The following is a 253062-nucleotide window of genomic DNA, read 5'->3' as shown; positions in this document are numbered from 1 at the left end:
ATGGAAGCTAAAATATCTTTTTTTAACAACTTTATTGAGGCATAGTTTACAAGAAATGACCTGCATATTTTTAAAACATGCATTTTGAGTAGGTTTGAGATTTATACACCTAGGAACCCACAACCACCAAAAAGACACTGACAATCCCATCACTCCAGAAGTTTCTTTGTGCATCTAATCCCTCCCGCCTCCCTCCCTATTCCCAGGCAACCACTCATTTGTCCTCTGTCATTATAGATTAGTTCTCATTTCTAAAAATCTCTATAAGTAATCATACAGTATATACTCTCTTGTATCTGCTTATTTAACTTAAAATAGTGGCTTTGTTGTTCATTCCAATTAAGGCTATCAGTTGATGGTTCCTTTTTATTGATAATAAATATTTCATTGTCTGAATGGACAACATTTTGTTAAATCTCTTCACCTGTTGATGGTATTGGGGTTGTTGGCATTTGGGGAGTGTTACAAGTAAGCTGCTCTGAAAATTCTGTGCAAGTCCTTGTGTAAACATGTGTTTTCTTTCTCTTGGGTGAATACCTAGTAGTGGAATGGCCAGGTTACACATGAGATATGTGTTTACCTTTTTAAGAAAATACTGTTTGTCATTGTGAGTAGCCACGGCAGTATGTGAGAGCTGCAGGCGCCCCACGTCCTTGCTGTCTCTTGGCGTGGTCAGTCTGCAGCTGGGGATGTATAGGTATTTCATGCTGGATCCCATCTCTGCATCCCAGCCCAGGCAGCCCGTGCAAGAAAGCCAGAGAAGGACCCCAAGCACCCTCACCCCTCCAACTTTTGGAGTGGTTGGCTTGTTCTTCTCTGTGTTTGTGTGTATCCTACTCCAGAAATATACTTAGACCCACCACTGAAGGGCTGGCTTCTGTCTGAAAATAATCCTGCATGCTTCTGTCCAGAGCCTCCTGCTCCGTCTTGATCATACAGTTCATAGAATTTTTTACTGTATTCATTTGCTAGGGCTGCTGGAAAATACTGTCACACACATGGTGGCTGGAAAGGAAGAAAATGTATTCTCTCACAGCTCTGGAGGTCAAGAGTCCGAAACCAAGGTGTCGGCAGGCTTGATTCTTTCTAGAGGCTCTGAGGGAGAACTGTTCTACCTTCTCTAGCTCCTGGTGGCTCTGCCACAGCCCATGGGGTCCCTGGTGTGCAGCCACCTCAGTCCATTCCTGCCTCTCTCTTTACATGGACTTCTCTCCTCGGCACGTGTCTTCTCCTCTGGGCACATCTCAAAGCACCCTCTGCCTCTCTTACAAGGATGCTTGTCATAGGATTTAGGGCCTGCTTGCATAATCCAGGATGACTCCCTCATCTCAAACTCCTGAGTCACATTGGCAAAGACCCTTTTTCCAAATAAGGTAACATTCCCTTATTTAGGGATTTGACAGGGCTATCTTTTGGGGGATCATTTGCAACTTCCCACACTTGCTGAGAACTAGGTATCATGCTAGACACTATGCCAACTACCTGATTTCCTCATAAAAACTCTATGAGGTGTTATTCCTATTTTTCAGGTAATACAGGCTTAAAGGAATGTCGTGTTGAGGTACAGAGTCAGTTAGGGGTAGAATCAGTCATCAAAGCCTTGTTTTCCTGCTTCCCATATTGCCTTTTGCCCCCTTATCACAGAGATTTTAAAACCTCCAGAATGCTGAAAGTCCCACCTGAGACAGGCTTAATAAGGATTCTTGAGAGTTAAGCTACCAATTTTGCACCATTATTAAATGTTCCGAGTGGTCTTTAACTCAGAAGTTCTTAATCCTAACTACACATCAGATTCACCTGGAGAATTTTTCAAATATGACTGGTGCTCCTTCGCCCTGAACCACTGAGTCAGATTTCTGAAGGGATCTGGCTTTTTTAAATGTTCCTCAGGTAATCCTTTTACATAGCCAGGACTGAGGAACCCTGAGGTTTTCTACCAAACCTGTGGCTTCCATGTTGTACATGATTTTCCTTGGAAGTCCTCTGAAATAGGTTAATTCTATCCAATTCTATCCCATGATCAGACATGACTTTCAAGATAGTCCAGTACCAAAGACCAATTCCCATTTTATACTTACCCACCAAGTCTGGAAACTGCAAGATGAGTGACTCAGATTAATCAGTTCATTTGCTCAATAATTTAAGTTCTATCTATAGGAATGAATGAATGAGCTCACTTTACACTTTCTCTGGTTCCTGTAGTCAGTCATCACCCAGGTGCTTCCTGAGGAGAGGTATCTTCTCGACCATTATCTGTAGAAGTTACATATCAAAACTACATCACCAAAAACTTCCACAAAATGAAAGACATCCTTCCCATTAAAGGAAATGGAGTTAATTGTAGTTTTTCTTCATTGTAGTAAGAAAGCATATTATTTCCTTCTTTGCATAATAAGCAGTTGGCTGGATGGATTTCATCTGATTTTTTTTTCTCTCTGAAAACTGCCTCAGGATGAAAAGCAGGCATGGAAAGATTTGTCCCCAAAGTAAATATTTGGGGGACAGTGTGTCACAGCTGAGCACAGCAATTAAGGAATTTAGATACCTGTGTTGAAACCTATGTTGTTATACTTCAAATGCTTATAGAATATCTTATTTAGTGTTCTGTATTTGTCAGTGTATTTCCTACAAGCCAGGTGCTTTTGAATGAGTCTATTGGGCTTTTGTGTACTCGATGCCTCACTACAAATCCTCTCACCCAACACAGTTTGACTGTGAAATTCCCAGTTTTCAGCATTGTGCAGGAAATACTTATTATGGGCAACACTTATTGTTTTGCTGTTGTATAAAAATTAGTATGTTTGCATGTTTTCCATAGGGAACGACGGGCTAGTCAAGGCTCTTCTTAGGATCCAGTTTTTATTTGTGTTATCTACATGCTTTAGGAAGACGTAGAGGGGAAATTTGGTGCAGCTGCCAAGTAATCTCTAAGTTTCTTTCAAATTCAAGTCTCCTTTACAGAATACTCAATGGATCGTAATAGGTCATCACCAAATCAAATGCCTGAGTCTGGGTGCTACCGAACGGAAGCAAGTGTCCCAGAGAAAGCCTTTTTTCTGCAGAATATAAAAAGCTTTCCAGTTAAGAATGGGTCCTAGACCTGTTCCTGTGCCTGGATGCACAGAAAAATGTGCCAAAGGTCCCACACGGCAATCGTTCATCCTTACTCCCTAGTGGGACGCCTGGGAATTCGAGCAGATTCCTGATAACAGTAACTCCCTAGGGGACTATTTTCCCCTGAAAAACTGTGCAACTTCATATATTCCAGAAAGGACTCAGCAGGAAAACTTTTTAAATTTCCCCTCTGGGTGTGCTGAGAAAGGGCAGTCCTCGCCAGTCTGAAGGGCAGGGGATATGAGTTTCAGAAAGTTCCAATGGAGGCTTACGAAGAGAGTCTGCATTGTAACTCCATCCTCCAACGCCCAATGGACAGAAGGTGTGGCCAGGAAGAAAGTTGACATGCAATCATTTTCTACCCATTCATCATAGTAAGTACAATTCCCACAGTCAGCTGACTTGGGTTGTTTGAGCCATCACAGAACTGATGAGAATGCCACATACTTGGCCTGATTTAGTTATTAAGAAGGTCAAAAGCAAAGGAAACTAACATTTCAGAGACTAGTAATTTGGGTTAACCATCTGATTGCTGAATCAAATGTCTGTGAAGGGTTCCAAATGACTGTTAGGGCATCGGACTTTATAATGCCCACAAGTCACTGATCAACTGGGCAAATTAGTATAGTTACAGTCTTAATTGATCACAAAGTATGGATATGTCTCCACTTTATTTGACTTTAAAGAGGGTTAGCCAACATCTAATTAGCTCCTATTATGGGGCAACACATTGCTTGTAGAGAGCAATGAATATTTATAAAATGTGGCTTTTGCCTTAGGGGATTTCACAGCCTCCATGAAGGACATATGATTAGCTCGTTGATGGAGCCAGAATAAAGAGCACAACGTGTGGTGGAAACAGATACAAAAAAATTAAGAATTATAACAAATTGTTAGTGCTTGCTAAATGTAAAAGGGTTTTACTTGATGGTCTTTGAAATCACACTGCCTGGGTGAGAATCCCAGCTCCACTTCCTACTGGCTCTATGAACTTGGGTCTGCCACTTAAACACTCTGAGGTTTAGTTTCTTTATCTGTGATAAAGGGATATAATAGTATCGCCCTAATGTGGTGGTTGTGAGGATTCATAAAACAATGCACATAAAGCACCTAGCATAGTAGCTGGTGTATTCTGTACTACGTGCTCTGAGAATAATCATAGAAAGGGAAGTGCAAAGCAGGCCACAGAATAGGAGAAGGCTTCCTGGAGGAAATATTGCTTGAATGCATTTTGAAGGCTAAATAAGAGTTGAATAGATGAAGGAGAAGCTCTAAGGTAAGGAGTGCCGGGTAAGACAGCATCTGTGAAGCAGGGTGAGAGGAGTGAAGACAAGAAAAGAAGGGACGCCATAGGATTGGGATGCTGGCAAAAAGAAGGGAGAGGCGAGGGAGAGGGAGGCGAGGCCGTGATGTATGGGCCTGGGTCTGACATGTCTTATGTCTTCCATAGCTTGCAGTAGTGCCTTGCACAATGTTGTATGTGTAAATAAGGGAATAAATGAATGAATACATGAAAATCTGTCTGATTTCTAGAGCTCTGGGAGTGGCAGAGATGGTAGTGGTGGAGAAAATCTTTGCTATTAACTCACCCACATTTCCATGATTTTAAAAAAAAGATAAATTTTACAAAGATGCTGGGGTGTGGGTAGTCCCCTGACAGTGGGACCTAAAGAGAGGCAACAATGGAGAGTTGTTAAAACCACAGGGCTGATGCAATAAGGGGAGGAGCGGTGCCCCATGGCAGTTGGAGTAGGGAAGAACAGCTGTAGCCATGCGGGTACATATCTACTACCAGAAATACTTCCCTGAGTCAGGGAGGGAGAAGGAAGCTATGCCTCCACCTCCCAATCTGCTGGCCTACTGATCTCTTGATGATGCCTCCCATTGGTCAAATCAGCTGGAGGCCAGCCCTCAATGTAGCCCACATGGGTTTCTTTCCCAGCAGGAGAGAGAGCAGAGAATAAGTGAGGGAGAAAGTGTCAAATGGAGAATAACCACCACAGATCACTAACAGATTTTAAGATGTGGCTAGTCTATTCTGAAGACTGATCACTGTGACTTAACCCCAAGCAACTTGATGTGGCTTGTGGCATATTCAGAAGGTATTGAGTTTTGGTTCAAAAGTGGGCAGAGATGGCCAAGAATTTGATACCATGTGAGGGAATGGATGGGCCCAATCTCACTATTTGAAATGGGTTGGGTCAGGGCTCTCCTTGAAAAGGAGGGGGGAAAAGTGGGAAAAATTACTCATCTCTGCCTGGGGTCATGACTTCAATAAAGCTGATACCTTCAGTGGCAGATAGAAGTTGATAGATTTTCACACACAGAATTTGGACAACCCACTACCCTCAATCAATGTGTATATTTTCCATAGCTCCAATGTCAGTACTTACCCCAATATCATAAGGTAAGAGTTGCAAGCCAATAATATACCTATTCATGGACTAGGGGTCTTGAGAGTAAGGGGTGAAGGTAACCACCAACCACTAAATAGTTATATTAAGTTTGGAGTGAAGAGAAGAAATTCCACTGAAGATGACCTTCTATACTATTATCTCTAAGGACACAAAGCAGATTAATGCTCAGAAAGTTAGCCAAGCGCCTCAGCAATTGGGAGAGGAATTTGCTCCCGATGAAAAGAAAAGTACAGAGCTACCTAAAAATGACTTTTCAATTAGTATATTCAACACTGTCCCACCTACAACAGACACACGTGTGAAATTAAGAAGCAAGGCAGGCAAGAGTAAAACAAAAGAGAACATGGAAAAGACCACAGAAATCTTGGAAGTAAAAAGGAACCAATGCAAATTTTAAAATTGTATTAAACTCTAGACTGATTTACATCAACTAACTGGAAAAAATCACCCAAAACATAGCACAGAGACAAAGAGACGAGAGCTATGAAAATATAGGGACAACAAATATGCAAGTCAGACTGAGATGCTTCAATATAGACCTAATAAGAGTCTGAATGCTCTCCAAACGACAGAGCAATGATATTCAAAGGGATAACGGTTGAACATTTTCCAGCACTGATGAGAGAGGTGACTTGCTATAACTAAGAGACTAACATTTGCACATTACCATTAACTGAATTCCATGCTTTATTTGGATTTCACTGGTTTTTCCTAATGGCCCTTTTCTGTTTCAGGATCCATCCAGGATATCACCTTACATTTAGTAGTTACAAGTCCCTAGCCTCCTCTGGCCTGACAGATCTTCAGATTTTCCTTGTTTTTATTGACTGTGATGGTTTTGAGAAATGCTGATCAGGAATTTCAAAGACTGTTTCTCAATGCTGGTTAGACTGCAGTTGTCTATTTCTGGCAACACAGAGGTGAAATGTCATTCTCGTCACATCAGAGCAAGGGTACATGCCAACAACGTGATCTATCCCCGATATTATTAATCTTGACATCCTGGCAGAGGGAGAGTTTGCCACTTTTTCTTTCTTCCCTTTTCCATATTCTCTTTGGAAGCTAGTCACTAAACACAGCCCACACTCAAGGAATGGGGAATTAAGCTCTACCTTCTTGAGGGGAGAAATCTCCATAAAGTATTTGGAATTCTTCTGTGCAGTGTATTTGTCTCTTCTCCCCATTTACTTATTTATTCAATCATTCGTCTACATCACTGTGGACCTATGGATATTTATTTTATACTTTCGATTATAATCCAATACTATTTTGCTACATTTATTTTATTATGCAAATTGTTCCAGGTTTGGTCACTGAAAGCTCTTTCAGATTGACTTTTGTGTCCCTTTTACATGGTCTGTTGTTTTGTTTTGAGCACTTCTTTACTTTCTGGTACTTCAAGATCATTGTGACAAGCCCCTTCCGCAAATGACTATGACACTGGCTAAAGTTTGATTTCAGCTGATCTAGAGTTTAAATAAAATTAAGTTAAAAAAATGAGTGTGAATTTGCTTGGTACAGAGCTTCTCAGATTATTCTGCAACCTTAATAGGCAATTCTTTTTTAAAAAAAAATGTCCATGTAAGGATATGTCTTCAAAAGTATATTTAAAATACATATGTAAGACCCAATATCAAGTATATTTATACAGAGGCTATCATTAAAACAGGATAATCCCCCTTTTAAAATGACACAACACACCTGGGGAGACCAGGAAATAAGGTCACCTGGTGCATTAATGCACAATGCCCATGGATATGCAAGTATCTTTGTCAAAATTCATTGCAGCATAGGGTCTGTTCAAAAATGAGCTGCCTGTTAGGAATCCTATAATGTCAACACATATTTGTGATAGTATTCAATACTCATTGTATATTAAAACATTTATTCTACTCAGTCTTTCTCATGGATGTATTTGGAAGATGACCATTTTAAACAAAAAAGCCCATCATGTGGTTCTGAACAAACAAAAAGCTTAACAATTCAGAATGAAGGTGAATAATTTCACCCTCCAGATCCTGAAAAACTGGGAGGTGAGCTATCCAAGATGAAACAATTAATGATTTTCAGAGCAGCTCATTGCAAAGATATCCAAATATTGCAAGATACGGAGTTTGTATTCTTCTTCCCTTTGCTACAACACCCTCTGTGCTCCAACAAAAGCAAAATAAGTGAATAGACTTGATGTTGCACCTGATATAAGTTCTGACTCAGCCCCATTGTTCCAAATGCTAATACTTGATAAAGAGTAAGACAGAAAATCAAGTTTGTTAAGTCTATTCAGTATATTGTGTTTTATAATACAAAGTGGATAGCTCACCTTCCAGTTTTTCAGGATCTGGAGGGTGAAATTATTCACCTTCATTCTGAATTGTTCAGCTTTTTGTTTGTTCAGAACCACGAGGGGCTTTTTTATGTTTAAATAAACACATGCAAAGATGTTCAACTTCACTATCCAGGAAGGACATGCAAATTAAAACCAAATGAGATACTACTACACAACCATTAGGATGGCTCAAATTTTAAAACCTGACAATACTAAATGTCAGTGGAGATGTGGAGAAGCTAGAGTTCTTATTCATTGCTTAACACAGAAGAAATTTATTCTCTTATTGTTCTAGGGGTCAGAAGTCCAAAATCAAGGTGTGGCAGGATGGCACTCCCTGTGGAAGCTCCAGCAGAGAAACTTGCCTGTTCCAGCTTCTGGTGACTGTTGGCACTCTGTGACCCAAGGATGCATCTCTCTCTGTTCTGTCATCACATTACCTCTCCCCTCATGTCTACCTCTAAACTCCCTTGGCCTCTCTCTTATGCGGATACATGTAATGACACTCAGCCCTCCACCCACATAACCCAGGATAAATTCCTCCTCTCAGTCCTTAACTTAATCACATCTTTTGCCACATAAAGTAATTTTCAGTTTCTGGGGATTAGGATGCAGATATATCTTCAGGCCACTGCACAACTCAAATGTCCATAAACGTGGCAAATGGATAAGCAGATTGTGATACATCCATAGAGTGGAGTACCACTGACCATAACAACGAGGTAGGTGCTGATAAATTCAACAATGTCGATGCATTTCCAAAGCATTTTGACAAGTGAAAGAAGCCAGATTCAAACGGCTACACACTGTATGATTCTGTTTATATGATACTCCAGAAAAGGCAACACTACAGGGATAGAAACCTGATTAGTGGATGCCATGAGCTAGAGATACAAGAAAGAGACTGACTCAAAGGGAGACTTGGGAACTTTAGGGGGGTGATGGAAATGTTCTGTATTCTGATTATGGTGTTGGTTACATGACTACACATACCTGATTGAACTGCTCATTTAAAATTGAATTTTATTTTATATAAAGTCTACATTAATAAAACCTACTTTTTTTTTTAACAAAGAAGGAAGATTTATTGCACATATGACTGAAAAGTCCAGTGGGAGTGCAGGCTGCAGGTATGGTTTGCTTAATGCTCTGGGTCTATTTCTGTGCAGTTTCCTCATCTCTGCCGTCCTCCATGTGTTAGATCTGTCATCTGGTTCATTCTCACAAGCACAATGTGCCAGCAAAAATCAGGCCTCCATGCTTCTTTATTCACATTCAAGGAGATGGACAGTGTACCAGAACCGGTGAACAAAAATGGCTCTTTATACTCAGCTTCATACCTAGCATAAGTTATCTCTACATCCCTGAGAGCCTCACTGGGACAAGGAGTGGGAGCACAATGATAGGCTAATACACTCAGGGTCCAGTCCTGCAGCCAGGGCTGGGGTCAATTTCACCCAAAGCGAACCCAAGACACCAAGAGGCGGCTTGTTGCACCGGGCGTGGAGTGGCTGGATGCAGGGACGGCGAGCACGACGCCCCCTCCCGTCACAACTACTGTTGCATAGCTGTGCTCCATTGAAAGGGCAAACGCCTCTGAAGGAGAGCTACCGTGAATTCAGTAATACCTTAAAATGAATTTTCAGAAAATTTATTCCATCTGCCTACATAAATTTGAAAAACAGCCTATATGTCTTCATACTTTCATTCCCCTTGGTTTAGACTACGGTAGTGCTTGGTGAGCATATGCATCCAGGGGTTGCCTCCCAGAAGTTTCCTGTGGCCTTTTTCCACTGGATGGGAACCCCTACACTCCCTCGCCCCCCACCCAATGCCAGCTTTCCTACGCCTCTTGTAAAGTTGATACGGGACTGGATGGTCATAGCTGACACATGGGCCCAGCGATAGAAATGAAGAGTGCTAGGGTTCCCGCTTCCAGGAAGGTCATCTGTAACACGCGCGCGCACACACACACGCACCGCTGCCCTGAGTGGTCATCTGTAACACACACACACACACACACACACACACACACACACACACACCGCTGCCCTGAGTGGTCATCTGTAACACACACACACACACACACACACACACACACACACACACACCGCTGCCCTGAGTGGTCATCTGTAACACACACACACACACACACACACACACACACACACACACACACACACACACACACACACACACACACACACACACACACACACACACACACACACACACACACACACACACACACACACACACACACACACACACACACACACACACACACACACACACACACACACACACCCCTGCCCTGAGTGCCTGCGGGTAACACAAGGGAAGGCAGCTCGGGAGCCGACCTGCAGCGCGCAGGTGAGGCCTGGAGGGCGCGATCAGAACTAACTGGGCATCCTCACACCCACTTTTGTGGGCAGCATGGAGCCCTTTAAACTTATCCAAGCCCGCCTTGCCTTCATCCTTTCGTTTCTTGCGGCCGGGGAACTAACAGGGTACACAGTCCTCAAAAAACGTTTTAGAAAAGCGCAGTCTCAGAGCGCCCCTGGTCAGGAGTCCGCGCCCCGGGGCAGCCGAGCGGCCCCCGCAGCCCCTCGGCCTCCTCCCTGCCCCGCGCCACCGTCCCGCCGGCGGAGGGCACCCCGCGGGCGCTGGGAGAGGCCCCCGCGCGGCCCCGGAGCTCCGCGTGGGAACGCGCGGGCGGTCGCTCTCCCCCCGCGGCCCGCGCGGCGCCCCGCCCCTCCCCGCGGCCGGGGCCCGGCTGTGATCGCGTTCCAGGCAGCAGGCGGCTCCCGGGCCGGCCGGGCGGACGGCGCGCCCTGTGATCCGCGGCCAGGGCGCGCGCCTTGGTCCCGGGGCGCCCGCCTGTGATCGCCCGCCAAGCGCCGTCCGGAGCCCGCGCCGGGGTTCCCTCCGAAAGGGGCCCGGGACAAAGGCGTCGGGGAGCCGGGCTCCGGCCGGCGGCGCTGGTCTGCTGCGGCCTCCCCGGAAGGCTCTCTCGTACACCCGCACCCGCCATCGACCAAGTCCCCCAAGGTTCCCTCAAACCTCCCCAGCAGGGACCCCTGATGTCCACTCGCTTCTGGACATAGCCAGGCGGCCGCGCGGCTCCAAGTTACGAATGAGGCCCTGGGGCTGCTTGTCCCAAGCACGAGAGAAAACGGTAGATTCCCGCCTCTGTCTCTCCAAACATGTGTCCAGTTAAAAGAAGGCCTCCGTGGCGTGGTATTTGAGTTCAACCCGGGTGATTATCAGAGCAGGTGTGAATAGTTTAGCAAGAAGCATTTCTCCCTTAAACGACTCCCTGTGCAATCTCAAAGCAGACAAAAGCCTCACATTAGCATAGGTTGTGCAAAGCCACCTGTTCAAATAACTCGGGCAAATAGTGAAAAACAGCCTCGGAAAGAAGAAAAGAATTCAAACCCAGGGCAAATACTTGAACACAAGTCGCAGGATTAAGCTTCATCACAATAACAGGCAGGGAGGGGAGAAGTGTTTCCCGTTTGTAATACAAACTGTTATTTTTAGCAGTCTATCTGATTCCATTAGATAGTGAGATAGCAGCTTTCATAGCCTTGTCAAAATAAAAACTTGTGAGAAAACTCCAGTCTGCTCCAATCCAGCAAGCGTGTGTGTTTGAAAATCCTGATTTCAGGTAATAGTGAGCAGATATGATTTTGTTTATACACAATAGGTCGGCGCTGGAGAGGCAGTAGTTATGATTTGTTGTTATTGCCTGTTTACAGTCCAAGAAAATAAAACCACGATCTGATTAGCATTAATTTTCAATATTTTTGAAATGTCATTTTTATGTTCTCTGGCATAAGAGAAAAGCGTGGGAAGGAGCGGGAGGGCTGCAGAGAAAGGAGCCAAGAGAAACTTGACTTGCAGAGAGTGGGTGGGAGATGAAAGGGTGGCAGTGGCAGAGCTGGTGGCGAGGCCCAGGGCCCAGAGCATGGGAACAGTGCCCGTTGATGCAGTGGGCACGTGGGTCTTGAAGGGGCCAGAACTGCCGTTAGACCAAGGTGAGAGGCCTCTGCCTCAAGCCTCCTGCTTTAGAGGACCCCAGTCTAGCCCTCCGCTGACCTGGCCCGGCCCTGTGGGGTGAAGCATCTGAGAGCCACCGGACACACCTATCTAGAGCCCATCCCTTCAGGCGCTTGCTCCACGAAGTGTGATCCCCAAACCAGCAGCATCTGTGTCACCTGGAAGCTTGTTTGAAATGCAGGCGCTCAGCCCTGCCCTCTGATCTGTGTAACAGGGTAACAAGAGTCTGCATTCGAACAAAATCAGGGTCGTTGGGGTGCTCCCAGTGACTGCTAAGCCCACACAGTGATCCCCCAAGTGATACACTCCAAGTCAATTCCTGAACATTAAGGATCCAGGGCACTGATGTGGAGCACTCGGGATCCTGGCACGGGCTGCTCAAATGGCCCCAGGCCACTGCAAGAACCTGCGTGGACCCATTGCCCAATGCCATCCTTGCCAGTCTGTGAGGGTAAGGAGAGGGAGAGGCGGACAGAGCCATCTGGGGCGGCCCTTGTGCACATGAGGACCTTTCAGGTGTGGCTTGTGGGCATAAGCCAGGGCCCCCACACCTCCACCTTTCAGCACAGAGTTCTGAGAAGCCAAGAATTCTAAATTGGAATCAGGCTTTTCAGGTAGATCTGAAGGATTACCAAGGCTGATGGAGAGTGTGCATTTCATTGAACACTTTGTTAGCTGGGTTTATAGCTTTATCTATTTAGGCATGTGATATGGGGGCTTCCATTTGTGCCCTTGCTCTGAGCTAGAAACTATTAGGGATGGACCAGCTGGTAATAGATACTTTCTACATTAAAGCAGAGAAAAAACGGAGAGCAAGGATTGCCATAACATAGCCCACTTAGCACATAAATACAGTCTCCAAGCAGTTGTCTAAAAGTTTAAACTACATCTGAATTTTTTGATGTTGTGATGTGGATGACAGTTGTTTGCCTGAAACAAGGATCAACTTGTTCAACTAACAGTATGAAACCCATTCATTCTTTTGACCCACACTGATTATCCTTCTACTACAGTCCAGATGCCATGTTTAGCCAGGCTCTGATCTAAGAGATCTGGCTGCCTTCAAAGCTCCCTTGATCCTTAAGCAGGCTAAGCTTCTCTTTACTAAACAAGCTTGATTTTTCAATTTCCTTCTCACCAAAATGATAAACTCCAAGTCAAATCCTGCAAGATCCTAAACCAGCTCTGACCTGGAGTGGATTTGAGTGACAATTTGGCTTAATAGGCAGGATTGGCAGGTGGATGGTGCCCAAGTTTGTCTTTCTGGCTGCACAAAGAGAAGCCAAATTCAACTGCCTGTGTGTTATGCAGGATATTGACAATTTTCTTACTGTGATTTGATATTATTATGCAACCTGGTTGTTGAAATATCTTTACTGGTGAAGTTTCTGTCATGTTTACCAAGGATGAGTTCTTCGCTTGCACATGGGTCACAAATAGCCACTGCCCCTCATCATGTGTGGTGTCCTATTAGGGAGGAAGCAATATGGTAAACTCACTCACATTAAAGGATGCTTTAATGTTTTATACCTTTCTGAGAATACGGTATCTTATTTTTAAAAGGACCTCAAGGAAAGAGCACAAAGTATCCATATCAATGAATCACAAATGACGGCCTTCAAGCATCAGATGGGGAACATATTTTGTGTAGAGGATTTTCCCAGGGCTCCTTAAATCACAATACATGGGCAGCCCTGGTCTATCCACTCAAAAACCTGGCCTTGAATAGAGGCTCCTAACACAGATCAAATCAATAAAGTGGTATCTTCATCATGTAGGGATAACTACTGCTGACTCCAATATAGAACATGTCCTCAAAAAGGTTATACTATCTCCATCCCAAAGACTAAAAGTCAGGAAATCCTTTAGGGTGGAGTCATACTGTAAGTAGGGGAAAAGGTAACAAAGGTGAGAAAGCAAGAAAGAGTACCAAAAGCTACCTTCAGACAGCTAACCTGTTCTCCTCCATGGGTAGGACAGGCTAATAGCAGTCTACCTACCAGTCCCCACCTCTGGAGCCCAGCTGCTTGAGAAAGACTTGAAAATCCAAATTCCACCAAAACACGTAAATCGTCTCAGGTTCCTAGTTGCCATGTGCATGTCTGTCCCCACACGTGTAAATCAGAAGTTTGAACAGCATTACAATATGAGGAAACACCTAAATTCTCATGGAAATTTGCCTACACTTTTCTCTTTGCCTGATAACTGATTTTTGGTACCTGCCCAAAAGACATGTGACAGCAAATCTAGGCCTGTTGTGTAATTTAGAAACAGAATGTCAGTAAAAACTAGATCAGAGATAGAGTAGATCATTATTGTTATTCTCTGCTAGTTGCATTGACAATGTAGTTTGTATTCATCACTGTTAACTTAGTTCTCTTCTGAACTCTTTTGTCGTGGTAGTTATGTATTTATAAAAAAAAAAAAAGATTTCAAAGTTTTGGAAGTGATTGTTTATCTGTCCTAAAAGTGTTGGTCAAAAATTGTTTTTAAATGCAGAGCTTATGTCCAGTATTCACACAGCCTATATTTTTTAAAGGTATCATTAATATACAATCTTAAGAAGGTTACCCCTGAGCAACATTGTGGTTCCTACATTCACCCATATCATCAAGTCCCCCCACCAACCCCACTGCCGTCACTGTCAGCATAGTAAGATGCTATAGAGTCACTACTTGTCTTCTCTGTGCTCTACTTCCTTCCCCGTGGCCCCACTACATTATGTGTGCTGAACATAATGCCCCTGAATTCCCTTCCCCTCCCTTCCCCCCAACCCTCCGCAACCCCTTCCCCTTTGGTAACTACTAGTCTCTTTTTGGAGTCTGTGAGTCTGCTGCTGTTTTGTTCCTTCAATTCTGCTTTGTTGTTATATTCCACAAATGAGTGAAGTCATTTGGTACTTGTCTTTCTCTGACACGTGGCCTGTACTTTTAATGGGAATACATTGGAATTTTCAAACTGGTCAGATATTACCAGAGAATAGGAACACTGAAAAGATAGGTAGACTTTGCTACAAAGCTTCTCTGAAGAACTGGGTAACTCATGAACTAATGAGAACATCTGATGTAAAGATACTGAAGCCAGGAGCTTCTGTGTGGAGAGAGAAGACATTACTCATAAATAAAACATAAACAACTAGTTCATACTAACTGAAAAAGGCACTATGACTTCTCTGTACACAGTTTCTGGACTTAAAATTAACCCATGCTCATTGTAGGTAACTGGAAAATTCAGAAAACCAAAAACAAAATCAGAATAATCAAGCTGGTTAGAAATAACTACTGTAAACATTTTGATCATTAAATTTCAGAATTTGAAAGATACAAATGTGCTTTACAAAATGTTAAAGAAATTAGGTAATTTTTCCTACTTAATATGATAAAATGCATATTTACCCCACATCATTAAATCACCTTTGGCAATACTATTCTATTGGCAGCTTAATACTTTAAGGCATGAGCATACCAAATTTGGACTCTTAAAAATTCAGGTTATTTCTATTTTCGATATTATAAGTAAATTGCAACAAATATCTTTGAATGTATTTTATTGTTGGGATTTAGTTATATTCTTTGAGTAAATTCCTAGAAAATTTTGAGCCAAAATATAGGAATATTTTAAGTACCTTGATGTGTGTTGCCATGTGACACCAGAAAGTTTGTATAATTCACACTTCCACCAGCATGTTTGAAGGTGCGTGGTTTGCTGTATCCTTACCAACAGTAAGCTTTCTCTGTTTGAACGCTTCTGAATTGGAGAACACAATGTACCCTCATTATTTTCACTGTATATGTTATAAAACAAGAAGGAAGAAACACTGGAGATATTAAGTACAAGAAACCAGCAAATTTCAGTAGAACATTAAGGTAACTGGAGACATTTATCTCTGTTCTGTGAAATCAGACATCCCTATTTCTCAGCACTAGTTTAAACTGCCAAGGTGAACTTTCTTGAAAATGTCTTCCTTTTTGAGGAAAGGAATTCTGGGGTCAATATCTTCTGTGCGTTTGTGTGTTGGCTCAGTTACTACATTTTAACAAGTGGCATCAAAACAGCAATGATGCTTTGTATAAATTCTGCTAGTGGCAGTCAGATCAGTTAGAACGGAGTCAGGTCACTTAAAAGTCAGATCAAAGAAAACTAATGAAAAGGAGTTAGTTTATTCTCAGATGAAGAAAATGCATACCAGAATAAACTTGACTGGCACAACTCTAGATAGAATATCTATGTATTGTGGGGGAAAAAGACAGCCTTCTGGATAAAACGAATTTACACGGAGCACATAGTTTGGGATAGTCTACAGAGCTGCTGTTGAGGGTACACAGGGGACCCACAGGGGGCCACTCCCTCCACTGGAGTGAATGACACAGTCCTGGAAAATGGCCCCATCAGTGATTCCGCATGGGGCATTATTATATCCTTAAAAGATCACAAAATGCTGTATCCTACCTATGTGAAAAGTGATTTTGTCAGCAAGAGGCACCCTGTTTCCACAGGCTCCCTGGCGAAGCTGTGCTTTTTGCCTCAAGCTAGGTTGGAGCGCGGCTGCACATTATGCTCACAAAACTCAAGCTGATGATTTCTACAGACCACAGAGCATCACCTCTTGCTTATCTAGATGTGGATTCTTCACTCTGTGGTTGATAGGTGGCACGTTTTCATAAAACCTTTTGTTTTCAAAAATTTTTATATCTAGATAAAAGTTGCAGTAATAGCACAATGAACACCTGTATATCTTTCCTCTATGTTCACTCACTTAACATTATTCCTACATTTTGCTTTCACTCTATAGATAGATCAGTAGATAGACAGATGATAGATATAGTTTCTGATACAGCACCATATGTGTATATGCATACATATATATGTGTGTACTACATAAAATATTTATATATTAAAAATATTTTTATATACTTATTTATATATAATATATAAAATATTTTTGCCAAACCATTTGAAAGTAAGTTGCAGACATCATAACTCTTCACAGCTAAATATATCAATGTGTATTTCCTAAGAACAAGAACATTCTCTTACCTAACCAATAAGAGTAAATTCAGGAAATTTGACGTTGATACACACTAGTATCTGCTATATAGTTCTCAAATTTTCCCAGTCATCTCAGTACTCTCCTTATTGCATTTTTGTTTGATCTGGAATCACACAGTGCATTCAATTTTGTGTCTTTTCAGTTTCCACTTAATCTGAAACAATTCCTCAACCTTTTGACATTTTTAAGGAGTACAGGCCAGGTATTTTGTAGAATGTCCCCAATTTGGGTTTGTCTGTTGATTTTAGGTCATGCTTTTTTTCTTTTGGGGGAGGCAGGAACACCACAGAAATGTGTCCTTGCCTCACACATCAAGAAGCAAGTACTGGTTACGTTAATGCCGTCCCGAGGTTAGGGGGAGCCCACCAGACTCTTCCACTTAAAAGATAATTCACTCTTTGTGAACTGATTAATCTGGGAAGACACTTCCAGTCTATGAAAATGCCCTGTCTTCCCCCGCCCACCAAACGTTCCCCCTAGATTCACTTAGCAGCTGATATTGAATTTTGTCTGAACTATTTATGACAATGGCTGCAACATGGTACTGTCAATCCTTCTACATTTATTAGTTGGCACTTTACTGCACTCTCCCACCTATCTTATTAAACTCATGGATTTTTTAAATTTTGGTATCATTAATATACAATCACATGAGCAACATTGTGGTTATTAGATTCCCCCTATTATCAAGTCCCCAACACATACCCCATTGTAGTCACTGTCCATCAGCGTAGTAAGATGCTATAGAGTCACAACTTGTGTTCTCTGTGCTATACGGCCTTCCCTGTGCCCCCCCCGACATTATGTGTGCTGATCATAAAGCCCCTTATTCCCCTTCTCCCTCCCTTCCCACCCACCCTCCCCAGTCCCCTTCCCTTTGGTCACTGTCAGTCCATTCTTGGGTTCTGTGAGTCTGCTGCTGTTTTGTTCCTTCAGATTTTGCTTTGTTCTTATGCTCCACAGATGAATGAAATCATTTGGTACTTGTCTTTCTCCACCTGGCTTATTTCACTGAGCATAATACCCTGAGGGCTCCATCCATGTTGTTGCACATGGTGGGATTTGTTTTCTTCTTATGGCTGAATAATATTCCATTGTGTATATGTACCACATCTTCTTTATCCATTCATCTACTGATGGGCACTTAGGTTGCTTAGACTCATGGATTTTTATCTTAATAGACTCAGTATGGACTCATGGATTTTAGAATCTGTTACAAAATGGAAAGTTTTAAAATTCCCAATCCTCAGTTGGCTCTTCTTTTCTTACAACACTCCTAACATGATATAAAGTGTCTCATGGAGACCCATTTTAATTTTGTCTAGGTAGTCTGCAAAATTTTAAAATATTTTTCATGTAATGCCCTCCAAAATTAAATATGATTAACCTTTGAATCAAGCACTGTTTTGAAATACCTAAAGCTGCCACCTATTGGAATGGATAATTGCAAGTTGGCTAGTTTTATGGGCATGGTTGCTGTGTTTAAGACTGAATTGAGTCAGAATCATCCAATGTAAGCTTTCTGTAAAACATTCCTAGTGTACCTAAGTCTTGATCTTGGTTCTTCTTGAAAAATCATACAAGCCCAGTGTTGACGCCAAGGCAAATTAGATGGGTCTGGAATATAGATGGCGGTCTTACAGGGCCGAGGCATGCTATTTCTTTTATTAACGTTATTTTTAAGTTCTAAGTTCAAATAAATGTACATTTCTCTCAGCTTTTCAACACACTACTGGTTTAGTTTTTGAAAAAATTGGGTTATTTTTCTCAGAACATTAAGTTTAAAAAGCAAAAAGCTCAGTTAATCCATATTCTTTCTGTCTTTTAGAAGAAAATCAACAGCTTACACATAAAAACCTTATGTTCTCCAAAGGGTTTTTAAAGTGCTCTGCTGTACCTTTCTCCAAGACCATGCTGTAGATTCAAGAATACAGTGGGTGTAAAGATATGCACAGTATGGTTGTTTGTAAATACCTTTTTAGACGTAAGAAAAAAACTGTAACCTTGAGCAGGGGTTCAATCATTTTTGACTTTCTAACGCTGTTAAATATCATCAAATGTACAGCAGAGCTTTTAGAGAGCCTATGTGGTCTAATTTTAAGCATAAATATCATGGAATAAGTTTTGCCTGATATGGTAACAATTAATAAAGAGGCTAGTATTTACTGAGTGCTAACCACATCATTCAGCATTGCTCCAAAGCAGCACTGTCTGGCAACAAGAATCAGCTTTATTTAAAATTTCAGTCCATCACAAGCCAATAAATGATTCCACTGCACATGGCTGGTGTGCAGCTCAGGCTACATGTGCCCCACCAAATTCAACATTCAAATTGGTCTCTAGCCCGTCCAACAAAATTCCAACAACCCTGAGTTTGGAGATCATGGCATTGTCAAATGGCTAAGAAGTTTCTGGCTTTCTGGACATGCCTAATTACAAACAGTTCATAGACTGGCACTCGTCCACATACCATCTAATGTATCACTGTAATATTTAATCTTTGCAACAGCCCTCTGAGAAAAGTATTTTGCCTATCTCAATTTTACAAAGAAACTGAAGCATAGTGGGCTTCCCAACTATAAACACCCGCAGTTAGCAGACAGTAGAATTCATATTCAAACCCAGACAGCTAACGTGCAGAGGAGCCAGTATCTGAACCAGGAAGACGGACCCCAGAGCTCGTGCTCCTCCCCAGGTACTTGTTTCATTTTAACTACACAGGAAGTAAGAACAGTTTGGTGTTGGCCATCAGATGAGGACCTCCTCAAATATCCTGTCTACAGTCTAACCCCCTACTTTCACCCATACTCCTCTCTTCTCTTGGTGGAGCCCAGGGCCTTTTTCCTGTCCCAGGCCAATGATTCGTCCATTGTTTTTTGGGTTCTCTTGGTCCACCAATCATCCCAACCGAAGCCACTGAGCAAGAGCAGGAACTGTATCCATTTTACACATGAAGACGCTGAGGTTCAGAGAGGTTAAGATACTTAAACAAGCATGTTACTAAGGCTCTATGGCTACAGGGTGACCACCTCCTGTTTTGTCAAGGAAGGAGCCAGTTTATTGCCCTGGAACCTTGTCTGGTTAGCACTTTCCTTTCACTCTCAAGGGTCCCACTTTGGACAATAATTCTTGGATCACCCATGTTGCTAAGCAAGTGGTAGAGACAGAACTGACACACAGACGTGTGATAGACTCTGAAACCAGGGCTTCCTGTAATTCCAGGCTACCTCTTAAAACTTCAAAATCATAATGTTTAGAAGATTTGTTCTCAGTCATTATTCATTCAGCAAACATTTATTGAGCACCTGCTATGTGGCACTGTGCTAAAAGATGTAATTAAACAATGACTAGGGCACAGTTCCAGTCTTTAGAAACTCATAGTTTAGTGAGGAAACAGACCACTGTTTGATACTTATAATTAGGGCAGACTACATAATTCATAAGGCCCAATGCAAAATGGAAAAAGCAGGTCCTTTGTTTAAAAATTAAGTATTTCAAGATAGCAACAATAGGACAGTAAACCAAGTAAGGTTCAGTTTAAGCAATGAGGGGTGCTCAGGGTATTATAGAAATACATAGTAGTTCCCTCGGGTGAAGGCTGATCTAAGATGACTTCCTAGAAGAGAGGAAAACTGGGCTGAGCCCAGAAAGTGAGGCTACCACTCCCACATGGACTTTCTCCTCTATTTAGAACACAGGTTATTGAGGACAGTCTGTCATTCTGACTTAAACATCAATCATCAACTTTTCTGACACACTACACCCTAATTATCTACTGTGGAGCTGCGACACTACCATGGCGGGCGCGGTGTTCTGCCCGGATCCCCCTTCAAGGGCTTGTTGCTTCAGCTGTTGCAAGTGCGGTTGGGGGGCAGCTCTCAACCACCAGCCTGACCGGCGCAATGACCGGTCAGGGTAGAGGCATAAACACCTGGCCATTGGCCCATGGCCGGAATACCCTGGAGGGCATCTTTGCTTCAGGGCAACATGGGGTCAGCTGAGGTCCCATGACCAGTATTCCAGCTTCATTTTCCCCTCTGTCATATCCTGCTTCTTACCTCGATTCCACAAGTGTGGGTCCCAAGAACACCCCCTAATAAACATTCTGAACACTAAACTCCATCTCAGACTCTGTATCCCCAAGAACCAAAATGCAACACATTATCAAAGAAGATTCCAGTACTTGGGAAGGATTTTTATTTGAAAATTATTGGTTACATGTATACTAAAACATTTTCCTCAAACCCAAAATACAAAATGGTGGAAACAAGAACTCTGTATGTGAATGTGATTAGCCTGTGGTTTAAAATCCTCAATTTGATAAGGATCAACACGGCCCCCCAAAATGCATATATCACACTGTATGGAGAGCAGATCATGTATTTACTGCAATTCTTGAGGAAACCTATTAACTATTTTTCGACTAGTACTTGTGTAATGATGTAGTCCCTAACTTTATGGAGTTAAACGAAATTTCCTGTTAGTGACACACACACGATTTTCAAGAAACTTTTGAGAATTAGGTTATTTGGTGGCTAAGCTGGACTGACCATAATTATGGCTTTTAGGATTTCTGTATTGTCTTCATTTGAACTTGGTTTTCTTCATTCCAAGTGAAAGATTTCTTTCCTTTTCATCAAATGTAAGTCCATTCATTCCCTGAACTACAGAAGCTTTTTTCTTGAGAATTGATGTCCAGAATGTCATGGTTTCCTAGATAAAGATGTATCTCAGAAACACTCCTAAACAGAATCAGGTGTGGAAATGACTTACACATTGAGGTGCTAAATCTAACACATGTCAGGACATAAGATTCTGAACAATAAACTTTTCAGAATTAGCTATGAAACAAAATACTCAGTTTGAGAAGAGAGGCTTCGAATTTCTCCAATCAAACCCTCTGAAAGAAAAACAGATTTTCAGCAGCAGTTTACAGAGACAATCTGATCAACTGATAAGTTAAGAATTAACTCACCAAATTGTCACAATACTTAAAAAGCCTAAGTCGCTGCCACATTGAAGTGCCTTATATAGTATCTTCACAAGTTAAGACACCAATCATTTATGGTGTTGGGAAGCTTTTGGAAGTGATTGGTAAGTTTATGGCATAGATATGGTGATAGTTTCATGAGAGGATGCTTATCTCCAAACTCATCAATTTGTGCACATTAAATAGGTACAGCTTTTTGTATGTCAATCATCTCTCTTAAGTGGTTTAAAATAAAAACCCAGAAAAATCTTATAGATCCTTATATTTTTATTTCCTTTGCAACTGGATTGAGGAAGTGGGATTTATTTAATTAACTGGCTAGAGAAAATACAGACCTTGACCTCTCATGTACCAAGATATTCAAATGAGGCCATTTGCTTAGGGCCACAAGACAACCTTTAAACAGCCTCATATTTTAAGAAATCAGCAGAAATAATTTCCCAGATGCAGATTAGTCACTTTTAATTGACTAAGCCACTGAATCTCAATGAGATTCTAAAAGAAAAACAAGGCTGAGAACTCTTTTTCAGTTAACTCAACTGTGAAGTGTAACATGCAACAGAAAACAGAGGAAGAGCCCAATATTAATCTAACCATCTCTCAGCGGGGGGTGGGGAAGGACACATTTTAAGCATCCTAGAGGCTCCCTTCTTATTTCTCAATTACGAACACCTGCACCTCCCCGAAGCAAAGCACTGTTCTGCCTTTGAACACGGTAGCTTAGCCGTAACTATGTTTGAACTTTGTAAATATGGACTCACATAAACACTATTTGGGTCCAGGCTTATTAAGCTTGTGAGGTTTCCCTGTACTGATGTGGGTTAGTCGCTATGATTGCAATGGAGTGTTCCCTCACATCACAGTGCCTTTTCCTTCTGCTGTTGATGAGCACTGGGACTGTTCCAGTTTGTGCTCATTAGGAGTTCTGATCCTAAGAACATCCTTGAATACATCTCGTGGAGCACATCTGCACATGTTTGGAGTAAATTCATGGACCACAGGGTGTGCAGTTTGAGCAAACGCTGTCAGGCTGTTTTCCAAAGTTGTTCTGTCAATATGTATTTTTTTATACACACAGTAGTGCATGAGAGTTCCCACTGCTCCACTGGCACTCGATGGAAATTCTGTCTTAAGTTTAGCCCTTCTGGTGGGTGGTTAGTGGTATCTTGCTGTGGTTTTAATTTGCATTTCCCTGGTAGAGTGAGCACTTTCCAGTTATTGGCCATTTGGATATACTCTTTGTGGAGTGCCTATTCAGCTCTCTTGCCCGTTTCTCTAATTGGGGCTTTTTCTTTTTTTCTTAATGAGTTTTAGGTGTTCTTTATGCTCTACTGTATTGGTTCTCAGACTTCAGTCTGCATCAGAACCACCCTTAGGACTTGTTAAGACACAGATTACTGGTCCCCACTGCCAGAGATTCCAATTTAGTAGGTATGGGGTGAGATGCAAGAATCTGCATTTCTAACAGGCTCCCAGATGATGCTGAGGCTGCTGGTCCAGGGACCACACTTTGAGAACCAATGTTCTAAGTGTATTAAATGTAGTAGCAATAGATATTTAGAGCAGTTTAGACAATGTCACCTTTCAAAAACAAAAACTCAACAATTTACTACTTGCTCAAACCCAGGACATAAACTCATACTCTCTCCTTTCTGCAAGATGGGCAGCTATCTCTCTGCTTAGAATATTTGGGACACTTAATTAGCCAAGAGGACAAGTCGGTAACAGAAGTCGTGTTTCTTTGTTTTATTTAATTTTAAGGAAAACTCGATAGTTCAGCAGCAAGGAACATGAGTCAATAATCCCTCCTGGAACAAAAATACAGATCTCTGAGTGAAGATGAAAACTGCTATTTATTTCAATTGGATTTTGTTTCATTAAGGAATTCTATGGTGACATTAAAACAAATAAAATAGAAACTTTTTTTAACTGCCTTAACCTCTTAAGACCAACTAAACACATACATATTTCAAATATTTCTACTGTTTTAGCAACCCTCAGTATTATAATCGTTATCATTTCTGGGTCCAGAAATATTAATCATGACTATTAAATAACTTACTGGTTTACTGAACTAAACATTAACCATATTATTTCTAAGTACAAAGAGCTGAATAGCTACTACAGTCAATGTACTTTGGTAGTTTGCTGTACATGTACTTTTTAAGGCTTGATTCTATAAAACATCGGTTTCTTTCTATTGAAGAGTCCAAAAACCTGCTGTATGAAGGTATAAAATTTGAGGGTGGTTACACCTTATTCTAAGAGGTCATGAGAGTCCACTTGAAACTATGACAGTAAAGCCTTTCATAACTTTAGCTCAACATAACCACCACCACCATCAAGAAAAACTAAAGGCTCATAGTTCAAATAAACTACAGCAGGTCCTAGGAAGTATGATGGTTTGATTCACTAATCAGAAAGATGTGAACAAACTGCTATTATGGATCAGAAGTAAAATAACCTGGACAGGTTCATAAAAGTGGACCTCTGGGTGCATCTTGAGAATGTACGGCAAAATGACGGTCAGTGTTTGCAATGATATTCAGGTTTCCCTCACCAAGTCAGGGAGCCTATGCATACAATTTAGAAGGGATTTCAATAAAGTCTAAACCAAAAGGTTTATAGTCAACAGAGGGTTAGGTGTCCATAAAGCAGAAACCCAAACATGACTGCTTACTACAAACTCAGGACTTACAGTTCACGGTTTGGTCTTTTTTTGAAAATATCACCATGCTCAGACTAAAACTGTAATGGTTACCAGGGTGGAGTCATGCAAATATGAAAGACAATCAATGATCACACTTGTGTCCTTCATTATCAAATCACCTCTACGGGCTCCTATTTTGAGGAAAAAGCACTATTTTCTCCTCTTCTTTTAGAACATATAATGAAACAGTGTCCTTCTATATTTTAAACATATATCCTTTTTTCAGGGGAGGGAGGCATGAGGTGTAGACTCTCACTACTATAATGTCACTTAAAGTAAAGTATATCTTTTGGTTTTCCTATTCGTTTTATCTGTTACTACTTTAACCAGAGGCCAGGGGGAATAATGGATCCTAGTTATGTAAAAGAAAAGGGGTGAGACAAAATGGCAACTTCACATAGTCTGAGAAAATACAGTCCCTGATATAACTGGAGAGTAATAGGTAATTCTGGAGGCAGTAAAAAAAAAAAACTATGACAACTTTGTCTTAAACCTTAGAAAACGAGTTTTGGCTCTGGAGTCTCTGAAGGCACAAAATCTGGTAGACAGCTTTTATTGGTGGCCTGCACCTCTGATTTGGATAAGAAACAAAATATTATGTGACAAAAATAATAAATCATTTTGTTAGAGGTTGAAATCAATGAGTGACGCTGGAGGAAAAAATCCAAATAAAGTAACCTCTTTTTGTTGGTATGAAAAAAAGGAGAATATAGTTTATGCAATACACAAACTGTTGCAAAAATGCCTTTGGAATAGATTTAACATTGTGGTAGAATCACAGTGCTGTCTCAAAAATGGTTAAGGTTGAAGGCTGTCCATTGGAAGCATTCAAAACCACATGGCCATTCTGAGTAAAATCTGGGTAATTCCTTCTGAAGTACACCTGTTAAAAAGAAAAAAGGCACGCATATAAATAACATGTTTAAAAGTTTTAAAGTCCTCTTCCCTAAGGCAATGCGTTTCTGTGCCCACTTCTTCCTGTGAGGCAAATTATATCACTGGTGGGGGCACAATTAAAAAAAACAGGGACATATTCATCCTACGGAGAAAGTAGCTCCATTTAAACTCTCAGTGGGCCTGGGCTTAATGCCAAAACCCTGTAGATCCACTTTAGTTCTGATCATTCTGATTCAAGATAATGTTTTATCATTACATTAAATTGATAAGCAAAATCATTTAGCTGACACAAAACCTGGAGATAAATTAAAAACAGAATGACAAAGGGGCCGGGAAACCTAGGGTCTGCACGAGGGTTTCTCATTTTCACACATAAAATGAACACAATAGATTTGGGTGTTAATATCAGGTTGGAATCCGTATATTTTATAAACTCTGATTGACAAGCATTGAAACCCTGGCGTATATGTATGAAATATCCCAGCATTTAATTTGTGCGGCAAAGCAGTTATAGGGGCTATAGAAATGTGATCTGCGGATAGTGGGTCACAATAATGAAAAGAGAAGCGAAAGCTTTAACAATGACTCAACCAAGCAACTTCTCTAAAATGTAAGATGATACCAAATAATAGGATGGTTCTTTGCCAAGCCTTTGAGTTCTTGAATTCTACCAATTTCTAGCTGAACTAGAAGAGATACAGGTTTTCTGATAAATGTATAATCAGAGCATAAAGGAAATGAAATGCTGTCAAGTTTCTCTGTTCCACAATCATCAGTTTTTAGTAGCTGTATCATATCTCGGTTCCTTGACAGATGCACATAACAAAATGAAATAATGTCAAGACTTGTGAGCTCTTATCTCAAAATGTGTTTGGGTGAAAAAGGACTTCGAATGCAATTTTTTTTTTTCCCCAAAGAAGAATCTGAGAAGTTTTGTTTGAGTCTTTAAAACAGAAAATGTACCACCTATCTGAAGCTGACACATGTCATGAGCTGGGTCTCTCAGTCATAACGATTCTGAATCTATTTTTACAAAACCTAGCTCCAAATATATCTGTGGGTGCTGTCAACTAAGTTATCATGGGAGACAATGGACTTCATACACAAAAAAGAAAGGTGCAGGACACCTACCTTTGTATTAAGTGTACTTTCCTTTTCTCATGCTTATAAACTCCTTACTTTACTACACATGAGTAGCATCATTACACAGGAAATACTACTACAAAAAGATCATTACACAAGAAATACTATATATTAAAATGTCACTTAAGGAGAAAAATAAGAACTTCTCCATGAACACTTGGACCTCACTGGGTGAAATCTAGGGCTATTTCCAAATGAAAGTATTTGAAAAATAGACTTTTTATGGGGGTAATTTCATATCCATCCCCTCCCATATCCTTACATTTTTAAAGCTAGGCTTTATTTTGTGTGGGTACATACTTATGTACTCCAAAAAAGCTATTTCTTGGTGAAACTAAAAATAGTCAAAAGGACACATGAAAATACATTTCATTTTCTTCTGCTTAACAGAGAAATCAAAATAAAACAGTTCCTTCTTTGCAATTTTATGTAATTTTTATGAAAAAATGTTATTAGTAGCAATTTTTAACTGAAATGGTTTTAGCTTCATAATCTGAAATACTTGAACTGAACAATGAAAATGAGCTTCCAGTGTATAAAATCCTTGATTTGACCTTTCTTTTCCTCATCTGTTGCCATGTTTCAGAATACACTCTAACAGCAGAAGTGAGAGAAAGCATATTTTTCCCAGTACAGGTTTGAAGATAGTTGAGATGACAGAACACCTGTTAGCAAGGTCCTCATGTCAGCAGCTAAACCTGGGATAGAGAGACCCATCTTGGCTCTCTCCCGGGACTCACTGCAGATCCTGAAAACATCACTTGGCCTCCCTCCACACTGGGTGCCTCATCTGTGAAATGAGACAATGATTTACTTCAAGGGAACTAATTAATGGCTACAAACTGCAGGTTGAAAACCTGCCGAGTTAAGTGCTGGGTGCGATCATCATGCTGCTCAAAGAAGTGGCCCCTTCGTGCCTGGAAAGCAGCAGTCACGCAGCTTGAAGGTGAAAATGAAACACCTTGGAGGCCGTTTGGAGGATCTTTTGACTTTATCTTAAAGAGCCCCAGTGTGGTACTCGAGACACATTTATTTCAGTGAATAAGGTAACTGGGAGGCAGAAAGGTAGTTAAAAGATTACAGAATGTGGAAGGCTAACACTTGCTAACTGGTGACTTTAAGTAGTTACCTAGGCTCTTCTGCCTCAGTTTCTCCCATTTGTCAAAAAGGATAATAATGCCAGCTCAGAATGTTTGTCAAGATTGAAGGAGACAATACCAAAAAAGTTCAAGTTTAGGGAAAGTAAAATATGAGGCCAGCGGGTACTGGGTCTCCTGCCCCTCCTCCCCTCCTTCTCTTGGGTTCGGTTCATTACAGTTCCTCTAATGTAAGTTGCAATTACATTTTTACTTGAAATCTAACCTGTCAATAAAGCCACCATCATGGAATTAGATCTTACTAAAAGCAGCAGAACAATAAAAATACCCCTGCATGGATACAGGCTAGCAACCAAGTTTTATTTACATTGTATTTACAAGGGAATGGTTCATTACGATGAATTCTGGCTCAAGACTCTGCCAGTTTGTTCTGTTGAACTGCATGGCCCTAGTTCGACCCTCATAACCAACTCCTTATCTTTAAAGCAGGTCTGACTTTGGCATACATTCTGGTGGGTATATTGTCAAAGCTAAAGAGTGATGCTCTTAAGAAAATGGAAATGGATTTTCTCTCCCTGTATTACTTCAAACAGCAGGTATATTTTGAGATTAAAAAACGTAAGCCCCAGGGGCGGAGCCAGGATGGCGGCGTGAGTAGAGCAGTGGAAATCTCCTCCCAAAAACACATAGAGCTATGAAAATATACCAAAGAAAAATCTTCCTAAAATAGAGACCACAGGACACAGGACAACATCCAGACCACATCCACACCTGCAAGAACCCAGCGCCTTGCGAAGGGGGTAAGATACAAGCCCCGGCCCGGGGGGACCCGAGCGCCCCTCCCCCCGGCTCCCAGCGGGTGGAAAGAAACCGGTGCAGTTTTTTTTTTGGCGAGTGCTTTTTGGAAGCCTTAAAGGGAAGGGCCCCCATTGCTAGGGAGGCAGGGTGGCGGGACCGGTGAGCAGGTGCCTGGGACCGGCGCCTGAGGACAAAGAATATCCCGCGTTTCTCCCTGCGGGACTGGCGGGCGGGTGCCTGAGACCGGCGCCTGAGGATGGAGGAAATCGCTCGTTTTTCCCCTTTTTTTTTCTCTTTTTGGCGAGCGCTTTTTGGAAGCCTTAAAGGGACAGGGACCCCGGTGCTGGGAGGCAGGGCAGTGGGACTGGTGAGCAGGTGTCTGGGACCGGAGCCTGAGGACAAAGAATATCGCGCGTTTTTCCCTGCGGGACCGGTGGGCGGGTGCCTGAGACCGGCACCTGAGGACGGAGGAAATCGCGTGTTTTTCCCCTTTTTTTCTCTCTTTTTGGTGAGTGCTTTTTGGAAGCCTTAAAGGGACAGGGACCCCGGTGCTAGGGAGGCAGGGCGGCGGGACTGGTGAGCGGGTGCCTGGGACCAGCGCCTGAGGACAAAGAATATTGAGCGTTCCTTCCCTGCGGGACCGGTGGGTGGGTGCTTTTTGGAAGCCTTGAAAGGACAGGGACACTGGTGCTAGGGAGACAGGGCAGCAGGACCAGTGAGTGGGTGCCTGGGCCCGGCACCTGAGGACCAAAAAAAAAAAAAAAAAAAAAAAATCGCGTGTTTTTTCCTTTTTTTTTTCCTTTCTGTTCCCTCTCTCATTGTTGCTGTTGTTGTTTTGGTTTGGAGAGCGCTTTTTGGAAGTCTTAAAGGGGCAGGACAGGTCACTTAGACCAGAGGCAGGGAATCTGGGGATCTCTGGGCACTCTAACCCCCTGGGCAGCAGGGAGCACAGAGGCCCCTTACGGAGATAAATAGCCTCCCGGCCGCTCCCCCTCCAACGGGGCTCCACCATTTTGGAGGAACAGCCCCAGCCAGGCCAAGCCCACAGCAACAGCGGAGATAAACCCCAAAGCAACTGGGCAGGAAGCAGAAGCCCTGTCTGCGCACAGCTGCCCAGCACAAGCCACTAGAGATTGCTATTCTCCCAGGAAAAGGCCACAAACCAACAAGAAGGGAAGCTCTTCCAGCGGTCACTTGTACCAGCTCTGCAAACTATCTCTATCACCATGAAAAGGCAAAACTACAGGCAGACAAAGATCACAGAGACAACACCTGAGAGGGAGACAGACCTAACCAGTCCTCCTGAAAAAGAATTCAAAATAAAAATCATGAACATGCTGACAGAGATGCAGAGAAAAATGCAAGAGCAATGGGATGAGATGCAGAGAAAAATGCAAGAGCAGTGGGATGAGATGCAGAGAAAAATGCAAGAGCAGTGGGATGAAGTCCGGAAGGAGATCACAGATGTCAGGAAGGAGATCACAGAAGTGAAACAATCCCTGGAAGGATTTATAAGCAGAATGGATAAGATGCAAGAGGCCATTGAAGGAATAGAAGCCAGAGAACAGGAACGTATAGAAGCTGACATAGAGAGAGATAAAAGGATCTCCAGGAATGAAACAACACTAAGAGAAATATGTGACCAATACAAAAGGAATAATATTCGTATTATAGGGATACCAGAAGAGGAAGAAAGAGGAAAAGGGATAGAAAGTCTCTTTGAAGAAATAATTGCTGAAAACTTCCCCAAACTGGGGGAGGAAATAATCGAACAGACCATGGAATTACACAGAACCCCCAACAGAAAGGATCCAAGGAGGACAACACCAAGACACATGATAATTAAAATGGCAAGGATCAAGGACAAGGAAAGAGTTTTAAAGGCAGCTAGAGAGAAAAAGGTCACCTATAAAGGAAAACCCATCAGGCTAACAACAGACTTCTCGACAGAAACCCTACAGGCGAGAAGAGAATGGCATGATATACTTAATGCAATGAAACAGAAGGGCCTTGAACCAAGGATACTGTATCCAGCACGACTATCATTTAAATATGATGGCGGGATTAAACAATTCCCAGACAAGCAAAAGCTGAGGGAATTTGCTTCCCACAAACCACCTCTACAGGGCTCTAGAGGGGAGCACCCCTAAAAAGAGCACAGAACAAAACACACAACATATGAAGAAGGGAGGAGGAGGAATAAGAAGGGAGAGAAGAAAAGAATCTCCAGACAGTGTATATAACAGCTCAATAAGCGAGCTAAGTTAGGCAGTAAGATACTAAAGAAGCTAACCTTGAACCTTTGGTAACCACGAATCTAAAGCCTGCAATGGCAATAAGTACATATCTCTCAATAGTCACCCTAAATGTAAATGGACTTAATGCACCAATCAAAAGACATAGAGTAATAGAATGGATAAAAAAGCAAGACCCATCTATATGCTGCTTACAAGAAACTCACCTTAAACCCAAAGATAAGCATAGACTAAAAGTCAAGGGATGGAAAAATATATTTCAGGCAAACAACAGTGAGAAGAAAGCAGGGGTTGCAGTACTAATATCAGACAAAATAAACTTCAAAACAAAGAAAGTAACAAGAGATAAAGAAGGATACTACATAATGATAAAGGGCTCAGTCCAACAAGAGGATATAACCATTCTAAATATATATGCACCCAATACAGGAGCACCAGCATATGTGAAGCAAATACTAACAGAACTAAAGAGGGAAATAGACTGCAATGCATTCATTGTAGGAGACTTCAACACACCACTCACCCCAAAGGATAGATCCACCGGGCAGAAAATAAGTAAAGACACACAGGCACTGAACAACACACTAGAACAGATGGACCTAATAGACATCTTTAGAACTCTACATCCAAAAGCAACAGGATATACATTCTTCTCAAGTGCACATGGAACATTCTCCAGAATAGACCACATACTAGCTCACAAAAAGAGCCTCAGTAAATTCCAAAATATTGAAATTCTACCAACCAATTTTTCAGACCACAAAGGTATCAAAGTAGAAATAAATTCTACAAAGAAAACAAAAAGGCTCACAAACACATGGAGGCTTAACAACATGCTACTAAATAATCAATGGATCAATGAACAAATCAAAATAGAGATCAAGGAATATATAGAAACAAATGACAACAACAACACTAAGCCCCAACTTCTGTGGGATGCAGCGAAAGCAGTCTTAAGAGGAAAGTATATAGCAATCCAGGCACACTTGAAGAAGGAAGAACAATCCCAAATGAATAGTCTAACATCACAATTATTAAAACTGGAAAAAGAAGAACAAATGAGGCCTAAAGTCAGCAGAAGGAGGGACATAATAAAGATCAGAGAAGAAATAAACAAAATTGAGAAGAATAAAACAATAGCAAAAATCAACGAAACCAAGAGCAGGTTCTTTGAGAAAAGAAACAAAATAGATAAGCCTCTAGCCCAACTTATTAAGAGAAAAAGAGAGTCAACACACATAAACAGAATCAGAAATAAGAATGGAAAAATCACGACAGACTCCACAGAAATACAAAGAATTATTAAAGATTACTATGAAAACCTATATGCCAACAAGCTGGAAAACCTAGAAGAAATGGACAACTTCCTAGAAAAATACAACCTCCCAAGACTGACCAAGGAAGAAACACAAAAGTTAAACAAACCAATTACAAGCAAAGAAATTGAAACAGTAATCAAAAAACTACCCAAGAACAAAACCCCGGGGCCAGACGGATTTACCTCAGAATTTTATCAGACACACAGAGAAGACATAATACCCATTCTTCTTAAAGTGTTCCACAAAATAGAAGAAGAGGGAATACTCCCAAACTCATTCTATGAGGCCAACATCACCCTAATACCAAAACCAGGCAAAGACCCCACCAAAAAAGAAAATTACAGACCAATATCCCTGACGAATGTAGATGCAAAAATACTCAATAAAATATTAGCAAACAGAATTCAACAGTATATCAAAAGGATCATACACCATGACCAAGTGGGGTTCATCCCAGGGATGCAAGGATGGTACAACATTCAAAAATCCATCAACATCATCCACCACATCAACAAAAAGAAAGACAAAAACCACATGATCATCTCCATAGATGCTGAAAAAGCATTTGACAAAATTCAACATCCATTCATGATAAAAACTCTCAGCAAAATGGGAATAGAGGGCAAGTACCTCAACATAATAAAGGCCATATATGATAAACCCACAGCCAGCATTATACTGAACAGCGAGAAGCTGAAAGCATTTCCTCTGAGATCGGGAACCAGACAGGGCTGCCCACTCTCCCCACTGTTATTTAACATAGTACTGGAGGTCCTAGCCACGGCAATCAGACAAAACAAAGAAATACAAGGAATCCAGATTGGTAAAGAAGAAGTTAAACTGTCACTATTTGCAGATGATATGATACTGTTCATAAAAAACCCTAAAGACTCCACTCCAAAACTACTAGAACTGATATCGGAATACAGCAAAGTTGCAGGATACAAAATTAACACACAGAAATCTGTAGCTTTCCTATACACTAACAACGAATCAATAGAAAGAGAAATCAGGAAAACAATTCCATTCACCATTGCATCAAAAAGAATAAAATACCTAGGAATAAACCTAACCAAAGAAGTGAAAGACTTATACTCTGAAAACTACAAGTCACTCTTAAGAGAAATTAAAGGGGACACTAATAAATGGAAACTCATCCCATGCTCATGGCTAGGAAGAATTAATATCGTCAAAATGGCCATCCTGCCCAAAGCAATATACAGATTTGATGCAATCCCTCTCAAATTACCAGCAACATTCTTCAATGAATTGGAACAAATAATTCAAAAATTCATATGGAAACACCAAAGACCCCGAATAGCCAAAGCAATCCTGAAAAAGAAGAATAAAGTAGGGGGGATCTCACTCCCCAACTTCAAGCTCTACTACAAAGCCATAGTAATCAAGACAATTTGGTACTGGCACAAGAACAGAGCCACAGACCAGTGGAACAGATTAGAGACTCCAGAAATTAACCCAAACATATATGGTCAATTAATATTTGATAAAGGAGCCATGGACATACAATGGCAAAATGACAGTCTCTTCAACAGATGGTGCTGGCAAAACTGGACAGCTACATGTAGGAGAATGAAACTGGACCATTGTCTAACCCCATATACAAAGGTAAACTCAAAATAGATCAAAGACCTGAATGTAAGGCATGAAACCATTAAACTCTTGGAAAAAAACATAGGCAAAAACCTCTTAGACATAAACATGAGTGATCTCTTCTTGAATATATCTCCCCGGGCAAGGAAAACAACAGCAAAAATGAGCAACTGGGACTACATTAAGCTGAAAAGCTTCTGTACAGCGAAAGACACCATCAATAAAACAAAAAGGAACCCTACAGTATGGGAGAATATATTTGAAAATGACAGATCCGATAAAGGCTTGACGTCCAGAATATATAAAGAGCTCACACGCCTCAACAAACAAAAAACAAATAACCCAATTAAAAAATGGGCAGAGGAACTGAACAGACAGTTCTCCAAAAAAGAAATACAGATGGCCAAGAGACACATGAAAAGATGCTCCACATCGCTAATTATCAGAGAAATGCAAATTAAAACTACAATGAGGTATCACCTCACACCAGTAAGGATAGCTGCCATCCAAAAGACAAACAACAACAAATGTTGGCGAGGCTGTGGAGAAAGGGGAACTCTCCTACACTGCTGGTGGGAATGTAAATTAGTTCAACCATTGTGGAAAGCAGTATGGAGGTGCATCAAAATGCTCAAAACAGACCTACCATTTGACCCAGGAATTCCACTCCTAGGAATTTACCCTAAGAACGCAGCAATCAAGTTTGAGAAAGACAGATGCACTCCTATGTTTATCGCAGCACTATTTACAATAGCCAAGAATTGGAAGCAACCTAAATGTCCATCGGTAGATGAATGGATAAAGAAGATGTGGTACATATACACAATGGAATACTACTCAGCCATAAGAAGTGGAAAAATCCAACCATTTGCAGCAACATGGATGGAGCTGGAGAGTATTATGCTCAGTGAAATAAGCCAAGCGGAGAAAGAGAAATACCAAATGATTTCACTCATCTGAGGAGTATAGGAACAAAGGAAAAACTGAAGGAACAAAACAGCAGTGGAATTACAGAACCCAAAAATGGACTAACAGGTACCAAAGGGAAAGGAACTGGGGAGGATGGGTGGGCAGGGAGGGATAAGGGGGGGAAGAATAAGGGGGGTATTAAGATTAGCATGCATGGGGGGGAGGGAGAAAGGGGAGGGTGGGCTGCACAACACAGAGAGGACAAGTAGTGACTCTACAACATTTTGCTAAGCTGGTGGACAGTAACCGTAATGTGGTTGTTAGGGGGGACCTGATATAGGGGAGAGCATAGTAAACATAGTATTCTTCATGTAAGTGTAGATTAAAAATTTAAAAAAAAAAAAAAAAGAAAGAAAGAAAGAAAAGGGGGATTACTCCTTAACAGGATAAAACTATTGGTAAATCAAAGATCAACGCATGTTTTAAATATCCTTAATGTTGATCACTTAAAGGGTGTCAGATGATCAGCTATGGAGGTACTCTTTTCTGATAATATTCCTTTCTCTTAATTAAAAAAAAAAAAAAAAAGCAGTTACTCTATGCTGACCTCCATTGAGTTCTGCACAGTGGTATAGAGGGCATGTCAAAGTGTGGGCAAAGGGTCTGTTTGTTTCTATGCAGAAGATCAAGGCCTAGCTTGGATACCCAGAAAATGAACTAAGATACGATATGAGGAGGAGCTTCCGGCATCAGCACTCTCTGGAGGACTTGTGCCGGGGGATGATCATCAAAAAGCCTCCACAGGGATCCGGACGATGCTGCAGTTGTGGCTGCATCCAGCCCACCGTCTCCTGGACTTGCCATAGGAATGAGGAGGGAGATGTCTAGGCTGGCATGTGCATACAGTGAGACAACGAATTTGACCGGATCTGTGCTGTTGGAACTCAACCAGGAGTTGGGAGGGGTGCAAGTTGTAGCACTCCAAAATCTCATGACTATAGACTATCTATGGTTAAAAGAACATATGGGATGTGAACAGATCCCAGAAATGGGCTGCTTTAATTTGTCTGATGGTTCAAGTACAGTTGGACAATATCCATCATATCATAGATAAATTTTCACAAATGTCTAGGGTGCCTAAATGGTTTTCTTGGCTTCACTGGAGATGGATGGTAATTATAGATTTGCTGTGTTCATGTCACCATATTCCCTTTATGTTAATATGTGTGTGCAAATTAGTTAGTAGCTTAAAACCTATACATACTTAAGGTACTATACAAGAAGATATGTCAAAGAAATAATCAATCCTCCCATGTTTCCTTCATATGCTACATCTATAGCTTTTCTTCTTCCTTCCTAATTACAACCCTTAAATAGAATTCGTGCCTCATATCGAATTTACCGAGTATCATAATTCCTCCAGGTGGTAAAGATACCTCGAGACAAGTGCTGGGCATAGAAGCCACAGGGCATAAATCTGCAAAGAAGTAAAAAGCTAACCTTTGCAAACAATATGGCTTCTCTCTCACTTACCAACTTTACATTTCCCTGTATGGCCCCGGAAGATGACTGGTTAGCCAGAGACGGGTAAGATTCCTCAAGGGAGGAACAACCTAAGACAGGCACAGTCGCAGGGGGGCCATCAGGTGAGAATTTGGGGATCAACAGAGGTAAGGCTCAGAACCTCACCGCCCCTGCTTTGAGAGAAATATTCTGCATCCGTGGATGTCTTGCTGCCCTTGTCTATCCTGGATTAATACTTAGTCCATAGGCACACACCTGATCATCTGATCATCTACATTTGCCCTCTTACAGCACTAAACTATGTTTTCTACCTTTATCTTGCATCTACCTACCACTTCAGCATTTTATTAAAAATAAAAATAATAATAATAATAGGAGAAATGTGGGATCAACATATAAATCAAGTACAAAAATCAAACGAATATTCATATTTGACCTGATTGTTTATAGGTCATAATGCATGATCAAAACCGAAAGTTTCTGTGATGAATGCCCTTGTACTGTTCACCATGTAAGAATTTATTCACTACGTAAGAATTCGTTCACCATGTAAGAACTTGTTATGCTTCAGAAGACTGGAGACTGACAAGAATTAGGCTTGAGATGGATTAATGATTGTACATTGAGCACTGTCCCCCCTATACTGAATTTTATTGTTGTTAACAACCATTTGATCAATAAATATGAGAGATGCCCTCTCAAAAAAAAAAAAATCAAACAAATATTCAAAAAAAAAAAAAAAAAAAAAACGTAAGCCCATCTCTGATGAAATCAGGAGTCATCTGAAATCTCAAATGGCAAAATGTCCAGAAGTGCTGCCATGTGCAACTGGACTGAATGGAGCAGTGGCAAGATGGGGATGCCTATGGGAGCAGATCCCAGCCATCATGGAGAGCATAGCTCCCTGACTAACTGAATTCTAAGGCATGTCAAGGAGGAGTCACATAGAACCACCATCTTTGCCTGAAGCATGTACATTGGTGAGGTCCTAGGCAAAGAGAGGGTCTGAAATGCCAAGTAGTATTACAACTGTACATCTCTGCAGACTAGAGAGGAGTACAGGCTAAATGGACATGTAGTCTAAATTTTTCTTTCTTGCTTGCTTACACATACACGCACGCATGCACGCACTTTCTGCAAGTCCAAAAGAGGCTTCAATGTTAAGTAGAGAGACTTCCCTTTAGTCTGAGATGATGCCCTTGCCACAACTATCCTGTAAACTCAAATCAAACGTGAGTGGTAGGAATAACAATAATAATAAAAAGAAGTTGTAAGATCTGTAAAGTATACAAACAAAAAGCGAGGAAAAGGATCAAGATGAACAAATGACAGATGAATAGACATGCACAGAACAGGTGAAAGCTATGAAAAAATATAATGCCATACATTCAAAGAAAATAATAAAACAATCAACCTGTGGACAACAGAGATCCAAGAGTTTAGGAAAACATGGCACAGTGAGAGATGGTGATGAAACATGAGTTGACGGGGGCCAACACAGAAGTGGTAGAGAAGAAGGAAAACATCAAAGAAATGACAGTTCCACTGAAAGCATCATAAAGTAGATTAGCTACTGCTGAGAAAACAGGATGAGACATGGAGGACAGGATGGAGGAAGCAAGCACAATAGTTGGGGTATTAATAAAGAATTTTAAAAGATCAAGGAGAAAAGAGCTTTATAAAATAGACAAAGGACAGAAAACATATACATCATAGATATTTGTAAAGAGGAGACTCCAATCATATAAAAAAATATTCAAAGATATTAATTCAAGTAAAATTCCACAAATAAAAGACTTCAATCTAGAGACATGACATCCTAGGAAAAACTAATGACCTTCAAAATAGACAAAGAATCTTTTGGGCACCAAGGGAAGAAGATCAAGTTATTTCTAATTTGGCTTTAGGACTCTCTATGTGAATCAACAATGCTAGAAGACCTTAGAGCAAAGATTGAAACATCAAATGAAAGAAAATAAACCCATGAAATTTATTTAGAGATGCATTAGACAAATATTTTGTATATATGGTAACTCATGGATTCTAATTCTAATGCATCCTCCTTTAAGATGGCATAGAGCATTGTTTTTCAATCTTTCATTTTCACTGCTACCCACAATAGTAAATATGCTTCGTGTTGCATTGAAACAGTACAGATTCACTCTCTCTATTTATCTATACTGAAAGGAGTTAGATGAAATATTTACTGTTCTAGTCCATTTTTTTCTGTTTCACTCCTTAAAACATACTGGTCTTAACTGACTAAATGGATTTCACCACCCCACTAATGATCACAAGCCAAAGTTTGAAAAATATTATACTAGAGGACAAAATGTAGCCAATTAAGAAATGGAGGAAGTACCATTTAAAAGCAAGTAAAAATATATATATATATATTTAACTATTTTTAAAAATTTGAACGTAAACAGAAGAAAGACTAAACAACTAAAGTTCAGTGGCAATATGGAGAGAAGATATGTTGTCACTGTTTACAATGGTGATATTGATAATGATACTACAGTATTTCTAGAAGAAATGAAAGGAACACACATGAGACAATGAGCAAATAAACAAAAATTATAGACTACAAATAAGAAGGTTAAAAAAAAACCTAAAAACTGCATGACAAAACAGAGGTGACATATCTATAATTCCAATAAATGTAAATGGACAAAACTAATTCATTAAGAAAGAAAGGCTAAGATTAAACTTTAGAACTAAACCTAACTACTTGCCAGATATAGGAGACATATCTATGTCTGATACTAAAAGACCATAAAGACATATGAGGCAAAAGAAAAAGTCAAAGCACGGGACTAAATTTTGGTTCAAAACTAAATTTTTTGATTCCTGATTCAGGGCCAAAAGCATTAAATGAATCAAATCAAATGGTAGGAAATATATAATTCATAGCAAAAACCTAATCATGAGTATCTGTGAACTGAAAAATCATAACATCAAAATTAACGAAACAAAAATGACAGAAAATACAAAATGAAACTTGTTACAATATGACACTAATTCACCTAAGTCTAAGCCACCCATCAAATGGAACAAAATAAGTAAGGATAGAGAAGACCTAAATAATGTAATTAATAAAGTAGATCTAATTAAACATTATTAAACTTTATACCTTAAACAGACAATAGTCCTTAACTTTTTAAATGCCCAAAGATCATTTCCAAAAATTGCCTATAACACTAGAAGAGAAAAAGGTATTAGTAGATAATGTTTCTGAATGGAAACAATACAGACATTTATTGAACTCTAGGCTGTAAAAGTCAATACTGATGAGTAAAATAGAAGCAAAACCTTATCACCAGGAAGTTTTAAATACCTCCTTCTCAAATTCTTGGGCCAAAGAGGGAATCTATGTATAACAACACAGAGTGAGGCGCTGCACATCAGAACCTAAACGATACAGCTGGAACAGTGCTCAAAGTTCACAGCCTTACAGTATTTTTATGAACAAACAACAAAGAACGAAAATGATTGCATTCAGGATGTAAGGAGCCACAACAAAATAAACCAAAGAAGGAAGGAATTAGTAAGTATAAAGGCAGAAAGTGTTGACTATGAAACAAAATACAAGCACAAGTAAGCCAATCTTTCTTTGGGGGAAAAAAAATCCAAACTAGCAGTTAACTCAATTAGGAGGTAAAAACAGGGAGCAGGGAGTGAAGAAAGCACAAATGCTACATAGCTATTACAAAGAATGAGATGACTATACGCACTGATAGAATATGGGACATACCACTGAACGAAAAGAGGAACAGCTCTTATGTGTGCTTAAAAAGCAGAAAGGCTATATTCACACATGTTCTTGTTGACGCAAAGACTGTTGACAAAAACAGAACAGTTGAAAAAAGTGCCGGGGCTAATTCACCTCCATCCTGCAGGAGGAGGTGGGTCAGGACAGGAGTGGAGCACTGAGTTCCTTTTTATTTGTAAGTCTTTAAAAAACTATTTCTTCTCCAAAGTGCTTAAGCATACATGATCTCACCTGATCCCTGTGACAGCAGTGTAAGAAGCCAGCGGTGCTGGTGGAGACCGGGAGGTTGGAGACCTTGGGTGACAGTTAAGGCCACGTGGCTGCTAAGCGCCTCTTCCACCTCTTCAAACTTGACCAGGCTGCTAGAATCTAGGATATTTGCATTTAGCAACTTTTGGGTTGTATGTGGTGATTTCAAGAATAGATAAAAAGGCTCCCCTATAACACATTGGGAACTAAGCAACTTCAGGAAAACTTGACTGGGTCTGCTTCCTCACAGAAGGGAATGAATGACAGGTGTTCATCCTTTGTGATGGGCTAAACTGTGTCCCATTAAATCAGTATGTTGGAATTCTAGTCCCCCAGTACCTCAGAGCATTTGGAGATAGGGTCAGTTAAGTTAAAATGAAGAGGAAAAAAAATTAGCAAGAATGTTTGATATCTTGAACTAGGTGACAGAAAAAAAGTTAAAGGGAAGTCACATGATAAGGTCCTGGTCTAACACAACTGGGGTCCTTATAAGAGGAGGAGATTAGGACACAAACAGAAGACGGAAAGACCACGTTAAGTCACTGAGAAGATGGCAATCTGCAAGCCAAGGAGAGAGGCCTCATGGAAAACCAACACTGCCGACAGCTTGATTTCAGAATTCCAGCCTCCAGAACAATGGGAAAACACATTTCTGTTGTCTAGGCCACCTCTTCTGTGTCGCTTTGTTATGGCAGCCCCAGCAAACTAATGCACCCTTCAGCTTTATGTATCTAGAAAGCATTTTTTCTATTTCATGGATCATCTACAAGGATCAATCAGAGAGTGATGCAGCTTGCCTGCGCCAACATTTTCAGAAAAGCAACTGGCCAAAAAAACGTGACTTGGAAGTACCTCTTCTCAGACACTGAGTTTTCTTTTCAAACGATTGAATTCCAAACTGTTAAGAGTGAAAAGCTCGTTGACTTATGCTAATCCTCCTGGTGTTACAGTTTTGAACGAAGCATTGATATTTGATGCTTGCACATTTAAAAAGCTGACAGTATGACAGTTTATTCTCCTAAGAGGACTAAGCATATGCAGAAATAATGTCAAGATATTTGACTAGGACGAGACTCAGGATCCATATTTTCTTATGTCTTCACTCCGAGGTGACCTGAGCCATGGCAGGACTGAAATCCAGCAGTGATGTTCTGCCCCTGTGTGAACCTGGGTGACCCACCTCACTTTGGATGCTTCATGAAGGGAACAGCAGCCTTTTCACATTCAGCCTGGAACACAGAACCTGGGGTGGCACTCAGCCTCTCCCAGCAAGTTACCTTCTGCTCTCCACTGACTAGCTGTGACCTGAGGTGGGTCACTGACCCCATCTCTTCATACATGCAGTAGGATAAAAAAGAGCTGCTGTGAGGATTAAGTAAAATCATACATGTGAGGACTGCACCAAATAAATTATAAAGAGCTACACAAATAACTCACCAGTAACATTGTTAAATTAGGTGCATGATTAGTGGACCAGGGATGCTAAGACTTCTAATTCTATGACCTATGTGCTTTTCTGTATGTATGTTACACCTGAATTAAAATGTTTACTGAAAGAACAGATTTCTAATTCTGTCTGCCACAAACTAGCTCTAACACTAGTTATCTATGTGGGGTCACCTTTCTGCTAAGTGGTCTTAGTTTTCCCATCTGTAAGATGAGGGTGTTGAACTATATTATTTTATGTTATCTGGACTCATCTAAAATTCTATGATTTATTTCTCATTACTCAGTGCCTTGATAATACATAATGATAACACAGTTTTTAAATGGAGGCTTTGACACGTAGGTGGAGACACATCTGTTTGATGTGAAATGCCTGAGGTCAAAGCACAAAAGGGTTTGCGAGATGCCTGGGTATTTTGTGACTAGATCATACAGGGGATCCCCAGTGACTGATGGGGCTCTGGCGGGAGATCTGACAGGGATATGCTCTAGTAGATAAAAGTATTCTGAATTTCAGGCAAGCAGACAACGGAGCGCTCCGACTACAGCTTCTCCACAATCACCTACAATGTGGGTACTTAAGAAAGTTCAGAACAAGACTTTATTGTCCCTTAATCTAGGTTTGAACTCTGACTCTGACAATGGCTCAGCTAGCTACGCGACCCTGGGCAATTTCCTTCCCCACCGGAAGTCTCGGCCTCTTAAACCAGTACAAGGATGGGGGAATCTGTATCACAGCAGAGCACATGGCACACACACGTGACAGGCATCCAAACCGCCACTGCCACCTCATCACGAATGCTCAACATAAGCCGAGTATGTGCTCTTCTCAATTCTTGAGTTTATGCTGTTGATGGCCAGGGAGCAAGCCTGACACCTAGAATGTTCACCCCCGTGGGACACGGTGCACGCCCATACACATTTACAGAACTGCCTTGAAGAGGGAAGCAGGATTCAGAGAATTGCCCTATGAACAATGGCAGGTACAGCTCTTTGAAGGAGGAGGGATGGGATGAAAACCATGACAGAAGGAAATCCAGGCCTTTTTGGGGGTAAATCTCTCACAGAAGTACTGTTGTTGCTAATAGATACTTAAAATATTACACAAGTAGTTTTATTTTACTTAGAGTGAAAATCTGGGGAATGCAGAAGAGTAGGAAAAGAAAAATGCACCCATAATTATAACTCCAGGAGATGAACAGTTTCAAGGGGGAGCCCCACCATGTGCTGTTGGAAGTCTCATTGCACACAAGCCACATATGTCAAGGGGCAAGAACACAACACCAGACTTCCCCTCCTTCCCTCCATCAATTCATCTCCCATCTTATCCCAGAAAGAATTCTGCATGGCTGCATGACGTGGGCTAAATCCCTTAAACCAGACCTCGGTCCACACCTGTAGAATAAGACACTATATCACTGCTACTGGAACATTATCATATAATGTGAATGTTACTCACTGAGCACCTTTCTCACACCATATACAGTGCTTAGTATACACACAAACATCATCTCTGTGAAAATGCTTTGTAAACCTTCAAGCACCACTCACAGACCATTGCATTATAAAGTTTTGATTTGTCTTGATGACAATTTCATCTTCTAGAAGGCAGAGGAAGCATTAAGAGGGGATGAGACCTAATTCTAAACAACAAAGAATCAGGGAGAAACCTGGGGAGAAAGCGACAGTATCATGTAGTTTTCATTACAGATTATAAAACAGAAAAGCCATCCACACATTTTCCTGGTAGAACTTTCCAGATCCAATGGACAATATTTCACATTCTTTTTCTCAAACTCAACCTTTCCTGGATGTGCCTTGACAGCACCTGCTTCTCCAATACACTGAGCACCAATGAGAATGAAACATCATGGGTCCACAAAATATGAGTATTCTGTGCTATATGAGAATCTGAACCCAGAGCCCAAAGTGTGCCAAGTCCAACCATAAATCTCCCTCCTCTGATGCACACATGCTAGCACACAGGACTGTGCACACCTCCTGCACTCAGCCCACCACCTACCGATTCTCAGCCAACCTGACTTCAACGCGGGACGTGTAGTTAAGACCCAGTCATGAAGCTCTGCGTCTGAAGGCTTATAATTGAAAAGAGCACAGAACATTTGTTACCGTGCTCCCCACCCCGCACAAGACTGCAGCGAGGGAACCGTTGAGGCCAACTTTAATTATACCTCCTTGGGGTGCACTCACCTGCTTTGCTGTTTCCAGGAGAGCAGCAGCTTCTGCCTTGCCCAGTTGCTGTACCATCTTGTAAAATTGGCTCTCTTCATTTTGCAGCAAAATATATGGCTCATCATATTCTTTCAGCCTTCCTGAATCCAAAACCTGTTGATCAGCAGAAAGCAACAACATATTATAACTCAGACAGTATTTCGGAAAGGGGAAGGAGAACAGAGAATCTCTTTGGGTGGTTTGCCTGGCTGGTGTTTAAATGGTTTGATTACCCTGTTTTACCAGGTAGACAAAGGCCTAACCTGACCTTTCATTATTATAATGTCACAGGAAGGGAAGAAAATGAAAGTTTTAGACGAAGATCATGGGCACGCAGCAATCCTGTGGCATTTTTGTATTCTGCCAAGGGCATTCTGGGTTATCATTGGTGCCATCGCCTCTCAGACTCTGAGCTTCAAGGGCTGTTTATACAGACATTCAGAGTTGGGAAATTCCTTAATTTAAGAAAATCAAGCAATTTTTCTAAAAGAAGGGGGATGATTACAAACCAGGAGGCAGTGACCTCACAGCAAACTGACTGCCAAGCTGTCTGACAGAATCTGAGCACTGCTCGGAGAAGAGGTAAATGCCTCTGGAATTTCTCTAGGGTCCTGGTGGATGTCTGCTGGTAAGAGGGACAATCCCTTGCTGGCGAGATTGAGGTGCATCCTGAGGCTGGCTTTGGTTGTAGTTTATTATTCTGAGAGTGAAAGGCTGGCTGGAGGGGCTGCTACCTAAGCAGCTTTAGCGTAATTGCTCTGCACAGAAGGACTCTCTAGAAGTCCATTTTTCTCTTTGGATAAGACTACGGATGGAATTAAGAAAGTGAGCTCCAGATTCCAGCGATCGTGGCCCCCACAGCGTACCGAGGGGCAGCCCCATCTGGGACCCACGACATGCGGATCGGTTTCCGAGCTTATCTTCCCTTGCTTTGCTTCCTCTCCTTCTTGGGCTGCCTACCTTTTAGTCCTTTTATTGCTCATTAATATGTCCACTAATTGGAAATTGAAGGGAGAGGAAAGGACTCTTAACTCTGCATTTCTACCCATCAGTGGCTTTGGTTAATGGTTTCCGAGGGAAGAGAGTCTGAAACAATTGGCCCAAATGATGTACCTAGGAAAACGGTTCTGATGTTAAGTGGTACTTAGTTCTTTATTTAGGCCATATTTAGAGTAAATATATCTTAAGAGAATAGCTGAAACTCTAAGCAGGACACAGGCTGTTTTTTCCACATCTCGGTAGCTCAGTTAATTTCATCCCATGGTATTTAATCGGAAACATTTATTAAGTCTCATAAAGGGCATTTTCCTCTGAATCTTTTGTTTACTACGGTGAATCACTGCTAAGGGCAGCTTTCTCAAAAGAGTTCAAGAATAATTGAATCTGTCACATCCACATAGTATTTAAAATGTCCTATAATTTAGCATGCCAATTTAAAGGCCCTGAATGGGTAATTTTACTTGAGCTTAGCATTATAGAGTATAACCACTCTTCCTGACATCAAAGAAGGAAAAATCCAATCTTAAAATACAGGTCTCTCTCATGCTAAAGACTAAGTAAATAAGTAAATCAAATTACTTCATACAGGGAAGAATTTCGTGTTCTACAAAAGCAACAGCTTTTTAAAAACCATCCCCTCAGAGTTGGTGGACCTGACTTTACATAATTTTTTTTTTTGAGAGGGCATCTCTCATATTTATTGATCAAATGGTTGTTAATAGTTAACAACAATAAAATTCTGTACAGGGGACTCAATGCACAATCATTAATCCACCCCAAGTCTAATTCTCAGTCTCGGATCTTCTGAAGCACAACGAACAAGTTCTTACATGGTGAACAAATTCTTACATAGTGAATAAGTTCTTACATGGTGAACAGTACAAGGGCAGTCGTCACAGAAACTTTCGGTTTTGATCACGCATCATGAACTATAAACAATCAGGTCAAATATGAATATTTGCTTGATTTTTATACTTGATTTATATGTGAATCCCACATTTATCCCTTATTATTATTATTATTATTTTTAATAAAATGCTGAAGTGGTAGGTAGATGCAAGATAAAGGTAGAAAACATAGTTTAGTGCTGTAAGAGGGCAAATGTAGATGATCAGATGATCAGGTGTGTGCCTGTAGACTATGTGCTAATCCAAGCTAGACAAGGGCAACAAAACATCCACAGATGCAGAAGATTTCTCTCAAAACAGGGGGGGTGAGGTTCTAAGCCTCACCTCTTTTGATCCCCAATTTCTCACCTGATGGCCCCCCGTGACTGTGCCTGTCTTAGGTTGTTCCTCTCTTGAGGAATCTTACCCGTCTCTGGCTAACCAGTCATCTTCCGGGGCCATACAGGGAAATGTAATGACTTTACATAATTTTTAATGAAGGAAAGTATTACTAGATATAATAGGATTACCAATGCAAGGGACAGAACAATTTGAGCCTTCTAAGTGTTAGCAACTTAATGGCTGCACATTATATTTCATAAGGGGAGTTTTCCATTGGGGTGGGGATGATAGAACTGGGAAAATTTGTTATAATGCTTGATAATTTATTAGAACTTCCATTTTAAATTCTGTAAGATAGCACTTTAAAAGTGTGAAGAATACACCTCTTTAATTCTCTTTTAATGTGCACCAGCACAAAATGCGGCATCTTAAAACATGCTGCATTATTACAGCCCCAAATGGACGAATTCACAAGATTTGAGAAAGGGGATGCCCTGGCACCTAAATGGAATATGACACAAACATGGCCACCTTAACAGCAAGAAGATCATCCCATAACTAAAATGGTAGTTTTTTGAACTTGAAAAGGAAAAATAAAAGTACCTGTGGGTGGAGCATTATTGTGTCACATGCTTTACAGTCATCACTGCTCATTATCAAGACAAAGTAGACAACCAAGGTACAAAATTTTCTTTCATCCACCTTTCCTCCTCCCATCCATCCATCCCTTTCAACCAGTTATCTTTCCATCTATTCTCCCATCCACCCTCCCATTCTTCCTCCCCTCGAGTACTGAGGACTTATTACCAAAGCCCTGTTCTAGGAATGGGAGATTCAAAAATGAACAGGACACATTCTGTCAAGAAGCTCAGAGCCAGAGATGAAGACTGAGGGGCGGGTAAGTGAACAACTTAGCTAAGGCTGCAGAATCCGATGGTAGAACTGGGATTTGAACCCAGGTCTGACCCAGTATTCTTTCCTCTCCAGGTGAGTTCCCAGAGAAAGAAACTACGGGACTATATATTATCAGAAGTAAAACAAAGGAGATGAGAATTTTCACACTCAATTTTCTAAGATACCTTTCCATCTGGATAATATCTTACATTAGCTTTGTATAATTTAAGAAAATACTCCTGTAAACACAAACAGTTCTGCTGTCACTGTCCACTGCAGAGCTCTTATACTGAGGCTCAAATTGTTTACTGTGTGCTTAGTATATACTCACAGAAAATCGATTTTATTAAACTTTTAGGATTAATAAAGAGCAAGTAACACATAGCCAAAACACATTTAGGAAATTTAAGTAAATGCCCATTAATTTCGGAACGTATTCAGCAAGCACATACTGCATATTTAACTGCATCCATGCTAGATACTGTGGGAGAGACAAACATACGTAGGCACGGCCCCTGCCTTGAAGGCCTGTGTGGGAAGGAGACAGAGAACTAAATCCTCCTGTGTCTGTGATGCAAGAGGAAAAGCACAAGGAGCAGCTTAGTTGCAAAAGGCAGGACTTCTGGCCAGGGTTTCTGAGGACAAGCTTCAAGCAGAGCAGAGAGCTGACGGGGCTCTAAAGAATGGACAGATTTCAACACGCAGAAATGAGGACAGCAGGACAGCAGTCATTCCAGACATGGAACAACGTGAGCCTAGGGGCCTTGAGGTGCACCTGTCAACTCCCCAAGGGCAGGGGCATGTGGTGCCCCTGTTCACAGTTGCACCCCCAGGCTCTGGCACTGTTCGTGACGAGTAACAGGCACACAGTGCATTCTGGCTGAATGTTCATACAAAGGAAACTAAATTCAGGGCATGACTAGGTGACTGGCCAGTGGTGTGGTTTGGCAAGACTACGGGGTGAGATTACAGGGAGAGCTCAGCTGGCACTGGGTGCCAGGATGCAGACAGGAAGGACCTCATACCTCAGGATAGTGCTGTGGGAGGCAGACAGGGAGACCAGGGCTGAGCCGGAGGCTTGAAGCTCATGTCAAACAATAGAAAAGAGGAAGGACAGTCACAGAGGAGGGAGAGCTGGGGCCGAGGGCAGCACTGCCCGGACTCCCACCAGCTGCTTCCGGAGCTGTGCTGGGACGCAGATGGGAAAAAGGCCAGGAATGGCATTTTCCCCACTAAGCCTTTACATTTACTGCTTTGATCAAAGAGTCTAGATCGTTTACTACAAGTAAACATAAAGCAGTTCCAGAATTTCTTTCAGTACAGAAAAACAGGTATAATTTTGAATTACTATTTTGACATCTTTTATAAGAAAAGGCTCCTGAAAACTCCTGCCATGTCCCCACTCTTCCCATAACTGAGTCAAACTATAAACTGACCCACACATGCATTCAAGTTGGTGTGATGGCAATCCCAGGGCCCACCCACCTCAAACTGAGGAAAAATACATGATACTGGATGAGTCCGTCAGTTACATAAGCTCAGTGAAGATGTGCTCATCACACCCGGGTATCTGCAGATGCCCCAGCTAGCTGTCCTAGGTATAAAAATTAAACAGACCCATCACAACATTGGGAGAAATGCCCGGAACAGCTTTCAATATGGTGACAAGCAATGAAGGGAGATTCCACTTAGCATCAGGTAGAGTGGCGATGATCTGAGTCTCAGGCTCTGCTTTTGGGCTGCCAGGTATCAAAGGGGCACTAGGACAGTTATCCAACCTTGGAAGCTGGGTCCCTCATGTGTAAGATAGGTGCTGCAATTTTCTCTGTGGATGTACTGTGGCAGGTATTATTCCAAATCCTTTCTGAGGTCTTGAAATGGTAAGTCACCCTCACGTGAGGAAGAGGGATGCCAGGACCTGGGGACCTCCACACCTGCCCTCACAAAGCTCCTGCTATTGCACATAAGCCCTCTCATAAAGTCGTTTTACTAGGCCATGCTTCCTACCACTGTATTATTTTTCCCTCTGTATTATTTTTCCCTCTGAAAGCTTGAATGATATCTCTTGGCATATTTTTGAGGGAGCATTTCTCTTCTGCTATGTTCTGTGGCTGTGCAGGTTCTTGTTAAAGTAGAGTTCCATGAAGGAGAAAAATAGAATTTAAATAAAATTCTAGGCTGTTTTTGGGCTTTCCCAGGTGGGTATGTTTCTACAGTTTCTGATTTTAATTCTCTGGGAAAAACTACTAAAAAAAGAGTTTGAGAGTTTAGGAAGAAAGGCAAAGATTATAAAGCCTTAATTGGCCTATAAACAGAAGAGATGGAATGTGAGGGTTTTGGCCCTGGTTTTCGTTCTCTGTAACTCATTCCTACACTTCTCTAACTCCTGGCGGTGAAAATGGGGAACACGGGCAACGATATTGTTAGAGCGACTGCACGTTGTCATGTTCTTCTGCTCACACTACTAGGTGGTGTGCTATTGGCTACAGGAAAACAGGTCACAAGTAACCAGCTAATGCCAAAAACTATGGGGAGAAACTGTCTTTAATGCAGAGATAGCAGTGTTAAGAGACAGAGGATTTCTAATTTGTCTGTCTTGCTCTGCTGTTCGTGGCAACTGAGCAAATGAGGAAGATTAAATTAGCTGTCATTATGGCTACATCATGTTTAATAAAGTTAAAATTGAGAGAACATCTTTGTAAAATACAATCCTAAGCCTAATCCATTAATGGCGCTTAATGAACCAAAACTGGGTAAATCCCTTTGGAGAGCCAACACATAAACAAAGCTATTAATTAGGTCACAGTTGTTTCCCAACAAGCCTTTTGTTTGATTTACTTACAGTAAACAAAACCATATCCATATGTCTTTGTGCGGAAGTATTCACCAGTGCAACAAAATGTAATTGTTACACCTTAAGCACTTGCAATTACACGACTGCATGATGGCAACACTGTTGATTATGCCCTTCATTAGCATCCGTCACTTCCCCAGCCACTCCTCGAGGCTGGCCGCCTGCCCTCTGCGGCATTAGGCTATGCAGCCAATTGACTTGTCTTTATGTCCTTAAGCCTTCTGAGTAACAGAACAATCACTTGCTTTCTGGAAAGGAGATTGGCATTTCTAAAGCAAGTAAGAAAAAAAGTGCTTCAAAAATCAAAGGTTTGAGAAAGAACATCACTTATGGTGTTTTGCTGATTTGGAAAGCCAGCTGGTAATCAGAAGCTCTGGAATTAAAAATACAAGGTTTATACCCAGAGTGGATGGAGCACACAGAGAACAATTCCTCAATAACTCTGAAGCTAGGGAATGCAGCTCTTGGATGCCCTGAGGTCTGGTCCTGCCATTCCCATCAGAGGAGTCAGCAACAGAAACCAGCTCTGACCAAGATATAAAACAGTGGCCAAGTTTGTATCTGCTGGGCCCTGTGACGTCACTGATCACCAAAACTGAAGGTCTCCCAGACTGGAGTTGGGAGTGGGAACCACAGCTCCCCAAGGAAAAGCAAGGTCCACCGTAGAAAATAAGTTCAGCCATTGCCAAGGTAACCCACCCTACAGAACCCTTGGGTTTCCCGTCTCCAAACCGACTCGCCCCTCAGTCTTCCCTGTTCACCACGATGCTCAGGCTCCACACCTAGACACCAGCAACGGCTTCTCCTCCTTCCCTCCTATCCCACACTCCAGCCATCACAGTCCACTCGGCTCCAGTTCAACCTCCAGCTCAACCTCCAGTTCAACCATCTCACCATTCTCACCATTAGCACCTTAGTCTAAGCCAAAATCCAGTTGAGAGAGAGGACACAATTGTGAGAGCCTGCAAATAATGCATTTGGACAAGTGCCTGATGATCAAAATGGTATAAACTCTAAAGACGGGAGGGAGAGCAGAGTGGGACAAAGCTAAGGAAGGAGGGAAGGGTAGGCTGTAAACGGCCTTGGGACACCACGCTAAGGTTTGGACAAGGACACTGACCGAGAGAGAGAATAATTGAAGTGCTCTAAATTGATCAGGAGACACTAGTAAGTAAAGCATTAAACAAATGACCAGATTTTGATAATGCAACAAACGGATTATGAGGATACAGACATTCGTGTTTGTGGGTCAAACGTTGATGGCTAAAATTTAGGAGTGGCCAGTTGACAAGTCTGATAAATTCTGTTCTTTCTTGCTCTTTCTGTAACCGATCATACATTCCAAGGTGACAGTGTTTCTAAGTATTAGATAATAAAAGGAAACTGCTACCGTCAATGTTGTAACACCAAAAACCAAAGATAGATCTATATGGTACATTTAGGAGCAAAGATTTTATTTGAATGGGCCCCTAGCTGAGCTGGAGATGATGCCGTCTTCTGGCTGCTGCACCCAAAGTCCACCAAGTGCTTCAAATAGGGCCTCCTCACAGAATGATTCATTTTCTGCAGAAGGACGTTTCTGGGGACAATCTGTGAAATGCTAGGCTGAGAGATGAGCACTACAAAGTGGCTGATAGAGAAGGAGGTTTGCAAATGCAAGGTTATTTTTCTGATTACCATTCAAGAACACGAAATGAACTAAGGATGTTCAATGATAGATGCCATCTCTGGAACCTAAGGGTCACTGTCTTGCAATCTTGGAATGTCACATGATCACACAAAAGTCTGTTGGCGTGGCCTGCTTCCTACTGCTTCCATCTTCTATTAGCACATTGAGCACTAGCCTCATTGTGATCCCCAGCAGCTGGGCAGTGGCCTTTCCTGGGAGGTCTGAGCACGGATTCTTAGGGCCTGTACTCTCAGTTCTCGGGTCTGGAGACCTGTCCTTGGACACAGTAGCTGCTTCCTAAAATTAGGACCCCAGTGTTTCAGTCTTTCGGTCCTTCAATTCCTATGAAACAAATTCCCCATATTAAATCCTTTCTGTTGAAAGACTGTTTTTCTGACTAGACCCTCTCTTCTCAGGTTCCCCTCTGCCAGCACATCTTGTGAACATTCCAACACAGCTGAGAAATTCTGCAACCTTACCCGACATCTCCTGGTGGTCTAAATGAAAGGCTAAGTTTGAGGCCATATTTGGAGTATTTTCATGGCTGGCCATCTTAAAGAAAAATGACAATTCAAATTATATTTTCATATGAAAATATGAAATTACTGAATATATTATTTAATAGTGCAGTCTGTATGTGTTGTAAGTACTCGAGTTATTGTCAGGAATGAGAAGAAAAACTAACGGAGAATTAGCTTATTGCAGGTTTCCACCAAGTTTTACAAGGGTAAATTGAAAAACTGAATATAAATGGAACACCTGGAATTTGACAGGTGAGGGTCTTACCATTATTTTGTCGCTGTCAATAATGGTGTTTAACCTGTGCGCAATGGTTAGCACAGTGCACTGGGCAAATTTCTCGCGGATTTTTTTTTGTATTAACGCATCAGTTCTGGAATCAAAGAAGTTTAGTTTAGTTCAGTAGAGAAAGAAAAAGCAGACTTAAGGCTTAAAATGATCATATGATATTGTTATAATGTTTTTAAAAGCCAATACTTTATGATCTTGTTCTTGTAATACTGAGTATAAAGAAAAATCTACTTAGAAATTGGCTATTTTTCATAAAACAATGGAAAATATTCTTCCTCCAAAATGCTTGAAACCATTAGCAGTTGAATTTAGGAACCTGTCTCTCTTAGGATATCTGATAATATCATTAACACATATTTTGGTTTCTTCCTCGTTTCCCATAATGCTATCAAAGAGAGATCTCTGGGGCGAAGCGAGCACTTAGAAACATTTCTCAGCGTCATTCGATGTTTCCTGTTTACCACATCTAAAATTCAGATTCCAGGTTTCATGGACCTCGTCTCCGTACCTCGGATCCACATTTGCTGTCGCTTCATCAATTATCAATATCCGATTTTTCCTGAGAATAGCCCTGGCAAGGCACACCAACTGTCTCTGTCCGACACTGAAGTTCGATCCTGATTCTGCTAATTCGGTATCCATCTTACCAGGAAGATCTTCAATGACTTCTCTAAGTTGTACCTGTGGATGTAGGAGAATGATATTTTCCTTAACAAACTGCTAGGAAGTAGACAGGCATCCTAGACATTAAAGCTTTCAAGTCCTCAGTGCGTCTTCCACATGATGGACAGTTACTTCCAATTAGCATTTACTGAGAAACATGGCTGGGTCCACTCAGGCTGAATTCTTCTGATTTAAGAGCACAAACTTAACAGAAGTCAATTTTTCTTTGTTGGCATCAGTAGGCATAGCCTGTTCCTATGGTGCCAATTTCATTAAGAAATATGAAGTATGCTAAATAAAATTATTTCCTAGGTAAAATATAGAAAAATTTTAAATGTTTCTACTTAATTTTAAGTTACAAGATTACCACAAGAATTTACAGAGACAGAAAGCAGAACAGTGGGGGTTAACTGTAAACAGACATGAAGGAATTTCTTGGGGTGATAGAAATGTTCTAAAACAGGAATGTCATGATGGTTGTTCATAAATTTACCAAATAGGGGGATTTTCTGGCATGTGAATTACACCTCAAGAAAGGTGGTGTCAAGAAATCAGCTCAGGGTCCTCCATCCGTGCTACATGATGTCAACCAGGAATACCTCCTAGGGATCAGTTAAGGAAGTATCTCTAAAAATGTAAGTATTTCTCTCAATATGGTCTCAACAGAAAAGTTAAAAGGATCTGTATGATTGATACAAGTTTACCAAAGTACAATCTGCAGAGAAGTCAGTACATTAAAAAAAAAAAAAGAATTGCAGGAAGTATGGTTCTCTAAAGATATAATTTTTTTAAAAATTGAGGTATACTTAACGTATAACATTACACTACTTTCAGGGTGTACCACATAATGATTATTATTTGTGTTTTCTGCAAAATGACCATAAGTTTAGTGTCCCCTGTCACCCTGTAAAATCACGTAACATGCAACACAATATTGTTGACTACAGTCACATCCCCATGACTTACGTATTTTATGACTGGTCGTTTGTACCTTTTATCTAAAGATAAAATCTTATTGGCAATTTACCATTTTGGAAGGGTTTAAAGTTTAAAAAAAAGTACTAATTCAAACAATGGCAAACTACACCTCGGGTTTGAGTGAACACAGGACAACCTATTTGGAGGATGGTTCTTTCTCGAGTTTAATCATGTGGCTACATTGGTCAAGTGCATTTACTTCAATCTCAAATGTTCTGCAGTGAAAACTCATAAAAAACAGGGTACAGTATACACTTATTTCCCCCAGATTATGGCATAGATGTTGTTTATTATTAATCTATCTTCATAAAATTGTCACCAAAGGTTTAAAAAAACCTTTTAACTGCCAAAGATAATCTGAAACAACACTGGGAGGTGGACCTCTGATAAATGAATATTTGGAAGAATTTTATATAGCAAGAACCAAACTTAGGCTATACTTCGGAGCGAAAGCGCGAAGAGTACATACACTTCAAACGAAGAGATCAACAGATTGATGAGTGACGGCCAATAAGCAGGGACACAGCATTAGATGTCAAACAACAAAACACCAAGGATAAGTAGGCAGTGTTTGCATGGTAGCCTAAATGCGGAAGGACTTCTATTAGTGTGATCTTGAATTGCACTCATGATGGAAGTTCAATCCCAAGAAACAGAAGTCAGAGTTAATTAAATATGGCATTCGTATTTAGCATTAGCACGAAAGGTATATAAAAGCCAAGTGTAAGATTTGAGTTGTGGTGCAAGTCCTTGTACTGAAGATTATGAAATGGAAGATATCAGCTTAGTCGAGCCCCGTCTATTACAAAGAAGAGAACTTCTGAACATTCTTATTATGAAATGCACCTATACGCCAGGTGGTGGAATGGATCGAACACGGTGGCAAGGATCATCATCGGCTCTTCCTTCTGAGCTGACTTCCATAATTCTGTGGACCCTTGAGCAACGCAAGAGTTGTGCATTGACCTCCACCCCCAGCACCCCCATGCAGTTGGAAATCTGTATATAACCTTTGAGTCCCCCAAAACTTTATTACTAATAGCTTACTGTTGATGGGAAGCCTTACTAAGTAACAAACTCGATAAACAGATATTTTGTATATGTATTATATGCTGCATTCTCACAATTAAGCTAGAAGAAAAAAAGGTTTTTTCAAATTGTCACAATTCTCCAAAACATTTCCAAATATACTTATTGATAAAACTATACATAGAAGTGAACCTGTGCAGTTCAAACCTGTTGTTCAAGAGTAACTGTATTTATATATGCACATTAGTCTTTCTTAAGACTGATGGTCTTACTTCGAAGAAATCATCTCACACTTGCCCCTGACATCTCCTCCCTACCTGGTTTTGACCCTCCTTCAGGTTGCCCCTATCTGCCTGACAAGGAATAAGGGTTGTCAGGAGAAGAACAGTGAGAATGTCGTCCAGAAAACACTGTTTTCTGAGACTCTGTGTTCATTTCTATCAATCAGGGTTGATTATGAGAATGGCGCGGATGTGCAGGCCCTCTGGGGGTTGCCATACATTCAAGTCATCAGTAAGTATGAGAAGTGAGAAAAAGGCAGTAGGGTAACAGAACACAGTGACTTGGAGTCAGAGCTGGGGAATTTGGAAGTAGATAATAGCTATACTACTACTACTCAATTCCTTGCATTAGGTAAACGGTATTATGTAGGAGAATGTTCTTGTTTTATAATGTCAGGGTGAATAGAACCTTATAATGAGAATTTCAGCAACTTGCTTTCACACGGTTCTGCACAAGCTGGCATGTAAAGAGAGGAAGCAAATGCGCACACTGTTAACAACTAGCGAACCTTTGCAGAGGGTATATGTCTGTCCGTATACTACTATTCCTTCCATTTCCCTGTGATTTGAAATTTTTTAAATAAAAAATTGGGGCCCTCAAGCCAAATAGCTGGGGCCTGCATCCTGCCAGTTGGGCAAGTTCCTGAATGTTTTCTATCTTAGCTTCCTAACCTGAAAATAAAACTATAATATTAGAATAATGGAGGTAACACCTCCATTATTGGAGTTTAAAATGAGTCACTGTGTGTAGAGTTGACAACAGTGCCCGAGACAAAGAAAGATCAATAGATATTGCCTATGATTAATAATGCTGTCAGTTTCCACCTCTTCATGTTCTGCTCTATTTTTCTCCTTTGCATCAGTGTCAGTACTGAGACTTTATTATGTATTGGCTTGTTTTCCACCTTCTCCATGAGAATTTAAGCTCCAAGAGGGTAGGGACTTGTTCTCCTTTGACACCTTTGATAGTCCCAGAGTCTAAATAAGACCTATCTAAAAGCACTCAATAGATATGTGTTGGAAGCATGAAAGAAGCCATAGGGGCATCTCATTTTTGTGACATACTGGTTCCTATAAAAATTAGAAAATAAATCCATATAGATAATTTATATGAAATACCATTTTTTTTATTAAATATCACTTTAAAAGAAATACATTCTTCCTAATGATTATCTGGCTCCAAGATATCATAACACCACACCTTAAAATGTGGAAAGCACTTTAAAAAGTTATAATTGAAGGAAAATAGATCAAAGAATACTATTCAAAGCCATACATCTCAGTATAGAGTGCCTTGGATCATTTTTAAGCTTGGGAAAGTAATAACCTACAGTGAAAATTGAAAATAACAAACTGAACTTATAAGATACCCCATAAACATTTCAAAGTAACCCAACTTTGTGTGCAGCATCTACTAGGTGCCAGCGCCCCTCACAGGAGGTCAACATGGATGTCAGATGGTTTTCACATTTTTGGAACTTTCTTACTTTTCAAAAAGAAAGGATGGTGTGGACTAGTAACTGAACAGACACGGAAATGCCATCAATAGAACAAAGCCAATAGTAAATGGAGTATAAGGAGAACCCATTTACCAAAATACATGGCCTAGGGGATATGGAAATGCAAAGACTGAATTATGTGTTTCCTGACATATATGCTACTGATGCTCAGATTTCTGTCTTAGTTTCCTGAATAATGAGACATAGTTGTTTTCCAATAGAGATACTATCAATGTTAACATAATAACTGGATTTCTTCACAGTTCTGACATGATATAAAGTGCTCTTAATTGTGCATCCCAGTATTACAGGTGTTTTGTTTTTGTTTTTTTAGCAGAAACAACATACTGCTGATTCATTTTCAGTTGTATTTCCTGTGCTCTTTTGACCTTTTAATGATAAATGGCTTCATCTGTAGGCATTACTTATGTTCTAAGTTGTTGTTGCTTTGTAGGTGCCCCAATTGGAGCTAATTTCTAGCCAGCTATCTTCAGTTTACAGCTGACTATTTTTTAGTGTATGAAAAAATAAGCGAGATGAGAGGGACAACGTGCATAGGACTGTATCCCTCCTCAATGCCTAAATCACCCAAGGGAGGAGAAGGCAAAACCTAAAAGGACTTTCTAAAACAAAAAAAAAAGCAGTAGCAGCTTTTCCTTTAAATTTAAGTTCTTCAAGAGGACAAAACAGCAGTGCCCTCTTACTGACTCCCAAGCCAACCCTATGAGTTTAGGGTCCCGTTTCCAGTTTGGCATCATTTATAAACCAGCTGATAAAGGTTTTTTAAAATACCTTAAAGGCAGCTCCCAAGGACACCAGGTCTCCTACCACCTACTGAAGAGCAAGACAGGTTATGATGCTCAGGTTTAGTATAATAGGAGATGGCAGACAGACCGAATATGATAGAAAATTTCAGAACATGAATGGCATTAGAGTGGTATGCACAATTCTTTGTGTGATGTCTCTTCAGATAAATGCACATACTGTTATTACATTATGAGTACAATTCCAGAGATATAAGCTCTTATTCCATAGTCTGAAGGCCCGGAGATTTCAAGGACTGCAGGCAAAGAGTTCCTGACCTTAGAATGACCCTCAACTTCCCAAAATGTGTGGTCAGGAAACCCTTATTGCTACTGTGTGAAGTCTGAAGTGCTTCATCTGCTAGGAATACAATCCAGATGATTAAAGAAATATAAGCACACTAGAGAAAATCTGGAGAATTCAGAAAAGCCAGAAAAAATAAAAATAAATCACTCATAATTACCCCTAAATAAGCAAAGCTAATATTTGGTGCCTTGTACAGGTTTAAAGTGTGTTCTGATTAAAACAGTTGGAATCATACTGCAAATATAATAATATATCCCAATTTTTAGAAAAGCTACCAAATATTTAATCACACAACATACACTACTCTGAAGAAACAATTCCTTGAGGAACATGACGACTTTCTCTAAGAGACACCACTAAAGTAATGAGGTCATTCCAGAAGCAATACATGGAAACCACTCACTTTAGAAAATAAACTCATGTTTATTTCTATTTACAGAAAGTTCCAAACACTGTTGAAAATAAAAGCTGGCCTCAGTATTATTTTGACCACTTCTACCATGTCACCATTTTTGTAATTCAGAGAGGCTTCTAAATTTTAATTTTGGCAGAAGAAGTAAGTTATGGTCAAGTTCTAAGACAGTTTTATAGGACTTGTCTCCCAATTTCTTTACTATCCACAGCCCAATGTGCTTCTCAAGTAATTTTACTTTCTGAGAATCTGTGAAGAGAGATCTCATGCTCTGAAACAAACAGAAAAATAGTTTACTAATAATTCATGTTTTAAGGTGTGTTACAATTTCGCCCTTGAATTTGTTGTGTAGGTTCAAAAGCAATGGGTCATTCTATCTTTCACTGTATTTGATGGTTAGCCATTCTCCCCACTTCTCTCCTAGAACATCACTAGTAGAAAGACTCACAGACTTAAATGAGGTCAGAGGTCAATTGCTTTCAAATAGGGAGGAGATGGTGAAGTAATTGGCCCAATTTAGGAAAATAAAATTCTTATAGTTTCTGGTAAGCAGGGTGGGTGTGTAAAGACTCAGCACGGACATGCCTTCAGAAACCAGAATTACTGGCAGGAAATTGTCGGGCTTCCAACTCTGCTTGCTCACAGTTAAACCTCATCTAGAAATGAAAGATTTCAGAACTAGCCCTGCAAGGGGGACAATAACTGAAAAACACACCATTTCAAAAGCAACAGTCATGGTCACTGGGATTTGTGGGGGGGGGGGAAATCTTTTTAAAGAAATAAGCCACACTTCACTGAAATGAAGGGATCATTCAGCATTCAGTACCTATTTATTAAGTGCTTACTTTTTAAAAGCAAAGGCCTGAGCTAGGTCCTGTGAGGATTAGAGGTCTGCCTATGGTTTAGAGGTCTGGACATGGTTTCTGCCATCCAGTAGCTTAGAATCAATTTGCAGAACTAGGGAGACCACACAGAATAACTGGTGTTAAAACACACAAACCAAGAGCATCTGAACAGTCAAAATCCCTTTCATACCAAGGCAAGGAGATTCAAAGAACTGGTCTGAGGGCAAACACTACACAAATAATAGAAAATCCTCTAGAAATGAGTGAAGCAGAATAAAAACAGCAAAAGACATGTATGCCAATAAATATTACACATTATAACTGTGTAATTTACCTTTACAAACACACTCTTATAAAGCTACAGAGCATTTTACTGGTATGACTTCATCTATCTTTCAGTTAATAGTGGAAAACTATTAATATCTCTATTTATGGGTGTTCTCTAAGAACAGAAAAGTAAAATGAATGTTCTAAGGTAACTGGTCACTACATAACTAATAGAATTTGAACCCCAAAATATAAATTCTAGTCGAGTGCTCTGCTAAAGACAAGATAACATTATCCAGTTGCATTGGATTCTAAGTAAGAAAATCAAAATGAAAACGTGAGGCATTTTATTTTTGGTTTTCATCATCTTTATCAATATACCTATTTTAAGTCCATCCATGTTACCAAGGTTCTCCAGGGTGGTGAGCAAAGTCAATTAAATCATTAAGTTTCCATTAATAACCTGCAATGCTCTAAGTATACATACCCATATACTGGTGCTAACAGTTAAAATTAATTGCATTTCATAAATTACCTCTTCTAAGGCATTCCACAGTTCCTCATCTGTATGCTCATTAAAGGGATCCAGATTTTTCCTCATTGTTCCAGTGAATAAAACAGGTTCCTAAACAACCCAAAATAGTGAATGTTATTACCACAGCTTCTTTTCATTTTATTCCAATGCTGACTTTCAGAACAGAATTAAAATACAAAAAAAAAAACCAAAATTCACTATAATCATTAACAATAAGGTTGCAAATGACTATTTACAAAACAGTGTCCCTCTTAGTTTTCCATACAAAGAATAAAAGTATTCTCTCCAAGCTTCTGGACCATTCACACTAACAAAAGAAACTGCTGAAGTGTGTCATCTTAAGGAGAAACTGAAGAAGAGAAAGGCAGGTTTGATTTTTAAAACTGCCTTCCTAGTCATATCTGCTTAAACAGGAAAAACAAGGATATAATTATCTGAGGAACTTTACATCAAGAAAGCTCATTGTCAGTCCTAGTGTGACACTGGGAAGTATCAATAGCAACCTTAGCTCAAGTTTGTGCCTCAAAGCAAAATTGCTAAGTATTTTCACATTGGCACTGAAGAGTCCATTAAGATATTTTCTCCATTGGTGAAACCATCTTCCAGGATTGTGAATCTCTCCACATGTGCAAATGGGACATCTTTGTTTTTTGTAGTGAATATAAACTGAGGGGGCCAGTGGCACCTCTATTCATGAAGAGATTGCCTCTGATTTTGCATCAGCTAATCCTCACATTATCTTGTCTGGGCATCAGGATTACATGCCTCACAGAGCCTTGTTATCAACTACAAGGACAGGATAACCTGAAACCCACTGAGACATGCGTCACAAAAAAATTGTTTTAATTTAAATAGCTCTTCCTATGCATCTGCTTTAGGAGGAGCCACAATTAAATTCTCTTGAAATATGTACTTCCTCTGGATTTCAGGAGAGAATCTTTTACATGCGCTTAAGTACACCATTAAACTTAGTACACCATGGAAGGCTCTCTCAACCCAGGCCTCAAGAACAAGGGCAGCACAGAAGAGCCCCAACTGGCTATTTTCAGTGAAGGTGGGAGAACAATGAGACGCACCGATGTGGCAAGAAGAGATGCGACACAGGTACCCAAGAACTGCTCAAGGGCATCCCCGGTCTCAAATCCTGCCTGGCCTTGCAGCTGGACTACTCCTCACCCATCAAATCCCAAGAAAGATTAGGAAGGCCAGCCCTTCTTTTGTCTAGCCATGAAGAAGAGTGACACTCAGAGAGCTTCCCGAACCTTCTTTCTCCCTTGTCTCAGTTTTATGACTGATGCAGGACAAACAGATGTGGAAAACAGAAAGTCACCAAAAAACATGTTATCACTAAGCAAAATCCAGATATTAGAAGACATTAAAAAGGGCATGTTATTTGTATTAAGTTGATTAAGTGGTCAATATGCCCCAGAAACATGGAAAATCACGGGTCAGATGATGTTCCAAAATGATTAGTGAATTGAAATGAAAAATCCTGAGACCCCAATTTCAGGTCTCCCTTAAAACTACGGAATAGTATCAGAGACTAAGCCACCACTTACGTAATAAGAATTCCCCGTAAGGGGAATACCCATCATTCTACTTCAGATTTAAAATCATTCATTCCACTTCAGAAATTCTTCAATTTTACTTTACACTACTCCTTCTAACGATCAGCTCTAAGGTTCCAACGAGGTAGGTGATTCTCTCCCTTCAGCTGTTCCCAGGAGATTTACAGGCACGATGCAGCCAGGCGAGGGGAGGCTGGTGCCCGTCACCCCTCACTCTTCCCTGAGGTGCCCCTCCCCCTCTACCTAAGGCTCTAAACCATGGGGCAATATTCTACTGGGGCCCAAACTGAGAAGACCCTTTGAGGGTTGGTAATTGAGGAGATTAAGGTGCTGAAAGAGGACAGGTTAAGGAATCAGCTTTTGGGCCACTGGTAGAAGCAAGAGGTGGTTCCTTTGCTTATATTAACGAGAAGCCCGTCACGGCTTATGTCCAGGACCTCAATGTTTTTTCCTTCAGATTCCTCTCATTGAGCAAAATCATATGCAGTAAGAGTTGTAGGATAATGCATCCATTTGGTTTTCAAAGCACACTCTGGAGGGGTGTCTAACCCAATCTATGAAAAACAATTGCTTTGTTTAAAAAAAAAATCTTTGTTCTTTCAAGAAGGACTCCTAGCACTAGCCCATTGGGGAATGGTGGTTCTGGTGGTTCAGAAGAGGCACAAGGGCCCACATTTAAAGTTCAATCACCTATTTTGTAATCAGGGTCTCCTGTCATCTCCTTTACCTTATCCTCTTAAGGAAACTCCTTTAAATGGATGCATCTCTCCAAAGACTGGGGAGCTAAAGTGGATTCTTTACAGAAAGAAGAGTTGCTCACTGTGACACTCTGAGCCCTACCCCACGCCTGCAGCTGCTTTGTACTGAGCTTTAAAAGGGACCTCAGATCTCTGTAGGCAGGAAGGAGGTCCTGCTGATTGTCACCAAATCATTGCTGATTATCACAGGAAGAAAAAATTAAGCATTCCCCATTGCACTCAGGGTCACCACTTAAATCTCAGTCTATCTAAAGCAATATATTAGGCAATTACTCATGTTTCTTCAGCAGTATTAGCTTAGTAAATAAGAGTATTTTCTTTGTTAACACATGCCAAATACACATTTCAAAATGTGTAAAATTTCAGTCAAAACTTGTTGAATGCAATGAATGATTTATTAAAACATTAACAACTGAAGCTGTATTTTTCTTTAAAACCAGCAGGCAATTTGTTAACAATGTCTGTTTTAATACGCCAATGTGTTTTATGCATGGTGTTCATTTTGGTTTCTGTTCATTCTTTCATCCACTTGCCAAATAAGAAACCATTATTATATTATCTTCAAAAGGTAATAAAAGTGCTCACAGTAGACACATACTGCAAGAGCAGATAAGGGTCAAATTAATTATCATTCTTGATAGATATTATTATTTATAAGTACCCACCTCCAAGCAATGGAGTTAATAAACTAATCTTATAAATAAGTGTTGTAAAAATGTTTGCAGGCAGAACATTTCAGTGTAAAGATTTATGGCAGGACACACAACTTCCATGTAAATACATACTAAATTTATTAGCCTCAGTTTATTTTTTCTGAAGGCACACAATTTAACCTCATTTAATAAGAGTTAGCTGGCACAGTATAGTTAGGAAAACAAATGCTCTTGTTCAATGTAATATTTTAAATGGAGCATTAGTACCATACCTGCTTTTCATCACAGTTTTGAGTTTACCTGTTTTTTTTCATCCTTTGTGCCATCTGCAGTAGTAATCTTCTCCTTTGTTACTAACATAACATAAGTTTATATTAGGTGTATGACCCAAAAATGGCTCTGAGTCCAAGCATTTAGGGTAGGAAACTGATAATCCCTCAACACAACTGCAACACTGAACACTGAAGTCTTACTAGGCCTTTTGTATGCGCTCCAGGAAGACAACAAGCCTCTTAATTTCCCAAAAAGAAACCCTACCTGCTAACCTAGAGATGCTTCAAATGACCCGGGACCAAGACAAAAACCAGACAAGTGCTTACAAACCAGGCAGATAAAACACAACGCTTCACTTTACCTGCATTGTTTCGATCTCAAAACAGCTATCAGCCCTCTCCTAAAATACACCCTCTGGAGTAGTTTCTGCTGCCTCCTCCAGTCTTAAGAGCTACTACACGTTCACTTCTAACCTGAGGGCCTTCCTTCAGGCCAGCCTGGCCCGTTTCAAGAATGAGGAAATCACCTGAAGTTGCTTTAAATCTTGGTTTCTTTCTGTGTTTCTTTTTTTCATTCAGTAGCCTCTAAATGAACCAGTCACCATCCATATTCAGAAGAAAAGAACATTGTTCACCAACAAAGGAAAAAGAATTTAAGTCGTGTAAAGTCCTCTTTCGATACAAAAGGTCAGGAGCTCCAGAGAGCAGTTCCAGGGGCTTTAATGAAGACTTCAGTCTCAGAAACAAAGGGCCGACTGCGTTAGGCTAGGATCCAATTGTATTTCTTACACTAGTAACAGCATACCCATCTCTTCCCTCTGTGTTTTGTTCTCAAAAAGAAAAATTAAAAGACAAAACCAGATTCTAAAGAAGACGTTTTAAAGAGGCATCTCTGATAACCTTCTGCAGCCTACTGAAAATAACCCAGGGAAATACCAAAAGAGCGAACTCTTTAAGAAATACCAAGTTTTTGCTTTGATTTTTATATCTACTAAATATAAAAAATGAATCTGTTTAATCATGATAAAGATGACAGCTGCTGATCTGCGCCAACCCTTGGGGTGCAATCATAAATGTTGAATTTGCATGGAGTCACTTTTCAACTGAAAACATTTTCTTCGTGCCAATAGGACAGTAGCCTTAGATGTAGACTCCATCCAAAGAAGTTTTGAAATCCGTTCTTCCAGATCCTTTCAGATAAGCAAGCTACTCCCTGACGGGAATCTCACGTTAGTGTTCTCTCTGGGGAACACACTTAACTGTTTCAGGTACTGAGCACAAAAGGAGGCCCTTGTTTCGGCTACCTGTTCTGTGTACAGAGATTACTTAGGAAGCACTTTCATTTTTGGCTTATTCCTGAAATTCTGAATGCAAACTGAGGAATACATTTTTAAAGAATAGAGTGTATATTTTTGCAAGTCCCCCAGGACTGACCCCTGACTGTGTATGCCACCACGACCTAGCCTCCGTTCCTATACAGGCCCTTGCTTCTGTCACCTGCCCCCCCAGGTCTCATCTGCTCATGGCGGGGTCAAGAACGACGGGTCAAGAGTGACAGGGATGAGCCTGGAAGAGAAAGGCCATTGGGGACGCTCCCTAACTGCACCCAGGTTCACAGTGAACAGGGAGCCGGGGATCAATGTGGGCCTGGCTCTCTAGACCAGAAACAAAAGTGCTCCCCTTTGCAGAGTCTGCCCTGGACATCCTGGGCTTCCTAAATCAGGGTGTTGAGACACAAGCAACTCTGCTTCCTATTCATTTTGGAGGAAGAGGGAAGAGGGGTGCAATTTTCTTCCCTATCGGTAAGTGACTTGCAGCGACCAGGCCCAAAGACCTCCGCTTCTGCGGCCAGTCAGACACTGTAAGGAGAAAAGGCTCTTGGCTCTAACCAGGTAACATTCGGAGTGTCTTCTGACACTTGACAGCCCATGTCACATAACTGAATAAACCTGTTTCCAAGTCGGTTTTCTTTAGTGCCCAGTGTGCCTTGAGTTTTTCGGCAAACTTCGTGAACAGTTCATTTTTTCAAAACCACCAAACTGTCCAGATGAGGGAAACAGCCCCAAGAGAAATTCTTCCAACTTTGCTCTCTATTTGGTCTCTTCTGTTTTAGTTTTTTGGGAATTCTTTTTGAGTGGACTAGTAGGAAAAAATGGTAAAATATCTGATGCAATCATTCAGTTTGACAAACATTTCTTGAGAAAATACAATACGTATTCGAAGGCAGACAGTTCTGAGTTCTGATTGCACAGCTTCTTGGCGGTTAATTCAGGGTACATTATTAATCTTCCCTAGCCTGGTTTCTTCCTGGAAAATGGGGCTAATGTTGCCGGGTGCTGTGTGAATCCGAGACTCCCTGCATGGTGGGAACATGTACCAGGAGCCCAGCCAAAAGGAGACAGTGAAAGTGGTTCTCAAACTGCAGGTGCCACCAAGAGATTATGAAATCAATTCTGTGCCTCATGACCATCTTTTGCCTTTTTTAGGAATTAGCTAGAATGGACATAACAGAAAACAAGAGTGCGGTGCACTATGAGTAATGCCGTTTTGTGAAGTATTTGTGTGTGTGCGGGTGTGTGCACCATGTGCACACGGACTCATGAAGGACACACAGCTGTTCTGTGCAGTGCACAGCGCTGTGTGCAGGTCCCCAGCAGGGCGGGCAGTGCTCCGGATCTAGAACTCAGCATCGCCCTAAATTAAACATGACTCGCTCTGCCACACACTTGTTAAATGGGGTAAGCTCACGGTGCCTTGGTTCTGAATTGTCAGCTAAGTATAACAATATAACTGTGAGGATGAAATGAGAGACAGTAGGGGAAGGGGCCAAAATGGGTTAAGGATTCCACAAATGTTAGAAATTGTTAATACTTGGGTCACTTGCCAGGAACTGCAACAAGGAGAGCGACAGAAATGAGACACAGTGTCAGAGGGGGAGAAGAGAGCCAGGGATGTGAGGAGGGTTGAGAAACGCTGCCAGGGGCCTTCGTGGGGACTGCAAAGTAGCAGTAGGGTGCAGAGAGGTGGCGGGGAGAGAGCCCAGGTGGGAAGGGAACCAGACACAAAAGGAAACAAATGAGATAGTCTCTTTTCTTCTCCGCAGGGAAAACACTGGACAGAATTTTTTTATACTTTTCGCTGGAAGTCCTATTAGTTTCACTTTCTTGTTTGCTTCACTCTTTAAATTTTTATAAACAATTCAGTTTATGTTAAAAGCAATAAATGTAAGGACAATTGCCAAGGACCACAAAAATATAAATAGAAATTAAAGAGCAAAGTCTTTTCAGGATGTTACTATTTTTATTTAAGTAGCAATAATAGCCAAAAGGCCAGGGCCCTGATCCCTAATAATAGTAGTTACCATTTACTGAGCATTCCCCAGAACCAGGCATTGGGCCACAAATATTTTCTCATCCAGTTAAATCTTCACAACAAATCTGCGAGGCAGGAATTACTAGACCTGGTTTAACGACAAGGAGACCGAAGCTTGGAGGCTGAGTGACTTCATCAAGGTCACACACTCACAGGAAGCAGAGCTGGAATAAAAACGTGGGTCATGTAGATGCTCACGGTCTTCAAGACTCTATCCTGGGTTGCCTCCTGAATGATTTCCTGGGACCCTTGGCAGATTGCATGATCTTTCCAGACTCTTTAATCAACTAACATTGTGCCTTGGAGACAGAGGCATACAAAGTGCAAAAGTAACGTTTCTGTGTTTACAATGGTTGGTGATCATTATCTACATGGATACAAAGCTTAGCACTGTTTTGTAAGCACTGTCTCTGGAGTATGTACATAGAGCATGCTCAAAAGTAGGGTGGGAACTCATGGAACAGAACCAAAACCTGGTGATGTCAAGGTATATTTAGTCTTTGCTCAGATGTGCTTCCAAAACATTGCTGGCAGAGCCAAGAATCATCTAATGTTATTTCTTTATTTATATAGTTCTTTTATGTACACACGCATACAACCATTTCTTATTAAGAAGCATGAAAAGTAATGCAGGACACATTTCTAGATCCTTTTATCCGAGGCTATGAAAGCACTTTAAGGACATGCCCATTATTTCTGCTAACTAATCTCATTTGGCCCATTTCAGAGATGGGTATGACCAAAATATAAAACTAGGGAATTTAAACTTACTTTCTATTGCAGTCACTAAGTCATGAACTTAACAGCCAGAGGGAATCTTTAAATACACGGATTATATGTGCTGCAAATCTCTTCCCACTTTTCCTGACAGGGATATGTTCTTCTTTTTTTTAAATTTTTAAATGGGCAAAATAGATGAAGGGGATCACAAGGCGACAGATGGTCGCTAGACTTTTTGTAGTGACAGTCTTGTAATGTATATAAATATAGAATCACTTTGTTATACACCTGAAACTAATAGTTTGTCAATTATTCTTCAATTAAAAAGCAGAAATAAAAACAGAAGCATAGGGATAGGTGAGCTATTAAAATTTTTTTAATTATGGCAAAATACACATAATATAAAAATTACCACCATAACCAATTCTAAGTGTAGAGTTCGGCGCTATTAAATACATTCACATTGTTGCGCAGCCATCACCACCATCTACCCACGGAATTCTTTTCATCTTGCAAAGCTGAAACTATGTACCCATTAAACTACTCCCTTGTCCCTACCTCCCTCCAGCCCCTGGCGACCACCATTCTACTTCCAGTCTCCATGAAATCAACTTCTCTAGGTACCTCACATAGGTGGAATCATATAGTATTTTTTCTTTTGTGACTGGCTTAGTTCACCGAACATAACGTCCTCAAGGTTCATTCATGTTGTGGAACGTGTCAGAATTTCCTTCCGTTTAAAGGCTGCAAAATAGTCCACTGTATAAACATACCACACTATGTCACGCTTTTATCCACCTACGGACATCTGGGTTGCTTCCACATTGCGACCACTGTGAATAGCGCTGCTATGAACATGGGTGTACAAATATCTCTTTGAATCCCTACTTTCAATTCTTCAGGGTATATACCCAGAAGTGGAACTTCTGGATCATATGATGTTCCTAATTTTAATTTTTCCAAGAACCTCCATCCTGGTTTCCACAGTGGCTATACCATTTAAGTTCCCATAAGCAATGTGCAAGGGTCCAATTTCTTCACATCCTTACCAACACTTGGTATTTTCTGTTTTAGTGACTGTAGTAACCTAGGGGGTCTGAGGTGGCATCTTGTAGCAGCTCTGAAAGGGATGTCTTAATTTCTAAGTTACTCCAACTATTTTTGAGGTCAGTGGTAAGTAGCAATGGCTCTACTAAGCCATAAAAGTCCATCTTCTCCTTCCCTCTGGGTACCATGTTCTATGTGCTTCCTAATAAATTGGCACTTAAGAGCTCTTTACACATTTACTTGGCTGCTTCTGTTTCATCTCCTTTCTATGTATCTCACCTCAGAGTGCATGGGTGTTCTTCTCAGCTTTCCCTGATAGCCCCATAATTACAGAGCATAGGGGAAAACTCAAATTAAAAAAAAACAAAATCAGCCACATCTGGAACTGAATATGTATAAAAGCCAAATAGAGCAGGATGGAAGACATGAGGCCTCATGCCTGCAGGCCTCAGGTCAGTGGACGCAGGGCCTACATTGCCCCTGGCTATATACCTAAAAGCAATAATTGCTCAATAAATATTTTCTGAATTTTTAAGTTGAATGGATAAACCACAAAGAATGACAGGAGTTTCTACTGTGCATATAATCCAATCTCCAGAACATTTCCTGAAAGTTATGCTTCTGTTAATCAGCAGAATAAAAGAAGAGAGAATCAGAGCTCAGGAAGAGGTGGTCTGCTGACATCCACGATCACAGCAGTAACCGTGTACTGGGTCTGCGTGGGATTCTTCCCACGTGCTGGCCTAGTCCCGAGTGGCTCTAGGAGTTGGTACCATTAGCTGTCTTATAAAGCAGAGAAAACTGAAATGCAGAGAAATGGAATTCCTGTCCTGGTCCTGCCCCACCGTCCTGTACTACCTACTCCCTCCCTGGAGAAACTCTTTTACTAATAGCTAGATTCTGAAAGTTTCCCCTAGACATTTATACACTCTGTAACTCTTGAAGCCACCCCCACCCCACATTTCACAGAAGGCCCTCCATGGAGACAATCACCTTGGAAAAGGTAACCTTATTTTCTACAGCAAAATTCCATCATTAAGACACTTCAAATCCATGTTTCCCTATAGGAGCCTCCAGTGCTAAACAAACCATTTCTCATTTTGTTTGCAGAATTACATAATTATGTCACACCTGAGAAAGTCTGAGTCCAGAATCAATCTGGTAAGGTATTAAATCACACATTCAAAACAAAACAAATGACCAAACCAAACCTGGTATATGATGAAAACACCTCCTGTTAAAATATGCTCTGCTAGGGGAAAAGGAGCAACCTGCTCATTCAATTAAAAAAATTAAACCCAAAGCAACTAAGCCCTTATAAACACAACACTTGAGAACACTCTGACTTGCATACCTGAGGTATGATTGACATTTTCTTCCTTAAATCGTGAAGTCCAATTTCAGTTGTCAAGATCTTATCAATCCAGATTTTGCCTTTGGGTTCTGACAATCTGAAAAGGGCCGAGATGAGGGAACTTTTTCCAGCTCCCGTTCTTCCCACAATGCCAACCTGTGGAGAGACACAGGACGGATGAAGTAACAATAGGCAGCGAACCTAGGAGACACTGGCTGTTGAGGTGAATTAAGAAGTTCTATATCGAACACAGCCTATAAGAGTTCTCAACTTTGGCACTGCTGAAATTTTGGGCCAGAATAACTCTTTGCTGTTGGGGACAGTCCTGTGTACTATAGAAGGTTTGCCAGCATCTCTGGGCTGTACCTATCAGATACCAGTAGCACCCCCTAAATGGTGAAAACCAAAAATGTCAGACATTGACAAATGTCCCTTGGGGAGACATTTTCACCTGGTTGAGATCCACTGGTTGTAAGAAGAGTTAAAAATACCACAGTCTACCTGCAGTGAAAAGCTAGGAGTCTCATACGTGGTCAGTAAGATGTCAGCTTTTAAACTAGCTTCATTCCTAGTATTTGGGTATTTTGGACCTTGAGAATTTCTTACATGATTTTATGGAGATGTCAAGTCAGAAGTGTTATACATAAACAAGTATTCATTTTCCCAGAGTTCTATCTTTTTAGAGGAATTACTCTTTGGCAGAGAAACTAAATCATTTCCGGTTATTAAATTTCTGGTTATGTTCTGTCTTGAAAGGAAACATCTTAAAATTTTGAAATGCAGGTCTCAGTGTCTTAAAAGACAGTAGCCAGTAGCCAAAATACACATAATGAGATCAACAACAAACACAAATAACATTTGCTATTTATATGGGGCCTTTCATCTGAGTAGTTCAAAAGGCATTTTACTAACCATTAATACTTAGACAATCGCCCCTTGGGGAAGATATGTGTCAAGTATCAGTCTAGTTATTAAAACCAAAGCAGGGAGAAATTAAATGCATGGACAATAAGATCAAAGAATCAATATAATGCAGGCAAACGCAGGTCAGGAAAGAAACTATATTGTAAAAACTGGCTGCTAGATGTGAATATTTAAACCTTATGCAGACACTGGTCTTTTTAACTAATGAGCTTACCCAACTATAAATTCTGGGTGGGAGCTCCCCAAGAGATGATATCATCTCTATTTAAGTATCTGGAATCAATGGAGGGCATAATACATGCTTTCAATAACTTGTAAATTAATTCAGTAAATTTTAAAAACTCACAGCTTTGAACAGAGTATTACACCTTTCTGAGCACTGGTGCTATGCCGGGAACTTCACATACCTCATTTGAATACCTCCAAAGTGTTAAAGCTTAATCTGCAAAACCCACAATGGCATTTCAAAAAAGAACTTATCTTTACAGAGCTTAAATCTAAGAAAAGTGGCCTTGGCTAACTTTATCTTTGCAGCCATTATGGCACCTTGTGGTAAGCCCTGATTTATATTTCACAGAAGGGCCCTTTTCTGCATATGGGTAGGTCCTGGTACAGACAGACATGGCTCACGTGTGCTTCTGGGTGTTCTCACATGTAAATCAACACACATCAAAGACACAGGCAAGAATGTGTCTCTGAAATGTGTGACTGCCTCTGTGCTCTTAGCTCTCCTGAACCAGGAAGTCTGCAGACTTCTGGTAAAGGGCCGAGATATGATGGGGGCACCGAGGGCCGCGCACACCACAGGACTGTGAGCTCCAAACTCAGGTCAGGATGAAAAGAAAAAGGCAACTCCAAGAAAAGCTGGCTCTAGGGTTCTCTCTGCTGTTCAGTCATTGGAACTATAGCCTGAGCCTTGCACATCTCACCAATGGGTTGTTTTTTTTTTTTTTTTAAACCAATTGCCCACAGAGAATATCACCAGTATCAGTAAGTTTACATTCGTAACACCAAACAGACACTTTGAGAGACTCTTGTTTTAACTGCTTTGCAACTGCCCCCCTCTTCCCTTTCTGTTTTCCCAGCTAGGCCAAGGCTGGTCTCAAACGACCACATCTGCAATTAGACACTTGCGCCTGGATTCTCCACCTGAATCAAACATGACTGACACCCAATGCCCCACTCAAAACAACAGCTGCTTCTGACTTCCCTGTGTGAGCCTCATAACTTCTTTCCCAGGCTTACAAGCTCAAAACATCCCCTCTCCTTGCAGCTTTCTCCAATTCCAGCATGGAACCAGGCCCTGAAGATTCCACTTCTGCAATGTTTTAAGACTCAATCCCTCACCTCAGTACAAGGATGCAGCACCTTTCAAAAAAAAAAATCATCAAACTCACCCTTTTCTTAATCATCATCAATGCAAATGAACATGAGTAAAAAGTAAATAAATATTAACCATAACCCCAGCACTCTGAAAAAGCCATTCTTATTGACGTGTTTTCTTTCTGGACTTGTGTGTAGTAGGTGTGTATTCTTAAAGACACGATATATTTAAGCAAAGTGGGACTAATAGGAACATATTGCTGTGGTCTGTTTGCGCTTACTTTTTCATGAAAATATTTTAATGGCCATGTAATATTACAGTATATGTGATCATTTATTTAACGAATGCCCTATTTGTGGACATTCAGGCTGTCTCCAATATTTTAGTAATATAAATAACTGTGTTAAATATCCTTGAAGCTCAATCTTTGCAAACAACCTTAATTATTTTCTTAAAACCTTAGATGTGGAATCGCTGAGAAACAGGTATGAACATTTTCAAAGGAGGCTGTTAAGTACTGCCAAACTACCCTCCAGAAACATGATACCAATTTCAACTCCCACCTGTTTCCCTAGACATTCCCAAATCTGGGTACTATAACTTGTTTTAATCATCTGTTGGATTCCAAAAAGCGGAATCACTTTCCCCGTTACGTCTTGCTAGGAGTACAGAGTGGCTACTGGCTTCCTGCCTCCTGCATCTTTCTGCTACAGCCCAGGTGCACTCACCCCTCAGCTTAAGCTTCTGAAGGACAGCTCTGGGCCTGGCACACTGCCCCCGGAAGTCTCTTCTACAAGACACTTCTCTTCTGTCCCAACTAACCTCTCCATCCTTAATCTCCACGGGTCAGTTCCTAGGAATTACTAGGCGGCTTAAATGTGAAAAGTTCAGGTTCATTTCCCCAAATGCTCTGCAGGTGCCTGATTCTCCATTTGTTGATTCAAGGTGTCATGCCTTGCCTTATGCTTGCCCCACCCAGAGAGCTGGCAGGGCAGGTGAGACAATCTGGGAGTGAGGGAGGGGTTTCTAAGAAACTATTTTATAAAAAGGAAAATGTAAGAAACTAATATTTTTGCCCATTACAGCAAGGTCTAGTACACATCTGTAAAAATGTATTATCCAAGTAATAGCTCTGAGAAAAAAAAAAAATAACAAACCAAAACCAATCTACCTCTAGAGCTGGAAAATGCTTTAAAATGGCTCAGTACTCTCTAAAATGATCAAATCAACCACAAAATCATCTAAATGAAAAACGCAGTCAGTGTTTAGAATCTCACTAGGAAGCAGAGGGTGCTATTTACCTCATTATGGTTCTTTATTTTTACTTGCTATTTCTTCCATGAATTAGAAACCTGCTTAATACCTATTATATTTTCCTGTTTACTACAAATTCCAGGGATCTGGACAGCAGAGGAAATAGCTGAGAGAGAATGAAGCGCCATTTCTGCCACGTTGGCACCTTCTCACATCCCCGGCTCTCTCAATGAAGTGCCACACCAAAGGGGTGTCGTGGAGTAATGGGGGCTGGGAGAGGTATCAGGGAGATGAAGCCTGGGCTCTGCACAGGCAGAGTGAAATCATTTTACTACCACACTGCCTGGATACGCTCTCTAGTCACATGAACAGAGCTAAAGGTGATGCTGTGAGTGACCAAGGCTCAAATCAAAAGCCAAGGCATTGTAGTTATTACAATTCAGCCTCCACATTCAATTTTCCCACAAACATTTTAGAATCTAAGATAATCCCATGATTTGGGGGTTTGAAGATTGAAAAATATGCAACTGTTAGGTTTCTAAGTTGCACTACAGACTTTTTTAGATAATTCATATTTTATGGCTTCAAGGGAAATTTAAGACACATGCAAGTTAACAGAACTATGTTTAGAATGTGAAATCTGATGGACACATTGTGAGTAAACAAACACGCCCTCCAGTGCCCGTGGGACAGAATTTCATCAAGGGCTGCACAGTCAACGCCTGCCTGCCACAGCAGCGCTCACCATCTTCCCAGTCCACAGCGAAACTGCATCTCCTGAGGAGCCAGCTTTTGCTGCGTGGCTTTCTAAAGTGGCTCTCTGGGCATTTGGCACTAAACTGAACACTTACTCTTTCATGTCACAAGGGTATCCCTTATAACTTACACTACAGCCCACTTCATGGACCGATGGTGGAAAGAGAGTTTAAAAGTGCAGTTCTTAACACCTCTAGGTCATGGGATGTCTACATTTGGTCACTGGTTGTTTGGTAGTTGCGTATTACTCACTCACTCTCCCCAGCCAGCAGATCCGCAAACACCCACCGTGGGCTCTGCAGAATGCCATTTTCCGAGGAGCAAAGATGAAAATAAGATGCTCCCTGACCAGAAGCAGCCTCAAGGTACTGTGAGATGCAGATCTAAAATTAGAAAACATGCTTCAAGGGCCACCTTTTATCTTAGAATTATGATAAAATACACGTTACATTCTATTGTGGTAACATAAAAAGGCCAAGGGCCAAGGTGGGCTGCACCCAAAGGCCACCATGAGGAGGAGGAGGATTTGAGAAATACCGAGAGGTAAGGATCACAGGAACTAGACATCAGGGGGTTAGTGACAAGGAACCAGGTTTATTTCTGAGTCTTAGAGTGTGCCAGGTCAGGCTAAGCTCCAGCCCGGGGGCCCAGGCCCACTAACCACCAGAAGGCAGCTCCTGACACAAGGAGAAAGATGCTGGTACCCCCATTCCATGGTCAGTCTCCAGGGCAGATTTACCTCTAATATAATTTGATCTAATCTGCATCCACAGGGGAACAGAGAGGCCCCCTAATTCATTCATGAGGAAGCCAGCACACAGGTGCAGTGTTAAACTGTAGTTGAAACTAACTTAAAGGGGCACAATGGTTTAAACAAACCTTTTCTCTTGATTTAATGAGTGCAGTCAGATGCTTCAGTACCAGAGGCCCATCTAAACTATATGCGAAGTTAACGTTATCAAAGACGATCACTCCTTCGTGGGGCCAGGCGGGCGGCGGGCGTTTCTCGTACTCCCAAGCAGCTTCTTTCTCCAGCTCTGTATATTCACTGACCCTTTCTACTGAAATCATCTGCAAGACACGGGAAATCACAGTGGTCAGGATGGGAGGGTCTCATTTATGGATGGTAAGGAATTCTAAATGAAGTGTCCGTCTTTCACACTAACTGGTTACAGCTCTCTTGGGTCTTAACATCCCCAAAGGACAGAAGGAGTTGGGTGATTTACAGACTTGTTCATGCTCTTCTAACACTTTCACTGATGGCTACACTTCCTTCAACACTTAAAGAATGAGGGAAATGAATGCTAAGATTCTACTTATCTACTTTTCTGCTGAATAAAAAAGCAAGAGGATTTTGTCAAAGAAAAGAATACTGTGGCCAACAATCAATAACCTTTTGCTACCAAAGAGCCTCTGTTACAGATGAGCTGATCTGGGTAGTCATTAAATCTCATTTTAACAATTAGTTACTTTCTTCTTTATTAGAAGAGCAAAATGGAAAGATTTGATTCTCATTGTTTTTCTCTCTTTAGGAGTAGGTGCAAATATTCATAAAAGGAGATAATTTTCATATTGACTAAGGCTTTCAAGCCCCCATATCTCCTTTGACAAGCACTTTCCAAAAGGAGAACTTATCTCACCAGAGAGAAGAGACACTGGCAAATTCAGGTGTTTAACATATACAAGAATAAATGCGAAAATGATGTAGCAGGAGAAGGAGGAGATATCTGTTAAACAAACAACCCCAAAATGCTGGATTCTCCTTTTACTAGGAATGAGGAATTACCAACAAAAATAAACAGGCCTCTAAGAAATTAGCTTATATCCTCCCCAGGATTTCAGAACCCACCTCCTACAGAGACATTTATTACATTTGAAGACAGCTTGTGATGAATATAAAACCTGCTGACATAGCATACACATGACAGAGAAAAAGATGTATATATTTTATTTTACATTAACTTTAAACAGATGGAGGAAGGAAGGATCTAAAAAACTCTGTTAGCTACAATGTAAAAATAACAGTTTTAATATTTTACATAAGAAGTGCTTTTATGCTATTTAATGGCAAGAAGACTTGAAAAGGCTAAACATGTTAAGATAAACGTTACCATATTCTCAACTTCGGTACTTTGCCTGACGCACCACTGGAACATCCCCATGAGTGTGAGGGCATAGGACAGGGCCAGGCCAACCTGCCCAGCATCCACAGCTAAACGAGGAGGGAAAAGGTGAATAGAGTCAGTCCCCTTCTTACCAACAAGCCCGCCCAGCTCCTTCTGTCACTTTTTGCAAGAAGATTCCTTTATAATATTTAAATACTTTGCATATGATAGCGATAGTTTTACTTTCATGATATTGATTTAGACCATTAACATGATGAAAAGTGAATATAATAAATTCAGAAAGACTACTAAATGAGTTTGTTAATCACAACAGGATCGACATACACTGGACAGTGTCATAAAGGTGAAGAATAAGGTCATTATTTAGACTCTCATCCGTATGGTTTCAAGGACCATTATGTAATTTCACTTTCTTCATCCAATGCAACCGCAATTGGAAACCACTAAAAACAAGGCAATGGATTCTTAAGAGCCGGTGCTTTTAAATCTAAACTACTACTCTCAGTGTTCAATTATTATATTGTAATTCAATGTTTTTTGCTATGGAACTGATAGGGATGGCGAATTCACACCACGCATGCCAACATCATGTGGTGCCCATGTGGCAGTGAGGATCATATTCTTTCCTGCTGAGACTCTTTTTCAACCAAGTGCTCCAGACACATACAACCATGAGAACTGAGTAGCCCTCAAGAGAAAAACAAAGGTCTAAGCTGGACAAAATTCTTACTAGTAGACTTGATTCTCTCCTCACAGGTGCCAGACACTCAGGAAGTTAGCTGCCATATTTGCATAAGCCTGAAACCATTCAGCAAAAGATAACAGGAACTTATCAAGACCCAAAATGACTCCTCTACATGGGCCACCCTGCAGAATCACACCCATATGACACACTGACATACTACAATTCATCAGAACCAAACAATATATGATATTAGACAAGGTGGCAAGGGTTTAATCTAATAACTGTGCAGGCAGCTATAAACTGTGATCATACCACACATAGTTATTCACATCTGTACTTACTTTTTGCCAGAATCAGGGACCCAAAGGCAACAACGATGACGAAGATGGCGCAGATGGCATCCAGACGCACGGCGAACCACCGGGACGTAGTCAAAAACAAGAACCAAGCCTCTGCATTTGTGAACCATAATAAACATAAGGAATAAGTAGAAAAATCAAGTTAACTGCTTCGAACAAGGGACAGCATTTTGCTCAGCTGAGCTACAGAAGATTTTTTACACAACGTGGACAGCAGTTGTACACCAAGGAAACTGAAGATTCCAGAAGCTAAGTTTTGACAGAGGACAATGCATGGTACACAGAGAGATCAGTACAGTGGCTTCGTGGGAAGCATGCTTTGAAAAATTCAACCCTGAGGGCATAAATAGAAATATGATCCTAATAAAGAACATGGAAAAATGGTTCCACCAGTGCATTTGTACACTGTTGGGCCTCAACGGGAAGCTCATCCCCTCATACAGTTGACTGTTCCCAGTTCTCCCACTTCGTTTCCAGCACTTTCCATATTACTACAGGGCCCTGCATAGTGCTTATTCCTTAGAAGCCATATCTAAATGACCATCTCACTAAAAGTATCTGCACATGGCTTATAAAATGCCATTTATCTTCAAAATACAGTGAAGACTAGAAAGATGGCCCAGGATTCTATAGACTTGGAGGAAATTCTGAAATTTCTACATTAAAAAAAACTTCACTGACTGGTGGTTATCATGGGGGAGGCGGAGGGGGAGGTGAGATAAAGGGGCACAAAGATTCTCAATCATAACATAGGTTGGCTCTGGGGATGGTAGCACAGCATGGAGAATATATCCAACAATTCTGTGACATCTGATGGTGACAGATAGCAACTGCACTTGTTAGGTGAGGATTTAATAATGTAACTGTTGAATCACTGTATTGTATCCTTGAGACTCAATCCTTGAGTTGTATATCAACTGTATTTCATTAAAAAAAAAAACTTCACTGATACAAAGAATAATATTTATCAAGTAGGTGGCAAATCTGATAATGAGGAAACTGATTTCCTGCCACCCTACATGGTCTGAAAAAAAAGAGTCAGTAAACTACAGGCTGCAGGCCTAGAATGGCCCACCACCGGTTTTTATACATAAAGTTTTATTGGCACACAGCCACAGCCACTTGCTGATGTATTATCTTTGCCTGTTTTTGTGCTACAACAGCAAAATAGATTTGTTGCAATAGACACAGTATAGTGCACATAGCCTAAAATATTTAGTATGTGGCTCTTTATAAAAAATGTTCACTGATCCCTGCCCTGAAGGGCACAGGGACAGGACAATGAAAGTCAGTCAAGGGAGAAAAGCAGTGAGATGAAAGGAAGAGAATTCAGGGGGATTCTGAGAGGAGGCACGGCCAAGCGGAAGGGGAGCGGCGCGAGCAGAGGCTGGCCCGGGGGAGACAGAGAGAGTGGCACAGGCCAGCAAGTCCCTGTGAGAGGCTGGCCAGGGCTCAGAAAGTGGCAAATCCCATCTTTTGAATCAATTTCCAGAAACTTGCAGACCTGAATGCAAATCCTGATGTGAGTCAAACAGTTCCTGGAACCTGTCTTCTGCTTTGCATGCCCGGATGGTCCAGAGTCCCTGAAGAGAAGACGACAGGTGGGAAAATACCGGGCTCCGTGCTGGGGAAGCAGACACACAGCACAAAGAGGGTCAGTGAGGGTGCAGGTGAGGGAGCCACCTGCCGCTGGTGCTCCTTGGTCCCACGTTCCACCAAACAGATGCCCCACGCTTCCCAGGGGCTGCCTGGGGGAGAAGGAATGACACCCTCTCTCTGGCCGGAAAGGCCCATCCATATCAGCCCTCAAACTTCTGGTCACACCACACTTCACTTTAATGACCCAAAAATGAAGGTTTTTCTTTGAACTTTCCTTTGACCAAATTCAAATCATAGCCAGGGTTTCTTTGCTAACTCATTCATCAAGGTCTCCTCAAACAAGGCCTCTGTCTGCATTCTTCCAGCTGGGAATTACTGTTCACTAACTTTTGAGTCAGTAGCATTTTTAAATTTAATCCTCTGTGACAGTACTCACCACATGTACATGATTAGTTATCTGTGCGTCCACCTCCAACTGAGATGAACTTCCTAAGGGTTGCGATAAAGTCAGTATCTCCCCGAAGTAGGAACAGTGCCTAGCGTAGGACTGGTGCATAGGAAGGAAGAGGAAGGGACAGTTGCCATCTCCCTGCCCCTCGTGGCACCTGCTCCTGCCCAGCTGCATTTTTGCAAGTCACAGAGAACCTGGGACGTTCACCGGCTGTGTGCCCATAAGACCTGAGCAGCCAAGGTGGCTTTGAATAGTCTTGACCTCAACTCCAGGAACCTGATGGAAGGTTTTATAACTGCTCTCCCACACACTCGCCCTGATGTCTGCAGGTCACCATGGCATGTGACACCCTTTCAGAACCTGACTGGCCTTAGTGGCCATTCTCTTTTGAGTAACCTCTTGCTGGTTTGGGGCCTAGCATCACATGACTGGCCCTTGGTTTCCTTCCATCCCCCCTAAGAACACACTGTGTATGAGCACCAGGGACTGGCCCCCACACATCGGGGAACTGGTGGGTTGCATGCTGCTGGGCAGGGGTGACCCCTTATGGATTTCATTCCCCACCATGAATGAGGAGTAATTAGTCATTGCCGGGGCAAACTGCAAGCCTGTGATCTCTGTCTGGCACAAGTAACAGTCTGTGCTGTATCAACAGGTAATACTAATTGTCACTTTGTTACCCTACCTCTCCTGGTGGTGACCTGTTAGCAACACCTGGGTGTTTAGGGGAAGGTAAGATCACTTATCTTACAGGAGGCTGCAGAGATTTTATACAAAGATGAAGAAAAGAATCAAGGGGGAAAAAACAAACTGATTTTGAGGCCTGACTCCTTAGCTTAGCATCCAAACGCTTGTGGGAGAGTTCAGTCAACAGCAACATGCACGCGGGCACTGGGTGTGTGTGGTGGGAGGGGTGCTGGGTCACAATGCACAGACACAGAGACCCCTCTCAAGCTTAGTGTCCACAGCTCCTCGAGCAAGGAAGCAGCAGGCTTCTGCATGTGAGATGCTGGGAAGAGAGAAGCTGGAAGCCCTGGGCTGTAGACCAGCTGACTGCCCACTCAGCTCTGGGGTCTGTCCTGACTAGGGTGTCTGGGCCATTCACCATTAGGGGCCCTTGCCAGTGATAACTGCTTAAGGAAAAAAAACCACCCCCAGGCCAAGACATGACCTAACATCGTCGCTTGCATCCACTGCAGGCTGCGGTTTTGGCAACCTAGTTGTGTCTGTGTCTGATTCTCTCATCCACATTGTCTCTCTCTTCATTATATCCTTTAACCTGTTTAGCTTCCCTTAACTTTGCACTTTTAAAGACAGCAAGGTGAACATACAGGGATTGAGTTCATGCTCCAAGGAAGAAAGGGGGGAAGTTCTGAACAGGTCTTTCCTGCACACCCCAGCAGGTGTCCCAGCTGCCCCAGAACAGTCAGTCTGGAAATAGGGTGCTCGTGGGATGACTCAGGAGAATCCCAGGCTGTGTGATCCTAGCAAGAAAGAGAACTCACCAGAACCGTGCTCTCATTTCTAGAGCAAATGTTGTGACATAAACACAACTTCATCACAGACAATCCTTCTGAGAAGGAAGCAGATGTGGCTGTCTACCCAGGGAGGGTGCTGGAATGAAGCTCTGCAGCTTGGGCATCCTCACCTGCTTCTCTCATTGGGAGAGCACAGCTGCAGTTGAGTCTCTCTGGCAGGGTCGACTTTAGACTGGGTATCCCAGCCTTGAATGCCAGGGAACCCAAAGACCACACCACCAACTTCATCTCATACCCAAGAGTTTCAGCAGGAATCAGAACCTGCGAGCGCTATCCTGTTTCTTCCATGTCAAGGCTCTGCTATTACGTTGCCTGATATAATGCTCTTTATACAAAGATTGAGCTGGCTATCCTGAATAGGCTTATTAACACCCCTGGCATTGGTCAGCAGCCACAGGCCAAAGTAACCCTGCATTGCACAAGATGGACAGCTGTACTTTCCACGACCCTGAAGACTCTTTGTGTCATACCCCACAAGGATGGCAAACCTTCCCTGGAAGGGGAGGGCAGGCAACTGCACACACAGCCCCTGGCTGACAGCCCTGCTGCAGGTTATCATCAGTACTGTGTGAGACCTGCTGCTTGTTCCTACATTCTTGATTCCCTCATGTTTAAGGCAGTGCCTTTCATAGTGGCCAGCGAGCACTTTATAAGCATCAGCTCAAGTAATCCCCATGAGAACCCCAGAGGGCAGGTATATCTCTGGCTATATTAAGGATTAAGAGCACTGCCCAAGATTGAGTAAATTAACCCACTGAAGTGGTAGAGCTTGGGATGAGACCCAACTCTGTCTTATTACCAAGACTGTGCTTTTAATCACAGCCATGGTGTCCCAGAGGGAGATAATCAGGGTTGAAGATGCCCACGTATGACTGAATGCATTTTTCTCCAGACTTTGCAGTTGATGGTGAGAAAACTCCAGAATCTTACTCAGCTAACATCCAATAGCCTCACCCATTACTGTAAATCTTATTAATAAGCACCTTAAGTTGAGCAAAGTCCCTGGGAATCTGGCATGAGAGCACCTTAAAACAGCAGAAATGAGGATCTATGGTCTGAAAACACATGGTGCAAGTGCTGACCCTCCCTGGCAATGACCACGGCAGATATGGGTAACAGCTCCCTTATAGACAGAATGTGGATATGCCTTCATAGTCCAGGCATTGCCACACAAAGAGCTGGCTAGAGAAATGCAACCAAATGCCATCCTGGTTTTAGGCACTTCTCTGCGATGGGCTGTTGCTAGGCTCACTTCAGCAAAAATAAAAAAACCATTAAGATCCTCTGCAGATTCGTCATTAAGATGGCTTTAATGTCAGCCTAAGGTTCGCAGCTAGGCAGTACAATCAGAAGATAATCCTCAGGACTTTAGTAGCCTTTCTAAGAAAGGATGAAGTGGCTTTACACCTTCTAGCCAGACCAACCAGGCATCCCCTTTTTAGCTGGTGGTTCCAGCAGTGGCCTCAATAAATACCACCAATTACTGCTTAGAGACGATGGTGGAATTGTTACTTAGGGTACAGACCCACCATGGAGACAGGTAAGAATACAGATCTAATCACCTGCTCACCACATTTGGTTGTCTGGGAGTGTGCTGGAGGGAACATCCTTACACAACTTATGTCAAAGCCTACTGCGGCACCGTGCAACCCTCGGGGGCCGTGCCAACGTCCTTGGGACCTCCAGTCTGACTCTGAGAAAATCCTACATCGCTTCAGGAGGCCTGGGGAGGTCCCCTTGTCTCCAGTTCTACATGGATGGAAGTGGCCCTCACTCCAGGCAAAAATCTGCACCAGGAGTTGCTTCCGAAACAACCCTTCTCTGAATATACCCAAGACCTCCTCTGCAACAAATGGCCCCCCTTCATGAGTAGCCTCGAATCACAAAGTGTCAGAGGTCCCATCACCTACACAAGAGACTGCCCGGAGCTCATCACTTCTGCCTTATTCTTCGGCCTTCTCCAGGCCCTATCACTGTGCTAAGTCACGTCAGCAGGATGGCACCCGTATGTGGACTATGCTGCTCCGCCATCCCACCAGAACACCTCACAAAACCAGACCTTCTGGCAGTTTGGCTTGTTCTCTTGATGACTGAAAAAATTTTCTTTAGCTGTTGTGAAGCTCATGCTCACTATCCTGTACACAAATACTTATGGTAAATGTCTCTCAGGCATTTATTATTAAAAAAGAAACACGTGTATATCCCAACAGAAAATTTCTTTGTCCTGATGAACTTCTGTTTTCTTAGTAGATAAGGAGAACCATGGACTCCGTGTTTCTCTCCTTAGCCCCGTTTCCAGAAAGCTAAGCTGGTGTTAATTTGCAGTAACTATCTACAGTTGAGGTTTCTGATGCAAGTATCTTCTTTCCTCAGACTTGGCTATTTTCCTTGTACCTTACTGGGGTTTTATTTCTTTTTTTTTTTTTTGTAATATTACACTTCTACTGTCCTTGTGATTTTTTAATTATAATGAAACATGTGCATCAACAATGAGATAAGCTCTGAATTATTTCATCCTCTGTGACTATCTGTAGAATAGAATGATCATAAAATGTTTCCCCCATTATTCCAAAAGTAGGAAACTGAACACAGTCAGACTAAATGCACACTGAACCCATCCCTCTCCTGTGTCCTCCTAAGGAAATTACTTTCAGGATCCACTCACACGGACAGCCTAGAGGGAAAAAAACTTGCAGCGATGTGGCATTAAACCAAGTAGTGGTAAAGATCAAAACTGAAAACAACACTGCTTTCATTTTCAAAACATTTAACAATTGTCAACTTATTTGCCATTTTCTGAGTATGTGAAAGTAATATGTTTTTCAAATGTATCGCTTCTGACACATGAGTATTACTCCCTGACCTCTTTTCCTTTCCTTGTCATTCCTAATAACTTCAGGGAGAGAAGAATTCCAACCACTTTCCTTCCATATTAGTTCCAACATGACTAAATAGTTTATTCCTTTGAATATTTACTGAGTGTCTGCTCTGTGTTAGGAAGTATGTCATGCGGAAGATGAAGGGCTCGTCTTCATGGTGCTCACACTGTACCGAAGCAATATTCCACAGGTGTCCTGCACGCCTTCCTGGTGCTCACCTGCAAGCCGCACCGGGCCTTCCCTCAGCTCCAGCTTCCCTAAGAGCCACACTGACTCACAGTGGCCGTAACACTCAGGGACCTAACATTAACCTAGAAATTCTTGGAAGACAGTGTCTACACAATTTCAGGGGGCTCCTGAATTACAGCATAACTGCAAGTTAGCGTGCACTGCCATCCCAGCCTGAGAGCTTCAGTACTCACTTGTCGATTCTAGGCGTTTGACATCTCTTGACGTTTTTAAGAAGTACTGCCGAAGAACAAAGAAAAGGATGCCAAGGAGAATCAGAGGTATTACAATCCAGGGAATCACTGCCATGGCCACACCCACCACACCAATCACTTGTAGGAATGTCTGAAACAGAGAGAACAGACCAGAGGCCTCCTTACTAAGGATTCTTTTCAAAAATAGACTTAATAGGTTGTTTTACCAGGGTTAAACTCCTTTCTTCAAAAGCTGTGTTGGACTGGCACGGAATGCCTTCCCATCCAAAGAAATAACAAAATTATAGGTGGTCCTGATGAGAGTTACTGTGTTCCTACTATGTGCTAAATACTGTAAGAATGTCTAGGTATTAGCTCTCTTGACACACTCAACAGCCGTATGAGGTAGGTATTAATATTTTCCCGATTTAACAGAGGAGAAAATTTGAGAGTCGGACTTGAATCCCAGACTCTCAGCAGATACTACAAGATAAATGAGCAAGCAGGTATCACGGAGGAATCCAGAGACCCAGATAGACAGGTAAGGAGATAGAAGCAGCCAGTTACAAATGAGGTGGTCAGAAAGGAGGGGGAAAATTTAAATGTTTACCTCTGGAAGTGGGGATTTCTCTTTCTTGGTTCTCTGTCCACAGTTAACATCTACTGACTGCACAGGGTTGCCCACTAAATGCTTCACAAGTATGAACTCATTTAATCCTTATAAGAGCCCTACTGAGTAACAGTAATATCTCATTCTACAGATGGAGATAGTGAAGCACAGAGAGAGGAAAAGACTTGATTAGGACTGCAGAGCATCGGTCATGGAGCCGGGGGTATGTTTCAGCTTGCCCTCAACAGAAGGCCAACTTTTATTATTCAGGAAAATTTTTTTATTTATTTGAGAGCCTCTTTTTTTTCTCTCTCTCTCTCTAAATGCCTTATTCAAGGGATTTCAGAGTTCATCAGCATGCCCAATAAAGAACAGATAAGAGAAGAGAGATACAATGAAACACGTTGTTGGTATTTCTTAGATACCTGAGTTTCCATAAGGAAAACAACTTACAATATCTAAAAGTTTTTTTAAATCTTATCTGGATTTACATCGAAATTTCTATCATTAAGATTAAGTATTTAAATGTCTATTTCAGCGGCTAATGGTGATAATATCAGATGCCATTTGTCAGGTGTTTACCACATTCAAGGCACTGTGCTAAGAGTTTTGGGGACCTTTGTTTAATCATCACCTTGTCGCTTGGCATGATTTTATCTTGGCATATGGTCTTGGTCTAAAAAGAGCAGGTGAAATAGAAACCCAAGTCACTGGATGATGCTAATTTAAGTATCCATCTTTATCAGGAAGGCGTGATTGATTGATCACATGGTGTACCAGCTCAGGCGGCAGGAATGCAAATTAACACTTAGTGTCTGCCTGCCATAAAGGGGTGAGCGGGTGGGGGGGACAGGCGGCTTCACACGGCATGGGCCAAGGCCTCCAAGTTTCACTATCCTAGATGGATACAAGTCCACAACCATCCACAAAGGCAGAGAGTACCATGGAAATGCAAGGAAGAATACGTGAATAGTTTTTAGAGGGCTCTAAGCAGGGACTTGCTGCTGAATTTCAGGCTGGCTTAACAAACACAGGCTGGCATAAGAAGTGTTCAGGTAGTGGTCAGAGATGATGGAAATGCTGCCCAAGAAGGAGCAGGGCCACCAAGGTGAGCATGCTTGCCTGCGATAGTTGTGTCCTCTCAAGACCAGCCCAGGGCCTTTCCACACCATGCCACCCAGAGCAGTGGGCCTGACTCTGAGGGAAGGTAAGCAGGGTGACCCCGGACAACACACAGGTTGCCATTGCACAGCTCTGCCACATTCATTTGCTCTGCGGATCTGCACAACCTTCATATGAATGAGAAAAGAAGGAGCTGCCATTTCCATTTATAGGTAACATGAAGCTGGGAGGTTAAGGGATTGTCCTAAACTCGGGAAGCCACTGTGTTGCGGAAAAAGCCAGAAACAGTTCATACATGGGAAACCCAAGTGCAACAGCTGCAGGCAGGAGCATGGAGGAAGGAGGAAGCTTCCAGAAACGTCCAGATCTGTGCACAAGAGCTCTGGTGAAACTACATTATCTTGATGTAGACCCATGTGTTTGTACCATTTCTCTCACTCTCTACTGTGATAGCAACACAAAACCTAGAGGGAAGAGGCATGGAATTATGAAGGAACAAAGTCCAATCATAAAGGGGAGAAAATAGGACTGTCTGGTCTCTCTCCCTTACACCTACAGCTGAGCAATTTCTTACAGCTACTGGATTAACTGATGCATCCCATCCTGCCATACTAATTAGGAAGGCAAGCTTTTTTCTTCCCCTCATGACCGAGGGGAGTGTCCTTCCAGCCCCTTCTGTAACTGCTCTCAGGTAAAGTCAATAGGCTTGCCATCATTTGTTGTCAGGAGGAAAAGAAAAATATGACCGAGATGTCAATTATGAAAAAAAATCAAATGTACACCTTTATTTTTAGCAGACACACCATTTGATTGGACAGTATCAACCGGTATCAATTGTTTGACTTTCTCCAGGGTAAGGGCCTTTCATGGCTGCTAGCCTGGCAGCAGAAATAAGCTCAAAACTCAGGACACTATCAGGGCTGTGCCAACTCTCTGTCCTCACTAAAGACTGCAAACTTTTGCTCTCAGAAACTTTCAGGTGAGGTCTTTCAGATTTGATGTCCCAAATTCAAAAGCAATTCAGAGGCTTTCTGTAAGTTTTATTTCTACTTGTAAGTCATACTATATGGCCAGCCTCACAGTGAATCAGATACTACACCTTATTATATATATTATAAAACATATTTTTTATATTATTGTGTATATTATAAAAACATATACACAATGTATGGGCTTACATTTATATGTATTTATGCACACATATATAGAAATCTTTTACTGCCAGCTCTCTCACACTCTTTACAGAAGTTGGCAGAGGGTAAAAATAATACCTAAGCAGAAAGATCATAACACTCTGTAGGGGAAACAGAAGGTTCCGGGGCTGAACAAACATCCCTTCCTTGGAGCCAGTCTCAATCCTTCCTTCCATGTTCCCAGGGATTCCAAGGAGTCTAATCCAAGCTCCACACACAATTCCCCCCATCTGACTGGATTCTAAGTGCATCTGACAACCCACTGCCCACGGCCAGCGCTTCTGTATCTGTCATGCCGCAGCACACAGAGACGATGGTATGTACACAGCTCAGAAACATGCTGATCCACACCCCGACACCCCAAAATCTAAGGGAATCACTATTTTGATGTACTTGTATCCCATTTCGAACACGCCAGTTGGGAATTCTACTCAAAATCTATGAAGCCACTTGAACATACACAAACAATTCTTGGCTGAAGTCTTTCACTTGAGAGCACATGTTGATTTTTTACACTTTGTATAATTCTGAGTTTGCAAAGAATGACAGACATGCCCTAACCCTGGAGGGGATGCTGCATTAGCCTAGTATTGTGCTATCTGACAGTGGTTAGGGCCAACCCTCTTGAGTGTTAACAGGGAGAGTAAGACTCTCCACCACTCATTATCTTAGGTAAAACTGGGGTATACCAACAACATAAAAGGATGGTGGTGTTATTAAAGACATAATGCATATAAAGTGCTTAGCAGTTCATGTTTAACAAACAGAAGCTCTAATTACCATCATTATCACCCCACAGGGTGCTCTGGATGCCAGGAGTCAGGGCGGAAGGAATGGTTAATTAATGGATTTAAGGACTCAAAGAATCTTAAGAATCTCATGACCCACAAACTGTAAGAATATCATGCCGTATCACAGAAGCTGGACCCTGAGAGGTAGGTCATTCAAACCACCTGAACAGCTTAGTCCTCTTCAGGGACTTATCAGACCAGGTGTTACTGTTTCCTAGATGGAACGATGTATCATGTACCAAAGAGACTGGCTTTTCTCTGGCTATACTATTCGAGGTATATTTTGTTTGAATATGCACTTCTGAGATAAGATGGCCAATGAACTCCCTGCCTGCTACATTATTTTTTATGCCAACTCTAAGCCTCCCAAAGATTGGTAACCTCAGGAAATGGGAGGCAACTCAGCATTGTTTGAGATGTTTCTTTTCTTATTTCATATCCTTTTTTGCTTCAAGTCGTACCTTTTTCTTAGTGTTAAGACTTACTGCTCTGAAATTGCTGAGCATTTCTGAGCGACTGAGGAAAAAGCTAGTGGAACCTTGAATCAACAAAGCAAACCCAATGCCCACCTGCCAGATTATTCAGTACGTCCGAAGGAGAAAATCCATTCAATGTTTTTTCTTTTATGCATCCTGAACTGGTACCATTATCACGGGAAACAAAAATCTAGACTTTGTACACTAGCGAATCTCAAGAAATTCAACTGTGTCCGTTCCAGGTTGGCAAACATTCAGGTTTGGACCATCAGGATGTCACCGACACCTGTGGGTGGGATGTCCAAGGCACACCTCTCTTCCCCAAAAAGGGTGCTATCTTATGAGCAGCTTCCACTGACAAACCACACTAGCACCTAAATGTATTATTAACAAGGCATACAAAAATAATACAGAAGAGGAAAAAAATACTTATGAAATATAATGACATTTTCACCGAAAAATTTTAGACATCAGCCATTGCTTAATTGCTAGGGCCTATGACAAATTTCCCCATTAATACAGAAGAAATTCCACAATTCCATCTAGTTGACATCTGAAGAAAGGTACAATTGCCCCACCCTCCAAATACCAATATGGATAACATTTCATAAGGCTTGCCTTGTGTCCAACCTCCTAACCACTTCACATGCACTATTTAACTCCACTCTCACATCTGAGCTGAGTAGAAGGGACTATCATCTCCACTGGCAAAGAAGGAACTGATGCTCAGGGAGGTTTAGTAATTGCCCCAAGTCAGACGTCTTACAGGCATTTTGACCCCAGCCTCTTCTTTTAATCTGTGCAAGATACTGTATTCCATACACAAATAAGATTTGGAAAAAAAAATAATCCTGAATTATATTATTTTACGTATTTTCCCTTTTGTGTGCATTTTTTAGTTTTGTTGGGTTTCCTGGGGTTGTGTCTGGTCTCTCCCATGAGAAGCCCAGCCCTAAACTCCCAGCTAATTAGGGAACAATAGGCTCATCAGCTCACAGAGCAGAGCTGATGATTAAAAAGTTCTTAAAAATACTTGCTAGAAGAACATACTAACACGTGTTGATTTAAGAATTACTGCTTAAATAAGAAAAAGAAACACAGTTTCAGAAGATGAGTTCTAAGCCCAGAAAGCAAAGTGAAATAAGGGCCAATTTTAATCTTAATAAATACATAAAACCCAAGAACATAGAATAAGGCTATTTTACATGTTCAATGTCTATATTTGGATGATAATAAAAATATAAAACTTCCCCAGGATGTCTCCTCTTCTAGAATTAACACTGAATCCCTACTGTTACAGACCTTAACATATTCCTTATATAAGCCTGATTTTAAATAAAAGAAGACCTGTTTGACATTTAACTACCAAACTGCTTATAGTCCTATAGGAATTCCTAGGTATCTACCCACAATTTACTTTAAGCTTAATTCCATGGATTCTGTTCCTGCTATTTTTTGTGAAGCTTATGCCAAAGAACATGTTTTCTATAAACAGCAGTAAAAATGTATTCGTCTTTTTTTATGCAAATAAATATGTCATCCATACTTTTGGCTCACTCCATTCTTATTTGAACTCTCTGGCTCTCATAATTATATTAGGCACAAAGTACAATGTATATCTAATCATAAGGCCACTTAATCAGTAGACAGTACTTTTGCTATGTGTTTACAGTATTAAAAATATAAAATCAGGATTATTAAGATGGCTAACAACTCAGAGGAATTTCAAAGCTTTTAATTCTGCTGTCAGGCTCTTTAAGAACTCTGTTCCAAGTTGTGATAAGTACAATTTGCCCGGATTGCCTTAAACAATTACTGATTTTGCAGAAGATAAGACTAAATGCAACAAACAAAGCAAGGTTCACTTCTAGGCAAGGAAACATGGCAAGATTTTCTCCTGATTTAGAGAGAGAGAAAATATGATGCCTGGTTTTTTATCAGGAAGTTGTTTACAGACGGGGGTGTAGGAGAGATCTCCTACTTATTTATTCTGGAAACACCTGAGGTAAAAAAAATAATCTTTCATTGCACATGACATGATATTATACATAGAAAACCCTAAAGAATCCACCCCAAAACTACTAAAACTAATAACTGACTTCAGCAAAGTTGCAGGATATAAAATTAATACAAAGAAGTTGCATTTCTATATACTAATGATGAACTAGCAGAAAAAGAAATCAAGAAAACAATTCCATTCACAATTGCATCAAAAAGAATAAAATACCTAGGAATAAACCTAAGCAAGGAATTGAAAGACCTATACTCTGAAAACTACAAGACACTCATGAAAGAAATTAAAGAAGATACCTATAAATGGAAATACATCCCGTGCTCATGGATAGGAAAAATTAAAATTATCAAAATGGCCATCCTGCCTAAAGCAATCTACAGATTCAATGCAATCCCTATCAAAACACTAACAGCATTCTTCAATGAACTACAAGCAAATAGTTCTAAAATTCATATGGAATGACAAAAGATCCCAAATAGCAAAGCAATCCTAAGAAGGAAGAAGAAAGCTGGGGGGATTACGTTCCCTGACTTCAGGCTCCACTACAAAGCCACAGTAATCAAGACAATTTGGTACCAGCACAGGAACAGACCCATAGATCAATGGAATAGAATAGAGAGTCCAGATATTAACCCAAGCATATATGGTCAACTAATATATGATAAAGGAGCCATGGACATACAATGCAGAAATGACAGCCTCTTCAACAACTGGTGTTGGCAAAACTGGGCAACTACATGCAAGAGAATGAAACTGGATCACTGTCTAACTCCATACACATGAGTAAACTCAAAATGGATCAAAGACCTGAATGTAAGTCATGAAACCACAAAACTCTTAGAAGAAAACGCAGGCAAAAATCTCTTGAATATAAACATGAGCAACTTTTTCATGAATGTATCTCCTCAGGCAAGGGAAACAAAAGCAAAAATGAACACATGGGATTACATCAAGCTAAAAGGTTTCTGTACAGCCAAGGACACCATCAGTAAAACAAAAAAGCATCCTACAGTATGGGAGAATATATTTGTAAATGACATATCCAACAAGGGGCTAACATCCAAAATATATAAAGGACTCACACACCTCAACACCAAAAAAGTAAATAACCCAATTAAAAAATGGGTGGAGGATATGAACAGACAATTCTCCAAAGAAGAAATTCAGATGGCCAACAGGCACATGAAAAGATGCTCCACATCACTAAATATCAGAGAAATGCAAATTAAAACCACAATGAGATATCACCTCACACCAGTAAGGATGGCCAGCATCAAAAAAACTAAGAACAACAAATGCTGGTGAGGATGCAGAGAAAGGGGAACCCTCCTACACTGCTGGTGGGAATGTAGACTAGTTCAACCATTGTGGAAAGCAATATGGAGGTTCCTCAAAAAACTAAAAATAGAAATACTTGGACCTGGGAATTCCACTCCTAGGAATTTACCCAAAGAATACAAGTTCTCAGATGCAAAAAGACAATATGCACCCCAATGTTTATTGTAGCACTATTTACAATAGCCAAGATACAGAAACAACCTAAGTGTCCATCAGTAGATGAATGGATAAAGAAGAGGTGCTACATATACACAATGGAATACTATTCAGCCATAAGAAAGAAACAAATCCTACCATTTGTAACAACATGGATGGAGCTGGAGGGTATTATGCTCAGTGAGATAAGCCAGGCAGAGAAAGACAAGTACCAAATGATTTCCCTCATTTGTGGAGTATGACAGTGAAGCAAAACTGAAGGAACAAAACAGCAGCAGACTCACAGACTCTAAGAAGGGACTAGCAGTTACCAAAGGGGAGGGATGTGGGAGGGTGGTTGGGGAGGAAGGGAGAAGGGGATTCAGGGGTATTATGATTAGTATACATGGGATGTGTGGGGAGTCACAGGGGATGACAGTGTAGCACAGAGAAGACAAGCAGTGACTCTGAGGCATCTTACTACACTGATGGACAGTGACTGCAATGGGGTATGGGGGAGACTTGATAATATGGGTGAATGCAGTAATCACAATGTTTTTCATGTAAAACCTTCATAAGAGTGTATATCAATGATACCTTAATAAAAAATTAATAAATAAGCAAACAAACAAACAAACAACCTTTCAGTGAAATGACTATCACATAGATTGTGTTGCTGGCTCATACAAGATCCTTGTGGAATCCGTGACATTATGAAGAGGCTATCCAAAACTCCAAAAGTATTAAGAGAAAAAAATGCAATTGCTATCAAATCATACTCATTACTCTTCAATTACAGGATAAATATAGCAAAGGGAAAAATATGGAAGACTCTTAAATGTAACCTCCTAAACCTTACAGCAGTCTAGGAGGAGTATTCAAGTCTGCAGGTTAAGTTACGTGCTGAAACGGCACTTGGCATGTCTCAGGGATTTCAGAAATCTACTCTGGTTTCCAGGTCCCCCTTTATCACCTCTGTTCCTTTTGACTTCACCTAACTCAGTTAACTCAGAACTTTATGGAATGTCGGTATGTTTTATTTCTATAAAGAGATCTATACAAATGCTTTTTAAGATTAAAGTTTTCTCAGCTTGTCCTTTCCTTGGGATACACTCATCACTGCTTTCACCTTTCATCTGGCTGCCTCAGAACTTCCAATACCCACACCAGCTCTGGGACCAATGTATCCTTCAGCCAGCTCTTAGTCCTCAGTCATAGCTAACTCTACTGAAGAATGATGGTGGCGTCTGTTTTACAATTTGTTGGTCAACACGACAGAAAGCAGCAGGGAAGTACAGTGTATTTCTTCCTTGTGGTCAGCATATTCCATTGATCAACAACTCTCTTTTTAGTTTTTCTCAGTGTTAGCTTATTACAAAATTCCAGCTGAAGTATGTCCATATGCTACCTCTAAAAGGCACACCTTAATAATAAAGGCAGAAATAAAAGACTGGGAGAAGATACCTCATGAAAATACTAACCAAAAGAAAGCTGGAGTATCTAATGATAAGAGAAGCTTTAAGTTAGGAAAGGTCCTATAAACAAAGGAAAACACATCATAAGAATAACGGATCAATTTATCCAGAAGACATAAAATAATCTAAATTTAAATGACCTAGTAACATAGCTCCAAAATGTATAAAGCAAAACTGACAGAACCTAAGAGAAACAGCCAGATTCATAACCACAGTGGGAGATTTTAACCCATTTATCTCAGTAACTGATAGAACAAGCAGATAAAAATCAAAAGATATAAGAAAGTTGGAAACAAAATTTTTAAACTGTGACACAATTAAGGAATATACAAGCTGCATAATACAAAATACAAAATACATAATACATAATACAAAATACAAAATAATTACTAAGTATCAACAAACCTCAAGGGACAGAAATTGTACAGAATATATTCTGATCTAAATGAGTTCAGAAATCAGTAACAAAAAGATGACTAGAAAGTCACTAGAGGTTTGAAATTTTAGTAACACTTCTAAATAACACCTGGGTCAAAGAAATTACAATAAAATGAAAAAGTATTTTGAAATAAAAGAAAATGAAAATCCACTATTAAAATTTGCAGTCTGCAACTAAAGCTCTGTTTAGGAGTACATTTACAGCTTTAAACTTTCTTTAAAAGAAAAGCCAGGGGATACATGGAAAATCACTGTATTTTCCTCTTAATTTGCTATGAAAGTAAAACTATTCTGAAAAAAATAGTCTTATTAAAAAAAATAAAAAGGAAGGGTAAAGGTTAGGAGATTTAAAAAACTCATCTTAAAGATAGACAGACAACAGCATATTAAACTAAAGTGTAAAGAAAAATGGAAATGAGAAAAAAAAGTAAATATTAATGAAACACAGAAAACTAACTTCCAAGGAGCAAATCAATGAACCCAAAGCTTGGTTCTTAGAAAGCATCAATAAAAGTAATAAATTCCTTCCCAGACTGATCAAGAAAAAAGGGAGAATTACCATGATCATGAATTGAAAGGGGATGACACAAGAGATACCCAGACAAAAAGGGGATATAATAAAGGTTGTGCTGATAAATTTTTTAACTTTAATGCAAAGGACAAATTTCTTGAAAAACTATGTATAAAGACAGACCTAGGAAGAAATAGAAAACCTGAATAATTCCATATCAAATTAAGAATTCAAAACCATTATTTTTTTATTTCCCAGGTAAGGCCGAGACAACTTCACAAGTAGATTGTGCAAAAATGTTTTACCATGTTCTTCCAGAGAACTATCCAGCATTATCATAATATAAAAACCAGACAAAGACATTACAACAGAAATTACAAAACAAACTGTCTTAGGAACACTAAACAATATATCACTCAACTGAATCTAACAGAATGAAAAGGATCATATGTCAAAATTAAACTTGGCAAGGCAAGTCTGAAATCCACAGGGCAGGCTGTCATAAAGAGCAGGTAGAACTCTTGGACAGGAGCTGATGCTGTTACCCAAAAGCAGAATTTCTTTTTCTTCAGGGAAGCCTTAGCTCTTTAGGCCTTTTAACTGACTGAATCAGGCCCATCCAGATTATCGAGGATAATCTTCCTTACCCTAGACTTAAAGTCAACTGATTGTGGACTTGAATCATATCTACAAAATACCTACGTAACACTTAGAATAATTTTTGATTGAATAACTGGGGACTGTTGTCTGGCCAAGTTAACCACCCCCACCAAAAAAAAAAAAAATTACCACTACAAGGAATACTTCCCATTATCTTTTATGAGGCCAGCATAACAGAACCAAAAGCTCACAAAGTATTTCAAGAAAAGCTAATTACAGGCCAAGAGTCCTCATGAATAATAGATTCAAAAATTCTTGACAAAATGTCAACAAATGATATCACGATATTTAATATCATGACCAAGTAGGGTTGGTCATGAAATATAAGATTACTTATTCCAGGACTATAAGATTAATTTTACTGGCAAATATCAGTCAGTATAATTCAATACATTAAAAGGGTAAAGGTGAATAAACGTATGATTATCTGAAGAGATGTAAAAAAAATTTGTCAAAATTCAATACTTGCTTTTGATATCAGTAAAAGTTCTTACCAAATTAGAGACTAAAGGAAACTTTTCCAAACTGATAATAGATAATCTACTCTGAAAACTGCAGTTAACATCATTCTTAATGGAAAAATACTATAAGATTTTGCCCTGAGAGTACAAGACTGTCTTAACTCACTGCTTCTACTGCAACACTACTGGAAGCTCCAGCCAAAGCCATAAGTCAAGAAAAGGAAATAAAAGTCATAAATATTGGAAATGAAGAAGTAAAACTATTATTCACAGCTGACATGATTGTATATATACAAATTCTACAGAATTAAAAAAAAAAAGACAAGAACCAAGTCCAGGAAATGCAATGACACAATGTCAATATACATAGATAATCCGTATTTCTATAAACTGGCAACAAGTGATTGAAAATATTAAAAACTACCCCATTAATAAATTAAAAAAGCATCAAATACTCAGGAATAAATGCAACCAAATGAGTATGAGATGTGTATTCTAAAAATTACAAAACACTTTTAAAATTAAAGAAGACCTAAATAACTGGAGAGATTAATTGTTCATAATTGAAAGATTTAATATTAAGATTCATAGTCTCCTCAAATCAATCTTAGCTAAAAGGAAATATTAATCAAAACCCCAGCAGCCTTTTACTAAAAAACAAATTGAAAGTCTTCTAAAATTTACACAAAAAAGTAAAGGATCTAGAAGGACCAAAACTATTGTAAATAAGAAGTACAAAATTAGAGAATTAATGTATTTCAACTCTTACTGAAAGGAACAATAGCCAAGACTGCAGTCATGATGTAAGGATAAAGAGATTGCTGGAACAAAATAAAGTACACAGAAGCAAACTTGCTCACATATAGCCAAATTATTTTTAACCAAGGTACCAAGTCAGTTCAATGCTCAAAAGTCTTGTTAACAGGTGTGGGTAGAATACCTGGAAAACTAATTAACCTCAACCACTAACTCCTCATTCCATACACAAAAATTAATATGAGATACATCAATTTTTAAAAAGATGGAACAGGAAAGTATCTTCACAACCCTCAAGGATAAACAGTTTCTTAGGACACAAAAAACATGGACTCTCAAAGTAAAGGAAAAGGTAAACATGAGACTTCAACAAAATTAACACTTGCTCTCCATTAAGAATATAAAAAGGCAAGTGACATGCCAGAAAATATTCAGAAATGACTAGTATTAAACATATTTTCTAATACTAGTGTTAAAATACATATACATATCAGCTCCTATAAATCAACAACAAAGAATTTTTTGAAGTTTAAAAAAATCAGCAAGAGATATGAACCAGTATTTCACAAAAGATATCTGAATGGCCAAGAAGCACGCATGAAAAAGGGCTCAATGTTTACTCATCAAAGAAATGCAAATTAAAACCATAATGACACCAGTTATACCAACTAGAAAAGCTAATATCAAAAAGACTAATTATACTAAATGTTGCGAAGATGTGGAGCAACTACAACTGAGTTTTTTGTGTGTGTTTTTGCTGCCTTTTTATTGTGCATACAACTGTTTTGAAATTTTTTATGGTAATTTTTTTTAAGTTAACATACACGTATCTTATGACCTAGCAACTCCATTACTCGGTATTTGACCCAAGAGGAATGAAAACACATGTTCACATAAACAATTGTTTGGAAAGGTTCATTACTAAAAACTGTCAACAATCCAAATGTTCATTAACAAGAAAATAGATAAATTTTAATGTTTTCATATAATGGAATATTACTCAGAGGAGACAAAAAAATGAACCAATGAAACATGCAACAACATGGGTCAATCTTGAAAACATGTTAAGCAAAAGGGCAGCAAGGCACAAAAAACATGGACTATATTGCTCCCACTTATACGTACAGGACAGGAAAACTGATCTAAATGAACAGGGTTTGGGAGAGGTGTGGGGGTGCAGAAAATGACTACCAAGGGGCACAAGAGGCTTCGAGGTGGTGGGAATGCTCCACATCTTGTCTGAGGGACGTCTACAATTACCAAAAACACATCAAAACACTGTTTACTGTATTGTATGTAAACCACACCTCAGTAAAAATGTCAATAGGTTAAGAGAAAAGATTATAACACCAGAGTTCCTTTCCCATCCCTTCAGTCAGGTTCAGGTGGGTGCTGGCAACGTGTAAACACACAGCCACAATGTCACAGGATGACTTCCTTGAGCGCACTGTGAGTAGGGAAGGGCAAGGGCACGTGTGAGGGCCGACGGTAACAGGCCTATGTGCCTCAGACAAAATGTGGCTCTTGAGCACATCTGATGTACCTCCCATCGGGGCTGGCCCTTAGCTTCGATGCTACACTGTACAGTCTACTTCATGGCTCAATGCAGATGACGATCAGAGAGCACTAGATCGATGAACCCAGAGAAAGGGCTGCAAGAAACAGGCGAGTCACAAAACTCCCAAGCAGAAGACAATCACGAGGCAGTACAGATAGAGTGAATCATGTTCCACACCAGATTTAAAAGAGGTATCCATATATAAAATAGCAAGTGCAAGATTTTACTAAAACTGAAGTTCTCCAGCCCACCCCTTGCTTCTCATCTTACCAAGAAAACTCATAGAGTAGACAGAACTGAATGAATACAAGCAGGAATAGCACATGGACACTCTCTAAGGCCTTCAGAGTCAGGAAATACTTAGGCATTTTCTTCTCCCTAGCAACAACGGGCCATTTTATTATTCTTACGGATGCAAGATGGCAAGGAGAGAAAGTCCCAGAAGCAGCCGCTCTTGTCGTGTGATGGCCATCATCCAACAAGGACAGAAGGTAAAGTCTGGTGCTCTGCACACTACTACCAAGCTTGATAAGAATGAGATCCTTATTTTTTTTTTCTTTAGGTCTTAATTAGCTTTTTGTTAAACTACAAACATTATCATTGGAGCACACATGCTGGGACAGACAAATTGGAACACTGGTTGCCAGCCTGGGAGGGTCCCCAGTGATTAACTGTCACCGTGCTGATGTTGACAGTGGTGCTTTTTAATTGTGCTGACCGTCACGCTGGGAAAAACCCAACCATCTCATATTTCCTTAAAAAGAAAAGGAAGGGAATCGTACAAGTGGACTTGGGTGAATCCTATCACCCTGATCTCAGAAACCTGAGGGTCAAGTGTTTGCAAATATTTCCAGTAACCCATATCATCAACTCTCCTTCCTATTAACAAGGAAACTCACTTTAACTTGGCAGTTTGTATGAATTATTATCTCCAGGGCTGGCATTTTCATGGAATATTCCATCCCTTAAAACGCTCTAAAATGCTTTTGTTAATTTCAAAAGCGTGAAAATACTGCGATTCAGTTAAAATGGATGAGTTTACTTTTTAAAGAGTGAGTAAAACAGAGATCTTTTGAATGAGGGAAAGGCAGCCTCACTAACCATCTCTTTTGTCCAACGGGGATTTGAGGGCGGGAGTGGGGGAAGGGGTCAGCACACCATAGAAATCTCAAAATGACAAAGTCATTGTTCAGTGAAAGGGGCTGGAATGCTTTCTACACACTTTCCCTGACATCCCTACACAATGAAATGCAAGGGTCAGTGGTACTGAGACAAGGAAAGGCAGTTCCACTCTTTCGCTTCTATAAAAGCAAGTGACCCAACCTATTATTCCCAAGTCTTAGGCTGGCTTTGTTCTCAGTAACCAGATGCAGCAGCTTTTTCTCTCCCACTGCCCCTCTGGAAAGAAATGACTGAGGACACCTCCTTCACATTTTCTTTTTCTTGGGCATTTTCACTTCATAAAGCTGCAGTCAATGTGTTTTGTGTGTGGTGAGGAGGAAATGACACGTTCCATGGTGGTCTCCACCGCTGCCTGCATTGGTGGCTCAAGTAGCCTCAGGATTAGCCCTTTGTGTTCCATGAAAGAATATGAAAAGTCAGTTATTTAAGCTCAGTCAAGCTGTTGATTTTTTTTTCTTTTTTTGGATGAGGGGTGTGTGGGGAAGAAAGGTTTTGCGATTCGGTTTTCCTCAATAAGTTACAGCATCTGCTGAACACAGCTCTGTGCAAATTCGCACGCTCAAGCAGTCCCAAGTTTTAAAAAAAAACAATAAAAATGCCTAAAATCCAACTTGCACATCTTACCTTCATTTTTCACTTGTTTTGCTATTTGGAAGACTCCTTTGGAAGTGATGATTTTAATGGCAAGAATTCCAGAAATCGGTGACTCCTTACTCAGTAGTATCTGGGGCCCTGGAGGTTCCAGAAATTGTACGGATGTTACATAACACTAAAGTGAACTACTTACTGCTCCATGGTCTACTTTGAAAACAACTGATTTTGATTCTGTGCATCTACATGGGGAAATATCCATTAAAATCTTCAGAGATAGCAAACCTAGAATCTGTTTTCAACCTCATGTGGTGATATTTATGGGCCTAAAAAACTATCTATGATAATTACTTTAATGCAACATAACCATTATCAGACTATTCCTCCCACTTAAAAATATAGGCAGTATTTTGAAAATAATTACCCATTTATATAATGTTTAATGTGTAGAGGATGATACACTAAGAATTATATTTAAATGACTTCATTTTGTCTTCATAACAACCCTGATGAAGTAGGTATTATTTTCTCTATTAGACAGAGAAGGATTGCTTTGTGAGAGCAGAGACCATAAGAGGTAGAGCTAGGATTCGAACCTGGAAAAGGAGCTGTGGGATTCGTTCCCCCTCTGCCATTCCACAACACTTTAAAGCTATTTACATTACAAATAACATTACAGATGGACAGTGACTGCAATGGGGTTTGGGGAGGGGGAGGGACTTGATAATACAGGTTAACATAGTAAGCACAATGTCGCTCATGTGAAACCTTTATAAGATTGTATATCAATGATACCTTAATAAAATTAATAAATAATGTTACATATCATCTTATTTATAGGACCTCACTCAACCCTCACATCACTAAAACATGAAGCTTTTCTAGAGAACTGAGGGCACTGGCAAAAACATTTCCAGTGTTCTTATATCCACAGACAGAGTCATACTAAATAGGCTACATAATTTCACTTATTTTTAGGCTGCCTGCCTTCTTTCTTTGGAACTGCTAGCAGCTCCAGTGTGGCCCTGTAATTGTAATTTGACAGGACAGGCAACACCTCTGGTTAGCTGCAAGAGCTGGGGTGCACAGTGGTGTACAAACACACAGCTGCTCCTCTGCTGGGATGTGGCCTGATGAATGACATCCTCTAAGGGGATGCACTATCCTGCATGGTGGTCTCACTATTCAGAATCAAGGGTTTTCATTAACCACACTTGGCACCACTATCTGATGTCCCAAATGAGACCCTGGCCATACCAGAGCCTCTTCCTGCCTTCTCTAAGTCGACAAAAACCCATGCCTCTGGTGGTCTCTTCTTCCTCTCCTGAGCCTTCTACCCAATATCCCAAGCCCAAATTTCTGTGCTCGAGACACAAGGCCCCTGAGTTCTGCCCCCTCTGTTCCTACCCATCTTTATCTCCTTTAATGCCTAATCTGAAACTTCACAATCCAGCTGTTCTACACAATGGTGTCCCTGCAAATATTCCACAGAAAGCTCCTGGGCCCGCTGTCATTTGGAACCCAGGAAGCAGTCACTCCATGTTAGGCAGGAATATTGTTACTTATGGGTAATTTGGACTACAAAAGACTTTCCCCTCAGTGCTGACTTCAGAACTCCTGAGTAAGAGCCACATCACAGTATTCAGAACATCCAGATATCTAAACAGAAAAACTGAGTAAAATCAGCTTTGTGAAAAAACCCTGCATTGTCTTTTTCATATTACATCAGTGATGTATAACCTGGTGCTGGCAGCCCCTGCCCTGAAGGGTGGGTCGTTGACGGACCGACTGCAGAGAACCACTTCCCTCCAGGGACTGACTCAGGACTGTCTGTGTGACCCAAGGACTCATCAGCCTGGGTTTCTGAGCTTTGCCCTGGATAGATCCCTGAGTGTCCCCTCCTCTTTAAGGGAGTATGTATATGTTGGTGATGTAAAACATTAAAAATTGAAAGGGAGAAAAACTCTGACAAGTATTAAATATACATTTTGTTTTCAATCAAAAATGTAAGCACCATGTCCCTCCTCTGTTTAAATGTTCCCATGGTTTTCTACAGCATCCAGACTAGAACCCAAGCCTGGGGGCCCATCTGGTCTGGTCCTGCCTCTTCCCCTCCACTCTGTTCACCTCCAGAACATGACACTTTGCTCCCATCTTGACCCTCTGAACCTGTTCCTCCTCCTTAGAAGGCTCCCCCACCCAGCTGCCCCAGATCTTTTTCTGCTGTTTCCTTTTTATTTTTCAAACACAAATGTCATCACTTCCTGGACCACCGTGTTTCAAGCAGTCCCTGAAGTTACCCACACACTCTTCCCTTAATGCACAAGAAGTCTACTGGAATTCCTGATAAATAGACCTGTGTACCATCTGTCTTCTGCACTGGAATGTAAATTCAGGAAGCCAATACCTGGTTCACTGCTTCACATGCCTAGAAAAGTGCCTGGCACATAGGAAGTGCTCGATAAAGACTGACTGGCTGGCTGGCAGTGAGGGTGACATGAAATAGGTGCAGCACAGCACTTGGCCCATTGCTGTGGGCTCCCTTCCTTTTTGCAGGACATGCAGATTGTTTTACTGCAGAAAAGAGTGGTTAAGAAAAGCTTCACTAACAGGGAAGAGAGACTTTGCTGGTTCTTAAAGGATGAAGAATGAAGGTCCATTTAAGAATGGGCTAAAGGTGTACAAACACACACACACACACACACACACATACACACACACACGGAAGGGCATGAACAGCCCATCTAGCACGCATGTAAGGTTTCTTTCCGGGTGTTGTAGAGATACTAGGTTTAAGAGTTAGGAAATTTGTATTTTACTCTCTAGGCCTGAGCTGCTTTGTAACACAACTCACCAGGCAAGTGAAGCTAAACAAACCTGTTTAGATGTATATTCTAAGATAGCGCTGCACTGTGAAGAAAGAGCATGAGCCCCACTCCTGTGTTAGAGGACCACTCCTTGGCCAGCCTCAGTGGAAGCTGGAATCTCATTACCCCTTGATGAGTCTCCTGGTTCTATGACATATTAGAGTCCCTGATTGAGGGAAGAAAATATATTTAAAGATCTGAAAAAGCAAATATACTGGCTTTGAAAGCAAAGAACAAACGGTTATCTGCTGATCTCAGAGAACCACAGGCGGGCAAAGCTGCACACCACAGCATTCATAAGGCAATGACAGGAAAAACAGAAATAATAAAAGGCAGGTCTTCCAAAATTACAAAATGTTAAATATGTGATCTGAGATCTCATTTAAAAGAATGGGAAGGAATTCACTGAGGAGAAGTATATATAGAATAAACGCTTTAGAAGTAATAAAAAAGTAAAAATGAAAATGATCAAGTATCTTTCAAGGCTTACTGAATATACCACAGATGAGCTTAATCATCAAAAATGAATTTAGACACTCTTGGCATTAACTATATCCCATAAAACTAAACTGACCAACCCCCTGCAAGCCCCTTCCTTTCTTTACCCCACTCGCAGCTCCTGGCAGAAGGGAAGAGCAGACCCCACGTGGGGACTCGGCTTGGGGCGGAACCTCCCGCCCCACCACCGGCAGTGGCCACCTTTGCTCACCTCGGGGACACGTCACTTCCTAAAAGCTCTGCCCACCTCCTGGACCAGGCTAACGGCCTCCAGCCCCAACCCTGATTGGCCTTCCAGTGCGTCCTCTGTGGCGCTCGGCAAATCACCATTCCCACCTCAGCAAGGGATGAATTTCTGGACAGCTCCTCCCCTTGGGGCACTGGAGATCCTCGAGGGGAGGGCTCCATGCCACTCACACTGTCCCTCAGGACCTCAACTCTAAATAATTCCTGTTTACCAAAGAGAGGGAGGGAGGAAGGGGTACACCACTACTGCACACGCTGTCACCACCATGAACTACAACACCTCAGAGACCCCACCACACCCCACATTACCAGTGGGCCTGTCCTCTTTGAGTCAAACTCCCTCAAAGAGCAGCTGCCCCTATCTCGGCCTCCCCCATCCCGCTTTGGTTTTCAGCCTTGGCAGTCTGTCCTCCTTCTATCCTAAACCTGCCCTCACTGGCCACTAGACACCTGGCTGCCAAACCCAACTGACTCCTTTCGGTTTCCCTCCTGTCTGCTTTGCACTTATCTCCCCTGTCCTCCTTCGGTTTCCCCAATACCAGTTTTGCTTTTTCTTGCTGTTCATTCTACATCTCCTATCCTTGCCTTCTTCCTCTGCTTTCTCTTTAAGTATCAAGGCTTCCGTCAAAATGTGATCTTGGCGTCTAAAAGCACTTCACTCTCCCTGGGCAAATTTTTCCATCTTCACACCATCAACTACTACCAGCTCAGGTCTCCACGCTCACCCCAGGTCTCAAACCACAGACTCACGCTTCTACTCATACAGGATGCCTCCGCCTGGGGGCTCCAGAACTTCCTCAAGGTAACTGAACTGAACGTGGCTGAGTGGGACTGGAAACGCTGAAACGCATTCGGTTCTCCCACAATCCCACCACAGGGCATTGACATCGCCGACTTTCTATCTGCCTCACCCAGGAGGGTGAGCTTCATGGAAGATGGGAATTAAATGACATTCGACTCCACATCCAAGCACAGCATGGTGCCTAACACAAAGGACATGCTCAAATAATGTGCATTGGATGAATTAAGATAAAGCTCCCACCTTTCTTATCCCTACATCCCTAACACATAGTTGGAGCTCAAAAATAGACTGGTGGGGAAAAAAAAAAAAAAGGAGATATGTTATAGGCATGAGAAACACTGAAAGAATTACAAATCCATGAGTGTATATATATATTATTAAAATGACTAATCATTAAAATTTATAATTATTTATAGAATTAAAATGATTAAAACTTACAAATATTGCATATGTATGGTACCTTTATAAATTAAGTCAATCATTGTTCTAAAAAATAAAAAGACTAGATTTATGCTGCTGGTATTTCTGCCATGGTATTAGGAAGCCAAACACTGAAAAATATATATTTTAATTACTGCCTCTGTGTTTTGCTTCTTCTTTGTTTACCCAAATACATTGTTTTGAAGACCAAAGTGCTATTCAAAGAATTCCTCCCTTGTTGATTTTCTCATGTCCGAGGTCTAGATGAAGATCTTCAGACTATTTGTATTTCAATCGCCATTTTCATAGAGATATTTAGTTTTAATGTGTGAAGAACCATTTTCTACCTTGATATATGACTTGGATTCAAAAAATACCATTAATGCTCAAAGGCATTATGATTTTTGAAGAAGCAAACAAACAAAACATGTTTGAACAACACGCTGATAAACCAGATGTCACTGCCAGCCACCGGCTAACCTACCTGGTAAGCTCAGGGCAACCCTGAGGTGACCTGCAACTGCGGTTCTTTTGTGTTGCACAAATCATTGCCTACCATGTATTCAAAAACTTGGCTCTCTTCTGGTCTATCCTTCCAACAGGCCTTGTTGGTCAGAAATTGCTTTCTTCATTCACCACTATTCCACACCTGCATCAGTTCAGGTGCCCGAATCCCACCATCAGCCCCCCTGTTGCCATGGATTTCTTACTCTAATGCAAGACAACAGTAAATGACATGTTTTCAAAATGAGCTGTGTCACTGTTTCCCATTAACTTGGATACAAATAGCCAACTATCCAAGCAAACAAGAAATAAACAAAAAGCCCACTAATGTTCACACAAATACCAATCTTTTGCTGAAATCCAAGGGCCCAAGTCACATATGTAACCTCTATCTGGCTAGCAAATTTGCTCACATTTTAAACAGAATTTTATCTCTGTCATTTAGTCTGTGGAATAATAAAACTGGTCCCTGATTTCTGTCTTGCTTCTACAGAGTATACTGACTCTCTAGCCATTATGGCACAAAAGGAAGGTTCGATTCCCAGGTCTCTCTCCTCAATTCCTCAGCATCAGATTCAACTGGAAACAAAATCAAGTTTTAACTCAATGGTTCACATTTATGAACTCTTACAAAACCAACAAAACTTTCATTGTCTTACAGAAAAAGCAGTCAAACTTGCACACTCCAGATTTAAAAGTTCAAATGCATAAATGTTAATACATTAATTCTACATTTATTTAATTCTTCAGAAAAGCATGAAATGACACGCGTATCTTTAGAGAAAAAAATTGAAGATGGCAGTCGTAGTCCGAATATTCTGATAAGTGCAAAACTTGCCTCCCTCCTTCATGAAAATTCCTAAGCTTTGGATTTGGGTTTGCATTGTATTTGGGTTGCTATAAATCCTGCCAAGTTCCTTCTGGCTCAAGAATACTAGATGATATGAACGTTAGTAAGGAACACATCACCTGCAGGCGGACACCCAGGGTAACTTTTTGGCGAGGAAATTTCCAGTCCCTTTTTCAACTCCACCGTTTCAGTTACACTCAACTGTTGGGCTCAGAAAGACTCAAGTTCTGGAAGCTTCTCTGAGCACAGGAATAATTGCTGGAGTCTTGAGGGTTTTGACCCAAATTTGATGAGAGACATTAAAACACAGGGCCACTGGATGTCAGCAGCAGGTTTTGTGAATGCCGCTAAAAGGCAGACAGGAAATTTTCTACTATCTCAATCCTGAGAAGGGCTAACAAAAGTCTTCAGAAGAGCTGACAAGCTGGACAAGAAGTCTCAAAGTTACTTTCATTTCAGATTCCCACGCAATGAGATGCTGCTATTGTTCACACAGAGAATATTAATGATACCTGTGTTTTATATGACTAGTACTTACACTTTTAAAATTTATTGTAGGATTGAAACAAGTAGATAAAATTTCCTTTAAAACACCACCCCCCCTTCAAGAAAACCCCCAAATATAGATCAACTACTTAAGCAAAGCCATGAAGCTAAGTCAAGTTAAATGTCATTTTGACCTTGCTTTGCTATAATTCAGGAGCCTATTTAGAAATGTAACAAGCAACCCTCTTCATTCGGCTCAGCTAGCAGAGCTAATATGCTTCTAATTAATTTCCAGAAGATTGCTGTTATAGCTAACAGGTTTTAAACATTTGGTTGATTGGGGAAAATGAATTGAATATAATGTATTTGATTTGGAAAATTAGTTTTCATTCTATGTGCTTACCATAATAGTGTTTATTTTAAGTTTACATGATTCTATTAAGAATCCCAGAACACCACCGGCTTGTTTTCATCCTTACAGGGTCCTATCCAACTTGAAAAAAGAAAAAAAAATCAATCTACATTTTGATTTTTGTTGGCCTTTATTTGAGGGCAGGTCAAATTCAGTTTTGTGGCTTTAATAAAAATCTTCACTTGCTAATATAGCAACAGGCCCAAATACTTCACAATGATCCCAGTGATACCTCAGTCAAAAGCCTGCTCCTCTAATGCAAATCCTCTGGAGAAAGACTTCTGCACACAAAGTGAGATGAACCAGTTACTGCATTGTTTATGAAGTTTCACTTGATTCCTCCTGACAACCATTTAAACAATGAATGTTGGGAAATGTCCCTCAAAGAATCAACAATAATGGCAGGGATCAGAGCTTTTATATTTAGCTAATACTATTTTTAAAAGGAGAAAATATTTCTTCCTGAAGGGATTATGGGAAGCCTTATTAAAGACACCTGCAAACAAAACAAGTGACAAAAGATCTTTATCATAATTGATAACTGAGTTATCCTTTATACAAAACCCCTTTCTTGGACACAATAACATCAAGACTTACCTTTGCTATGAGATTCAAGAAATCAGCTAATTGGGACTAAAGGTATTCAGCAATGCTAGGTTTCACCAAGATTAAGCAAGGAGATAATAAAGAGACCCTTTCTCTTGGGTTAAAGAGAAGTACAGTGGGACTAGAATGTTCTCTCATCAGGCTGCTGAGAATTCATATGGAATCAAGTAGCATCCAGCCCTGAGTCTCCATACTTAATGCAAAAATAAATGAAGGATGTGAATGATGAGGGCTGACTATGTGCTGAGTGCAGTGGGCCAGCAGCTCAGGAGATTCAGCCTCTGCCTGACTTGCAGCTGCAAAGAACCTTCCATAAAATCTTCTCACAGCAATTAACAATTATTGTCAAAATGTGACACCGTTTTAGGGAAAGATTGCTTCTTGGGGATAAGTTACATAGCTAAACCCAGCAGGACGCAGTTGTAAGTGTGCAGAAGAGGGGGGGAAAAATCAGACCTCTTTGTTTGCAGTGGAAATGCTCTGCCCGGAGCAGGGGCTTCCTTCACACGGATGACCGTGGGTGCCTCTGCCCGTGGGCTGCGCTGTCTGCAGTCCGACGGTCAATGGCTGCACTTCCGTGTGACTAACAGAAATGCCTGGAATCATGTCAGACCTGTTACTGATTTTTCTGACATGGCTGATTTTCCAAATTAAGTAATTCTGGCCCCTTCCTAAACAATAGCTCCAGAAAAGACTCAGTTAAAGTTTTGACTTGAACAGCATCTTAAGTATTGGGAGGAAAAAAGGGTGGGGGGTGGTGTGGAAGTGGGCATCAGGTTATAACTGCAGACCCCAACTGGATATTTCTACTTCCTGGCCTTAAAATGAGCTCATAATTAGACTACTGGCACTTAGGGGAAGTGAAAAAGGTTCAAACTAATGAAGTATTCCAGCAACAGCAGCTATGATTTCAGAATATGGGCAGCGTTTGAAAAATGCGTTTCATTTCCAAAATAAACACTTCAAAATGAAGAACAAAGTCCGCCAGCCTGAATCACTGAAAAGAAGATGGAATTAAACAACAGAAAAATATCCCACATGAGCAACAATACTGAGTAAGGAGATGAGAGAGAAGCCCCAACTTTATCCTTTAGAACCTCAAGTTCACAGACAAAACAAATGCCTTATAGAAGGTATTTCTGTGGGATTGTTGGTTTAGAAAAAAAAAAAGCCAGCTTTAAGACTTAGAGCAAGCAACATGTGAAAGAAAAGCTGCCTAGAAAAACAAAAAAGACATTTTCTGAGATGACTTTGATCCTTTACTCAAATTATTGGCTTAAACATACTTGCCTTTAAAAGCTTTGTTATCTGCAATAACTGCTCTCCATTGTTCTTGTTAACAAAGTATTATTTTCACCTTATTATTACTAATCTTTTCTTTGTTAGTAACCACACCTGGTTTTATCCAAAAAAAAAAAAAATAGTGCAGTAAATATTTGTCCTCTGTGGCAATACAATGCATAATTTAGTTAATCTAGGCTATCTTTCCGTGAGAGGTGATTGTTTCTTTATTATGAAATGTGCTCACAGCCAAATGAAACTCACGCCAGATACCTGGAAGGCAGGTGGAGAACCACTTACCAAGCATGTAGCTGCTTCGAACCAACCTTGACATGACTGTGTAGTCACTCCTACACATGAGGTATTACTCATGTTAACTTAGCCTCCGAATCATAACCACACCTTTCTTTTACAAACATGGCCTTTTAATAAGATAACATGACATGGCCAGGCTAAAAGAACCACCCTCAGTCCCCAGAAAAGGGCCTTGAAAAAAGTAAGAACTTTGGTTTTTCCATTTGAGAACTTGACGTTACTGTTACGTTACCTGGATGAAATCTAGAAATGTCAGGGGCAGCAAGTCATCCATATGCCCAATGTCTTTGGAGAAACGATTTAAAATTCTTCCTGCAAGAACAGGATGTGAGAAATTACTCATTTCCCCAGATAGGCCCTTTAAGAGAAACAATTCACAAACAAATCAAAACAATATTTTAAGTGCATATGTATTTGATATACTACGCATTCATATGAAATAAAGTCAATGTCAGTGTAAAAGAAAAAGGAAATAGGATGATACCGAACGCAAAACAAAACCACCACCAAATGGCAGTGGCTGGGGAGTTGAAATTTGGCCCTGATTGTTCAAAGAATGGGAAGAAAACTCTTGCAGCAGTATCAGAAAGGGCTTGTGGATTTTAGAATGTGCCCTCCTTTTAGATTCCATCTAAGGCTTAATCTGAGTGCTAAATAAGTATATAAACAATTGCAAAATACATAAATTAATCCTAAAATGTTACACTGATTTTATGTTAGTTACCAGAGTTAATTTTCCTAAGTGGTACTTCTTAAACAAATGTAATTATAACCTCTCCATATTTTTGTTTTCCCAGCACCTCACATTTTGTAAAATTTTAAAATCCTGTTATTTCCAAGTTATGAGTTTCCTACTGGGGTAATAAGTTGTTTTCTTTGAGGTGTACCAGGTATGACAAACACAATCATTCTTAAGCATCCAAGAATGGTTTTGGAAAAGAATGTAGGCAGGAAAACAGAAATATTACTTAATGATTAAAAATCACTTATTATCATGATTTTATTTCCCTTCTCTCAATTCACGAAAATCCTAAAGGCTTCAGAATCAAAGGATAAGAATTAATTTCTAATAAATATCTAGTCTTTTAAAGGATTCAATTCAAAGAGACTGAAGATGCACACACACACACACCCTATTTTGGTGTAAGTAACTCCTGAGAAATGTGTTTATCTAGATGCCTGACCATCTTTCGTGACTGAGGCTTCAGGAAGCCTGCAGGTGGCGTGTGGGGTCTCTATATGTGCTCTTTCTCCCGAGGCCCTTCATACCAAGTCACCACTGGACCGTGAATGGCCAGAGGCTGAGCCTCCATGGCTGGGGAAATGCCCCTCTGCAGTCCTCCCTCAAGGGGCCCGGGCTCAGCTGGGAAGCACAAGGCATGCCCCGCGCACCAACCTGGAGCAACTGAACGCTGCCACACTCGGCCAGATCAGGCCACTACAAGCTGGGCCTCATTTTCCCATCTCAGGTTTAGGAAATACAGACTTCAGCAACCGTCATTTGGCGACACCTTTGGCAGGCTCAGCAGCAACTTCTCTGAGCCTCTAATAATACCTCCTTAAGAAGGTGATTCTGGGGATTAAATGGGTTCATGCATGTGAAAGGACCTCGTCACAATGCCAGGCACGTTTAACAGGTGCTCAAAACCAAAACCACCACCAAGCTGAGATAATTCCCGCTGCCCATAAGCTCTGCAGCAGGTCACCTAGGAAGATACCACCAGCAGGATGACTTACTATAGAGCAGACTACAAAGGGCGGGGCTGGAGATGCTGCATTTCTTACCAAGCTTCCAATACCTTTCTGCTGTTTTCCAGACCAGATTTTGAGGGGCAAGAGGTTATTTTTTAAACAGTTGTGCTTTAAGAACATTAAAATCACAGAGATAATTTTCACATATTCTTATGGATTTGGGGACCCACCTAGTTATTCTTTAACTTCTCAAAGTACTGATGCCAAAATAAGGAAACTATGAGTAAAAAATATTAAGGAAAGTTTGAATGCCTGTTATTTCTTCAAAGGAAAAGTACAATTTGTTACCATAGGCAGGATTCAGAAACACTGCAATATGGCTCAGCTCAAAAAAATGTTAAAAGTGGTATTTAAGGTGTTTGTTTTTTTTAAGATGAAAAGACTACACAGAGATGAACAGTATGTGAAAACCACCCCTTTACCTTTTACCAGCTGTAGGTGTTTTAAGATCTGAGAGACTGATGGTTGGCAAACAGCATAAAATTCAAGAAAAATACCAACTAAGAAGAGCCATCTCCCTGCATAGCTTTGACAAGAACTGGACTGGATGCCAAAGATCATCAGAAGCCTGAACTCTTAGTCACCAATGAGCTGAGTGTAGAAAACATGAGATTAGAAGGTTCAATAAATTACTTCCTTGTTCTAAGAAACAGTTAAGAGAATAAATGGTACTTGCAGAATAATTCATCTGGCTTTGTAACAGACTACTGTAATCAGAGCTGTGATTTCAAGTTCATGGCCTTGTAGTCACAGTTTTCTCAAAGGTCTCCAAATCGAATCCTTACGATGCATTCCCTTCACACACATGCCATACCTCTTCATCCAAATGACACCTAGCCCTGCTAGAGATCTCCAGGGATGTAGAGATAAGGGGGATTCCACTGTGAACAGGGGGAACCCCATCTATTTTCAGACTGTCCTATTAGACAAGGCTTTCTTACATTAAACCAAATCTTGCTTTCCTAAAACATCCAACCTCTGCTGCTTATTCTATCCTTACAGCTACATGGAGTGAACCTAATTTCTCTGGACATAATAGCCTTTCAAGTGCTTGAAGACAGTTAACCATATCCTTCCCAGACTTCTCACGAGCCACTAATATTTGGTGCCTCAATTATCCCTCGTAACGCATGGTGTCCCATTTGGCCACTGCCTCTTGCCTAGACTCACGTGGCCAGTCTGTTAATGCCTTGTGCCCGGGATTAAAATCAATGCCACAGGTATTGTCTGATCACCTTGGGGCAAGGTCAATGCCATCTGCCCTAGTCTGCACAGGATAAAGCTAGCTGGTTATGAAGCCGAGAAGCACAGTAAATTCTGGTGGCCAGGTCACATTTTGGACTAAGGTATACCAAAAACCCACACTGCTCCCATTTCCATGGCACAGGTAGATTTCGGGGGACAGGGCACTATGTAAAGTGTACCCCTTTTAGCCCAGAAGTTCCATTTCTAGAGATGTAGCCCAGAGAGTCAATAAGCACATCAAAGATGTTCACAGTGGTGCTATCTGGCCTGTCAGAAGTAGGCAGCACCCTGGAAAGTCTGAAACAAGTCAACGTGTTACGACTTGTATGTGCGATTTTGTCTCATGTTCAATTTAAATTTTGTCTCATGTTCTTATTTTATCTACAGCAACTATGTATTAATTGTATATAAAAAAGTAGAGTGGGAAGGGAAAAGACTGGAAAGCAAGGTGAAGGGGCGGGAAGTGGGGGAGAGAGGCAGCCCTCGAAGTGCCCTCCATCAGAGGTCAATCAGTCTTCCTAACCGCTCTGCTTCAGTTTTCTAGCTTGTCTACCAGATAGAGCACCATGAAAAATGTCACTGAACTTGTCAAAATTCATATTCATGAATGATCATATTTTAAGAACTGATTCCACAATTTAAGCTGCAGTCAGTCACCTCTTGAACTCTGACCTCTCCCAAATCCAGAACTCCTCAGCTTCCTGAAAACCAAAGTAATTTAAAACATGGGCGTTCCCGTGTCTGGGTTGGGCCCTATTTTTATTACATAAAGAAGGAGTTATGGTTACATATCACTAACTATTGAGGTTTATTGAGGGATATTTTACATCTCCTAAGATTTACCCATTTCAGGTATCCAATCGGTGAATTTTTGTAGCCATTGGTTTGATAGTCCTGCAGAGAGTCAGAGGCCCAGAAGCAAGGGATCTCAGCCAGTTTCTGAGTCTAGTGGAATATGGAGGGCAAGAAAAAGAAAGAACCACTGCGTAGGGAGGAGCAGGACCTAAATCCAAACAGTCTATCCAAAGAGCACACAGTCTCGCCAAAGGGCCAGGAGAACAGACCTGTACCTCCGAGGTACAATGCAGTGCAATGGGGCAGAGAAGGTTCTGTGGGGCCTGGAGATGGTCACTGGAATGAAAAGGGATCTTTAAGTGCATGTGGGAGCCGGTGCAGGAGCCTGGCCAGTGTGAACTTTCTCTACTATCCTACACAAACTGACTCAGCTCAGACCAGCCCAAGACCAGGAGCAGCCAGAGTCTGGGAATGCGACATTTCCATCACATTCACTGCTCAGTCATTCATATGGTGGCTGCTCAAAGGATGGCAAGACACAGAAAAGGCAGCAGGATTTAGGAAACAATTGGTGAGAAAACCACAACATTCTTGCCCTCCCCTGAAACTCTGCAGCCATAGGCTTTCAGGTAACTCATCCAACCCGCACTGAGACACAAGCCCCTTAATTTACCTCCACTGCTTCACAAGATAGGAGATCATGGACAAAAGAGATTGATGAAGGCACCTTCTACATTGTAATATAGCACACATATGCCAGGTTATTCACGTTATCATTAGGGGATTTTAGAGCTTTAAGGGGTATGAAAGGTCACCAGGATAGTAACTTACAAACACAGTCTTGTGAATAGTCTGAGGTTCTATAGATGCACCTTGAAGAAGGAGACAAAGAGAAATGGAAGCCAGTGTGGCTGAGCTCCACGTGCCCCATTTGCTCCTCTGCTGCCCATCACCTCCCACCAACCCTCCCCAACAGAGCCCCTTACATCCATCTGGCTGTGCATACGCAGGTGGCCTTTGAAGGAAGGGTTCTGTAACTAACAGAAACGTTCAGACCCCTTTGGAGATCAAGCTCCTTCTGACAGAGATGAGGAGACAAGGTCCAATCTTGCTCAGGGTGACACAGTATTCCATAACAGCATAGTTGCTACTGCTAAGCCATCTGGGATCTCCACACAGCAGAGGCGGCATGAAAAACCCCACTTTTTTCTAAGGATGGAGCCAAGGACCACTTTTTCTTTATCTGGTTCTCTTCTTAAACTTTACTCACATTCATTGTAATGATTTCCGGTTTCCATATGCACCCCAAATCTTCTCTCAACTCCTGATCTCCCAGGGGTTCCTTGGGCACTTGGCTGTCCGACAGAACATCTTAAGCTGAACACATCTAAACTGAACAGAAACTCAGGAAGCAGACCCACAAATAACCATGCCCAACTTCTCAAACTTTACCTTTGACTTCTGCCCAGCATGGAAACTGGTATTTTTCACTTATTTTTATCTCAGATAAATTACCAGCAGGCCTTGCCATTTAAAATGCTCTCATGTACATCCTCATCTCTTTACCAAATCAGATCTATCAAGTCTTTAGGAATAGTGAGGAGAGAAGAGGCAGAAGAGAGGGGCCCGCCTCGCCGGCCGGCCAGCACTCCTGACAGTGTGTCCTCACTCAGATGGGGGCCTTCCGCTTCTCATCAGCGCTCAAGAAGGCCCTCAAGCCCTGCATGGCTCCACCTGTCCAGACCTCAGCCTCAGCGCTTCCTCCTCTGTGCACTCTTGCAGACAAATGTAGTCCCCTGGCACAGGCACGTCACTTGAACGTCTTTATCTTTAAGGGACAGGCTGGGACCCCCGCTGCCCTCTTGGGAGCCGCCACAGCTCACTACATCTTTCAGTTTTCCCCACTCAAGAATGACAAAGCCATGAGAGAAGCAGGAAAGTCGGGCAGACTTACCATCCGAAGCAAAGATAAGAGGCAAAGGGCTTGGGAACGTGTGCGAGGCCCTCGACTACGGCCGCTCCGGCTCCCGGGAAAGTCAGCGAGAGACGCCTGCTTCCTCCCAATCAAGTGCTCCTCATCTGAGCTGACAGGGGCAGGCTGTGCCCCCGGCAACCCAGAAGCTTTGGCCAGACCGATCACACGTCCGGTGAGAGATCTGCTTACTGAAATTCGTTGGGGAAGTGATAGATTTTGGAAAGTCAAGTTTGCAATTTACTAATAACCCTTTTGAGTAACAAAAGTTGTGGTCATTTTGGCAGAACCTTTTTCATGTGGACTACAGGCTTTCGTCTTCTTAAACAGAAGAAACATCATAAATACATCTTTTCTTGACAGTCCAGGATATTTTGAGCATCAACAGTTTAAGAATTTTTAAACAAGGCAGTGTCCTCTGGGGTTACTTAAGGCTTCTCAAGATGTACTCCTACACCTCTGACCACTACGGTTTTACATTTCTGCACTTCAGCTGATGTATTTTGCCCTTGTCCAAGCCTGCCCAACCTCTAGTTTTCCTTCTAGTAGGGAGGACTGACTGAGGAGATGCCACAACCGAGTAGGGCCTCTCAGCAAAGACGTTAAGCAGTTTACATGTTTTAGGGCACAGTTTTTCTGACATTTTGTTTGATGAGAGACCATTTCAGCCTGTTTCCAGATCCCTCCTCGAGTCTTGGTATGTTCTCAGTATATATCCTAAATCTCTTTAGTGGTTCAACTACTTTTCAAACATATTAGTCCTGATTTCACATCTAGATTAAATACTCTTTGTAAACGTGACCACATTGCACACATGACCCATATAACAAAATGCAAAGTACTCAGTGGGTGCTCAAACTGGATTTGCCAGTGAGATACCATACAGACAGTGGCTTTCCAGTTTTTTATATTTTTAACAATGGGAAACCTCTGTGCAGATGGACTCCTATACAAAAACTTAAACAATTAATCTATAAAGTAAATACAAGAAAAGCAGCTTTTAGTGGAAGAGAGAGGGTGAGCCCTTCAATGACCTTCTTACATGTCAATCAGTGGGACACAATTGGAAAGGTTCATTTTTGTCACTAGCAACTCTACCAGCGGTCTAGCCTTCTTCAATCTGTAAACACGTCAGCAAACTTGCAAAGACGTTGAGGGCTCCTGAGTACCTGAATGATGGTTGATCCAAAATTGCCCATCACTCAAAAGAACAATGCTTCCCCCACTTTAATCTGTACACAAACGTATATTCTCAAGAGCTCTGGGTGGTGCCTGAGATCCTGCGTGTCTAACTGCTCCTTAGTGATACTCGTGCTGCTGGTCCTGGGACCAAGGAGGAATCTGGAAATTTCTGATCATGCTCCTTCTGTCTCAAGAAACCGTAAGATAACCCTGTCACATTCACATGTAATTACAGCCCTTCCAAATTCCCTTCTTTGCTTCCACGGACTCAAGACCACTTGTCTCTTTCTAATTCACACAAATTAAACGACAATATAGGCATTATTAGGACAGGGGGTTCTGTCTGTTTCATTCACTGCTATTTCCCCCAGAGCCTGGACCAATGCCTAGCACATAGAAGGCACTCGAACATATTATCAATGAATAAATAAAACAAGCCCTGGTTATAAATAACAAATGGTTTGTTTTCAAATTTCAGGCTCTATTTCCAATGCTTGGCATTTCATGCAGTCCCTTTTGGCGGTTGTTTTCTAATCTGGGAAAACTCATGTCACAACTTGAAGTGTCTGGTTCTTCATACTTGTCGCTTTCCTTGTATTGCTGTTGAACTGATTTATTTGTGAGTGTTCCTTCGAAAGGCATTTGACATTTCCAGTTGCAGACTGAGTTGGGAAGTACAGCAGTTCACAGAAGCTGGTGGGGAAGTACTCTAGGAAGTGAGAGAACCCTGCATCCCCAAGAGGGTTAAGAGAGGAGCGGGGCCAGCAGTCCCTAGGTGTAGGCTGGGTGGCAGCTGAGAGGGGCAGGGGGAAGAGACAGGAGAGGGATGCAAGGCCCAGACAGTAGTATTGTAGGTATTGATGAGCTCTGGCCTGTCCATGGCCAAGCATACCTCCAGAACTGGGAACTCCCCCCACCCAGAACTTATAGGTAAACCAGCCAAGAGACAGCAGCTAATGTAAACAGTAGCCTTCAAAAGGTACATCCTTAACCCAGATCATTTTCTTAAGGCATTAATTTTGGCACCTGAGCCTGAGAAGGTGACTTTAACTCTGCTCTAAGGAGAAGCCTACTGTCCCCTATAGTTAGTCCTTCAAAAGGTCCTTCTTCCTTGTCACAGCAAATATGGGATAAATGCACCTACAGGTGCTGATTTTCCTCTGCCTATCCAACCTGCCTGCTTACACACCAGGAAATGCCAGAACTGAGGCGCAGGGGCAGGTCCCAGGCACGTCTCCTGCTCGCTCCTGTGGCCACAGTTTGATGGGGCAATGAGCAGGGGAAAGCCACAGATTCATCTAAGGGACACACGGGTGGAGGGGCCTCAGTGGTGTTGGTGGCAGGCAGATGCCTAATATTCTGGAATTTTTCTATCTCCTGGAGGTTAAGATAGAACCAGGACTGCAGTAAATCAACTGGGAATTTCAAGATCTCTGTGAAAGAATGCCTTTCTAGGATAATTATGCTGTGTTTCCAGAGTCTAGAATTTTTTGCCTTCTCATATGATTAAAATCATATTAAAAAGAGTAATTTTGAGGTTTTTCACTATGCAAAAAGACAGACCAGAAGAAATGAGTTTCAAAATGAGTGTCGCTCTTTCCTTGTCTCAGGAGATATTTCTTTTTTCTTCCTCACTTGGAAGATACCAGGTAGGACTGCCCAAACAAGAGAGCTTGTAGAACCCAAATCTCTTCAAGACAAAGGGCAGTATTGCAGTCTCTTTTCTGTATCCTGCTTCAAGCCTTCCTTCCTCCAGGTCACACATTCTCTTACACTGTGCCCTTTTCCCTCCTCGCCAGCCAGGGAAAGCACCTTCAACCCCTTGCCAGCCAGGGCTTGCTATTTAGATCTAAAATTTAACCTACCTTGTTGGGTGTCTCTTGGGGCATTTTGTAATCTAATGGCAGCAGGTTAATAGGATACACAGAAGTGAATACAAGATATACAGTGACATGAAATGCCACACACACACCAGGTGGCATGCAGCACACACAAGGCAGGTGGCAATGACAGCCCCAGCAGCAGTGGGTATCACCAGGCGGCATGAGTTATATGGGCAGGCAGGGTTAGCCTGGCAAGTTTTCATAGCAAGAAACACAGCCTGAGAATTTGGAAGGAGGGCAGAGTCTGGGCTGGCGGAGAGAGCAGTTTATCCAGGTGGGAGGAATGACATCTGTGAGGACTAAGTGGGGAAGGCAAAAGGGCTGACAAATATTTGCCGAGCTGATGAAAAGAGCATGACCTAAGGTGTGCTAAGATAGGAGAGAGCTTAGGTGAGGAGAGGGAATAGAATAGGCCAACGGCCCTCCACTGAAATTCCCTAGTCAGAAAGAGGTACAATTTCCCTCCTCATCAGTGTCTCTTCCAAGCCGCGGTTGTCAGGGAGAGGGGCTACTGAGGCAGGGCACAAGGGGACTCAGGACGGAGGGCCGTCTTACGCACCTGACCCAGTCTTAAGAGCTCTGGGGACAATGGCCGAGGGCCAGTCTCGCCAGCCTCTGTGGGCACAGACAACTCCCAAGCCCTCACTACTGTGCCTGGGCTACACAGCAGGGACAGGGCAGGGTGTTTCCTCGCGGTCGTTTTCATTCACTCATGCCTGATTTCTAGAATACCACCATCCACCACCACCCTGTGAACACCAAGTAAGTGCGTGAAACTGCATTGAGCACAGCATACACATCATCCCAAAACTACGTGCGAGACACTGTCCCTGTTTTACAGATGAGGCAGCTGAGGCTTAGAGATGGTAAGAAATTAACTCAAGGACACTCCGCCGTAAAGTATCCAAGCCAGGACTCATGCCCAGTGTTACAGAGATTCATGAAGTTCATGTCAACACTTCTGTGGCAGAGCTGCTTTACTGGACACATTTGAAAGTGCTATTAAATATCCAACTAATAAGGCCGAGCCAATAAAGTTTCAGGCAGGGCTGGTGTCAAGCTGGTATGAGCTGCTTTGGCCAAACTGGCTGCTGACAGTGCAGGCCCATTTTGATTGGCTAACACCTGCACCACTAGATGCTGAATACTTTGAATAGCACTCCAGGTTAAGAGAGTTCCAGGAATTCTCTCTTGGCTAACCATAATTAAAGCAAAACATTTACAATAACTCCACCTCAAAATTAAATTACATAACTTACTGTAGGCTGAATGAATAGATTAACAAGTGAACAAATGAATCAAAGAACAAATGAGGACAAATAGTCTAATGAAAGGCATAACTGACCAGGAAGGTCCACGGGCTTGAAATCCACCTCATTCCAGGTCTTCCTCTGCTGTATGACTGAGGGCAAGTGAAATCGCCTATTGTAGGAAAGCATGATGGGAATTAACCTTGACGGTGTGGCTTCAGCTCACAAACTGCCCCAAGAAACCCCTTTGCTGCAGCAGCCATAATGCTTTGCTACAGCCCATGATCATTATTTTACATTTCCTAAGTACTGAGACCAGGCAACTTCCCTTAGCCTGGATTTTAGGCTTATGTCACCCAGGTGAGTCTGGCTCATGGTCCCCGTATGGTCAGGAACATGCCAAAGATGGTCAGCAACAGGTAAAAAAAATGTCTAAGTGGCTCTGAAACGCCACGGATCTGATGAAAGCAATGGAGCCTTTCGACTGGAAAATACCCACACACAGTTTGCATGATTTCAGGGATTGCTACACTATGAACCACGGGAAGTGGAATGACCACAGTTCAGTGGTCCAGTTAAGAACCTCTGATTCTAGGAGAGAAGGAAACTACCAAACACCTGACTTCTTCTGCATAGGAGTGCACCACTGTGCCTCCGGGAGGGATTTGGTCCCTGGCCTGGTGCGTCCTGCCTGTCCCTCAATGGTCAGCACATGGTCTCTATTTCACTATCCCCACAGGAATGTGCACTGGGGGGTTACACGATCGAGCTGCCTCACCTTAGGAATGGCTCCCCTCAAGAGACGGCTGCTGGAGTGCCTGTTTATAAAGCTTTCATCTCCGCAAAGAATTCCCACTTCCACAGGGCAGGCGTCAGACTCAGGGACTGATAATACCCTGACCAGAAGTCACCACCCGGCAGGTGAAATCAACTCTTCCTGTCCCTGTACACGTGCGAGTCATATGTAAGGCTCAAAAATAGGATGGAGCAAAACATTTTGTGTGAGAACATGACTCAACTTGAAGACAACGGGCCTCCCACTACCCACCCCGTGTCAAGTAACCGAAGGTGTGATGGAGACGGTTCAACTAACACCCAAGCCTAGTCACCAGTTCCATCTCCAGTGCATCATTTTAGTATCTGGGACCCACCAACAGAAGTTGCATAAAATTGGCTGGGCTGTGCTATATGTAAATGCATAGACCTTTGTTTAAAAAAAAAAAAAAGAAAGAAAGAAACACCACTTAAAAAGAGGGGAAACAAACATTTTCAACTATGGCTTCTTCTAAAAATTCAAACAAAAGTCTGAACCAGAAATATTGCTCCAAGTGTTAGAATTCTACTTGTCTTGTCAGTTAGAAAATGCTTAAGACACACATCCCCTCTTGGCCAAACCATCGTTTTTGCACATGGAATCATGCCCTGTTCAAATGCCCACCGATCCTTTCCAGCCCATCACTGTGCCCTTCACACCAGTCATCTCGTTTCTCAAACCAACAGCCAGGGTCCTCCAGTCCTCATTCTTCTTGACTTTTTTGTATCTCACACTTCTATCTAATAACCCACTTTTTGAAATATCCATGGACACTGGCATGTGATTATTTTTACTTTTCATAGGTCGCTTTTCATCCCTGCTACCCTGCTCATTCCCTAAATTCAGCTGCCTCCCTTATATTTCCAGGTTCTCAACCCTCAGCACTCTATCCTCCACAATGGCTGGCTCACCTCTTACTCAGGTGGCTATTCTCTAAGAACAGACTCCCAAACCAGAACCTGCCACCCCCATCTCCTCTCTACCTTTGCTCCTCACAGTCAAAGCACCCAGCTGGAGGAAAACACCCCCTCCCCCGACACACACACACACACCCGCCCCCTCTACATCTCATATCCATGTAAATGGATAATGATTTAACTGGGAACTGCAGAAGCCAATACACCTGCTTAAAATGTTTGACATATAGTAAACAAAAAAGAATTTCAACTTAAGAAAGTTACAGACTTACGCTGTAAATGTGAGTTCTCAAAAGGCTTCTATATATTAAAAGAAAAATTGACATCTAGATTCTATATGGGCTTTTGATCCTTAGGGACATTCCATGAGCTCTGAGCAGTCACAGAAGTTGGCCTGTCAGTAGCGAGGTGTCGAAAGGGCTGAGCTGACTTGCACAGCACCATACGTATTTTTACATCAAATAACTTAATCGGATCACAAACTGTTCTTAGATTTCTGCGGAGGTAATTAAATAACAATTCAATGCCAATTAATCACAGTCAAATAAGAGTCTGTCAGAGAAGAACTCTATACACACTGGAGGCTATTTAATGGTCAAATACTTGGCAGGATCTTAGTTAAACAATGATTCATTAAACCTCCTCTGCCACACAAAGGCTGGACTGAACTAGAAGTGAAAGAATCGAAACTCTTTTGTTCTCCCATAAAAGACATTAAACCTCAGTGCGTGATATTCTTTCCTTCCTCACTTACCAGACTGCTCAACTGCATGATTCAGAATGTGCTCAGCTGCTGCTAGGCACACGGGCGTGTGCAAGTCCTCCCAGGGTCCCAATACCGTAGCTAGGCAACCCTTTCCTTCCCAGCTGAAAAAGGTAAAGGGCTGGACAGCTGACCACACCTACTGAAAATGTTTATTCACTCAGAGTAGGGAAAAGAAAAACAGCCTCCCAACCTACCTGCCATCCTGAAGGAAAGGCAAGCTATGGCCATTTCTCTAGCAGCGCAGGATTAACCACCATACAAACCATGATCCCACAACTTGTCTGTCCAGCAAAAAACCTGTTCAATGCTTTTGCACCACCTACTTTATTGATTTGGTTCCTTTAAATTAAACATGCCTTTATAACACAATTCCCCATGAACACCCAGAGGTCCATTTTTAAATTTGGCTGATAATTCCCCAAGACTTGCATCACGTTTCTCAGAAGGACTCTATTACCTTCCTGCAAGTTCATTTCTTCCCATGGAGAAAATATAAGAAAACGAGATAACTCTGGAGTGGCTCATTTTTGCCTACACTAGCACTATGAGCACGTCCATAGTTTCACTAATGCTGCTGTTTTTAAAATGCATGATTTTTGCCCTTCATTGGTGACTCAAATCTGAACTAGAGATCACAGAGTTGGCTGAAAATGGACTTTACAGTGTGTTATATTGCAAGACGCTGTCCACAGCTCTAATTGCCTCTCTTTAGAGGAGGTCCTAGCACAGCTTTGTTAAATACTGGGTCCCCAGTTTTATCACACATTTAAAAATAAAATTTTAAAAGTAAATAAAATTATAATTCTCTTTAAGAACAAAATATGTACTAGATAATATTTTTAGAAGGGGAAAAGATAATGTGTGAAAAAAAATTTTTAAGATGAGATATATATCATCTTCCCCCAAAACTGAACATCACATAATCACTCAAAACTAAATACATGTGACACTGTTTTTATGAAAAAGTTGAGAAACTTCATGGACAAAACTATTAGCAAAATGTATTTCAACAATGCTCATAAATTAGGCAATAGGAAATAAAGACCCACTCTTACTGGATCTAGTTGACATATAAAATATTAAATTCACATGCAGACCATAACGGTAAGTGTAGGAGATACTGCGTATTTATTATTTCAAAATACATATAAACTATGGATCAAAATCTGCAGTCTTAAGACAATAGCAAAGAAATAAAGCATTAAAAAGCTGACTTTAATTATGGATATTATACTTATTTTTATGATGCCTCAGACATAAGACCCACATTTTGTTTTATGCTGTTCTAACAGCACACAATGATAACAGCCCTGCATGGGTCTATTCCTCAGCTACACTATGACATAGAATGATTTGGGGGTTGGGGGAGTCCACTACATCTGTACAAAAACACACCACAGCAAAACAAATTGTCCTGCAAATATAAGCAGTTTTACAGTCTATCAAAGTGGTACCAAAAACCAGATTTATTCACAGTAAGTGCTGACAGGGAAAGAAACATTTCAGCAGTAAATAAAGTGCATTGTAGTCCAATCATCAAATCAATAAAGGCATTAAATACAGACTTCATTCTTTAAGGCAATGGCAAGTATAAGGGGAAAAAAACAATCTTTGGTCACAACAGAGAATGTATCTGCAATACAGCTGCCAGTTACTGATCTGGACCCTCACTTCTGCCACAAGCCAAGAAAGAAACATCTTTGGGTTTCTTATCTGTCTTCGTGTGTATTTAGCCATGGAAACTGCCATACGGCATTTCCAGCTTCCCCACAGGCATCCTATAAATAGAAATAAGAAAATATGCCCTTTTTTTCCCCTTCTTCTCCTTCTAGTCCCCAAACTGACAGAATATTATCACTTTTGTAGACTCTTGCAAATTGGCACAGTAGCATTGGGCGGAAATGTGCTGAGATTATAATACCCATTTATCTAAACTGCCAGCACGTAACAAAATTCAGGTGAGGTGCTTGCCACCTAAATTAATTTACTACTTGAATAAGACTTCTTATGCCAAGCCTGTCATGAGGAAAGAAAACCAGAAAGAAGTTAAGAAACTGTAAGTAAATCTAAACATGGCCAGCGTTTGATCTAATTTTCAAGTGTGAAAAAGAGGAAGCACAGCACAGCAAGGCGACACAAGGAGACCAGCACACTGGGCACAGGACCCTCCCCGCCAGGCTGCTCTCAGGAAAGCGCTGCCCAGCTGTTCCAGGGGACCTGGCATTGCCACCATTGAGAACTAGTGCCCAAAGCAACCTCCTATGATTTACTCAATAGAATAAAGAATTTGACCTCCTCACACCTACTAAGATGGCTACTATAAAAACGAGAAAACACCCAGAACAGAAAACACCAGTGTTAGCAAGGATGTGGAGAAATTGGAACCCTTGTGCACTGCTGGTGGGAATGAATGTAAAATTGGTGCAGCCACTGTGGAAAACAGTATGGAGGTTTCTACCAGAGAATGACCAGACGACTTTGTAATTCCACTTCTGGATACACACCCAAAAGAACTGAAGACAGGGTCTTGAAGAGATACTTGTACACCCATGTTCATAGCACCATTATTCGTAGTTACCAAAGGTGGAAGCAAACCCAAGTTAACATCAATAGGTGAATGAAAAACAAAGATGTGGAAAGAGAGAGAGAGAGAGAGAGAGAGAGAATGTGTATACATACCCAATAGAATATTACTCAGCCTCAAGGAAGGACATTCTGTCACATGTTACCACATTATGCTAAGTGAAGTAAGCTGGTCACAAAAGGACAAGTACTGAATGATTCTACTTACATGGAGGGCCTAGAATAGTGAAACTCCCAGAGTCACAGTAGAATGGTGGTTGCCAGCAGCTGGGGCTGGGCATGGGGAGTTTATTTAATGGATGTAGAGTGTCAGTTTGGGAAGATGAAAAAATTGTGGAGATGGAAGGCGGTGCTAGTTGCACAATGTGAATGTCCTTAATGCCCCTGAACATGCACTTAAACATGGTTAAGATGGCAAATTCTATGTTTATGTACATTTTATCACAATTTTTAAAATTAAAAAAAAAGAGAGAGAAAGGATTCAAAATCATGGATACCCTTCTCTCAGAATCCACCCTGTCTGTCTACTCCTGGTGGTGACCTTACTACAATGGTTAGGTCCACTTGTATGCTTAGCACCCAGTGTGCCAGGGCCAAAGAGGAGGTGCCTGTTGTGGCAGCCATCTCTGTCAAGCACAAGCCTCAACAGACTTGTGCACTTCTGGGGACCCAGAGGGTCCGAGTCCCACCAGCACCCCAGCAGAGGAGAACTTTCTCTCTGTAGGATAAGGAGAACTGAGTGAAGATGAACAGCACCAGCTGGGGTGGAAATGAGCAAAGGGGAAGGTTGCCTGGTGATGTCAGAGGTGCCGAAGAGCCGGGAACTCTGCCACCCACCGTGAAGACAAGGAAAGAGGAGAATGTTAACATTTTAGCCTGCAAAACAATGGCTGACCTTTAGAAAATGCTGCAGCAATTTACCTTTCTTGAAAAAATTTTACACAATCAATATTCTGGACTCCCATTTGTCTACTCCCCAATAACTTAAAAAAAAAAAAAAACTTCCAAGTTAAAATGCAAAAGATCAATATAAATGGAATTCAGCCATACCGGATGGCATGATTAAATCAACATGCCTAAGATTTACTTAAAAACTCCCGTTTTCTACAATTTCAAGTCAAGGACAGCCCCATCAGAACCCAACAAATAGTACCTAGGTTGGTCACCAACACCCCAAAGCATGATTAAGAGCTTTTTAGAAGTGCTAAAGCAGCTGTCCCCCTTTGTGAGCTTATATATCCTAAGAACAGGAAGACAAGGGAAACACCAAGATAAAACAAAAGTGGATCTAAATAGAAGATAGTAAAATACGTATATTCTCTGTACCTTCTGGGCTTGGTTTCGTGGAATGAAAAGATAAATTTATCATTGAATTAGAGGAAGAAGATGGATTATTCTTGAGTTTAAGGAGGAAAAGATTATTCTAGAAAAGAGAATCTAGGAACATGTATTGAGGGAACTGCGATCCTGAGAACCATTTAAATTATGAGAGTCTTGAAGCTTAGAGGGCAGGAAGAGAGGAAAGAACCCTCCAGGCAAACATGGGGGTGGGAGACGGGGCACAAAGGAGACACCAAATGCTAAAGGGGATACCAGCTGGATTACCTAGGACCCTGGGGCCTTCCTTGCAGAATATATGTCACTGGTCTGGTTATATCTAAACTTGGAGGTGGGGGACAGACCCTAAATGACTGGCCTAGAATAGAGACTCCTGTCCCCAGAGGTTCATTTCATGGAAATTGTTAGCACATGGCATCTGTTGTAATCTATATTTTCAAAAGGCAAAAAGTAAAATCATTAGCTGATGCTTTTTACCACACACAAAAAAATTATCTGAATATTTTCTCCCTTATGCAAAAACTGAAAACCTTGGGATATGCTCTAGTGGAAGCTAGCAGAGATCAGAACAAGGAGCTCAAGACCCATTCACCTTCTTCCTCAACTACTTAGCATCCGCCAGCAGACACCAGCATGACTGTAAAGATGATGCCACTTCAAACTGATTCTATTTTGCTCATATGATATTTAGGCCCTTAACTAAAGATCCAAAGTAAAAGGGAAGAATGGTATCAGAATCAAACAAACTTAAATGAGGAGCAAAAAAAATTATAATTGCACAAACTCAACGTAGTTTCTTCCCCTGAACCTACATTTTAGGATCACATAAAATCCTAATAATAACCATAATTCTCAAAAAGAAAATCAAGTAGTTGCCAGCATTCTAAGTGCCAAGGTTTACCAGAGAGAAAATATTTTGACCATTCTATTCAATTTAGCTTTTCACTTACTAGGAGTAAAACTACCCATACTTCCTGTGTGTCCTTGCAGAGATGTAATGGTAAAAACAGCAATGTAAAGCCATTACTTACCTCACAGATATAAAACAGAAAAATTATATTTAAGAAACACCCTACTAGCTTCCAGGGTTCAAAGAATTTCCAACATTAGACCATGAAAGAGTCTCAATCTCTAGTTAAATTCCAACTTGTATTTTAAAATACATTCAGCAAAATCAAAAACACAATGGACATTTTAAGTGTCAGTAAATCATGATTTCTCAGACAATTTAATGCAAAATTCATTGAGTGGAAAATTGACTCATTAATTTTATAAATATTGAAGGGACAGCAAGGCCTTTATTATTAGGAAAGGAGATCTCAAATTAAAAACCAACCAGCCGGAGGGGCTGGGTAACTCTGGTGTGGGCAGCCAGCAGCATTTCTGCAGGTATTCCCAGCCTGCACTGGCAGGACAGGGAGCCAAGTTATATTCCTGAAGTCACTAATGATAAGGCTGGATTCTTCAAAGGAGATCCAGACTCAAACTGAAGGCAAAAGGTTCCTCTCGAAATACGCTTGCTTAGAGAAGACAGAGAATTTCATAGTCCTTCAAGCTAAACTCCTCTAGCTTGAGGGCAACTACTCTTGACTCTCTCACCTAAGGGTAATCAACACGCTGGTGAGAAAAAAGGGGTGGAGAGTTATGCACCTTAAGTGAGTCATGGGGAGCGCCCTGGAGCAAGCTTGCCTCCTGCCCAACCTGCAGACAGCTTCCCGGGTTAACACTGTACATCATGAAAACTGTGTGCAGCTCTTGCACAAAGGTTTCCGAGTTAGCTCAGACCACGCTTCTGCACCACTGAAAACCACAGTTGGGCCAGGGGTGAAGGACAGCAGGATCCAGATGATGACTTTACATGATTTGCTCTGTAGAGCACACAGTGTGCATTCAAGACGGGCATGAAGGCAGGTGAGACAGTTTCTCCTTGAGGCTGCCTCTCCACACACCCACCTGCCCTATTCGCCCCAACTCCTTCCATCCCAACTCCCAGCCAGAAGAGAAGACCTGCAGTGAGGAACTCCAGACAGAAAATATCTATTGATTACTTTTATAACATGTAGCAATGATTCAATCAACCAAATCCAAGACCCTTAAAAAAAAGAACTTCATCAAAGAAGGCCATTTGCGTTTGAGACTCTTACTCAGAACACAAGGGGGCGTTTCTGCATTGTCCTGCCTCTGGCTGAATTCTCTGCCAGGCCTCAACTGTTCAAGGGGTTTCGTTTTTCAGAGATATTGGGCAAAAAGCCTCTCCTGTTTTCCATTTAGAGGGTAGATATTACATATTTTTAAATAATAATGAAAATGAAACCCATACTTTTAATGGGCCGGCCTTAACATCCTATGTGTTAGAATGAGTAATATTTAAGGAGGGCAGGGAAATTTGTTTTAAAAGAAGGAAAAAACAGAAACCCTGACCATAAAATGTGGAGATACAAGAGAGATGTTCCACTGAGCTAACTGAAGTCCTCATACTGCAGGACTGCTGCGGACAAATCCCCTCCCTCAGCAGGGAGGCACAGTTTGTATGGTTCTTCACCAGGTTCTTTGGTCCCCACAGGTATGTTCCTCAAAACTCGATGTGGACAGTAAGAGCTCTCCCTCAGTTCTTTGAATATAAATCTTTCTAGGACTGGTCTAAAATGCTGCAAAGAGCCCATAAGACTCAGGTCTTTGATCTTTGTGGCTTTGCCATGTATGTTTTAAGAATTTCTGGAATGCGCCCAGGGAGGCAAACTGCTTGACAGAAAACACTATAAATACTCAAATAAATAAATACATACAAACATCTGGAACCCTGATTAAGCACCAAAGGTTTTTCTTTTTTTTTTAGGAAAAGGAGGGGCAAGGGGCACGGAATACCACAGCATTTTTATTTTTACGGAAAAATATCCTATGCTTTCCTTATGATACCCCCCCCCCAACACTAATGAAACTGCGAGAAAGGTCAAGTCTCTAAGTCTTGCGTGAAGTTGAGCTGCTCGTGTTGTGTCGCCGCCTCCCCACCAAGAGTCAACTTCAATGCCATTCCTGAGCCAAACCTTCACTGTAATTCATTTTTTAAATAACCAGGGGTAGATGAGTATCTGTGAAATATTAGTCATTATTTATAACCATAAAAATAAATCCAAGCAGCATATAAATCTGTCCTGGAGTTTCAAATTCAGTGTATGCAGTACAGATTTTAACTCATAATACAATAATTTTCTGGGTAAAAGGTAAAATAAAATATGTTGGTTTACCCTTCTTTGTGAGGCACTTGGAACAGTAGTAAACAGAAGACAGAATTTGCTGTGGTTATACCCAATGCAATTAAATTAAACCCAAAGAATCAGATGGCACAAACCATGGACTAAGTGTGAACCTGTAGTCAGATAGCATAAAACATGTGATGTGTTAAAACATCTTTAATTTTAAAAAGAAAATCCCAAAAATATCCTGTTTCACTCCATTATGAGGCTCCCAAATGAGATGGCGCTTTGGTAGGCACAGAAAGTGACCAATCAGGCATCCTACCCAAGAGAAAGACTTCCTACTGCCCTAGGGACCGTTAGAAATGCCGCGCGCCGGGTCCTGCCAAGCGCCTGCCCATCCTTGCTGCCCACACTCACTCTGCTCCAGCCCACCAGCTTCCTTTCCCTAGTTGCCAGGCCCAGCGTCCCCCAACCACCAGTTCCCACTCTCTGGATGACTCCGTCCTGGTCATCCTGTGGTCAGTTCCACGGAGAAGCCCCAAAGCAGCCTGCTGTCTGCTCTGCTCAAGCCCAGGAGCCCCTCTGGCAGTCCCCGGGCCTTCTTCCTGCAGAGTGCCGATCACAGCCCCACTCCCGTGGTTCCTAACGGGGCAGTAGCAGAAGACACACAAGTTTTTGAGACACATGCCAGACCCTTAATAAGGGCTCTAAATGAATTTCCCAACAAAGTAAGTGAAGGTGTTTGGAAACAAGCATTTTAGAATGGGTCCTCTTTAGAAAAGAGACGTTGTAGGAACGGTATTCTGAGAACGGAGGCCAATGCTGAGACACTGACCACCTGTAGGAGTGATCAAAGAGGTCACCAAAGGTCAGGTCAATAAAAGGCAAAGTAACCACTGGTCAAGTTCAAAACGAGGAATGTTTCAGTTCGTTCCTGCAGCTGCAACCTGGAAATGTGGCTCTGCGACAAGGGCATGAGGGTAAGCCTGGTGGGGAGAAGACCTCCAGCTCCAGGAGCCCTCTGACCAGGCACCCCACAAATGGGGCCATGAGCACTGTGAATGCACATTTATGTGGTTATAGGCTGCCTCCCCCTCAAGGAAGGCAAGACCTTCAAAAATTGTCTGAACTTAAATACAAGAATTCATCTTGCTCTTCATTCTAAGTTCCTTCTTTGCAGCCTCAAGGTATCTAATCATCCCGGTGCCAATTCAGTTGTGCCTCCCCACTGAGTTCACACCACACGGCGCCCCATCTCAGTAGTTGTTCCATAGGGAAGATCTCGGCTCACATAATAACTGAGTGGTTAATCACATTTACATTTACACGAACATGTGCTTCTGTAACTGCCATGGTACCCCTTGGCCCGAAGCTGGCAACAACACAGATGGAAAACTTTGCCCTGACTCCAGGCTGACCTCCAGGTTTCTAGCGCCCACTCTGACTTGTTCTGCGATCCACCACTTGCCTGGACTCTCCCCAGGCCCCATCTCTCCTGACTCCACTCGGCATGGTTCCACGTCCTCAGCCTCGCCTCCAGTTCTCCTTCTCCCAAAGCCTCCCCTCCCCATCATGTCAACCTGAAAAACTAATACATCACCATCACGAGCCCAGTGCATTCCCAGCATCACGCTCGGGGGATACACCCATGAGGTTCCACGCTGCCACACAGTGAGGGGTCGTCTCAGCCATTCCCCAGTCTCCCTCAGAGGGGAGGGCAATTGCAGCCTCTAGACAAGGCAACAAAGAGTCTAATGGCAAGCTATAGATTACTCAGGGAATTTGCAAATGTTTACAACCTAGTAAGGAGTTAAAGCTTTTCTCTTTGCACAAGTAAACAAGATGATCTGCCCCCCATCTCCAAGCAGCGGCCCTGAGAACTACTACTATGCACTTCGCGGTGGACCGTTAAAAAGACACCCATAGAACAATGGCCTTTCACATGTTCTCTCAACATAAAAAAACCTAAGAACTAAAGAGAGAGTAGACATTTCTGTGTAAGGAGAAAAGGCAAGAGGGTTTGAAATGTATAAGGAAATCATTTAGCTTGAACTTCTAAGAATATTAGAGCTTCTCTATTGGCAGGATTTGCAAGTTTCTGTCCATCATTCCTGGTAAAACCCAGCTGACACATTTGCAGAACACTCTTCGCCTGGTATTTAGGGATTTCCATGGCTCATTTTTGCATACTAGCTCTTCCCCCTTTTCCCTCCAACTGCAATTCTGCCTGACATTCCCATCACTCTCAGGGTATGTCTGCCACTGCGACCTACATGAACAAATATTCTCTAGTAAGAGCTATACTGCACGAGCTTTTCACGCACATTAGGGGAAAATCAGGCTTCTGCAGGACATCAAAGTCCTTTCAGACCATGACCTTAACCGTGTTCCTTACCAGCATTCAGAACCTGGTCACATTAAATAGTGCCTGTGTAGGCTTGTAATGAAGCAAATCATTGTAGGATCCCAATCTCTCAGGCAGGCACAGACTCCACAGGCTTCAGATGAAAAGTCATGTTGCTCACCACTGAAAGGTTTCCTTCAAGCTCAACAGATTTACTAGGCACACATCTGGAATGGCTAATATTTTCATCAGAAAGGAGTGAGAGCTTTAATTCACCAAGATGTTACAGCTTGGAGGCGGCAAGCCAGCTCAGGCTGAGTGGGTCGAGCTATCACATGTAAGACGTCAGCAAAACGCAAATGGAGAAAGAGTCCAGTATAACATTTGTCTTTCCTCGGGTCAAAACACATTATTCCTTTCCTCAGATCTTTCAGGTCAGTCCACTTGTCACCTAGGTCTCACTTTGTTTATTCTGTCCAGGTGTTTAACCACCCAGTCCTTTTTGCCTAGCTGTGTCCTCAAACTCAGGAGAGAAAACAGAAAGGTTCAAATGAACAAGAATTTAAGCTTCTTCCAAGGTGCAATTATATAGAGAGAACAGAGCACATAGTATGACTGTAAAGCTCCATATACAATCTCTCTGACTAAGCTGCATATGATATGTGGTGGGGTTAATGACATTTTTGATAAATAAACTTTAATATGTTTTAGCCGATATTTGAAAAGACTCATAGAAGTGAGTCTGGGGCGGAGCGAGTGGAGCACAGTAAAAAGACCACAGCCTTCCTTGTGTTACTCCAGCCCAACGAAGAGAAGCTGGTGCAATCATGCAGGGAGCCAGCAGCAACAGCAGGCTTCATTCAAGAAACCTACTTTTGCATTTCTGACTTTTTAAAAAGACTAACAAGACATAAAGACACTGCAAACAGGCTTTCTCAAGAGCCAAGGAAACAGTGGTAACACATAACGTTATACACCTAAATTTACACTGAAGAACAAAAAGATGGCTAAAATTAGGATTGGATCCTCTCCTTCCGCTATTTGCAGTAGTGCAAATAGGCAAAAATAAGACTAGCTCACTGTAATATATTAAGCCCTGTAGAGACTAAATAATAATACATCCTAGAAACTAATTCCTGCGAGTTTCCAAATAGTGTTTGACTTTAAAAGAGGGCAAACAAAGAAGCAAAACTCTGATGTTATTGCAGAAAAATTAAGACACAGGTGGTAACACAGTGGATGGGATTCCATCACCACAGTTTGTGGGTGGGGGAGGGTAAGTGGCTGAAAAGTGAACCTTGTGCCAAAGCCTCAATTAATAAATAAGGAGAAAAGGTGTTTTTAGATGGGATTTCATCTGGACTGATAGAGCTGTGGCTCCAAACTGCTGTTCTCATAAATTCAACCCATGAGAAGTTTGGTATTGAACCACCAGACATTGGTAACCCGGTGTGCCTGACCTAGACCAATAGCGTTTAGCCAATCTACTGTTGCCCCCACACTTCTTTAGGTCTAGAGAAGAGCCGCATGGATTCCAACAATGCTGGGAGCCATTTTGCTGTGGTTCCCTCCAAAGGAAACTTCTCAGATCTCCGTTCTGTCTGCTCCAATTACTAAGACCTCCAACTGTGTAATTTTCCCAAAGCCTATTACTAGGAGCCCTATTAAACACTGAACTGCATTTCCAAAATATCCTATACATAAAGGCAATTCTGTTTTTAGGCAAACAATTAAAGATCTTGGAATGATTAACAGTATTTCTAATCTGATCGGACTTGAGTACTAATACTCTTCTGACTCCTTCTCTGTAAGGTATAAAAATAAAAAAGCTCATACCAAGTGCTATACTGTTCCCCCTCCCAGGAAGAACTCATGTACAAAGACCTCGCTGTGATACCATGATGCCATAGTCTCTCTTACAGTACCAAATACTATACATTTTGGACCTAACATTTTCTTAACAAGGGATCAGTTATAAAATTACATACAATGGTTTTAAAAATTATGACAGAAAGGGAGGAGGCTGTCAAATAGGTATATGTGCCCCCAGTTCATTGCAGCATCATTCACAATCACCAATATATGGAAACAACCTAAGTGTCTTTCAACAGATGAATGGATAAAGAAGACATGGTGTATACACATGAACACACACACAGGAATACTATTCAGCCAGGAGAAAGAAAGAAGTCCTGCCATTTACAATGATGGATGGATGGTGAGGACATTATGCAAAATGAGATAAGCCAGACAAAGATAAATACTGTATGATATCTCTATATGTGGAATCTAAGAAAACCGAACTTATAAAAGCAGAGAGGAAAACTGTGTTTATCAGGGGCTGCCAGTGGGGGGAATGAGAGAGCTATCGTTGAAGAATACAGACTTGCAACTGGTAGACAAGTCCTGGAGACCTAATACACAGTATAGTGATTGTAGACAACAAAAACTGTATTATAAAGATTAAACTTGCTAAGAGACTAGATCTTAATTGTTCCCAAACTAGAAATCATAGTTATGCAATTCCTAGAGGCATTAGCTAACACTACAATGGTAATCATACTGTAATATAAATTTATCAACTCAGTATGCTGTACACCTTAAACTTACACAATGTTGTATGTCAAGTGTATCTTTAGAAAACAGTCATGACAAGGTACTAGTAAAAGTCCTACAAAAACTTAGAGCCATGAGAAGTGACTGTAGTGATTGTCTAATTTTGAGGAATAGATTTTCTACAGATGAAGGACCCATCCCCTGCCCCTGCCACCCACCCCCACTCCCACATTATTCTGGGATTAATTCACCTTCAAATGCTAAATCCTTCTGAAAATTGAAAAAAGCGAGAAAGCCCAAAAGCTATATAAACAGAATGAGTAAAGTGAAGACCAAAGAATTTGAAATATTTCTTAACTCTCATACTTGTTACTCAAATTGAAATTATATATCAATATACACACACATACACACTCAGAGACACATATCCACTACATACACACTGTAACACCTGTTTTACATGACAGATTGTCCAGCTCATGCAAATTTTGTGCATTTTTTAAAATATTTCTGATTAATGTGATGTCCACATTTATATTATAGGAAATACTGTGCTAAACATAATTTAACCCTGACCTGAAAAGCTGCCATTGTTGTGCAAAATATTTTAATACATAGGAATGAGTGACATCTCTTTAGAAAATGTCCCTGGAGAATTCAGAATACAGTTTCTGGTTACTTTATGCAAAATTCCCAGCATACTGGCATATGGAGATGCCTAGTAAATGCTGAGTTATAATCTGCTGCTGATTAATGATTTGTGGCAATCTGTTTCTTCAATTTCCAATTACAGGCATCTCTCCATGGTTTCCACATAAAAACCAATGGGGACAATAACAAGAAAACTGGGCAAAAAGGCAAAGAGTGTGGATTGGCTGTGTATAAGCTCTACAAGACTAAGAGACTGGAGATTTCTTGTTGCTTTGTTGCTATCAAAGATGAAATGAGACAAAGGACGTGACAGTGTTTTGATAAACTGAAATTGTCAAATAAATTCTTAATATGTTGCTATGAAATGACAAGACATAGGGAAATATTCCAAATTCATCACACTTTGGACTGATCTTCACTCTGATAGGCAACTAGATTATAACTGTCAACAGATGAAACCTCAATCATGCAACAGATCTAAAACATTAGAAGGCATATGAAAACTGGTATCATAAAAATCCTCCGAAGTCTTTACAACCTATTTTTAGTTTTCTTCACCAAATTGTTTCTCAGTGAGTTCTGAAGGATGATAGAATCGTTGAATTTCAGAGGTGAAGATGGTCCCTCAAACATGACTTAGAGCCTGAATACTAAGAATCAGAACTAGTTAGGTGCCCCCTGCCCAACCACTGACAGCCAGCTGGTAGGCAGGTGTTAAGTGTAAGCGCTGTGTCTTCACTTAGGTCTTTCCACCCAAAACTATACTATTTCTTCAATACCTCAATGCTGTTTATCCACCAGCAATTTATTGCATTTAAATAGTTTATTAATGCTGATTGAGCAGTGTGCATAGAAGAGTTATATTTGTTCCATGGGTTTATTATTCCTTTAACTGCTTTAAAAATATAGTCTACCATTTATAAGAACTAACCAAGAATCTCATTTTCTTCCCAGGCTGCTTTAACTGTATTTTGCGCAAGGGGAAGTCTGGAAGTATCAGAATGTCCATCTGATAGAAATGCAATAGGATTGCCTGGAATTAACTGGAGTGAACAACCACAAAATGTCTCTAAAAACATCCCATGAATAAAATTTGAAGGCCCGACAATCTAAAACTCCCTTAGGTCAACTTTAACTTCACTTGTGAAATTTGTCATTTTTCATGCTTTTTGAAAAAAAAGGTGAATACACAGAAGTTTTACATTTTGACCAGTTTCAGCATTTTAAAAAACATTAAGTTCCTACTACTTGTAAGAAGTATATCTCCTTCCCTGGAATAATTCCAATGTTCCATTTTAAACAGGACCTATTTTATAAAATTTCGAACTGTCCTTCCTTAATTACACAGCTGATTTCTGTAATAAACTTCAGTGGTATCATTTTCAAACAAAAAGTAAACCAGATGTTTGGTACTTATCTGCAAAACTGAGCTCTCAAGTGTCAAAACAAATTAAGTTAAAATGAACCCAGGAATGTGACTAAGCCCTGATGAAAACAAAAACAAAAATAAAACAAGCAAACCACCACCAACAACAAAAAAAAAACACTCTGTTGACTTTGTTTTGTGGGTTTTTGGTCTTGGTCATTTATCCATTTTCTCCTTGCATCTGGGAAAACACTCTTCCCCACTCCCCAGTATTTTATCAAAATAAGCATATGTGTTTGGATTTTGCCAAACAGGGAGGGGAGCAAAAACCTAAATTTCATCATTTCACTTGAATAGTAAAAAATTAATGTCAGCGACTTGCTAGGCACTGATTTAAATGCTTTACACATACTAATTCCTTTAATGTCACACACATAGAAAAGGTTCAGACTGCTATTATACCAATATCACCATTGCACAGATAAGAACTGAAGCAGACAGAAGTTAAGTAATTGGGCAACGGCCTGTCTGTCAGTGCCAGGGCTGGGATTTACACTCAAGGGGTCCGATTCCAAGACAGTCCTCTTTGTCAAGGGCACCACAGATCCGACATTGCGCAGTGGTTCAAAACCACTACTGGAAAATAAAGGAAAATCATTTAATTTGGTGTTGGTAAAGTTATTACTTTATTTGCTGGTTAATCTCCAAGCTTCAAATTTCACATCCCTTTCAATAGAATCCAATAATATGAATCTTATTCTGGTGGGACGATCTAACTTAAAAGAAGTCTCTGTCACTCACACCCCACCCTGCATCAGTGATGTTTAAGATAATTATGCTTCAGTCAAGATCAATCAGGGGGACCTTGATGGTGACCGGCAAAGCAATTCCAAATATGTTCCTAGCAGCACTGGAACTTAACATCTCTGCCGACATCCGAACTCGCTGCCCAGCAACAGTTTTAAAATGTCTACTGATAACAATCAAAGTTCTCTCATTTGACGTCAAATAATAAATGGACATAAGAATAAGGAGAGAGAGAAGATGGCATATATATATATATATATTTTTTTTTTTTAAATACTCAAAGTTAGTCTAAAACTTGTAAGGTACTTATCCTGTCACCTAAAATTTCAAACCTTAATCTCTCATCTAGAAAATTTAGCTATTTTTGATACAGTAAGAACCAAAAAAAAGAAGACATACCTGAAGGCCAGGCCAATCAAGCATTGAATTCCTACAGTGTCTCCTTGGTGAGGCGAGATGTGAGGGGGTCAGAGCATTTGGCAACAAGGGGAATTAAAGCTTCTTCATTCATTTTCTAAAATTCCCTAATGAATGCGTTAAATCTATTGGTCTGCTCTGAAGACTTGACAATTCATTAATAAACAGCAGCTTATCTGATGGTCTGATAAACCACTGATTGTCTGGATTACACAGGTGCTGTCTTTTATTACTCTGGCTATTTATGTAAACAACTATTTATTTAATCTTGAAGTCAAAGAACAATTTTCTAGTAACACTGATGACTCATCATCTCAAAATATATGCTTATTTTCCTTTCATACATAGGACTATGTCAAGACTAACACTTAAAAGTTGGCACCAATAAGAAAGAATTCCAAAATATAGCTTATTGGTGGAACTCATTTGACTCCCTTTTCATTTTTATGCTAAGGGAGACTATAGAGATTTACGTTAGCATGAGATATAATTTTAAGATGTGAATACTATTTTATTCTCCGAAAAGAATTATAAATTTATAGTTCCCCCAAGGAGATAAATTTTATAAGCCCATGCCATTCTGACATCAACAGAAGAAAAAAGAAAAAAAACTTCTAAAAATAATGGCTAAATAGAAGAAAACAACCATTTATTTCTCAATCTGTTTTAAAATATTTAAAAGTAATAATAAAAATTAATCCATGATTCTGCCTATGCTTCAAAGCACCACTGCTGATCTAGATATACAGAATTATATATATATGAGAAAATATATTATGTAACAACTACTACAGCATTTGTTCAAATTTCTTTGCATAGGGAAAAAAAAAAAACAAGTGAGTGCATTTTTTTTTCTTGTCCATACTCACAAAATCTCTATGGTTTTTTATTATATGCCTCACTCAAACAGAGTGCATCGAAAGAACCCTTCTAGAAACTTCCACCTGAAGTTCAGAGAGAACTCTTTGATTATTGACTTGACCATCCCCACATCAGGGACTTCCAGTGAAAATCAACCAGAGCAGATGCGCTGGTTTCTGCTTTCTGACAACAGCAGACTTGGAGGCAGGATTTTCCTATCATGAGGAGCATGACCGTATTGCGAATAATATCTGGATAAAGATTCTTAAACACATGAGGTCTAATATGACTTTCCAGGTGTTCAAGAGATTAAAACATTTTCCCCATGTGATACAATCTATTAAAATGCAAATGCAAAAAAGAAATGAAAGGAAAATATTTCCAGAACAGAGAACCTGATTTTATGACAGCTTTCCACTTAACCACATTATTGCGATAAACTTCTACTCAAAGTATACTTTGAAGCTTGTCATCATTTTTGTAGATACTAAATAAAGAGTTTCTACTTTATATGAGGAGGGAATTTCTGAGAGATTAATTCTGGTTACCGAGAATGAGAGGAACACTGAACAGATCACAGTTGAATCCATGGTAACACTACTTATAGAGAAAATGTCATTATTTATGTTGTCCTGAGAGGCAAAGCATTGGTAACACATTTGTAAAAAGCCCAAAGAGAAGTGTGTGCAGGTACTTAACAAAGGACAACACTGGAAGTGCTGGCTTCCCTCTCTTCCCCTAACATACTCCAGAAATGAGCTCCAACACCCAGCCAGTCCCTGATACATCAGGAGAACATCTAGGTATTGTCAAGGCTCTGATTAGGACCTGGGTTGAATTTTCTGTAAGCTTAAAGATTATGATCTTCCATAACCACTTAACTTTTCTTTCCTAAATTCTTTTCACACTCCAACTGGTGTGATTCCATGTTGAAAACAATTCATCCTCAGGTTCCAGGAAAAGTTTTTGCGAAATTTCTGAAATCAAGGCCAACCACTTACGTAATTGATTATGAAAAAGAAATACAATATAGGGCTGTGTTTGTTATGTGTATGTGTTGTGTGTATACATGAATCCAGAGCTCCACTCTACAGCTATCTTAAATTCCGAGTCCGTATCTTTTCTGTGTGGAATCACAGGATGCTGACACAGGATGGTTTCTTCAGAAATGGTCCATTGGCTGCAATTATTTACATTTGCAAACACCTTGAAGACACACAGCTTGAGACCACAACTGACAACTAGTAGATGACGAATAAATGCTTCATGAGTGAAAGAGCCCCCTCTTTTTACCTGTCAGAAACCTGAGGCCATGAGAGGTGAAATAATTGTTGGCAGAGCTCTTACAAAGTTATGTTCCTGGTAGAACTGGGGCAACCTCTGTCTCAGGTCCTAACTAGTAACAGTTTTTCAATGTCTCCTGATGTTTTAAAATGGATGAACTCCTCCTTTCTACTTCTTAAGGGCAGATAGTTTATAAGGTAAAACTATATGGTTCCAAATACTTAACCCATTTAAGTGCCAACATTTGTGTTCAATGGACAACTAATCCCCAAGGAAATGTAAATGTTTGACACGTTTGTTCCCTTGATAGGGAAACAACAGGAAAACTTGGAAGATTGTATATTCCAGTTCCATGAACCACAGCTTCCAAAAGGCCTCTTCGCACCGTCAGATACCAGAAACAAAGTCTACCTTAAATAATCTATCTTTTATTCTACTTTTGAGAATATATTATAGGTAAGAATTCAACTTATATAAATGCTAAGTGTAAGACAAAAGACTCTAATTCTATTTCGACACTCTTAAAGTCTCACTGTCCTCTATGGTTGGGGCATGGAGAGATGCAAATACACTCTGGAAACCATCCCTTCTTCTATCCAGCCAACAAGTACTTATCAGCAACAGTGTGTTCAAGCTTGGGACCAGGGGCTGTCACAGTAACACGATAAATATACTCTATGAGTACAGAGTCTAAGGCTAAGAGAAGAGACAGGTAGTCAACAGATAATTACCTAAATTATAATTTAACTGTTAATTGTAACAAGTACTATAAAGGTGATTTAAAACACAACCAGATTTTAAACTTTATTTGAAATAAAATGTCACAGGCTCAATACTGTAAATATCCAGATTTTTTTCCATTTTATTTATGGCAAAATAATATTTTTTTATTGAATTAATATTTTACTAAAATAAAGGGGTGGAGAAGAAATGATAACAGAAGATGAAGCCTCCAGTTATAAGATGAAAATCAAAGTTTACCCCATGGGGTCGCAAGGAGAGCTTCAAGATCAACTCTTAGAGGGGAAGCACTTGGCCGCACAGCAAAACGATGTGGAATTTCAATCCAACAAATTCCCATCAACCCCACCTCGTGTCAGACTGTGGTTTATACATACTAGGCTCTCGGTAACATACTTGTCAAGATCTGTTCATTTTGAAACTGGCCCAGAAATATTACTCTAGTCTCTCTCAAGATGCTTGCACAAAAACAATGAATTGTATCAATAAAGATACTTTGGTGCATTTTTGGGTGATCACAAAGAGCTACAGAGTTGAATAGCGTGTGAAGGAGGGACTTTTAAATGACAATATTTGAATATTATAAATTACACGTCCCAGAAGGTAATGTCAAATTACTAACTACACTAACAACAGCAACTAGGATACACCAGAGAAGTCCAGAGTACCAAAGACTGCCTAGTTCCACATTACTTTGACATTTGTGCTGTCTTAGCCTCTGGCTAATAAATACCTAAGAGCTTGGGGACATTAACATCATAGTCACAAATATTACCCAGAAGTGCAGACCTTTTATATATATATATATATATATATATATATATATATATATATATATATATATACACACACACATCACTTAAATATATACACTATTAGGAAATTTAAAAAAAAATTAAAGTAAAATGTCACACTTCCAATTTCATGAGATATTACATGATTATACCTTTGAACAAGACACAAACTTCCCAAATCATCCTTTTAATATTTTATTGGTCAGACACACAGTGCTTTCTCTGTTCTAAGTTGTATTTCCAGATATGATTATCACAGAGAAAAAATATGAATAAAGAGTAATCAGGACATTCTAACAGATTAAAAATGTATGCCAAAATGGTGCAATATTTACTAGCTGTAGACAAGGGCTATGATAATCACCTTTATAGAGATTACTGACAAAATAACAATAGTAATCAAACAGATGTAACTATGTAACTATTTAAACTCCTAACAAAGGCTTTTATGATACTATTAGCACTAAAGGAGCAACTCCCATAAAATATGACTTAATATCACCCTGATAAGAGTTTAAGTACACATAACCATTGTTATGTGAAAAAACATTATTTTTAATATGTGACAAGCTGACAGGATTTAATTACCACACCTACTTCAAACTATTAGCTGTTTCATGCAAACCTGAAAAAGCGATATTTATGTGGCTATTGAGAAGCATTATGATTGATGCAATCTTTTGTGTTGTTCCCTTTGTAGTCACTTGCATTGGTTATTATTAACAAGGAAAAATGAAAGGGGAAATGTGTGTTTTTGTTTTGCAACAAAGCTTTTCTGACGATGACTAACTTCTTCCTTGGGAACCAAAAAGCCTCTTTCACTAATGTACATAAAAATATGTTCCTCCCAATATGCACCAAGCAAGGAAAGGAAAGAGAGATAAAAGCCTGGAGAACTTACGCCAAAATTAAAAGCAATCTGGGCAAGATGAGAACATGAGAGCTGTCAGGATAGCTGTTAGTCCTATTCTCAATTTCTTACAGTTCCTTTCAAGGAAGAAAAAAAATCATAGTTTCTTTTAACCATATCCATGACAGATCTCACATGAAAGGAAACATAGCCAGTGATTTGGCGTGAATAGGCATATTACCAATTTTCCAGTATCACTACTGAATATTTATGTCGGTGACGAATGATGACACTGGTGAAATATTTTAACACGAAGCCATACCTTGTAAATCGTCTGAATAATGCCGTGTCAAAACAACACCTACCATAAATCAGAGGTTTGAAGACCAGTATTTCTTGTTCTAACATGCTACCTGCTCAGCAGAATCACTTGTGTGAACAGGCATAGATTAATGTGTGCTAAGCAGAGCCATCTTACCTCCTAACTTATAGAGCTATAATTTAACAGGCCTATTATCGTCAAGGTAATTTTGACAGGGCTGAAATATTATACTTGTTAAAAATATGCGTTTACCACTAACTCCAGGGGTCATTTGACCTGAATAAATACATCGGTAGCCTCACAATTATCTTTCTTCTCCAGTGATGACTCTTTTCTAACAAGGCAGTGGTAATCTGACAACTGATTTTATAAATAGCACAGCAAGACAGTTTTCCTGATAGTCCAAAAAACACCATGTTGCTTTCAGTTCACTTTCCCTTTCTCCATGAGGCATTTATTCAGGGACTGGGACAGGATGCTAAGGGCACCTTCTTAGGCTCAGGAAACAACAGGAGTTCCAAGCTCCACCACCCTCCTCCTCGCAACCCTCAACTCCAACACGATGTACATCCTAATTCAGGATATTTTTAGATTTGTGATATCATCTACAGTCTCATTTCCCACTGAAATTAGAAATCTTAATCCTTAGAGCAATTCTAGATTTTTGGCTAGGGAAGATACAAGACTGTGTTCTCTCAACTCTCGCGCCACCATTCCTGTTTTATATCCTCCATGAGCACAGATACCACCCACCACAAGAGTAAGAATGACAAAAGAGGAAGTTGGTACATTTCTTTTTCTCTTTATAGTGTTTTAGCCCTAATTTGACTTGATCTATAAAGAAAAAAATGATATAAATTTGTATAATTTTTAACCTGGATGCATAAATAAGTGAACATACAGACACACAGACAGACACACACACACACCCCAGTGCAGAAAACCCAGTCGTGTAAAATGAACATACTGGCCACAACCCACTCAACTTTGCACTTCCCTGAGAGAATAAACAAACACAACATCTACTGACACCAAAATTAACACACTGAAAGCAAATAAATATTTACCTGGAACCTATCATAGTCAATGCTCTCAGCCAGGTGTTATGTGAGCATAAGAAGGCATGAAGGAAATAAAATGTACCCAGTCATCTTGTCTCAGAAACGAAGGGTAGAATTCTAGAGACTGGATAAGAATAAAACATCTCTGCTGACTCTGATGGTGAGGAAGAAAACTGAAGAAACTGGTTATATTTCTCCCTAAATGCATGTCTGACTCCGGTAATGCAAGTGATCATATTCCACCCTTTAGGAATCAAAATATATACAGTCAAATGTCAGCGGCTGCTATTTCAGTTACTAGGAGAGAAGGTGTCAGTTAAGAAATCTGAATAACGTTGTGTGAAATGGTAGATATTCCAGAATATACTGTAATTCTTTAATAAAGAATTTAGTGTTTCAAACATAATATACTATGACACTTTAAAAATTTTGTGTCAGCACTACAAAACACAAAGACTCAGGCTATCAAAAATGGGATTTGCAAGAAAGCTTTAAAATAAAAACGACCAGATTTCACAATAAGGTGCCCTTACGGTATATCTCTGAAATAATATAGATCATGCTGCCCTCTTGTGCCAGATGTAAAAACTAAAATTACTTCTGCCCAGGCAAGGAAAACATGATTTACACTGAAAAAAGAAATAATCTCTTGACTTCTGAACGACTCACTGTTGACCTGGGATTCGGGATACCTGTGTGTCAAGATCTGATAGAACTGAAAATGGGATGACGACGAGAGGAGACAGGCTGACTAGGAGGCGGTGGATGCTGCGAACTGCACAGGCCAGGTCTGCAAAGGCGCTTTCAATTCAAGGGGCGATCAAAAGGCATAGGAAATGCCAGGCAGCTGGAGATGTGCAGCTCATTAACAGACACACACAGTACCATTACCAAAATGCACTGAGGAGTGAAGGGTGCAAAATAGGGACGGGGGAGAGGAAAGAAGGTAAAAAGACAAGAAAACTAGCTTTTGTGATTCTAAGGACACACGCAAGTTGACTCAAATTTTTACCCAGAAAGTTTTTAAGATTGATCAGGTTATAAAAAAATCAGGAGACAATAAAATAACATATTATATAAATTACCTAAGTCAACTTCATGCAAACATCATGGGTTCAACATGGAGAGTAACTTGGTCATTCAGTGTGGAGAGATGGAACCTTCTTAAAAATCAGCTCTCCTGAATGGTTCAAATGCAGAGAGACCTCGCTACTGAGAAAAAAAAAATGCAGTTCCCAGGTTTCCCTGCCCCTCCTAACTGCCAGTAAGTGACCTGGGACTTCAGTGGGGCAGCCAGCATTTCAGTGCCCTTCTGTGCAGGCCTGGTTCTCTGCACACATGCGAAGGTCCTCCCAGTGAGTGACAAATGCATGAAGACACAGGAGGAAGCATGCGGAGGGAGAGAGAGCACAGCTGTGGGGAGAGCACCCAGCAAGGAACATCAAAGACATTTCTATGCTCCAGATCAGGGTCACTAAGATATTCAGGCACAAACGGGAACGGATGATGTTCCCCGGAAGGAACTGACAAGACGTCTGCAAATCCGAGCCCGGCAGATCCAGCGGGCCTCTGCCTGGAGTTCTTGGGCCGGACGCCATCCCAAGTCTAGCCTGCTGAAAACTACATGCAGAAGCCCTTCCTGGTTCCTACATTTTCCAAAATTTGGGAGCCTGTCAGGATCCTGAGCTCACAGGAAACTTACCGACCCTGGGACTCCCTTAGGGTGCACTTTGCATGGCAAAGCATGGAGATTAAGAAAGAGAGGACCCCTCATCTCTCCGCCCTGCTCAGAGGAAACACTCTATGACTCGAGGAACACGACATGATGCTCTGTACACACTTAATGTAGATATTTACCAGAACTTAAAAATCAAGCATATTGCCTCTCTAGGGGGATTTTTTAAAAATACATATATAACCATTAGAGTCCATACAAACAATGAGGTCAAATATGAGGTACAGTTCCTAGCCTTGGCTTGTTCTTCTCAGTATAAAAAGTACAAACATTTTATCCAATGGACATTTAAAATCTACCACCTAAATTTTCTTAATTAAAAAATAATTTAGTCTATCACTAAAAGAGTAAATAAATCATGGTCCCTAAATATTTTGGGCAAACAAGGGCTATCTTTGGAGGACTTACTTGGGCTTCTATTTTCTTGGAAGAATAAAATCCTGCTAATAGAGGCAGGGGAGGCACGGTAAAGGGTAGTATGCTGTACTAAGATTAGCAACCTTGAAGGTCTAGACTTGGTCCCAAATCCTTGAATAATAAATAAATCGGTGTGTGGAGAAGCCTACAGGTCTTGAACATGAAGAGCCCGGTTAACTGTGGTCACGAGCATTCAGAAGCTGTGATAAAGGAAATTCAGTCCCACTTAATGCTCCCAATCTCACTGACTGTAGTTTTCAAATTAACTTGGAAAGTGGAGCAACTTTCTGGCCACAGGAGCACACAAGTCCCCCAGTCACCTTCGGACTTTCACAAGACTGCAGATTCCTGCAGGCATCTGCAATCTACCATTCCTGTGTTCACACAGTGCCTGGACCAAACGTTTGTTGACTAAATCTACACAGGATACTTCCCTGAAGAGGTTCACTTAATCCGCAAGACAGTCTTGCCAGACAGGAAGATGACCGGTTGTCACTTCCATTTTAAAGGTGAGGAAATGGATGCCACACCACCACTATGACTCATTAAAGCCTGACTGTGTGCTGAGCACTGTGAATGTATTAACCTGCTCAATTCCAACAGTTTCTTGATAATATGTGTGTGAATAGCAGCCCCATTTTACAGATAAGAAAATCAAGGCAGAGAGAAATTAAGTAACTAGCACTGACATGTTAATATAACTATAACCAGCCATTACTCTTTGTAACTAACACTGGGACTGGACCCAACCAGCTGGCTCCAAAGTCCATACTTTTAACCACAACAGCATCCTGCTTTGGGATCTGCCTGCCCAGAAGCATCTACGCCCTTTGGCCCTGGTCACATGGCTCGTTGGCCGTCAGACCGAGGTTACTCCCGTGACCCCTCCAGCCCAGCATCCTGCTTTGACAGGTTCTGTCAGTTATCACCTGCAGAAGCAAAGCCACCCAGAGCCTTGCCACAAGTCTAACCAGCTGAACAGACTGGGATGTATGTAGATGAACCAATTCTTCACAGGAACCCAGATCAGGAGGCCGCCATCAGCAGCAAAACAGGTCAAAGGCCTCAGGGTGGAGGCAGCAACCATGCAAACCTCCAGGTAACTGCTACCTGCTACTGAGAACCTTACTGCTGAAGAGCCAGCACAGCATTCCCCAAGGCATCTAAGATGTAACCAAAAGTCCATTTTAAAACTATATGGCTAAAATCTTTTTTTGAAGAAAATGCTGACAGTTCACCAATTAATTTTTCATTACCACTTTAAGTAAACCTCATAATCAGGGCACATGCAAGAGCTGTGAGGTCCCAGAGGGATGAGCAATGAAAGAAAGAAAAATACAGCCTGCCCTATGCAGAGAGATTCCTTGAAAGAGGCCCTTCCTCAAAGATGGCCTAGCTTAACGATATGGAACACAGCCGATGTTTTAGCAACTAGTCAACAACATGTAAATATGTTTGCATCAAATGTAGTGTGCTTCCCATGCCATCCAACAAATGGATTCCTAAATCATTCCGCAAAGTGAACACTCATTTATTTTTCCACACACACATAAATTGGAACAAAAGCTTGTTTGCCCCCAATATTCAGATTTTCTCTGGTAGGACAAAGGTATCAGTGAAGCTTTTGTAGAAAATGAATCAACACGCACAGTGATTTTCTTCCAAGCATCTCCTCCATTATCAAATACAGAAATGTAATCAGACACTAAATGCATTAACAAGACAAATTTGCCGAGAAATCTGGTGTCTCACTTACCTACTGGGTTTCTATCAAAGAACAATACCGGAGCTTTCAAAATGGACTCAAACATTTTGTTGTGCAAAGCTTGTGAAGAATTAACAAGGACGTAGAATACCAACAGAGATCTTGCTATGCCAAAAAGGATGGTAGCTACAGTCAAACCTGAAATATAGAAACATCACTCAGAGAGCACAGGGTTCCTGCCTTTTCTTTGATAATGTTAAAGCAAGTCAGGCAATTCATAAAGATATTATGTATTTTATTCCATAAAGCATCTGGATTCTATAAGGGTGCAATGCATTCACAAGATTTATTTATTTATTTGTTTTTAATTTTTCAAAAATTTTGGTAGCATTAATATACAATTACATGAGCTACATTGTGGTTACTAGATTCCACCCATTATCAAGTCCCCACCACATACCCCATTACAGTGACTGTCCATCAGTGTAATAAGATGCTATAGAATCCTACACAAGATATATTTATAAAGAATATAAAATAATTTTTTTCTCTCATTAAATAGAAACTATATGCAAAAAAAGTCAGGTGTAAACTGCAATTTCATTCTAGGCTTCCCTAATTCAATTACAAGATCTATAAAAATTCAGAAGAAAGAAAGATAATTATAAAAAGTAGTTGATCTTTCCTTCTCCGTATTTCAAATCTTAGTATTTACAACATGTCCCATATCTAAAATTGGGGCATGCTTTGATACCAGCATGGAAAGTAACAGCAAACAGGAGAAATGATTTACAATTTCCCTATAGAAAATGCCCAAAGTAGCTTTAAAGAATATAAAAATACCATATATTAAGATACAAACAGAAAATCTTTTAAGTAATTGAATTGCAAGAAAATACAAATTATATTTTACCAAGAGATATAAGTCTCAATGAGCAACTAATCTCTCACCAAGTGTTTTGTATAAATACAAAGCATTTTCAAATAAACATTAGCATTTAAATTGTATGTTTTATTAATGACATAAATGAACACCCTCTATGCACATAAAAATTAAAATAGCTTTCCTAACATCTCTTTAGCTCACAGTGTTAAATAGACTGGAGATAGCTGCTATAATAAATATTCGATTCCATACTTTTATTCCCCTTCAGATGAGACATCACTGTTACTTAAACTCCAAAAGCTGCTCAAATTCCTAAATTCCATCAACAGGGCTTTTCCTTAGCCCACCATTCTGCATGATGTATAACAGAATCTTTTTCCTTCTTCCTTTAGACCTTGCATAGTCCAATTTGGAAAGTAAAGAGCTCATAGATTTGGATTTCTTAGCAAGTGATCAACAAAATAAATACCAAATTTCAGTGAGTAGCTTTTTACAAAGATAACTCACTCTATCTTTGCAGAAAGCCTGTATGAGTGTTCCCTGTGGGAATCTTCAAAATTTTAGATGAGGATTTCCTTTAAAAAGTATGGAATTCTACATATTTTCAAAGCACTCTTGTGAAAACAGAGTTTATTAAGCTGGGTTAATATTAGACTGGCTAGCCAAATGTTAAATTAATCACACAGTTGGGGAAGCGATAACATTGTGATCTCAAGGTGAGAGAGAGAAGGAATCCTAATTCCCAGACACTGGATTTTTCCCTGCTCAGCTTCTCTCTTAAGTAATCAGTGAAGCCCAAGAGGTGAGCAGTGTGGTAAAGGGGACTTTGCATACCTGTGAGGAAATAATGCTTTTATTTGGAGGGCCTTGCTACCAGAGGATTTCATCCAAGTTCAATAAAAGCCAGGGTTTATTCAGGCAGAATTGGAACAATCCAAACTACAGGGTGGGGATCCGTTTCTAATCCCCTTGCCCATCCATATAATAATATAAGATTTAGCTAAAGCAACCTATTAGAATAGACAATAGCCACATATTTCCAGTGGCTGACTTTCTGAGTGCTCAATCCTGGTTTAACTTCCAGAATCCAGTACAGAGCAAATTAAAAGTCTTCATTCAACCTCTTTCTTCTGGTAGATTTTACAAATAATTATTCTAATTAATTCAGAGTAAATGCGACTCAGACTCTTAATCTGTAAAGACATTACTGAATTACTTCAGCCCTAGTTACTCACACAGGCTCATTGTAAGCACCTCAGACTCGTGTATAATACACCAAATGATTAAACTTTACCTGAATAAATTCCTAGGTACCAGTGAAGGTCGAGCTTCTCAGTTTCATTTCCTTCACCACTTAGAGTAATATCCAGCTTACTTTGTTCATTTGCCCTTATGGAAGAGGGGAAAAACATTAAGCTTAATGGAATGTAGATAAATACACACAAAAAAAAAGATTAGTCTCGATTTGGAGACATGTTTTATGCTGGAAAACGATTCCCAGTTCACCGGGTCCTATGTACATCCACCTTATAAAAATTCCCTTTGAATCACAACTTTCAGTTCTCAAAACTGTGAAGATACTGCTGAGGATCAGACATGGGTAGAGACCATGGGAGGGTCCCACTCCACCAGCAGGAACTTGAATTTTTCTCCAAGGAAAGAAACTCGGTGAGGATTAGAAGAGGAAGCTGAACAAACCCCGACTACGTGGAAAAGTGAGGCTTCACGGTGATTTCATAGCACTTCACCTCAGATCAGAAATAACTCACCAGTATGAAAGCCACCAGTCCTGAAGAACATAGGCAACCTAGAACAGGGAAACAAACAAAACAAATCAGACTCCCACATTACTTACCAACTCGGAGCTCCTACTCACTAGGAGCCAGCGATCAAAAGGCTCCAGAAAATGGAGATGGTCCTTCAGCTCAGGTCTGTGCCAAGCCCCACATTTCAGGTAACTGGTCAGGTAAGTGCATATTACATTTTAAAATCTTTAAGAGACATCCTTTTTATTTTTCTAGAAACTCTTTGTCATGTATACACAACATCAGAGAACATTACTTATTTTGTTCCCCACAGAGAGCACATTTGAATGCTAATCTAACAGTAAAAACTGTAGAAACAAACACGGTATAAATGTGACTGTAAATATCAAGCTGAGGGCACAAAATAAATGTCCTTATTTACCTGAGCTGCAATGTTTAGTAGAATGAGGAAAATGATGATAAACCAGGAAGTACCAGCTATGAAGTAATTCTTGTAGACTCTAAGACCTACTTCTCCTTCAGAACGGCTCTCCTCTGGTACTGTAACCTGCATATTCTCAGTCTGGGAAGGAAAAAGAGGCAATGAGACAAATTTTAAGTAATGAACCCTGAAATTTCAAAGTTCAACAATGCACTCTGTTAGCAAATCTGTGGGCAGTCAGGCATGTCTCTTGCACTGGTAGAAATGCAAAATGCTATATCTCCTATGGTGAAGGGTGTAGAGATATCTAGCTACACCATGTATTCCTATCACTTCTAGGACTCTACCAGACATAGGGAAATACCACTTACACAAGGCTGGTCATTATTGTGTGACTTTGCTTAAAGTAGAACATCGTGATTTCCGGCATGGCACATGCACACCATACCTGATTCAAGTGTAAGTGCAGAAGCTTATTTCAAAATAATATAAAAAATGATGTGGAGCTAATACATCACTATAGATTATTTGTGTCACTCCTTAATAGAAACATAAAACATAGTAGGGGCTCATGATATTGGTCAAATACAATTATCAAGGAATAGCTGTGTGAATTTTTAAGGGAGATCTAGTGCATTTCTGTCTGGAAGGCTTGGAATGCATTCTAAACTCACATGAGCCAAGGTTGTCCTTGGCACTATGCTGACCGCTCTGGAATCAAAGATGGGTAAGATGTGGTTCTTGACTTTAAAGGGTAAGAAAGGAAGACAGGAACCATATGTAAAGTGTCTATGGTGTACCAGGACCTTTGCACATGTTACTTCTGACCTATCACAAACCATCTGACAATGGACTAAAATAATACTATCAGTCACCAGCCGAACCAGATGAACATCCCAGCACAGAGGAGAAGTAGCTGATTTAAGTAGCACGTTTGAATGCTAATCCAACAGTAAATTCCATCTGAGGGAGGCTTCAAATTAAGCCTCTGGATGCAAAAAGGGAAGCCTGGGGCAACCAGTGCAAGCGGGATTTACCTCAGGCAAATTCAAGAGTTCTAATGTAAGCATGAACCACATACACTTAGCAATTCGTGGCAGAACACCCATTGCTGATTGCGTGAGAGTCTCCATCCACCACGCAAAGGAGAGCCCCAATCAGGCTTACTCACTTCATTCTGTTTTAATTCTACCAATTCCATGGAATAAGGCCTTGGAAGCTTACAATACACTTTGGGACAAATGAAGATGTCATGTGCAGAGCAGACTAAATATCCATGAGGCTCCTAAAAGCAGACAGGAGCAGGGCATGTTGCAAGATGAGGAACTCACATCTTGGCCCTCTGGAGCGCCATCTTTCAACGAAGACTGCTGAGACCAAACCGAAGTCTCAGAAAAGGTCCGATTCCTCAGAAGGGGACTTCCTGGGACTGGAGACTGTTCAGCTTCCTCATTTTCCTTCTTCAAGAGGGAACCAAAGTCTACCCCAGATTTCTGAAATTCAGTGTAAGTCCCCTTTTGCACCATTTTTCCCTAAAAAAAAAAGAAAGAATTTGACAGAACTGTATCTGCCTCTGATAATACTAATTATGAAAAAAGTTAACTGGTCTTAAATTATGACTTTCCTCAGGACCACAATGTTGGATGACACATCTAGTCCAACTCAACTCAAAACAGAACTGAGTACTCTGTTCTCTGTCATGCCCTGTGTTGGGTGCTGGGGGCTATAAAAGAAATGCATGAGCATGTGTTAAAATGGATCTCACTGACATCACCACCATGGGTGTTTGAGGAAATAAGAAGTGTAGGTGTTGGTGGGAGTATCGTATACTCTTTAGACAACATAGCAACTGAGATAAGCCTCATGTAATGAGCAGAATTTGAAAGAACAGTCAGTTGGGGAGGATGTTCCAAGAAAGAAACTTAAGGTTGGCATGGATGCAGGTACAAGTCCATCTGTGTAGGTAAAGTCCACTCACCAAATCTCTGCTGACCGTTGCCTAGTACCGTGTGCCCTGCCGGACAAGATGTATGGAAACGAGCCCCAGACACAGAACCCGCGAACTGCATCTTCACGGTCTTTACTCTAAAGCTGCCCCACAAACTCAGGAAGTTCCCAACTGAAAACTCAAACCTTCCCTGATAAAGTAATTAAGCAAGGAGGCCCTTGGACTGAGGCAGCTCTAATGCCTCGGTAGCCTACATGAGCAAACTGAAATCTACATCAGTCAGTGCACTCAAATCCAAGAAAATAAAACTTACAAACAGCCAACCACAAGCGGCCAGCCAGGCTTTCCCAAATCAAGCCATCGCTAAGCTAACAGCAGAGGGTTATAACAAGCTTATATAGCTATAAACTATAGCCAATCAAATCGTTTTCTTTGACCGCACGGGACACATTGCATAGTTTCCCCTCCTTACAGTTACACAAAATAATGGGCAGATGTTGTTCCTTCTTTCTCACCCCACGAAACAAGACTCAGCTGATTTACTCGTCGCCACACAGAACATAAGGCCAAATCCCAGCGAAACCAGTCACAGAAGGGCAGCCCTGGACAGAGGAAAGTGACACAGGGCCCTATCTGGGACCCTCCCGTCCTCTCGCCTGAAGTGCCCCACTAAGGAAAAACCTAAAGGAGTTTCTGGGAGCCACTGATACTGCAGATTTAGAATAGTATTCAGACTGTGCCTTGTTCTGTTTGGGAGGCAAAATTCATGCACCTCATTTAATGAAATCACCACTTTCCACTTAGAATCTGTAAGATGCATGAGGAAATAACTAGAGGTGCAGAGACAGCAACTTTACTCCACAGCCAAGCACTGCAGGCTCCAAGGGGGTCAGGGGGACAGCCATCCCCCTCTGCTGTTAGAGAGGACCAGACAAACAGGAAGGATGAACCCCAGCTCTCCCAGAGGCACTCACCAGTGAACAAATGGTCGTTCTCACAGTACTAAAACTGGAGGGAGGGGAGCGTCCTCAAAAGAATAAGGAGACCCCGAAACATCTAGGGAGTAGCTAGAATCAGCTGTTGAGTCTGTACTCACCATAGTGTCAGCACTGGGTTCACCCCACTAGTTCACCCCTCTCACATGAAATTAACTCTTTTCATTTGAGGAATCTGAGCTCCCTGTTTCTGGAGAAATGGGGAAGAGTTGACCCATGGAACTGTTTCTAAAGAGGGAGAGGGCCTGCATTTTTACAGTCTTTCTATAAAATTCATTTGATGAATTCAGGGGTTTGACCAAGGGCCTGTTGAACAGACAGAGGTTAACGATGGAGGGACCAAGGCAGGGCGTGATGCGTCAGCCATTAAGCCTAAAAACCACGCCAGCTGCTGTGGGTTGAATGGTGGCACTTCTAAAAAGACATGTTTAGGTCCTAAACATGATACCTGCGAATGTGGCCCTATTTGGAAACAGGGTCACTGCAGATGCCATCAGGTTAGGATGAGGTCACACTGGAGAGGGTGAGCCCTGAATCCAATATGTCTACTGTCCTGTTCAAAGAGGAGAGACTCCAGACAGACACGGGACGGCCGCGCGTGACGGCAGAGGCAGAGCTCACAGCGCCGCAGCTGCAGGCCCGGGAATGCCAAAAGCCAGAGGAGGCCAGCAAGCATTCTCCCCTGGGGCCTTCAGTGAGAACCAAGCCCTGCAACACCCAGACCTCAGACGTGGGGCCTCCAAGTGGTGAGAAGATCCATTTCTGTTGTTTTAAGCTGCCCCGTTTGCAGTACTTGGTCGTGACAGCTCCAACACTGACCCACTAGCCTAGGCCCACACTTATCTTCTGAACTTGACTGAGACATCTCATTGCTTCTGCTGTCACCCCTCCACAGAACAGCAAGAGGGATCTTTTATAATCAGTCCCTGCTCTGGACGGTCCAGTGGATCCCATCCCACTTCCCGGCCTGCTGCCTGCCGCTCTGAGCACATTGCCCTCCACACCCGTCCTGCTCACTCTGCCTCGGACACTCCGGCCTTCTGCCATTCCTCCAATATGCCAGGGCAGTTCCTTCCTGGGGGGCCACTGCCGCTGGACCCCCGCCACTCACAGGGGACCTCACGGCCGGCACTTTCCCGCCACCTCCTCGGGGAAGCAGCCACGGAATGGGCTCACCCCTCTCCCTTTCATCACACCCATCCCCACTCGAAAGGGGGCCCCATGACCACAGGGACTTATCCTGCTCATTGCTGCACAGGCTCCCACGTGTGCCGGACACACATGAAGCCCTGTGCAGTGAGACTGGCCACCGGCCCTGTCAGGGAGTAGGTGTCCCTGAGCAGGCAATGCTCAGCTACCCAACCCCACTCCTGTTGTTAACGAAGATGCTCTGTAGGGAAGCAGCATTATGACAGTCAAATGGATACGCACACGTCTTGGTGTCTCTAAATTCCAAATAATATACTTTGACTTCAGCAGTGGAAGAGGAAAATGAAAGTTCTAAATAAAGTAGCATCATGTTCCCTAACAATCTCACTAGAACAGTTATAATTTAGTAATTAGGAGGTAGCAATTTCATAACTTTAGGGTCATGGCTTAGAATGTAATAGAGACATTCCTATATGCCTTTGGACTCATCCTCCAAGGCAGGAATACCAGCTCTGAGAAGAAAAGGATGTAGAACTTTGGAAGAAGAGGGAGTCTAGCACCAGCCCAAGGAGGGTGACCTGACAGAAGGCCTTGGCTTGACCCACCAGGTGCTAACAAGTTCCTTGACTTCTAGAAATTACTTACATCTTTCAATATCAGAATCTGATTTGCAGCTTTTAGGTACTGCAACTGATGAGTCACTAAGATTGTGATCTTCTCATGCAAAGTTTGACAAATACACCTATAAATGTAAAAGGTACAGTATGCAAAAACACATTAATGGAGGGCTCCAAATTGAAGAACATACATTTTGAAAACATAAGACAAAGACAACATAGTAGTCAAAGATCTGTACTTTAAATACCAATATAAATTCAAATACAAACACAATTAAGTGAACCTGACTAGGAACTTAAATTTATTAGCAGCAAATGAGTCTAGCTCTGCTAAGAAATTCTAAAAAGCAGTCCAGTGAGGAAGGCGCCAAACACTGTTTTTTACCCCCCTAAAATTCAGCTTAACAATTATTTATGTACTTCATGATGAAAGACAGTTGAGCAATACTGAGATTCCAAAACCTGACTGAACTAAAACACTAATATGATATCGCTGCATAGGAAGGGGAAGGGGAATCTATGACAAAGGATGTGTGTGCACTTTTTCTTAATTTCCTAGGTAATGATTTATGATGTACATATTAACCAAAAAAAAGGTCTTAGATTCCTAGTAACCTTTGCCAGAGTGCATTTCCTCGGCACTTCCTCCCAAATAATATTAGAGAACGAAGGCTTGGCCCAGCCTCAGTCAGTCTCTATGGCATGATTCCTGGTCCCACCCAGGAAGCGAATCTTTCATTAGGACCGAAAATCTTTCAAATGCAAAGATGAAAGAACAGAATCCCAGTGGCCCAAATCATAGTGAAAATCATCCAGTGACTTCAAGGACATGCCAAATCTCTTAGCTAAGGCCCCACACTGCAGTATTCAACCATGGCTTCACACAAACCCCTCAAAACTCAGCTCCTGCCCGTATCACTGGTCTGCAATGTAGCTCCCCAGGACAGGGTGTGGGACCCCGGTGCCCACAGGCAGCACTCCAGGCACACACTCCAGGTGCCCCATCTCCTTGCAAAACCAACCTCAGGAATGTGGGTCTCAACTCAACCTGCAGAGGGGGATCAGATAAAAAGTTCTGGAGGCACCCAGACTGGAGTTCAGGTCCCTCTTACTATCCTGGCAATGCCAGACCAGCTACTAAACCTCCCTGAGCCTCAGTCTCTATGGCCTCAAAAGGAGGCTGATGACCACTCACAGGCATATTCTGAGAAATAAAAGCAGTGATCCACTCATGCGACCTCCAGTCTCCACTCTTCTCTAACCCACAAGAGGCCATGTGCTTTGGACTCAGGATAGAAAAGTCCTAAGGGGAGTCTTCTGAGGTGGGACCTGTGATCAGAGCAGGATATAGATGCATATGATCGCTTCATTCTTTAAGTCCAGAGCATTAACTTTTCCCTTTTGATATGACTTCGTTTGGCTTTCATACCTAAGTTTATTGACCAAGTAAACCTCTCTTCAAGCTTAGTACTAAGGCTTTTAATGGAATTGTTTCTTAATTCAAAATTATCTGCCAGCAATCCCTGAAGACAGGGTGTTAATCAAATTTGATAGGCTATTATGTCCAAGACAGGGCAACTCAGTAGTTTTGAAATGTTTCCTTCCTAACCTTCCATTATAGGTGAACTAACATATATAACTGCTATCAGCTGATGGATTTATGTTTTTCCTAAAATATGCTTTTAAACAATCTCCAGGAAAATACTCTATTTTCTAATTTTTGAAATGTAAAAATTTCCAATCATGCCAGAAACAAAATAACTGATTCAGCAATGAGTTAACTCATCCTGTAGAAGGCTGTGTAATCAGGTGACATATACTGTGGTAGAGGGAATACAAATAAGAGAGTCATGGCCTTCGTTCATTCCACTGGCACACGTCTGCTGAGGTGCCAGGCACTGTTCTAAGTGCTGAGGACACATCCACAGGCCAAGAAAACAGACACTCTGCATCGTGTAGTGGGAGACAACGAATGAATACAGAGCCTGCACCCGCAGGGCCTGACATGTGCTATGGGGACAAGGCAAGGTGAGGGCCCAGGAGCTGTGCAAATATCCAGGGGACACATCCCTGCAGGAAGGTAGGCAGGGGCAGAGGCTCTGGGACAGAAATATGCTGTACAAAGGCACCTTCCTGCAGTCATTCAGCGGCAGATAGCGACTCACCCACGATCAAATACAGCCCACTGAGGATGGTGGGGAGGCAGGAAGGGCACAGCCCCCTCGGAGGGCGGAGGGCAGCATGGCAAGGTGTCGGCGGCTGGCATCTTTCCTCTGTACCCTGGCACTCCAGCCCCAGGCCCTTGGACGGGAGGAACAATACCAGTACAGACAGGACGGGACAGGAAAGGGTGTACCGTGTTCAGGGCGCTCCAGAAAGCCAGTGTGGCTAGAATCATCAGCGTGTGTGAGGAAGGGCTGGTGAAGGGGGTTGGGGGGCAGACTGCCCAGAACCTGCTTGCCATCAGAAGGCCTGAGCTGCATCCTGACTGTGAAGGGGGCGTCTGTGAAGCCCTGAGGCAGAAGGGGCGAGGCAAAGAGGCAGTGGGTGGGGGTGTGATTAGGACTGACCGCCAAGGACCGATCATGCAGGAGGCAGGGCCTAGGGACATGGGGCTTTCCAGAACATGACAAGACCCTCCAACAGCAACAGATCAAACTGGCATCAGTTCATCAAAGGGCCTCTCACCTTCCAGATGTGACAGAACACACTTAAGGTTTACAACATACAGTTGTAAAACTAGCAGCCCTTAATAACCTTGGATATATATTCACGACTGAAGTAAACTGTTAATGGCAAGTAGAAGTGTAATTCATTCACTTTTAATACAAAACACTTCGCATTACTTAGCTTCAACACAACCGCCATCTTTCATAGCATATTGTTCAATCCAATTTTCTAACTCGTTGAGAACATTCTCCAAGTTGCTGCTGAGTGATTTCCTAAATTGCATTCGTGCTCCCAGCCCTGTTTCCCCAAAGAATGTGGTTCTGATTAGCAGACAACCATTTTAACAAGCTTGCTTCTATCAAGTGTATATCCAAAGTCATTAAACCCGAAAGGTGCGAGAGGACTTTATAAGTACCTCTGCTCACGGAAGAACTTGGGAGAGCTTTTGTGACAAACACACTGACACTGAGCAACCAGAATGCCTTCGCCTCTCCTCCCTATGGACACTGATGCAATGGCCAGTGGACACCATCCTTGGAGGAGAACTCGCACGAGCTCACACACGGGCGACAGACACCTTGTGGTTCACGGTGAGGCGCTGGGAACCGAGACGCAGAGCTGCTCATGATGCAGTCTGCCCCGAGGATGGAGGTGGGGTTTCTGTCACAGCCCTAGAGCCTCCTTACTCAGCTGTATCCAGCCACAAGGCGATTCTCTGTCTCAGGGAAAATTCATCAAATCGCAATTGGGAGGGGGCGGGAGAGGGGAGTCGGATCAGAGAGCTGGCGGCCACGCCAAGTGTCAGCTCCCCGTTCTCTGCATTCTTAAAGATTCAATATTACTATGTACTTTTTAAAAATTGTGGTAAAATTGACCATTCTAACCATTTTTAAGCATCCAGTTCAGCAGCATTAAATACACCCACACTGCTGTGAAACCTACCACTCTATCCATCTACAGATTTTTTCAACTCCCCAGTGCCAAGCAGTTTACACCCACCAAGCACACACACACACTGGCGAGGAACAGTGCAGGAACCCAGCCCACGAGTGAGGCTTAGGGGAGGACGTGGAGCCCGGGCTCCCAGGAACCCGGGCTCAGAGCTGTCAGCACTGTCTCATTCTCACGCTGCCGGCTCTACTGAAACCTCTTCGCTGTTTTGTGACTGTTGGGATGCATTGTGTCCCCGACCCAAATTCACATGTTGATGACTTAACCCCCACAGCACCTTAGAATTTGCTGACAAGACCTTTGAAGAGGTCATGAAATTAAAATGAGGCCATTAGGGTAGGCCCTGGTCCAATCTGACGTGTGTCCTTAGAAGAGGAGGAGATGAGGATGTAAAGAGACAGCAAGAATGCACGCAAACAGAGAAAAGACACGAGGACGTGTGAGAAGAGCGCCCTTGGCAAGCCTAGGAGAGAGGCTTCAGGAGAAACCAGCCCTGGAGATACCTTAATCTGGGACTTCCGGCCTGCAGACCTGTGAATAAATTGATTTCTGTTGTTTAAGCCCCACAGTCTGGGGCGCCCTGCCATAGATGGAATGTCTGTGTCCTCCAGAATTGATACCTTGAAACTGAATCCCTAATGTGATGGTATTTGGAAGGTGATTAAACCATGAAGGTAGAGCCCTTGTGAAGGGGTCAGTGCCCTAATAAGAGACCCCAGGGAGCAGCCTTCCCCCTTCTGCCACGGGGGACACAGCAAGAAGACAACCACCTGGGAACCAGGAAGCAGGCCCTCACCAAACACCGAATCTGCCAGCACCTTGATCTTGGCCTTCCCTGGCCTCTGGAGCCTGGAGAAATGATTACCTGCCATTTTAAGTCACACAGTCCGCGACATCCTGTTGTGCAGCAGCCTGAATGGACACAGCCCTGGCGAACGAATATGGGACCTAATGGTGAGTATTTCCAAATGGCTGTCTGTGCTATACAACCTGCATCCTCCACTTGAGGGGGACACTCACCTGCCCTGCTTCTTCCCACCTCTCCACCTTTGCTTCTACCCTTCCCTTTTGCAAAAGGAACTGAATCCTACTCTCAGCCTCCACAAACCCTTCCCAGCCTGCAGGCCTACAGGGCACTTCCTGCCACACCCAGTCTACAGTGAGCGTTCTAATTTAAGCTGAATGCCTACTGCCGCCCACTTCTACTCCATTTAGGATTTATTATCCTGTATCAAAACTCCCTTTAGCCATGAGTATACTGAACTTTTCCCACACATTTGTCTTCACAAACTCCATGTGGAGGCAAATTTCTTAGGGACAGGAACAAGATCTAAAATTCTTGGTCTCCTTTATTCTGTTCAGTATGCATCCTTACGTTCTCTTGGCCTACTGTCGTCCTTTGAACACAAAGATGTTTTGCACAGTAACATTTAGAAGTGTATCTATCACAGTGCACACAGTAGGGCTTCATTCAGCTGGTGCAGCTGAACGGGCTCATTGGCTTTCACAAGGTGAACAGCAGCAAGGTAATGGTGGGGAAGACATGGATGCTATTTTAGTGAAAGCAAATTCTTGATGTTTTCAAAAACTGCAGAAGTGTCGGTCACTGTGTTAGGTTACAGTATCCACTGAAGAGATTCAGTGGCAAGCCAGAGCCAGGGAAAAAAAAATTCTAGAAACACAACGTGAGTGTCATGAGTTAAGCCAGATTCTAGAGACCTGATTTCAAATTAAACTTATTTTAATTCTCTTAAGACTCCGTGGAGGAACATAAAATTACTGAAGCCATGCTCTGATATGGAACAAGTCATTCTTAAGTTCTGGACTTTACTTAGTATTTCCCAACCTACAGAATAATAAGCATAAGCCAACGAAGCCCCTCCATGAAGGCCCTCTATTGGCACTGAAAATTCTGCTTCCAACGTGTCATACACAAATGAGAGAGGCAAAGAACTGGCCCCCTAGCTCCAGGCCACTGAGATCCACCCTTCAATTTAAAAACTACATCATCTTTCTCATTCCTGGGGTCTGGATCCATCACAGTATCTTGGTTATCAACAGCCAGGAGCAGCAGGGGATCTGCTATCTCTTTCTTAATTCCCTAAAGCATATACCCCACTTACCACCACACACTTCTATATTTTCCTTTCTTGACCTCATAATTATGTGAGATTTCTCTAAAATGGACCTTCTGTGGAGGGAAGGGAGGGGAAAGAAGGACAGGAGAGCAGAACGAGTTGAGTCTTCTGAAGCACAACAGCTTCCCCGAGCTCTTTTCCCTGAACTCCACAGAGTTCTTGGAAAGCAGAAATGACATGAAACACAAGCAAACTCACAGTTCGAACAAGTGCCTGCTAACTTCTGCATCTACTGCACTGAGTGGGTCGTCCAGGAGGTAGATGTCTGCATCTTGATACACGGCTCTAGAAGACACAGACACGTATCAGGCACAAGAATGCGTCATGCTCCCTACATCTCATCTCTGAATCATGACGGCATTCAACAACTCAGATCTTGCTCATTCCAAGAGCCAATGGAATAATCCAAGACTAGCATTTCACACAGCGCCCCCCAAACCACCACAATAAGCCAGGGCTACTTGTTAACCACCCTAGCAGCAGTGTAAGCACGTGCAGAAGGGCTACTGAAATGCCACTTACCTTGCGAGGCTGATCCGAGCCTTCTGCCCCCCACTCAGCGTGGCCCCCCGATCTCCTATCACAGTGAGATCTCCAGCCTCCAAAAGCTGCAAATCCTACATGGAGACAGAAAAGACAGAGGGAGGGAGCTTGAAACGTGCTCTACTGCCCTCCTCCACTTGGAGCATACTTCTTCAGACACGGATCAGCAGCCGTGGGCATATGCCACAGAGACTAAATTGTAACCTGAAATCTTTAAAAAAAAAAAAAACCTCCTGGAGTTTTATGTTTGTTTTCACTTTTTGCACAACGTTTATGCATTTCACCATTTTAAAAGATATTTATTGAACATTGACTTTATGTCCGGCATGGTCTAGGCACAGTGGATTCAGCAGTGAGGAACACTACGTTTCCACAGTGGGAGACTGACTGCGGGAAAATGAATCGAGTGCAAGTACAGAGCAAAAGCAGCAGCTTAGGGGAACAGAGAGTGAAGCAGGGCAAGTGCATCTTATACGGGGATCTCAAAGGGCTCTGATCAGAGGGGGTGTGAGTCACTGCCTATCAGAGATGAGGGTGGGTCTAAGATCAGGAGCAAGTGCAAAGGCCATGGGGTACACACACCCCAAGGCACTTGAGGACTCTCAATCGAGCCTCAGAGCCCAAGCAGTGTGGACGGGGGCAGCGACTTAGGCAGGAGGGTCCCTGGATTCAGTCCCAGGGAAGTGGGGGAGAATGATGGGACCTGGCTCAGGTTATTAAGGCATCACTCTCGCCTCTTTGTGGGAAACGGACGGTAAGGGGGCAGAGGTAAAAGCAGGATGCATTCTGGGAGCGCCTCACAGTAACTGGGCATGAGACGACGACGACTAGGGCCAGAGCAGGAGCAGCAGAAATGGAAAGAAGTGGCCACATTCTGGACAAACTTTGTAGGTAGTGCCTATAAGGCTGCAGACAGCGTGGACGTAGGTGGTGGCAGGACAGGAGGGCTGTGTCGTTTCTGGCTGGGGAAAGGAGAAGAGCAGGCTCACCACTTCCTGAGCTGGGGAAGACGACAGATACAAGTTTGGGATATTTCAGTTATGGGCAAGCTGAGATGCCCATTGATGATGTCAAGTTGCAGCTGGGTATGCAAGTCTGAAGGTCTGTGCTAGGGGTACAAACGTGGGAGCAGGCGGCACATGATCTCTTGTAAAGCCCAGGACTTACTTAATCAAGGAGTAAGTGTGCCTTAACTAGCTGTTTTGCTAATCTGGACCTCAGCTTCCCACTTTTAGAGAAGGGATAACATCTGCCCTATATCTTCACAGTGACATTTAAGGCATAGTGGCAGAATGGCAGACAAGACCTGGACAAGAAATAAGAGCAGCCTGGGTGAGAAAACCCAATGGGAGAGGAACAGCATGTGTGAGGGACACTGAGCAGATCAGCTGGACTCAGTAGCTGCTTGTTCCACCCAAGCCAGGAAAATCCCGAAGCCAAGGATAAGAAGCTCTGATCTGAGAATCTATCAAAAGTTATATTTGAATGTTATTTAAGAAATAAATGCACAAACTACAGTACCAGGGCAAAAAAAAAAAAAAAAAGAATAAGAAAGATAACAAGGACATATTCAAATTAACAGGAGAATGATCACATTTAAGTTATAAGTATTATATTAGAAATCTTAACTTAGATTGCCTATAGTGATCACAGGATAGATCCTGGCAGATGTAGAGCTTGGGGGGAGTTTCTTATCTGCCAAACCTCACAAGCATCAGCCTAGGACACATAGCAACTGTCCTGTATCTGGATAAAGCCCTCACTTCTTTCTCTGCTTTGGCAAATCTGGGAAGAGAGCAAGTGGTACACTGGAATCTCCATGATAAGCAAGTCTTCGACATCCCTACGTCTCCTCTGCTTTTGGGCAAAATGTGCTGGACAAAGAACAACAACTCAACTCAAGGATACTGTGAGACAGAAGAGTCCATGTGTGAACAGCCTCTATCAGTGGAGAAAGGGATGCATTAATTGTAACTTGTTATTGGTGTCTGACACATATTTTCTAATCAACAGTGGGACTGGACTGATTCATAGTGTGGATCACAACATGCAAAGCACACCACCAAAAGGAGAAGCGAGGAAGACCAACTCCATCGGAGACCATTCTCAAAGGCCCACAGAGACTCTCAAGCACACACAGTCCCCTGCATCAAACAGCAGGAGCTCCAGGCCTTTGTTCACAGCTTTTCTTCCATTTGGAACTGCCCTTCCTGTCATGGCCTGTCATACCCTACCCATCCTTCCAGGCCCAGCTAAAGCACTCTCGTCCGTGAAACCAGCTCCAAGTTTCCCAAACCAGAAGCCATCTCTCTTTCTGCTGGGTTACCAAGACTCTGTATTTCTCAGAGCTGAACTGACCTGTATCAGGTGAAAGGAAGAGATTACTCTCTCATGAAAATTCACTGTTACTTCACATTATTTTTCACTAAGTTCAGGAGGTTAATACCATCTCTTGCTTTTGGTTTTCATGAAAAACAGTGAGGCATTTTAAGATAGGTTCCCAGCCTTATACACACTGTTGACTTGGCCTCTGTTTCACCACTGACAGTCTTTGCAAAGTGTTTTTTTAGCTTTACTGCCTTGATTTTATGTTGTTTTGTTTTCCTTCTCAAAACAGCACCACATTGTAGTATAGCAAGCTTAGCCACATTCTAGAGAAAGCACTTAAGATCCACTCTTTCATTTGGCACAGGTAGGGAATGAGGAATGGGCTCTCTCTGAGATGGACAGTAGGACTTGGGGTGTGCTGTTAACTCTGCAAAGCATTTGTGGACAAGCCTCAGATGAGAAAAACATATCAGAGAATGTGCAGTAAAATCTGAGTCAGGCTAACTTCCTAACCATGATTTTCTGGTTTGGTTAATGGGAAAAACCTCAGCTGAACATGTATCACATTTCCTCCCAATGAAAGGGAAGCATTCTCACCCACGTTAATTACTTCTCAGTTAAATTTAACCAATTATTTCATTTACAACAGCTTCCACTGAAAAGCAGACCCATGAACTAGGGAGTAGCCAGGAAAAGGCCACCCTGGTTTGATGCCATCTGGCCAGAAAGATCAAGGGCACTTTAGCAATGGTAGAAATGTCCAGTAAAAAGACCACTGAGCAGACTTGAAATAGTAAGGACCAGACATGAGCCCTGGCAAATGAGGGCTGGACCCCCAAAATCAAACAGCAGGAGCTCCAGGCCTTTGTTCACAGCTTTGCTTCCATTTGGAGTTGCCCTTCCTGTCATGGCCTGTCAATACCGTACCCATCCTTCCAGGCCCAGCTAAAGTACTCTCTTCTATGAAACCAGCCCTGAATTTCCCAGACCAGAAGCCATCTCTCTTTCTACTGGGTTACCAAGACTCTATATTTCTCAGGAAGGGCCTGCCTTATTCTGCTTCAAAATTTGTATGCGTGTGTACAACTTGTCTCCCCATTAATCAGAGCCTGGACTCTAAGATCTGTGCACCAGGCACAGTTCTGGATGCCTGATATGGACTCTCTCTGAGTCTCACAATATGCTGCAGAGTATTAGCCTCATTTCACAGACGAGGAATCTAAGTGACATTACATAATAGGTCTGGGGGCTGTCAGCTTTAAGTGGAAACTGTTAGGATCTTGAACTATGCTCATCTCAGTTCATAGCCTTTTACTCTTCCACATCACGTTGGGTTACTGAAAAATATATTTAAAACAAAGGCAATACTAAAATAACTGAAGACTTGAAGGACTCTCTATCTACACACAGAAGTATTAATAAACTTAGTCCCCACATTTAGATTACCCTCACATGTCCCTTTTGTACTCATGATTTCCTATTTCTTATTATATCATAGGCAAGTAAAATAGTTATCCCAACTGAGAGATGGAAAAGAACAATCATTATTCCATAACAGCCACGGCAACCTAGAGAAAATGTCCAGGATGGCAGGAATGTGTAAATATGAGAAGAAAGTATAAGCCTGTGGCCACCCCAGAGGGGTTTGCAAATTGAAGTGACCTATGTGGGAATATATTAAACTCAAACTTACCAAGGCTATAACTTTGAATATGTACTGCCTAAGAATTCTAAAAAGAGTTACAATGGTAAAAGATGACATGCAAATGTTAAATATATCACTTATCTTAGAGTGACAATATTTTCTTGATGATTTACATAATGTACTACATGTAAAACACCTATATAAATACCAACTCAAATAATGGAGATATATTCATATATTCAGATATAGTCAGATCTTCAGATATACATTCAGATTTTATGGATGTGATTTATTCAAAATTGACTTCTCTTATAATTAAGAACTAATTAACTCAACATTATTCTAACATTTACAGGGTGCTTAAGTCTTCAGAAATCAGGTACTTTTCAACCATTATTGCATTTCATCATCAAAATTTTATGAGTTTGATAGTATTATCTCCCTTTTACAGATTTAGAAACTGAGCCTTTGTAGGGGTCACTTACCCAAAAGCCACTCCTAGGGAAAACAGAAGCTGAGACTCCACCCCAGAGCTGCCCACCTCCAGGCCTTATGGTTTCCCCAAGACCCACCCAAGTGCTGACGTTATGACACTGTTTCCTGAATTACAGTCCGTACCTTACTACGTCACTTTGAGTGCCTCATCAGCCTAAGATGATATGGTTAAGTGTCATTGCTTCTTATCTCCCTACTTTATTTCAGAAATGTTTTTTGCTCAGTGAATCAAAGTTTGCTTCCACTATATTTAGTATAATACATCTAGTTGCTAGTAATACATATAATACAAGAAATGTTGCGTCTTTCTGCTTTTTTTTTTTCCTCCAGGATTTTTAGTGGGGAACAATGTCAGGAGAAGTTTCTACGTTATTTAAATGCACGCATTTTAGAGAAAAGAGCTGGAATAGGAACAAGGGCTACCACTTAACCGAAAACCTACTGTGTTTACATTTTACAGGCACCACCTACCTTCCTTACTGTGACCCCATGCCCGCCCACCCCACTGGATAAGAAAGGAAACTAAGACAAAAGCTGGACTGTTTCTCTTCAAGACCAGGCCTTTTCTACCACACATACAGTCTCTGAATCTACAGGCACCATCGTTCCAGAATGCCCTTATCATCTGTGGCCACCTTATGCCCGTCTGGTGACACATGGATTCCAAAAGGAGACTAGCAAAGGATCTCCTAACTCATTAAGTGGTTCCTGGCTTCTTAAGGCCTTTGCCAACCCCCTGCTAAATATAATTATCAATGGCATTTCAGAACCTCAGCAAAACCTCCTGGAAATCTTCCAACCCAATTTCCTTAGCAGATGTGAGAGGCCCCAGCAGGTAACAGGGCATGTCCAAAGTGACAGCAGACAAGTGACAGAGCTGGAACCAGGACTCCACTCTTTACTTCTTCTCCACCCTAGGACTCCCTTTCTGCCAAGGAAAGAAAGAGCAGGGGCCCCAACTCCACATCCCTAGGCCATGCAGCAGAACAGGGTGACAGGCCATGTTCATAAACATCAAGCCATGAAAAGCATCGCTGTGCAGCCCAGCCCTGCAGGGCCCCTGACCCCACAGTCTGTGCCACGCAGAACATTGCCAATGCATGGGCCCAGTCAGCCCATACGGCATGGCAATGGAAAAACGCTGAATGGCAGCCACTGTCCCAACACCTGCTCTTCTCCAGAGACGTCCAAACGCTGGGGAGAAGAAAGGCAGGGCTCTGCCATTACCAGAAATGCAAAAAAAACAGCCAATCACCGGCCTGGGTCTTTGCAGTCCAATCTGGGTATCAGTAGGCGAACTTGATTCAGGTAAAGAGGAAATGTCTGAGCTCTGTTTATTTTGCACCCACCTTCCCACCTTCCTCAATCACCCAATTTTATAAATAGCTCTTCCTTATTAACTTCCTCCATTGAGAGGCAGTATGACACCAGGGGAAAGCACGCCATCTAGAGTCATGCAGAATCTGAACTTGAGCTGTAAATATTCAGGTGAGTGATTCCGTCTCTCTAAGACTCGGTTTACCAGCTAGAAAATGAGGATGGTAACATCGAAGACACTGGTAAAAGATTAAAACTATATTATACACCTTTGTGCGCCCATACTTGTGTGAAAGAAATGATTAAGCACATAGTAGTTATTATCAACACGGCCTTACATTTGCTTTCTCCCTTCTTCTCATATACAGAATATATCACTTAAGAACAATCTTGCTCATTACTACTAACTTGATGTCATTTCTGGAAACATATAATCTCTCATTAACAATAACCAAAAGGAAGAAATAGAAGCCGATTAAACAAGCAATTAAGTTCTGTCCTCATCGTCTTAAATCACTACTCACTTGGTCTGATATAACCAATGATGTCCAAACCACTGTTCAAGCAGAAGGTCCTATTTCCTCACAAAGCTGGTTTTGTGCCTTCAAAACCGCACCTCTGAAATCTGTCCTGACCTTTTCCACACAGTATAAAAGAACAGTCGGATGTCCGGACTGCATTGAATAGAGAGCCCAGGGAGAGCCTTTTAATGCTATTATTGACTGATTTTTATAACCCAAAGAGTATGTATTTATCAGTACTTACTGTTTTCTTTTGTTTTGGTTTTTTTGCTAAATTATATTTTCCTATCACGGAAGGTTAGTTTTCATCATTCATTCATCAATTTTATTGAAATCCCAACGCACAATTACAATTTTACCTTGCCATTTTCTGCAAAGCTAGATGTCATTTCTGAAAACAATCTCTCCCCTAGAGCAATGATGTACTATTACAGAAATTTTAAAACATTCCCTTTTCTTTAAATAGTAAGTTACATTTACGTAAACATGTTTCTTTACATTTTCTTTAAATAAAAAGTTACTGTAAAAAACAAAGTGGAGAGGGAAACCTGTAGACTGAAAGGGACCTAGAAGCCGAACCAACCAAGCGTGGAGGGTGGACCTTCTGTGGAGTCAGAGGCAAACAACGTAGGAAGATTTCCTAGTGAGATCACCAACGGAATACAGGCGCTGCCTAGCCCATGGTGATAATAAGGAATTTCGGTCACTTTTCAAGAGTGGTTATGTGGTGTTATTTCCAAAGGCGTTCTTATCCTTTAGAGAAAACTAGTAACATATTCTCAGAGGAACTAATCTGAGGTCTAGGATCTGCTTCGGATATGTGGGGTGAGGGGTGGGGAGAGCAGAGGCAGGGGCGCCCAAACAAGACTCGCCTCCAGCTGACAAGCTTGAAAGTGGGGGATGGGCCCATGAGGGAGAGTTAATTACACTGTTCTCTCTACTTTTGCAAAGTTTTGCAATTTCCCATTAAAAAAAAAAGGTTAACTTTACCCACCCAATAAACAAATAAATAAATAGAGACCGCTTTCTGTGAATGTCATTATCATATTGGCATTAAAGCAGCAGTGTGTGTGTGGGCACATGTGGTGGATTTACCCACGAGACCAGCTTAAAGTATTAAATAACATTCAGAGATCTTTGAAAAGAAATGAATAAACCTTGTAGTTTAAACCAACACTCCTAACAGTATCATTTGAAATTCACAGATAGCAACTCAAAAGTGATCACTCACCTTTCTCAAAGCGCAAGCCTTTATTACGTTTTCATATCGTTCCTTTTCGTATTTCTTCCCAAATAAAATATTACTCCTCACAGTTCCCGAGAACACCCAGGGCTGCTGAGAAACATAGGCGATTCTTCCTTGCACGCTGACCAGCCCCTGGCTCGGCGGCAGTTCCCCCAGCAGGGCACTTAACAGCGATGACTGCAACAGACGGTAAACAAGCACGTGTGCACAGGCGACCCACAGGCCTGAGCGAGCCGCTGCAATACAGCCTCCTCAGCCCCGGGGGTTTGATGAACCTTATGGCTCTTTTGTTTAAAATAGGATGCAAACGAATATTCATATTTGACCTGATTGTTTATAATTCATAATGCGTTATCAAAACCGAAAGTTTCTGTGATGACTGCCCTTGTACTGTTCACCATGTAAGAACTTATTCACTATGTAAGAATTTGTTCACCATGTAAGAACTTGTTCGTTATGCTTCAGAAGATTGGAGACTGACGAGAATTAGGCTTGAGATGGATTAATGATTGTGCATTGAGCATTGACCCCCCTATACAGAATTTTATTGTTGTTAACAACCATTTGATCAATAAATATGAGAGATGCCCTCTCAAAAAAAAAATAGGATGAAGTACAGCCACAGAAGTTGCAATAAAAAAAATTGAAATTAACACTATTGGTCAAAGTCAACTACTGGTTGATAAGGAATATTAACAAGAGTGTAACAATCTACTCTGCCCAAAGAGTTTCCTCTGGATCCAATGCTATATTCAACAAAGACTGAGAATGTTTAATATTCCTAATTAAGCTGCTCAGTTTGATATATGGTACAGAGCTGATGTTTAAGGCAGTTCATCCTGCGTCCAGGTATCCTTTCCTCGACAAAATACTTGTTCTTAAAAAGCTATGAATAAACCTATCCAATGCACCAGGAAAGATTATTATTCAGAGGATCTCTGAAGTGAGCATGTTTCCAAAGGGCAAAAATCCATCATAAATAATCACTTACACATCTACACATGGATTTCTGTACTTTGTTATTTTAGAATACATGAAGCTAAACATGCAGGTATATTAACTTCAAGTCTTTTACAACTCACAGACATGGCGTGCCCGTGCCTGCCACCAGGGAGCTTATACCTGAGCTGACATAAGCCGTCTGCATATCTGTCTTGCCCAGAACCTGGTCGCTGCTGGAGGGTGAAGGTGCTAGGGTCTTGCTCATGTCTGTATCCTTTGCTCCCAGCACAGCACTACGTACACAGCTGTACTTGTACAAGAGGTGTGTGTGGACAGGACTTACACACCTGATATGAGGAGGTGTTTAAAGCTTTCCAGAAAAGCCTTTACAACGTCCAGACCCCCTGTAGGGTCTGCTTAGTTCCCATTTTCTCAGTCACTCTGTCCTGAAAAATAGAGGTCATGTAAATACTTTCCTTACTGAGATGGCCAACTTCCAGAGGAGCAAGTTTGTGACTGCTCAACCCAAAGCACCAAAACGGAAAGATCATAGGCATTAGCCAGATGGATTCGGCCACGCAACCTTCTTGCAAATACATGCCCCATGGAACACACTTTGAGAAACGCTGCTCTAGATAAACCTAGTTCAAAACTGAGTATACATGGCCCAACCCAAAGAAAATATGGGAGGCGGGTGCACTGCATGGACCCACCAAGAGGCATTATGACTTACCTTTCCTGCTCCCACAGGTCCGATTACAGCTAACAGCTCACCGGGTCGGACAGTGAAGGAGAGGCATCGTAGAGTTGGCGTTTCCAATGCCTACAAATCAAAGTTTACAGAAGTGCGCCCATTTCAATAAAGTAACACAAATCACTTCAACGAGTGGAGAACATAATAGTCTTTGCTATGTGAACATAACCCACACTATCTCCTTCCTGTTTTAAGATACTGTGTCCTGGGGCGCTTACATCTAGTACTTCTGTAGGGGCTTGAAGCAGCTTTCGTTGCCTTCAGAAAGACCCGTTCTTTCACCAAATTTCCTTATGAAGAACACCTTTGATCACCCACACAATTGAAGTAGTAGAAATGATATGGCACCTTCTTGAAATGAAACTTCTCGGCACACACAAACAGTAAAATAATTAATAGAATATTTAGAATGGGAGGTTTTTTAAAGTGTTCATTAGGCCCTTTGGTTTTAATCTTCTATTTCATTAATGTCCAGCAGGTGGCAGCAAAAGTACACAGTAGGCCTAAAACCTTTGTTAAAATAATTTGAATCTCCGTAAGGCTCATCAAGCAAGATTTGTTATATTATAATATCACTCGTGGCAAATAAACCCCTGTAAATGTTGGCCAAGGCTATAACCAGAGCTCAAATTTAAGACCACCAACAAAAAAAATAAAGATAAAAAATTAGTGTCATATCATGGACCAAGGTGATGAAGTCTCAGTTTTAAGCCTATACCATGCATTGCCTGTCCTGGCTAAACAGGAACAACACGGTGTTTCTACTGTAAGAAAACACGGAGGTATGTGCTGTAGCATAGCATGTAACACGTGGAAGGAAGGAGAAAGTAATCATGCTAATCAAAAGCTGTATTATTCTTGAACAGTCTATTCATTCTAGGAGAAAGAGTTAAGGGTATGTGCATGTTTTTACATACAGTAAGTGATAAGAAAAGTACATTCTCAATAATGCAGTTTTTAAAAAGTTCAGCTTTACAGTTTCTCAGTTCAGCTTATTCTTTAAGAGATCAAACCAAATTCACTTCTTTATGGAACTTTCAAACATTAGAAAATCAACTGATAGAACTGAAGTGTGCTGGAGAAGGAAGAGCATTTAGCAGAGCAGGTACACCGGAAGGTTTCCTTTTCCCACCCAATGACAATCCACACTTTGAATGATCTTTTACACACAAGTACAATAAGTATAAATAAGTAAAAGAATGGTTTTAAATCAAGATTACAGAACCTTCATAGGATCCCCAACTATAAGAACTTTCGGCCAAACCCAAACATCAAAACTGTCAGAAGAAAATGGATAGGAACCATTAACAGCAAAGTTAAAAGAGCTCCTATTGGGGGACAATCCTGAAATTAGAGGCTTTGTTCCCGTCCTTACAATCTCCACTTGCATCTCCCACGGAATGCTTCTGAGGGTCCTCAGCACATGGCCCTGGGGCTGAAGATCGAGCATATGTAGTTGAGTCCTAAACCCTTCTTCAAAGGACCCTCATAAGCGGCTGGTACACATTCAGAGAAATGATCTTCCATATGCGAGAAAAACAATCAAGAGCTAAACAGAGGCAATGCAGCCTTCCGAATTGTAGAAAAGGATTCTTCAAAAATGAACCTCTGGCTAACTGAAGGGCAGAAAAATGTATACAGCAGCTGTTCTGAGCACCGCTGCATGGACAACCATCAGGTGATGGGAGAATTTAATCCGACTTCAGATTAAACCCACGGATAATCTAAAGAAGCTGAGTGCGCCGGCTGGGCTAACCCTTCCCACAAACAAGGGCACTTTCTGGACGTGAGCTACATAACCGCTCTACATCTCAAGTGGAACAGGATCATTAAGATGCCTGGAAGATTAAAAGCACCACAGGAAAAATAAAAGGCCTGGGTCATTTTCTCAATGAAAAATTTCTCTGGAAATAATTTAGTAAGTGGTCACATACTAAAATAATGAGAATTGCATTTAATCACACACACAAAATAGCCCCAGATTTTATAAGAATTATAAAAGCCACCGATAAGAAGCTGGATTTTAATACAGAAACTTTTTTTAAGCTTCTCCACTCCTTTTTTCCGTGTCTAACAACTAGTTGCTATTTTATTACCTTTGACTCAGTTATGACTACAAAATAATAGGCCACATGCAAACATCAGCTTCCTGTCACCACACCTCACAGCTCCTTGTCTGTCCTGGAGGGAGAGGGAGCTCCCTTCCCTGCTCAGGCTTCAGGATGGGGCAGTGCCGCGGCGTGACCAGAAGGGGGCAGCATGCGCCAGCCAGGGACGCCGCGGCGGGGCCTTCCTCCCCGGATACCCTGTCTGGGCAGACGCGGATGCAAGGATCGTGGGCTGGGCCCTCATTCTGTGCCAGGCACTATCTAGGCCCCAGGAGCGCAGCAGTGAACCACACGGATGAAGCCCTTCCCCAGGGAGATTTAGAAGCTCCCACTGGATCCTAAGTTGTACAGCTCAGAGAGTGAAACCCCGTCAAAGTCCAATCATTTCATGAATGAGACTGGGGTCAATGAGACAACCTTCCCTGCCTACCCACCTGGCTGAGTGGAGCTAGTTAGAGTCCAGGCCTTTCTCCTACCTCCCAGCACAGCATGTGCTTCATTGTGCCTCAGCCTCCCACCAAAACTCCCAATGTTTGAGCCCCTCCCTGACCCAAGGGCTCTCTGATCCACGATCTAACCTAAAAGGCCCTAATTACCCCTAGCATGGGTCCCAATCCATGCACAGACAAGGCCAGGACAACAGATGGGGTGCTCTGCACAAGGCAAGCTGTGAAAATGGGGACACGCTATTAAGTTCCTGGAGAAGACCAAAACAGCTTTTACAATGTGGCGCAGTTTGGTGCAAAAGAAATTTGGTAACAGCTCCTAGGAAGTGTGTGTTAGCTACCTCAGTGCTTTATCTAACTCACCAGCATTCACAGAGGGTACGTCTTTATAATGGAATTTTAAGGGTGCTTTCTACAGGTGCGTGAAGTGTATTGTGATGAGAAATACCAAACAGTAGGAAATCTGTAGGAAGGTACAAAGTGTGGGGTCGGTAATGCGCCTGCATGAGCTTCCACGTGCAGAGGTGCAGTGACGTGTTCTGTGCAAAGAAGCAATGATGAGATGGCAGGCAGACACGAGGCAGGTGGCACGACACTTAGAGTCACAGGCGTGAAAAGACAGGAAGTCTACAGAGTTTGGACACGTGCACACTGAGAAGGCAGAGGCGGAGTGGAGGTGGGAAGAGGGGGCCAAGCACCAGTGCGCTCTCAGCCCCACTCCTCCGCTTCCCTTGCTATGCTCAGAAGCACCGGCTCCGGCAAACTTCCAAGCCAACTCCAGTTCAGCCCTGGAGCGCACCGTCTGAGGTCAGGAGGCAGGAGAGGCGAGATGCTGGCACCCACCAGCACCTCCAGTGGCTGCCAGCAGCCTTCTGCCATGGCCGCGTCACCTCCATGGTGCCCAAGTCCGTGCCTGCTGCACAGCCCCAGAACAGATGTGGTCCCACTCCTGCCTCCTGCCAGCAGCCAGCCTCCTGGGCTCGGATCCTGCCAGGCAACCCTCTGCTGAAGGCCACCTCCTCCCTGTGTCCCTCCAGCCCCAGGCGGGAGTGGCTTCCTGCCACTGTTAATCTCTGGGTTGCCTCACCCACCCCTGCTGCCTTCTTTGCTCTTTTTTAGCTCTTTCATCACCTGCAAAACTAATTCCCTGTATGAAATCCCCTCTCCCGTGGTGTGGGTCCTCTTTGCCTGCCTAAGCCGCACGGCCGCACCGGGGTCCGCAGAGCAGCACGGAAGCAGGCAAGGGCAGCATTTCAGCTGCTGATGAAGGGGTCTGCGGTGATTCTGCAAGTTTGAGAACTAAGAGTGGTCTCTGTTGTTCTTCCGGTTTGCCTAAATGTCAGAAATAGACCAACTGTTGGGAAATCCTGCGACCTCACCTTCTCTACCTGTCAGCTGGCCGCACAGTGAACACCTGTAGTTGGAATTACAGGCACTTACCATGGCCTCCACCCTGCCCCCCAAACTGGAATGGGGTGCCTCACCTACCTCAAAGATCCGAATCATAGGCCTCACTCAATATGTAAGAAGATGGTTTGATAACATCAAGGTAAAAAATGTCAAGATAAAAAATGTACAGTGATTCCCCAAAGTCTCTCGTCTGTAACAACTTAATGTCTGTGTTAGTTAACCCATTCCATACGGTAGCACTTGTCTGTCCAATCCTGAAAATTCTAGCATCACAAACTTACACACTTTCAGTTCACAATGTGGTAATACTTTCAAAGTCCTCTTGACAATGAGATAAAGAACAACATAACAAATACATTACGCTGATTTCATTCTTAACCTCTATTAATTATAAACCTTATTCCTAATTTGAGAATTTTTATAACATAACTTTCAATAAAGGTGGAAGTCACATTTCATACTCAATAAAATCTCAAAATTCTCTATAAAATTTATGTCACCAGTTGTCTTGGCAGTCATGATCTTGTAATGGAGGAATTATTACCTTATCCCAAAAAGCAGTAAGATCTTGCACATGCACTATCGGTTTACCATCTGATGATGGCAGGTGAGGGCTGCTCTGCGGTATCTCATCAAGTAACAGAAATTTCTACAGGAAAAGGAAAAACACATAATGTTTAATCTGCAGGAAAAACACAGGCAAAAATAACTGCTTTCCTGGGATTTGCAATATTACACTTATACTGCCTATCTAGTATTTAAAGTATTGGTTCACATCAGAAGATGCTACATACTGTAGTTCATGGCTGTAAGGCCATCTTTCTCCATGAGGGTACTGGTTTCTGTCTAATGAGAAAACACAGCTCCAAACTTGAACACATTTAGAATCTGGACATTCTACTGTTTTATTTTTGTGTCACCAACAATAAACATGAGAGTTGGTAGGAAATGATTCCTACTATGCACCAAGCACCATGCAAAATACAAGGAACACAAAGCTAAATAAAGGCCATTCCTGGGCTTTCAGAAATCAAGGTGGCACATAAGGGTAGGTGGGGAACACAAGACCAATGGCAGAAAATCCAGATGGAAACCATGGTTCTGCCCAGTCACTGGCCATGATCTTTAGCTGGGCACTTCGGGGCACTGCGCTTGGCTCCCCATGCATGTCAGATCAACATCCCTACTCATCATCAACTATCACCTAAGTCATCATTCTAAGAAAATGCTCTGTAGTATCTCATCAAGTACCAGTAATAGTTTCTCATCTCTTAAAGAATATTTTACTAGCATATTTTTGACGATCACTTGTCTTTTCTTAGTTAAGTACTCTCTCCTCGACAGCAAGAATGGGCGTATCTTCCACTTCTTGCTATTTTCCACACTAGTCAGCAGCTACTCGGTGCAATTTCACTGAGTAAAAGAAAGGCCTGTGCCCATCACAAATCTAAGGCAATCGTGCGTAGGAAAACTTCTTGCTCTGCAAATGCTAGACATATTTCAGTGAGGAAAGCTGCAGTGGTACCGAAATTGAATGAACAACTGAGACCACTCAAAACTTTGTATATGGCAGAGACCATGGGCTTTTCTCAAAAGCTGCTCTCATTCTTCTGCGGTAACACAACTCCTGATTTTTAGCTGATGCATGGCAGCCTGGAACAAGAACTACCCTTTCCAGCCTCCCATGCAGCCACGTGTAGCCATGCAACTAAGCTCAAACCAGTGGAAAGTGACAGCATCCAGGGAACTTCCTCCACCCCATGGCCAGGACCCTGGAAGCTGCCAAGTTGGTCAAGGCCACACCCAGTGGAGTAATAAGAAAGACTATGGATCCCTAACACCATGGAGCCTCATCCATGGAACTTGTTATGGGGAGTATGTTGTCACCCCAAAAAGACATGGTGAGGTCTTAACCCCAATTACCTCAAAATTTGACTTAATTTGGAAATAGGGTCAGTGCATACTAGAGCATAGTGAGCCCTAAATCCCATATGATTGGTGTCCTTGTAAGAAGAAGAGAGACACAGAGACAAACACACATGCATAGAACAGCAACGACGTGATGGGCAAGAGATGAGAGGGATGCGTTTGCACGCCAGGAAACACCAAGGCTTGCCAGCAGCCACCAGAAGCCAGGAGAGGCAAGAAAGGATTTTTCCTTACAGATTCAAGAGGGATTTTCACCCTGGTGGTGCCTGGATTTCAGACTTCCTGTCTCCAAAACCATGGAACAATAAATTTCTGTTATTTTAAGCCACCTAATTTGTGGTACTTCATTACAGCAGTCCTTGAAAACTGACACAGAACCTTAAAAGGATTTTTGTGTGAGAGAAAAAACAAACTACCTTGTGTAAGGAGCCTTAACGTGGGTGTGTGGGATGCACAGGCAAGCCTAATCCTGAACAATACCAGAGGCAACTGAATAAACATTTGTAAATGTCTGTGAAGAAAACACATAAGTCACTTATTCTAAAAATTGTAAACACCCTTTAAGTCTTTAAAAATTCTTGTCAATCGTGCCACAAAGCTACAAATTTGATTGCAACATTCTACTTCAGAAGAACTGACCAAACCTCAACACAAAAACTTACTTCTGTGTAGGAACAGGGTGATGTGTTCCTATGCATTTTTTCCCAAAGACCCAGCTAGCAGATTTGGTTTGCCCCCTCATTTCCTCCCCCCTCCAGGCTTACTGAAAACCTTAGGATTGGGCACTGCACCTCCAATCAGCCCCAAACCCGTCTAGCAAGGAAGCAGAATAGGTAGACAGTGGTCTGTGGAGTCCTTTGCAGGTTTTAAACCCACCACTGCCTGATTTTTCATTCCACACCAACTCCCCTGTAAGTCAACCAGGTAGCAACTCTTGCCTATTGTGCCACAATTCATCTTTCTCCCCAGTTCTTCATTCTTCTTGAAAGAACATATTTGAGAATCTCCCCACCAATCATCTGAAATATTGATATAACTCTTTCTGCTGCCTCCCTATATTTCCTGGTTCCTTCCCCAGCATCCCAACACCACCGGGCCTATCCCAAACATCACTCCTAGAGGTGACGTCCTTAGAACACCTCTGAGAATGTCCACAATGCTTACAACTCTTCAGTGACCCATCAGCACCTAAATCCACACTCCCAAAGTGGCCTCTGCCTTTATACCCTGAGTAAAAATCCCACCCGCCCTTCTAAGCCCATCTCAAATGCTAATCCTACCAGGAACCAGCTCAGGATGGCCCCAGCTGACCCTGCTCTCCCTCCTTCTGAATCTCCACAGGCATATGAAGTCATGTACAGAGTAGAGACTGTGTCATTCACGCCCTTACAGACACAGACCCAACTCCAAGCAGCGTCAAGCCTCACAAAAAAAGAGTCAGCACACCAGATACCCGCAAGGGAATGAACAGACTACATCCAGCTGTTTCAGATGAGCCTAAGCATGACTCTATCACTACATGCTTACACAGTATGAGCTAACACAGCAACAAGCGAAAGATTACATAGGTTATAAATCTTGTCTAGACAGAATAAAATTCTGATTTGACCTTATGCATATTACCAAGACATAAAACACAATATCCAGTGTGTGCACAGCAGAATAGAAATTCCCCACTTTCAAAAGAAGACAGAAAAGTGAATGTACACCAAGTAAAGTTGTAAATCTATTGAGCATGTGTCCATAAATAATAGGTCTGAGAGGAGAAAGAAGTCACAATCTTCCAGTGGTTAAATGAGACTCCATTCAACACACGAACAGCTTGTACAGGTGCCAGAAGTGCTGGCTGGATTTTTCTCTAGTGCACAGGCTGATGAAAATGCTGAAATTAAAGTGCCATTAAAGTCATGAAGTGCATACACAGAACAGGTCATGCGGGAAAGCATCAGACGTCAGAACTCGAGCCAAAAAAGACTGACTTCAGAGTGGTGGATAGGCACAAAACCTAAGCAGCTTTGTGAACAATATAAGCTCAGAGACACATTTTCCTGGATGCAGAAGTCGCTGAAGACTTTCAGTACTTTGAAGTTCAGACAAGATCTTTTATAATCCTATTGGACTCATTCAATGTCACTAAGGAAACTTTTGGGGCCTATAATAAATCCTTCATTTTCTATCCACAAGGAAAAGGAAATTGAAAAGTATGTGTAAAAAAGATAACAGTACAATATAAAGCCCACATGTAGCTTTAACCCCACGGGTATGGACCACAGCACCATCTCAGGGGTACACAGATGTGGTGGACCAACTTCCCAGAGCGCGGGAACACGCGCAGGACACCATGCCAGATGCCCCCCCAAACTCCCGAGTCCCAGGCCGCGGAAGGCAGTGCGGCCGTGGGCTTGAAGACACAGCGTTTTCTACACTCTGTGTGCCTGCCGCACTTCCAGGCCATCCATGGGCAAACCTTGCCTGGTTCGCATTACTGGTCAGTACGCTCAGTGGGCCTTTTCTTCCTCTCCTGCTGCCATTTTCACCTTCTAACTGCACATTAGCACATCCAGTGAGAGTCAGGGAAAGGAAGCAAGGGAACACTGGACACTACATCGGTACGGAATCCACTGCCTAGTACCTCTGCCAGGTAAGAGGCGAGGAGGCGGGCTCATGTGGCCTGTTGGGGGGAGTATGCATGGCAGGCACCTGTGACTCATCATCTCCTCCTCCCCAAACATGGTCCACTTCTAGCATTCTGTAGTTCATTGACTCCCCATAATTTTGCAGCCAAAAAATCCAAAGAAGCCCATGAGCCCTTCTTCTGCTGACCCTTCCCCTCCCTCGACACCCAACTCAAGATGTGCTCCTGAGCAACTCTCAAAACTGGCCAAATCTGTTTCATCTTAATCTGAACCACACACACCACCTTATTTCAGTCTCACCGCATTCACTTCCTGCCTCTGCACTGGGTCTCTACCCCCACCTCTTCTGACCCAGTCCCCAGGCCACAGCCAGGGTAAGCTCCAAAAGCACTAATAAACACCTCGATGCCGTGATGCTGTCTGTCGGGCTGTATCCCCATCACAGTCTCCTACGTGCTCCACATAACCAGCCCCAGTAAATGCAAAGCATGAGCCTCCTACCTCCCCAGTCCACCCGCCCCCACAGCACCCACACCCTAAGCTCACACACGTAACTTCTCCAGCCTTCCAGGAAGCACTACCTCCATTATTACATCGGTGTCTCTGCTAAAACACCTCACGACACCACCATGGACTTCTTCTTCCAAGGACTAATGACACACAAACACATATCAACAGTGAGTTTTATATTTAATTATTTAACTGCCTCATCCTCCCCCCTTGATGATACATAAATCCAAGCAGGGAAGCCTTCTGTGTACCGCTTACCCTTGTACATACACGCTTAGTACGGTGCCCAGCCTAAGGCAGGCAGTCAATCATTTTGTGGACTAAGTGACTGAAGATGAATAAAGTCCAGACGTGCCCCCAACATGTCTAGCTTAAACCAAGACAGGTGTCTGCTTTTCCTCAAAACTGTCATCAGTCTTAACGTGATCCTGATGTCTTTTATATTAGTTAAGCACCTTCAGTTTTTGTGTGCTTTTTTTCCCCACAAGGACAATGTTTCCCAAATGTGGCTTTTTTTCAAGTACACAGAGGCCCTTGCTAAAGACATAGACACCCTGGGCCCTAACCCAGACCTAGTGAGAAAGAATCTCCCAGGCATGATAATTTACTTCTAATAAGCACTCCAAGGGCCTCTGATGAACTAGAGAACTAAATTTTTTAAAGGGTTACAGAAACCCAAAGGGCTGAAATAAAGTCTGAGAGATCTAAAGAAAAAAGATGTTTCAACAATTACTTCACCACCATCACTCAGCAGTTTGCTATGCTAACACCAGTCTTTCTCACCAGGCTTCTTCTCTGCCATTTGCCATAAAATTTCACTTTTACTGAAAACCACTACTGGAACAGATCTCTGAACTCCTAGGCCCACCTTCCTGCTGGAAACTTTGTGTACAGGAGGTGAAAATGTAGGTTCCCAGTCCAAATCAAAGATGTTTCCCCTAGCAGGACACAAGGTACCTTGACAAAGTAAACCCCAGGAGAAAAGTTTTCAGGAGGTCACCATTTGAATGTCACTGCACACATCTACATGGGAAGGACTTAGCCTCACACAGTTCAGTTGCATTGTGGCAGAAAAAAAAATAAAAAATCTACCCAAATATTTGACCACAGCTCCCTGACAACCTTCTGCAGGACCCCTTTTGTGCTATATTCTTTGAGGCACCACATAACCCATCAGAGAATGAAAGGGATTGCTTTCCATGGAAACAATGCTCAATTATTAGGTGCCTGCAGAATCCTACAGACAAGACAGGGCAGGGCAGCCCCTTCAGCTGCACATTTTCTGAGCACCTGCTCTCTTGTGAGGTGCACAGAGATGAACAAGGCATTGTGTCTGCCCTTCAGAAGTATGGGCTTCAGGGAGGGAAAGAAATCCATAAACAAATGGCTTCAGTACATGAGATAAGTGAGGACAAAGTCACGTCTGAGAAGCTCACAGGAAGAGATGGGGATTTAAGAGGGTGTGATGGTTAATTTAATGTGTCAGCTTGGCTAAGCCACAGTCCCCAGATAATTGCTCAAGCACATCTGGATGGTAAAGTGAAAGTACTTTTTTAGATGAGATTAGCATTGAAATCAGTAGACTGTAAGTGAAGGAGTTTGGCCTCTGTAATATAGGTGGGCCTCATCTCATCAGCAGAAGGCCTTAAGAGACCAGCCTGACCTCATTTCCAGAGGGAATTCTGTCTCCAGATGCATTTTAGCATAAAGCCACATGGTTTTAATTTTCTTTTATTTCATGATGGCCAGTAAGACAGTCAGACTAATTTTGTAAACCAAGTAAAAAAAACTGAGTGTTTCTAATTATTTGCAAGGTCTAAGAGCCCAGCCCAGGAGCCAGGCTGGAGACTTGCTTCAGAAATCATGTCCAGTACAGCCGTCATGTCCAGTCGGGCTGGTCGGAGATACACAGATGGACACAGAGCACAAGGGCAGCACCCAGATCTGCTCCCGGGCTGGGTGAGATCCAGTTGCCCTGCAGCACAGCCCCCCGAGGCCCAGTAACAGGAAGCCTAGCTCCAGTCTGCAGCCCTCTGTTTTTCAGTAGAAGTTGGGCCACCCTGGGCCTCTGTTGGATTCCAGCCTTTTCTTGCAGCCATTGTTTTAGTCAATCCAGTATTTATTTGATGCCCATTATGTGTTCGATGTGGGCCGGGCACTATGCAGAATGACTATCAGATACAGTCTGCTGTCAAGGGGCTTAGAATCCTCCCAGGGAGCCAGAACCACTCATCTGACATGAAGCTGAGCAGTGCCACACTGGTCTGGTACATAAAATGAAGCCTGAGATCAGACTTGAGGGACTGATACAGCTTGGGGGCTGGACAGGAGGATAGAAGAGAAGGCAACCCAGGGGCTGAACGGAGTGAGCAAAGACCCAAACATGGGAACAAACGCAGCACATCGCAGAGACTGAGGTCCAAGCCCTTCCTCCCACCCAAGCATCAGGAACCTTCCAGCAAGCGCTTTCCTCCCTAACCCAGAGAGGAATCTCAGTCACTCAGGACTGCATACAGTCGCTTTCAACCACTCCAGTTAGCACAGGAGTGAAAATGTGGTTGCTTCTCCTGCTTTTAGACATTTTAATCATCCTGCAGTCTTCAGCTATATATCCGGAGCCCTGGGCCACTCTTCCTGTTGCTGCCGTAAGTAAGCAGCAGTTCTACACTGTTGCAGCACGCTCTACCTGAGAAGACAGAGGAGAGCATACAGCATTTTGGAATGGCTACAGTCTTTGGTGCCAAGAGAGAGTTAAACCTCACCTAACTGGAAATGAAAGGAGGCATTTTAATTAAAATCTACCTACAACTTAAAAACATTATTTGTCACCAAACCTTGATTCTCTGGATGCTGACGACTGCCTCTGACACTCTCTCGATGGCCGCGGGGAAGAAGAGGGTGACCGTTACCCGAACAGCCCCATACAGTGTCATGGCCACAAACACGTGGCTGGCTGTGACCACATTGCCGAGGAGCACATAGGTGGTGAAGGTCACAAAAACAATCATTTTGCTTGCAACAAAAAATGATGCCAAATTCATTCCTCTAAGGTAGGAACTTCTCAGAATTTTGGAGATTTCCTTTCTGGAAAAGAGAGTAGCATACAGGCTTTAAAGGAAGCATCAATGCCCAAGTCAGGAATCCAAGTGCTTTCTGCACGTGGCCCACTCTAGGGAGTGGGCCCAAATTAAGAGAAGCCACCCCTCACATTACGGAAATATTCTCCAGCGCACACCCGGGACCGGCTCTAACACAGGGACCGCATGCTTCATAACCACTTCCCTCACCCAACTCCATGGAGGCTTTGTGCTAGCCTTTCACATGCTGGGTCAGTTGGTCCAGGTCTGAACATTCACTCAGAAAACATCTGTGAACACACATCCTGTGCTGGGCATCTCACTGATGAGAGAAAGACAGAGCCTACCCCCTCCAAGAGCTCATGAACCTGTGGGAGAAGAATACATGCAACCCCCAAATCGTGTGTGAGACAGAAGCCACCAGCACAGGCCCCATTAGGAGCACACAACAGAGGCATCTCACTGGGAGAAGCAGGGCCAGGGCAAAAGACTGAGCTAGAGTTAATCAGGCTTAGCAGAGGCCCGAGAAGAATGAAGATGAGGGTGTCTGAAGCAGAGAGGGGCATGCCCACCAAGCTGCAAAAATAAGAGGAGACCAGGTGCTATCAGAATATAGGTACCATGTGCTGGGGTAGCAAACTAAGCAAATATTTAAATCAAAGACTGAAAAGTTTTCTACAGACCTAAAGCAAAACAAAAAGGAACAGTATTTCCATGGCTCCATCTGGAATGAATAATACTGATTCATCTAGTTGGTGTAACACAGACATACCCAAGTCTCTATTATCTTCCTATTTGTGCTACATTAACATAAATTATAGCTTTAGTTTAAATGGGAAAATTCTCAAATCATTGAGAAAATCATTGCTAATTTAGGATCTGGGGTATTAAGAAACATGGAATTTCATTTTTGCATAAGTAAGAAGCATATGTGTTTTTTGCTTTAAGAAGATGATAACTAGAAAAGCAGGTTAAAATGCTGTTCTGTGCTATTCTACTTAACCCTACAGCCACATGAAGGATGGTGGAGTGGAGAGTATTTCACATTTTAATGTGAAGACTTAGTACGACTTGGCAAAACCTTTTGGTGAAAATAGGAAACAACAAAGTACAAAAATATGATGTGACATATATGAAAACTTACCTTCTCAAGTTGGTAACAAGTTCTGCAAATGACTTTTCCCACGCATACATTTTTATTATTCTGATGCCAGTTATAACTTCATTCATGGTCCTGATCCTGGCGTCCGTGAAAGCTGCCGTCTTACTCCTAAGGGGAGAGACATGAGCGGTGAGCCAGCGACCACTGACCACCTCTCCTTATTGGCAGTGGGCACAGGCAGAGACCAGGGATCAATGACTCCCTACAACTTGTCTGCAATGACAACCCAAGAGCGGCCTACTCACACGGCAAATGGAGAAAGACTTCACTTAGGAAGTCAACGATTCATCCCCATTCAAGAAGTATTTTGGAGAACTTGCAACATTTGCTAAGGAAGACATGAAAATGAGGCGGTACAAACCATCCACTCTAGGAGGTCCTGGCTGGATAGGGAAGGCAGAAAGGCACCTGAATTTAGCAGTATCACAACTGGCTGTGGTGTAATAAAATGGGAAAGACATGGGGGGGACCAGGAAAGAGAGGGCTGTAGATTCTACTGGGAGAGGGGAGAGCAGAGAAGGCTCCCGAGTTCCAGTGGCATAGGAAGAGGCTCAAAAGACAAGGAACATTTCTCCATGGCAAAGAGCAGAGAGGAACTTCCAGTGGAGAAAACACCGCAGAAAATGACACAAACGGAAGAACTCAGTGCTCTTCGAACAGCACGTCCCCATCCACCTGACGACCTGGACAACGACCCACGTCCAACCCTCTGGGACTTGGTTCAGGTCTAATTCATTTCATCACCATTAGACTCTTCATCACCAGCCAACTTTGATTCACAATCGCTGCTAGGATTGTGGGGCTTTATAAAGACATCATGAACATCAACCTCGCTGTTGGGCAGCTTAGAACTTAATGGAAACACTGAATTGAAACCAAAACGCACATATACATACCAAAAATGACTATAACAGAAGCAAAACAAAAATACATGCAGCTAGAACTGGGTCTACAAGTAGATATTTAAGATATTATTGATACATGTTTAAATAACTTCACTATGTGTAAATTCTGGTTAAGGACTCTCTCCTTTTGCAAGTATGGTGCCTGACAGCTAGCCAGGAAGAGCCAGTGAGCCCCTTCACCTTTCCCACTTCAAGCCTAGCCTTGGCCAAGGCTGGAGCCCCACTAGCTAAGCCTGAACAGTCTACAACACACCTGAAGGAAGAGATCATGGAGCGCATCTGTTTTGTTTTTGAACAAATACATTGCACAGACAGCAGATGTTACCAAATACACAGTAGTTATTTTTTAAACTAGTGTTTCTCTTACCGGAGTGATGAAAACAACTTCCCGAAGCAGCTTTGCAAAGGCAGAAGAATAATTATGACTGCCATCCCAGCAAGACATGATATTCCTATTTCCATCCAGAGCAGGGCAGTCACTGCGATAGCTTGCAGTGGCCCTGCCCATAGGAAGTGCAAGAATATTGTTACCTTAAAAGAAAAAGACCAAGTTTTCTAAGACTCTATGCAAAAACTAATAAGGACTTAGCACAGACACAGTCTGCTCCAGGCACTGAAGCACAAATGATCCCGGTTGCTTTTGAACTTGCTGAAGCAGAAGTCCAAGTATCTACCCCAGGTGAAGCCTTTCCAAGTCCATACAGGGCAGGCTTCAGGGACTTCCAGGGAGAACATGACTGACTGGCTGCACTGGAAGGAAGATCTCGATTTTGTCGACCCCACAGATGAGCTCAGGTCTACCCAAACTCTCCATGCCATAAAATCAGGGCTCTCCAGCAAAACTTATTTTAAGGCACCTACCACACTCTGTAGTAATTACTTGTATATTTATTTATCTCCCTGACAGGCTGTGGTTTCTCCAGCACAGAAACTAAGTCTTATTCATCCCTGAAACTGAGGAAGGACCTTACTTTGCATTTGATGAATGAATAACTGAAATAGAAGTGGTCTAGCACAATATAGATCTGACAAGCAACTATAATATCCTGGATAATGTAATAGACTCACACATGGCAAAAAAAAATGTGGACGACAGAGGAGAGTGGGTTGTTTCTGGATAGGGCTCAGCTATTTGGCATTATTAACAGGGTTCCCAAGCAGCAGGCACTGTACAGGGCACAGGGATATGAACCACTCCTGCCCACCAGGGGTTCATCATCTAGTGGAGGAGAAAAACAAGCCAGCTGCCAACAGCCACACAAGGAGCTGCAAAGGGCCATGCCAGGAGGACTGCTGGGTATGTTTCCCCAAGCACGGCAAGAATACTGTTGTCTGCCTATTTATCACTGAAGTACGCTGTAGACAATGGTAGAAAAACAAAACTCTCATCTAGAGGACAACAAATAATATTACAGCTGTGTTGCACACAGAAGCAATGAAAATTGGATAAAAAACACTTCCTTGTCTGTCCTCAATGGAATCCCAGTCTACACCAAAAACTGGCACCTGACTTTCCATAAGCTAAGTAAGATGGGTAGAAATCACAAAAGGATGCCTCTGGGGCAGCTTACCTGATCGAACTTGTTCACATCATTGGACAGCAGATTGACTATCTGACCTGTGGTGGTCTTCCCCATGGCCACGTTACTAAGGCGAAGTGCCTGAAATAAGAGAAGGAAATCAAGAATTGGATTCCTACAGCGATACCAAGCCACACTTCAAAGCAGCAAAGCAGAGCACAGTTTCATGGGGTCTTGTGTAAAGTCAAGACAAGCAGGATGACCCGGAAGAGCAGGACTGTAAGGGCCCAAGTTCAGCCTTCAACTCCTCAATGTGGCAGCAGCTGCACCCCACTAGAACAGCAAAAAGGAAGAACAGGGGGACCAAACTCCCCCAAACCATTTTGATGAATTTTTAGACATGCCCAAAATATATAAGGATGTAAATTTATACTTACAAGCCAACTAAAGTAATTCTGAGCCTAATTAGATGAGAGAGGAGAGGTAACTCAAGGAAAATCATCAGTGGACTTGGACTGTGACCTGTAATCCATCACTGATTCTGTGCATGATGTCACATAGACACTTTGCGTCTTAGTTTCCTCTTCTGTGAATGGAAATGACCCCTCCCCCTGCCTAAATCAGAGGGCTCCTATAAGAGTGAGATGACAGATTATTTATTATGCACTGGGTGCAGGACACCCCATGCTCCAGAAGATACGATGACTGAAGAGGCATGTTCTCTGTCCTTAGACATGGGACAAGATGTGTAACAACACCTGTAATTCACATGTGAACTGGACAGTAAGTGCAGTAGCTGGGTAAGGTTTCAAATGAGTGACACTGGGGAGGGGCAGCCCTTGGACGATGAAGGAAAAACTATTCTGAGTGAGGGGAAAGGCACTGTGGTTAAAGGAAGTCTGTGGCATGCAGAGAAGTCACGGAAAGGAAACTGGAGCAGCTGAGTAAAGAAAACCCAAAATCTAGTGAGAGAACTGAGCTGGAAAACAGCTAAGGAGTCTGTAAGGCAAAACAGGACAGTGAATATTTCTTTACATTGAGAGAAATTCAACTTCAGGAAGATAAAATCACACAAGTGATTGGCCAGGATATTCTTGGGAGAATCCGGGGCCACTGAAACAGTCCAGGCAAGAGGTAACAAGACAAGACTGTGCCCTGGGGTTGTATGAATGGAAAAGGGGGGCCAACATAAGTGAAAAGCCTTTGAAAAGGAAAAAAATGCTATGCAAATATAAGCAAACTAATCACAAAATATAAACTACCCCCACCCAAAAAAATATACATATAGAAATAGCCCTACAGGAAAGAAAGAGACCTTACTGTACAGAATTACTGCAAGTTATTTTGAAAATATTTTTAAAGCCAATTTTACATACAATCCATGTATCCCTCATGAAGAAAATACATTATATATTTTAAAGAAGTAGATATATGATACCAGATTTTAACAATTAAAATAAGGCAGAATGATTCTAAACTCATCATTTTCAAGAATTCTCAAGACAACTGCTCTCAACTGTAATGATCACTGATGGGCTATCACTGCAGCTGACGAGAACTATAGGTAAGATGGTGCAGATGACAATTTGTACACAAGTTCCTCTGGGTGTGCCCTTAGGGCTACCTCTAATTCAGTTGTGCTGTGCTGGAGCATAATGATGGACTAAAAGGCTAGTTCTGCAACAAAAGTTAATACACGTTAATGATTACACTGTAGCCAACACAGAAATTAAGGATCTATGAAAAGAAAATCAGTCATACTCCAACTAGGATAAAAAAAATAGTGTGGCATGTCATTGTCATTAATATTAATGAGGGAGACATAGCTTACAAGCAACCAGCCAGATTTCTGCTTCCCACCATGAAAGAATAATTAGTACTGGACTTGCCCTCCACAACAAAACCATAAAACTGGACAAAGCATATGGAGCAGCTGTTATCAGGCACTGAACCAGTGGCAGCACAGGACCGCGAGCCTTGAGAGAAGGGAATAGAGAGTGCAGCCCCATGACTGGCCTGGCTTTCTGCCCAAGTAAAACTGCGGTTTCACTGAGCCCCAGAGGAAGAGACAACTGTCCCAAATTGCAGGAAAGTCTGGAATTTGCAGGCCAGAATAGCAAAGGGTAAGCCCCAGAAGTTTTTGTGAGGATTTACTGAATTAGCAGCAAGGTGGGGCTGAATGCTGAAGGGAGACGCTAGAGGTCATGCAGCAACAGGAGACACTGGAGTTTCTGCCCAACTAGAATAGGGATCTTCGTAAGTGCCTCAGACACTGAATCTGCAAGGGCCTTAGTAAAGAGGATCACACTCTACAATAAGAACGATGTACTGGAATTAAGTTTAAAATGGAAATATCTGCAATAGACAGATCAATAGACAAGTAAGTAGGTAGCTAGGTAGGTAGGTAGATATAAAATCAATCCTGACAGGACCAGTCTTACAGGAATTGTTTACTAGAATGAAACTCAAATTCTTTAATTCATCTCCCTATAATGTTATCCCTCAAAATGTCCAACACAGTAAACAATTATTAGACATGTGAAAAAAAAGCAAAAAAATGTGACCCACAATCAGAGAAAAAATAAAAATACAGGCAATGAAATAGACCTAGAGATGGTCCACATTTAAGAATTAGAAGATGAGAACTATAAAACTATTAAAAATATGTTCAAGGAATTACAGGAAAATATGATTATAATAAGTGAATGGATAGGTAGTTTCAGGAGAGAAACGCTATAAAAAAACAAACAGAAATACTAGAAATTAAAAGTACAATATGAAAAATATACTAGATAATTTTAATAGCAGAAAACTTCCATTGATCTGTCCCCAGATTCATTAACCCTTTTAGTTTACAATCTGAAGAACCAACAGAAAAGAGATTGAAGAAAAAAAGCTTGAGGGTTCAGCGGGACAATACAAAGCTCTGGAACACACATGTAATTGGAGTCCTAGAAGAAGGTAATAAGGAAGAAAAAATATATATTTTAAGAAATACTGGCTAAAAATGTCCAAGTCTTGTAGAAAATATTAATTTATATACATAAAAATCTTAGCAAACCCTGGGAAGGATCAAAACAAAAAGACCCATGACTAGGCACATCACAGTCAAACTGCTGAAAACCAAGAAGAGAAAGTCTTCAAAGCAGCCTGAGAAAAATGACACATTACATACAGTTGACGGCTGACCGATCAGAAACAATGGAGACAAGATGACAGTGGAACCATATCTATAGTGTTCAAGGAAGGAAAAGAATAATTGTTAATACAGAATTCTATAACCAGAAGAAGTGTCCTTTAAATGATGAGCATGAAATTAAGATGTTTTCAGATAAAGTCTGAGAGAACTTATCACTAGCCAACCTTCTCTATAAGAAATTATAAAGGATACTCTTCAAACTAAAAGGAAGTAATACCAGATGAAAACTCAGATATGCAGAAGAGAATAGAGAAAACAAAATGGCAAATATGTGGGTAACCATAAAAGGTTATGTTTTTTCTTCTACTTTCTCTGAAAGACAACTGGCTGCTTAAAGCAAAAAAAATGGTAACTGCACTGTGTATGTAGATATAAAATACATGATAGCACACTGGGTGAGGAAGGATAAATAGAATTTTACTATTGTATATTTATTACATTTTATGTAAAGTAGTCCAAATTAACATTCAAAAAATAATAATAATTAATAAGCTAAGCTGCCTATTTGAATCCTTAAATCAACACTAAAAACACAAAAAGACACTAAAATAGCCAATAAAGGAATCAAAATGACTATTAAAAAATATATAATTAACCCTATAGGAGTGAAGAATGAAATTTCCAATGGAAAACAGGAAAAACAAACAGCAGATGAAACAAATAGAAGATAAATAGCAAGATGAAAGACTTAAATCAATCACATCTACATTTACCACTGAACATACATAGACTAATACCTCAGTTAAAAGCCAGAGACTGCCACACTAGATTAATAAAAGAAAGACACAATTTGCTGTATACATGAAATGCATTTTAAATACACTCATAGGCTGAACATAGAAAGATGGAAAAGGATATGCCATGCAAACAGTAGGCACAAGAAATCTGGTGTGATTATACTAATATTAGACAATGGGAACTTGGAGACAAGAAATAATACCAGTGATTAAAAGGGACATTTCATGTAAGAAGGACAATTCACCATCCCTAAATATGTATGGATCAAATTAAAGAGCTTCAACATATAGGACACAAAAACAGAACTGAAGGGAAAATTAGAAAACTCCACAATCACAGTAGGAGATTTCAACACCCCCTTCTCAGTAATTGATACAAATAGACCAAAAAAAAAAAAATCAAATAAATTTAACTGATGTTTATGGAACACAACCACCAATTAACTGCTTGACAGCTTTTTCTTACGCACTGTAAGTTCATCAATACAGACCCTATGCTGGGGCCGTAAAATAAATCTCAATAAATTTATAAACGCAAAAATGTTACACAGAATGTCTGATGACAAGAGAACTAAATTGGTAATCAATAAGGTATCTCTAAAAACCCCAAATATTTGGAAATTAGCAACATGATTTCTAAATAACCATGTAGCAAAGAAGGCATGACAAGGGAAATTAGAATTATTTGTGTAAGTAAATGATAATGAAAATAAATCATAATTTGTGGGATACAGAGAAGCAAGTCTCAGAGGAAACTTCTGGCTTTAAATCTTTTACATTAAAAAGGGATAAAGGCATAAAACGAATAATCTAAAATTTTACATAGGACTCAAAGCAAAGAAACAAAAACAAAAAGAAAACTCCAACAAACAAATCACTCTGTTCACACCTCCAGGGAAGCATCTAGTATAATCCATTATACGTCTGCTGCCCCCAGGAACTACCAGCTTATGGAGTGTACAGACCCTGTCATATTCATTTACATCATCATGATCATAAAAACAGCTGCTCTTTACTGAGCACCAACTCCAAGTCAGACAACCAAATAAGAAACAACCTTATAAAGAAAGAATTATTCCTATTTTGTAGATGAGAAAATAAGCTAAAAGTATTCATGCCTTATTTTGTCATGACAGAGAACAGGCACTTAGTATTTTTTTTTAATCAAGTAAAATTGCCACTGTCCCTCACTAATGTAGAAAATTAGAGTTTGGTTCTAATACAATGTATATTTCATAGTAAAAAACAGTTAATGTCCAGTGTAGAAAACAACGTGCAAATCAATGCATCATTGTTATACTAACATTTTGGCTCCACATTTCCTTAAGTGGACAAGTGATAAAAGGACACTATTTGGTTACATGTGTTTTCCTGTGAAAGTAAAATATTTCCACCTTGATAACAATAAAGGGCAAACAAAACAAACTGGACTCTATATTTATACCATATATGCCAGACCCAGGATTAACATCTTTAATAAATCAAGAGCATCTAAATATCAAGAATTATAAAAGTCTACTAGTTAAAAAGAGGGAGAGGGGGCAAAGAACATGTGCAGGAAATTCACCAAGAAAAACACAAATGGCTCATGAAAACTTGCAAATAGTCAAATTCATTATTACTCAAAGACACTTAAAAAGAACAAAGCAGCTTTATTTTTCATCTAGAAATAGATGAAACTGACAAAGATTGAAAAAAAATTATGTCCAATCTCAGCAAGGGTATGGAGCCATCTCATTTCACTGCAGAGAATGTAAATAAACTGCTCTTTGGAAGAAAATCTGGCATATCAAAAGCCTTGAAATGTATATATCCTGAGAAATTAAGGATGTTTCCTAAAGTTTAGGTTTGGTCATATTCATTGCACTGATGCTTGTTAATTAAAAAGAAAAAAAAACAGGAAAACAATCTAAATATCTCATTGTTGGTTAGACTAAAATCTACATGGTCACTGAGAACAGCGCTGTTAACTGTGTAACGCAAACTCCATCAGAGCAGGGATCCATTTACGGTAGGTTCCTCCTCAGGCTGGAGGATGAAAATACATCTGCGGTTACAAGAGAACTCCATAATCGAGGCCAAAATATTCATCTTTCAATTCATTCTTCAACTTTTAAAAAATAAATCAAGTAATACTTTTCATTAATTTGGAAAATAAACTGTTTCTCCTTCCTCAAGTGTTTTAATCAGCAGAAGTGAAACAAAATCCGAGTGTGGACATGTAAATAACACCAAAGGAATCGGGGAGAAGACCACGTTCTTTCCACAGAGGTGTTTTCTTGACTGGTGAAAAATATTATCCCTTTAAGAAGCCGTTCTTCATTTTAAAAGAAACTCTGCCCAAATCTTTCTCTATTCATCCTTTAAAACAAAAGATGTAAACTGTAGTTCACCACTTTCGTGATGGAGATTCCTCATCACCGACGTGACTCCCAGGCACTGTCAGTGACCCACCGTGTTTGTGGACGCTCCTCCCAGAGAGCCACAGATAGCGACACTTTTGGGGTTTCACCTATTTTGGACATATCAGGCTACCCCTGCATCAGGCCATCTCATCACCACCACATACTACTGCTTCTAAACTGGGATATGACTTCATAATATTGTAAGTCACAGTAAACTGACTCTGAGTAAGAGCCTAAAGGGCTTTCAGGATGGGAAACAAGGACTTGCGTCACCCTTTCCACTTTGGATTTACTTCCTGGTTCACGGCCCTGCCCCAGAGTGGAGTCAGTCAGATAATGTGGTTCCCATGCAAGGTACACTGGGTTTTATTACTGCAACAGGCAAATGTGGGGAGTGTGTTTAGCTTACCTGAAGCAGAAAATGGCCAGGTTTTTTTCCAGTATGGTTGCCCAGATTTGCTTACTAATACTGCCACACCTACTTCGATGATTGTAGAATATGAAGTCATTATTCTCGGTTTCTGAGGGGAGGACCCAGGAACTGCCTAATAATCTCCATCCCTATGAACATGCTGGTGAGCACGCCATAAAGTTAATCAGATTCTCTCTATGGTTCTGTAGAAGACACTCAAGGAAATGAGAACAAAGTCCATACAAAGTCAACAACCTGCCACTCTCTATAACCTAACAGCTCTGTTCATTTGGCATTTCTTGCCTGCTTTTCCATTGCCAGCACGCACCTTAGCACACCTGTGCAGAAAGTCCTCTGCAAGCTTTGTAGGATTTGACATTTCCCTCCCACGTGTACCATTAGCTTTCTTCTAACTCCGCTGGCCACCTTTTATTTTTCACTACATCATTCTCATTATGCCACTCGGACCTCTTGGAGTCAAGGGTCCAGAAAGACAGGTACAGAGCTGGCAAGTGATCCTCCGAGTATGGGGGCTACCATGTGGGTGGTGGGGATATTTGCTCTGAGGTCAGACTGGGGACTTAAGCTCTCAGGACTGTGTCTCTCCACATTCCCTGACCTCGGCACCTCTGAGGGCCAGCCGTCACTGACGCTGGGAACCGTCGGGCCCCACAGCCCCTGTAAGATGAGGACCAGCAGACCACAGCCAGCCTCATCCTGGTGATCACCACACGGAGCATCCGGCAGTTTGCTGATGTCCGTACCTGTCAAATACTGTGCAGGGCCTGAAGTGTCCCAGCTCCTTGGGACCATTCCAGAAAATCTAATGTTTGAACTGAAAATAGAGGCTTCCACGAGTGAGAGGGGACTAAATAGTTTCAGGAAAGTGACTACAACCTGATTAACAAAGTTGACTAACACCTAGATAGAGAACACAGAGGGCAAGTGGATGGTGTCCGTTCAGAGTGGAGCCACAATCACATCACCAAAACCCCTCATGCCCAGACTTTGCCATTGCTAATTTCTTGGTTTGAAAGAGAAGCTCCAAATGACTGGTTCACCAAAACCAGAGAAACAAGCAGCATGAACAGCTGTGGCAAAGGCGAGCCGGTGGGGCAACAGGAAGAAGGAAAACGGCGGTGATCAGGACATGCCCTGTGACAGAGGGAACAGAGAGCAAGAGGACACACAGGGACAGCGACCCATTACTCAGTGACAATTTACTCACAACATCCCCTTTCAAAACCAGACACCCGAAGCAGCAATGTCTTAGTATCTATCATCAGTCTGTGTGAAGGAATTAGGAGAAAAGTGAGCGGAGAGCAATGAGGAAAACCACCTCCTACAAAGTGACCTCTCATACCATTCGCCAAATTCCATTTTTCTAAATACACATTCCCTACTCACTGGAGGGGAGCATACCACATAGCAGCTGGGTGCCAAGGGCGGTAAAGCCTCGGAGATAACAAACAAAGAAAATGACCCAGTTAGTTCAGCTAATGGGTCCCAGAGGGAGAAGAAGAGAGATGAGGGCTTCAAAACACGGCCAAGACAGGGCTGCTTGCTCAGCAGAGGGTGCCAGAGAGGGTAGCGTCCTCTGAACTGCCTTCCTTCTCCATAACCAACTGAAAGTTTATCATCTGTTGAAGATCAGGGTAAACAGTGATGTTTTTCAATGACTACTGAGTAAACATATGACCTAATACTGAGTAAATGTAAAAAATTAGCCTGGAGGACATTTCACTGTGTTAAAATAAGCCAGTCACCCAAGGATAAATATTGTGTATGAGTCCACTTATATTAGGTACCTAAAGGGGTCAAATTCACAGAGATGGGGAGGTAAAAAGGGGTGGCCACCAAGACCTGCAGAGAGGGAAATGGGGAGGAGTGGTTTAACGGGCACAGAGTTTCCATTTTACAAGATGAAAAGAGTTTGAGAGGTGGATGGTGGTAATGGCTGCATGATAACGTGAATGTACTTCATGCCACTGAACTCTACACTCAAAAATGGTTAACATGGTCAATTATATGTTATGTGTATTTTACCACAATTAAAAATACAAAATTCATTAATTTCTAAAAAATGATTACTTTTGAAGACCTAAAGAAAATAACCACCAAAAACTTCTAAACCTAGAGAAACAGCTGAAAAGAATGAATAAAAACATTTTCAGGCCAAAAAGAAATTAATATTGACCTAATTAGAAATTTTAAAAGTAAGTACCAGTCACGATTTCAGCATAAACCCCAGGGAAAGGAAGGCCGATTTTCATGCTGCCCTTTCATTTCCCGAGGCAGCGCCACATCTTCCTGCCTGTCCTGACGCCACATCATTGTGCTGACAGTGTTTCCTCAGCTTCCCTGGTAAGAGCCCCTAGGGCTCAGATTAAACATATAGATTTTTTCTTTGGAATTCTGAGGGAGGGGGTCCGGGATTGGACCTAGGTTCTGGGCTTTAATTAAGCACAGAGATGGCTCATGACAGAATGTGGTGACCCTCAGCCTAGCACCTGCACTCACTCCTGGTCTCAGTGAGGAAACTGAACAGGTAGGTCCTGCTTCTCCCACGACCACACCCTGGGCTGAGTACACGGAGTGCCCACTGCGAGGCCACAGCCCCCCAGCCACCAGAGCAGGGAGCAGACCGCTGCCCAGACTAAAGGCTGAGTGACGGACAGGGCATGAGCCCCCACCACCGCCACAAGCAGCCACTCTGGGCAAATGTACATTTCCAGGCTCTGGATAGCAGACAGCACCAGACTGACCCCCGAGAAGGGGACTCTGCAGAGGTGGAAGCCACCAATGTTCTGGCTCTCAGCCTGACCGCTTTCCCATTGGCGTGCTGAGCTCAAGTCCAGACAATGCAGCAGCCCCACTGAGCAGAGGAGGCAAAAGTCAGAGCCTGCGCCAGCTGCAGCAGCTGGCAAGTGAGGGGTCCCCAAAGTCTCGGGGGAGGGGAAGGAGAACAGGTAGGCTTCAGAGGCCCAGGTCGGCTGCCTAAGGCTCGCCAGAATGCTGTGCTGTTGAGTATCAAGCAGAATGTAGATAGTAAAGGTCAAGTTAAGGTCTTGGAGTTCTTGCCCACAGGCAGGGAGAAGCCTTACTACTACATCATTCTGAAGCCTGGCATGTATATGAGACATCAGAAAGACCAAGCCTTAGAATTAAAGACCCCTCTCTAGAGCCATGATTCTCTACTGGGGGGTTTTACACACATACAACCCCCCACAGAGGACAAATGGCAATTCCTGGAGACATCATTGGTCATCACTACTAAAGAAAAGTGCTCCTGGCACTTCATGGGTAGAGGCCACAGATGCTATTCAACACCCCACAGTACCCTCCATGGGTCATCCTCCCCCACCCCGACAGAGAACTACACAGCCCTAAAGGTCAAGAGTGCTGAGGCTGAGAAACCCTGCTCTAAAATAGACCTACCCTAGTATTGTCCAAGAAAAGATTAATACCAACACCTAATAAGACCCACAAAGGACATAGGGCTTGGAGGCTGAGTCCCACCAAGTTAGAGAAGCTTGGAGAAAAATCACCTTAGGATTTCCGAGGATTTAAGCTAACAAAGCATAAACCGAGTCTAGGCAAGTTGAAAGTGATCAGCCAATAACTGAGCTATCTATTAATGCAAAAGTCAACATTCTTTGGAAAAATCTCAGAATACAGACCTATGATGCAGCATTCATAATGTGCAACAAATAATTTTAAAGTCCTAGACATACAAAGAAACAGGAAAATGTAACCCATAGCAAGAAAGAAAGCAATCTGCTTAATAAAAAAGCAAGCACACCAAAATATATAAATAACAAGAATAAAAACAAACACGAGTTGGCCAGACACTGGATTTTTAAAGATTTAAAGAAACTATTATACATACACTCAAAGAGTTGAAGGAAAACATGTTCAAAGAATTAAGGGGAAATATGAGCAAGGAAAAGCACAAACTATAAAAAAGAGCCAACTGGACATTCTAGAACCAAAAAGTACATCACTAAAATGAAAAACAAAAAATCCCCGAGTGGGCTTAGTAACAACGAGGGAGTCAGGTTGATCAATGGAAACCATCCTATCTCAGACCCAGAGAGAAAACATTGAATAAAGGGGAAAAATGCAAAGGACCAGTGAGATGCTCTCAAATGGTCTAACATCTGTATAAAGGGAATGCAAGAAAGAGAAACAATGAGAATGGGCCAGAAAAGAAAATTTTAAAAGACTTAATGGCCAAATATTACCCCAAGTTTTATGAGAAAGAATCAAATTAAATGTGTTTTCATACAATGGAATCCTATACTTGGCAACAGAACAAAAAGACTATTGATATAGGCAATAGCATGGAATGATCTCCAAAAGATTATGCTAAGGGAAAGATATACTGAGGGAAGTAAGTCCATTACAAATAGATGATTCCATCTAGAGGAGGTTTGAGTGGGCAAAACTAATCTATAACAATAGAAATCGGATTAATGGTCATTTGGAGCTGGGTGGAGAGGGATGATTGACTAGAAAGAGGCAGAAAGGACATTCTGAATGACAGATAGGATCAATATTTTGGCTACAGTGTAGTTACCCAAGTGTATACATTTGTCAGAACTTGAACACTTAAGATATTATATTACTATAAGATTTTATTGTATATATAAGATATATATATTATAAGATATGTAAGGTATATTACACTTAGATAATATATATAAGATATATTACACTGTTAGGCTGATTAAAAAGAAGTGGTAAATATTAGAGAACTATTAGTTATATGAAAACAGAAGATTCTCCATATTAAATGGTATATCTTACATCCCCAACTTAGGAATATTTTATTTACATTTAGGCATACTAAATTTTGGTGGAAGTATGAGGGAATCTGTTTATATTGTGGAATTTTTTAAAAGAAAGCAAATATTGCCAAGTTTCTTTGAGACTGGCTAATTAGTAAATTACTGCCATGTGTCATACGCAGCCCACCTCCAGGGGGCACTACTCACAACTCTGCTATGAGGTCAGCACAGCTGGAGTGGCACATTGCACTTGCTGCCTTACTGTCACCCATAAACAATCACACACACAAAAAAATCCACCCAGTAACTTTTGCACATGCAGCCCAAAACATGGACCCAAGAGGCAGATCACGTAAGTAAAAGAAAAGCCATGAGAAGAGGCATCTCTCACCCTGAGATTAGTGAACACGGCCAGTCCCCTGGCTGGACTATGGATGCAGCCAGTGGGGGGTAAAGAAGGAAGCGACAGAGTGACAAAACTGTACACAAGTTGTGAATGTAAGATTTTAACTATAAATACATGTGGCTGGACAAAGACTGGAAGAGAACCTGCATTTCAGGATGATGTGGTTAGGGTATTTCCTCCCAAATTTTTAGAACAATAATAGTAAGCAAAAACAGCAATGCTTAACAAACTGCATGAGTTTCAAGACTAATGGCTTTGTGGACTCCTGTTGTAAGAACTATGATTTCCTAAAGACCAATGTTCCCCTTCCTAATTAATCCCTCAGGACTAGCTCCTTTCAACTCTCCTTTTTGTCATTTCTCACGAATATTATTACAATGCATTAAAAGGTCTACAAATGAACTCATTTTAGTAATTTCACATATATTTCTGCACATTATTTTACAATATTGGTTCACCTGTATTAGATGACATAAGACATCTTATTTTCTTACAGTGACCCTCAACTCCATTTGCCAGAGTTCAATAGCTGTCATAAGAACTAAATGCTTCACCAAATAGGCAAAATGTTAAAAGTAGATGAATGAATTGCCCATAAGATACTCAGATCTCACCTCCCAGTCTCAGCCTTCTTTCTGATTCGGCTATGGCCATTATCTCCGTGTGGGCCCCTTACCACTGCTGGCATAGCCACAGGCAGTAGGCCATTGTCCCAAGTTACTGCTAAGATCTTTTACGTCCTTACTCAAAAACATCCAGTGGCTCCCCTCTGCCAACTAAATAAGCCCAACTGGCTTGAGTTTACCACCGAGGTCTTCCATCACCTGATCCCAATATGCCTTTCTTGAGTTTGCCATCTAGTGCTCTCCTAAATTCTTATGCCAACTGTACAGCCTCCATCTCCTGAATAAACTTTCTGCTTTTCCATCTTAACATCATTCAAGGCCTGGAATGCCTCCCCGTCCCCTGACACACACATCTCCATTAATCAGCAGAGTTCTTTCCTAAACCCTAAGTCTACACACTTGTACACTACTTGACACACATGCTGCTATTTCCTCTAATTGTATAGATTCAAGCCTTCTGTGACTGAGGGCCAACAATAAACAGAGGAATGTTTGAATACTACCTCAACACCGCACACTATGTTAAATGCTCTCAGAAATTGACTCATTCAAGTCTCACCACAAACATGAGAGTTGGGTACTACTGGCTTCATTATACAGATGAAAAAATTCAAGCTTAGCAAATTTTTTAATTTAAACATTAGAACTTAAATTTAGAAAATTTGAGTTGTAGCAAATATAACTAGAAAGAGAAAAGCTAGTATTCATACAAAAAGCAGTCCAACTACAGAGCCTTGTTTTACTTACGACCCACTCCCCAGCCCTCCTAAGTTTAATGTCTTTGGCACCAAGCACTCCACATGAATCACTGTATCCAGTGCTCACGACCACCCCATGTAGTGGGTATTCTTTATTCCTATTTCAAAGAGAAAACTGAGGCCCTGAGACGTGTGTGCACTGCTTTAGGATTTTACAGGCTTGCAAATGGCAAAATTGGGATTTGATCTCAAATCTCACTGCTTTCAGAGTCCGTGATCACAATTTCTACCCTAATCCTACCAGCCACAGTGCCTTCTACAAAGTTGCCCTGCACACCACTCAACACATGAGTCCTGGTGTGTCAGATGCCCAGTTCAGATGCTGAGACACTGGGCTGATGAGTAGCTACCATTCCAAGGTACACAGTTGCAATTCCAGCAGGAAAGGGGTAGTATATGGGTTGCAAATTTACCCCATGTACTGGAAGATCTTGGTTAAAAGGCAAAAAATTAAGCTGAACATGTATTTTGAGACATGTTAGTATCACTAGACATCTTTTAAAACTCCCCCCATGCCAATTTAAACAGAATGAGAGAGGGACCTGGCATCAGTGGTGTTTCAAACATCTCCCCACAGGGATCCAACACGCACCAAAGTCTTGGAACCACTGAGCTAACGCACTCGCTTCCAGTTTGCCCCTCACCCCCAGAGAGCAGATCAAGTTATCAGGTGGCAGAATGTAACTGATACTCATAACTTTACAGCAGGAAAAATTTTCCATTGGAAAAAAACCTAAAAACAGCCTCTCCTTCCTTAACTTGCTCTGTTAGCTCAAGCTGCTAGCTACAGAAAATTAAACCTGCACCCAGTGGCTCCTCCGAACTGTAGCAAACTACAACACTGACAAATTGCCCCTTGACTAGATTCACTTTCCACAAAATGCCCAGGTTTGATTCAACTTTGTATCAGAAGACAGAAAAATAGAGGGAAAAGAAAGATTTTAAAGTGTAAGAAGCATTACTAGTTCATTCCGATTTTGGTAGAATGTTAGAAAATACCGTTAGAAGAGGAAGTCCAACAAAAGTATCACATGCTTCTAGGAAGACACTATTTCTATAAATATCACCATGACAACACTCCCAAGATACTACTCCTCGATGTTTTCAGACAGGAAATATAACCATAGATTTATAGGCAAAATATAGGCTCGAACTATATGAAATTGCTCATTTCGTAAGCCCAAATCAGTTAAACATCTGCAATTTCATACTGTCCAGAGTAAAATAAAGCAGTACAGTCTATACCGAAATTAAATAGAAACAAAGTTACGTATGATAACTATGAACATGACATCGCATGTGAGACACCGACAAAACTTTCTATCAACTGCCTTTCCACAGACCATGGAGTAAATGCAGCAGAGATGGAGGCGCGGGGCTGCAGGGGGTGAAGCCTCCCCTTCTCACGGTTAGCATGCTCCACGGCACAGGTTTTTTAAACCTGGGCTCCCTTTCTGGCAGAGGGCTGCAGATAACGTTCAGAAGCCAGCCCAGCCCCTCTCTGCACCCTGCCCGGGTTCCTCCACTCCCTCCTCAGAGTGGAGACAAAGAATACCTGCTCTCCTACCCACTGACCCTAAAATACGGCTGAGCTAGACAAGTGTCTGAAAAAGAGGATCACATGGTCAAAAAAAGAGGATCTTAAGAAAAAAAAAGATTAAAGGAAAGGGAAAGAGTCCTTGCCTCAGAAAGATGAAGAGTACCTAAAACTCTGAAATCTAAATGGTGTGATTTAGGAGCATGCATGCTTCTCCAAATTACCGATTTCTAAAAACAGAAGGACATCACTGAATGATTAAAAATACATTTAAGGTAAGTAAAAATATGTCTCTTAACAGGATGTTGATTGACAGAAGTCACTCCCTTGATTGTGTTGTGTAAAATTAGTAGCTGATTCTCACTGTTCACAGTAGTTGTGTTCTACAAAGTCACTGAGAACATGAATTTGTGAATCCCAGTTGCTCCTGGGGCAGGTGTAGGGTGAGGTTTCTGCCAGCCTTTGGTGACAACATGTCCACCAACGGATCAATACATACATAACTTCCCGTTATATGTCTTTCTGTTTAAAGACATCTTATTTAATATCTATTGTTGATCCATTATCATTGGACTCACGGCCAACAGCACTGTAACTCATGGGGGAACCAAGCTCATCTAACATGGGCATTTTCTACATAAGGCATCATGGCCCTCCTTTCGTGCTTAGGACCGCCGGACGGCATCCACAGCACTCTGTGACAGGGTCGTTTTAATCAGCAAAATCGCCAAGAAAGAGCACAAAAATACAGAGAACAAGCACAAATAGACCTTGAAAAGGACACTTGTTTACAATACAAGAGCTGCGAAAGAAAAGGCAGAGCATTATCTTGTTTGACCCGAGCTGAGAACACACGTCAGGTGACCCAAAATTTCAGCGGCAGTGTGCGTGCCCACACATGACCATGAAAGAACCTCAAGTATTGATCTTGGGGTTACAAATAAACTTTAGCAAGCAGCAAATTAGCAAATACAGAATCTGCAGAAAATGAGGATTGACGGCACATAAATTCTTATCAGATCCAAAATAAAAGGTAAGTGAAACCAGGCTGTTTGCAGTGAGTCAACTCATCTTAGAAGTAGAAACGAAGAACAAATATTCCCCCACAAACTCTCCTTTGGGAGATTCAAAAGAAACTGAAGACTAGATTTTAGCCAGAATAACACATCTGGCCAGACGGATCTGATTCTGCAAGGAGGTCGGCACCAGGAAACACGTAGCAGAGAGCAGCATCTGCAAGCTCAATGATGCACTACTGTGGCTCTGCCAAGCACTGACAGCAAGCCAAGCCATCATCGGGAACCACCGCAGGAACTGCCACAGTTCTTCAAACTGGACACAAAGTCAGGAAACCTAGAGTAACTAGGCTAACAACCTTTAGGAAAAACCTCCATGCTATATGCATGATGAGTCCATCCTGGTTATTGAGTGTGTCCTCCTGCCCCAGGTCTGGAGGCCTATAACATCAGGTTCACTTCTAACCCAGGCCCAAAGCCAAGTCAGGGCTGGCAAATGGGAGATCCATTCCCACTACTGCCAAGACTGGAGATGGTCAGCGGGCTTTGATCCAGGCTCACCTAGCCAGAAGCTACCATCTTCCCCTGGCCTGGACCCCACTTCCTATGCCCAGGGGTATGGAGAGAGCAGCTCCTTGAGATATGAAGCTGGACGGGTCCTCTTTCTTCTGTGTCCCAGCTGAGAGAAATGGAAAGTAAGCCACTGCAGCTCATGCTGGGAATATGACCAGTGACTGGTAGTGACTTTCTAAAATGTGCAAGTATAATGTTCAAACACTGTCACTATGAGGAGCTTGTGTCCTTAAGACCAATCTGTTGTCTACAAAAACATGCCTGTCCTGCACGATCCCTTTATTTGGTGAAAAGTTCTGGAAAATGTTCCAGAGATTTGAGGAGCAGACCACCATGAGCTATTTCAACAGACCGCCCACTGAACCCACTGATCCAAACAAAACGGCATATTTCCTAAGAACATCTCTTCATATAGTCCTCAGGCTAAACAGAAAAATCAGTGATCAAGTGGAAATGTAAAACAATGCAGCTACTGTGGAAAATGGTATGACAGCTCCTCAAAAAATTAAACATGAAATTCCCATATAGTCCAGCAACTCCACATTTGGGGATATAACCAAAAGAATCAAAGGCATGGACCTCAAGAGATTACCGTACACCCACGGTCACAGCAGCAAAATTCACAATAGCCAAAAGGTGGTAACCCCAAATGCCCACCGACAGATGACTGGATAACAAAATGCGGTATATACCTACAATGGGATATTATTCGGCCTTAAAAAGGAATTAGATTCTAACACATGCCATAACATAGATGAACCATGAAGACATGCTACATGACTTAAGTCAGACACAAAATGCCAAATGCTGTATGATTCCATTTATATGAGGTGCCTAAAGTAGGTGAGTTCATAGGGACAGGAAGGAGAAAGGTGGTGGCTATGGGGAGGGGACTAGGGAGTGTTTAATGGGAAGAGTTTCAGTTAGGAAGATGAAAAAGTCCTGGTAGTGATGGCTGCACAATGATGTGAATGTACTTAACGCCACTGAACTATATTCTCAAAGAGTTAAAATGGTACATTTTGTTATGCATATTTTATCACAATAAAAAATAATCAATGATCAAAAGCCAAAAGTTCTTTCACCGAAGCTATGCAAAGGCAAACAAAGGGAAGCCATTTTTAAGTATGATACATCCCATGAGGCCATTCAATATCACAGACTACAACTATGTCCTTAGCAGCCATTCCATTTATAACACCCTGATTTTCTCCCCAGACCAGGGGATTGGGAGATGGGTCCTGAGCCCAACCTGCAGGTGTTCACACAGAGGCCTTTCAGAGCTGCCCTGCAGCACCAGCTTTTGTCCGGAGGAATCAGCCCACCTGCGATGAGGTGTCTTATTTCTTCACCTCAGCAGGATTCCAGATCCGAGGCAGTGCATAAGGAAATCTGTCTTTCCCATGTTTCTGGAATTTCAAGTGAAGTCTATGGCTTAACCCAAGCAATTCTTGACTTCAAAAACGGATGATTCTTTCAGGCTAATCAAGCCGGCAAATTAATGCCTTTGGGAGATGTTTACACTCAGGTAAGCATATGTGCCAAGTCAGATCAGATTTCCCAAAGGCAAAGGTCCAAAGCGTTAGTGGGAAGGCAAAGAAAAACAGGGGGACAACAACGCAGCTGTGAGCAAAGAGCTCTGTTCGATGGAACCGTCACCTCAATCCTGGCTTCAGTGTTTATAGTTTTCACAGAGGAGTTTTAGTGACTTATGGTAGCTAAGCACAATCTGGGAAGACAAAAACCTAGCAAATTTATAAAAATCTGCATAGCCTTCTTCCAAATGGCAGAAAGGAGGAGCACAACAGAACAAAGAAGGTGATGGGATGGCCGTGGCAACAACGAAGGCCCCTTGACCCCTGCACTTGGGGAGCCCTGCCATTTCTGCGCCACCGAAGACGCTGGGCTGACACGCTGCAGCCGACCACTGACAACATGGTGCCATGCCCCAGGATTCACGCAGTTCCTAATTCATTAGACTCTGCTGGAACGAAGATGTGGAGAAGATATCTTGCAATTTGCAAGAAAGTATTCACAAGAAACGGCAGCTCTAGATATGCAGCAACTTTGATGACTTCAAATTGTTTGGTTTTCTCTTCCCATGAGGATCTTAAAATAAAAATTATGTCTTTAAGGTGTACAACGTGCTGTTTCAATATGCATATACATTGGGAAATAATTACTGTGGTCAAGCTAATTAACCTATCTATCACCTCACATGGCTTTTCCTTTTGTGTGTGCTGTGGACACTTAAAATATACTCTCTTGGCAAATTTCAAGTGTACAGTACAGTTAAGTGGGGTTTCTTTCTTTTTTTAAAGCAAACAGCCGAGAGCAAAGAGATATCCAGGGTCAAATCTGTAAAGAGCCCTTCAGCCCTTGATGATGTATCCATGGCAACTCCTTTGTTAAAGATACCTGAAATCCTTAACCCCTTTTGTAGTAGTTAACCCAGGATAAACTATGGGAGACTTTTAAGCATTGTTTTCATATAAAAACACTGAACACATCCAATCAGGTCTTATCGTTAAAACTGCTATAATGCATATGAAAGGAAAAGGAAACACTATATAAAATAGTAACGACTGAAAAGCAACATAAAAGTAGATAAAGCCATAAGTTCTCTCCAAAATTACTTTAAAAAATGTAAAATTTTCAATTTTATCCCAAACAGCCAACTATTTTCTCTACTACTAAAAACAACTATAACTAGAGAACACAGTTAATAGCACTGTACTTGGCATGATTCCATTTATACTTTTATGTTAACAAAATCATATTGAACATGATTAAATGGTTCATTTAGAAAATATAATCATTCCCTTTCTCAAATACAATCATGTCTCCTAGATTTAATTTTATAGCTCCAGTATCACTGAGAGCCACCTTTAAATACAACTTTGGTATAAAACGAAGCCAGTAAGGAGCACAACGAAATCTGCATAAAGACAACTATGAGATTTAGGCATGAAAACACTGAAAATCTCTCATGCCTAAATCAGTCTGATACTTATTTTTTTAATACTTATTTTTTAATTAGATTTTGTAACAAATACACCATTTTCAACAGCCTGTGGCCAAACATTGTCAAAACCAGCACAGACCTGATCGTCAGAGGAAACTTACATATCGGTAAAGTTTGCTTAAAGGAAAAAAAAAAATTAGTCATTACGAGTAGCAAGTTTCTCTTGTAAGATTTAAATGATTCTATTTACAATTTTACATGCAGCTTTCCCAAAAGGCTTCTGATGCTTCAGGAATAGTACGCATTTTGATCCCGCATGGCACTTACCTTCCGATAAATCATATGGCACATGGCTACTCTTAGGCGCATGCCAGCACACTGAACATGGTAAAAGTATAAGTGGTGCAGTATGGCCAACACGAGCGTGCAGGCAGTCAGCACCGCAGCATAGGCGTAGGCTTCGTGCAAAGCCACAGAATCGCTGGGATCATAGTTTTCAAAATAATTAATAATTTTCCCCAAAAATATGGGCTGGATTACTTTGATGACTTCCTAAAAGGAAAAAAGCCTTTATTAGAAATACAAGTCATACCAGTTTTTCTTATCACAAGCTTTATTTCTATTATCATGTTGACATATCGACAGTGCTGTATTCATCATGAATCTAAAAGAACTACTTTCTTAAGACAGGCAGATCACAGTTGTAACCTTAAACCCAAATCGTAAGCTTGAAGACAATACAGCTTTAGTACACCGTGCCTGGTACACTGTGCGTGCTCAATCAATATTACCACCACCAGGGTTTTAGAACTTATGTGGCAAAGTATCAAATAAGTCTCAGCCTAAGGTGAATTTGGAAAAAAGTGGCAAAAGCAAGCTCTGGAATTTGCTTATGTATGGATAGCCCAGCTTACAGCCTGCCCATTTCCACTGTATTCTCCACATCCCAATGCAAAGGAGAAGTCAAGAATGGCTCGTTTATGGGAGACACAATCCCACCACCGCCTTCTGCTTTAAGAGCCTTTGCGAACTGAGATACTGGCACAAACGTAGCTCAGGAGAGAGAACTCTCTAATCCTTCCCAACCCAAATTCCACACGTTGGCAGATCAAGAGAACAGAGTCCAACTCGTTGAGAGTACTCAAAAGGAATCAGGCTTGGGAGATTCCCAGGCCCTCCGCCCCAGGGGGTGTTACTTGAATACCTCTCTTCACCTAGAAGCTGGGATGTCCCCAGAAGTACTGCCTCCTTGGAGTCAAGATTAAACACAGTGGAAGCCAAGCGTTATTAAAGATAATGGCACCAGTGGTTCTCCATCAGTCATACATTGCAGGTGCTGATTTTGAAGAAATACTACAATCATCTATTCTCCAACATCAAAAATTAAAATCCTACACCAATGAGTTGGGAGACACTGGGACTTAGCTCCTGAATAAGATTTAGGAAGAGCAATTTTTTTCCCGAAGACTAGAGGCAAAGAAACATCAAAACTTGCCCCTCCCTCCCTGCCCAATGGCCAGTCCACCCCACAACCTACTTCCTCTCCCCCATCAAAGAAAACCAAGCACCACTCAAGGCAAGTCCGGGTCAGCAAAAGTAAACACATAGGCCATAAACATCATTTCCTCCAAGGACTTCTCCAAAGACAAAATGCTGAAAGTTTGGAAATTTTTCAAGAACTCAACTTTAAAACAAGCATTTCCTGTAAGCAATGCCTCCTAATTAACACAGACGTGGTAGATAACTGACAAGTTTGCTTGTAATGCTCTCTCTTGTCTATCTGGAGGGAGGAACCTATGCACAAAAGGACAGCCAAAAAAACTGAACATGAGACAAAACCAACATGCATTTTTTTTTTTCAACCAACCAGCGCCTGCTCAGTATATGTACAGAAAGATGTTCCCATCCCTCCAATGGATGTGACATGAAACCCACCATTCCTGTCCTGCTGTACACACACCATACACACTTTCACAGCCTTTACTATGTCACCTTCCACGAGGTCACGGAAGTTTTCTTCTACTATACAGAGGTAAGGGAACACTGTTCAGGTGAAGCATCAGTAAAAGGATCAGATCTCAAGAACACAAAGGCCAATACATTTCCGGCATGCTCATTCATCCCAAAAGGCATTAAGAGTTTATGGAAACCCCCCTAAGGTGGTAGGTTGTAAAATAGGCTCTTTAAGAGTTTACTGAAATGAAAATCTAGAGGCGTGCACAGAGTAACTTATTACATGGCTAAATGATAATAAAATTTCCCCAAAGGGCACAGTTCCTCCACCACAATTCTTGCCCAATCCCACTTTCCCTGATTCATGAGAAAAAAAAGAAAACACAGGAAACAGAAACAAGCTATCAAACCAAAAAACCCTTGAGTGAAACAGATAAGCAGAAAAGAGTGAGCTTGTGGGAAAAATGCAGAGGCAGTTAACTTTCTAAAACGCAGGAACAAGACACAAAGGGAGAGCTGAGAAATATCCAGAGAGGAAAGAAAAACCATGGCCACTTACAGGCCATCATAGTAGAATAAGAACTCAGAAGAAAAGTCACCATAAAACAACTTTTCTAGGGAGTTATTACAAGTTTCACTTCTAAGCAGTTTTTTTTTTTAATTTAACCATTATGAATGCAATTTTTTCTAAATGAGTCACCTGCTTCCCTAACTTCTTAAAGAAAATGGATTGAGAAGCATTACCCGCTTAGGACTCAGGGCACCACCACGGGCATTACCAAGCCAACACTGCACACCCACAGACCAGCAGGCAGACAACGGCAGGTCTGCTCTTCTCGTCTCCTGGCTGCCTTCCTCGTGGGGTCCGGCTTGTGTGGCCCTCAGGGACCGCTGCCGGCCAACAGTATCCTCACCACGAGCACCCACTTCTCTGCCTCTTGGGTTGAGTGAAGGTGAGGGACACTTAGAGGAAAAGTTGGGAAATAAATGTGAAGGACCCAGAATAGCTAGCTCTTAGGGAATCACCTCCGAGTGGAGGCACGACTGCACCAGTGAACTCAGAGGATTTTGTTCACTTCTTGCCCATTAGCTGAGTTCCAACGTGAAGACTGACGCGAACATTTTTCTCTCATCAGGTGGCTGCTGTAAGACAGCAATGGGCGTAAGTGGCCCCAGAAAAAGGCCAAGTAACTGGACAAAGCCAGCAGCTACCTTGGACCCCATTCCTAAGGGTCCCGGGAATAGGACCTATCCCCTAGTCACTTCTCCCTTCTCAGGGGAAGAGGCTGGGACACCCCACACCTGCCACCCAAGTAACACACCAGCAGACAGAGATGTCCTCTCTCAAAAAGGCCCTGATGATGTGGATGGTGGCCTCTTCCATCATTTGGCAGGAGGCTTCAGGCTCCTTGTCTCTAGTCTGAGGGCTCTGGCAGGAGACTTGCCCAAACCCACTGCGGTCCCCATGGGGGTACACGCCAGGGCCAGGTGCACTGGGAGCTCGCGGACTGTTCCATTCCAATTAGCGTGGGCCTGCAAGAACCCCGTGTTCAACAGCAGCCTGCAACTTGTTTCTCTGAGCATTACGATCATTCCAGAATCCTCATAGGATGGAGATTTTCTCTACTTCAAATCCCAACCTCAAAAGCCTCTCCCTGGACCTGCCAGCAGGGCCCAGGAAGGCCCTGCCTATGCTCAGGTTAGGACAAGCACACTGCTTGGAAATCATGGATAATCCAAGAGCCTTGAGCTATTCAGAAAACTCTAGGCCTAGCTTAGAACTTCTGCTACCTACGGCACAAAGACTGACAAGCAGTACAGATCTAAGATCACGAAATGGGAAGTCGCTTCACAAAATCAAGTATTAAACTAACGTTCATCCCATCTAACCCAGTCACGAGCTTTAATCATGGAAAGCTTCAACTGCACCTGTTAACAGATTCTTATGAGCTTCACCATAAAAAAATCATTGCTAACTTTTCCAAAACAGCCATGTTAACGAGGAGGTCTAGGAAAACAAAAGCATGTGTGTGTTGGATTTCAGGCTTCCTTCAGGTTGCCAGAAAAAAAATTTAAGGCTTACTTCTACTTGAGCTTTTAACAACTCATGGCTCCCTGAGCTTTACTGCATCAGAACTAAGAGTTCTGCCAGTTGGTATCTTAAAGGCACAAAGTTAGAAAGCATCACATGCCAGACATCATGCTCACCTACAGAATCTAGGCCATCGTCTAGTTTTATACCATAAACCACCAAGATACTGGCCCAAACCCAGCACGAACAAGCAAGCACCCTCCCAGGAGAAAGCCCAGCTCCACTTCACGTTTAATTTACCTGCCCCCAGCGCTATCTGGATCTACCCAGCCTGTCATGTAATACCTCAGGCCTGTGGCACACCCTGCATATGCAAAGGTGCCCCCCCACACCCCTGCCACTACCCACTGACCTGGGGTTCTCGCCCTTGCCCAGACAATGCACCCCACCAAGGGGTATGGCTGCTGCCACTCACCAGCATGGCTGAGGACGAGCCCCAGGTGTGCAGGCTACTCTGTGCCTCACTTCTCTGCCCTGCCTGCCTGACAAGCAGCCTCCTAAAGCCCTCTCCCAGCTGTGCCCTCACTCAGCCCCCAGGCCTGGCCTTCCTGGAGCCCCCAGCAGTAAGTAGCTCCAGGGTGGGAAAACTTGGAAATCAGCACTCCTGGCACCCTCTCAGGGCCTCACCTCTTCCAGGGAGAGGCCCCATTTCTTCAGCCCCTACCTGAATCTACTTCTCCCATAGCCGCAGCAAAGGCCCGCAGCTCATTTTGAGATGAGATCTAGTCACCATCTGGGACTTAGAGACCCCACCCCAAGGAGCCGATGCCCATGAGGGTAAGGCCTGGCAGCAAAGGGAACCTGGAGACCAGCGGCAGCAGGGAGGCCTGCCCCAGGATACGATGCAGCACTGGCTCCTGCCCATCCAACCAGATCCCTGGCCTTGGGCTCTGGGGCTTCCTGACAGGCACAAATCAGGAGTGCCCTGCTCTACAAGGTCAGCAGCCACATTTGGTCAGGAAACCCTGCACACATGGGCCACAATGATACCAGCTTGCCACCCTGCACATTTCAAACTGAGACTTATTGTCACAACGTAGAAACACAATCACTGGGACACCTGCACACACAGATCAAAGACAGACAGGGACAGCCTATGGGGCTCCTGCACCCTCTCCCAGCCCCAAGTCAGCCCCACAGGTTTGCATCTTGACCCTGCCCCACATAGCCACAGCAGTACCAAGGTGGTGGTCAGTGCCCTCTCAAAGGTGGCCTCTGCCCTGTCTACCTGTCCCCACACTCTAGCATACTGGCCATCTTCATCATTGAGTACTTCGATCTCCCGGGACCACCCAGTCACCTGTCAGGTGACATGCCCTGGGTTCCTCCAGTCTGGTGCGGCAGAGCTCACTGACCTAGCAACCCCCTTTCCACAGTGACTTTTAAACAGGAACTATACCCCCCACATGCCAATCAATAGGCCCACCCATCTCACCCCCAAGAAGATGTACTCATGACAACATGACAACTCACCTCCCTTCTCATCTTAAAACAACCCTCATAGCAATGCAATTTCTCATACACTCACAGGACCACCAATGTCCCTAAGGCAGTACTAAGGTACCACGGAGAGTACCAGCCACACAGGCGGATCTTCAGCATACCTCCAGCAGGCCGCAGCCCAGAACAGCAGGCTAACTGGCACTGTGCCCCAGGTAGGAGGCTGCCTTATTGGGGGATCTTGACTGAGGCCCTCCAAGGGGATGGAGGCCACTGACCTCAGGGCTTCCTGCCCTTGGGTTTCCATTGCAGAGCCACTCCTGCACTATGTACAAGGCCAGGCTACCAAGGCTTCATCTTCCAACCAGCAAGTCACCCCAACCACCAGGGACAACAAACAAGACTGGGTGGCACTTAAGTCCCCTGGAATCCACATTGAACCCAGTGCTCCTCCAGAGGACATGCTGCTCATGGCCCCCGGCCCCCTGAAAGGATGGGCAGCCAGAGAAGTGTGTGCTCTTGGAAGCACCGGCCACCTCAGAACCCATCTGCATACACAGAAAAACAACACACTGGAAGAGCTTTTACCTCAATTAATGTGAAAATTCCCAAAGCTAAATAGGACTTCCAGTAACACTGTATGATCGCTTTTGTTAGCGAAGGTTTCTGAGCGTCTTTTTCGGCTCGTGAAACTTCTTTATCCCAGCACCTGTAATGAGAACCACACCTCGGTGAAGAACAGCACACCCAACCACAAGGCCACCCCGGGGAGGTGGCGGAGTGAAAGACGAGCATCCATCACAGGGCGCTTTGTGGCTGACCCACAAATGCTGGCTAAGCGTTTGCCTGGCTCCTGAAAGACGTGTGGTGCAGAATCTGAAGCACCAGGAAAACAGGCCTTGTCCCGATGTCGCAGAACATGCTACTGATAAGCTTTGGTGGATCTGGAGCGCTGTGAGCAGTCCAAGAAGGCAGAGATGAGCACAGCCAGCCTCCTCCAGAGACACACCTCCAGGCCCACATCTTGGCACCCAGGGCCTTTGCTACACGCTCCTCCACTTCCGGCCACCAAAGTAGGCAAAGCCTGGGCCAGCCGGAGGGAGGTGGGCATGCAGTGTCAGGGGGCGTGGGCCCCAGCCCGGCCCGTAGGAAGGCTGCGGGCCTTCCACCCCAAACCAACAGCTGCACACTTGGCAATCTGCATTTCTCCTTAGCCTGCTCTTCCTGCCTGCTGCTTACCCTTGCAACTCTCCTCCAAGGTGCTTCGAGCGATCTTCCGGGAGCACTGAATACATATCATCTTCCTCTAACCTCCGTGTACGACCGATTTTAAACAAGGGGTTTAGCCACCTGTTAAAAATTAAGAGAAAAGAGTGACATATATCCATCTTGCACATTTCTGTCTAATCAGAATCCAATATTCATGGCCTTTGTTTAAAAAAAAACAGTTTACATGTTTAAATATATAGAGATGGTGGGGGAAATTAGATATGTGCTGACACACACACTCCCTATCTGCTGTGAAGCCCTAGAAGTAAAGACATACCAGCAGCAAAGGGCATTCCAGCACCATCCTAGGGTTTGGTTTGGTTTGGTTTTCTTTTCTTTTACCATACATAGTTAACAAAAATTTTTTTGTATGATGAGAATTTTAAGAACTACTCTCTTAGCAACTTTCAAAGATGCAATACAGTATTACTAACTATGGTCACCATACTGTGTATTTCTTATTACGTAACTGTACGTATGTGCCTCTTGACCCCCTTCACACAGATCTTGTTTTTTAATATCCTTCTTCCCTAAAAGGAACCAGGGCTTTTTGGAGCAATGGCTGATTATTCTAAAGTTGGGGCAGTTTGGGGAAAGCACCTGATAATTAGCTATACTGACTGTAATGTAAGCGTCAGACAATTAGCTTTTGATGGCTGAGGCATCTACTTCAAAGATGTCCATCTGAAACACACACATTGCCAGCCAAACAATTGTGTAAAAAGCTAGCCTACACCACCCAGGAAGTTCCTTTTTTTTTTAAGAAAACTCGTTGATCTAGAGAGCCGACTATTTAACTGCTTGCTCTTCCCTTCCCATGCTTTACTTCCTGTGCCTATGTTCCAAATTCCCCAATAGTGAACCCAAAAACTCCTAGGCACCCTTGACCCCACCCCACCTTTGATCCCACTAAAGGCAGGGCCCCACATCCAAGCACTCTCTCACCTACAACCTCACTGTGTGGCCCCAGGCGGGCTGTGTATCTGCCAGGACCTGTGAGTAATAAGCCTTTTCTTTTCCAAGTTCCCAGAGGGCTGTTGCTGAGGTACTTCTTGCAACAGTTAGAACCACAGGGCCAGTCCAGCCACAACATCTCAGATGGGGAAACGTCTGTGGGAGGTCACCACAAGCTGGATGGCTGGGTTGAGTAATGCCCCTGGCACTGTGACAGTACCTCTGCCCCTAGACTGAGACCAACACAGGACAGGCCATGAAGGTACAAGATGGGCCTGGAATATCTCATGCCAGAAAAGAAGGAAACGCTCAAGGAATCACAAGGATGTGTCCCCAAAGGACAGAAGATCACACAAGAATCCGTGAATCCTCACTGCTCCGTCACAGGAGAGCAGAGGAAGCTCCTGGATTCTAGAATGCAAACAAATACACAAAGGACAGTCGAGTTAGAATATTATCGGTGGAAATGTGCAGTTGGTGCACGTTTGATGTGGAACATGATCTTCGCAAAATCTCACATTCTCTCTCTACAAATTACTTACTTTGAAAAGAAAAAAAACAACTGTATAAAGGACCCCCCCAAAAAAAAGCCCAATTCAAATCCATTATGTATCATTTAAGAGATAATCATTGATATGCAGAGATAGCCCAAAGATCAGAATGGGTTCTAGTGACTTTGCCACGGTAAGAAAACTTATGAGGCCTGACAATGACCTGTGAAAGCAGACACCATGCTTCTATTGCGATTGCTTTATCTCTAGAGCAATAGCGGGCCCGGAGGAAGTGCGCAGGGTTGAATAAATGAATGTCTGTGAATCATTAAGGAAGCAATAAAAGAAACTGAGCTTCAGGTTTTGCTAACCTGGTAGCCTGGCACCTCTACAGAACCCAGGTCCAGGAGCTAGAAGATTGGAGGCCAGTCCCAGCAATGGTACCGACAACCCCAGGGCCTTGACCATTTCCCCCATCCACCACTGCATTGCTACAAGTTCAGCACCTCCAATGACCCTTTGCCAATCACTACTATGTCTAGGTCTCAATTTCCTTTCAAAACAAAAGTATAAATCTGTGAGTTTTACCACTAAACAGGTTTGAAATGTGTTGGGCCATTTATCTTAGTTATTCCCTGCAGAAAATGCTCAGGCAATTAGCACTGGGTTGTAGCCAGATGATGACACCCTGGCCTGAAAGGCCCTCTTTAAAATTCTGCTGGCACAAGAAAAGATGCTCTGCATCACTGATCTTTAGGAAAATGCAAATCAAAACCAGGAGACACTATTTCACACATATAAGGATGGCCACTATCAAAGAAACCCCAGAAAATAGCAAGTGTTGGCAAGGATGTGGGAAGATGGACCCCCTTGCACACTGAGGGTGGGAATGTAAAGTGAAAGCATCACAAGGACAAATACTGTGTGAGTCCACTTACATGAAGGACTTACCGTGGTCAAATTCAGAGGGACAAAAAGAACTGTGGTTGCCAGGGGCCGGGAGGAAAGGGGAAATACGGAGCTGCTGTCTAATGAAACACGAATGCAAGACAAGAGTCCTGGAGCTCAGTTGCACAACAGTGTGAACCTAACACTACTGAGCTACACACTTAAAAATCAGTGAGATGGTAACATTTACATTACAACTGTTTCACAAGTTTTATAAGTTTAATAATGAAAAATATTCTGCTTGATGTTTCTCCAGTGGAAATTCCCCACCAGATCTAGACTTTACCACTGTCTGTTTGTATAACCTTGAACCAGCCATCTAACCCATCAGGACACCTCCCAAGGCTGCCGAGGACTCACTGAGGTTGTGCTGAGCGTACAAAGTCCCACCGATGAACACCAGCCATGACCATGATAGGGCTCCTAAGGGATCACATCTGGACCCCGTTAGAAAGTCTCTCGTAACTTTGACAGACTAAGTTACTGGATTGGGCAAATTTCTTTCTCCATGACTCTTAATTTAAGGAACCTCCCAACTCCTTTCACTGCCCAGATCTGTAAAGGCCCAGGTGAGTCCTATACATACCATCAGGGGCTGGGGTTTCTGTCTCCAGCTGATGGCAAGCCTACTCTGACAGGGGCCTCAATTATGTGTCACCACCTCAACTGAAGCATTAGACATGAGCCTTGTATCAATCGACACCTAATTCCCATTAATAGCTCCAGACCACTGTGAATGAGCTGTTGCCCTCAACCTCCTCCTGTGCCCTCCTCTCCAGTGTCACCCTCTCCCTTCCACGACACCCACAGCGGCAGCATTTCCTCCCTGCATTTCCCCTGTCTCACCACAGACTGGAACTCCTCCAGGGCACAGCTACCCACACACTACTGGGAATCCCCATGACCAAACACGTGCCCAGTGCATTGTGGTGCCGGGGCCCAGGTGTCACAGGAACCCACCCGGCATGGGCCATCGCAGACAGAGTAGAGGCTCACCACCCTCAGCCCTGCAGTGGCCTGCAGCCAGATCACACTGAACATGGGTGCCAACTCTCCAGCTAGAATCTTCCTTCCTCATGCCTCTGCAACTTTGTTCCTAAAACTCACTAAAAACCCACTTTTCATCTGTTCCCATCTCATCTGCTACCTGTTCTTTCCAGGCCAAGGGAAGCCCACAGCAGTGCGGGCCACCTGGCCCCTCACCAGGGCTCCCCAGCTCCCTCCATCCTCTCTGCCCTGGGGTCCAACGCTGCGGACCCGGGTGGCACAGGCTTCCCACCTCAGAGCTGCCAGGTCTGCTCTGGTTCATCCACCAGCTAATCCAGGCCTTCTGTTTCTTCAGTTCCCTCACCTTATCACCACGCGTCTCCACAACACTTTTTCCACACTACAACCAGCACCAGGAGTTTGCAACTACTGTGCATGGATAACTGTCCTCAACCCATTCTTAAAAAAAAAAAGAGCGCACTTGACGCATTTGCACACAATTCAGCACCGGGACACAGTGTGGAACCCTGAGTAGGGCACCGCTCCTAGGGGCCACCTCACAAGGCCTGGAGTGGTTAGAGCACTGCAGCTTCCAACTGGCAAGTGAGGGGCTCACAACCAGCAGGCGATGCCCCACCTTGTTAGCACAGCCCACAGGGCAACCGCCAGGCGCAGGACTCAGTCACCGCCAAGGTTCCCTCCAAGTGCTGGCCCTCCTCTGAGATCTGGCCATCCATGCCCATCCCAGTGAACCAACAGCTCTCTTCCAAATGACTAAACTGCGTCCCGCCAAGGGATGACAGCTCTGGCTTCCAAGCTGCCACCCACATTCTGACCCTTGCCCCTAGCCCTGGCTCCCACCCAGCCCTCCCATGCAACTCCCTGAACTCCTGTACGATCAGCAAACCCCACTATGCCCTCAGCTCCTCACAGTGAGCAGGGCCCTGGCTGGCGCCCAGGGACATGACTTTCTTGCAGCTTTGGGGGGACCCTCCAGTTTCCCCAATTCTGTTTATTAGCCCTCCTAGCTGTAAACACCCCTAGCATGGCCATGGCCCCCAACTCCTCACTGCCACATCTAGAAAGTTCCCTGTCACTGCCAACCATTCTTCAGCAACTTCAACTGCGCAATCTGGCTTCCTTCACCCCAACTCTCAGCATCACTACAAGGGATTTCCACACCCCAGCTGCTGCTCACTTTCTTATTCTCATCTCTTCTGGAACCTTCTTTCCTCTCTGTCTTCTGTTGACTACAGTAAGGATGGCTTTCAAACCTCCACAATTTCCACCGATGGTGTGATCTCACACCTGCCATCCTCTTATTTGCTCTGTAGGCCACTGACTTAAGTGCAGTTTCATGCTTTCTCTAAGGGGACACCTGCCCCCCATCTTCAAATACCATCTCAATGTGGACAGCTAGGCCTCTCCCTGAACTCCAGGCTCCTATGGCTAAGGGCCTACTTGTCATCTCCTCTCAGATGTCTATGAGCATCTCCAGATTGATGACCATAATGTAACCCCTGATTTCCCCAACAAAACTGCTCTCCCTCACCTCCACTAAGTGTCAGCCCCTTGGAGCCCACTGCTCAAACCAGGAGATCCGGGCTGATACATGTTCTTGGCATCTCTGCATCCCCCACCAGGGCGAAGGCCGCCGTCGGGTCTCGGCTCTGCAATGGCCTGATGCCTGCCGTGCCTGCTTTCAGTCTTGGTTTCCCTACACTCTTTCAGCAGAAACACCATAAAATCGCTTAAAAATACAAGGTCATATTGTTCTCTACAGCAGAATTATGCTTAAACTCCTGATGGGTTGCCATGCATAACTGGGTTCCCACCAGCTGGCCAACCCCGTCCCCTGCCCCATCCCTCTGTTCCCAGTGCTCCAGCCACGCAGGCCTGCTGAGGTTCCCAGCTCCTGTTTGCTGCTCCTGTTGCTGGAAACAAATGCTCTTCCCCATTTTTCTCCCATGATTACACCTTCTCTTCTCCAGGTCCCAATCTAGCTGTCACCTCCACAGCAAGGCCTTTTATGTCTGCAAAGCAATGAGCCTCTGCTGTATTTTTCTTTCCTTATCCATTTACTACAATCTATTTGTTGGAAGAGGAAGGAACCCACTGATTTTGTCTCCCCCTCTCTAGAACAAGAGTTCCATGAGGGTAGGGCCCAGTCTTTCTGCAGTGTTCACGGAGCCCAGCACATACCATGTGGCTCAAACTCTGCCAAATAAATGACTGTCTTCCATTGCTAAGCAGGCCAGAAAACACCCCACAGCCCTCCCTAAACTCCTGGGGAGGAGGGGAATGTGCAGGTTAGCTGAGGTCAGTAAATCATTTAGCAAAGCCTCAGCCCTGCTCAAATAAGTCATTTATTGTTGAAATAAAATGTATTTTAAGGCACTTTTAGCTGTGGCAAATTACTAACCACTGTTTAGTTTTCCCTGGAGATTCTGCCAGCCCTGATCACTGGAGGTTCCTGTGGCCCAACCTGGGGGCTCCATCAGGGCAGGGCTGAAGGGATGGGGCAGATGGAGGTAGGTGCTCAGGGTCAGGGAATCCAAGAGCAGGGACTGGGTGAGGGACAAATGACAGGCACACAGATGTTACAGTAAGACCACCGTGCCCCACTGAAACCCCTCTCCTCAGCCAGGAGGTAGGCACAGCACTACTGACATAGACTGGAGGCTGCTCTGCTATGGGACCTGTCCTGTGCACTGCAGAAAGGTTTGCAAGGTTATGGAATGCTACCCTAACATGCCAGTAGCATCTCCCCACCTAACACTGTGACAACCAAAATTGTCTCTAGACATTGCCTGGGTAGCAAAAACTCCCTGGATCAGAACCACTGCCCTGCTCTTTTTGTCTTCCTGGAAAAGCCATAAAATTTAACTTCAAATGTTGGCCCCAGAAAGTAGCCACAGGGCAGTGGCCGCAGTCCCTTTAGCCATCAAAACAAGAATGGTACAAACCCTCTAGTATATTCTCTGGTTCAATTCCCCTCCAGGACCTCATGGGACGGCGAGCAAGGGGTCTGTGCTGAGAATTACAATATGACATGGCAAGTGTGGTCACAAGCCGCACACAGGGTCTGTGTGAGTCTTGGCGTTTCTCTGGTCTGTAGGGCTGAGGGATCAACATCCCACTCACTAAGGCCCCATCTTCTGCACAGCAGAGACTCTCAAAGTGGGGTCCCCACATGATCAGCATCCCCTAACTTATTAAGAATGCAAATTTCCAAGCCCACCCCAGACTATGAATCAGAAGCTCTAGAGTGGGGCCCAGCAATGTTTCTCACCAAGTCTCCAGGTGATACTGATGGAGGCTCAAGTTTGAGAACCTGCTGACGACCGTGCTTTGCCATGCCCACTGGGAAGCTCTCATCGTATTTACACCAATCGTCCCAATCCTGGCTGAATTTGAAAATCCCAACCTCAGCCTAGAGAATTTTAAAACAAAGACCAACAGGTACTGGGAACCCCATCTCAGACGAGTGAACACAGTAAGGCTAGATGACACCCAACAGGTGACCTCGTTAAAAGCCCCCCAAACCCCTGCCAATTCAGGTCATTGCCCAGGTCTGGGAATCATTTATTTGCACAGGAAAGAAAGGAAAGCATGTGCAGCTGCTGGGTGGGGGCGGAGGGGAGACAACAGAGGAAGAGGAGAGCTTTCCAGAAAAACAAAACCACAGACAGAGTGTCTGAGGACAGCAGATTCAGAACAACATGGGGTTCGGTGTGGTGATGGGGCCACCAAAGACCCTGTATTCCATACTCAGGAATCTGGACTTTATCCTGAAGGTAAGAGGGAAATAGTGCACGTTTTTAAGCTGCTTTGTAGATGACAGACTATAGAAGGAAACCAGTTAGGAGCTGGATTTGAAGGAAACATTAGAAGGTATAACCAGTACAACTGGCCACATTCCTTCACTGAAGTAAACAGAGATCCAATTCGCTCTCCCAGCCGTACTCCCTTCCAGTAACACAATCTCACCCCCATTTGCCCAGTGCTAACTCTGGGACTCTACCACTCTACCATAAAGATAAGCCAAGGGAAACAGAAATCAGAGTTTAAAAGTAAGCATTCCATCATTAACTTACTCTAGGAAGTCAAAATAAGAAAAGCATGGCAACTCAAATCATCCTTTAAAAACTGTTCTCTTTAATATAAACTGAAGAAGCAACTGTCAAGCTATTCTTAATTTCCCAAAATTAAAATAGCTATGACATATTTTATATACTGAATGTATAAAAGTTACATCCATGAGCAACTTTGCTTACCAGCAAAGTACACATTTAAATTCACCCCCATTAAAAGAAGATTCTATGAAGAGATGGCTCATCAATATACTAGTAATGATGGAAACAGCTATCAAAGGAGAAAATACCTATAGAAAAAAGAATGAAATTTGTATAGTTTTACAAAATTAGAAAGTGCAACTCAAAATTACTAAAGGCAATAAACTACTACATCAGAGTTCTAAGATGTATAATAAATAGACAAAAATCAACTTCATTACCATATTCTAATGATACTTCAGGGAGTGGGGAAAGGGGCCTTCCACTGATAAATTTATTAAGATACTAACTTCAAAGAGTTAAGTGATGAAAAGTTTAAAAAAACAATTAGTAATTAACTTTAGAATGGAGAAATCTGGCAGACATCATCTTCATGAAGTGATAAAAGTTACCATCACCAATAGCAAAACACACAGATACCTGTGCATATGATGCAATGAGCGTTTACTTCCTGGGATTCCTACTATGGGGAAACATCAAACAAACCCAGATCTAATATTCACAAAGTAATGATATGCATATTCTTCAAAAACATCAAGGACATGAGAGACTGCAGAGCTGTTCCACATTGAAGGACATTAAAGAGATGTGACAACTAAGCATAACACATTATCCTGGGCCTAAAATGGGTAATATGGGGAAACTGGTTATGCAGTCTGAAGACTAGGTGGTAGTGATGTATCAACATTTATCTCTAAATTTTGATGGTTACACGATGGTTATGCAGGAAAGTGCCCTTATTTTTAGGAAATACACACAAATGTTTAGGGATAATGGAGAATATGTCCACAATGTACTTCCAGGTAATTTAGAAAAAAAAGGAATAATATGCTTAAACAGAGAATGACAAGTATGGTAAAATCTAATGTTAGCAATATGGGTGAAGAGTATGTATGTGAGTTCCATGTACCACTCTTCCCATTTTTCTGTCAAGCTGAAACTATCTCAGAATAAGTTACAAACACTACCAGATTTTAAAACAGTTCAAAGACAATAATTAAAACTCTGTGGCCACATCATACTAACTTAGCTAACATCACACTCAATGATGAAAAGCTAAAAGCTATTCCTCTAAGACCAGAAACAAGAAAAGGATGCTTACTCCCACCACTCCTATTTAAAATACATTATTAGAAAACCTAGCCAGAGCAATCAGGCAAGAAAAATAAATAAAAGCATCCAAATTGGAAAGGAAGAAGCAAAACTGTAACTAATTGCACATGACATGATACCACATGTAGAAAACCCTAGACTCCACCAAAAAACTGCTAGAATAAATGAATTCAGTAAAATGGCAGAATACATAATCAATATAGAGAAATCTGTTGCATTTTATATACTAATAATGATCAGAAAGAGAATTTAGAAAACAATCCCATTTACAATTGCATCAAAGAATAAAATATATAGGAATAAATTTAACCAAAGAAGTGAAAGACCTGTACACTGGAAACTATAAGACACTGAAGAAAGAAACTGAAGAAGACACAAATAAATAGGAAGATATTCCATGCTCATGGATTGGAAGAAGAAATATTACTAAAAGAGCCACACTACTCAAAGCACTCTATAAGTTCAACACAAAATCCCTATCAGTATTCCAATAGCATTTTTTACAAAAACTGAACAGTTCTAAAATGTGTATGGAACCACAAAAGACCCTGAATGCAACTTTGGGGAAAAGAACAAGGCTGGAGGCATCATGCTCCCTAATTTCAAACTATATTACAAAGTAATCAAAATGGTACACTACTGGCATAAAAACAGACACACAGATTAATGGAATAGAACAGAAAGCCCAGAAATAAAACCACACAAATGTGGTCAAATTCACTTATGACAATGGAGCCAAGAATATACAATGTGGAAAGGACTGTTCCTTCAACAAATAGTGTTGGGAAAACTGGGCAGCATCATATGAAAGAATGAAACTGGACCGCTATCTTATACAATTACACAAAGATTAATTCAAAATGGATTAAAGACCTGAATGTAAGACCTGAAACTGTAAAACTACTATGAGAAGAAAACATAGGGGTGAGCTCCTTGACATCAGGGTTGGCAAGGATTTTTTGGACACGACACCAAAAACAAAGGCAACAAAAGCAAAAATTAAACAAGTGTGACTACATAGAACTAACAATTTTCTTTTGTGACAACATCAATGGACCTAAAGGGTATTCTGCTAAGTGAAATAAGTCAAACACAAAAAGAAAAATACTATATAATTCCACATAATATGTGAAATCTAAAAAACAAGACAGACAAAACAGAAAGACTCAAACAGATACAGAGAGAACAATCTGGTGGTTGGCAGAGGGGAGGCAAAACAGGGAAGGATATTAAAAGGTATAAACTTCTAGTTATAGAATAAATAAGACACAGGGAAAGAATTTACAACATAAGAAATATAATTAATAATATATAACAACTTTGTATGGTGACAGATGGCAGCTAGATTTATAGTGGTGATCACTTCATAATAATGTACATAAATGGTGAATCACTATGATGTACACATGAAACTAATATAATATTATATAACAACCACACTTCAATTAAAAAAAACTAAAAAGATTTGCACAGCAAAGGAAACCATCAACAAAATGAAAAGGCAACCCCACTGAATGGGGGAAAATATTTGCAAATCATAAATGATAGAGGCTTAATATCCAAAATATATAAAGAATTGAATAGCAAAAAAACTAACAATCCAATTCGAAAATGGGCAGAAGATCTGAATATTTTTCTAAAGACACAGATAGCCAACAGGCATGTGAAAAGATACTCGACATCACTAATCATCAAGGAAATACAAAATCAAAACCAGGAGATAGCAACTCACACCTGTAAGAATAGCTACTATTAAAAAGACATAAAATAAGCGCTGGAGGGAATGTGAAAAAAAAGGAATGTAAACAGGTACAGCCACTATGGAAGACAGTATGGAGGTTCCTCAAGAAATAAAAATAGACCTTCCATCTGATCCAGCAACCCCACTTCTGGGTATTTATCCAAAGGAAATGAAATCATTACCTCAAAGACATATCTGTCCTCCCATGTTCACTGCAGCATTAGTCACAATGGTCAAGGTAAGAAAACAACCTACATCCATTAACAAATGAATGGATAAAGAAATCATCCTTACAACCCAAAACAATCTACAGCATGTGTTTATGAGTACGGGGGGGGGAATATCATTCCTTAAAAAGGGAAATCCTGTCATTTGTGACAACATGGATGGATCCAGAGGGCATTATGATACATGCAATAAGCCAGAGAGAGAAAGACAAACATTGCACAGTTGTCACTTATATATGCAATCTAAAAAAAAGTCAAACTTACAGAGTAGAATGTGGTTGCCCAGGGCTGGCAGGTGGGGGAAATAGGGAGTCGTTGGTGAAAAGGCACCACCAAAAGAGGTTGGTAAAAATAATGAGTAAGGACTGAGATCTAATGTGTAACATGTGACTACAGTTAATAACATGTTGTATAACTGAAACTTGTTTGACACTAGAACTTTAAAGTCCTCATCCAGAAAAATTTTTTTATAAAAAAGAGGTGGGGGTAAATACGTGAGGTGATGGAAGGGGTTAGACAGAGTGGGGCATACTCTTACAGTCTGGAACATATATCAAAATCATCACATTGTACACTTCAAATACCTCACAATTTTGTCCAGTACACCTCAATTAGACAGGGGAAAATACTCAGTTGGTATTTGCCCCTAATTTCAGAACTTTGTCCTCCTGGTTTCTCTAAATACTTGGAATTTTCCAAGTAATGAGAGTGTAGGCCATGGTTTGTGCTAAAAAGTGACTCATGGAGGCCCCAAAAGTATTTATGATGACAGATGACTCAGGATAGGGGCTGGCTAGGTCAGAAAGACCATGTGATTAAAGGGGTGGCTTTTCAGCCATGTGACATGAACCTGACCTCTGTGGAAGGCGGCTAGAGATACAAATCAATCACATAGCCAATGATTCAATCCGTGATACTGTCATAATAAAACCCCCATAGAAACCCTAAACATCTAGGCTTGGTGGGGGCTCCCCCGGTTGGCAGAACTCTGAGTATCGTCACACACTGATGTGCCAAGATGTTGCCATGTCCTGACTCCACAAGATAAGACAAGGAAGCTTGTTCGGGACCCTCTCGGCCCGTACCCTGTGTGGCTCCCTTAGACTGGCTCCAGTTTGTATGTTTGCTATACCAAATCTCTAATTGTTACGTATAGCACTTTTCTGAGTGCTGTGTGTTGTTTCAGCAAATTATTGAATCTGAGTGGGTCCTGGGACTCCTGAATTTGTAGCCAGTTGGTCAGAAATGAAAGGACCTCCACAATTTGCAGTCGGTGTCTAAAGGGAGGGCAGTCTTGCAGAGGGCTGTGCCCCCCACCTGTGGGGCTTGGGTCCACTCCAGGTGGCTGGGGCCAGAAGTCAGTGCAGGGGGAGCTCTCCCCAGTGCTCAAGCAAGACCAGGCGCTCACACTTGAGGACACCACCTCCTTAGCTTTTGGTGGCCTCACACTCAAGCCACGTACTGGCTCCTCTGCTCTGATTGTCTCTCTCCCCCACAGCCTCCCTGTCCTCACCTCAGTGAACAGGGAACTGCAGTCCTAGACCTGGTGCTCACCAGCCCGGCAGGGTCTCTATGAGCTAATCTTCTGCCCTCACTGAAGAGAAAGCCTAGGACACCTTAAAAGCTCCTTCCTCTTGCCTGTGGCCGCACACTCCAACCCTCCAGTGGAGTTCTCACATCCTGTTCTGCAGTGAAATCACCTGAGAAGCTCGTTAAAAATACACCGAGACCCCACTCTTTGGGGATGATTTCACAAGATTCTCAGGCAAAGACTAAGAATCTTCATTTCAAACAAGCACTCCTCCTGGACGTGGTCTGGAACCACATGGAGAGCTGTGCTTCTAAGAAACACAGTCACACAAAGAGGGGTGGTAAATGGTTCTTGGATCATCGGGGCTTCCAGCTAGAACACACCTTAGAACTTCTAGTACAACCATGAGCCCCAGAGAGGAAAAACTGGCCTAAGATATCAAGGTCCCTTATATGACTCAAGGAAGACCAAAAACCCAGGCTTTGGGGTACCTGGTCTGAGGAAGCTTGGAAAGGAATGGTCAGAGACCCCCCCAGCCCCCAGAAAGCAGCTGCGGTAGACGGCTGAGGGCAGGGCGGAGGAACTCCACTACAGGTATACCATATACCCATGAAGGCTTAAAAGAAACAAACCAAGGAGAGCTGAAAGGTGACTTTTAGCTCTTTTTGAGGGAACGGATGGCCTTGTGACTGGGACGGGGGGCAGGGGATGATGGCAAAAATATCATTCTGTGACCTGGGTGGTAGGCACAAGGGAGTTAATCTTACAATAATTCTCTTTAATATGGTATCCGTGCCTGTTTTATAACAAAGTTTAAAAATATCATGATGTTAAGTAAGAAGATGTACAATGGATAATTTTGAAGGGTATGTGTGTATATAATCATAGATTGACCATTTCCTAGAAATTCTTGTGAAAATTACATAACAACTGTGTACAGCGACTGATGACAAAAGTGGATTTGGGTGCCCTCCCTTTAAAACAAACAAAAACAATAAAATGCCATCTACATTAGTTTGCTAGAACTACAATAACAACACCCCACAGACCAGGTGGTTTGAATGATGGAAATTTACTTTCTCACAGTTCAGGGAGCCTCAAGTCCAAGATCAACGCTGTCGGCAGGGCTGGTTTCCCAAGGCCTCTCCCCTTGGCGTGCAGACAGACAGCCACTTTCCACACACCAGGACTGTGCTGTGTGTGTCCAAATTTTATCTTCTAGTAAGGACGCTAGTCAGATTGGATTAAGACCCACTTTAACGTCTTCATTTTAATTGAATCACCTCTTTAAAGGCTCTTTCTTCAAACAGTCACTTTCTGAGGTACTGGGCACTGGGGTTTCAACATAAGAGTTCTGGGGGACAAAATGCAGCCCATAATATTCTCCACTCACCAGACTTGCAAAAAAATGGACTTCAATCCCAGACAGGAGGTAAGAATAGAGGTGGGGCAAGACTGGCCAGGAGTTGAAAATGGCTGACATTCCTAGATGGGTGCTCGGGGTGCATTATACCATACCCTCCTCCGGCGCACGGGCCTGCCGTTTTCCAGCATGAGAGGGAGGGAGGGAAGGGGATCTAAGCGCAATCCACATTTGTGTAAGTCTTAGTTATTGACTATTTGCTCTATAAAGGTGAGCTACCCAGCTATTAACATTGGTGTTATCGATGGTTAGGAATAAAATTAATATCTTTTTCTCCAATCAGCAGTAAGCATACTTTTTTAATCTTTTACCTAATATAGTAGTTTAAGAAAAACAAAGGGAAAAGGGTTGCTGGAAGGAATGGTAGGAATATCATGGCTGCTGAACTGCTCACCTGTAGCTTGGCCTCCCTAATCCACTCCTTGGCCCACTTGTGAATCTGACCTTTCCTTCTCCCCTTATTCCTGGCACATGGTTAGACTCTACTGACTAGCCCTGTCTTGCAATTAGGTAAGACCATGTGGCACGGGGAGGGATGTGTGTGTGCTTTCACCCGTAGGGCCCAGGCCTTAACACCATGGACACACCCTTTCCACGTTCTCTTCTTCCCACCCTCAGAACTGGATAAGGTAGCAGCCCAACCTCAACCAAGCAGACGACAGGAACCTGCTCTAGGTCTGTGCATACACATCACCTAGAGATCGTGTCAAAATACCAATTCTGATTCACTAAGCCTGGGGTGGGGCCTGAGACTCTGCATTGCCCCCAAGCTCCAGGTGATGGCAATAGGCCTGGTCTGCACACCACACTTTGAGTAGCAAGCCTCTAGGCAGAGCCAGCCTCAAGAGGTTTGCCCTTTCTGATGTTTCAGACATGGTTGTTATATGAAGCGCAGTGGAAGACACCACAATAAAGACCCAACACGAAATGGACAGCTGGCCTTTCTCTCCTGACCCACAGCAAAGTTTAACTCAGAGCTATGATTCACTCCAGTCTGAGAGCGCAGCTCACAAAATGAACCCGGGGACAGCTGCAGACAGATTACGTTCATGCGTGCAATGTGATACACATTGGCTGAGTTCTATCAAAAACAGTATCTGCCACCGAGTCAGAGGACAGAGCTGTAAACAGTGAGATCTCCAAAGACAGCCACTGCCACAGCACAGAAATAGCGGCCACCAGCCTAGTCAGACAGGACAAGGAGGACACATGTGGGCCTTGGGTTCACGCAGGTCCCGCCAGCCATGCTTTCTTGCACAGAAGCCCATGCAGAGGTTGCTTGCCCTGAGACCACAGCTTATGATGAACAGATCATTTGTCTATAAAATCTTGGCAAATATTTGCATCCCTCAGCCCTCAATATCCTAACAGCCCAATGTTTATAAAACCTGCATGTGGGTATCATCATGTTTGTCCAAAATTTGCAGGAAGCAGATGAGAACTTGGCAGTAACCCCCAAGGATACACTCTAGATGCTCTGGTTTGCCATAGAACTTCCTTGGATTTAGGTTTTAGTTTACTGAACCTTATGTTCCTTTTTCTATTTACATGACAGACAGTGGGCCTAAAAGAAACAGAGCGTGATGTGGCTTCACATGAAACTAGAAAAGGGAACCTGGATTCCCCTGGCTTTAATCACCATTAGTCAAAACCTAGGAAACCCAAGAACTCCACTGCAAGCCCCTGCCCCCTACCTCTTAAGAAAAAGCCACTTGAATTTCAATTCATGAGAAATCTAAACTCTAGAATATACTAAAAGAGGTGCAGGCAGATTAATCTCACGTACCTAAGGTGACCTCCTTAGGGGAAATCCTCTAGCAAGCAGTTAAGAATTATGTTCATTGAGCACATCTAGTGTTTGTGGAAAATGCATTTATAACATTCTCCAGGTGATCTAACTTACACACAGAGTCCCACAGTAAATCTACATCAATACCCTGTACGTCTGTGGACTGTAAGCCCCACAAGGCCACCACTGTCCTTACTTTTTTTCATTTCCCCAAAGTGCCTAGAATAATGAAAAGTACAATGTGGGCTAACCTAAATACTTGCTACTTAACACAAAGACAGCACACATACACCAAATATGTGACCTCATTTATTTTAGGCCCTCAAAAAAGACAAAGAAAAACTTATTCAGCCATAAAAGTCCAGGAAGACGCATCTACTGCAATTAATTTCTTTTAATTCATAAGTAATTTATTCAGAACAAGGACCTTACTTATTCGGAATTTCCCCAAAACTTCCAAAACTTTTTTCCAAAGTGTCCAAACAGTATATGTCATAATCATTAGGCACGTTCTTTTCCCGATGATTCTTTCAGCTTTGACAATAGAGGGCCAAGGTGGGATGTGGGAGTGAATTGCAGGGTGCAACTCCATCTTGCCTAGCCTGCTGTGGCTCCTGTGAAGTGGACCCAGGTGTGAAGCCCTAAATAACATCCTTGGTTGGTGTTTCAGTTTGTCCCTGGTCGCTTCCCATGGGGCCATGACTCCTCAGGTCCACCTATCACACTCAAGCTGCACCTTCATTTCCTCAGAGGACTAGGTCATTAAAAATCCAGGAAGTTGAAAATAAAGGCAACATGCCCACTGAGGTGGCATTTGGGGAAGTTCCTTCTGTCCCACTGAGAGAGGCAACTGGTTTGGTACCATGGACCCTCTTGCTTCCTCCAGTGACTTTTCCAGTTGACTCCAGGTTATCTTAACAAGCCTGCTTCAGCGCTTCTTATTTCCACCCAAGCTCCTTTCTCCTCTGACGTGGCCATTGGATGCAAGGTGATTTAGTGTTTAAGACCCCCCAAGGAACACTCTGACAGAGACTTCAGCACCCGGCCTAGGCTTCCCTACAACTCCAAAATCATTTTTTGGCAAATGGTGTGAGGTGCGGTGAGGAAGACACTGGTTGTTTACACGGCTGTGATTTTACTTGCAGTCAACAGGATAACTCTTAAAGCCGATGAGCCCAGTTTTTCATTAAATTTTTATGATGTCACCACCTACATTCTTAGCAGAAAAGGCAAAGGGTTAAATAAGCGCTGATTTGAGTTCATATTTCTGGTAACTATCCATGAGTTATTAACTGAAATTGCTTAAGCTCCATAAACAAACACTCAAGGCCCTCGCAACCCAGAGGCAGAGGTGAAGGTGTGACTGCAACATCTCCAGGGGCCACCCTGGCTTTGAACATGAAACCACTCTTCCACAGCCAATCAGTGCTTCCTTAGGATCGGCCCTTCCATGTCTCTTCTTGGAAGCTGTTTAGAGCTGTTAGCAGTGACTACAGATCTGGAATACGGCATCTGCCGACTACATTCTGATAAGCGAAAACAACTGTACCAAAGAGCAGAAGACCAGGGTGCCAGATTTTACACATCATATTAAGTTGTCCAAAGTGATAACACCAATTTAAAGTGCTACAACCTTTCTGCCTGCTATTCAGAATTAAGGGAGAAAAGCTAATCATAAAGCATATACTTTTCTAGCTGGGCAATACCATGTCAATGGGACAGATTTTAGGAAAATTCCCACTAAACTAGTTCATTCTTTGAAGCATTAGGTCAGTTACAAACATACGTGCCCTCCATTTGAAGAGGTGCATATTCAGAATGAACAAAAACATTCTCTGAAAAGCCTCCCTACATGGTCTATTGAAGGGCTTACTTGGTAGGAAGTGAATCAAGAGGGAGACCTCCACAGTGAACTGCAGCGCTTGCTAACAGCTTTCTTCACAGTCTTGGTAACTTCTCCCATTCAAAAAATGTTTCCTAAAACAACAAACACTCACAGAGGTGGAAAAAAAGCAAATGAAAACAGCACACACAGGTCTTGTCAGAGACGGGAATGCCACGTAGAGAGACTTTTTGGGTGGCCTATCATCCTGTGCTGTCTGGCCTGGCCTGTGGGTTCCCATTGCCCCAAACCAAGGCCAGGGACCTCCATGCCATTCTCACAGTGGTGTAGCCCCCTCTGGTCAGCGCCTCTGCTCCCTGCCCCTCCATGGAGGTCACCTGCACCTCATCAGAAGGAAGGCGGGATGGAGGACAGACAGACTACCCCACACACGCACATCCCACAAGGGTAAAGAACATTCAACGGGCATCCCTCCAGCCCCCAGCTGTGTAATCCAGGAGCAGAAGGGCCACCCCCTCTTTCTCCCTCCGAAGAGGCCAGAGACAAATGGGGTCATCTCCCCACCCCGACCTCACAGAAGCAACCCTCAGCCCACTCACACCACGGCATGAGTGTAACACCTTTATTAATAAAAAAGGGTGCCACCCACAACTCACTTTTTTTAAAAAAAACAAGAATCTCAACAAGACTGTAGAAAAACAGCCACTGTAACATTCACGTAGCCACATTAACTCCTAAGTGCCTGCCCTGAGTAACAGGCACTCTTTTAAGTTCTAAACCGAACACGGTCTCTTAGGAGCTCACATTCAGGAGGGAAGCAGAAGACAACCAAACTGAAGGCAGGTTCGGAACAGCAACGACTAGACAGAAAATAACAGACACGGGCGCAGACGGCGGCTATCCCGGTTGGGGCGATGAGGCAAGGCTCCCCAAGACGGCCAGGTGTGGCCTGAGCCCCAGAGGACAAGAGTGGGGTTGGCGTGTTCCAAGCAGACAGAACAAGTGCAGAAGCCCTAAGGCCTAAAGCACACACAGGGAAATGCCTCTGATTCAGCGAGATCATAAAGAACGTCCTGCAGAAGGGCGTGAACGGGTGAACCAAGGAGAGATAGCTGGGCTTCAGGTCCTACAGGAAAGCAGCAGATCCTCCACCCACCCTACAGGGTTAACACCAATGCGGTCAACCAATGCACTGGACCTGGATGAAGACCACACAGCTCTCATCGGCCATGATGGTCACCATGGCGTGCCAGCTCACCCACAGAGTCCCCAACCCCAGCTCCTCAGACACAAGGTCCTTTTCCATCAGGGCCCAGGATCTGGCTGCTCCCCTGTCCATCCCGGCAGACTCCAAGGGTGCAGGGGACCACCCAGGCCCTCGGCCCATTCTTCTCACAGCCCACCCTAAAAGCACTGGAATCCGCTTGTCATCCATGATGCTGAAGGCCCATGTCACCTTGAGGGCCTTCCAGCCTCTGCCTCACCCAGGACTCCCCCAGTCCCCGGACAGCTCAGCATGGTCCCCTCACCGTGACTTTCTGCTCCAGCTCTGTCTCTCTCTGCCTCATGCCTCCAAAGCTAAGTGCTTATTTACAGCCGCCTTTGCTGACTGGACTCACATCTCAGGAGACCCCTGTAGGTACTGTCCCTCCAGCCCCATGGACTGGACCACGAGTGGGACATGCTCCCGGTGACCATTGACATCCCCCAGCCCACAGGCCCAACCAACCCAGAAGACTCAAGTGGGAAAACCTAGTCATTACTCTTGGTATAAGTTTAGCAAAGATGGGTCACTGTGTCCACAGGTTGTGCGGTGCTCCAGGGCAGGAGGGAGGGGCACATTTTACATAATATGAACTTCAGCTCACCTCAGTTAGCACGATCACACTACCTATCATTCAACCTATGACAATCTTAGGAGTAAAACAGGGTGCTGTTAATAATTACAATGTGATAAGGGAAGTAAAACCAGGACTGTCCTGGGCAAACCAGGTTTACAGCCACCTGGTAGAGGTGAAAGGAAAAAAATTTTTAAAGAGACTGACAAAAAAAAGCTCTATGACCTCAGGTGATCAAAAATTTTACTCTTATCCTGATTTCCTATCGAAATCTCTAGGTGATCTAATTTAACTTTTTTTCCTTTTTGGGGGTAGGACTGGGAGGGAGGCTTCACACCCAACTGTTTCCTTCCAAAATAAAAAAGATGCAAATATAACACATAGTATCATGGCCTGTTAAAAGACACGGATATAAAGAACACAAACCCTTTTTTCTACAACCTAACCAAATGCTAAAATGCATCAGAAATCAGGGGACACTTCAGAAATAAAAACTGGGCTTGCACGCTGCCAGAACTGCAAAGCCTAGAGAAAGAAGCCACCATCTGCTGTGCGATGCATTTGGAGGTGCACTTCTTACAGGGATTAAGTACAGGTAAGAACTTCTGCACACAATAAAACACAGTGTAGCTTTTTACAAATACCACCCGTCCCACAAAGCCTTTCCTGGATCATGCCTGCTCCTCACATACAAGCAAGTCTGAATATAACTCTCCATTCTTTCCCTTCCAGGAACTTTGCATGTGACTGTCAACTTGTGAAGCTGGGAATCAGATGGCCCACTTCCCTCCATTTACTAAGTTGTGGTGCTTTGGGCACATAATTTAACCTCTCTGCACCTCAGTTTCCTCAGCTGGAGGCAAAAAAAAGTGGCCACATGTGGCAAGACATTTACAAATAAATGTTCATTGTGTTTATGGTACCATTCTACCTTGTATTATAGGAATTTGCACAATAATGCAGAAAACTGTTCGTGAAAGTTCTGAAGCAGTCAGAATGCATGTGCCCCAGATATTAGGGGACACAGCCTCCTCCTTCAGAGGAAGAGGGGAGCTGTGAGAGGAAGGTAGAAGGAGAGGGGAGAAAGGCCCTCCCCTGATACTCAACCCCTATCTTCAAAAGTCCCCAAGCCTCACCGCACATGCATTTTGTGGAAACCAGAAAACGGAGTTTTCTGAGTGGGGGGAGAGCAGACATAATTCAAGAGAACAAAGAAGACAGGAGGAGGAAATAAGCACCGTGCTGGCAGGAAGTGTGGTCTGGGACCTCCGGCCATGCTCACCATCGCCCCAGGAGCCACAGGGCCAGGGGGTGGCCTTGTTTCCTGCCCAACTGCCACCCTGGAAGGACACGCTGGCCCCACTCATGTCTACGTTCTCTAGCACGCTGGGCACAGTCGGTCCTTCAACATACAGGCTGCTGGATCCATGATCAAGTGAACCTCCTCCTTGAAATTCTTGCCAGAAATTCATTCCAACTATGCGAGAGGGAGGAAACGGCCCAGTGGCTCTGACCAGACCTTCCGTCTGTGTGACCCTGGGCTAGTTTACTTCGACCCGCCTGACCCTCTGGTTTTTTGCTGTCACCAACTTCTCCACATGTAACTTTCCAAGAGAATTAGGCTAAGATGAAAGGGAATCAGAGTGGCTAAGCCAGCCTCAGGTTCATCTGAAAGCCTGCCAGTCAGAGTTCAGTCTAACACAACCCTCGCCGACCTCACACACCACCTTTCCCACAGCCTAATACCTTCGCTAGTAGCTGCTCTTCACTCCCTTTGTTCAGCCCTCAATAAAAAGCACAAATTCCCAGAAATCAAAGGCGATTAATTCCCTTTTCTGTGTTTAAGTGGGCTGCTCTGTGGGATTGCTTCCTGCTGCACCTCATCCTTCCTGGAAGCATTTCTTAGAATATGTGCCTCGCCCTTACAGGAAAAGAATCCTTCCCTCCCAAAGAACTGTGGAGATGAGGCAGCCCTGTGGAATTTCCCCTCAAAGGACTTCAATCTACTATCTGAGGCACTTCTAGCACTGACGACCAAAATCCACTAGACAGGGAGGGGGAGAGAGGGATCCTAATTTGCTTACTCAAAGGGATTAGGTTTCTCTTTAAAATACTTGTTTTAAGGGAAAACTAGAATATTCTATTCTAAAGGGGGAGAGGAAAGAGAATTTGGGGTTTGCCAGAAAAAACAGGGCCATCTCTTGTTTTTGGCTATTAATACTGGATACAGTAAGGATTTGCATGGGGCTTTCCCTAAAGCAAAATAATTTGGTAAATTTGTATGAAGTTGTACAAGAAAGTTCAGAGCATGAGTCTGAGTTATCCCACGGCCTGAAAGATGGGAACAGCTAACACTGGATAGCCTTACACCAAAGATACACCCTGGTGCTGGGGAACTAACGACAACACTAACAAGTGATCTAATTTCAGGAGAGGTCAGTATATTTGGACCGCACAGCTTGTCTGTCAAGGCCAGAAGTGCTCTCCTCCTAAGGGAAGCCCTCTGAAGGGCTTATGTGGATCAGCTCCACATCTGAAAAGTTTTAGGGATTTTACCTGAACTCAAATAAAAAACTATGAGGGGGCGAGTCTATAACGAGGAGGCTAAGTAGTGGGTAAGATCGTGGGTTGGAATCCTTGGCAGGTTCAGTCAAATAGATGATAAGACAATATCAAGCAGCTCTGATCAATGACAACCAGTGGCACTAGTGACATAATGACAGCCAGGTCCAACCAAGACCTCCGAGGGGCATGTGGGGGGCTTTAGTCTGCTTGAACCACTGAAAGAAAGTACCATGGACACAGTGGCTTCACAGCAATGAGTCCTCTCCCAGTTCTGCAACTAGAAGCCTGATATCAAGGTCTCAGCACCATTAAGAGAAAGGGAGACGTGCCAGGAAAAGCTGGCTTGGGCAACTTCAGCCACAGTGCTCTGCTGTGCCACTGCTTTCCAGAAGCCTTCTGGTGCACGTGACACCACCTTCTCATTCTCAAAACGTGACCCAGTTCTGAGTATAAATTACATTTCCCTTTGTTGCTTTCTTGTCTTAATAAATCTTACCTTCTGTGGTATAGTGACTACAAGCCACTGCTCCATTCATCAGAGATGAGTATCGCACACTGTAATGCCTCCTGCTGACTTGCCTGCTTGGAGGTGGGGAGTCAGGGAAGGTGGGGGTATAAATAAGTGAACAGAACTTTGTTAATTTATTATATGTAAAATATTATTTTTGGAACACACCATGAGTAGATCTGAGTTTCCCAACATATAGAAAAGGATAGCAAAACCCAGAATGGTTAAGTTTCTCACAGCTATAAAGAGCAAGAATATGGACTAGGACCCGTGTCTTCTGGCTCCAAACGGATGCTTTCTCCTGTGAAGAGGAATAAAAGAAACCTCATTTAAAAATGGAGTGGAGCGGCCAGCAGGGGGCGCGCTCCTAGGTACCACTCCTTGGCCAGGTTTGTGCAGACCCAACCGAAGCCTGAATGTTACTACCCCGCCAACAATCCAGCCAATGAGACTGTCAGAACTCAACCAATGAAAAGCCACTATACTTCCAACTCCTAGTTTCCACCACTGCGCAGTTTTGTTTATAATTGCCCCTCCCCACCACTCTATAAAAGAGCAATCTTGGGACTTGCCTATGGTTTTGCCATAGCTTGCATGTCCTGAATTGCAATTCTCTATTCCCAAATAAACTCATTTTTGCTGGTAAAATAACAGTTTTATTTTTAAGGTCAACACTCCATGATACCCTGCTTGCTCCTGTCTGGGGTAGAGGTGCCAGTGATTCCAAAACAGAGAAACTCAGATTAAGACTAAAGTAATAATTTACAATCACTGAATAAGCCTGTTAAGTGCAAGATGCTTAGCTAGGCACTGAGAGATAAACATGTAAAAGACACTTGTAACTTTCCTCAAAGAGCTAACAATTTAGTTTTTAAGAAAAAAACTCACAAATGAATAAAGGCTTAAATAGCACTTGATCAAAGCAATAGAAAAGACATAATCAAAGGGTGAATTTTGCAATAACTCCCAGTCCCCATTTATGGAAGGCCTAGTATATATCAGGTACTACATGTACTATGCCAGGTAAAATGTGCTCTCTGTTTCAAAAGTAAATGAACTGTGTTAATCAACACTCAGAATCGCATAAATGCCACATTTGGACTCTGTGACACTAAGACACTACAACAGTTTTAGGCTATCCATGAACAGCCTTTCATTTCAAAAAATAGGACAGGCATCCTTCATCCACCTTGAGAGAGAAAAGAATGCACACTGCCAAGCTGTGAAGGAACACTTCTATAGGAGACCTGACAAGAAGTAGCCAATTGTGTTTATCACACAATCCCAGGCACATCCTGACCAACAACACACCAATAAAGGTCTGCAAATAAAAGCAACCTATCAGGCAAGCAATTTTATAGTCACAAGCTTTTAATAAATAAGTGTGAGATTTCCACCCAATTACCATCACAAGCTCTATCTGACTGAGTGACCACAGTGACAGACACTAAAGCTCACGCTCTGGAATTTGTGAGGCCTGACTCAGTCCGAGCGCCACGACGGTCTTACCTGGGTAGGATGAAGATAAAGGCAGCTTCATTCCACAAGGGCTTGCCACAAGGATCCAAGGGCGGGGTATCTCAAAGAACATAACAAACCTCTCCCTCCCCAGTCACTTGCTGAGTCCCCATGGGTATAAATAAGCCCTCCGGTGCCAGCTGTTCTCATGATTTGAAAGGAACTTGAGAAGCAGAAGAGTATGAGGGCAACTCGGAACCTTGACCAGAAAAATGGAAATAGGCACAGAAATGTGTCTGACCTTTAGGAAACTATTAATCTGTGGTCCTTGGTCTTCAGTGTCTGTCAGGAACTCCTAGGGAAACTTTTAAATGACTGATGCCCAGATTCACACCCCTGGAGATGATGATTCAAACTGGCCTACAGGAAACCAGGCATTTGATTTTATAGCTGCCCCAGTATTGCAGTCATAGTGAAGAAATGGCTGTGTATTAACAAGAACTTAGACAAAATAGGGCTTGCAAGCTTAACAGAAATAATACACACCAGCAATCATTTGAAGGAGGCCATTTGTGAGTATTTAGGAGAGTCATTTAGGAGAGTCAGCCTGTGTTATGATGAAATCATGCCAAACTAACCTCAATTCCTTTCTTTACAGGATTTCAGAGTGACTGTCCAGTAGACACAATACCTCTCGACTCCCATAAGACACAACCTCTCCTGACACTCGTAGCCAAGTTAATTTACTGCCCACAGTGTGTTACTAGGTGATCAAAGACAACCTTGAGGATGGCCTCAGACGTGTCCTTTCCAGCATTCCGACTACAAAAGTTTTCAAAGAACTTTCAACAGGCAACAGTGATATATTGAACTTTGGTATCAACAAAATGAACTTAAACAGGGATAAAACACAGTTTTTGTGGGATAAGCCCACAGACTATGAGGCCAGTTAACCGTGTGTCTGATATGTCACAACTACAAGCATAGCTGATGAAGCTCAAATCCTAACTCCAGTCCAGACTTCTTCAGGTGGAGCCAGTCAGGCTCCACCTGAGCCCCTAACTGGTGACCAGTCACCTACTTAACCACTCCACCTGAATGGGTAGCAGCATCTCTAACTTGACATGGTCAAGACCAAACTCTTGGTCTTCTCCGGCCCATTCCTCCTCCACAGCACTCATCCCTAAAACACTACTTTTACTTATTTCTCTCTTGTTTATAGTGCTTGTTCTCTCACTAGAATTTAAGTCCTGTGAAGGCAGAGACTGTTATCTATATTTATGGTCCCAACAGGAGTGGACAAACATTTTCTGTAAAGAGCTAGATTATAAACACTTTATTTAGACTTGGCAGGTCGTCAGGTCTCTGTGGCAAATATTCAACTCTGCTATTGTAGGCCAGACAATACGTAAATGAATGAGCATGGCTGTGTTCCAATAAAACTATTTACAGAGAGAGACAGCAGGCTGATTTGACCTAGAGGACACAGTTTGCCAACTCCTGCCCTAGAACTTACCTGGAATGCAGCAAGCACTCAAAAATATTTGTTAAACTGTCAAAATAGTTAAACCATTACTTTTGACCAGATCAAACCTGGAATATTAAGTCCAGTTCTAGATACTACATTGGAATAAAAACATTGGTAAACCAAAGAGCATTCAGTCCAACCACATGGAAGAGGGTCTGAAACCCCGCCATTTAAAGGCACCATGGGAACTGGAGACAAGCCTCTGAAAGATATGAATGGGCCCATGAGAGCTGTCTTTGAATACCAGATGGCCATCCTATGAAGAAGGCAGGGCAATTTACCTTGTGTTGACAAAAATAAATAAACAGGGAGATACAGATGGGTAGGAACTACCTAGAAAGAAAACTGTGGTTCAATACAGCCCACTTCTGGCATTCTAATATGAGCCGTTAAGAGTAGTAAATGTTCTCATTGCACATGTCTGGAAAGTATTTCTGCATTAATTATGACCTGGAAGACCTCTCCCATCCAACCCTACAATTTCATAACATTGTAAGGCAGCTAGCCTAGGGGAAAAGAGCCGGCAGGGACCAGCTCCATGAAGAGGCCGGCACAGAAATGGCTATGGAGCCAGGAACCAAAATAGACCATAGATGTCTGCACTGTTCATAAAGTACAGGCCTGCCAAGAAGGGAGTCATGGGGATGAAACAGGAGTGTGACCCTGAATACCCTGAACACTACCAGCTAGCAGGCAGGGCATGGGCACAACGCTTATCACTGCTCTCAGGACACCCCACCCCTTTTCCAGGACTGTCCTGTACATGCACCTCCCTGGGGTGACTCCCCACCTTCTCCACCCACCCCATCTTGTAACCCCACATTAGCGCACAGCTGATTTATACCTCAGCTTTTCCTCCTCTCAGTGGGTCTTCCAGTTACTGGGGCATCAAATCAGTACCACAGCACACACACCACCATGTTGTGATTAACAGTTGCAGCAAACTGCTGGTCACATGAACCACATTTTCTAGACCCTGATATGGTCAGAGGTGACCACGTGACTGAGCCCCAGCCAAGGGGATGTGTGGACAACATAAGCGATATGTGTCACTTCCAAGCCAGGTACACAAAAACCAGCCACATACAACCTCTTTCCAGCTGAATGAGGATGATGGGTATAAAAAGTCCGACTACTGAGTAAGTGTATGGTGTAGTTCCCCACCCCAGCTGACCCAAAATGGACTACACAAGAATTAAAAAAAAATTTTTTATTTTTTACTAAGCCACTTGGGGCTTGTATTTTGTCAGCAGCTACCACTATTTACAGAATACACTGACTGCCTCCCCCACTGTGTGGGCTCTCTAACAACAGGAATGTTATTTTATTTTTATGGGTTTGAACCTGACTGCAAAGAAGGTACTCAAATGCTGGCTGAATGAATAATCTAGACCACCAGGGGGTAGAATCTGTACCCTTGGCCTCTGTCAGGATTCCAGGCAGGCCATCCCCAGATCTGACATTGTGACATGCAGATTATCTTGGTGAAAACCACCACTGAGGCCCAAAAGACTCAGGAAGATACTTTGACCTTGCCCACCTCCCCAGACTGCATAGAAAGAACTCCGACAAAGGAGCTGCTCCAGGAGAGAGCTGTCACCATAGCTATATTATAATGAAAACTAGGCACGTTAGACAAGGAAGGATGTGGCTAAATCTGTCAAAATTTCTCTCTGTGCTCCAATGTTTCTATGTGGCCCATCAAGTAGTTTGTTTACCTAACATTTACTCTTTTCATATTCCTATGAATTGCTTCCCTTTTCCTATGAAGTCTCAGACCCCTTCCCTCTTCTCCTAGGTTCAGGATGACATGTTCCTCATTCTCCTTCTTTGGAACCCATGTCTATGGCTTCCCTGTATGTACATGATTTAACTTTGATTTTTTTTCTCCTGTTAACCTGTCTCATGTCCATTTGACTTTCAGACCAGCTAGAGGAACCTCAGGGGATAGAGGAAAATTCTTCCTCCCCAACATCTCTTCATATGCTCTCAAGTAGAAATGGACTTGACTGTGACAGATTTCAAAAAAGTGGTTCCCGGGCCTTAGCATGTGCATCACTGAGAAACGTGTTAAATTCATATTTCATATTTCAGGATGCCATGCCCCCCAACCCAAACCCCAAGATATGATTCTTTGGGTAAAGAAAAAGACTTTTATCTGGGAAATAAACCACTGCAATTTACAAGTGAAAATGTTAGCTAACAAATGCTGAGTAACAATGGGAAGGTGGCACATCTATCTTGTAATATTTATTTTCTGCTCACTATCTGCCAGACACCATTCTGTTTCACCAGAGTTTAGGTTATTCAGTGCTCCCGCAACCCTGTGGGATGGGTACAGTTTCACAGATGAGGAAACTTGCCCATTGTCAAGTAAGTTGCAGAGCTGTAATTCCAAGGGGAAAGTGAGTTCCCAGCCCAGGGCAAATAAACCTGTGAAGCCAAAATCAGTCAAGGGGGGAAATCCTTTATTTGGAAGCTTGGCTCTGTTCACCACTCTCACTGGCCCGTTTCTCTCCCATTTTGGCTGGGGAGGCCAAACCTCTCCTGTCCCAGCACACACTCGCCTCTCCACCAGCCCGTTGGAAGCATCTATTGATATGGAGATGGACAAAGGCCAGGCAAGAGATTCTGGAAATACTGAAATTTTACCCACAGTGCACCCCTCCAGAAATCTCACCTTACAATCTACTCACTCCCCATTTTCTGCAATGGCCCCTTTGTGAGAAAGCTGGAGCAGTGTAACCAGCAGAAATAATGTACAATAACAATAGCAATAAAATTGTGATAATCCTCAAGCCAGAGGATCCAGTTAGGCTCAAAAACCTATTCATATTAAGTCCATAGCTTGCCTGTTCCACAGGAGGCTAGCAGCTGAACCAGTAAGGAGCTCTGTGCACCCTCAGCAAGCAGCAGCTGCAGCCAGGGGCCGGGTCCAAGCCACAGGGACTGTAGATGAATGCCAGCATAGGCAACGCTTGTCCATCAGGTAGGATGCATGCCAAGAGAATGGTCCTATGATAGGACAATGGCAGTAACAGGGTAGGTGTAGAGATACTGGAAACACAGGCATTGGCCACAATAAGACAAATGTTCCCTGCAAAGTGCTTTTACCTTCCAACTGTTTGGCTATATTCTTGTGACCTTTGAGGGCTGCTCTGCTGTTACTCCAGGAACACACAGGAGGCCAGCTTCCAGGCCTTGTATCCAAGATGCCAGAAGGGCCAGCCATTGCTGGTCCATGTGTCCAAATGTCCAGGGTCATGTAGTCTCCAGGTCGCTGTGGGACTCAGTCACATACTACAGACCACATTGTCCTCTGCCTGGACCAAGTTGTCTACTCCATCATTCCCTGGGGATGCCAAGGCAAATGGCCAAGAAGTTGCTGCTAGAGGCCCTGGTCACACAGACATCTAGTTTGTCCATTTTGCAATGGTGGAGGTAACTGCACACATTTATCCCAGCCCCACCTGATGCCCTTGCATGCCAAGGGGCACAGGGGCTCCAGAATTTGTGCCAAGTGCAAGATAAACACTCTCCAGAAGCCTACAAGACCCAAAACCTCTTGCAAAAAATGCCACAGTTATCTGTAAGAGAATCAGAGGTGAGCATAACATCATACACAACATTAGACTTCCCTATTTTCAAGGGGATTCAGGCTTATTCCACTCTGACAGTCCCATCCCTGTATAGGAGTGGGGGACCCAGGATACCATTCAGGGTCACAATAAACCAAGGAGCATCCAGCTCCTGTGTCCACCAAAGCCAGAACACATTAGATGCACATTCACTGAGGACTGATCATTCACTCAACATGGGGCCTCTGTCACAAGAGGCCCCAGCCAGCCCCCTAAGACAGGTGCCTCGACGCTCTCCTCAGGTCAAACCATAATGCCCAACATTCCTTCAGCAAGGGTCCAGGGGGGTTCTGCAATTCCCCCAAAGGAAGTCCTGCAGGTACACAGGATGGACATGGGGCTTTGCCTCCAGCTTCCGTGTCCTGGACCTCAGCAGCCGAAACCACGGCTGTGGCTTTAATTGGTGTCACAGTTCTAACAAGATTCTATTGGGCTTCCCATTAAGTTTTTCTTTTCACTGACTCCACCTTTATCAAATCAACCCACATCTAGGTCCTCAGGACCTTCACAGGGCCCTTTGCACCTCTCCTTTCGGTCACAGACCATACTTCCTTCCGTGCTCTTATTGTTTCAACCTCCCCCAGATCTGCTAAAGTACGAGTAGCCTCACTTACGGGTTGCCCTATGTGGGGGACAAGAATAGTCACTAGGGACACAAAGAGGGATGGGGGAGCTGTACAGAGCACCAGATTTGTCATTCCCATGGTGAAACTCCTCATCAGTTCCTAGCGGTCCATGTTACAGATGATACTTTTCATGCCCAACTCCCCTAACACCCACTGTGGCTCTGCGTGTTTTCCAGCTAGTGGTGAAGTATGGTAAATCACCCTGATTAGGCCAAACTACCCTGAGCACTGCTGTCAGCCAATCCAGAAGCACATGATTCCCTGGGGTGTGACAGGAATTTTGCAACCACTGCCAGAGGTAGGGATGAGTTGTCAGGGAAGCCAGTTTACCCATTTCGGAACCTGACAGAACAACACTTTCTACCCCATATCCCAAAGAAGCAAACGCCATGTAGGCTCAAATCCACCAGCTCATGCTGGGCATAGGGGCAGAGCATGGGATGCTCCACAACCTGAGGACGGGGAGTTCCTTCCCCTGGGGAACCTGCAGTTGTTGCGCTTTTATTTTCTTAATTATAACTGAGCGGGCCCTTAATACAGGAGGGGCTGATGCCTCGGGCAGTGGCCTTGGCAACAGGTCAGCCCTCAGCTCCACCCTGTCACTCTCCCCTGACATCTCCTTTACCATCTCTGGGGCTGAAGGCACCGCTCCTCCCCGACAGCCTCCTGCAACATGGATTCTCCTGCCGCCTCTTGCCTCACCACCAGCTTGTCTTTCAGCAACATGACCTCAGTTCTCAATAGCTGTCTCTCTTTCTTAAGGGCATCCCATAACTCATCACCTAGCTCATCCAAGCAATGCCGAAGTGCGTCTCTCTCCTCAGTAACCTCTTTCAATATCTCAAGAAACAACCACCCCACAATTCTGGCCACCACATGGCCACTCAGGGCCCCTGAACAGTCCCCTATCTCACGGAGGGCTAATTCCACAGCTTCTGGTGTCTCCATCCTTCCGCAATTCTGGGGAGGGGCCCACTCATCTAAGAGGCACTTTACCCCAGACCAACTCCCCACTAGGGACTCCCCAAGTGGAAGCCCCATGGACGGGGGGTTCCTGGGTAATGTTGCACCATCCACAGGGGACCCCACCCACACCAGCCACCAGGAGGTTCCCACCATCCACAGGGGGGTTTCCAAGAATCTCCCCACCATCTCTGGGGCAGCCTGCCCATGTATTACATCTAGGATGGTAGATTTCAGGTTCAGACATCCTGCCAACTACCCAGGGGGGAAAGCGTATCTATCGGGGGAAAGCAATTTCCCAGCCCAGGGCAAATAAACCTGTGAAGCCGAAATCAGTCATGGGGAGGTTGGGGAGGGAAGCCTTTATTTAGAGGCCTGGCTCTTATTGCCTCTCTGGTCACCCCACTTGCTGGCCCATTTCTTCCCATTGCAGCTGGGGAGGCCAAACCTTTCCTGGGTCAGCGCATGCTCACCTCTCCACCTGCCCCTTGTAAACATGGAGATGGACTAAGGAGAGGACAGCTTCTCTCCACCACTTGTAAACACCTATTGATGTGGAGCTAGACTAAGGCCAGGCGAGAGATCCTGGAAATAATTGCAATTTTACCCACAAGAGCTCAGATTTATACCCAGGCTACCTAGCTTCAGATGTGGCCACTCACTCCACTGCACCTGACCTGGGTTATGGCTCATGTGTTCTGGCAGTGGTGCTGGGAAAGCGACTTCAGCATTTGCCTGCTTGCCAGCATTCACTCCCACGACCCTGGTCATCCACTAGCTCGCTCAGAAGCAGCTGCCTCTCACCAATCAGGACCCAATCCTGGTTCCCAAGGCCCTGCAAGATCTGCTTCACCTCATCAGGCAAGTCCAGCTGTGTGAGAAATACTGAAGAGGAATCTCAAAAGCAGGCTCTGAAGGATCCTGAATACATGCTAAATAATTGCTCTTGGGAGCAGCAAGGAGGCAGAGGTGTTTAAGCAGCAGGATGGCACAGACTTGTTTTAAGAGAAAGGCTGGGAGCTGGAAGACCCACTGGGAGGAAGAGAAGCTGAGAGTGTGGGCAGGGCTGGGGAGGACAGGAGCTCCAGGAGGGCGGGCATCTTTGTGTGTTTCCTTCCCTATGGGTCCCACACACTGGCATTCGGGAAACATTTGCTGACTGAATGAATGAATGAATGCCTCCAAGGAAACATCTAAAGTTGAATCAGTAAGATTTGATGTCAGCAGATGAGGGTGAGGAAGTCAAAGAGAACTGATAGATTCGTACCTTAAGATCTGGATAGACAACGATGCCAACAATTCACATAGCAATTCAGGAGATGGCATAATGAAGAGAAGGTAGGAAAACATGCTTCAGATACATGTAGAGGTAAAGAGCATATTCATTCACTAACATGACTTTTAAATGTCTGCTGCACAGAGTCTGCATATTCATTTATTTGGCCAACTAACATTAACCTGTTGGAGCTAGAGCCAGGCAGCCAGGACCCAGAGCACTGCTGGTTCAGTGTGTGCTGAGAAAGAGGGCGGAACCCCAGCTGGGGCACTGCAGCCTCCCAGCTGTGTGGCTCCTGACAATTTGACCAACATCTCTGGGCCTGGATCTCCTTGTTTGTGAAGTGAGTATTCACAGGATTCCTGCCTCATAGGATTGTTTGAGGGCTAAAGGAAACATGAAGTGTGAAACAGTGAGCAAAATTCTGAGCCCACAGGAAGCATTCAATAGTGATTATCAGTATTGTTATCTAAATGGATCCATCTTTGAGGATTAGCTCCCTGCCTAAGTGCCCTGATGTAACAATGCAGATCCCCCTGTCCCACCCAGACCTACCAGAACCAAAATACCTGGGGGACGGGGAGGGCTCTGCACTTGCTTTCTTAACAGCGCATCAGAAAATACTGCTGAAATAGGTAAACAAGAGTTTTAACATTAAATATTAATTACCACCTGCTGACTTCCACTTTCTGTTATCTCAGTGTATGTACATAAGATAGACAAAGAGATCATAAAAGGACTAATCTCTAAATGGATCTAAACTTTACCTTCCTGTCTTCAGACATCCCCTGGCCATAACAACCCAAGGCCTTAATTCTGGAATGCACGAGCTGCATTACTTATCATCTCCTGACTCCCAACTTTAAAGATCAGAGATTCCTGACTCCCAACTTTAAAGCTCAGAGATTCATTTGCATGCAGCCACTGAAGAATTTGTAGGGCTGATTACAAGACGGAGAGTACACCCATTTCAAAGCCTAGACCTTCCCACTGCACTGCTGGCATCCACCTTTATGCTACTCATCAACACAAAACAAAGAAATACCTGCAGGGGCTCAGATCTCACATGTTAAGAGAGACAGGCAAAAGACCTTAGAGTTACAGCCAACACTTAGGATGAAGGCTCACGGGTACACAGCGCTCCTGCACTCCTCACCCCACAGAGCAGGCGTAATCTGGGAGATACACAAGGAGGGCGGGGAGTCCGCTGGAGAACTCTGGCAATTTACCCACTTGCACACCTGAATGGACACTAGTTAACACCTTTCAGGCTGACCAGATGAAGGGCTGTAGGCATAAAGACCAAAAAAACAAAGCAAAAAGCAATAATAAACTATAGGAGATAAACACATAAAATCCATTAGGCTATTTTGCAGAAGGCGGAGGCTTAGTAGTCAATTTTAATACACCTTGGGGATGTTCCACAGCTTGTCTGGGGCTGTAGCATTGGAGAAAATTACCAAAAGTCATCAAACTCTATACTTAAGGGAACAGGCTGAGGCCAGAGAAAGCCCTGGGAAGCTACCCTAGCTGTCATCTACAACATTTGGATTTCTGACTGTTAATGAAGAACAAGGAGATTAATATATGAGGTTTCCCAAAAATAGTACAAAAATTCTAGTTCAAAACTAAACACTTCTATGCATTCATGATCAATATTTGCTGAGGCAACCAACCCCTCTAAACCATGGCAGCACTGGGCCATTTGCACTTCCCCCTCATGTCATCAGCTGAAGTCTCCAGAGAGTCTGTCTTGACACCAGTGGCAGTTTCCACAACAGCATTTGTTTTGCAAGGTGACAGTTCAGCACCTGAGCCAGTGTCAGGGCAGAGAGGATTTAAACACTCCCTGGAGAGCCAAATGCATCTGGCCCAGACCCTTCTCAAGCCCCATCTCTGGGGACAAGTCCTACATTCCTCCCTCCAACTTGCTGACCTCCCGGATGAGAGTGGACAGAGAAATGCAGAGCACATGGCAGGCATACAGAGCTGGGACATTGCCAGGGAGGCACTCAGGGGCCTGGACAATCTAGTGTCCAGCTGGACTTGAGTCACAAGCTATATCACTTTATTTCCAATAGGGGGGAAGAAGAATGATTCAATAAACCATGATAGTTAAATGGGTTGTTTGGGAAAAAAATTGGGACATGTATTATATCCAATACTAAAGGAAATTCTAGCTGCCTTTATTGTTAGAAATGAAACAGGAAAGGAGCTAAAATAAAATGCTCATGGAGCTTTAGATGATGAGGTATATTACAAAAACAACAGGAAAAACCAAAAAAGCAAAGTTCAATATAATTAATGATATATTTTACATCTCTGAACTACATTAACAGACAAATGAAAATCTGGGAAAATACCAAGGCACTAATACAAGTTATTTTAAAAAGTGTAAATGCTTCCTGGGAAAGAAATTTATTCATAGACAATTCAAGAACTACAAATAAATGGTCAACAAAGTTCCATCTCTATAAATTAAATAAGCTCAAATTAAAACTAACAGTATTTCTTTTTTTTTTACTGTGTCAGCTATGGTGCTCAGAGCTTTTTTATATATATATAATTTTTTATTAAGGTATTGATATACACTCATATGAAGGTTTCACATGAAAAACAATGTGGTTACTACATTCACCCATATTATCAAGTGCCCCTCATACCCCATTGCAGTCACTGCCCATCAGTGTAGTAAGATGCCACAGAGTCACTACTTGTCTTCTCTGTGCTACACTGTCTTCCCCATGATCCCCTCCACACCATATGTACTAACCATAGTACCCCTCAATCCCCTTCTCCCTCCCTCCCCATCCGGCCTCCCTGACCCCTCCCCTTTGGTAACCACTAGTCCCTTCTTGGAGTTTATGAGTCTGCTGCTGTTTCGTTCCTTCAGTTTTGCTTCATTGTCACACTCCACAAATGAGGGAAATCATTTGGTACTTGTCTTTCTCCGCCTGGCTTATTTCACTGAGCATAATACCCTCTAGCTCCATCCATGTTGTTGCAAATGGTAGGATTTGTTTCTTTCTTATGGCTGAATAGTATTCCATTGTGTATATGTACCACCTCTTCTTTATCCATTCATCTACTGATGGACACTTAGGTTGCTTCCATACCTTGGCTATTGTAAATAGTGCTGCGGTAACACAGGGGTGCATATGTCTTTTTGAATTTGAGGACTTGTTTTCTTTGGGTAAATTCCTAGAAGTGGAATTCCCGAGTCAAATGGTATTTCTATTTTTATTTTTTTGAGGAACTTCCATATTGCTTTCCACAATGGTTGAACTAGCTTACATTCCCACCAGCAAAAACTGACAGTATTTTTAACCTTTCAACTTAAAAAAAAAATTCTTTTTTTAATTCAGGTACTCAAAGTTGACAATAAATACAGAAACCACGACAAAGAGGGCAAATTGGCCCAATCCTGTTGGAAAACAATTTGGTCTTTCCCCAGTTATCCTACTTCCAGCAATACCGAAAAGAGAATGGTGCACGCAAATACACGGGCATGGACATGCACTACATCATAATCAGAAAAAAAATGTGTTCGACAAAAGCGCAAGGCTGAATAAACTGCAGCCATTAAATATCACATTTTGAAGATTATTTAATGTCATAAAGAAGTGTTAACCACAGAATATTAAGAAGGAATCAGGATTCAAAACTGTTTAGTTATATACAAAAGACTTGCGTGTGCTGCACGCACAGGTGTGCATAAAGCATTTTAAGGGGAAGACTAAGAAACCAAAAAATCTGCAGGTGTAGTTGGCTAATAGAAATAAGTTACCTTAATTCCTTCTTTTTCCGTAGTTTTAAATTTCTTACAGAAATAGAAAAATACACATTCTTTTCAAATACCTGCCACAATTACCAATAGCCATAAGCATCCCATACAGCTATTAGACCCCAGAGTCAATCTGCTCTGTGAAAACACCAAAACTCCACTAAAGTCATTTGTATAAAAGTCAGTAAACTAGTTATTGGTATCATTTGGGTAGGCAGCTACTAGTTTAGAAAGCAGATGAAATGCAAGAAGAAAACCAAATACCCAAAGAGGAAAACTCAGTTTTTCCCTATGAGGTGGGACTGATTTCCAGGTGGGCGCATTTCAGCTCTCCTGCCCACAGCAGGAGGGACACACAAGCAAACCCCTAAAGTGCCTCAGAATAAAACTCCTGGAACCACAGAGGTTCTAGATACTGGTATATTGGGATAACAATGTCAAGGCAGAGTAGCCCTTCTCAACCTCCCATCAGAATCACCTGGCTGCAGATTTAAACTTCACCCACTGACCCCACCCTCCAGTTTCTAATTTTACAAAACTGGTCTGGAATGCGTGCCAGAAAAATATGCATTTCTAACAAGCTCCCAGGTGGTGCGGATGCAAAGGTGTGGGTGCCATACTTTGAGAACAGCTGCCCTAAAGTGGTCATAGCTGTTTCACATGCACCATCTCCAACAGCAAAAATTTTCAGAAACGCCAGCCTACAAGATGTGTTTGGAATAGCCGTCTCCATGCAGTAACAAGTGTTCTAACAGGAACAGCTCAGCACAGCGGCTGTGTACACAGGCTCAGGAGCCAGACAGCTGGGCTTGGTATCCTCAGCTCCACCACTTACTAGCTGTGTGATGGTAAACACTTCATTTCTCTCTGCCTCAGTGCCTACAGGTCTAAAACAAAGAGCTCCTGCCCATCTAGCAGGGAAGCCAGAAATGGGCGACTACTGAAGTCACGAATAAGAAATCCTCACCTTCCATGCCCATGCAAACACGTTTTGAAAATCCACAAACATAAAGTGCTTGGAAGGTTTCCTGCCCTGCCTTAAATTAAGGAGATGTTTGCCTACTTTATTATTATTTGCAGTAACCACACCCACATTCTGTCTCCTATGTCCCTGTTTCCTAAAGAGATAGGCCACCACATGGCCAAGAGATGTTCCTACACATAACTAGTAAACCACAATCAAAACAACTGCAGGAGCGCCCATCCCCTTGGGGTCCCCTCGGCTTTCCCACAAAAAAAAAGGAAACAACAGAATAAGGGGAAGATGACAGGGTTGGGGCTGAGAAACAAAAGACCTAATAACTAAGTGTGGTTAAAACCCAAAGGCTCAGGCCTACGTCATTGGTCCCACATTAGATGGAAAAGCTCTTTAGTTAGGAACTTCACCTCTGAGCCCTTTTTCTCCTACGTGTTTCCTTCCAGCTCAGGAACCACAGGGCTCCAGGGCAGGACCACTTGCATCAAGACCACAGATCACTTCTTAATGGCCAGTGAGCCTGCTAAGACCCAGCAGGCTTCAGGACCCCCATCCCCAGAGTGATCCTCCAAGATGGAAATGTAAATATAGGCTAAAGGGAAAGGGTTGGTCAAAGACACTCCGGTCGTGGCTATGCGTGTCCCTGCCCAAAGCAAAACGTGTTCAAGAACAGTGTCCCATTCATTAAATAAAGTGTGTCTTTTACCGCCGTGAAATTACCCACAGCTAGGAACCGAGGTGAGACCCACGGGGAGAAGGAGGGAGAGAGACAAGGTTACGGACACGGTCACAGCGAACCCGGAGGGGCTGGAACGCAGCTGCCACGTAAAATTGATGGCAGAAGAGGTGTGGTCACTATGGGGAGATGGCAACGGTCCAGAGCACTCATTAGGCTCTGGTTCACATAAAGGAAGCTGTTCCTAAGCCGCTTGCTTACAAAGAAGAGAAAAGGGTGTCGCTGTCCTTCAGGAGAACTGCGGACCCTGGGGCGGTCCGGAGGAGCCGGCGTGGGTTTGGTGGGCAGGGGAGACAGTCGGTTTTCCGGATGGGCCGCAGTAATTCTCCCTTGGCAGCCCGGTTCTCCGGTCCCCACCGCTCCTCCTCCTCCCGGGCGCAGGAGGCGCGCGGGGCCGCCATGCAGGCAGACCCTGCGCCCCCGCCACCGGGTCCCGGGTCCGCCTGCCCAGCCCTGCTCTCCGCGAGGGGGGTGTGGGGTGGGTCCCCCCAGCGGCATTAAGTCCGGGCGGTCCCGGCGCCCGCGCTGTGCTCCCCTGGCGCGGACCCTCGGGCCTCCCCCCAGAAAACACGCCGGCAGCTCCGGCGCGGGCCCGGCTGCGGCGGGGTGTCCCCGGTGGGCGGGGACGCTCACCAGAAGAACACTCTGGAGCAGAGGTTCGCGTGCTGCAGCGGGTTGGGCTTCACCTCGGCGTACACCGGCAGCATCCTGCCGGCCGGGGCGGCGCTGCTCCCCGGGGCGCGGGCGGGGATGCTGGAGCTCCGGCGGCCGCGCCGGTCCGCTAGACTGGAGCCCAGGAACCGCCCGCTTCCGGGAGCGGAGCGCCGGCGGCCCGCCCTGCGCCCGCCTCCCGGGCCGCGCCGCTACCGCCGGCGCCTGCAGCCCCGGCCGGAGACGAGAAGCGAGAGCCTCGCGGCGCGTGCGAGGCGGCGGGGGCGCCCGCGCAGGTGCGAGGCGAGGCCAGGGGCGTCGTTGGATGCGGGCGTGTAGGCTGCACACTCAGCACAGCGGGCGCGGCGCGTAGGCGCCCACCTGGTCTGAACTCGGAGCCCCGGCACCGACCGGGAGGTGGAAAGGGGAGGTGCCGGCTCTGCCGGGCCCTGCGCTCAGAAACGCCCCCTCGGCTGCGGCTTTCGGGAAAAGCTGCCAGACAGCTTCATCGGCCCGCCCTCCGGGCGCGCTGCCACATACATCGGGACCAGACAAGGGTGCTGTGGGTGGTTCTCCAACCTGCGGGCCGAACATCTGACCTGGACGACAGCAGGATTTAGTACAGATGATCTCTGTGTAGTTGCAAGACCTAAAGGAAGGTAACAAGATGAGAAGAACTCCAGTGATTTTGGAAGGTGAATGCTTGCTGTCATTGAGGCCATGCTTTTGGCGTCCTGGGGGTTGCGTTGTAGGGGAGACCTCTGTGAGCTTTCTGCTGCCCTCTTACATTGGGAAAGGGGAATATGACAAGAGAGCCTACCTTAAGATTTCTTTCATCATGCCGCAGTGGCAAACGGAACGTGTGTTACAGAACATCGGTTGTGCGCATTTCTTGGGGACCTTACCTCACTTTTAACTCTAACAAGGCCGGAGTCAAGAAGATATTATTATCCCTATCTTACGGATGAGAAAGATGAGGCACAAGGGCAGAACTTGCCCAAGGTCTTAGAGTCAGTAACTGATGAGACCCAGTTTGGACTCAAGTCCGAGTCCAGCATCGTCTGTCTCACTGGTGGATGGTATGGAAAGTGCCTAGAATATGTTGGTTGAATGAATGATTGTAGGGCTTAATGTACAAAATCTTGAACTCCCACCCACAAGTATTCTGCTATTTGTGTGACCATCTTATCAGCCCAGCAGCTTCTCTCCCCTTCAGCCCCAAATGAAGAAAGACAAAAGGTTACATGTCCCGTGGTGCTTATAACAAGATTATTCTTTGATAATTTCCCATGTACCTTGGCTGAAATGGCTATCTTGCCTTTTGCCACAACACGGGTGGACCTAGAGGGGGTTATGCTAAGTGAAATAAGTCAGACGAAGACAAATACCGATGATCTCACTTACATTGAACTCTAAAAAAAGCAAGCAAGCAAAACAAAACAGAAACAGATTCACAGGCACAGAGAACAATCTTGTGGTTGCCAGAAGGGTGGGGGAAGAAGATACGCAAGAGAAGGAATTAGAAGATATGAACTGTCACTTATAAAATAAATAAGACATGGGAATGAAAAGTATAGCAAGACGACTATAGTTAATAATACTTAACAACTTTGAGATGGTAGCTAGGTTTATCAAGGTGATCACTCTATAATGTATAAAAAATGTCAAATCACTATGTTATACACCTGAAACTAATATAATATTGTATGTCAACTACATTTCAATAAAAAAATGACTTTCAGTTTCAGTTATACAAGATGAATAAGTAAGTACTGGCTAACTGGTGTGTACAGCAATGTGACTATAGTTGGCAGTATTGTATTGTGTACTTGAATTTGCTAAAAGAGTAAATCTTGGGTGTTCTCAACATAAAAAAGGGAAAATGATCAAGCTGTGAGGTGATGGAAATGCTGATTGGCTTGGTTGTGAATATTTCACAATATATATGCATATCAAGTCATCAGGTTGTACATCTTAAATATATACAATTTTTGATTGTCAAATATACCTAAGACTGAAGAAAAGGCTTAAAGAAAGCCTTGCTGTATTCACACCTTTTTTATAAGTCAAACATATAAGAATGGCAAATGTTGATAAATTTCAATTAATGGGTAATAGGGGTTTACTATACTACTTTCTTAATATTTCACATTTTTTTAAGAATTTCTATTTGAAAAATGAAGACAATTCTATCTGAATACTGTGAAAAGAATTTGATTATTCAATTACCTACCTTTCTGTGTTTGCTTTCTCAGATAATGCGATCTAGAAACTTAAATAATAGCCCTCACCTGATTTACAGTTCTTTTTGAAACTCCCTAAATTTTCCTGCCCTGTAAATGCTCAGCTACCAATTCTACTTCAAATATGAAGAAGTTTCTTGTTAGTTATAAATCTAGTGACTTCTCTTTTAGATAGCCTCAGACTACTCCTTACAAGTCTCTAGGTCATAATTAGCAGTCCCCAAACTACCAAAAAACACTCAGTCCCGTCAGCTTCTACTGAGTTTTTTTTTAACTAAGATCTTATAAAATCTTTTGAAACTTCTTAGCATCCTTTTCTGTACATTAACAAATACAGCATTTAGATGATTTACTCAGAAACATTGTAGAATTATAGAGAGAAGACTGGATTTAGATCCAGGAGACCAGAGTCTTAGACTTTTTGCCAATTACCTAAGCTTTCTGACTCATTTTTCTCAAATCTAAAATGGTAATCAGAATTCCCACTCTTCCTGCTTCCTAAGGGTTATTGTGAGCCTCACAACTTGGTAGTGCACTTTGTAAAACCTACAGCAACATACAAATAAAACAGGTTTCTTTTTCAATAAATGTTTACTTCATGCCTTCTAAGTAAATGAACACTAGACCCAGGCACAGATCTATCTGCATTTGTTTACTGATCTTAAATAGTTACATCTTAAATGTTGTAACTAAAAAGGCAGTAACAAATGTTGGAGAGGATGTGGAGAAACTGGAACCCTCATACATTACTGGTGGGAATATAAAATGTTACAGCCACAAAGTTACCATATGACCCAGCAATTCCACTCTTGGGTACTTATCCAGGATAATGAAAACATATGTCCACACAAAAACTTTAACATAAATGTCATAGAAGATCTATTCATAAAATCCAAAAAGATGGGACCATGTGTTCATTACTGATAAACAAAGTGTAATATTACATACAATGGAACATTATTTGGCACATTATAGAAAGGAATGAAATACTGCTGTGTGCTGTAACCTGGATGAGCATTGAAAATATGCTGAGCTGAGTGAATGAAGCCAGTTGTTGACTAGTGAGAATGAAGAGAAGACTTCTAAAGAGAGATTCAATCTTGTACTTGATGATTCATTCCCAAGTAAAATTTGGGGATACAGGATGCAAATTTGTATGTTTGGAAATTATAAATTACTAGTTGATCTACAGGATCCCTCTCAAATAGTCAAAGCATCAAGTGTTGTATCTGCAGTAGGTTTAAGAGCTAACAATGCAGGAGTAAAAGGGTTCAACTAAGACAGTGCCAATCCTCAAACATTTTTTCTATCAAGCCATATGGGACAAATGACATTCACAGTTCTACATATTCCAATGGGTATTCATAGCTGAGCATAATGGCTTCATCACGCCACCTTCTAATAATAGCCTGTACTTCCATAACCTCAGGGCACCTGACTCAAATCTAGCCAATCATA

General features: G+C 42.4%; 1 protein-coding gene across 2 annotated transcripts; it reads right to left on the bottom strand.

Moving 5' to 3' along the window:
* Positions 1-21149: 21149 nt before the first annotated feature.
* On the bottom strand, positions 21150-249896 carry ABCC4 (ATP binding cassette subfamily C member 4 (PEL blood group)). Of its 2 annotated transcripts, XM_073212444.1 has the most exons (31): positions 249344-249890; positions 211443-211553; positions 210792-210912; positions 205046-205270; positions 185346-185435; positions 184142-184305; positions 182852-182977; positions 181465-181714; positions 174100-174204; positions 169571-169660; positions 167881-168072; positions 160323-160417; positions 159999-160085; positions 154070-154166; positions 150664-150864; positions 149333-149473; positions 148915-148952; positions 148440-148534; positions 146311-146457; positions 108887-108966; positions 84057-84207; positions 78672-78791; positions 77150-77260; positions 76109-76209; positions 74877-75068; positions 69740-69895; positions 59996-60085; positions 52885-53057; positions 52353-52458; positions 43901-44035; positions 21150-25552 (listed from the first exon to the last, which is right to left on the bottom strand). In XM_073212444.1, the coding sequence occupies exons 1-31, from the start codon at positions 249415-249417 to the stop codon at positions 25445-25447; spliced, it is 3972 nt and encodes a 1323-aa protein (XP_073068545.1). In that variant the 5' UTR covers positions 249418-249890; the 3' UTR covers positions 21150-25444. The 2 variants fall into 2 exon arrangements, 1 of the variants encoding a protein (XP_073068545.1); XR_012121003.1 differs by lacking the exons at positions 21150-25552; positions 43901-44035; positions 52353-52458 and adding an exon at positions 74286-74380 and having other exon boundaries at positions 52955-53057; positions 249344-249896.
* Between the last annotated feature and the right edge of the window lie 3166 nt (positions 249897-253062).

The sequence above is a fragment of the Manis javanica genome, chromosome 9 (genome assembly GCF_040802235.1).
Source record: "Manis javanica isolate MJ-LG chromosome 9, MJ_LKY, whole genome shotgun sequence".
In the NCBI taxonomy this organism is placed as follows: Eukaryota; Metazoa; Chordata; class Mammalia; order Pholidota; family Manidae; genus Manis; species Manis javanica.
Note: the sequence above shows the minus strand (reverse complement) of the source record. Positions and strands in the feature narration are given on the sequence as shown.

Bases quoted from the DNA above. Each gene is read 5' to 3' on its own strand.
- ABCC4 (XM_073212444.1), bottom strand. From the start codon at position 249,417: ATGCTGCCGGTGTACGCCGAGGTGAAGCCCAACCCGCTGCAGCACGCG. The intron at 77,261-78,671 runs GTCTGCAAGTTT...TCACAAATGCAG, and splicing joins ACATCAGGATTTGCATTCAG to AGGCTTGGTTCTTGTTTTTG. The intron at 69,896-74,876 runs GTTTGTTTAAAC...GTCTCTCCACAG, and splicing joins TCATTAAATCAAGAGAAAAG to GTTGGCATTGTGGGAAGAAC.